General features: G+C 43.7%; 1 protein-coding gene across 5 annotated transcripts; it reads right to left on the bottom strand.

The window, feature by feature from the left end:
* Positions 1–13,790: 13,790 nt before the first annotated feature.
* Positions 13,791–224,709, bottom strand: robo1 (roundabout, axon guidance receptor, homolog 1 (Drosophila)). 5 transcript variants are annotated; one of them, XM_068584091.1, is made up of 32 exons: positions 224,595–224,709; positions 203,106–203,233; positions 151,243–151,332; positions 121,304–121,630; positions 55,161–55,318; positions 50,346–50,466; positions 48,943–49,081; positions 48,635–48,762; positions 43,407–43,531; positions 43,053–43,224; positions 41,179–41,384; positions 39,256–39,337; positions 38,913–39,081; positions 38,651–38,817; positions 38,420–38,541; positions 36,538–36,769; positions 35,579–35,700; positions 33,769–33,940; positions 31,565–31,765; positions 28,568–28,594; positions 26,974–27,016; positions 25,074–25,228; positions 22,746–23,132; positions 22,585–22,632; positions 21,860–21,976; positions 20,677–20,866; positions 20,200–20,430; positions 18,977–19,476; positions 18,715–18,876; positions 15,993–16,268; positions 15,702–15,895; positions 13,791–15,096 (listed from the first exon to the last, which is right to left on the bottom strand). In XM_068584091.1, exons 2-32 carry the CDS (start codon positions 203,194–203,196, stop codon positions 15,082–15,084), a joined length of 5,169 nt encoding a protein of 1,722 aa, XP_068440192.1. In that variant the 5' UTR covers positions 203,197–203,233; positions 224,595–224,709; the 3' UTR covers positions 13,791–15,081. The 5 variants fall into 5 exon arrangements, with proteins under 5 accessions (XP_068440192.1, XP_068440195.1, XP_068440193.1 ...); XM_068584092.1 differs by having other exon boundaries at positions 13,792–15,096; positions 20,722–20,866; XM_068584094.1 differs by lacking the exon at positions 22,585–22,632.
* Positions 224,710–243,793: the final 19,084 nt, after the last annotated feature.

Raw genomic sequence — 243,793 nt, 5'->3', positions numbered from 1 at the left:
AGGAAGCCACAGGTATACAAGTAGCATGGTTATCACATATACATCATGGGATATTTGTTGTCTGTACAGTCAACAACAAATGAATAATAAAACTATGATTGAGATCATATCATTTTCATAATGACGTTTTTTTCCCCCCGTGCCTTATATGCTTCAGTTGTACAGCATATTGCCAGTGAACTACATCATCAACATTACCACTACCTCAAGGCTGAGCAATGACTGGCTTGAAATCAGAACAAAGAGAGGGAAGAGCCACACTGTAGAATAGCAATTATTCAAAGATCTGGCAGGTTTGATAAAATGAATGAAACCTTATGACTTGGCAAACTAGCTTCATGGTTAATGCAGGACTTCCTGGATGGAGGTGGAAGTTATGAGAGGACTGTTCCCCCTGCGGGATAGTAAAGTGATTTGGCTGTACTCCACAGATGTCTGCTATATAGAGGAAGAGATAGTAGCTGTCTGCTGCAGGATGGATGAGATGAGGAAATGAGAGCGACATCGAGCAGGGCTCGGCCTATGACGAGGATGCCAATGACAGTATCAAAGGTGCAATGACAAGAATGGCGAGTAGAGGAAAGACGCTATGTTTTAATCTCCATTTCTGTTCCAGGTGCTGGCAGTGCAGGATCCTATTTGACCAATTTAGAGGATCACCTTGTATAGACAGAAGATGAATTGGCATCCCTGTAATTGCCTGAACCTTTAACCCGGAGGCAGGAAGTGATCACTTTTCCCAGGGAGGTCTAACGTTTGGCCTCTATCATAGGACAGCATCAACTATTGACACACTGCGGTAATGGCCTACCTTAGGGCTGCTAGCTTCACGCGGAGTAATGATGACCCACGCTCGCCTGCAAGCCACTGCTTTTCTTCTCATCGATGCAATTACCTCACTGAGGCATGGCTGGCCCAAATCCCCCATAGCAAGGAGGAAGATCGCAGTTCTCCCGCTGCTCCTCTTACCACCACTCCCCAAGTAGAAAATGCCAAAAGAGCAACACTGCATTTTGTTGCAAGTGTGAAGCTAATTGATAGAAACTGTATTATTGAAACGGATACGCAAGATGTTTTGTGCACAGGTTGGCGTTGTGCATTAATTATTGTTGACGCTCATGCACGTTTAGCCCCCACCAGTGAAAAATGAGATGACAAAAGAGGTAATTTCCTCTTTCTCTAAAGATGGTGTGTAATTGTGTGAGCTACGGTGTTAGCGGGGTGGGTGGGTGAGGGAGAGGAGGGGGGGGTATATGTGTGAGGCTTTTCCCTCCCCGTTCCTTCTGACAAAGACTTTAATTCATTGTAATTATACAGATGGATTGAAATACACAGCAAGACAGGGAATCACTCCAATTATGCAGAGTTGATTAAAACTTGGACCCCATGCCAGGGTGCTGCAGGAGCATGGGGGGAGTCGAGATGCGCACCATAGAAGCAGGGAACACATACGACCACTGAACATCTGCATCGCGAGGACCGAACCACAAACAAGTATTTGTGCATCTCTTGCGCGAGAGAGAGAGAGAGAGAGAGAGAGGGGTTTCACTGCCCACGACCGAGCTGAAATGTAATAACATTCAGTTTGGTGGTGTGTGGTGCATAAGGAGTCTCCTCATGTTGAAAGCTTACCACCTCCTAATGAAGATGGATCAGTGCTATTCATTCACTGACAAACGCACTAGGTGTACAGCACAGCCCATCTCCTGTGTGATGTCGCTGCATATAGCCACAGCATTTACAAGCAGTGTTGAGGATAAGTCCTTGGCATCTGGAGACCATGGTCAGTGGAGGAGAACGAGGAAGAGACAAAAGGAGGGATGAAAAAAAATGGGAGATAGAGAATAAAAGAGAAACAGACGTAGAGTCAAAGAGTATGAGGGGGGAAAGAGAAAAGGATCACAGATAGGGAGGAACAAAGTGAAAAGGTCAAGACATTTGTCACCCTTTCATATAGAAACATAGGAAGAAAGAACAATATCATTAATCTCCTGACATTTCAATATTGTATTAACCTTTCTAGTGGAATTCTCTGGGCTCATTAGTCTTTTTTGATAGGGAGAAAAATAATAATCGATAGAACAAGCTCTGGACACGATCTAGAAATACACTGCAGTCAAATAACATACAACCTCCAGCCAGTCATATGATTCTGCCCTGTCTTCAGCAATCAGCCCCTTTATCTACTTTAAACTAATTGGTTAGCATACAAACATATCAAATAAAAAGATAAATGGGGCTGAAAGGGTGCAGCTGTTGCTCTCAAGTAGGTCACAGTCATAAAAGAGAAAAATGGCGGGCCTGGAACAGCTTAAGATGGCAACACAAGCTCATCAGCCATCTCATGTGAAGAGAAAAAAGCCCCAAGGCCACACAAAGCGTGATGAACATCTTCGCCACTCAGTCAGTCAGCAGGCTGTCAGCAACAGAAAAATAGGGCGACAAGCGGTTTGTATGGAGGCAAGATGAATCCAAAGGTACTCCGCCACAATCCTTCCCTCCTTGTGATACTCCTACAGCCGGCTCACCCTTGTCCTCACCTTCTGTCTATCAATGCCTAAAGCCATTCAAGCCATTCAAATCACCAGCACTCCCCATGTCATTTGACTAAGAAAACACCCTAATGTATCCCCATTATGCGCCCTCGCTGAACATCAAGCACCGCCGGGCCTTTTGTCTCTCATCATTTACATTTAGCCTCTGTGATTGGTCGTGTCAGTGTTTTGTTCGACGTGTTCCGCGATGCTGTTGAGCAATGAAAACACGTCGCTTTTGAATGGTGTGATTTTGTGTTTGCATTGGGCATTCCTAACCTCGAGGAGGAGCAGCATGGGTTCAAGGGTTATTTCAATATTGCCATTATAGGTGTACTGAACACCTTGTCCAAGTCAAGAGCCTACTAATGGGATTCTTTGAATTAACAGGGAACTGTGTGGGTGGTAGTTTTAGACACCTGCATTGTGTTTATTTACATATGGAAAGCTTTTTGGGTGTGTTGTATTTTATAATTTAGCAGAAATCAATTGTATTTGTAATGGAAGAAATATGGTTTTGGAAAGGGCGGATCACCAATTCACAGAGGGGGGACTAAAGTAAATGAACGTCTGATGAAAGAGGGCTTTGAAGATTATGGGGATATCAATATTGCTGCATATCTATTTTTATATATTTACCATCTGTTTTTTTGTCTCAATGGTTTCTGAAAATGTAAATACATCCCAAATACATAACTTGATTAGTTTTGAGAATCAATTACTTACGTTGTGTAAGCAATTATGCTTATGTTTTATGCAGAAAGTGTCTACATCTTCCGTTGCAAATTAAAAACACATCTTTTCCAACGATACCTTAATTAATGAAAGTAGCACTTTAGTAGCACTTAATTGTTACTTATAGCACGATGTAGTTTTGCTTTCTTGAAGAAATTAAAGAATTGTACTTGCTTGATTCTTGTTGTTCCGAGTTTGCACGGTTGAATGCACTTATTGTAAGTCGCTTTGTATAAAAGTGTCAGCTAAATATAATGTAGGCCTATTAAGCAAACATGCAGATAAATATCCGCTAGTTCAGAACCTGACGTGTGCATACCTGCTGGTTTTCTTTATTCTGTATCAGTGTAGTGTTGCAATCATATTTAATGATTACCATCAAATATTTACTCCAGTGTTTCCTCTATATTTAATCTGCAACTGCGCACTGAGGTGAACTGCAGAGAAGCACGAGTCCATGAACGAGTAGAGATGCACCAGTTCAACTTTTTTAATTCTGATATAGAGAGCAGGTCCGACACTAAGTTACACCATTTGTCCAGGGGGAGCCATTAAACAATTTGTTTTCATGCCCAATGGCTAGTTGAATTTGTGAAAAGTGTTGCCGTGTGTGTGTTAGTCTGCTAGTCTTGTTTGTTAGTGCTGGAGTTTTGTACTCTTTTAATTATCATACTCATTTTGCATTTTTTTTCGATGCATTTCACTCGCAATTTAGCCACAGCTTATCGGACACTTTTGGATTTTTTTTTATGTCTGATGTTGCTACTTTAGCTGATGAGAGTGTTGAATATAAGAACGTCAGTGGTGACTCTGGTAAATGTATATAAAAAAAATGATCATAAGCACTTTTATGAAGACGATAATTAATTGGCGATATTAAATGTTAGATGGTGAGATCAGCTTACAGATGCAAAGAGGACAGCAGCAAAAAAAAAAAAAGCTGAGGGAGGGAAGATTCCAGGCGACGGCACGAGGAGGCCATATCCCTCTGGGTTAATTGTGCGGACCCCATCGGCACTAAATAAGAATAGTTAGAACGACTGGCTAAGTGACAAATGGATGTACAAATCTCCCAGATTACTTCACAGTTATTAAAAAAAAAAGAAAAACTGGGTTTTGGCTGGCTTCCACACTTGGTCTCTCTTTTGCGTCTTGCAGTATCACCGCTGACGGCTATCTTTCACAATAAGTCCTCTCCGCTCAATTTTCACGAGTCGAAACAAGCCAAAACGTTTAACATTGATTAGAACCAACTTTTTTTTGTAACGATGTGAAATTGTGATGAGTCGGTTGGTGAGATCATTAAACGTAAATGAGTTTTGATTGAATGTCTGAAGAGGCGGCGTTTGACCTGCAGCTGTAGTGTAAATGGCTGTGGAGAGGTGCTGGTAAGCCGTCTGCACGCCGCGCACCTGCGATGGCGGCGGGTTTCTCGCGCAGGATGGCGACAGTAAGAGGAGTTGTCAGACAGTGCACAGCCGTAATTACCTCCTAGCTTGGGAAGGAGGTTAATGAAGCAGTTTGGTGTTCAGAAATGAGAGACAGCCTGAATGTGCACAAAAGAAATTAACTTCTGGCTGCTGGAAACAGGTTGGAAGTTCAAATTATTGATTTGGATAAACTGAAGCATTGATGGGATGAAGAGAGAGGATGCTTGAAGAGGGTGTCGGGGTTAGTGTGGATTGCAGATGTGTACATATTTATTTCTATTCAGAGTTATTAGGCCTGCGACTGACATTTGTATAATCAAATTCTGAATTCTTCAGATGTTCTTCCTTCTGAGGAATTACTCATTTCTCATTTCACTAGTCGTGGGAAGTTGTGAAGCTGATTTTGTGCAGGTGCTATTTTCAGTGCTCAGAACCATGTTCTTAAGGAAAAGGCTCGTTATTTTTCAGCCTGCTGAGTGCAATCATTGGTCCAGTGAGGATCGTTAGTTCTTTTGAAGTGTGTTAAAATTATGATGTAGCTTTTAACCAAGACCATTTTCTGTAAACTTGTTTTATGCTTAGGTAGTTTTGTGGCTTGATCTGCAGTTTGACAGACATTGTTTACTGTGGCTAAACAAACGATGAGTTATTGGCAAGGCATTTTCTTTAATACAGTTGAACATGGATTATTATACTTTAGTAGAGAAATATGTATGCATCCTCATAAAATCCTTTAACAAACTGTACTGAAACAATCTTAAAGACATTACTGCCACCAGTTGGTGCCGTGAGTTCATTTTTATGACTGACTAATCTGCAAATTATCTTTTTAATCAATCGACTAATTGTTTATTGGTTTATAAATTGTCACAGTAGTTAAATATATGTCCCTCACTATTATCCAGAAGCTGAGGTGACGTCTTTTTTTGATCCAACCAACAGCCCAAAACCCAAAGATATTTAGTTTACTATCATCAAAGGACAATATTTAATCCTCACAGTTATAGGGCTGAAGACTGGGAATCAACTCAAACAAGTAATTCGTTATTAAGATAGATAGACAATCATTTGTTTCAGTAAATTGATTAATCAAAATTATCAGCTTTTATACCAATCATTATACTAAATGCACACACAACCCTCTTTGTCCATTCCCTCCACCCAGCAGTGGGTGTAGACCCATGTTTACACCCACTGCTGCAGACATGGCACTACACTTGCCTTCCCCAGAGCACACAGGTAGAGTAACTGTAAGGACCAGACCAAAGACCATCCAGCCTCATTGTGCATATTCATGCCATTATGGGGTAAATAACCCGGCAGCCAGTGTATCCGCTTAATATCTTTAATCACATGCAACTCATTGTGGGGCCTGGACACACCCACACTCATTAAAATGATGGATGGAAGCATAAGGGGATGCTCTCTCCTGTTCCAAATGTGTTCTTGTTTAGAAAGGTGCTTATTAGTGAACACCTGGGGGAATGAAGGGGGGGAAGGGAGCTCCACAGGCTGGGAGAGAGCAGAGGAGGGGGGAGTGGGAATGCTGAGACCAGTGTCACAGCTAAACCACGTAAGCATGACTGAATTATACTGATATGTTTTTAATTACATTTTTTCTCAAACACCCAATGTCAGCAATAATTACATTGTTTCATGTCTAAAGATAGCAACGCATATCAGATGTAGAAATACTGTAAAATAGATTGTTACGCTTCTGATTAGATTGCATCTGTCCATTCCTTCTACATTTTCCCATTCAAAAAAAATGACATGAAGACACAAATGAAATGTATAGTATAGAATGGACAAGAATATCCACCAATTATTGCAAACATTAATTCAGTGGAATCGCTCTGATGGCTTTCAGCAAAGGAGGAGGTGCCGCGGGTCTCCTGTGGCTCCAGGATGCGCAGCCAACGTCATTAGCATGAACTTGTAGAAACAGAACTTCTATTCCAGGTCTTTGAGGCTCAAGAGGCTGCATGAAGGGAAGGAACTGTCTCTCTTTCTTCATCATTGGTGTTCCAATAAGCCACACAGACAGCGGTTCACAATAAAGACTCCCATAGGCCGGGTTATTGCTTCTGTGAGAACAGGCAGTAGGCAAGATAGATGTAATAAACTGGAAGACATTCCTTTTGGTCACTAATTAGGATAACTTTCTGTCTCCAATTCCCTGTGTACCGACAATGTCCTTTTCTGATTTTACGCATATGTTGTTTTGCTGCGTCAGTAGTAACCCCACCGGTATGATTGATATTAAATAAGATGAGTACTGTGTTTGCGCTCTTATGTAACCTCATTGAAGCCTCCTTACGCCTAATTGGCACAAATCTAGGCCAGTCAAATTGAATATAATCCCTTCACCATTAGTTGTAGCTCCCCTCAATGGCTCCAAATGCCTTTACTGAATGACATGGGATTCCGATATTGTGAGTAATGGCTAACACTAATGGAATTGGCATTAGGTAATGCATTTGAATAGCTACTGTACTGGACATAAACGTCTGTTTAGCCTCTGTGCCAAGGATATTGATAGTTACCTCCTTGACTGTTGTCATTGAAGTACATTGTGTCCTCTCGGGTGAAGCCAGCTCGGATGTTTTCAAATCAGAATGCAGTAGATGGAATGGCATTGACCTTTACTGTGATGTTTTTCAGTTAAAGATATCCCAAATGTATTTCTGTGTATATATATATATATATATATATATATATATATATATATATATATATATAGTCAACCATAGCTTTCCACTAAGAGTGCAAAGAACAGCAAGAGAGCTGACAAAGCTAGCAGTGTTTACCTGAGGGGAAACCAGAGGCGCTACATGGCTGTATAGATTTATTCATTTGATGGACATACAACATAGCATACAGACGTTGTTACTGCTAGGCTACTTCAATATATATTACATCATTGCCCAAGTTAGACATTACTTTGATGTTCCGGACCTTTGCATGAGGAAATTCTCTCTAACTGGACCTCACTGAATTTGAATTGAATATCCCTGATCCACGGTTCTATGCCCTCGGTGCCGCTATCGGCTCCACACCCTTGGATGTAGAGCCTGACATGCTCTGCAGGCCGTGGCTTTCCTCTCCCCTGCTATGACTGCCTCTCCAACCCTGGTAGCCTAGAGAGTAGAGGAGGGTTGTAAACGCACCGGCAGTCAGTTTAGTCTCCTATACATCCAATAATAATGTGTGATTCCATATGTAAAGGCAGGCTCCCATGCCAATCTGGCAATGCAAGCCCATCTGGTACCTACATAAATGTCCTGACTAAGTGATTGAAAGTCACCTCGCTGCTGCTGTAAGCACTGTCTCCTCTCTAGCACATCTAGTGTGAGTGATGCCAATGAACTCTGTGTTCCTGCTGTCAATCTTGTGCATGTAACATGAAGCAAAATGTTGTATCCCTTTTGGTGTGGACACAGTACAATAGTTGAGGTTAGGCAGGGCTTCCCTAGATTCCTAAATGCCATGAAACAATCTAATAGCGAGTACAGTATACACATAACCGGAACAGGATCTGCCTGAAGTGACAATTTATTTGTAAATTACTGGTTAATTTAAATTGAAAATGCCCTAAAATGGTTATTTAGTAAAGCAAAAGTAAAGTAAAAGTCAAACATTTTTAAAAGAATTTGAGGGATGGTGACACAAAACAAATGTTGCTTCACTCCAAAAGGAAGTTTCAGCCTAACAGAGCTATATACATTTTTGAAAAGGATGTGGAGAAGAGAAGATAAATAGAAAGCTAAAGAAACATCAAGTGAAGAAATAGGCTTTCTCCATTTACTGGGGATTTGACATAATTTATGTTGTGGCAGGAAAGAGTAAATAAAGAGGGTGGAAGCATGCAAGCAAGCAGCAAAAGCTTTAATTGGACTGGGAGGGGCTTTGAACCAGGCTGTGCTGAATCTCAAAATAGGTAGTTGTGGCCCCGCCAAAATGTCTTAAGCCACAAAACAATCCCCAAGAGGAAAAACCCTCCACGTACCCCAAAAATGCTCCTGGCACAAATCCTGACCTCACCACCTTTGCTGAATACCCCCAGGTACTTGAGCAAACACCACTAAACAAGACTGATGGCGAGATCTCGGTCCACAATGGCATCATACTGTACTTTCCAGCTGTGGCCGGCCACGGACTCCAAGCTGAGAACACTAGAAATAATACACCAATTGCTCCTTTTCTCCCAGATAAAGAGGAAGATCAAGACAAGCAACAGGATGGTGCCTACTTTATTCAAGCATTAGGTATTCGTATTAATTCAATATTTTGATCTAAAATGAGGACTATATGCTTCACAACACATTAATAAATGACATCGAAAGGCCAACACGACAGGCACAGTCGACCTTACGACCACAGCAGCAGCCACGTCCACAATAGAGGCTTTGAACAAGGTCCACTCGGATTCCATGTCCCCAACCTCCCTCGGGATGCGGGAGGAGTTCTTCGGAGGTGGGAGTTGAAGACCTACCAGAGAGGATCCTCCGCCAGACGTTCCTAGTTCACCCTCACTACACCTTTGTGCTTGCCAGGTCTTTCTAGTCGGCTGCCCTGCCATCTGATCCAACTGATCACCTGGTGGTGATCAGTTGACAACCCTGCTTCTCTCTCTTCACCCGAGTGTCCAAGACATACGGCCACAGATCAGATGATACGATTACAAAGTTGATAATTGATTCTTTAAAGGTGAACACTTTGACAAATATGTTTCAGTAGAGAGATAATAAAATCAACTTCATAAAGGGTTTAACTTGTACTCTGTTGTTGAGTCTAAGAAGAGAATAAGTTGGTTGAGTCCTTACCTTGTTGTGCACTGACACTTGCGTTAGGTCAGCTTGCTAGCTTCGATGTTGAATTGGTTTTCTTCAGGGGAACGTTAGAGAGCAATCCTTCTCTCATCTGCAAGAACAATATTCACTTACATTAAAATGACTTGTATAGGTACCTTCAAATGAGATGCTATATTACAAACCATAAAGATAAACAGTTATTCAGAAAACATCCCAATGTAATGGAAGACTACTTTATTAGTATAGCAGAAAAATGCTTTCCGACTAAAAACAACTTCTCCCACATATATAGAAGGCTAAAACGCAAAATACATTGAACATCAAGGAAAAGTTGGAACTGGAATTAAATGTTATAATTGAAGACAACACGTGGGAAGATTTGGCAGCACATGTCATAAAGGAATCGATAGGAAGTATGCAAAACCTCCAACAAAAAGTCAGACAGATTAAAACAGGTTCACACAATTAAAACAATGACTGCAAAGCTACAAATAACAGATACCTTCACAAGAAGATGGACTTGGGTTACATTATACCTAGATACAATGGATAAGAGGGCGGGTTAACAAAACCAAGCTCTAAAGTACCACTACTAAGCCAATTTGTAAATGTTGCCCTGATATGAATGTCATTTTTTTTTTTAAACTTTATTTTTCTTCTTTGGTTATTTACTTCATTTTGTGTCTTTACTGCATTTATCATTTAATTGTACTTGGTTGGGCTGTTCGGTTCTCCTCTCCGTCCTCGTTGAGCCCTCCTGGTGGAGTGTGTACATGGAAGTGTGTACATGTAGGAGGGTGCATACTATGCTGTGCAGGTATGTGTGTGGATGGTTGTGTATGCGTATGGGCTTCTGTTAGTGTGGATGTTCAGGTATGTAAGGGTTAGAGTTTATACTCTCATTTAGACTACTGGTACTAAATGCTACAGTTTTCAATATTTGCTATTTGTTTGGATGGATGTCAAGGATGACTCAGATGTGTTGAAAACACAAAATTAAAAGTTCCCAAAAAAATAAAGGTGAATTCTAATCCAGTTTTAAATTAAAAATGTTCATGCAGTGCAGGTTTTGTTTGAACCGGTTATTTATGCACAGTTGGAGATAATGAATAAGACATATTATTAGTATAATTATAATTCAGTTGTGCTCCTTAGTTTTCCAAAAGATCATTGTAAAGTATAACCGTCAAATTTCATTAAGAGACAATTCACAACATGTTTTTATCTAACGAAATAATCTGCCTGAATATTTGTTGTCGTTAAGCCTTTCAAAAAACAAAATTGTTTGTCACTGCAAGCCTGTGAATGAGGGCGCCATTGTGTGTAGAATTGTTTCCAATTCAGGTGGTAAGGGCCCAGATTCAACACAACGGAGACGGTATAATGAGCGGAGGACAAGGCTTCAGTCAGGCAGAACACACCACATGCAACACATGGGGAAGAAGGCAGGAATCTCAGGCAGACAGAATATTATGTATGGCGGTTATCAGGGAAAAGGAAAGCGGGAGAAGTCCAAACAGGCAGGGTCGTACCGGGAAAAGAGGCGAGCGGCAACCAGGTCAAGGGAAAAAGTGCTGGATGGTCTGACGTAACACAGAGAAGAATCAGGCAGTGAGTGTGTGTGAGACGCTAGGGCTTAAATACTGAAGCAAGTGCAGCAGAGTGGACAGGTGAGCGTGATAGAGCTAACGAGGTGGGTGTGACCAACAGGTGCACAGCATGAGCTGACGAGGTAATGCAGAAGGGAGTGAGTGCAGCTGGGTGTGCAGGTGAGAGCTACTGAGCTGCTGAGGTGAGACCAACAGGTGTACAGAATAAGCTGAGGAGATGGGTGTGACAAACAGGTGCACTGAATGAACTGATTAGGCGAGTACTGGTATGAGAGAAGGGAAGCTGAACCGTCAAATATTTGTGCGATCTAAAAAATCTCCAACCACTCCAGAACGTTGTGGAGTTAAAAAAAAAAAAATCACCATCCTTTAATTGTATTTGCATCCAACAACTTGAAAATCCATCTCCAGCACATTATTAGAAGAAAAAGGAATCCAGTGACGGGATCTGTTGTTGCAAATTTTATTATTAAGAGAGAATGTCACAAATAAATTAACAAAGACGTGAAAAGAAATGTGCGAAACGAACAAAGTATTAAAAAAACTCCCTACAAAACACACAGACCTCACATGACCAACCTATTTACATAGACTGTGATGAAATCAAACACTAAATATTGAAATATCATCAGTGTTACTGTAACAGCATGGTACCCAACTCGGACCAATACCAGATTTCTTGTCACAACTTGCAACAGAGCTGCTTATCTGCTATTGTAGTTGCAGAAAGAGACACTATGGCATCTAGAGACTCGGCAGGCTCTCAGAACCTTATATTGCTTTTACCACACCCTGTCAATCATTCTGTTAGAACAGAAAACTGTCTATTCCCCTGCCTTATTGAATAGTTTATATCATGCCGTGCTGTTGGAAATGTAAAACATTACGATGTAATGATGAACTGTACTTCACCCTGAAACTGTTCTCCTTTGTTTAAGATGAGTGCTTTGCTTAGGTTAGCTAAAGAAGTGACACACTGACACCAAAAGTGTTTCCAGATATTGTAAGAAAAACTAAAAACTGTTTCTGACTGCAAAAGGGTAACCTTTGGCGCATCACAAACTTGTAACAGATCTCCTGGATGCTGAAACATTATCCGAACAGCTTGTCATATGCAAATGCAGGTTCCATAAAAAATAACTCAGACTCTGTCTCAACAGGAAAAGCAAACTACCTCCTTCTTATGGATGCTGAGCACAGACATCAGCAGCTGATTTCAAAGCATTACAAGGTGGAACAACACCAGATATGTGAGAAAAAAAACAGGAGCCGCTACTCTTCCATATCGAAGGGAGTCAGCTGAGGTGGTCCGGGCATCTAATCCGGATGCCTCTTGGACGCCTCCCATTAGAGGTTTTCCAGGCACGTCCAACTGGGAAGAGGCCCCGGGGAAGACCCAGGACACGCTGGAGGGATTATATCTCCCGGCTGGCCTGGGAACGCCTCGGTATGCCCCAGAATGAGCTGGAAAATGTTGCGGGTGAGTGGGAAGCCTGGGTCAGTCTGCTGGGTGTGCTGCCATCACGACCCGACCCCGGATAAGCGGCTGAAAATGGACGGATGCACGAAAGGTTGTGCAGGGGCAGAAGCTGTGGAGCCTCAGACCTCTTAGAAAGGATTACACTTACTAACCTGAGAAGACTTGAATGTTACAAACCAAAAAGTAAGTTTGGAGTAAGTTTGTCCCGCGTACCTTTTCACTGTACCTGTGATGTCTCAGTACTTTGTTTAGTGACTCCACTTCTTTCAAAATCCTTGAAAAACCGACTATTTTTGGGGTCATATGGAGCCCATGGAATAAGTGAAGGTCCCAAACTTAGCATGGAATCTGAAAGGTGTGGGGCGGGGTGTTTGCAGGTTTAAACCTTTTTTACTTACGAATACATACTGTCTTATACTCGGCCTATCCATCGTTCTGCCTCCAGCAAAATCCAGCCTTTCCTTTCATCCTGTCAGAAGTGAAGTCAAGCGAGCTGTGACGTTCAGCCTTTGGCTTCCACAGGCAGAAAGAGACACTCTGGACCTGAGGTCATGAAATTACTGACAAGATACTTGTGTTTAAGGACACCTGCCAAGGGTCAAAATATCTATGAATATCTGTATCTAAACTTTATTGCGTATCTATTGCCAGACAGTAATATTCATGCAATGCAGTGCAAAAGGACCACATTGGTCTTTGTTCATTTTTAAAGTGCCACCACAGACACACTTGTTTGTAGAGTTCCTAAACAACACCCTTTCTCCTTAAAATCTGAGGTCTGTTAAATTTGGAATGGTTCTCCTTTAATGCCAAAGGGCTAGATATGCATGTATAAATGTTCTTCCCCATACATAACTTGGTATTTCCTTTTTTTTGGGAAGAGTTTAGAATCTAAACTCTTCTCTGCTTGTTCCTAACGAATCAAGGATAATATTTAAACTTTAGATATTATCCTTGATTCGTTAGGAACAAGCATCAGAGGTGAGATATCCCCAGTGTGGTCGTGTGCACGTGATAAATGAATGCTAAACGCTCAATATAAATCCACATATCTATGTATTGGTTGAACATTACAGTTGCGCTAACATTGTCGTAGAGCCTCGCCAACGCCCGACAACCTATGAATTTGCAAAACTTCTTTGCTGTTCTTCTTTGTTGACGGGCTGTTGTTAACGTGAAGACACAGAGACAGCTTGAACCAATACCAAAGGAACATGTTTAGTTTGAATTTTTTATTCATCTTTTTTTTATTACTTCTTTTTACTTTTTTGCTTTACGAAACAAATGCTTGCAGATGTCCTATGAATAAACAACAGCACCCTTCCTCCTAAAAAACAGGGGTCCCTCACCACTGCCTTATCAAGAAAAGAGACTCTTCTTGTCCAATTACAACCTCTCCAGATTCCCAAAGTGACTCTTATTTCCTGTATTTGACATGTGTTTAAGTGCATTAGTAGACAACATAACCATTTGGATTAATGTGCAATAGCTGAGTTTATGGTCAATGCGAAAAGATATATACATTGCAGCTATGACTCACATTAACTGTCTTTCAACACTTGAGCTAGCGTCAGAACTGGAGAGGGAGACAATCACAACGCAAGGAGTCTCCTTTCAAGCCCGGCCTTCGTAAACAGCAACCTTTACCTACATCATCATCATCATCATCATCATCATCATTATCATCAGGATTAACTAGACTCTTTTGTCATACCTGTTTTCCTCCAGTAAGACAAAAAGGTTAATAGATAGAATGGTTTAAAATAAAGTTTAGTGATTGTGCTTTTAAAACCAAAGTAAAACAAATAACAAACATTGACATCAACACGAAACATAACAGTGCATTACAAAATACAAAAGAAAAGAAAAGAAAAAAAATCCCAAAGTGGCACTTTCTTGGGGCAGCTAAATAATATAGCAATTTACAACATGGATGGAAATGATAAAATAATAATTATATTTACTGGCATAATAAAATTAGAATTCACAAAATAAAAAAAGGAAGAGAAATTTGAGGTACCACAGTGGGTAAAACAAGAGGACATCATGTATACACGTATATTTACAGACAGTCCACCCCTCTCTGCTTGCAGCTATTCACTACAGTAACAACCGACTGTATGGGCTCTCCAAAGTTCTTGTCGAGGCAAGCAGAGTCACGTCAATGTCTGGAGTGAGATTCGACTCCATATTGCATTGGAATTAAACGTAAATATACCACTGCGTTTTTTTGTTTTGAATGCACTCTTTATCTTCAGACACCCTTTCCTTTTTTTTAAATGGACATAGAAAATGATAAGGTAGAAAAAAACAAAAAACATTGGTCTGTTTTCCAGATGAAAAGAAACACTACTGATGTACAGCATAATGGCAGCCAACATGATGGTGAAATACTGAGATATTTAAAATTGTAAGAGAAACAATGGTGCTCCACTCTTCGAAAAGTCAGGACAGTTCCTTTTTTCCCTCCTCTGTTCTTCAGCTTTCTACCATCTATGTGAAAAATAAAACATTTTTGTTATGATATTGTCAGACATAAGCGTATTGCAAATATATCTCTGTATATGTACATGTGAGCCAGTATGTAACAAGAAATTGCAAAATAGAAATGTGAGACTGGTTTTGGGTCATTTAGAGACATTAAGTATTAGATCACATAGTTGGACAACAGATTCTTTTTACAATATAAAATATCATGCTGTGACTTTAAGTATCGATTAAAGAACCTTTTTTTGTCTTATAATAGGAGGACTTTTTGGGGACAACCAATACTAGAACATTTTTGACATTTCTATGAACAAACTATATTATAACTGATTTTGTGACATGTATGTCTCAGTTACAATACCATAACTTTTCCATCATTAGTTTAAAACGTTTATGACACACAATACTATGAAATTGTTACGACACACTACACTATAACGTTGTCATGACGTACCATACTATGACTTTTATGACATGTTTAAGATCTATTCTATCATGACTTTTTGATGATTTGTATCACTGACTAAACTGTGACTGTGATCTCTTGATCTCAAACTATACAATGCATTTGAATGACATTTGAATCACCTAAGATACTTTGACATGTTTACCTCAAGCTCTTCATCTCCTGGTTGGAAGGCCCCCGTGGTGCTAAGGCCCATGTCTGCAGGGTTCCTGTGGCCTCCTTCTCCTCTTCGCCGACCCCCTGAGCCCCTCGAGGACATGGAGCTAGAAGAGCTCGGGTCCCGGGGGCTGTTGACTGTGGGGAACTGTGGTCGGCTGTAGGGCAGAATGTCCTCTGAACCTAAGGACAAAAAACAGTTGTAAGAGGACTTTTTTTTTTCTTCAAACCACTGCACATTGCAGTGAGGGAAACCGTCACATCCATGTTGTCGTTGTACCTGGGTGTTGCCGTGCCTTGTTGGCGGTGCTACCCTCATGTTTATTCCCTTTCCCTCCATGAGCAGTCTTTTGTCTCTCTTGAGCGTCTTTGCGTTCAGATGAGCTGTTTCTGGGGTCCGAGCCCTCTCTGGGCCGATATCCCCCCGTTCCTCCTCTCTTGTCTCGACCCTCTCCGGCTTTGGGGGAAATCACCCCCCGGCCCTCCAGGACGGCCTTGGAGGGGTGTGTAGGCGACTTTAGCCCCGCTGGAGGTGGGATGGGCGGAGGTGGGAGATCTAAAGGATAAACAAAGGAAGAAAGAACATTAACCACAAACATTAAAAAAAAAGGGTTTTGGTTGACACAAATGAGTTTTTTAACTTTAGTGTGTATCATCTTTCACTCAGATGTCTCAGACCTGCAAGGTGATACACAAACACAGCTGCCGTGTGTGTACATACAGTGCACTCAGAGCTGTACACAGAGCTACGCCGAACTGAAACTCCTCTGTACAGGCAGTAAACAGAACAGCTGACATTAGAGAGGCCGAATCTAGATCGGGAGCTATGAGATCTGGGTGAGAGGCGAAAGAGGAGGAAGAGGTGAGCGTGACTGTCAGCAGCTGGCTCTCTGGCCGGCTCCACCTCGCCTGTCAATGAATCAATGCTGCTTGTCCTTGAGCCATTATTCATACGAGGCTGGGCAGTGGGCCGCCTGGCCTCACACATCACACCGCCAGCTAAACAAAACGCAGAGAGAGAAAAGCCATGTCTGCCTGTAATCGATGGCTTTTCATCTTCTCATCAGCTTCCGACCTGAAGGTCGGTTTTGTCAGCAACCGCACTCATAATCCACACGGGATTGGAAAGCTAATGAACGTATCCGGTGACAACTCTTACACCTTCCTTGCATTTCGACAAGCAGCCTTAGACTTTTAAGATGTGTGCAACACTGGACTTTGTTGAGAAGCTTTTTTATTTTTTTTTTGCACAAGAAAGGCTCACGGAGCAGGTGATGTCTTTGCTGTGTCTCGTTAGTACAATCAGGCAGCTTCGACACACTCTTCCTTCATCCACTCCTCTTGAATACTAAAGAGTGACAGTTAATATCATACAGCAGAGAGGCGTCTGCAGTTTTTTTTAATATCTCTCTTTCCTCCTGAGTCATGCCTCAGTCCAATCAATGCCACAGTCCGAGCGATATGCCTCGCTACCAGAGAGGAGCACAGCGCCTGTTCGATTTATGCGTGAATATCCGCGAGGACGGGACTCGGGTCTGAAAAGTGTCTCTGGGTTTGCCAAGGAGAGTGTATTGGAGCGCCTGGTGGTTAATTAAGCAGACAAGAGTGAGACAGATCCAACGAGACAGGAAAGGGTTAAGCACAGGGGGGGAGGTAGACAAAGGCATTAGAGTCAAATTCAATATGAATCATGAGGGGAATATGACTTGAGAGCATCCGCATCCACTGTGCAAACGAGAGTGAAATGAGTAGGTAAGAGAGGGGTATAAGGTAAGGGAGACTGCTGAAAACAAATTATAGAAACACACGTAGTGTGTGTATTACAACAATGTCAGGGTTATATTTCTCTACTGTCCTCCTTTCAACTAAATGAAATCCCATTCCTTCACCACAGCACCAGTCTTCCAGACCACAGCACGTTGGGGTTGGGGGGGTGGGGGATAACCTCCAAATGAAAAACAATCCATTCAGATCAAATGCAATCAGCAGGAGAACTGATGGACAGACAGAGCTGCAGAGCCGTCAGTCCGCCCCCTTACTGCTCAAACAAAGACGGAGGAGAGGCGAGCTCGGGAGAAGACGAGCGAGTGTAAAGGGATGGAGAGATCACTCCAAAGGGAGGGGCAGCGAATGGGGAAGAAGCCAGGATATAAGGATGATGGCAGGAGGCGGAGGTTTGGGAGGAGGGGAGGGGGGGTTGGATTTTCTGCGGTTATATAGCTGGTCTGGCTCCCACTGAGTTGGATATTAAATCTCCCTGTCAAGTGCTTCCTACACTCAAGGACACCTGACACTAAGAGGAGAGCCAGCTCTGGGACAGCACATACTGCACGAAGCAGAGTGAGCGTGTGCAGGTAAATAAATGAATCTATATATTTCCACAACCATCAAAGCTAAGCGGAAACAGGCAAAAAAAAAAAAAAAGGTTGTTTTTTTTCCACTGGTAGGATGGGTGCTGTAAAAAAGTCAATTTGCTGTTTTGCTTAACAAGGTTAAAGCTTTTCCTTCCGTGTACAGCTGCTCCGGTATTTAGCCCCCGTTTAGTTTATGTTCGACTCGGACCGAGGGAAAGGCGGCACTTTGGTATGAGCCACAGCACCTGGATCAATTTCATTAGTGGCTCGAGTGGAGAGACATCACAGTGTCAGCAGAGCCAAGCTGGGTAGAGCTCCCCTGAGACAACCCCACCGCTCCCCCTCCACTCCCCCTCCACCATGGCCCTGGCCTCCAGCCCACTACTCACCCGATCTGTCCAGCACTGCACAGATTACGACTAATGCCATGTTTGCATGTGCATAAACACATAAGAGAAGATGATAACAACTCTGGCCTTTATATAATAATAATAATGATAATGAATAGGAGTGATATTGATCACTTCATAGTCATTATGTGGATCAGAATCTATCACAACATGCACAGATCTAAGCTATTGCATGAGTTTGCAGGATGTCTTCCTTTTGATTTTTTTTTTTTTAATACTGCAATTTATTCATGTGTACCTTCATTGTAGGGTTCACGCCGCTGGTTCCCTGGATGAACTGCAGGATGCTGTTTCTGCTTCTTAGGAGGCCTCCTGTGTACAGCTGCCATACTCATGTTACCGTCTGAGGACACCGGGCTTCCAGGACGGTGGCCTACCGGGTTTATTTGGTATTTTCGTGCTGAGAAAAGCAACAAAAGGAATAGTTTAGTTGGCTTCACCATTCTCAGCGTCGCTCGCAGTGATGCTCCTTGTGGATGTTGCGACTCTATCAAACCTACCGGAAGCTCCTCCAACTTCGTGGCCCAGTGTGTTGGGATATTTGGCCACCCGGACGCCTGAATACTCTGCAGCTGCAGCGACCGCTTGAGCAAAGTCAGCGTCAGTGAAGAAGGATCCGTCTGATGAGCTGACGGCGCTGGACCTCCCTGAAGAGACATTATCCTCTTCAGAAGCGGAACCCCATCCGTTGATCATGGAGCCGGTCACCGAGCTTTCCAGGTCGCCCATGCTGGACGCAGGCGTCTGTTCAAGCCCTCGTAGCAGCAACCGTCGAGGGTGCATCTGGGGATGGTGCGGGTGTGTGTGGGGGTGGGTGTGGTGGTAGTGCATCTTGGCCACCTCTGCATCTGTCTCATCGTCCTCCTCCTCCTCCTCTTCCTCTAATATATCCTCCTCCTCCATTCCATCAGTGTCCAAGGCCAGTGGGCTGGTGATGTACCCATATGTGTGTGAAGGCGAGAGGGGCCTTGTAGGGGCGGGGGGGCTCACAGTGTGGCGCCTGCAACAGGTAAGAAATACGCAGGATCAGAAACACGTCATGTTTTGGACAAATGATGTACATAAAGTTAAATATACCTGCCAAATATCATGGGACAAACTGCAAATCACAGGTCATTTAAATTCATTCTAATTATTTTCTGAGATACACCTAAGCAGAATAAACACTATTTAAGAGTTTGTGGCAAAATTGTCCTTTTTCAGAACCAGATAACAAGCACAAAAAAAACCCATATATGCCGACGATTATGTAAATTCTGATATTAAATTGGTTTCTGTTTGGTCGTTTAATCCTGAATTTATGATGTCTTCATTTCTTTGAGCATTAACAAGGATGAATTCCTGCTCACAGCTGGTTTACCACAAAAAAACATTACATTGACAAATGTTAACATTTAGACTGTGATGTCTATTATTTCAAACAACTTTCAAATCACTGCAAGTGGATTTATATACTGGACTGCAACGAGCTGAAACAAATGGCTCCCAAGAAGGTAAGAAATCAATCTAAAAACCTAAGATATGCTTTTGAAAAATTGCCAAGAGCTTTGTGCAATACAGGCTTTTGGAATTAATGGGCTAAAACATGGAAAACTGTGGTGAATTTCAAATACTTGTGAGATTGTGATTCTCTATGAGGCTTCAAAGAAGTGATTTATTCCCTGAACACCTTTACACAGGCTAGCCACTCCGCTACTTGTCGCTAGTAGACATGCAGCTGTACCTGCGTTCATGGCTGTCAAGTGTGTCCTGGAGCATTGGCTGCATCTCCTCCTGAGGTGAGGGGGTGAGTGTGGCTGTAGACTGGTGACTGTAAGATACAGCTGCAGGGGAAGAGGCTGCCCCCCGAATAGGAGGAGTGGGGCCCCTCTCCATCTCCTCTTCCTCCTCCAGCTCATCAGGCTGCAGGTACATGTGAGAGGGGGGCATGGGGCACTGCATGTCTGGTTCACAGCTGCCAACGGAGGGGAAACAAGGCTCGTTACCGTCACATCACTCACAAAAACAGAAGAAGAATGTTTTCATATACTGAAGCCAGGAAAATATAAACTGAATATTCATGGCACCCTTCTATCAAGGTTTGACATGAGCCAAGCACTAATAGATAGGAAAGCCTTGGGGCAAATGCTTCCAATGGAGGCGAGAAATAGCAGAAAAGGCAAGAAGAATGTACTTGTATTCAAATACAATGTGTGCATGCCTGTCAGCTTGTCTGTGTCTTTGTGTCTGTGGAGACTTGTCCCACCTTTCTTCCATCGACAGGGCGTACTCCTCTGTGCTTCGACTTGGAGGTGGGTTTGCAGGGGGAGGGGGCAAAAGGTCAGCCCAATTCATTGTGCTCTGTTTGGGTAGTTTGGGGGTGCGCACTCCTTTCTTCTGACCCTGACTCCCTGCTCGAAAATGAAAATAAAAGCATTGTCAGTGGCAAGACACCTGCAGACACACATACCTAATATTCACTCTGTCTCTGAAAAGCACATACATTATTAATGTTGAAGAAATCGCAAGGTAATGAGCAAGGAATTGACAGCAGATGAAACACATCAACAAGACTGGCTAACAAAGAAAAGATCATTTTACACGCAAGAGTGCAAAGGCTAATGCAACCCTCCACTTTTATGCAAGTGTGCACACATACCTCTCAGCTATTAAATGATGGGAAATACTATAAAACATAGCCATTTCCCAGCAACAGTATTAGTGAGCACCAAAAGGGAAGGTAGGTAGAAGGGGCCCAATTAATACCAAACTATTAGAATCGTGAACCAATGAGCTGTGAGGTGCAGCGAGCACTAAAGGCTTCTCCTTAATGGCTTGAACTTCAAATGCAATATCAGAATGGATACATGGCATTAAGGTGGCAGCGTTGCATGCCGTCTGCAATGTGTTATCATTTGTCCTTGTCTGCAGACAGACATTGAGGCTCTGATGAAATTAGGTTGCTCCTAATTTATTGCTTGGAAATAAAGTAGAGCCAATTAAAAGAAAAATCCAAACAGAATAAATACAAAAAAAAAATCAAATTTGCTTTAAACAGGCCTCGGAGGACGTTGCACAAAGAAAACAAAAAGGTACAACATGGAACTTAATCAAATGAACATTTTTAAGCATGCGTTATTAGCATCCCAAAGTGACGTATTGCTTTTGAGCAACACTGTGAGTTTGACATAGAGCTGAGGATTGTGTGTGCTTATATGGTTCAGAATCACAATAAACTGGGAAAATGTGGCGGTTAAATTCAAAAGAGCAAATTATTAACCACAAAACAAAAAAGAAAAGAAATAACATACTGTATTGATGATGTCATCAAAAACGTGATTAAAAGTAATATTATTTCATCCGAAAGTTGTTCTGCTTTTTCATTTATGGCATAACTTTCTTACCGGAGGTACTACTGCTGCCTCGGTCGGAGCTGTTGTAGGAGCCTCCAGTGTGGCTGTCGTGGGTCTGGTTGTAGGGGATGGTGGCTGGCATTGGGACGTCGCCTCCTCTGTAGCGGTCTGAAGGCGGGAAGAATGGAGTGTGTAGTTAGTACGCCCGCAGGTAGTCGCACTGCAAACTCAAAAACGTTCAAGCAAAGCATTCACTGTTCATGAACAAGGAAATGAAGGATGGCATTTCATTGGTAGAAACAAAACCAGTTCACAATGGAAAAGTTAACTGCGGTAAACCATGAAAATACATCACACTGTCTACAATGTTACACACGACGAGAAGCATGCAGTTCGAGCGTTGCCATTTTCAGGTAGGTGAACACATGCACAACTGCACCAAAGTCTCAAAGCTATCACACCAGGTGTGGTTCCCTTCAGCAGGCACAACAAGGCAATGATAGCTTCGTTCAAAGCGGTTAAATATCCAAGAGCTATCTTTGTCTTTCCTTTAGAAATCTGACACCAAAGATAGACACTCACACCTGCCTTCATCACAAAAAGACAACCTGGATATCAAGACGAGGACAGCAATTCAAGCCTGGCCAACATTTAGTGGAAAAGATTGAACATGATTGCATGGCGGATGATGAGGGGTTACATGAATGCCGTACAGACAGCCAGAAAGAAAGAGGGGATGATGCTTATGTTGACTGAAAAGGAGCAAGAGACAGAACCGAGGAAAAGTTGAGCATGGAACTCTTCTCCAGGTTTCCACAGTAAGGCTGGAAGAGCCGGAAGAGAGAGAAGAAGACAGAGGGGGAAAATCAAGTGGCGGAAGATCATGGCTTGGAGATGACCTCTTTAACCATGACTGCTGAGTAGTCCACACACTCACCCTTGTTCAGCTTGTTTTGCTCCATAATGTTGTACTGTAGCTGGGAGGCCATTTCCTGTTTCTGCTGCTGAACTGAGGTGGGCTTCCAGCTGTGTTTTTCATTCATCTCTCCTCCGCCTAGGAGTCCTCCTCCACTCCCTCCGGTTCCTCTGTCCGAGTTAACGTTGTTTCCCATGATGGAGGACTGGATGAGCTGGGTGGTGGCGTACGGTGTCGGCTGGCCCCCCGGCCCCACAAAGCGGCCGTCTTTCAGGTTTGGACTGTTGAAGGTCTTCATCTCATTGATCTTGTTGGACAAGTCGACGTCTCCATAGACTCCTGACTCTGGTACCACGAGGTTGGTCTGCTTGTTTTCCATCTGGTTGTTATAATTGGCGATGCAGTCGGCTGGAGAACATGGGGGAGGTTATTTAGTCAATCTCGTCTAAAGTGGATGAACTAAGGAGCAGTGTGTCAGTTTAGTAAAAGTTTGGGAATAGGGGCATCTTCTGATTTAATGTGGAGATCAAAGCGTTTATCTAAAGGAAAGCAAGCTTTTGAAAGGGGGATTCTAAACAGACATTTTTATTTCCGTTTAAAGTCTCAGTTTTATTTGACTGACACAGGTGGTAGTACACCTCCTCATAGTCTCATCCATGACTCACTGTGGGTGTCATCTCTGATATTTTCCATCTGACGGTGGGAGCATCTTTGCTCATTGAGAGGGACAGAAAGACATGTCTGTATCAAAGACCTGGAATGAGGCACGCAGTAAAAGCACAGCTCCACAGACAGATCCAATTTTCCCTGGCTCATAAAATATTCAAATCCTCCAGCAGATCTAAGAGCCAGCCTTGCGGTAAATACCAAGGACGGCCATTGGTGCACGCCTCTTGTGCCACGCGCCTCACATTTCAGCAGCACGAAACAGTTCGACACTTCAAAGGTGGACGTGTGAAGGCGCCCCTATGGCTGAGATAAAGGGACATTAACTCCTATTTCTTTGCACTGTCACCTAGTCAGTGATCCTCTTAATGTTCACAGAGTTTAGTTTGGCACACACACAAAGCATGCATCTGGCAAGCTCCTTAGTGTCATACAGCGGGGCGTCATGCGAAGAGTGAGGGCTGCCTTTATTTAGCCTGTTATTCCCAGTTAAACACCTTACACCATGTTAAGGGAGGGTGGAAAGCTTCAACCTCAGACGGCCGATTAGACCAAAGAAGAAACTAAACTTGATGGCTATAAAGTCGACAACATGAATTATTAATCCTCATTGGGAAAGGTATTGGATGGCTGGATGGATATTAGGCAGAACAGCTGGACAGGAATTATGGCCTGCCCTTAAAGGCATAGTCCCAAAGTGCATAATTTAGAACATAAAGCATTTCATTACAGTCCAAGTTTCCAAGGAAAGGGTTGTTTAAGACTTGGGCCACAGCAGAAAATAAATAACCAAGTCCTGTGTCATCCAAGCTGACGTTTTTGGCAGCAAGTCTTACTCTGCTTCTTTGATGTAAAAGGTCACTGTGTGTGTGTGTGTGTGTGTGTGTGTGTGTGTGTGTGTGTGTGTGTGTGTGTGTGTGTACAATATTGTATACAGTAATGTGTAAACAATTTCAAGGCCACATTTGCTTCCTTTTTTTGACAATAATGCTGAATATTAACAGGCCACCTGGTGGTGTTCCATAAGTCGCTTTCCCTTATTTCCTCTCCACGTATCCTACGTTCTCGCTCTCCACCTCCACTCACACATTTCAGGGTATGTTTTAGCATATAGGTATTCGTCATAACCCCTTTCTCCCACATTCCATCTGGTCTTCCAGGTGCACATTTCTCCCTCTATCATTTTCTCTTCCTCTGCTTCTGGCCACCGTCTGCAGTCCAGCCTTGACCTCTTCGCCCGCTGCACATTTCTTAAATAACTGAGCACTTAGGGGAAATTACATTACTGGCTATAACAACAGTATGGAAATCAGCAGAGCAATTCGATTAGCAACAGAGTAGAGCCATAAGCCCCTCTCAGTACGCTCCTTTTATTTCCTGCCTAAAACAGCTCTACTTTAACCTCCGATAAATCAAACACACAGGCACACTGCCTCTCTTAATCCTAATATTTCTTCAGGTCTTTTTTTTTTTCTTGTGGAAACCTATAGAAAGGAGCGATACACAGAACAGCTCTCCAGGGACGTAACCCAGATATCAGATTTTGCTTCTTTTTTGCACCGTGGATTCCCCCCAAGCTCCGACAGTTCTTATCTCTACAGTTATTTTGTCAAGGACTGCATCATTGCGTTTGAGGGAGTGTTTATTTTGGTTGTCTCCCACGTAAGTCTCGGTGCTACACACCTGGGCGGCTGTACGTCGCCAAGTTGCTGTCGCTGTTGCCGTTGCCGGCAGTGCAGCAGTTGATGCTGCAGTCGTTGTGGTTGGAGCAGGAGTTGGGCCACGTGTCCGCCAGCCAGGGCTGAGTGGCAGATTCCCCGATGTTTAGCAATCCAGGCCTGCAAAATAAACGGGACCAAATGGTTCACAACAGCAAGACACTAAGCCAACACCACAATAACATTCATGTGAATGAACTGAAACACCCACGGTCGCACAAGATTTGAAAGAGAAGATTATGTGGAATTTATTTATCCAGCCGCTGAGAATAGGAAACATCCAGCTTTAGTACTTTTTGCCTTTTGGCCACACACACACACACACACACACACACACACACACACACACACACACACACACACGAACCCCGGGAGCACATTAGAAAAAAGCCCAGCTAAATAGATTGTGTGTGCTTGACTTGCACATAGCCGATGACACTTTCTTTAAGCCCTCACGAGCATTAGCGAACTGCCTGGATTAGACAGTCAGATAAAATTCACTCCCAATGTTGCGAAATGTGCATCCTGAACAGCCAGTGAACCACAAATGCTCCCTGGGTAGATTATATGATGTCACACAACATCTCTATCATTAAAAAAAAAATAAAAAAAATACTTTTCTTCGCTAATCAGAAGGAAACCTGAGCACCGGAAGAGAAACTCACGCAGACTAGTCCTTCACGTCTTTGCCTGGCCATCCGTCTCTATTGCTCCATGGCTTGCGCCCATTTATTCAGCTTTTATTTCCAATACAATACAAGATCACTTGTTCAACTGGATTCTACTGTACAACACGACCTCGGGCCAGCCACTGAGTGTTAAAAGGGCTGAGAATAAATACCCTTCAATTGCTCATGAAATGAATCAATCTAGCACACAAAGGGATCGCAAGCTACTCCACCAGGGCCATATAATGTTTCAGTATTCAAATGTCCACAGTATTACTTCCAGTTTGCATATTCCTACACAGAATTAGCATTGAATTACGCTTGCTCGTTCCCTCTCAAATGACTCATTTCTTGGATTCATTTTGGGTAATGAACACATTTGTCTTGCACAGCCAAATACAATCTCACAATAGCTCTTCAATCACTTCGGCAGTTGTACGTTGATATTGAATGGCCATTGTCTTTGTGCAAGAGCTGACACAGCCATGCTGCATATGGGATTTAATCATAAAACTGGGTGGTATAATGAATATGGATTCACTAGTGATGGCTCCAAGCTAAATATGTATTCACACATGAACAACACGCACACTCATGTACACTTACAGTCAATACTGTGTATCCTGTACGCCCAGAAAAGACAGGGCAAGAACTGAATACATATTTCCTCTTTTTGCATACTAAATTATCACTATTTCCCCACTGTATGCAAACATGCCGAATGCCACAGAGTGGTTACCCAAATGAGTGCTTGCAGGATGATGCAGTGTTCGCCGTGTGCACAGTTTCAGCGTTTGTGCACAATGCACCATTCCTCAACATGAAGAGGTGTGCCGTTACTGTGCTATGGATGTGCACGTGTCTGCATTCATGTTCTAGGGTGACGCTTTGGCACAGCCTTGTGGTTAGATGTGGCTCTCCACCATATCGGATGAGGATGGGCTCCTGGCAGACTACATGGGGCTTTGTTCCTGTTATCATAACATATTTAATGCACCTCCTTACCCCTCCTCAGCTCTCTGCCGCTTAAGAAAGTCACAGCACTCCCCCTAGTGTTCGTTAAAAACAAGTACACTCGCCCGACCCTACTCATCTGTTCAGCAGGTTTAACATCCGTATGTTTTTTGCCAGTGATCATCAATTTCCCAAAATGTGGTTTTCATTTTAAATCGTATGAAACAATAAATAAGCTCTTACCTTCCAGCGCTGCTTACACCTTCTCCTCCTCTCTGATATGCCACTGAAAAGAGAGAAAAACAAGTTTTCAACATGATTTTACCACGATTACCAGTCATCACATCATCATATTTTCCTTTGTCAAACAAAAGATCCAATTATTAATTTGATTTTGAATAGTCTGTTGGATGCTACTTTAAGTGTGCGTTATTGTGTCCGTGTGTGGCATCATTTCAGCGAGTCACACCCACACCCACACACACAGCAACAGGAACAGGAGAAAGGTATGTAAGAGGCTTATGAAGAACAGAGATGCAGAGCTCTTTGGTTGTCTGGCTCGGGTTCAGTGTGTTTGAAGCTGCGCTCGCTGAAAGTTGAATTCTTTCAAGGAGCTCTAAGCTGCCGGTGTGTTAAGGAGAGATAAACTTCCAACTTTAATTACAATCTCTTCCCTGAGAGGAGAGGAGGTGGAAGAGGAGGAGGCCGGGCCTTAGCTGTGTCGATTCCTTTTCTAATTTTCAAAACAGGAAGTGCGGCTTTGGCCTCCGCGTGCGGGCAGAGAAGTTCTTGGATTAGCTCTCAAACGCAAACCAAAGCTTCGCAATATCATTCTAGATTCAAATCATAGCATAAGGCATTGTGAGGTCCTGGTTTTACATTGGCTCCCAGCACAAGGTGTTTCTTCTTGAAGAGGAAAAAAAACAACTAACCACACAAGCAAGGAGTGGGTTTCACCTGAAAGATTTCCAGCATATCAAAAAGCTTGCAACTACAATTATGCTTCCTGATTGCGAGCCTCGAGGCAGTCAGAAACAACACTGCTACTGTTTATACATGACCTCTGCACAGTGTAACCACAAACTGTACAATATTTTCTCTTTCTCACTCGCCTCCTCCTGCTCTCACCTGCACTACCTCTCGTCCCTTTCACTGTTTCACATTCGCCGTTGCCCTAAGCACTGCAAACAGCCCTGACACACCTCTGGGGAACAAGAACTTCAGACGGATGAAAGTCCACGAGTGGAAGGAAAAGGTGGTCGGTAAATACAAACTGGCACAGAGAGAGAGAGAGAGAGAGAGAGAGACAGACAGAGAGAGAGAGAGGGAGAGAGAGAGAGGCACAGGGAGCTTCTCTTTTATCTGTTTTACACTGTGTCACTTCAATTCAAAGATAACCTCCTTCGCTCTGCTACCGCTTGCCTATCTAATTGGTATGTTGGAGTGCTGGTGGTATGTCATTCTCTTAAATCCCATCTGAAGTTGCCAGCAGCCCTTTGATCAAGTTACCACTAGTTTTAACAGCCTCTCAGCAGTGTGGCCTGCCTCTCATGAAGCGTTGCGCTATGACACAACCCAATCGTTTGGTGGAACATTTGTTTCGAGCAGGTAGATCTCTAAACTGTGCCATGTTTGACTTGGTTTTTTTTTTTGGTGCACACCGGGTATCCCTAGCTTTTTTTTTTTTTTTTTCTACAGTTACCGGCGCTCGTCCATGAGGACTGCGGCTGCTCCGGGCCATTGAAAGCAGAGATTCACATATGCAGTGTGCAGTGAAGGAATTGTAGTAGACATCTCATCTTGTGTACAACGTAAATCAAGTAAGAAAAGTGCTTACCTGTTGGTGTGAAAGTAAAGGATGGCACTGTGGGGACAGAAACAATAAAGACAAGAAAATCTTTGATTTATTGTGCATCAGCATTGTCCGTTGTACGTTCTTAAAGACTTCAACATATTTTCTTTGACGGTACACAAATCCACAAAAAGTATTTTAGCCTTTGTTCACACGCTACTCGCTGGCCCCGAGTCTTTGATCCCTGCAGACATCACTGGACCCCAACTGGGGGAAAGTGAGTGTTGAACCAGCTGTTGGTTCAAATCCCGGCTCAGACTGTCAGAGGCCTGCTGGGCAGGGGTCACACACTGGGGAGATATCTGTTGCTATCTCTAACACTCACATCATCACCCAAACAGCTCAATTACTCACACTATGGCATGGAAGGGGCCCATGTGCAAAAGAGTAACATACAGTAGGCAGATTTAGATTCTGTATCGTGGCGAGTTTGGGCTTTGGGTATCTTCTATAAAATGCACTTTGTTTGTTTCTGCCCTCTTTGAAGAAGTGAAAGAAGCTAAAGTATGCATTGCAGTTGATGCAACATTGCACCATGCATGTTGGTATACATCCAGTACGCTGCCTAAAATATATACATTTTAGAAATGTCAGTCTGTCTTCAGCCTACAGAATGAGACAACGGAGATGAGAGACACGGCTGCTGTCACATTTTCTTTTCCTCAAACAATTCATTCGTACAGTATCTGTGCCAACAAATGTCCTCTAAATGCCACTAGCATCCTATCATGTTTGAATCTCTCCTCTTGGTGCTCAAACAAGTCTAAAGATATGAGCAGTTGGATGGCTTTTCTCTGTTTGATGGATGCCATTGAAGAAGGGACAGACTAACACTTCAAAACATCGGCGAGAAATGCAAACGTGATTGAAATATATAGACTGGGGTTCTATTCGGAGAATGTCACAGAGGCTCAATCCCAGACTAGACAGAGCTGTTATTGACTTATGACTCTTTGTTGAGTCATAATTCGGTTACTATATTTTTTTTTTTTGCTGATGCAGATTGTTTTTCAGGATTTCTGCAGCATGGTATTATACAAAGTGTAACACAATATGTCAACACATGAGCACCATAAAGTTTACATGATAATTATTGGAAAGGAAATACGAAAAAATCTTCTTTTTAAAGTTCGCAAATTGTATTATTGATAGAGGCAACACAGCATACACTGGAGCAGATGCACACACACACACACACACACACACACACACACACACACACACACACACACACACACACACACACACACACACACACACACACACACACACAAGTCCCAATTCAGACAATTTCACCTCGAGTGCAGATTGTTGCTTCATGTGGTTGCAATTATATTCCTTTCAAAACATTCTCAGTAACCAGTTCCAACAAAGACCGTGGCCTCTTGTGGTCTGGGTGCAAGAGGAGAATAAGAAGCAGGGGGGCACGTCTGCCTACTGTGCCCCTGAAGAGCCTTGTGAGTTTACGTGAGTTAACATCAACATATAACATCACAGAAAGTCAGAGGGCATCAGCCTCTGGTCTTCTTTGCCACAGATCAAAACTGTCACTCGTAACGCCTTCAAAGTTACGATTCTATATCAGTACGTTGCCTCTGAATAACCCCGTTTTTAATTTACTTTGCTTAAAAGAATACTAGTATTGTCTCTCCGGCTATTGGCTTGGATGATGACATTTCAGATTGCACAACATTTCTTCCCATAGCTTCACTAAATCTGGGACCAAACAACAACATCATACAAGCAGTGGTGAGCCGTCAGGGCCTGCTGAGCCTTCTCTGCTGGCCTAAACAGAATCACAAAGCTATAGCTATTTTATCATTCAAAAATGTTCACAAATATACCATGTATTCTAATTATTTTTCCCTATTAGGCCTCGGTCACGGCCAAAATATGAAAAGCCACAGTTATATTGCGTATAAGTGTAAAGACCACAGAGTTTATTAGGGAAGTGTCTTTTACTTCCACTTTTAGCAGCGGACTCAGAACATGTATAGACTGTGTTTTCTGTATAACAGCAGCAGATTAGCAACAGCTACGTCAGTCCATTGTCCGCGTTCGTAGAAAGGTCGAAGGGCGGATCTCCTCTAACCCCGGCAGTCGGCAGTAAAGCTGAGCCCGGGGAGTGAAGACGGCGCAGGTAGCGCTCACAGGCAGCAGCTGCACGGCCCAAGGCCACGCATTCAGCCAGCTCACACATAAATGAGACTCGGAAAGAAAGGCTAAGAGCTCTCGAAGGCTAACTACTCTAACTATTGCGGGCAAAGGTTGATCATGTCATGAGCCCCGTCACTTTGACTCAAGTCAGGTACAAACCGACTGGGCTACACTGTGGCTCCTCTAGAAGGTTGAGATGCAGCGTGGGTATGGATTATTGGATGTTTCTAAACATATGTTGAGTTAGCACTATTAGCTGCGTTGCTAAATGCTCAACTCCTTCATGTCTAAGGGTCCCTCTCTCAAACAGGACAGTGAGAGCACTTCAAGCATGTGCAAATGTCAGCATGTCCTTGATAAAGCGCTATTATGGTAAGACATTCTCTCTTTCCCAGCACGGTCAGAGGGGAGTTGCTAAAAGCGGAGTTGATGGACTTCAAAATGTGCTGTACCAAAAACACTCTTCACACACCCTCGCAGAATCAGCGTGACAGAAGTATGAAAAGAAATAAAAAGCGTCTTCATGCAGCACTCTCAGCGGGAGCTCACATCACATCCTAAGGCACCCTGTCGGACTTTCAGTTAGACTTCACCCGGGGCACGCTACAAAGACATCTCTCTGTGCGACGGGCAGGATGTGAGGTAGGTTGGCAGCATTTGGGATGCAGAAGATGCAGGAGATTGTTTTTAAATAGTAACGCCACACTAATACATATTGCATAAGTAAGAACACCTTATTTCAGCCCCAATCAGCATTGCAAATCAGAAATTGAAGTAGATATTCCTGATAGTGTAAAACATGTACTGTTGCATTCATGTACTGACCCTTGCGTATGCCTGCATAGCTGCTGGAGAGGCCATTCCTCTTCTTCCTGTGTCTGTACAACCAGATGCTGAAGACCATGAGGATGATCCAGCAAGCGGCTCCTATGCCTGCTATGAAGGCCGGCTGCTTGACCACATCTGAGATTTGCTGGGACAGGGGGTTCTCCTGGTTCACGGTCTCTGTCATTCGCCCAGACGCATCTGAGGACGGGGAATGGAGGAGACGCCAAAGCGGGATTAGAGAGGATAGAAAGAAAAAAAAGGTACATTTGGTGGTATAAAATTGGAAAGCGCGAGTGAAATGAGGAGATTTAGGAATGTGAAAACAAGAGAGAAGAAGGAAAGAAATGTTGCTTAAAACCTACAGCTTAAACAAACTGGGAAAAGCCTGAAATACAGAACATATATTTGGAATAAATAGCACAGTACATACATATGAACATTCCAAAAAAAAAGTGATTGTTCATCTCAGCGGGTGTCTATGAGGCCGGGTTGTGGAATTGGAGTCGTTTCGCTCTATTATTCAAAAGGCTTTCATCTCAAATCCCAGTCAACAATGGCAGGTGAGCAGACGAAAGCAACCAAAGACATTCAAACAGAGCCTGTGCGCCACGAGCCCAATGGAGCCGGATAGGAAACCACGGAGAGGCAGCGCTAACAGCGAGCAGCGGTGGATTCCTAATCATATAAATAAATCCAATGAGATCATCCTCAAATACCGTAATTAGCTAACTCGGACACATCTGTGAGTAGCCGAGGTGTGAACGCCTTGAAGCTGTTTCTGCTGTGAAATGCACAGTGTTGCGGCACCGTCTGAACGGGCTGCTCACAACAACTCGCTCTCGGTCTGTTTTTCTCATCTGTCTATTCTCTCTGTGCTTCTCCCTCATGCGTGATACATGAAAGACTTCTTTCGGGTTGCCCCAACCCCCGCCATTCTGAGATTTCTTCATGTTCGTGTTACTTTGTCTTCATCTCTTTTGCTCAAGCCTTTCATGTTGTAGCCACTCTTCTCCACCAACTCCCGAAAGCCGGAGGCAACAACACTTTCCCCAACGAAACCAGCTCCCTGCCTTTGCCCCTCCACATCCCTCTGTCTGTCTTTGTCTCAGTCACTCGGCCTGTGTCTCCATTCCGCTGCCTCTCTTCTCACTCTGTCTTCCCAATTTGTGGCTCTGTCTGGCCAAGTGAACGGAGCATGCCAATGTGACTAAGCAGCCCACAAGGGACTGTACAGGTATCTAGGCTGCATGGGATGACGCGTACAAGCTCAGAGTGTGACAAATGCATTTGGGCGAAGCGCTGGTCCCTGCGGCACATTGTTCCACTCCAGTGTTGGAACATGGCAACAATCACCACAGGAACTCTTCAAGGGAGAGGAATTGTATCGGTCACAGCCGATGCTTCTTCGTGCCCATCCCAACCCACTCGATCACACATTAAAAACCAGATGGAGTTCTCTCTTTTTCTGCCTTGTCCTGCTACTCATGTGTCTTTTTCCTGAGCAGAACAACTCATAGATTTGGGGACTAGAAACGGACAAAACATCTCAAACTATCGGTCCGTCGACTCGAGAAGGAAATAAAAAAATGTATAATATAATTACAACACCTAGCACCACTGCAGACTGCCCTGTGTTTCTTAGCATTAATAACATGTCAAGTCCGGAGTGAAGGATTCATTTTTGCTGTTGCTGAAGGTTGGAAACATTGCATCCTTGACTGGAAAGCAAAGCAGGGCGGGGCCGCGAGCTCAACAGCTGCCACACAGGAATGCAATGTGACCACGTTGATCACACAGCAGCCAGCTCGCGGAGCTAAAAGCCATTTGTGTGCTCTAAAAACTGCAAAAGTTTCCTTTCATTCAAACTCATCACACTCATCCGTGGCAAGTTTGATGATGTCTCAATAACAGTCATCACTTCAATTGCTGTTTTTAAGCATCGCTGCTGATAAAGAAAGGGAAGACAGGCAGAGGCTTGGACATGTCCATGACAAAGAAAGGAATTACATAATAACTGCTCGTCATTTCAGCAGGACTGGATTAATGCCATGATTATTTGTCAGATGATTGGGTTTCATTGTCTGTGAAAGAATTGCCGGAGGACAAACGCATTGAAACCCAGAAAATGTATCTACTGAAAGAAAAAGAAAAATAAGCTGATGACCTCCTGTGAGAGAGAACGAAAGGTTGTTTGTACCCACCGAGCTGGAAGAAGGTGATATCGCTCTTGACCCCTGGACCCGCCCCGGTGCTGGCTGCTACCTCCACGCTGTAGCGGATCCCTGGGGCCAGACTGGGAATCAGCACGGATGAGGCTGAGCCGTCAACTGTACGGTTGATATGGTACCGGCTCTCATTCCCCAAGCACCAAATCTGCAATAACAAAGACACAGAGAGAAAGTGGAGATGGAGGCAACGCTGTGATGGTTTCTTGACAACATTCGGTTTGTTAGCTGCCACCAATCTGTGTCCTCTTAATTGGTCGGTCCTGCCATTGCGACATGTCGGCGCGCTGTGGGTATTGTGTTACATCTCTGAAGTAGGAAAACATTTTACAAAATGGCTTTATGTTCTACAGGCCGGGCTCAACACAGGGTCAGTATTAGCTGAGGTAGCCATAACACGTCTCAGTGTAGCCTTAAGCCAATGGAAAACAAATGGAGATCAGTAATCACCTCCATAACCCAATTTCAGCAGAAGCTAAGTGCTGTCACTCCCAGGAAGGAGAGTGGTCTCACAGGCGGACTCCAACCAGGGCCACAAAGAGAAGCATACATTCGCCTCAGCATGAGGCCTGAAGACCTCCACATGCTGAAGAACTGACAGTCTGCTTTCTTTACCCCCACACCTCCTCCCACCAGCTAACCAGGTTAACATACACACTTCCTCGGGGTCTGTACTATATGTACTATACGTGTGCGTGTGTTTGCACTTCCGTGATGGAACTACAAAGCCCTGACATTTTCTGTGTATCTTAAAAATTGCGGTAAGTGGAAGCGCCGCTAGGGAACAGAGCCCGGTAATGAGCGGGGAACGCTCTCGAGCTGGACTTAAAAACCATGAAATTACTCTAAAGCCCCATCACCAGAAAACATTTACCTGGGAAATTAACAGCGGCTTAACTTTTTCACCGGCTCTGCCGCATCCCCGCCCCCCTTCCGCCACTAACCTATATTTCCTGTGACGCCAAAAAAGGCTTTCCAATTAAAATACAGGACTGCCACAGCATAACGTGTGAGTGGATGCCCTGTCCACAGTGAGGTCATTACAAAGGGAGCATACATTATCAACTAAGAAGGAGGAAAAGGGAACTCATTATCATTCCAAAGAAATGACTGGAATTATAATAGAAGTCTGTCTCTCCTTGGTCATTATTACAGCTTGTTACCCTTCACTGCATACACTATTACCTTTATATGGATGTGTCCTCAAAATCATATCATAACAGAAAAGTTCACTTTTATGTAGTTGGTACACCTAAACTAGTGCATTACCTACTTTGCATTTATATCAGCGGAAATACATTAAAACAAATGTATGTAAACTAATCATATGTATGGAACATGTCATGGGAGGCTGAAACGTTACCCTCCACTAAACACAATGATCTTCAAGCAGCAGCTACAGCCTCACTGCCATGAGAGAGACAAATAAACTATCAATAATTACCACAGATATTTACTATTCACCTTTAGGAGGCCGCAACATGTGTGGGTCTGCTGTCGCCACCAGATGGCACTGTTTCACCACAGTTTCCACCAGCTCCTCTGTTTATGACTCCTTTCCTCTCCTGTCACTGAGCCTCTATCATCACACTGTGGGAGAGCACTGGGGAGTACAAAGGTGCGCCTCAACCAGGAATTCATTACCTTTCCATGTCTGCGCATTGTCTCTTTCTCTGTTATCTGCTCTGTCGGCATCCCCGTTTCTATTTTCTTTGTGCGTCTCTACAAAACAAGTCCCACTCGTTAGGACCTGGGGTAGCTGCTGGCTGTTTTGTTTTTGTGTTACCTTGTACTCCTGGACCACTCCGTTCTGCTCCTCTTCCGGAGGGGGTTGCCAGGAGACCACGATGGCGGTCCCATTGTCCCCGCTTTCCGCCACTGTAACCTCGCGAGGAGGGGCACTCGGGGCTGAGGGGGATTGACAAAAGATTTTTTTTTTAAAAACACACCTTCATACATCAGACATGAATGCAGTCTATGCCTGTCTCTACTTATCACATTTAGCTGAATCTCTATGTGGGACTGATGCTCTGGTAAGAACAAAGGACGGATAATCAAAATGACAATACAAGCGCCTTTTGGGGGAAAATTAAAGCAAATAGCTGTTTACTCAAAACAGACAGGGCTTTCTGATGGCGGGGTGTGTAAATGGCAACCTGCGGTCCAACGGTAATTAAACTGAAATAATTATAAATGCGACATGAAAGACGTAATCACAGCGAGAGTGAGTGCTCAAAAAGCAGGCGTTTTTTTTTTTTTTTTCATGCTTATGGGAGAACAAACATTAGCGTTTAGAGCTCCGAAAACAATTATCAACAAAATTGGGAACAAAGGAGAAGAAAAAAAAAGATCAAAACACTCCAACAACATGCAACATGCAGACACTCACTAGCGAGCGGTCGCATTTCTCCTAACTGGTCGCGACAGATATAAATTTGCAGTTGGGTTTCTACCAAACCTCATGAGACTGCCACAACCACACCCTACGAGACGTTAGTATCACACTTGCACTGAAGTGTTGCATTCGGGTTTCCATAGGGCCTTTTAAAGAGCTAAACGTCCACCATGGCATGCTTGAATACACCACATTTGAACATAACATAATCCTGCCCTTTGCCTGCTGTGAACAGCTGCTGTATGCTCTCACACGTGCAAGCTGTGCACATAAAATTGTGTAAACATGAAAACATGCATGCACACATGCAAGCACTAACGCAAACTCGCACACATTCACATCCCCCCCACCTTCTTCCAGCGTCTTGCCAATTTTGATATCACTGTCTGTTCCCTGGAATTCATTGAAGAAGGGGCGGATTTTGAAGTCATATGTGACTCCTTTCCGAAGCTGCGGCACGACGGCGCTGTCCTCTCCGGGGGTCCGCACCTCGAACACAGCCCATTCGCTCCTCTGCAGCCCCTCCGGCGAAGGCCTGTACATCACCTTGTATCCCTGGATGTACTGTGACTGTTGCTCCACCTTGTGAATGGCACAGGAACACAGACAAAGACGGTGTCAGCTTGACTTGATTAGCTGCTTCGCAGTCCAGTGGAAACTGATAAAGTAATGGGATAGAATATAGCATCACCGGAAAGCTATGGATTTATGCAACTGATACGGCAGGCATTGGGTTGACTGGGACGCTAACTCATCACATCAACCCTCTGTTTATCCATCCACATCTACATCTCTCTCTTTGACTGTCTCTCTATGCGCCATTTGGAGCAGCAGCGATTTGTGTGAACCGCAGTATGAGGTCATTGGCCAGAGGTTCCTCAAAGTCTGGAGCTGGTTAAATAGGGCCCAGGCTCCCAGAACAGCCTGTCTCATCCTGTCCTGCTCTCCCAGTAGTGACTGGATGCTGAAGTCAAGGAAGAGGGTAGGGGAGGGGCCTGTGGGGGGTATAGGTCTTTGCAGAAGTTGAGAGTACAACAAGCTTAACAGCATCTGCGGCAGCTAAATAAAGTGCTGCTTTGTGATCCAGCATGGTTAGAGAAAAGAGTAACGGCTACCTCGTACGCTTACATCCGTACGACTCCCCATGGAAGGCAAGCAGTACAAGCTAAAGATTTTATCCCTTTTTTATCCCTCCCCCGTAAAACATGCTGCCGGCTCACGTGGTCTTCATTAGCCCGAAAACTGTGCAACCATTTCCCACCACACAAAGGAAAATGTAAAACCAAGAAACTCCACGTTGGGAAAGATTTAACCCCACAAAACAAGGAAACTGTGGCACGTAACTGCAATGTCTCCCCCATGTCATGTTTTTTTTTTTTTGTTGGAACATTCCAAGGAGACAGGGTAACTGGGCAGTAATGTTTTAAATCAGTCTTGACATGTCAGTATCCTTTTCACGTTTCCTCAGTCCCATTCATCACTCACTGTGGCACTTAATACCTGGGAATGTAGGGGTGGCCTTATGTCAAAAGGCACAACAGGGACTGCTCTTCCACAGAACAATATCTACTATAAAAATATATATATATATATATATTATATTTTCTCATAGCATGAACCAGACCAATCAAAGGTGGACATCAGTACTTTACGTTCACCTTGTACCAGTGAAGAAAATCCACCAAAAGCTTCTACTTCTACTCCTTCCTCTTCCACCGATCCGTTGTAACATCTGTAATCCATTTCCACTTAAGAGCATGAGTTGGCCGCCTCTTCCCTCTCACTTGTTTTATTTTAACAGCCTTCAAGTGTTTTCAATCTTGCAATCGCACAGGCTGGCACGCCACACACTGCTATGTGGTAGTACATGGCCGGCAGAAGGATGGACTCCGTCTGGCTTTTGGGCAGTTGAGTGGTCCACTGTGGGCGAAGCCGAGAGTTTTGGTCTCTGGCCAGCAGACCAGTTCAGGCACATGCCAGATGGACCTTAAGAACACTTGGACAGTGTTTCAAGCTGCTTTGTAGTGTCCTTCCTCTGAAGGGTGCTAGGGCGTTAGAACATTAGCTCGACTGAGTGGCCTGACAAATTGACCATGGGGCATATCACTAAACTAACCTCGGAGCTTTAGCGACCGGCTATAGCGGTGAGCCATGTGCCCATCTGTAGCTGGCTGCAGCTGTGTGAAGGAAAATAAGTGGCAATAGTGCATTCATTTAGAGAATTATACTCACTGTCCACTGCACTCTGACAGATGAGGAGGAGAGAATGGTGGGGTTGTGCAGGTGGATGAGCACTTCTCCCAACTCCATTTGGATCTGTCGATGGTCGACACCCTGACTGGTGGGAGGGATATCTGTATGCAGCGGCACGGACATCAAATATGAATCATCCTGTCCTCAACAACAGAAACGTCATACCATTGTTTTTTATGCGTATATCAAAATCAGTAAGCAGTTCCCCACCTTGTGTTTTCACAGCTTCAGTGATAGGACTGGGATCACTCAGCCCGTAGGCATTGGCTGCCCGTACTAGGAAGAGGTAGACTGCACTGGGCTTCAAGCCCTTCAGTACAAATGACTCAGTTTTCACATGCTCTGCCAGGGTCTGCCAGCTGCTGCCTGATGCATGACTGTGGACACACAACAGAGATAATCAAGCTTTAAAAGATTGCGTTAACGCCACGCAGTTATTGTGTTTGCTGAGCGTTGAGCTGAGTGGTTTTACCTGAAGGCCTCTATTACATAGGAGGTGGGCGTGGCTCCAGCATTGAGGTTAGGTCTCCAGGAAAGGGAGATGGACGTTCGGGTAACGTCAGTGACCTCAGGTTTGGAAGGGGCACTGGGGATCAGGTTTGGGTCAGTAGGCCTGTTTGGCTGGATTGGGACTCCAAACTCTTAATGTGGAACAGTAAAGGTTAAAGAAACAGGTCAGAATGTAATTTATTGCTATTTCCCAGTAAAAACACAGACCTTCTTTTTTCACAAAGGAAGATAAGACTATTTCAACATATCCAGCAACCCTTGTCGTTAGAAAACTGATGGACACTCAACCTCACTGTCAGTCTTACCGTGCACCTCTAAGAAAGCTTTCCATGAGGCCTCTCCACTGGGCGTGGAGGCGATGCAGGTGTAGGTACCAGTGTCAACAAGCTGGAGGAAAACAGAGGAGGATACTTGGTTAAATGGAAATGATTTAAACCACAGTTTTGTGAACAGGTGGTCGTCTCTTCCCTGTTTCTGCCTCTTGCTATCTCCCCCCCGCCCACTCCTCTCTCCCACACCATCACTTTTTTGCTTATTGACATTCTGGTGGAGCCTGTAGCAGGCAGCTGTCATTGCCTGATAATCTCAATATCATCTCTTTCAAAGCAGAAACGAAGGGGAAGCAGCTGGAAAGGCCAAGTGGCAGACCATTCCTAGTCAAATGGAAAAGATTTTCACAGGATCATTGACTAATTGGAGACCTTTTTCTCTGTCTACCATCCCCCCCGAGTACCCAACATGGAAGCCACTGCTCTGTACAATAGCTATGGTGACAAGCTGTATGAAAGATATAGGACCTTTATTATTCATACATTTTTAGTTGGATATCAAATGGAAGTTGGGAAATGTGGGACTCATTGACGATTTAGAGTGCAGGATGCATCAGGAACTAGAGTGTGGTCATTTGTAGTGTAGTCACATTGTAGTACAGAGATTACACAACACCAAAAAGCACTTAGAGAGCTTATACTTCTCTCTCTCTCAGGCTGAAGTTCATTATTTTTAGTAATGGAGAATGTAATCTGCATTAGATAGACAATAATGTGGTACATGTGCCAGATTGTGGAGGAAAAAGAGCTGGCCTTTCTCTCACAAAATTATTGGATCGACACCTGGATTTTGGATACAAAGAAACACCAAATTGTTTGTTTCTTGGCTCATGGTCTGCTAATTAAAATTGGTTGACATGTTTTTGAAAGGGTCTGCTAGCTAGCCGGCTAATGAGCAAAACGCAATATATGGTGTATTTGCACAACGCTGCGTTTAAAAAAAATATCTGCTCTGTCAACTGCTGTCAAGGTCTGTGGGTAAGAAAATTAATTCTGTTTTGGTTTGATTGTGATGCGTACTACGCTAAGGGCTACCGTGCTGGTGTGTACACAAAACAAAGAGAGAAAAACACTGAGTGTGAGCATGTCCTGCCAATGACCCTCGAGGTGCGTATTATTTTGTCTAGCAGGCAAAGACATGTATTAAAACTCTATACTGACAAACGCCATCAAATGAATAAAATGAATTACCTCTCGCATCAAAAACATCTTCATTTAAATGTTGTCAGGAAGAAATGACAAGTTCATTAATGCAAAGTGCCTGCGGAGCTTACCAGGCTACAGCAAGAGAGGGATTCAGACGCATCCCCTCCTGCCTGCCTCACAATGGCGGCCCAATCATACTGCAATTTTGTCACCACAAGACATGCCAGCATTCATCAGAACGCCGCAAACTGACGCGACCTCTGACCTGTGACGCGTCCATCTGGAAGACGCGTCAGCACCCCCTACACGTCTCTCCCCGAGAGTGTGTTCGGCATCGCGCAGCATGCCGTCGCCTCACGCGTATGTGCTCACACGCAAACTTACACACGCAACCCACTGTGCTGTAGCCGACTGACAAGAACTTCACACACTCCATTTCAAACCTGCGACAACAGACTGACAGCCCACGGAGGGCTGTCTGCTGGCAGGGAACACATGCTGTATTTACCAACCAGCGGCGGTTTGTCGAGCACATTGTGGACGTGCTGTGGACAACTTTGAAGTTTATTTTAACGGATCGACATTAAAAGAAGCCAAATAAAGATAATCCTTTGTTATTCTGAAGAAATAAAAAGGCCATCATCAAAGAGCTTCAAATGCCACAAGCATGCCTGGGACCTGTGTTGTACATGTACCTTGGTTGATGTTAAAAAGGGATCTGAACGTGTTTGTACACGCGAGCAGGTGTCTTACCTTAGCATAGCGTATCTGCAACGCACTCGTGTCCAGCTGTTTGACCCTGGAGTCATGTGTGGACACCAAGACCCCATCCTTCCTCCACAGGATGGTGGGGGTGGGGTTTCCGGTCGCCACACAGTTGAGGACCACTGTGCCGTCCACAGCTACTGTTTGATTGGTTGGGCCCTGGCGGATAACTGGGGGCGGGCGGTCTGAGATAACTGTGGAAGGAAGAAGGAGAATGGGCAATTATGTGTAGTGGTGGGGCGAGAGGGGGGTGTTTCTGGGAAGGTGTTTGTGTAGCAGAGGCAGAACAAACAGTGGATTCAGACAAATACAGCTCGTGTGAGAAAGCACACAAAAGGCAGAGGATCTGCCAAACTGCGTGTAGCGATGTAAGCATGTGAAAACTGAAAGGGTTGTGGGAGAGGAACGAAATTCAATTTTAAGAACTGGAAACAATTTTCTAATCATTCGGCAGCAGGAGTTAAACTTAGCCAAATAAAAGCAGAGTAATTACAATTAAACAGCCTCAGATACTTCGTTCTTCTTGCTACAGCTCTAACAGACGCCTGGCAATACCCTCGCGAACGCTCGCGGCCAACAATCCCCTGGCCCATCCCCCAGCCGTAAAACACAACGCAGGGGAGAAAATGCTGGAAAAAAAAAAAAAACATCCACCCAGAAGAGACAATGTTATTAGCATGAGGGCGTTTAAACTCCTCCTCCCTGCCTCGCAGCCTGTGAACCCTGAGTGTTCAACCGGTACACAAAAACAACAAAGACGTAGCGAGAAAGCTGGTGTTTGACAGACATAGAAAGGCTGCAATGTGCTGAGAAAAGAGGAGATGAGAAGGCACAGGGAAGAGCTGTTGAGAGACACTTTAATTACATGCACCCAATATTTTTTCCTTTTTTTTTATTTTGTCTCTAATGCGCTATTTCATCAAATTCCTGCTATAGGTTGTCTGCCTCCCTCGGATTATTATTATCATTCATAGCACTATTGATGGTCATTGCTGTCGGCCCCACTGATTTAGTAGCAAGGTATATTCACTGAGGAACAATCAAATTAATTCCTAACACAGGGTAACAGCAACACACGATGTATGTCTGTATGTGTGCAGGGATCCTCAGAGCCATGCTGTGGTGTAATCTATTGGTCGCTTTGTCTTTGCTTTTGTGCTGGGAATGGCGCAATTACTAAAACATTGTCAGCGTGACCTGTAATTACCAGATCTGCCTGCGGAGAAGTGGTAGCCTCGGAGTGGCCTGCTCACTTTAATAACTGTTATTATTATCCAGAGAGCATGACAGAATGAGAGAGCAAAGAGGAGAGCGAGATGGAGCGTAGCATTGTAGGCCTGAAATGAAGACGGACATTTGGTAAATGAAGGGATGAATCTAGGTGTGTCGTAGAGAAAATAATAGCTGCCCAGATCTCTGCGGGAATGGTGGAAGTGAAGCCAAGGTTAGTCTACCGGGCTGACGGGGATTGGCTAACAGAGTAATTAGAGGACCCAAATCCAAACCTCACCACATAGCCACAGTCTTCCAACGGTAGACAGCGGCAAGCCAGCTCTGGAATACCGAAGAAGACATTAGCCAGGGTGAAACCAGCAAAGCCAAGTACTGAGACACAGTCTGGGTGCACAGGCACCAGAGAGTCTCTACCTCTGACAGGAACAGATTGAACAGGCCAGACCGAACCTCACCAACCTCAATTTGGATATTAACATGCTCTTCGGTACAACCACAGCGTTTTCAGATGAACAGCATCATTCGCATGAGCCAAAGATTATTTGGAATGCCAATATTTCTTCAGTATTCCTCCAATTTCCTCTGAGACTTTGCTGTGCGCTGAAACAGTTTAAAAGACGGTTGCTTACCATCGGTGATCTCCAGCAGAGCCTTGGTGAGGACACTGCCAGCAGTGTTGATGGCCTGGCAGCTGTAGTACCCCATATCTGAGCGCTCAGCATCCGTGATGGTCAGGTCCCCAGACTGAGATACAGAAAGCCGGCTGGAGGCTTGAGGAGGTTGGTAGGAGAAGAGCAGGTTCTGTAGGAGATCAAACACAGATCACAAACAGTCAGACTTATATTGACGACGATTTCACTCCAAAATGGCAGAATGCATGCAAGCATCTGTCTTACGATATCAACCATCAATTAGTTATACTCAGAGCTTTAAATGAGTATGCTAGCACGTTTTACAAACGAATAAAGAGCTTTCTTATTTACCTGACTGCCTTCCCGCTGCCAGAAGATGGCTGGCTGAGGGTTTCCGGTGGCTTCGCACTGGAAAGTGACAGTTCTGCCAACCCCAACCACCTGGTTCCTCGGTCTCACCACAAATGCCGGGGGAACTGGAGGACAGCCACGAGAATGGTTAGCCATTGAACGCATAAACAACAGCATAGCGTATTATTTTAGTTACCACAATGTTACAGTTACAAGTAATCTTGCTTATTTAAAATACATTTGACTGCAGCTACTGTATAGTGCCTGTATTGAAAATATGGACTGATGAGTTCAGTCATCCATTCAAAACTCCGTTTGTTTCGTTGCAGATTAACCAGCACACTGATCAAATTCAAATTATAGATGTAATGAATAGGCAAAACTACAGTTTCTCCTATGCCCCCTCATTTGCATGGGCAAGGGCATAGACCGTTCAAAATTTACATGGAAATGGAGAACACATTTGAGCCATCTGTCCATGCTGACACCCTCCAATAGTGCAGGCATCAACCAGGATTGCAGTAACCATGCATCTTAATGACAAATTCCATCTAAGACTAAGTGTGGCGTCAAACCCCAAGGTCATCCATGCAGCTCTGCGAGTGACACGAGGCCTTTCTGGTCTACTAGGCCATCTATGTGAGGACCCGCAGAGGCAGGCCAGTTTACACCTTGACTCTGGAAAGGTCCTCACATTTAAATTTGTTTAATACAAAAGGTGATGTTTTAAATGAAGTCAGGCAGTCTGAACACTGTCCTTTGAAATACAGAAACAATTTGGATAATTTGAATAAGATGGGGTAATGCATAAAAGTGGGAAATAATAGAATGTAATGATACGGCTTTACCTTGGAGGCCCAAGTTGAGCACATTTGTTACCCATTAATGTCCTTTTGTCACTGTTGCCCATGACAACAGAAACATGATTGCTGATTGGAAGGTGGAGAAGTGATGGGAGGAGGATGAGGGGGGTTGTGACAGCTTCCTGTCTCGGTCAGGGCGGTGAATAGGTGACGGGTGACATTTCAACTTACCAGACATGACTAAAAAGGAAACAAAAACAACAAAAAACCCAAAGATGAATAAATAAATAATAAACAGCATGACACAAAGAGGACTGATAAGGAAAACAACAATGTGATGTACATGGATACAAATAGTCGTTATAAATAATTCTACGAGTAAAAGACAAGTCATATATCACCCTCGACTCAAACCCTTGGGACCACAAAATAATTAGCATGGGTGATCAGGAATGCATTAAGAATGTGTACACACACACAGACACACACACAGACACACACACACAAAACATCCGATCCGACATTCCTCCTTAGTCTTGGGACATATTCAAAGACAGGAAAAATTCTGGATTAGGTACAATAAGATGACAAAAAACACACACAAGACAGACGTTTTATGCTGAGCAGACATCCTGTTTTCTTTTTTTCTCTCCCTATTTCCCTCTCTTTCCAGGTGTTGTGTGAAAGGGAACGTCCCTCTGCCCTTAATGAGGTTAGGAGCACCTTGGAGGAGCAGCTGGATCTTGGTCCCTCTAACATAGCCTTGCAAATGTAAGCCTGGTTCATAAAACCACAAGGTGAATGTTAACTGTCACTCTTCGGCCATAAATCTCCTCCAACCAATCAGTCACCTTATCTAATCTGTCTGCTTCAACGGCTCCCACGGAAACATAAACGCTGTCAGTCAGAGTAATGGCCGAACCCTCCCTCCTCCCCCTGCTGGCCTTTTAAATGCAGATAAGACTTGCATCAAGTGTTCCCCGAAGAAGACGCTCACCGCTATCCATGTGCGAGAGGCTCCAGAAACACACAATCGTGAGAACGTACACACCCACAAACACACAAGCCCCCTCCAACACCTACACACGTCCATTCATGAGCGTCTAAGCCTCTAATTATGTAAGCCTATACCTCTCCCGTGCCGCTGTGATCACCGTTGTGGACCTGGAGGGAGAGGTGAGCTTTAAATCTGACCAGGATACCTTGTTGTAGACTTTCCGCTAGCTTACGCCGCAGAAGGGAATCTCCATCGAGAAGCCGATCAGAGGCCTCCAGCCCAATAGGAGGCAGGCGATGTACCAAAGACCACAGCAAAGATATTAATGGGGATTTCAGCAGTGCTGCTGTTCAGTGGGCCTGACATCAACACAAGAGCAGGACTGCATGCAGACGATTTAGCATGATTAATCGAGGCTCCCATTGGGAGGTGCTTTAAATTATCTGTCCTTCTCTGAGATTTTCTATACCGTGCTTCAACTGAAATGTGCTTTCTCACAATTTTGCGAGACAGTGAGTAATACACACTGAGGGTATATGTGAGGGTTAAGATAAATCAAATGCAGAGATGCAGAGTGTCTACATTACAGAGTAATAAAAAGCATCAGTTCTATATGTGGCGCCTAACTGTGTTTTGGTATTTATCGTCACTGTAACAGCACACGGTGGGTTGAAAGGAAAGTTCTCTCTTTGGCACCAGTTCCAAGTCTACTTCCAGACCCTTTCCATGGGTTATTAGCAACGCTGCTCTGGGGACTACCGTTCCATTCAAGACCTTTCTACACATAAATCACTGCTCACGGCAAACTTAACCAGCTGAGAAAAGACAACACCATGATTTTTCTTAATTCTCTCCAATACGGTCCGAGTTAATGCATGTGCCTTTCTTTTGGTGGAAGTTTAATTAACACATCACTTCATAAACATTATCTAAACACACCAGACCCAGATCCAAATGCCTTTGAGTGATTCTTTAATCTTTAAAAACACCCACTCTCTCAGACGCAGACTTCAGCAGACCAGCCGAACAGGCCATCTCACCGCTGGTCACGTGGCTGAGATTAATGATTTTTACGACGGAACTATAAAATGCGGCTGGTGACTTGGCCAATTATGAGTTTCTTTCATCAATCAATTACATTTTTTCCTCAACATATTAATAAATCCAAAGGAGGTGTCGTGAACTGACAAACATGTGTAAGACAATAACTCACTGATTAAGTCGTAATGAGAGCAGAACACATTCAAAGAGAAATAGCCCAAGGCAACACTTCCATAATGTTGACAGTGTTCACTGACAGTGTGACCATGAAGGACTGAAAATCCCCCCCCGTGTCCACACGGCGCTGGATCCCTCTCATTAATTGTCCAGCTTTTATTCAGGACTTGCCTTTTAACATATATTCAAAAAATGGCATGCCTTGCGAGATTTTAATTTTCACATCTTGCAATAATAAGCAAATTGCGTAATGACACTGCAGGGAATTACTATTTTTAACCAGTGTTGTAAAGAAGAAAAAAAAAAAAATCTAATTTCAATTATATTTGTTTCATCGCCCATTTTAAACATCACAGCAGATTTAGCGAAGGAGAATTTGAGTTTAAAGAATATTTACCTTATTTCCACTTCGGCCTTCGCTACCATTGACATTATATTATTAAGCTATTATTCTTGGGCAGTGGTTCAGAAATCTTGCCATACTTTGACTGGATGTAGTGCGACAGCATTGCCCATTAAACCCACAGATGAAACTCCAGCCCCCCACATTACTGTTGTCTTCTCTACTTCGGCGTCATCTTACTACCTCTGCATCGTTTCGCTACTCGGGCCTGTTAAGGCCTACAATTAGACGGCCTTTCTTTCCTTTCCGGTGCCCACATCTGTAATTAGAAGCTGGTCATTTCCGGGCGTGGGACTGTGGCCCGCTTGCCTTTAATTAGCTGGACTACTCGGTACCCACAGCCTCGCTGGCCTCCTCGTGTCCTGGTCTGGATGAAGCTCAGGGATCTGAAGGGTGGATGGAAATGGTTCTAGGAACTTCGAAGGCTTGGAGGTTCAGGCATTAGTCCGATCTAACCATAAGAGGAGAACGAGGATTCCTATTCTGTTCTGCCTTTAACTGTATTTTACACTCCAAGAAAGCGTAGACATTTGTCCCCTGAATCCATGACAGAAGTTCGTTCTCCATTCCTCTCTAACTCGTATAACATGGGGGGGGTTTAAAGGCAGAATGCATGAAAAGAGGGCTAGTGCCATACTTCCACATGCAGGCAACAGGGAATCGGCCTGAGGTTAAGACATTTCATTTCCACTGAGGACAAGAGAGGTTTTAGCATTTCAAAGATGATTCTAAGCCAGGGGAACCGCTTATTGAACCAGCACATCAATGCTGTTCCCTTTCATTACCTACGCTTTCATCAGGGAGAGGGAAAGAGGGAAAAAAGGGAAGTAGATATATTGATGGGTCTATCGGCAGGTGTGGCTAATCTTGCTCCTCGACCAATGTAAAGATTGCTGTGGTAAGGAGTAAATCAAGAAATAATTGCAAAGGGTAGCCATGTGATGATGAAGTATATGTCTTTGCTAGTGGGGGTTGGCAGAGAAATAACATTGCCTTCTCTCTTTATATCCCTGCAGCATTGACTGCTGGAAGTGACACTAATATGACAGACCTAACCACAGAAACCTCTCTCTCCCCCCCCCGTCTATCCTCTTCACCACAATTGCCCCCGGCCCTAATTCCCGACCCGTTATGCATCAGTGGCAAGCCGCCAACACATTCACTGTCCTTCCATCCAATCGCTAGCTTCAATGCACGAAGCCTCCTCATTCCTTCCCTTCGTCTCTCACCTGACTCCCTACATTCCCGTTAAATGGCCCCTGTGTTCCTCTGATTCTCAGGAGGGTTTAGAGGTGATCCCAGGCCCCAGTTCCTCTGAATGGTTTCTTTCTGAATGTTCACACACTGTGACCGGCTGCTTTATATTCCAACTGTGTTAATAAGACATTTGATGGAGAGGGCCACAGGAGACACCGAGATATTCCATAGGTTCAAATATAGTACTGCTTGTCTTAAAAACATGACGGAAGACAGGCCTCCGGAGAAACGCCACTTGTATAGAGCAGATGAAATCGATTGCTGTCGAGCTCCCATGTGAGCAACTCTCCAGCTCTTATGGATTTTTACGTTTCTTATTTATTAGAAATCAATCAGCTAATTGAGAGAGAATAGTTGAAAGTGATGACCGTGGAGTCCTAAAGCTGAGGGCTATTATTGCAATGTGGCTGGGCTAAATTGCATTTGAATCAAGCTGCACAGTGACCCAAAATAGACACTGATTCAGTATAGCTGTCCAAGGGGCTGTAGATGAAGTGTTTGGCAGTCTTAACAGTGTGAAACTGAGACTCGTAGCGGTATTCTGTCTTACCGTGGACGGTGAGCGTCGCCGACGCCTCCGCCTTGCCCACCATGTTCTCTACCACGCAGGTGTAGGAGCCGACGTCAGCTGAGGTCAGACGCCGAAGCTTCAGGGTGTGGTCCTCGCGAATCTCGTATCTGGATTAAAACAGGTGTCAATGTATCTAATCTCATGTTGTTACATACACAAACACTGTATTCACACACTCGATGCGTCAGCTGACGATATAGAAAAACAAGCAGTGGATCAAACAAAGAGAGGCGGGAAGGTGCAGGGAGGTTTTGTGTGATGATAGAGGACCGGTTGATGAGTCATACCTCCCTTTGGGCAGGTCACCATCGTCTTTCCTCCAGCGCACGGTGGGAACTGGGTCACCACGGGCCTCACACCTGAACTCTACACTTTGGTCCACTAACACCACCTGGCTGCCTGGGCGACGTACGAAGCTGGGACGCTCTGCATAGATGGAAACAGCACACACATGTGTAATCAGAGCACGGAACGGCGGTGGTGCAATAATGTTTCGATTGAGTGAAAGTCATTAAAAGTGTTGCTTTGATATTCTGAATGAATCTCTGTCCGGCTCTTTGTTGTCAAGCTTTAGAGTTAAGTTGGAAATGAAATTGAAAAATGAATGAAATCCATTTTATAAAGCCCATCTTGAAGTTTTAGTTTCAGGCCCTTTGAGGTGTCCTAGAATGGAATTAATGGCATAATGTAATAAAATTTAGTTTTTATACAGAGCCAAAAAAAAAATAAGGACACGGTAATTGCCAATTTATCTTTAAGGACACAAGTTAAAAAATAGTCAAAAATACAGTCTAGACTGGATGGACTACACAATACACAGAAGACAAAAGACGAGATTAAAAGAGAAAACAAATACCATGTGTGGTACAGTATATGCTTTTAATTAGACACTAAATTATTTTAAGACTTGACACTCAACATGCCCTGACACAGAAAGTCTAACCTCGTGTGTCATCTTGTTAACCCATCACCTTCAAGTCCAGCTCTGACCCTCTAAGGACACCAACTCAGCACAGGGTCACCAATGTTTATTTTCTATATTATATAAGGTTAGATGCTAATCCTCCTCTTTACTCACACATACTATCAGACTTGGTCCCAAAACATCACCATGGTGGTTTAAGGTTAACCAGAGTTCCTCGGTAACGCTGCTCACTCAGAAGGACAAACACAAAACCTCGAGCTTTGCCTTGTTTAAGCCCTGATGGTAATATTTCTGTATTATTTTTTATCTTCATGGAGCAAGATTTGTTCTTCTGACAGATTATGATAGGTCGCTATGGACAAGAGGTGAAGAAGGTAACACTTTTTTAAATAAAAGCTGCAGATAAAATCAGGAGTCTGGACATGCTCTCTGCTCGGGACACATGAGAGTATCGGGGTCGGAGGTCATTCATGATGGGATAGGGCGCAGCTGGTCATAGCAGAGAAGCTAGCTGCCGGTCCCAGCGTGGGATTCATAGTTAAGTGTGAGATTGGAGGTCATCTCACACGCTATCTGATAAAGGTCACTGACACCATTTAGTTCCCTGGTAGATTGACAATCAAAGCGTTACATCTGGATTGGGTTTCTCGCTGCAGACAAACAGAAACAAATGTGTATGTGTGTGTGCATGTTTGTGGGTTGTTTGTGGACAGTTTCAAGAAGACAGCACAGAGAGAGAGAGAGAAAAAAAATAAGATTAATCACCAAGCACTGTGAGTTCAGCTATTTCACTCTCACGTTCTCCGACCATGTTTGTGCCGACGCACACATACTTCCCAGCATCGCTCTTCCGGGCATTTGTGATCATCAGCTTGGCTCCGCGTATCTGAGGGAATACAAAGAGGAGGTGTGAGGCTTGTCCCGGAGAGGAAAAACAACAATGGGAGAGTGTGAGAGACACTTGGGGCCTCTGGCTGACACAGAGGAAAACAGAAAAACAGAAAACAGAAAGTGGCGTATAGCTCAAACATCACAAAACATTTCCTGATTGCATTTAAGAAGGGCTCTGAGCACTTACTTTCCAAAAAGCCATTACAGCACGATGATGAAATGTACGACACAAACACATAATGGCTTGGTGCTAAAGAGGGCTTTTGCTCTGAGCTTTATAGAGATAAAGATAAACTGGACTACTCTATCTCTCGAGCCGTTTTTTGCTGTTCCCACTCAGCTTCCACTTACAGTCTAAATCACTATCAGCCTGTTCCTCCTCAGGGTAAGCTGAGCCAAAGTGCGCTTTCCCAATCCAACACAACCACAGCTCCCTGAGGGAACACCTGAGGCACCGCAAGACTGAGAGCAATTTTCTAGTCGCCTCGCAGAGCCGCAGGACGGTTTGCGCTATTATCGTGGGGATTTATTAAAGAATAGGTCCCGTGGATACATTTTTCCTGTGTGTGCATACAACGACATGTGAGAGCAAGTGAACATGCATTGGAGCACACAAGGAACAGCACACACACCCAGCGGCGAATGTGCGCGTTGTCCAGGTGAATGTCATGTCTGTTATTTCCCAGGGCTTTGATTACAGGCCAGAGGAGGTGCTTTGTTCTCAGGCAGTCAGAAAGGCAGTCCCGGCCCCAGCACAGGCCCCCTCAGCCCTTCTCTCAGCTCACAGCCATTCCAGTCAGCGCAGACACAGACAATAGCATGGCGCACCAATGATCTCTTTGCCTTGATGGGAGCTTAAGGTTTTAAATGCACATATCAGCCCGCGAGAGCAGGACCACCACCTGCAAGCATGTAATCGATACCCTCATTAGAGTGCCACTGACAGAGAGCTCGACACACAATATTGCAAATGCGTGACTACAATGTTAAACTCCCGCCCTCCCACATGTGTGTTCACTTGAGCGCCACGGTACGATACGGTTTCTGTAAATCCCCATCGCTGTTCCTCACGTGCAGTCAAGTTTTCATCACTTGCACGTGACGAACACACTTTTTTTAGTTTCTTTAAAGTTGCCGGGCTAAGTCTGAGGTTCTTGAAGGACAACTTTGCAACCAGAGACATTCTTCTGGTTCAGAGGCATTCCTCAGTCCTTCAGGCCTGTTTAATATTCATGGTAAGGCAGGAGGACAGAGGGACTTGAAGAGATGGTGGAAGGTTGGCTTATTTAGGGCACCCCGTGGTGCTGGAGGGGTTTGAAGTATCATTATGTTACTGTTTGTTTGAGGAAAGGCTTAACAGCTAAAACACTGTGACACTCACAAAGGCCCAAGGTCAGGGCAGACCATGCAGCAGAGAAAGAGGGGGGGGTGTACTGTTGGGTCCACAGAGCTTTGACATGAGGTTCCACTTAAGGCCCCGTCTACTCTATCTATATTCTTACTTCTGTGTGTCTGTGGCGGTTTCCCATTCTCTGCAGACATACTTGGAGTGCCAGAGCAGCGGGGACTCCGAGAGTAAGTAAATAAATGCAGCAGCGGCCCACTTTTCTCTGCATGCATATCCTCTCTACACAACGCGGCTGAAAGCCCCAACAATCTGACCATTATCCCTGCAGTACAGGGAGATGGCTCTACCCTGTTGCCTTTTGTCTCATGTCATTTGGCAATGCTGATAATGTCTCTATTCAACATGCATTCTGTTGGTATTCACACAGCCGTTATTTTTACAGGCTGACAATTGGCCACGACAATTAGACAAAAGGAGGACAATATGTTGCATTGAGGTCGTTTATGATGTTGCCAACAGACTCCTGCTCTCGGCAGACAATGGTCTAAATTTGAATTCTGGCATTTTTGCAGTTTTCGTTTATTTATCCTTTACTCATTGTTCCTGGAAGACCTGTTTGACCCAAGTTGAGAGGGATGGGTCCAGCTGCTGCTCGTGGCACAGCAGCATTACAGGGCAATAGCACTGCCTCCCTCTTTATCGCGCAGTGGGAAACCTTTCAAAACCGCCCCACATGAAGTCATATATATATATATGTGAGATGACACACAGCATGTCGCTGTTTTTTTTTACACACAGCTGCCTACAATGAAAAGAAAACCGAAGGGTTCCTTCTGATGTGTCTGCCTCTCTCTCTCTCTCTCTGAAGTTCATTTCCCCCTCCATGCTGCAAGCCGCCCCATCCCAGTAAAGCGCAGTACAGAGAGAAAATGCTTTAGGACCTCGCTCAGATCGCCAGTGATCACCAAGGAGACTGCACGTTGCAGCATGTTGCACGGAGGGAGGAATGAACTGAAACCAAACAACAATGCAGGCTGGATGAGGGGGCCCATTGACGAGCTCAGCTGTTCGGCACGTTATAAAGACTCCTCCCTCTGCGTCCCTCTCGGACGTCCTATATCCACTGGCACCAACATGTGCTATACCGTGAACATCGCCCCACGATCGTCCTATTTCTAATACGACTTCATCTGTTAACACGTATCCACTGGAGACCGTTCGCACTCCTATCTGTCACCGCAGTTGATTCCGCATACTTACACAATAGCATGACATGACGTCTAGTGCTACTTTAAAAGCAGTCTTTTGGGAAGACTCGGTCAGTGAGGGTTTTGTGGCCGACAGGAAGTTTACAGTGAGCGACACCAGCTGGTCCACGCCGCTCTGTTAAATCTACCAGACCCTGTTTTTCAGTTCCACGGAAGGCCCAATAGTGCTGCAGGCCACACGGACACAACTCTGCTGCTTTAAATGCTAAATGACACAGTCTTCGGAATGTTTACTTCAAGGATTTCACCCATCAGTGCAGAAAATCACATTTGCAGCATTGACAATAAGTCATCACTTCCACCACGCAGGGGGTAGGATGGGTGTTTTTGCAGAACTGATTTATAAACAACAGAAACGTGCATCTGTGTGTGTGTGTGTGTGTGTGTGTGTGTGTGTGTGTGTGTGTGTGTGTTCGTTCAATAGGGATAAAATGCAATTATGGGGAAGACCATGTGAGCGAGAGCCATGCATAATACTGAGTTGAATCAGGGCTGCTGTGCTGTGTGAACAACATGAGGTAGTTCGCCATTAGGTGATGAATAAAACTGAAAAAGAGTTTTTTTCCTAAACGTATGCTTAATATTGGGCATTTGATCTTGCACCTCTTCAAAGTATAACATATTATCTCTTTTCAGTTTTGTTCATCGCCTAATGGCAAACTACTATTTCATTTTGCCTAAAATAAAGTACCACAACAGGCAGGTGTGAATGCGGTAAATACACAATGCATGCAGAATCCAAATGTGTAGAAAAACAAGACAAACGGTGAATTGAAAGGCCACAAGAGTTCATTTTGCATCTGAGGTTGAGGTTCCGTGCTTATGAGTAACTATTGACTTAACTCAGGGACAGATATGATTTGATTCCCTTTAAACTAGATTATGCGCTTGTTTCTTTCAATTATGCTGCTCAGCGGCCAGACGCGGACTCTAAATCTTCTCCCTGTGCAGCCTAGAAAAAAAACACAGAGGAAGAATACTCACGCTGTTTATGAGTTGGGTTTTGCAATCAGGGTTTAGTGCATGTAACTTCAACTGGCCCTCGCTGTGCAAAAACGGTGTTCAGTCATGTGCAGGCGATAAATCACTGTTTCAATTTACCCAGTAATGAAAATGTCCAAACCGGATTTCAGTATCATGCAACAGGCATACAGAGTTGAGCGTCTTTATTAGTACCTTGCGTTATTAAGTCGGGTAGAATCTGCTTGTCCGCGACTGTACTGTGAAGTTTGCCGTCGTCAGCATTTGCGGGCCGAACCATTCGACTGCTCAACTACTTCACAATGATCAGCCAGAACCTCAAAGCCCCGGCAGTCAGATCGTGTAAATGGGTTCCAAAGCCACAGCAAAGTATCTCCTCACTACCTGTTTGTGCTCCCCGAGTGCCGAGTCAGCCTGGACTCTACTTCCCTAAAGCACACATCCAATCAGTGCAGTCGAAGGAAATAAAGTTTCCATCTAATCAAGGAAAACAACTATGGACCCGGTTTGAATTGTGTTTGTCTAAGACAGTTTGAGTTACTATTCAAGACCTTTGGTAAGCAAGCGTGTAGAGCTGATTGATGCCGCTGTGCCGGCTGTGCTGCTGTTCTAATTAAAGCTGAATAATTGGTGGTTTTGTTGTAAATCGAATGTAAAGGAAAGAGTTGTTTGGATTATGCAAACTCTGCTGCTGCCGCTTGGTGCAACTTTCTCCTCTTTGATTTCGGTCAGCTTCTTTCTCCCTCCTGATCGCCGCTTCTCCTGGTTGATTTCATCAGCAGGTCATCCCTAATCAATGCACAGCTGCTGACTGAGGGCGCGAGACTGATTCCATCTACCTCGGTCATTAGAGGTTGTAGCCACTGAAATGGAGAGCGCTGGGGTTTTGGTAATTGCGATATGTGAATAATGAGGCAAACAAATCAATCTTTCAGAAAACACTGAAGTGGTGGAAAGGATTAAACCGGGATCACTATCTCATGCATTTAAACATATCATCCTTGTCTACAAAGCAGTCTTCGGGTATTGGATAGCCTGCGTGTCAGCAATTACAACGGTACTGCACTTTGCATTAAAAAAAAAGAGTCTTACAGTGATTCTCTCATCTCGGTCGTCGATGTTTATTCCTTCTTTTTTCCATGATATAGTGGGTTCGGGGTGTCCGCGTGGAGGCTGGCACTCCAGCACCGCCGGCTCTCCTGCTGCCACGATCACATCTGCGGGGTTTTGTCTAAAGTCGTCACGTAGAACTGCGAGAAAACAGAGAGAAGAACAAATTAACTAAATGTCAGTGTGTCCTCCTTTCGGGAAAAACGCATCAAATTGACAGTAAAAAAAAAAAAAGGAGAGAAAACAATCATTTAAGAAACAAAAAAACACCAACTAAAATGCAACACCTTAAGCTGCTTCTACATTTAGAAAACCAAAGGCAGCTCGTAAAACAGCAGCCCAGATGTTTTGTAACACATAATTAGTTCTGCACAGATGACAAAATGTTAGGAACATTACTATTGATTTGTCATGAAAACAGTCGCGACCACTAGGAAATGTGTTTACAGCGTATAACATTGGCAAAAGAAAGCGGTTTGTATAGCGCGGGTACACACTGGGCTTGTGCAGTTGCTATTCAATGGCACACTTGCTGACATATCCTTACCGTCAATAAGCTTTACAACAGCTTTAATGAACACATATTTGTGCCCATCGACATCTCTAATAGCATAGCAATGACCTTCGTCGTTGTTGATCGAACCACACAGACCTTCATGTAATACTGCACGCACTCACGCACGCACACACGCACGCACACACCCACGCACACACTCTTTTTTTAGTATACAATGATGAGCACCTCTCCATCATCAGCTCTTCATCTCTCCCTGATGGTTCATATTCATCCCCACGCTCATACACCCGCTCTATCTTGACTTTGATGAAAATCTAGATCTAATCCACCATCGCTGCCTTGCTGGGGACTTTGGTATAATACAATTCTAATTTGCATTGATTTTCTCCGTTTGAGGTGCTTTGAAAAAAATGATGACACAGCCATAGATTTTCATTATTGTACATAAAATATTCCATAAATTCATAGTTCTCATTTGTTGGTAAAAAATTTGATAGTGAGTAGATGTGAAGGTTTAAAGAGGTGAACTGAGCAATTCAGATTTTCATTTGGGGCTTAATGCAAAATGACTTTACTCTCTCTCTCTCTCTCTCTCTCTCTCTCTCTCTCTCTCTCTCTCTCTCTCTCTCTCTCTCTCTCTCTCTCTCTCTCTCTCTCTCTCTCTATATATATATATATATATATATATATATATATACACATATATATTATTATTATTACTAACCAGTATAGTTGCATCAAAGCAGATCAATGCATATCTATTTTTGGAGGAGCAGAACAACAACATATCTCTGGACCCCATATCTCCGGTGTTCCAGATAAACTGACGGTTTATTGAGAGGGGAGAAAGTAATGAAAAAGCCACAGGCTCCCTCCTGCAGACCGTGTGCCAGTAATCATTTCCCCAGCTTTACTGCATATACGTATAAAAACTTATGAAAATAGCACTTGTACATTTCAAGCTGAAATTCAGGCCACACACAAAGATGCAAAGGTCAGCGCAGCGTGTCAACTGTTATCCCTTTTTTTTTTTTTTTTACGTATGGAAGAGTAATGTGAAGAGGGTTCTGTCTGTGTTTTGGGGATGAAGCCGAGGTTTCGCAGTCTATTGTCTCACACTCCTCAGCTCGCTCTGAACTCACTGCAGTGACAGATCAAAGTCAGGTTTACCCCAGGACCCCATATCTACTGACAGCCAACAGCTTTCTGACTAAAACCCCTGAAGCACTTAATTGCACAATGTTGAGTCCAGATACTGCCCTCTGCCTCTTGCATGGTACAGTGGGAATCCTGTTCAACAGTAGGAATGGGGTGGTAATAGCTTCCTCAGTCCATTACTGCAGAATCTCACACACACACACACACACAAACACACACACCCCTACATACAGCTGTAACATTACCGAGCCTCAATTCTTTAAAATAGGAACAGCTTGTACCAGAAACAATTTAAAAGGATTCCTCTGGTATTTTGCCACTCATAGACCCTTTATGAGGAGGAGGTACAGATCTACAGACACATGCACAGATGAATAACACTTGTGTGTGTGTGTGTGTGTGTGTGTGACCCCCTAAATCTTCTCTCACACTCGCTCTGATCCAAGTCAAACTCAGCAGTGCAGCTGTGCGGTGTGTGAGCTCATTTGGTATGGTTAAAAGCAGATACAGTCATGCAGGAATGCAAACGTAAACACCAAACATCCGATTCCCTGAGAGCAACAGCTCCATCTGAAGAAACACTGTCCATATGTATCAGCGACGTTGACCTGTTATTGAAATAGGTGGATTGAGAGTCAAGGTGAGTCCAAAAACGGAGATGCCAGTCAGCCCTGGATCATCATTTAAAAGTGTTTTTCATTTTTTTGAAATGTTCAAACATCTCTTTCTTGTTTTCCGAAGTGAAAAGTACACACATGCGACATTGTCGGTTGACAATATTTGAGCTGAATTCCTCTGAATCGAGAATACCTACACGTTAGAAATGAAGTGAAGCACATCAAATAATTCACTTTTATTCATTCCTTCATTCAATTTGTCGAGCGCGGCTAATGCGGAGCTTGTAATATGCGCTCGGGTGAGTGAGTTCAGTAACTTTAACTGTGACATTGAGTGCACGCGGTCTCCTCTCAGTGGGGATCTGCCTCCCCTGCTGGCCTCACGAGAACCCTTTCAGCTAATATGCAGATGCGTTTGTCCCTCTGGAAAAAATAAAAAGGGATGTGTATGGATGAAAAGAAGGCAGAAAGGATGCTGTATCGACTCGCTGGGGGCCCGAGGGATAGCTGGCATCCTGCAGTGTTTACACCAACAGCGCGGTGAACTTCACCCCTCCTTAACAGCACTAGCTCCCTCACCTCGCTGCCCTCTCTCCTCCTCCACACCAACACCTCTTTGTTATAAACACAGCTGAGTGCGGTGCGGCAGACAGCCCCGAACATCTGCGTTCTGGAAAACAAAATCCTCTGGGACGGAGGGAAACCGAGGCAGCCAGACAGTCTGTCAGAGGGTCGGACGGACACAGATCTGGATGGCGTACAAAGCCCCGACACTTCCGCCAGAAGTCCTGTCAGATCCGGAGCTGTGGCGGAATCGGTTGCCTCTGGCCCCCCTGGTTTGAATAAAGCATCCAGCCCTCCTCCTTCCTGCATGAAGCCAGAGTCGCCTGCATCCTGAACCCTTTCTGGTCGAGGACCCAGAATTGGGTGAAGAAATGGGTAGAGTCTCTCTGCGTGCTGTCCTAAAAATGTGCATGTGTGTGTGTGTGTGTGTGTGTGTGTGTGTGTGTGTGTGGTGTGGTCTGTGTCTGTGTTTGGGATAATGAGCCTGCTCTGTCTCTCTCGTGAGCCTGCAGCTGTCCCCGAGCAGATAATATTTCCTGCACTATTAACAGGGGGGGGGCCAAACTCAATGTGTGTTTGTGTGTGTACGGAGAGATTTTCAGTTTGTGGCTTAATGTGTGGAAATGGGCCAGAGTCACAGGTCCTAGCATGAAGACGCCTCTTTGTCCGTCCTGGATTTGCTCAAATATGCTGCTGATGGGATGAAACAGAGTGAATATCCGGACCTGGACGGATATCAATACGCTTTGTCAACGTAAAGGGATCTATTCTGCATTACATTTCCTCTTTTGCAGTCGGCCAAGAGCAAAACGCATCCTATCTCATCTGGCTGACACGCCTCGCTGCAAGACAAACAGCTGACAACCGTATAATAAAACAACCATACACATCAAAGCAGAGTTTCAGTTTGCACCGGCATACATCTGTTGGGCCCTGCCAAGTCCAGTCTCACCACAATCTACAGTACAGCTTGATAAATCACTCCCCAGGTCCGCAGTAGCAAATTGGAGCTATGCTAAAGCTAACGCAATTAGCTCCCACCATTTCTTACACCCAAACCCTCCGTTAAAGGTCAGCTGAGATAGCTGCTCTCAGCTCTGAAAAACTCCCAGGTTCATCACCCCCACAAACTATCCCCTGTGCAGCCCACACACTCACACACACACACACACACACACACACACACACACACACATCCACTCTTTTCCTCAGGAAATTGAAAACAGATGTTTAAATGTCAAATTAAAATGAGATTCCCGTGCTGCCCCTCCAACATTAATGAAAATGAAGACTTAATGCCACACACAAGTCTGGGTGGGAAGATCAGATGAGCTTTGTTCTGAGGAAATTAAACCAAGTACAACAAGCTTCCCCTCAAATCTTTGGAGGGATACAAAAACAGACCCACCAGGGAATTAAAGATTTATCAGGAGGCACCCGGAGTCAATCCTGCACAGAGACGCACAGCATGGGTCTCGCATTTGGCTTTGGATTTTTCCTTGAAACAGAATGGACATGGCTAGCCCCTTAAGGGACAAGGAATGAATGATAACAGCAGGGGAAAGGAGCCAGAGAGAGCAATACGAACATTAGAAGCAAGAGAATAGAAAGAAGCTGCTCCATATAAAGAAAGATAATCTATCTCTCTTCCTTTGTGTCTCTCTTCCTGGTTTTCTAAAGATTGTTCTGCTTCTTCCAAACTGATCAAATTCCCTCTATTTGCTTTACAAGCTTCTACAATGCCGGGCCCTCAAAACATCATCAGATATACGACAGGGGTGAGTGGACGGTGCAACAAACACTGAGGAAATAGCAAACGGCTAACCAGCGCCATATGTGCATGGTTACATGCGTTAGCCTCAGTTGCAGTGGAATTGCTCTTTCTCTCCCATTCAAGGCTTCTCTACGCAGGAGACGAGTCAACTCCTGAATAACAGCTCAACATAAATGAACGTTTAAGAAAAGGGAACGTATGTTTCAATGCTATGTTTTAGGTAAAGATGACATGCTCACATATTCAAATCTACTCCATTCTGGCCAAATTACATGTTTATCTGTATTAAAGTAAGGCTTACATTGGCTGAGCTCCCCTCCAGTACATTTATGCTTACTGTCCAACACTAATCCTCTTCCCCTTCATGTGTGTTGCTTATGCCATAAGCAAAACTCTGACTTATTCACAGTGCAGCTAAACCTTCCCATATTGATGCTCCTCACCTTACCTCCAGCTCTGTCTTGTGGGACACACACACACACACACACACACACACACACACACACACCTCTCAGCCTCTCCCCTCCAGGTATCTCCCACTATGTGTCTGGTTGTCTCTTTCCCCTCTCAGCATTTGACCCCTTATCGTACCTCTCTGTCAGCTCACATACGCTGAGCAGCTTACATCAAAAACGGGCTCAGAGAGATGGTGCGTTAACCCGTGCCACTCTATTTCAAAGGCTGTTGCAGGTGAATTGCCAGTGGCGTGCGTACAGTGTGTGTGTGTGTGTGTGTGTGTGTGTGTGTGTGTGTGTGTCTGTATGTGTGTGTGTGCATGCATGTGTGCGTGTTTGCAGGGTTCAAATAAGTAGTTTTGCTGGTTGGTGTGAAGCCATAACAGGACTTTTACTGTATTTTGGAGAAAACTCCTCCTCCTCCTCCTCATTCTCCTCTTCCTCCTCCTCCTCTCTGACCCCACCACCAGGGGGATGAGATTGGACACGGCAGGCTCCCCTCTCTTTCTCAATCTGGCTCTCGTTCCTAGGCTCTGAGCTCATGCCCTCCTGCCCACCCTGCAGACACTCGATCCTATCCTGCAGCGTTATACTGCCTGGGATGGATGATTATAGATATAAACTCCACAGCTATGTACACATACACAAATACAGAGACAAAACTGACACAAGGGAAAGTTGAAAATAAGGACAATCTCAATAAAGCTATCATAGAGATACCTCTCCGAGCCAAAATGTGTTGATCTTTTAGAAATTGAATTGATAGATTTAGCATTTACATGCAAATATTGTATTGATAAATCATGAAGAAAACAATGGCACCTTTCTAGACAATCGGGACATTCGATATGAGGTCACATCTGCAGATTCCCATTGGTACAACAGGCTTGACAGCCTAAGTGCCTGGTTCACCGCAAGACATCTTGTGGACACCAGTAAATATGTCAACAAGAGCAGACAGACTATCACCTGACTGGCCTTTAGGGTTTGCACCTGCAGAGCGCTGAATGCCATGAGGTCATCCTCCAGATTTAGATGTGACGTCATGTCGCTGGACCCCCGAGACAGGATGCCCCTATTAGCTTCTATAAACTATATAGTAAATAAAGTGAAAAATGACCCTCTCTTGCCCACCGTCGCTGATCAGATGAGACCGCGACAGAGCGCTTTGATCGGCATCCAGAACAGCACATGTGCTACTGACTGCAGATGTATACAGAGACAAATGTAAACCACGCCATGTAGGGGAATGACTCACACAGGCCCTGTTGGTGTGCGGATTAAAGCGCGCGCGAGGCGAGGCAGGGGGTAAAGACATTCACACTGAGCCGTGCCAGGGGATTATGGTCCATCCCTGGCACTCGCGCCGAGCGCAGATGGCTTCACGGCCTTTTCGGCTCACCGCCGCCCGGCGAGGCAGCAGAGAGCCGAGTGCAGAGGGTTCAATCTCGGCGCTTCGCCCTCGACGTTACTTCGAGACACACATGTAGACTTCATGCGCATAAGTATCCGACGGCAATTATGTCTGTACGTAAAGAAACACAAACATGCACACACACACACACACACACACACACACACACACACACACACACACACACATACATACACACACATGCGTGCACACACACCACATAAAGGAAACCATTCCCCCACAGCCATACAGACAGAGAGGCCATTGAGTGCCCGTGTTTGTTTAAATGGTCATAAGTCTTTTCGTCAGGCTTTAAGAGAGAGAGAGAGAGAGAGAGAAAGAGAGAGAGAGAGGGAGAGAGAGAGAGAGATGGCGTTTGGTGAACACGGCGAAAGGCACAGAGGGCAACGTGGAGGCAGGTTTATGTGAGTGACTGAGTGAGTGAGTGAGTGACTTGGCACCTCATAGTTCAATAAACAGTGCCTGTGTGATTGGAGTGCCGGGCGAGCAAGAGTTTGACTAAAATAAAGAGCGTTCCAAGTGCCGGGACTGCACAGGCAGGAATGTCGGGAGAAAAAAAAACAAAAAAAAATCACAGAGCTTGAGAACGACTCTGTTCAAATAATGTTTGAAAAAAGAAAAAATTAGAATCCCATATAATACTAATAGGAACACCCACCACCACAATGCAAACTGTGTAATAAACATCTGTGTGGGATTATCGCATTTTGGAACGTAATGACTGAACAAAACAGACAAGCCACTTGTGGATTAGTCAGCTTCTGACGGGTCAGCTCGTACACGGCGTCTGCATATGAAGCTGGTTTCAAGGCAGCGTTGGTTCTGAAGGCGAGCGCGTTACCTGTTGTGGAAACACCACGGCATTAAGTTTCGTGGTTACTAAAATGCACTTAGACATTTATAGTTGTCTTATTAGCGGCAGGCCAAGCTAAATCAAATATTCCGTTGACACAGCGTAGAGCTGAAGCCAATAGAATACACTCTCTTTCCATCCAGTTTCACAATGTTGTAAAATAATAATGAGGGTGGCGGGAGAAGCAGGTAAATAAACACATTATACTGCGAGAGAGTTGCCTTTATTTGCTGCACCGCTGCAACAAAAGATGACTTCATGACTCAGGTATTGCAACACCGCAGCAGTCAACACAGGAGAACATAAAAAAGGGTATCTTTATGTCCTCATTTGGCAAGACAGGTTGGTTTGGGCTCAAACTTCGGTACAGAGATGTGAGCTGTATGAGTAAATCCTGCTGTTGGTGTCAGTCTTGTTCGTAGGTGGAGCTCCCTGAGGACGCCATGAGAAGCCCAGAAACATATCTCTCACCACTCATCGCAAAGTCTCTAGCCCGAAGGTCTTTTCATAGAGATACAAAAGGGCAGATGTAACACTATAGTGTGCACACACACACATGTACACCTGTACAATATGCTCGCTCATTCTCTGCCTCTTTTTATCTCTCACACACGACACAGAGCGAGGCAATGAGCCTCTTATCGTAGCCCTCAGTCAAAGGAAAAAGCCGCTTCCTATATGTATGGACACACAAAATGAAGTGTGGCTGTGGCATCCAGGCAAATCTTGAAGGCAGAAGAAGAGTCATTTTATCAGCGTAGTATACAGCGAGTAGCACATCTCTACATGCTAAGCAACACTCTTAATGTCAGGAAAATTCAAACGCGCTCCCACGAGCTATAAGATAAATAAACAAGTGTCTTATAGAGTCTGTCGGCACGGTGGTTGCAACTTTGTCTTGACATGGTGCATGTGTTTTCCTAATCACATTCTATCACTTTAAGGACTACATACTGAAAAAACGGTTCCCACAGAACTGCTGACAGTGTGTGCTGCGGATTGTCCAAAGTAATGGGAACATTGATTCTGGAAAGAGAAGTTACTGTTGCATTTTTGCTGAACTGAAATGTAATTATTCAATGCTGGGAGCACCATGAACAACATTCAGGAGGTCGAACTCTCAGAGAAGGATAACTCAAAAACCTATCTGCATGAACTTGGGGTAAGTGACTTTTTATATTGTTTTTGTATCTTTCTTTGGCTCTAAATGGTTCACTCTTTTCTCACTGGAGTCTCCTCACTGCCTGGGCTCAGCGTTACTAGACTGTGGTAGTCTGACTGAGTCTTCACAGTGTAATAGGATGTCACACAACGCAGTATATGCAGATCATACATTTGTCACCATACAATGTTCATTACAGTAAATCCCTTTACCTCCAGAAAAGCAGGCATAAACATACCACGCGCCGTGGAATATCTTTATCCACTTGTGACTTAATCCTGCGCCGTGTTTTGCACAGCTCAGTTTAAATTGCGTCAGTTATGCTTGCCGACAATCCCTCACTGTGAGCTGCCCTCCCCGTCTGTGTGGCCCCACAGGCTAACCCTCTCCCAGCATCTGCAAAGATGAGGGCTTATTAAAACAATCTTCCCAATTAACATTCCAAGCCCCTGGAGCCCCACCAGCCCTCCTCCCTCTGGTCCTCCTCCACATCTGACCCCCCTCCTCGGCTCTGCAATGACAAAGAGGCTGTGCGGGACCAGCCACGGGACCCTTGGATATGGCTGGCCTGAGACAGGGAGGGGGGGGATGTGAGGCAACTTGTTTTTCTTCCCCGAGGAAGAAAAAAAAAACCTCAATCTGTGTGGTTATCCGTTTTCACGTGTGTTTGTTTGTATGTTCGTCTGTGTGAGAGGGAAAAAAAGATGGTAGCGAGAGAGAGAGAGAGAGAGAGGGATGTTACATGACTGGATGAAGGAGTTACAACCAGCCAGGGCGGCACAGTCATCACAAACAGGCCTAATTTGATGTGACACGCAATGATATGGGTTCATTTGCACAGGGTGGATAGCACGTGATCCCTGGCAGGAAGGAACACTGTGGAGCCTGTCAGCTCGCTAACTCACACCATCAGAGAAATGACGTTCGCAAACACAGCACACTTTCCTGCCATTGCCATTTGACCTGGCTCTTACCCCCATCTGAGCATTTTAGAAGACAAACATCTGCTGCAGATTTTTCCCCTGCTCTATTAGTCTGAGATCTGTCGGCCAGATTACGAGACGCTCCCCAATCCCTCGCTCATCTTCCCAAAACAAAGATATATTACCGACGAACAGCGCAGACTGATGCAGTGTTTTTCTATGGTGGTGCTGTGCAAACAGGACTGGGGCGGAGGGCAGTGATGAAACCTCTTAGAATGACTGCGGTCTGGCTTTGCTTCACGTCAGAGATAATGTAAATAAAACACATTAGACAGCTCTTGCTTGCCTTAACTCAGCTGGACCGTCCAGTGTGCAATGTTGGAGTCTGTATCATTTGGGAAATCAGCAAAGGTAAGCTAGATAGAGGAAGAAAAAAAAATCAAAACCAACAAAAAAACATCTCAGGGATGCCAACTCTTTACGAACATAAGAAGCTCGCAGCACAAGACCTAAAAAGCAAAATCTAGGGAGAAAGTCTGCATGTCTGACATCACGTCCCTTCAGGCCTTTCTGGGAAGCCACTCCCTCAAGATGATCTTCATGTAAACAGCATCACCAGCTTGTGGAAGACTCTGGGGATGAGCACTGACGACAGGGGCCGAGCACCTTGGCTGGCAGGTTGCTCGTCTGATCTTTTTTATTCAAGCCAAATGCAAATATTGGATGGATTATGAACAGACACAAAAATTAAAAAAAAAAAGCTTTGTCACAGCATTTAACTTATTGGTCGGGTTGTTTCAAGGAAACAAAACATACAAAAAACAATGTGTGTGTGTTTATATATATATATATATATATATATATATATATATATATATATATATATATATATATATATATATATATATTATTTTTTTAAAAGTAACCTCCTAACTCTACAACAGCTTCAACTGCTGCAGCCCCGCTTGGCAGAGTCTAGCGTGTCCGTGTGATCCCTCATGCGCAGGCAGCGTGTTGCTTGTGTTTTAGTTTCCTCTACTCAATATGCTGCCAGTCTGTTTGGGTTACACTTCATTAATGTGTACCTAATGAGATCCAGTGGTCGAGAGGTGCGAGGATGTTCTCTCTGTCAAATATGTAGGCAATTTAGTTTTTTTTCTAGCAGCCTGGGTTTATATTGTCCACTTTAGAGTCTATCGTCAACTGGAATTTCTAATACAGGCAATAAAAAAAAGCCGAAACATAACCTTTTATCCTAATAAAACTAATTCAAAGCAGAAGAGCTTCATTGTAAATTGGTGCAATGGAAATCTTAGCCATATGTTGCTTCCAATGAAAGTCTAATTTGAGAGAAGTTTGATAAATAGAGGAGTGAGCGATTGTTGTGGAAAACAGTGCGTCGCAGTCGGGACGGGCCATAAACTAGGATTACATCAGCGGCTGTTGCGGAGATGACTGAGGAAGAGTAATACGATAGTGCCTGTGTGGAGGGAAACCGGCAGGCACAGAGGAAACTGGGGAAGGAAAAAACACGAGGGGATCCAATGTAATGTTACAGCGGATCCCTCAGTCTTTCGTCATGGCCACTTTCATTTCCACCACGCTGATCCCTCTCCAATCACTTTACCAGGCACAGGGGAGACAGGGAGAGAGGCGAGGAAGGAGGAAGAGGAACAAAGGAGGAAAAGGTTGTAATGGTTAAGTAAAAGTGTGGAGGTCCGCTAGAAATGTAGGGCACAGGAATGTTAAAGTGGGGTGAGACAAAGCAAATAAGGGTACTGGGGTCCCAACATGTGCTGCAGCTCCAGAGGGGCACATCTTTCTCTGATCAGTTGCCGTCCCCATTTCAATGGTTTCCACATGGATCCTAACCTCTCACAGATGGACCCGAGGAGATGAAAAGGTGCCCGTATCCCTATCTAAGAGGGGGATCTGTTACAGTGGGAAGAGATACGGAGCGGCGGGAATGCCGTCACAGATAGTGTGCCAGTAAGAAATGGAGAGGTGAAACCTCATCCTTAGCACTTGCTCACCACGTGAGTGTGCGCGCCTTCATGGTCATTGCCAGACACTTTGGTGCTCCAGCTTTTCGCTGCATTTGTCAAGCAGTCCAACATGCAATATCAAGCAGGGCTGATGCCAAGGAGAAAGTGTTGTAAGTGTGCCAGAAATTACCCTGATCCCTGTGAAATTGACACTGTGTAAGGTTTCAAGACTGATACTAAGCCCTGGATTTTCCATCTTTACATTTTCATTAGATGAGGCACAGACAAAAAAAAAAAAGAAGGTTCCTTCATAGGTTTTTCTTCTTCATTTTTATGGTATACTTTGCTACTGTTAACATGGCTGAAACATCTTGGAGAGCTGATTTATGATCCCTCTCCCCAGGGGACCAAGCCAAGCCAAGCAACGGGAGAAATTTAAGGCTACCGCACCAACTCTGCTCAGAGAGGACTCTAAAATATCTACTAGATTTATAGAAGTGGGAGAGAAATCTTTTCCACCTCTGAAGTACTGCTTTCCTATTGCTTAGACCCCTGAGTTCAAGCTTGGCAGCCTGACAAATAGAGAGGAGTGTCAAGGTCAATATACTGTCTGTATTTTGTATGCTGATTTTCTTTCTTTAACTGTATTTATGCCTTAGTGTTGACGCGGCCTGGCCAGTCCAAATCAATCTTCTCCATTGTTTCATCATTGGCGATGCTCTACTTTTTTTCAGCGCCATTCTCCAGTCAAGTCATTTCTGCCAGATGAAAAGCAACCAACTCATACAGCTGTCCATGGATATCACATCTGCTGCAGCCATTTTTACATTAGTAATGTAGTGTTATGATGTCTGTATAATGTAACACATATCAGAGAACAATATGCAAAGAGATGGCGGACAACTGCTGGCTTAACTGGGAGACATTTAAAGAGAATATTAAATACTGGTTTCACATCTTTTCAATCCCATCCTCGGCTGGCTCTCTCTTTATTTAATACAGTTGGTGATGGATCTGCAAAACATCGACATCTGAAAAATTAATATGTGAACACCTAATCACATTGAAGACGCTTCCTCTGGCAGCTAATCCTCTTGGGAAGAAGACGCGCTCCGGCAAGGATGGTATGAAACCTATCAAATGTACAATATAATGAATGTATTAAAGATCAGCCGTTGGCATGTTTCAATTTTATTTTAATAAGGGCAACTTATCCTCCTGGTTCTACTTTCTATTTAATTTTCTCTTTTTCATTTCTGTTGCCCAGTCTGCTGTGTCTGTAAGTAGAACGCTCATATCTATTCTAACAATTATATACAGTATATTGTACATTTTTCTCTTACAATGTACGAGCTTTGAACTCTGACCCTAAAATAGTATTTCTCCTCCTCTGCTGCACTGTTTTGCTGAGCAGGTGCCTGCAGTGCCAACCGCCAGAAGGAGCAACCTCTAGTTCACCCCTTTATTAAAAAAAAAAAACATTCATGGATGCCACTCCCAACATCCACAGGCATGTGGTCAGCCCAAAGCCCCCGTGTATCGTAGACAGACTACTCTAAAAAGGAAAGGAGGAGCCCATATGGGGCAGGGGAAATTTAAGAAATGGAGGAGAAAGAACTGGATGATTTGGATGATAAGGAAATGCAGGGTAGAGTCAGTATTGGGGAGGGTGAGAAGGGGGCAGATGTCTGAGCTTTTCGACTCAAACAATGCCATGCAGAAGTTGGCTGCCGGGCGCTTGGCAGAGATAGCGGTGTGTGTGTTTGCCTCCAAGTTCCACACACAGTTTTCTGTGGAAGCGACGGCTTCCCTGTGTGTTTGAGGTCAGTGGCCGTGTGTGTACACACACGGCGGTGTGTTGAGAGCGGCCGGGTTGTGTGGTCAGTGGTACATCTGATTAGCACCTGCTGACCCAACCGGTTCACCGCACTCCCTCAGAGCAGCAGAAGCTGGGGGCGTATTACAAGCGAGCCTGAGAGCAAACATGAAACACTCTCCTGTGCCAGCAAACAAACTGCCCCTCGGCTGAAAGAGTACGAGATCAACAAGCAGGGGATGAAGCCTCGAAACCATCATCCTCTCCCTCAGTATCTCTTCGACAAATTGAACAACAGCGCAGATTGGTCAGGACGCAGCCAACAGATAAACTCGTCCCAACTCTCCTGAGATAAGACATGCAGATCCTCACATGCCTCACATGGGCAGACAATTTACCACCAAATGCTGCTACCGCCTCCCGTCAAAGCAAATCATCAAATAAATCCATGTTTATAGTTTATGCCCGGGCCCAAATATGCCAACAAAGCCACGATAGGAGTGCGTGCAGCTAAAACGCTACATTGTGCTCAGCAAAGGGGAAAAAGCAAATCAGGGAGAGGATGTGATAGGACTTGTTGCAGCACATGAGGGTGTTCAGTTTGTTGTGGAGAAGAGCAATAAAAAACATGGTTCACATCATACGGGTGAGACCTGCCTGGGAGCACAGGCCATATGGGTGACATCTAGATGGCATTCAATGTTCCTCCACTCAGTTGAGCTTAGTGTTTTATTCTGCCGGGTTGTAAGGGACTGAAAATATCCCAGCATGCACGCAGTCTAAGTCTAATGCGGCGATCAGACTGCACAATATCAGCCCGATATCGGTGATGCTGGTCTGACACAGTGATGCTTTCAAAATGCTAAAACACGTTGCGTGGTTTGGTCCTCAACACAACCCAGATAGCCGGACGTTTGACAAGCGATTTGGAGTTTCCATTCCACATGAATTGCATCTTTTTGGAATACGGGTTGAAACTTGCGCACTCAAGCCACATTATGCCGGATGAAACAACCGGCTAAACACTGCGCATATTTTAACGAAACGAAAACACAAAAATGACATTCCCCCTGCAAGCATTTTGATCTGACGGCAAAGTTTAGCAGTGATTACAAACCCCTACCCCTCCACCCCCGCCGCTGTACCAGAGTCCACATGCCCCTCTATTGTCTGAGTCCCCACCATGTTGTCTGTATTTGGGCGAGATAGCATCTCAGCAAACCCTCTCTGTGGCTTCTCTGAGACCTTCAGAGCCTGTGGGAGGCAGCACACCTGTGCACCAGACAATAGCAGTGGCTCGCATAGATTCTGCAGGTCTTTGAAGTGGCGATGGATGTGAGCTCAATACCTCAGGCCTCGTCTTTTATCACGCATCCCTCTGTAGTTTCAGCATGCAGCCCGTGTGACGAGCGATGGCTTTGAGATGAGTCGCACAGAGCTTTTAAGGACGCTCAAGTGTTTGGTCGACCGGTCGTTCTACATCAGAAAAGGTGTCCGCGTGAGACGTACACAAAGCAAAGAGTACGAGGATGTCTGAAGGGCGTACAAGCTGCGGTACACTTCCACTGCGGTCTGATCTGCCAAAGTTTCAGAGCACATTTAGTTGGCGTGGGGTCAGGTATCAAAAATACACAAGTGAGGGAGCGACAGCTCATGGAAGATGACCCCGAGGCTACAGTGTGTATCCAGTATAGTTGGTGAAAGAAAACACCACACAGACTTCACAATCCCCTCCAGGGTATCACAGCCACATCTCATATCACTTCCTTCAGTCTGTGGTGTCAGCTCACTGTCTAACAGGCCTCATAAGCATAAACTAGCTGTGAAATATGAGATCATAAAAAGCAGTGGCTTTTTCGATTATGAACTATCTATGAATTATTCAGAGGCAACTGATGGCAATATTTTTTCTCCCCGTCCTCCATCTCTGTCTCATAGTTATCTCTGCTTTTTTTTCCCGATATTACTTTTGCTCTGATTTTCTCTATATATCAATTTCTTCCTCCTCATCCCTCTTCCGCTCATTTCCATCCTGCGGGATGAGCAGTGCTACTGTTTAGGGAATATCTGGGAGAAGAAAAAATGGGAGCAGTGTCTGGAAAACAAGGCAACGTAACGCTGTGATTGACTGGCGCTAAAGTGGACACCTCACCTCTTGACAGGGCTACAACAAAGTCAAGTGAGTGGAAACCGTGTGTGTAAACAGGGACATCCCAAGCATGCCAGGCGCTGTTTCAATGGCAGCTAGCTCTGTCATCAAGTGGCTAAAAACGTGTCTGTGTTGTCCTCGCAGTCCCAGTGTCTGACCATTTATCTGTCACCATATATTCACTATCCCTCCTTAACTAAACAACATCAACACAAGGTTATAGAATAATAACTATCTTACTGTACATTACAGTTGTGCAGGACTGTAGGGTCACCGGGGAAGGAACCAGTCAAAGAAGTGGATCTCCCGTCAGTGGTGACAGACAATCTGTCTCTGCACAGTGACGAGTAATGATCTCTCTGGGGTCCTCTACCTCGCCGCATCTCATACATATATGCATGGGGTACGTTTCACTGTACATACTGCTTTCTAGCCATATGATTATGTGCAAAGAAAGAAAAGCAGACAGTTGCTGGTAATGATTCAACTACGTAGCCCACTGCTGACGCAAGTGCTCCATTCAATGGCGACTACAGGACCTTAAAAGGGACAGTGTGCAAGATTTGGTGGGATTAAGCCATGTGGTTGCACATTACAACAAACTAAAGACCCCGTTGCTCTCTCTCTCTCTTTCTCTCTCTCTTAGCGGTAACGTGAGCCGTAATGTGGACCACAATTTCGCACCCTGCGGCTCACGTTACCGCAGTTTCACAAGTGTTTTGGAGCTCTACCGTGGCGTAACGTGAAAGCATGGAAGGTTCTATCTGGAGCCAATCAAACATTTGAGTTTCCAAGTTTTCTCTGTGACTTCCCTCATATGGTGGAAGTGAATACTGGGCCAGAGGTGGTTATGACTCTTGATCTGACCGGAGTTGTCCTCTCCTGCACCCTTTATAGGTTGCATCGGACTCACAAACACGTGATTGTGGTGTGCGAGTCCAATACACACGGGCACGATGCCGTCCACGGAGGAGAATATGAGCCATGAAAACTTAATTTCCTGATTCAGAGCGCATTTTTCCTTCTTTTCTGTAATAACTTCAGTAATGAGAAAGAAAATGAAATAACCTCGAGGAATAGATGAAGCATGACATCCATTCACCAAGTAGGCCACATGCTCCGGTTTCGCCTCCGTTTCATCCACTGATACTGAATTACAAACACCACACAAGTGCGAGCAGGATACTGCGCGCACTGCTGCAAAACGCTATCGCAAATCTACTCCAAATGAAGTGCTTTAAATGAGTCATCCCCACCACTACCAAACGCCATTGTTTAGAATGGCTGAAGAATGGACTGCCGGTGATCAACCTGAATGGAGTAGTAAGAGCAATCCACGGCCACTCCATGTGAGATAGAAAAGCAATGCCCGGGCTGAAGAGGCCCTCCACCTTCTCATCTGTCCACTAAAAGCCCCGCTGCCACTGCTTCACGCATGCATCCTCACCCACCCACGCCCCGTGTAAGCCCACAACGAGCCCTGGGCTAATGCATAGAACAACACAATTAAAGCCAAAATGGACAACTCCCCATTCCAGTAAGGGCATGAGAATGAACGAGAGCACTCACCGTGCTGATGAGCTTGTGCCGAGTTTGACCACTCGAGCATGTGTGTGTGTGTGTGTTTGCTCTAAGAAGCAGAACAACGTTGACAGCTCCAGCCAGTAGCCCTTTGACCTGTGGCCTGATGGGCCAGCGTAAAAAGGCAGTGCTGGTTCGCAGTAAGTTCTTCCCTCTGGCACAATTTCCTTGGCAGGTCACCATGAATCACAAAAGCCACAGGCACATGGATCGGGTCCAGGATGCCACGCTTGGTTTGAACTCTCACTTTACAAAGAGGGAAAAAATGATTTCCCTCTAGAAAATAGAAAATCATGGAAGAAAGGGAACCGAGGAAACATTCAGCTGTGTGCTGCAGTCAAAGGAATCTGAATCAGATTCCGCTCTACGAGGCCAACTTCAGCTCACAATAATGGTTTCACAGAAGCAATGTTTGCTTCCAACTACAATGTGCATGTTAAATTGCCGACACAACGGTTCATTTGGAATAGCCCTGATATGTGTCTTCTTCTGTGTATTTGGAGCAAGAAGAAAAGCATTATTGGTTTCTGTGCTGCCTTGTCATTCCCCAGTTCTGTCACAGCTATTATTTCATGAAATCTGACTCCTGGTATTCTGTTTCTTTTTCAATTTCCTTTTCCGCAAAGCCCAAGCATTCCCTTGTCCCATGTCAACCACTTCTTAGTGCACAGCGAAATGTGCCAAAAATATCTCCGTACCAAGAAACCATCTGCAAGCGACATTCATTTCAATTTGCAATTCCATTTCAAAATAGAGGGAATGAGCTTTGCTTTTTCTCAAAAACACAAAACCAATAATTTTCGTATTTCAGTCTGCCTTTGTTCTCCAACACGCTGTCAGTCTGCTCTTTTACTGCTCTGAGAGTGTTTGTCTTTGAGCAGCACTTGCTTCAGACGGACAACATGAGCTCAGACTACCGAGGAGTTCCTGACGGTTCTCACCTTATTTCTTTTCCCCAAAGATAATATACACTCTCATGTAGACAAAGAAAACAGCTAATTGATCTCAATTTAAAGCTAATTGTCTTCTATTCAGCCTCTTCCTCTCCAAGAGCAGTACAGACAGGGGGAACATTCCCTGGCCCAACTCACAAAATAGCAGCAACAAACAAGCCTAATCGGCAGCGGGAAGTGTAATACTGACTGTATCTGCACCTGCAGGGCGTAGCGAACCCCTGGCTGAGCTACTGGCTACAGACGGCCTGACCTCTGTTTGGCTTCATGCAGCAGGCTTGGCTGATGGATATCTCTTTTTTTTTCTGGCAGTTCCCACCATAAAGCGTCACTCAGACTGCCATACTTCATCGCAAGAGTTACCCTGAGACCTGCCCGCAACTCCCCATGGATCATTTTCTAGATTTCTTTCCGGCATGATGCTATAACACTTCCCTCCTCTGTGTATGTGTGCGTGTGTGTGTGACTGAATTTACTCTTGGGAAGAGAGGGATAACAACAACAGCTCTTTGCATATTTTTTTTTGTGCAAATCACTATTTTTTATTAATGCAGTTGATATCGTCTCAATCTTCCATGAGTAAATTTCCTGCCCATCCCTCCACACTTTTAAAAGTAAACTTGCGCCCTATTGTGCGACTGTTTACTGGATAATGAGTGTATGACCCAGTGAGAGAAGTTGATTTGATGTTATCTAAGCTCCACGGATGCAGTGAAATCCTGTAGAAGAGGCAAAGCGGAGCAAGATGCTCAATTTGATCTACGAGGTTCGAAGGCAGAAAATTCACGGTACACAGTGATGGGTAATAAAACAAACGAAGCGAGACTCAAATGCTGCTTGCACCGCTGTGGCTACAGTACATGACCTACATCTGTAGAGCGCTGGAATGCTGATCCTTATCTAATGTAGGATATGGCCTGAGGACAAGACAAGTCATCTTGGCACACAAACCTCTGTTATTCACTGTAATCTTCTCATGCACAGCGTTTTTCAACGACGGGGGGGGGGGGGGGGGCTTCAGAGTCGGTGAGTGTGTCGCATTAATTGATGCGGCGATAGAGTCTGATTCATGTTACATTCTACAAGGAGAGCCATGAAGTATCCGATGAGAGCCTGGGCAGGGTTACATTAAAGGCATTCCCGTGAACCCTCGCCACTCCACAGCACAGGATCCCAGTCTGTTTCTCCCTTCCAGACAGATGCCAGAGTCATTGTTTTTCTGAGCCTGCTTTTCAGAGAGAAAACCCGATCTTAGTGGCTACCAGTGTCACCAGTGCCCCCCCGTCCTCCCCTGTCATTCAATCCCATATCTCCTCCTTTCAGGAATGCACTTCAGTCACTCTTTCTTATCCTCCCTCCCTCTTCTCACCGGACCGTGGTGCCCTAGGCAGTCTGGGGGCAGTGTGTGTTTGGTTGTCCCAGAGCTATTCATCCTCTCTGGTGAAACGGGAGACAGTGACCTCCTCTGTGTCCGGTGGTCTCCATCCCAGGCTCCTGTCTGGTAAGTGTCAGGGATCGAGAACCTGCGAGGGGAGGGGGAAGGTAACTCGATGGCCGGTCAGGAGACAAGCCAAGAACATGAGCCGGCCGGGCACCACGGAGAGATGATACTGGATCAGTGAATGGAGCAGCAGGAATGCTCTGCAGCGAGTTGATGTTAACTGTGCCTCAACACTCGGAGCCGTCAGCCGTTCTGTCATTGTTTGACTCCCTCAAACAAAGCAGAGGAGTATATCCAGGATCCAAACCACGGCTAGCAAACAATGCTTCACTGTTCCTCAGCGAGGCACAGGATATGTACCAAAATGTGTCCATTTTTTTTCTAGTCCAACACCCAGTGACATACTTTAGCGCTGGGAGGAAACTGCTCGCGTTCCATTAATGTACAAAACTAGGAGCAATTACAGGAAGGGTCCCTCCATTATGAAAGGGGAATATACAACACCCCCTACCTCATGAGACATGACAACCTCTCTGCACCTCAAATTAGCATAATGTACGTCTACCACGTGAGCCGCAATTTGTCTGGAAAATCTTTCCCCCCACAGGTTTATTATCGGGAGTGTGTCCATTAAAAACAACTGCATTACCATCTCAATTGGCTCACCATAAGGTTCAGATTTGGCAGTCTTTGAACGAGTAATTGGATCCATTAAAGCAAGAAAAAAATGCCAGAGACCGTAAGATTCATGTTCTTTTGTCTGCGTGGTTTGTGTGTGTGTGTTTGTGTGCGGGTATGCGTCAGGGGGATAGCTGTGTAAATGCCAGTGCTGCAGTAGCAGAACAATTGTTAATTGGGACCAATTAAGATACAATTTTGGGAGCTTATTTAGTATTCCTTACATCGTACAGACATAAAGTAATGCTACTGAGGATTCTCAGCAGGAGCAACGCTGAGGAGACGCGTGGATATGGCCGTCAGTCATATGAGGGCTCCTGGGCGGCAAGAACTAGCAGATAGAAGACTTTTGTCGATATCTAGGCAACTCAAAATATGCATTCTCAGTGTAGTTTTACATCCAGTCATGTCTAACTTCTATAATTGTATTGTATTTAATGATCAGCTGTGTCATTACCCAGTGAGGATTTTTATCAGGGCAACCAGGCATTCACACAATTGTGTTATCCGCTAGCTTGCCGTGGCAAAAAAGCGGAAAAAAACAAGAGCTGGCAAGTAGGATGATCCATGGGTGGACCGGTCACCTGTGTTTAGCAGCTTAGCGATGTGAATCCCTTCACAGTTTAACGTTAATAAAAAAGCCTTTTAACTTTGCAGCACCTGCAGCTCTGTACAGCTCACCTCACTGGTAAAAAAAAGAAAGAAAAAAAGAAGCCAAACAGGAGTTGTGCTCTGTGATAAATCTGACCGCAGCCAGAGAAAGGCTCCTCCAAACAGACTTTGCCTTATGATAAATGAACAAGTCTGCAAGAGTCCTTGAAACATGGGGGTTACTAGGAAATGCTACAAACCTATCCGTCTCAATTGTGTTCAACGGCCTGTGATTTCCATGGGTCCATGCAGGAATGTGTGTTTGTGTGTGTGTGTGTGTGTGTGTGTGCAAAAAGAATGAATGCTGCAAAGCCATTACCTGTCTAAAAAGGTGGCCCAATTATGACAGTCTCCTTCAGCATGCAGCCTTGCAAAACCAAACTCCATGAAATTGATTACCCCCACACCTGGACCTCATTTGTGACTATGTTTCTCTCTCTCTCTCTCTCTCTCTCTCTCTCTCTCTCTCTCTCTCTCTCTCTCTCTCTCTCTCTCTCCTGTCACTTACTCTCAGCTGGGCCCTGTTCATTTTCTCCGTACAGAAAATAAATCTGCTTTAAAGATGCATGCATACAAAGTAATGGAATATTTAATCCTAGACACCAAGGCAACAATTGTGTTGGGGGGAGGCAAAAAATGAAGAGAATTAATTTTGCTGAGACGTGAGAAAGTCCAACAGTATATATTTTTTTTTGTGCTGCAACAAAAAGAAAAGAAGAGGAGGGTGAGGAAGAGCGATAGAGCGAAAGAGCCAGAGGAAAAAAAAGAGAGGGCAGGAGATGAATTTCTAGATATTGAATAATCACCTTGGCTCCCGGTGTTGCCCTCCTTCCTGCTATCATTAGCAACCCCGATTCTGTTATTCCCTCATTGTATTCTGTACTCCTTCTTTAAAAGCCCCCCCCCCCTCCTCCTCCTCTCCATCCAGCTTCTGATTGACCTCCTCTATTAAGCTCAAGGTTACTGGGGCGAGCACAAGGGCATTCCTTTGAGAGACACAGGAACGCTTGGCTGCCACTAAATAAATAGAGACGTTTTATGGGTGTGGATGACAGTAAAACTGTAGGAGACGACAAATCTGCCAGTTAGGTTGTTCTTAAAACAAACAGCGGAAAAAAAACCAAAACATTTTACTGCTGAAGTAAGAATGGAAACCAAAAGGTTTCACAATGCTGAATCAATGTTTCAAAATATCCTATTGGATACCGATGTTGTATGCGTTAAAGGATGGGAATGGTTGAAATATCAGAGCGAGAGTTGTACCATATTGATTCATCTTTAAAGCCTTACAGAATACACTGGTAGCCAGCGGAAAACCAGCAACGGCGTATCAGCGTCCCAGCTTTGCACCGTCTGGCCCCTGGCTTCGCCTTAGTTAGCGCCTCTGCTGTGCTTTCGCTGTGGTCGGTTATAATGAGCTCTCAGTTCTCGGTGAAGGATCGGTCAGGGGGCTGGAGGAGGAGGGACTGCCGTCTCCCTCCCTCACAGCTCCTGGAGGAAAAAAAAAAGCCTATTTGTGTTCTGCTGTTGACCTCCGTCTCTCAGTGGGAAATCTCTGGGGACTCCCTCCGCTCTCCATCTCTCCATCCTTCCGCCTGTCCATGCCTCCCGTCATCGCTGACTGCCCGGTAGCTATGCATCTCTGCTGGTTATGTTACACGGCTTTTCGCCTCACAGGGATACGTTTTCGGGAAGCGAGATGACAGCGCAATCAAAGTCAAACTGCACACAGATGGCTTATATCATTGGGTGTTAACCAGAATGCACAAATGTTGAGTTATTTTTCTTCACATCCAGGGTCTTTTTTAAAAAAAAAAAGAATTTTAGATTAATTCAACATGCGCTGAGACACTATGAGAAGACAAAACACATTTACTAACAGAACAAAACCCTCCAGAATGTCATGTGGCGGTAGCATGAACTACAACGTGGAAAATAAATGACCCCGAGACAAAACTTTGACGGGGGATGCATCGGATCTGCTTGGTTTTGTGTGTGAGGTATGAAAACAAGCAGTCGCGCGGCGGTGGGTCCCACATAGCAGTAGCTGCTGAATAAGCCTGGCTTAAAGCTGACTAAGAGGCGACCTCTCCTGTCTCTCCTGACTGTTGTTTTGCATTCTTCATAATTAGAAGCGCCCGAGCATGCCAGGCATTCCTAATAGAGGTGTTTTACACTAGCGGCTGACACCATCACTCAATCTAAAGCCAATGGTCCTTCCCCAAAGGTCAGCAGCTCAGCCTTCTGCTCCTTCGAGCTGGCTCCTTTCCAGAGATAGAGGTGTTGGGGGGGGGGGGGCACTCGTCAGTGTGACAAAGACACACGCCTCCTTCTTTTGTTCCCTCCCTCCTAACTGTAAACCCTGACAACCAACACTAAGGCTGAGTACTAGGTAAACCAAGGCGCCGTATAGTGACGGATGACTCCTCTGCTCCCTATACCAATGAAGACGAATGCTAAGCATGAATTATTAAGGGCCAGAGCTGAGCGGAATATTTTGATATTGAACCCCTTATGAATAATTCCAGCAGGGCTACCCCAAAAATGAATTACCTTGTTCTCCATGTACTGCAGAAGTATATATGCTCTTCGTCTCCAGGGGTTCTTGCAGTGAAGGGAGATGTTGGATGCAATGTTATGGACAAAAATCCATCTCATACTTATAGTTGGTATTGTGAGCGAGGCGAGAGCAGCCTGATATGTTTGGACGGTTCAGGATCGTATATTCTCTTTGATGTAGTGGTCAAAGACGGGTCCATAGAGAGACTCGCACTGGGATGAGAAGTGTGTGGAATGCAGAGGGGCTGGAGAGAGCCAATGGTTTGGACGTGAGGATTGGGGTTGCATGTCCAATTATCGAGCAAGCATGGTGAGAGGGGAGCTGGCCAATTAAAGGAAGGGGCGAGACCTTTGCTGCAGACCCAGTGTAAACCCCCACAGAGAGAGACAGACAGGCACAGCATCGCCTATAGAGACATAAGGAAGGATAAGGATAAAGTGGAAAAAAAGTAAAGTCAAGAAAGAGAGAGAGACATTAATACAGATACAATGTATTTCTCTCATGAGGTGAAGAGACAGAAAGGTGATGATAAAAAGAGGAGTAGTGATGTTGTACATGACCCTGGTGCTGCTGAGTCTATACAATAGTACTGAGTACTGCATTATGAGAGGTTCATGCTATGTTTTCTGTTCAAAATAACGTTATCTTTGCCTGATTTGGTTGAATATGGGGAAAATCATCCAGTTCACCTGTTTTTGTTTCGTTTTTTCCTGTCAACATTTAAGGATTTTGCTGTGCAGCTGTGAAATGGATATACCGTATGGTGGACACTGGAATATAATCAACATTCAGTACATCTGTCGACATTTGGCTCAAGACACAATTTATATTACAACCGTAGAGAAATTATAGCGAGCCAAAAGCCAAAGTGAATACTTAATAGGGTTACTACTTAATAAATGGTGCCATGGATCCACCTCTACAAAAGCTCTGTGCCGCTGCTAGTGTTCATGAGGTTTACTACAACTTTCAGTGCAGTGGACTATAATTACTCTCTCCATAAAGAAACCTTTCAAAGCGGCTGGGGATTAAATTCAGGGGTAAACAAAGCTGAAGATAGAGTCTGCTTTTTACTAAGACAATGCCATCTTGTTTCTTTTCAAATATATTTCATTCCCTGTCAAGAGGGAAGATGCAGTTGTTGATGTGAGCTCTTCAGCACATCTGGAGCGGAAGATAAATGAAACAATTAACAATCATCCATTCTCACTTTGTAATTAAGAAGATCAATAATTCATCGACCTTCAGAAGATAACTAATTGTTCAGGTTAATGGTACTTAAACTCCTCGAACGGCTTCTAATTTGAGGTAATTTAATTTGTTTGTTGGAAAGAAATAGGTTTAAAGGTGGATTTTAAAGATATGCAGTAAGGATGAGTCTGATTTGGTGCACAGGCATGAACAATGGAATCATGTATTTGCTCAGCTAACTTAGGTTATTTGCCCAAAACAAGCATGATTGAAATCTCCTAAAAACCTCAAGCGTTACCTTGGTTTTTAGATAACTTTGTACTCCAGTAAGCTCTATGAATTGGTGGTAACCCATCAACCTGAGGCCTACTTTAACCATTCCTCAAATAGTTGATTACATTCTTCTCTCACTTCTGTGCCTTGACAATACAGAGTGATTGCTCACTCACTTCAGGAATGTCTGGCGACTTCTCAATGTCTCATTTAAGTCGAAGCAAATTGAGGGGTTCTGAGTTAAACCGTGGCTAAGTCAAGTCCAAACAGCATCTTTTGTCGTTGAAGACCGACTGTATAATTTCTGACACCACAGGAATGGAGCCACAACTCTAAACTGAAACAATGCTCACTCGCTTTGAACGAAGACGAGTAACGCCGCCCTGAGGTCTGACTGCCGTTCCGCTATCATACACTACAACACGGCGAAATGGTCTCCACCGCAGTAAAGAGCATGGCACTCTCTCTCCAGGCATGTGCACTGCAGATTATCATCTGCTTCCGAGACTGGAGGACATGCCCAATCATCATCATCAAAGCAGCAGCAGCCTCCGTTTCTGACCTTCAGGAATGCTCCTCTCTGATACAGAGAACATTTAGGGTCTGCAAACAGGATATTAAAGACCTTAGTCCTCTAGTCTTAAAGCTGGCTCCCAGTACAAAGGCTCCTGCGAGCCAATAATTAGCCACAGGTCCACTTCACACGCTCGCCTCGACCCCTGACCTTTTTACTCACCACTGCTTCCTGTGAGCATATTTAGGGCCCTGTTTTAAATGGGCCTTTGATCAAGGAGCAACACAGATGTTTAATACATGCAAAGCCATTAGTAGTCTTTTGTGCCTTAATACATCATAATTTGGCGCTAAGCAGACAAAGGTCAAGAGGGCTCTCTGGCCCTGACCTGGGAAGGCCCTCAGTGCTTGATCAGTGGTCAGCGATTAACTAGCCAGTAAAGAGAGCGGGGGCAGGAGGCTGTTTGGCGATGTGCAAAGTAATACAATTTACTCCACATCAGAACAGAGATTAGAAGTAAATGGGAAAAGGACAGGGTCATCAGTCTTTTAGCCCTCAAGCCCCCTTTTTTACATGACCCCCTTCCGCAGCTGCTCGGGTATAACTGCACTGAATAGAAATCATACAGAGAAGGAGCAGAAATTCAGCCTGTCCATCTGAAGGAAGAAAATGGTCGTTGACTTCTGGCCATGTGCATACTCATCAGCCGTAACCACAAACCAAGATGTTTGATCTTTCCCATGATTTATCTCAATTCTCGACACATTTTGTCGGTCTGCTCCCTTTCCTCCTCACTCACTTGTTATCTCTAAATCTTGGCTTGGGCTCTAAAAATCATATACATGATATATATATTACACACACAACTTCCTATAGGATGAAATATATTTCTGATATATAACTACCAATACAGCATCACCTCATATGATCTTGATTTGGTAAACCAGCCATATACGTTTCATAAATCACGATGTAGAATGATTGAAAACAAACTAATGTTAAATACTTTACAAATGAGACATAAATACCTACATTTTGGAATAGTTAAGAGGCTCTCTTTTTTTTTTAACTCAACGTTTTAAACAAACAGAATGTATGGTAGCCTTCTATATCAGATGCAATGTTACACGTAGGCTACGTTTATCAGAACAATATGAACATCTAGGCCTAGGAAAAAACTTTGGACTAAACATCGAAGACATTCTGCAAAATTATTTTGCAAACCTAATAACATCCAGCCTTGGGAATAACTGATGAAGGGAATACTGTTACAGAAAGGGCACATAATGGGCCCTATTCATTTTAGATCACATGAATAATGAGTTAAATTATTGGAGGCAAACAGATGGGTCCAGTGTAAATCATCAGAGGAATAACACTTTGTTCATTGTGTCAAATAAGGACATCAATAAAAATGACTGCAATGTCTGAAAGGACATTATCCTTTTAATAAATCAATCTATGCTTTGGCAAAATAAACATAATACATTCCTGATATAATAAATACAATTTATGTGTCAGCAATTACACAGCTGCATGGAGGCATTCATCATCAAACACTGTGATTCATGCAGAGCCAAATAGCTCGAACAATTCCAGCCCCTTCCCCGGGCACTCAAAGGACACTCTGAAAAGTTGACACGGATAAAACAAGATGTATTAGCGAAGGGTGTGGAATGGGGTTGGGAAGATTGCAGGCTGGCATCTGGACAGATTAAGATGCAGGACTTTTACAGCCCCGCATCTGTCTTTTGTGTCCTCGGGCTTAAAGAAGACCTTGCACTGCGCATCATTCTGATTAAAATCTGCGGGTGACCGCAATCAATGAAGACTTCTGTTTGCCAGATCAATGGAGGGCAACAGTAGGTGATAGGAATGCATCATGCTGGAGTGGTTTTGGGTGTGTGGGTACGTGTGTGTGTGTGTTGTGTGTTACATAATCACAATGCATCCTTACACACCATGAAGGCAGAAAAAAAGACCCTCATTGCCACAAATCTGACTGAGTGGAAGAAATGAAGGATGACTGGCAATCGTCCCTCTCACTAATCGCAACCCTGGAGCTGCATCCATGATCATCGATCATCAGCATTCATGAGCACAAAGGCCCTTTTTAAACGGAACAAAAATAAAATATAGAATACTGATCACATATTGTTTTGATTCACTGTATTTTTCAGTAGATTGTGTTTCCAGATAATAAAATCACATCACCCATAAAGATATTTGTATGTTCAAGATGGTTTTGGCAAGTGTAGCGTGAAGGCCAGAATGACTGTTTGGAGTCAAATAAATAGTCAAGGAGCAATGAAGGGAGCCGTGTCCGTCCATAAAAGGCTGGCCTCCAAGAGATGAGAGGAGAGAATGTAGGTTACTAATCCTCCCAAATTAAAGGCATAAAAGAGATTATGTCGACCAAAGCGCTCACTTCTAGGCCAGTACACTCCAACCCCCTCCGCTCTTAGCTGAACTTTTTCTATCCGTTTCTATCCCACTTAAGTTTTTAGCAATGAATGCAAAACAAAGAACATAATGCAGATGTTTGTCGATACACAGGAATGATCAATTCAAAAGGGACAGAGGCATGAACTGCACACACACACACACAAGAACACATACACACACACACACACACACACACACACACACACGCACATTTGTGCTCACACATTATGCACACTTACCTAACACCACCATGAATGCACTGCAATTTGCAGAATGAACTGTTTAGAAATTGCCATAGGAAGGACACTGTTGATGATTTACCGAGGGAATATGGCCCATGGAATATGGTGGGTTCACTGGAATACTGGTGTAAACACTACTTAGACGCACTTACCTCCTTTTAAACACCTGTCTAAATACAGCACAACATTCAAATGGCTGTTTACGCTCCGGCATAACGCCACTGACCTTGCTTTCCTCCTTGGGAGGATTTTGAAATTGAAACCCTTGCCATGCAGCTCGTGCAAATGTTTAACACGCATGCACATTGACCTAGCTTCAATGGCGAGCGCGCTTCAGAACCAGCTATTTAAGAGGAGCTTTAGCGTCAAAATGTGAAAAAGAACACCCCCCCCCCACTGACTTGACTATTTTAAGTCATGAACTCTCACCTTTAGACAAGGACATGACGGACTTCGAACCAAAGCTAAAGCTAACCCTCCAAGCCTGTTTTAACAGCAAACTACACAAGTAGAACACTCAACCCGACCTGCGGTTAAAGCAGCTATTAATCGCACAGTAATTACATCTGACTGATCAATTAGCGGGCTACGCATTCCTGTATCATATGCGGGCCATGTCTAAGCGAGTGTGAGAATGCCCTTCCAGTCTGCAGAGCATTGCCAGCGTCTTTTCATGCAGCGAGGCAACGCAATGCAACTGCTCGCGGTGAACAGCGCACAGATGAGTGTAAATGCCGTTCACTCGTGGCCGCGTCTGCTCGCCTCACTGAGGGAGCAGCGGAGGGGGAAAAAAGAATGCTAACAGAGGAGCAGGGAGCAGACAACCAATGGCAGCGCTCCTCCAGCATGATAGTTCTTTGCATGTGGGAGAGGAAGGAAGGGAAACTACAGAGGGCAGAACGCGCCGTGAACCCACCTCTGTACCAGATAATGACAGAGCAGAGCTTCAAAATGAGTAGCTGGGGAGAAACATGTGGAAAGACAAGTTAGTTAAATAGGAGAGAGAGGAGGAAGGAAGAACTCACAGACAGATATGAAGTTGTCAATTGCTCTTCTGACTTTTTTTTTTATTATCTCAAGCGGAAAAGTTACCCAAAGTTTCCCTTGAAAGGAAATGTTCAAAAGGAGGACATCTTCAAATGTCTGGCGCTCTCTCATTGTGAGCCTAATTATCACCAACACATATGTCAGAGAATAAGGCCTTAAAGTAGTGTTTTGTCAGAGGAAATACATACACGATGAAGAGTGGGTAATAAAGGACATTTTCACTTTGATGAGCCCACATTTACCCTTCTTATGGACGGCTTTCCCGGTGTTTTACTTCCATGGCCCTCCTGAATTTTTTTGGTATTCTGGAATCTCCCAAATCTGTGTCGGCGGGAGGGCTGCTTTGAGAGCAACCACATCCCGAAGAGAAACGTTAGACGGGAATGCTTTCATCCTTCAGAAACCTGTCTCCCTCTCTGTATGAAGTTTATGATAACACCGCTGCTTCACATACACAGAGAGACCGCCTCTGAACAGTCGGCAGGGTTCAGACTCTTCAGAACAAATGGATCGGTCGGTGTCCCAAGAGACGACTGTTTATAGGTCGCGAGTAAGGGAGACATAAATTGTTTTCTGTAAAAGGAATTACTTCTGTTGATAGCACGGGGCTCATTAACAGCAGCACTATCGTCCTGTCTGATCATCTCGGCCCGTCTCATCCCTCACCCTTTCACCCCAGATTTTCAGAAAGGTTAAGTGGAGGGTGATTTGTTATAAAGGGAGGATTTATCCAGCGGCCTTACCAGTGCACTTGGCTGCAGGACGGTGCTGATAACGGGTGCCTTTGTGCACCACGTTGACATAGACAAATTCACAGCATCTATATCCATTTATCTGGTAGAAAGGTACGTTCACACCTGGAGAAAAGCAATGCCACACAGATTCATGTTGCGTGAGTCCACTTATTTGTATTATTGAATAATACAGACAGATAGCTAAATGCACGTCACATGCAAACACGCGGGCCTGTGTAACATGTGCAATACACAGAAATAGTCAAGTGCACAAACGCTCAACTCACAGCTGACATGGAATCCCTTTATATGATAATTTCCCATGGTTGACAAGCTGGAACTTGGATAAGCCAAGTGAGGCTGGGAAGATAAATGTGACAGGGATGGCAAGGGACCATGGCAAACGTATATGGAGTTTATTTGTCAGGACATTCTGGCGTGAAAGTGAGGATAAAGCCCAGTGCTCTTCCTTGTTCCAGGTGAGGGCTTCGGCTATTACATTTAGTTTTATTACAGGAGCAGCAGCTGACATCCAAGCACAGGGAGCCACCGCAAAGATCCAAAGCATCCTCACACAGGTGACGATGAAACAGCACTTGTTTGAATTGGTGTTACAGCACAATCTGACAACCCCAGAATGTTACTTTATCGAGAGGAAGTTGGCTGGGCACGCACGCTCGCGCTGAGCGGGGCTGTCAAATTCACACATCCGGCCAACCGTCTGTGACGATTGGCCATTGACCAGCTCCACTAGAGTAGCTGAAAGTTAAGCACATCTCAACAGCAGCTGTTGAAAAAATGTAGGCGTCAGTGTAGTGGAAACAAAATCATAATTGGCATGCTCGCAGGAGCAAACTAGCCTGTTTTCCTGTGGAAAGATTCACAGGCTCAACCTTGGTAGGGCGAGCCAGAGACTCATCTTTATTCTGATGATGATGGGTCAGCAAATAATGCTTAGCCTTCGGTGGCGAGTCCTGCCGATGTAAGTTATGTGACTGAAACTGTACAGCTCGGTCTCCTCCTGTAGCGAGAGTGAATCATTACCCATTATGGATGACTTATGGTCATATACTGCTCTAGTAGAGACGGCTCGGGTCACAAGGCCAAGCCTGGCAACCCATTTCACTCCTACATATGTATCAGTACACAGCTCTGTGAAGAAATAGATGATATGCGAGGATAAAATGGTCCATGAGCCTGTATTTACTTCCATCAGTGGATTCAGCCGTCAGTGTGTATTTTTTCCATGTCCCGGGGAGATTTCACTGAAGCTAAGACATTACAGTGAGGAATAACGGCACGACAACAGTCATGCAGGGAAGCTCAAGGATCTTCTATTGATAGATGGAGAGACTGTCAAGTACTGCAGAACACTGCTGATATGCAACTAACTGCAACCAAGGGGACCAATTAGTTATGAGGAACTACAATCATTCACACTTACCTGAAGAGAGTGATTAAGCGTCTTTCCCCTGCTTGATCTCAACGTTTGTTTGTGTGCGTGTGTGTGTGTGTGTGTGTGTGATACAGGGAGAGGGGGAGCGGTTGCACACACATCCCATCAGACCTTGAGGTATGGTGATGAAGTGTGGCAAACAGACCTTATTAACACAGAGGAAAGCTTTGAGGGCCTCCATGCCCCATCTCCACCTAAACACAACAAAACAAACAGGGTGACCCCACTTTAACCCTGGCTCTGTCCATCCATCACCCAGCACCACACACACATGCACACACACACACACACACGCACGCACACACATGTGCGCGCACGCACACAAACTACCGAAGCACATATCTCTTCCATTGTCGACATTAGCCCTACCCTGTGGAGAGATTCATGCTGCTTCACGCCATTAGCAGTTCCAGCTCACACACAGAGTTCACACCATGAGCAATCCAACACATCTAACAGCTCTCACATATTTGAACAGGTTCAAATGACATTTTTTCATTTTTAGAAAAACTGTTCAAAGTAAGAGTGTTTAGACTTTTTGATTTAATAGCTTTCCACCTGCTTGTCAACAGAGCTGGAACAGTAAATCCTCATTTCCTGCAGCACATTTTGACAGATTTTTTTTTTTTACTGAACTTTTTTTCAAAGAAGGAGCGAAAGCTATAAAAATCTTCTGACAAGCAGTGATCTCTTCAACTTTGTTTCTCAAATTTCGTTTACCATATTTCTAAACTATGGGTTTTCAGGCAGGGTGGATTCCTCTTCCCCAAGACACCAGACCGGCAGATAAAAGATAAGGGCTTAGACAGTCAGACGTGGTCAGTAAGGCAGAGGAAATCCCCATCATTTGTCTCGGGCCCTGCAGACGTATGTTCAAGCTCAAGTCTCAACCCCCCTATCTCCCTGTCTTCGCTCGTCTCTCGCTGGTTTAAGGTTCATGTGGAGGTGAGGGTTACCCCCCTCCCCTTTCCAGTGACCCTTCACCCCCTACATGTCTCAGAGCAACAGCCCCCCTCAGGGATCGACCTCTTTCCCCTACAAACAAAACACACATACACACATGTTGCTTTTATGTGCTCTGCAGGTGTTGCTCCACACTGTCAAACATGCACATTCTCATACACAGACACACTAAAAACACAGACAAAGGCCCACGGACCGAGCGGGGTGATGGTACGGGCATTGTTCCTTTTCAAGAACTAAAAGAAGTAAAGTCTGGCATTGCTCTGCATGTTTTTCAGGTTGACCCCCCCCCCCTCTCTTCCCCCACCCCAGCAGTTTTAAAATTCAAATGGGAGGTACGGTCTCTACCCTATTGTTCACAAGTAGTGTATTTAGAGGATTTACACGGTGCTCTATGCACCGAAACCTTTAAAGAGGATGTAATTATTGTAATTTGATCTTGAATGGTGCAACAACAGAAGAAAACCTTGCATTGTTGCTTGGTGGGAGGGCTTTTTTTGGGGCAAGGGGCAGACAGACCTGGGATGACCCTGATGCAGAGAGAGAACAATCAGTCAAAATGCCAGAGTGACTTTAAATCAGCAAACATTTCACTGCTACGCCTGTCTCTTAACACATGTGATGAGGGATGCTCCGCAGAGCTGTCCAAGTCATGCGTGTATTCCCAGTTACCTCTCACCCATCCCCACTTCAAATAGATCCTGGTTTTCAGGGTCCGTTCAACCCCAAAATTGTCCCAGTCAATGAAGAGCTCCAGAAAAAACCAAACTCAGCAACAATTTGTGTCATTGTGACAACATGGAGTGATAAATGTGTGTGTCCTACAGCTGGTAATGACCAAACAGTCCTGAAACAGGAGGACACACTTACGCTACAGCTGCACATGTATGTGTACACACCGATGCATAATGTTATGCAGGGCTGAGACACTCAATTAATTCCCATCAACATATAGTAACAGGCAGCATTAGGTTTGCTCATCCATGAAAATGAGACCATATAGCTGGGTGTGATTATGAACAGAGCACTGTGCCCTGACCCAGCTGCTTCACCTCTTCGTGCTCTGGCAGCACCCCCAGGCCCGTGGTGGTAATGAGAGGGCAAGGGGGCAGGCAGCCTGGGTTCACACATGGTGCGCATGGACCAGGGGCCAAGCAAAAGAGGCCAAATGATATGCAGGCCTGAGATGCATACTCAAAGACATCAATTAAAAATAGCATTGCCAGCATTCTTTGTCGGCCCCATCGCAGCTAATAAATTTACCCTGTGATCCAGAAACCCTGCTGAGCAAAGAAAAATCTAGAGGGAGACTTCTGCATATCTTAATCCCTCCGTCAAAGGCAACACGTCTCAACATTAACGGTTCTTGTCACCTTTCGTGGGGGAAGGTCGGGGAGGAGGGGATTTCTTTCCATCATGAACAAGGGGAGATGAGCAGAAGATATACAACTCATTTGAATATGTTAACATACAAAAAAGAATTAAAAACTGCATGCATATTCAACCCTAACATACAGATGTTGGCGATAGCGAGGAAGAGAGTGTGTGTTGTGTACTTTACTCCTGCAATTTCAGTTTATTCCCCCACAGGACTGTGGGGTAAGTGACAGCTTGGGCCCATCTCGAAGATGAATGGTTCTGTCCAACACAAGGCCTTTTAATTAGCTCCACAAGCCTTTCATAAAGAGCACACACACACACACAGAGAAAAGCACACGCACACGCGTGGTGTTACGCACATGTGTTCACAAACATGAGCCCACAAGCAATTGCAAGGGCACATATATCAGAACACAGAGTTGTTGTTTTTTGGGACGTTAGAGTGGATAAATATTTTCGTGAGATTTTGTCACTGTGTATTTTAAACACAGATACACAAAAGCAAAAAAAACAACACATGCGATAAATAAACCCAAGCCCCCATCTAGAAATAACCCCAAAATGTGGGCGTTCAAAAGTCATTTCCGCGGAGTGAGATCAATCCATCATCATTTTAATAGCATAAAAAAGGAGAGGGGGGTGTAGCAGTGGTGAATTGGGGGGAGGCACCGGGGGGAGCGAGAAACCTGGCAACCAGACGGGTACCCATCAAGACCGGGTAAGGAAGCACGAGATCACACTCCTCCTCCTCTGGCTCCTTCTCATTCCCTTCCTTTCCCCTTCTTCTGCTCTCGCAAAAAATCTTCCTCCACACATTATTTGGGAATGGAGAGCCCCATCCACCATTAGAGCGTGGGTGGGGTTATAACAGGGCCTGGGTTAGGCTACGACCAACCACCAGCACTGTTGCAATTATAGACTGACTGATACCAGATGATGAAGCTTGCGGCATCTCACATTAACATCCACCATATCCGCACCATCTGCCCAGATGAAGGGCTATGGAGGGACAGCGAGCGCAGAAAAAATGCAGTACCATCCAATTAGTGGGGCTGCCAGCTATCCAGCATCGTGTTGGTGGACGGAAAGAAAGAAGACTGCCCGAGTGGGACTCCGTCAAACCTGAGCCACTGAGCAAAGAAGCAGTAATTGTAGTGCGTGCTCTCATTAGCAAAAGGTCCTCTGTTGGACTGTCGCAAACTGGCCAGCGACGTGCATGTGTGTGAGATAAAAAGAAAAATGGAGGGTAATGAAGAAATAAAAAGAGAGATGGACGTCATGTTTTTGTCTTTGATTCAGTGAAGGGCACATAATGGCTTGATCTGCCAAGCTCTTCCTCTGGAATGTTCCCCTTTTCGTCCTCCTTACCATATTCGTTCAACCACTAAGACAGACAGACAGACAGACAGACAGACAGACAGACAGACAGACAGAATAAGAGTAGCAAAGGCTTATAGAGTACATCTGTCACACTGCTGGGGCAAACACCATTAGACTCACAAGACACCACCAGCTGCTAAGGAGCCTGACTCAAGGTTTGTTTTTAGCCCATTGTTTTCTCTGCCCTGTCTTTCGCTCCTCAATTTCAATTTAATCAGATACACGCTAACACAAAGAAGGGCAGTGTGTCAACGCCCACAGGCCTTTGAAGTGCAGGATGAATGTAAGTTCAGCCAACTGGGAGCAGCTTTGGGGTAAGGGCGCTCTTCCCTCTGCTCTGCACCAATTTGGCAAGATAGAGGACACTGGGGATACATCCCCACTCAAATGTTTACATTTGCATCTCCACTACTTCCAACTCTTGAAAACAATGCCGAACCCGTTTTAGTTTGACAACTATGGGTTTTAGTTAGGGCGGGCTGAACCACGATGCTACAGACCCGAGTTCATTTCCTGATTGGGTCTTCAGTCATGAAGCGTCGTTCCCTGACAACTGGTTACCCTTTTCCGGAATAAAAATGCACAACGTCAGTCTTGACTATTGGTTGTTCATTCAACATGAATAACTAATTAGAATTAGAAGATATGAAGGTGCAACATAATAATCCTAATTGGGAGAAAAAAGTTAGGAAAGCAAAAATAGACACTACAATATGATCTACTGTGTATTAAAACATCTGTTTCTACCATAACTTTCCTAACCGCCTCCCGATGGAGATACGATTCTTAATGAAATCCTTTTTATCTGATCAACTTTAAATACTGACAGCCCTATAAATCTGTCAGGTGCACTGTGACTGCATTCCATTCACTCAATCCTTACGTTCTATGTCTGCCGGGCAAGTCAAACAGATTTGATTTCACTCATATCTAGTAACAGTAAGTTTTCTTTCTCCTGCACGCTGTAACAGAATATGCCTGGTTCCTCTTGGCCTCGGGAGAAATCTTCTGCCTAGCAGGGCTAGAGATGGACGGAGCGAACCCTGACTAACTGTGGCTGGCGGCGGGTCTGTGGGGAGAGGGCTCGTCAGCATTCTATTGGAGAGGGAAAGAGGGATGGGTGGATAGATAGAGAGGAGGGTTATGGGAGGTAGGGGAGGGGGAAATCAATAAGCCGGCCAAGTGTAGGCTTTCTGTAGTGTGAGCTGGTCCAAATTTCCCTTTTTTCCCCTTTCACATAAAGGGATGGTCCACAGCACTCCAATCACAGAAACAATCAGAAAAAAAGATATCTTGAGACAGATATTATAGACAATCTTGGGAGGAGAAAGAATCCAATCATACACCCAGTAAGTCGACAACTTTTCTTAGTTTTCACAGCAAACAGCCATTCCAAACTTATTATTGTGAGAAAGATATAGTGGTATATATATCTGCAGGCGTAAAAACACACCAAAACCAATATTACTGAAAGAGCCATGGAGTGCTTCTTCGAACACATCCATATACAGCACTCTCCCAAGGGGGTTTACTCATTTAATTAAATACACAGACTCTCAATTTTCCTTTGTTTCCTCACATTGGCATGTCTTGCAGTGTGCATCTAACCCCTTTGTCTCTGAGTTGTCAGTGTGTGGAAAATATGAGGTCTTGATTATGATGAAACATAGAGAAGGGGGAGTCATGGTGGATGACGATAAAAGGCGGCATCCCCTGACAAGTGCCCCTACACCTCTGTGGAGTCAACTCTTTATCCAACTTATTTGGCATTTCAGGTTGCCGGCAAATCACGTCATGCAGCAGTACAGCCATTTCTGACAAATTCTGGATTGTAATCCTACCTCTTGGCTATGTACTCGAAGGGTATCTCCGTTACTGCCATCATTGAGAGAGAACGCATTAATCAAGCCGACATTAGGACACTTAACCTCTGCCCACCAAGTGAGCAAATAGCCCAATCGATTCCCTCAGATCAGTAAAGAATGGCAAACAATAGCGGACAATGACTGTGAGCTTTGTGCGGAGGGCAAGGCCGAAAGCCTCTCCCACAAGGTCAATATTGGAACCACTACACTGATAAGAAACTGATGGGTGATAAAGAGAGGGCAGAGGCGGCGAGCAGTTGACACTGTGGTACTTTCCAGCAGGATTCATAAAGAAGATGACCTCATATCCTGCTTATTATTGTCCTACTAGACAGGTTCGGTTTCCTGAATCTAGGTGGATGGATAGATGGTTCGACTTGGGTTGAAAAGAGCTTTGACTTGAATTCGATGGGGAAAAAAAAAATAGAAAGCCCTGGAGCTGCCGAACACAACCTCGAAGGCAGCAGCTAAAATCATTCATCCTGACTGCTGTCAACAAAACCATGTCACTGTTATTCAGGCTTCATCTATCTGAAAGGGCCATGTTTGATGAAAGGACAGCTGTCATAGTGGGGGACCGGCATAAGTAGTTTGATGACAGAGCGATGCTGAGAGAAAAGGAGGTCATGTAGCTGAGAGCCACTTAGGAGCCGTGGACCAAGGGGGCCAGGATATTGTTCGTCAACACGACTAACCCCACGGGGCTCAGAAAACAGTCTGGCTCTCATTTAGCCTGTCCCTGTCTCCCCAATTGGAACCACGGGACAACAAACATACCAGCACATAAAAATGGATATTCAAAATAGAGAGACGCTGACATGTTGCTGGTTGTTCATTCCACGTAGGTGATAAGGTCACGAGCATGTTGATGATAACTGGATGGTTCAATCGTTATCAACCCAATATGCAGATAATACAGCTTCCATGCCCATGGAAAGATGTAACTCACATGGTTTCCATGGAGACATTGGGTAATATTTGCATGTTTACACCATATGAATGGGCTACACAATAATCTATGTCAGATTTGTATTGGATCAACATCTTAAATGGAAACATCTGCTTAAAGTCGTGCTGTAAGAGTCATTCTGACTGAGACGCTGCAAATGTTGTCTGTTTATTAGAGTAAAATGTTCTCTGCGCACAGGAGGTGACTAATAGAGACACAAACTATTTTTCTTTTCAAACAGAAGCCTGAAGTATGCCAGAAAGAGCTCCAGACCCCAGATACAGTAAAACACCACACACTGGCTGTTAAACATAAGCATGCTATCTGCAGTTCACTGACATTTTCCTGGCAATATTTCTGCGTATATATATTTCATTTTTCCACTTTTCACTCACTACCATGTGAAAACCACCCATATGTGAGTTGGCTAGCGTCCCCTATAGTCTAAAAATAGAGGAAATGTCAAGACACTGAAATCAAACTAAGACAGTAGCAGAAGGAAACACAGCCCAAACCGGCGTGTGTCTTGTTGGTTTAGAGTAACATGCCATCAACTTGTTTTCTTCTTCTCATCTTTTTTCCTGACATGGGCTCGCAAACAAAACCGCCTCGGTCGAACAATAGAGCGATGATTGTTGCGGGCATGAAGTGAAACTTATCTGTCATGTAGCCCTCTTCCAGTATCCAGCACCGAAGCCTTGAGAAGAAAAGGAAAAGCCAAAAAATGTCCCTCTGGTACAATGGCGGCCTTTGTCAAATTTCAGGCTGATACATAGCAAACAAAATGGTAAATGTTTGAGCAATGAAACTGAATCCCTTTTCATGGCTCAAAGCAGCGTCTAACCTGCTCAGATGTTTGGCAGGCTTTTTATGTGTCTGGGGAGAGGAGAGGCGAGCAAAGGAAAGTGGTGGAACATACAAAAAGCCTTTTCAATGCTCTACAAAATGCTTAGCTATCAATAGAAATGTGTTTCACCTCTATCAACTAAATGACTTTTCATTTCGTCTGGGGAATTGCTATGCATGCATTTTAGTTTTTATTGCAAACCAGATGAGCAGTATTTCCACATTTAGTCCTCTGGTTTGTTGTTTGATTAAGGTCATGTGCTTTGTTCTTTTCAGCTGGCTCATTGAAGGACTAAAGGCAGTAAGTGTCTCTTTAGTCCAAATTCAGAAAAAGTTGAGGTGATGGAGGATGCAGAGGACAGATAAGAACTTTCTTTGATTGCAGAAGACTCTAGCTTTGGCCCTCCAACATGACTGGATTTGGATATTTACCTGAGAAAAGCCAGACCATTCTCCCTCAGGGACACAATGATTTTGTGCCAGTCTTTGACATACTCGACCAGAGTCAGACCCAAAGGGCCATGTTCACTCACCCGCTGAGAATATCCAGATTTATCCTCTTTCACAAAATCTCAGCCAGGGATACAAATTACACGTGACATCACATTGTAAAGACATTGAGCAGTACTGCGGCGTGGAAGGAGGCATGGACAGAAGAAGGGAGAAGATGAAAGGAGGCACCGGGATGTCACAGTGAGTCTATTGTGGATTTTTTTTTTTCAAGACCCAACGTGCCCTATTGTAGAGGGAATTCAACCATGCCTTCCTGTGCATGCCTGGTAATGAGGGTGTCCAACCAAGCTAACAACTACCACTCGGAACAGGCCAACACACACAGCCAAACCATGCATTGTCAAGACAGTTTTACTGCTGAAAGCAGCTTTGCTTAGTCTACTTATTCACGTTGCAGCCCTGGTCCATAAATAGATGCAGCCAAATGGTTCAACGTAAACTTAAGACCGAGTTGTGTCTCTCAGCAGCATCTGCCACTGTGTAAATCTGCCCACAGCCTGCAGCTGTCAACAGGAAGCCCAGAATGACCTCCACAGACACACACACACACATGCTCAAAGAGTCAAACACACACACACACACACGCGCGCGCACACACACACACACAGACACACACACCCCAGTCTTTCATCTGTCCATGATTGGCCCATGTCCAGCACTATATATCTGTTCCACTCTCTCATAATAAAAGTAATATTCAATCTCGTTTAGCACCACTCTGGGTTATTATTACAAGAAAATAGAGTTAGTGAAATATATTTTGTCAGGGCATCGTTAGAAATAAGCAAATGAAAGAGTGCTATTGGACATTTTGTAAACACATGCTACATTTAACTGCAGTGCCAGCCCATATAACCCGTAGCACAGACAAATGCAAGGACGGGAGGTTTCTGCTTTTCGTCAGTGCAATAGCTTCTAGCCCCTCAAGTGCTGTGTCTCGATTGTCAATTTGCTCATATTTTCCCCCATCGCGTTGGCGGAAAATTTACAAGAACGTTTTTAACAGTTTGTTATTTCATGGGCTGGCCAAGTCACTTTTGGTGAGAGCCTTGTAAATGTCTTGAAAGACCTTCGATAATCAGAGGGACTGTAGGCACTTCACAGAGTGGAGTACATGAAAATAGCAGTTTCCTAAAATCTATCACAGAGACAGAGGGGAATGAAAGACATTGGTGTGTGTGTGTGTACTGTATGTGTGTACCCTTCAGCCTGTATCAGGAAACATCATGTCAGGTCACATATTTTTTAATGTTTCTCATCAAATCATAAAGACGACTTGGGCTGCTGCAGTATTTACTGTACAGATGGGCTTTAGAAAAAGTGTTGGAAGTGACAGCTGAAACTCTTTCATCAGTCCTCACTAAATAGACAACTGAACTGAACAGAATCAACTCCCTTGACGAAACAAAAGGACCAGGGAACATGTACACACACAGGCGCAGCCTCACATGCTCTCTTAACACACTCGCGCGGAGCCAAGGCGGCCCAACAGCGATCCATTAACAGTAATGAGCGTATACTAGACCATGGGCTCTCAGGGTCTGACAGCGGTAGAAAGACTAGGGGTGTGCACCCTGTTTCAGTGCCAACCTGCCATCTGCGCCCAGCGCTGGTTGAGTTAATGAGGGGATTAGGCCCACATGCACAGCCCTGGGACAGGGCCCCCCGCCCCGCCACCAGCAAGAGCCCGCCACACCGCCACTTCAATATGGAAAACATGACGGAGGCAAGGTGGGCTTACGGAACACACGCGGAGCAGAAACCCCACTGACTGTCGACGTGCAAGGGCATGTGGGTTGTCTGTTTGGCCATTCCTTTATGGATGAGATTGTGCGATTGTGTGTGTGCCTGTGTGCGCGAGGACAATGTGTGCAATTATGTGATTATGGATGTACTAATATAGGACTACAAATCCAAACATTAGGCAAGAAGACGTCTGAGCAGGGAAAATTGGAGATCCCGGGGACTATTTCCTCGTCTGGCAGAGACAAGAGAACCGCTTGATTAAAGGAAACCAGGAGGCAAAATACGTTTGTTAGACTAGAAAAGATTAATATGATGAGAAAGGGACAATCTGATGAACCGAGAAGGAATATGTTCGCAGCTCTGTTAAGCAGTGACCCCAACCAGCACTCGGAGCATATCATTGTTTACACGCAACACACCTCCAAACCACCAGAGACTGCATGTCCTGAGGCAGCCGGCGACTTTACAACGGCCCGCAAGGAGCACAAGGGGTCCTCGGGTCCTCCCGGCTCATGGTGACACCTTTATGTGTCACTGGCTTCTCCCTCACGGCCATCACCACCTCTGCTCAACCCGTGATGCCGAGGTAGTGAGGAGCAGCGGAGGAGGTGAGGAGAGGAGTGCGACGGCACATAGCGACAGAGATGAAAATGACCTTGAATGGAAAAAAAGGCTCATTGCAAAATAAACCAACAGATAAACAAATAAATCCACTGTCGTTGGGTGCAATTAGCTCTTAATTACTGCACACTGTGTGCCCTGGGAGACATGCAATAATTAACAGAAGGCTAATGGAAGACAACACGGAAGGCTTTGGGCAGGAATACCGACCCAAAGCCTCTCTGTGTTAATTTTCTTTTTTTTTTTAAATGGTGTAATTTTCCTATTCTATATTGACTGTATGTTCTTGACTTTTGCAGTAAATTGTCTGCATTTCTATCTCCTCTTCATATGATTCTATGCACCAAAGACCAAGTCAGTGAAGTCATTCTGATTCGTGAGTCTGGGGTCGGTGTGCTGGGAGAAAGAACAAAAAATGTAAATATACACCATGAGAGAAAAAAAAAAGTTGGCATTGTAGCCAACGCTCAAACCTCACGAAGCATGTATTATATTATTATGGGTTTAGGAAGTAATGAAATGTGAAATCACAAAAACACTAATATGCCACTGAAAATCTCTGCCATTATAGGTATTATCCACTAACATCTACCAGCACTCACACTGGACATTTTAATTCAAACCGTTCATGCCCAATATTGCCTTCTGACCACAGCGAGGAAACTTTAACGAGTAGTCAAATTGGGTCTTGGCAAAAATGTTAATTTGCCCTGTCCCTCTCCGTGTCTGAGCTTTTTTTTTTGTCCACAAACTGCTGCTGGTTCGGCTCCCGCAGCAGAGATGGACGTTCTTTCCTTCTCAAGTCCTTTATGGCTGTGGAAACATCATTATACCGTGGCCACCACCCACGCTACAGCTCTCCTTTGAGGGCAAGAACAGAGACGGAATCCAGTCCTCGTACACATCCAAGGGTCAGACGTAAAACCATAAGCTCTAACATGTAGACCGCACTCTTTCTTTTTCCCCTTTGTGCCGTGCGAAGCTACAGCAGTCCTAACGATTGAGTGCCAGTCTTCCCATGAAACCAAAGGGCAATTATGTTTATGTCCAGACCGTCCCTTTCTCCTCCCCCTGTCCCCCTCCGATCTAGCCATCTCTCCACACTGGCTGATCAAGGCCCTGGGAGCCCTGTAATAACACTCTGTTTAGACACTCATCACTGATTGTCAATTAGAGCCTCCGTCTCTAGTGACCCCCAACGCAGAGACTTTTAAGGGTCTGTTGACAGGCTCAGTCGTCTCTACCTGGTTAGTCTCCGAACTGTTTAAAGCCCCCTCAAAACATCACCGAACTTCGGAGTGTCTTCGGAGTCGCTGTGACGAATCGCCACAGAAACAGAGTTCGCAGGCACCCAATAGACGTCTATAGCAGGCTATACGGCCTGATGGCTGAATGCAGCCTGTGCTCCATGATAATGAAGTCAAATCACTGGCACTCTCAGATATAAACGGGGATGTCACTATTTAACCAAAGCCTGAAAAACAGAGCCCAGACTACACTGACATGGAATGAATAGCAGAGCGTTTCAATGCCTCATACACGGCCTATCAGACCACTGGCAGAGCTGGAGGAACATTGTCCAGCGGTGGTGGTTTATTGGAGGCTTGTATTTGTTAATGTGTCTGGGCTCCTGCACTGTTGAGAGAGAGAAAGCTGAATACAGAGAGGCTGTTGTGCATGGCTCTGGCGGAGCTCCACAGCCCCTTCCAGCCAAACTACCATAGTCACACTTTTAAAGCCTTATGAACTGGGAGCATTCTTTGGGGGTGAATAGTCACTCTACCTCTTCACTCACATAGTTTTTTGTTTTTTTTTAAAGTTCACAGTGTCAGCTGGGCTGAGAGCAATTGTTCAACTAAGGGTGATTTTGCTTTACTTCCTTCACTGTTTCTTACCCAGCCGTCCTCCTGTGTCTTTCCAGGTTATTGAATAGCTGCCTGCACCCTCTCTTTCATGGTGCCCTCACTGTTGCTGGAACAGTGACGCCGAGGCAGGGCATGGGTCCTAAATAAGGGCTCAAGGCCTGACACATGTGGCCTGCGAACTGACAGCAGCTTTGTGAGGCGAGGGGTGTGGGAGTTGGGGTCGGGGTGGGCAGGGACACTCAGGGAGGAGAGACAAGCTGAAGGAGCCCCTTGAGAAACAGCCGGGGCCAACAACCACAACAACACCTTAACAAGGGCTCCAGTCATCCAGTGGGATGAAGCTGGAAGGAAAGGACGACACACAACCACTGCTAGATGCCAACAGGAATCAAGAAACCCTAAGTCACAGGAAGAAAAAGGGGACACTAGGGCTGAAGGGAACTGACAAGCAGGACTGGACAGATGATGGACTGGGGGTTGGAGAAAGGGGGAGGGGGATAGCGGACATAACGCACTGCATATTAGTGTGTTAATAGCTTTAAAAAAAAAATGTCATGTTATTTTTGTCACAGAAAGGTAGCTGGAATAAATTCTGAGGTAAATAACCTGTGTGAAGGCAGCGTGAAAAGGGATGCTGTGAAGAAATAGGAACAGACAGGTGAGACGAGAGCAGCATGAAAGAGCGTTGTGTCAAAACACATTGCTGCATATATCATATTTTGTATTTGTGAAAAGGCCAGCAGTGAGATAAACAACTCAAAAAGACGTCGACGAAGAAACAGCCAGGAATAGTTTAATGTGACAGCGGGGAGTCGGCATAACAAAGATTACAACTAATTACAGCGAGACGGCAGAAGAGAGTCCCATTTTCAGTTAGCTGAAGATAAGCAAAACCTCTCTTATGCAATTGGTTATCACCTATAGGATTCCAGCAAAAGTTCTCCTAAGCTGAAAGAACTTCATTGCGAAGGAAAAAGAAAAGGCGAGGAGGAGGAGTGGGTGGTTTTCCAGAACAGCGGACAAAAAGAAAGACAATTACAGAGGTTCACAAAATCCATTCAGTGCATTTTGCTGGGAACTGTTCCTCCTCCATCTCTCTCTCTCTCTCTCTCTCTCTCTCTCTCTCTCTCTCTCTCTCTCTCTCTCTCTCTCTCTCTCTCTCTCTCTCTCTCCCGATTCCGGCCTAATCCTCCACTTTGCCTCCATCTCAGATGATTTCACAGTTGTCACTGAACGCTGAACTTCCTCTTTCTTCCCACAGGTTTTGACTGGGGAACCGGCCAAGATGGCGTTCACTTAGTAAACTGGATAGAGGAGGTTGGTCTCTCAAACTGGCAACAGTTTCCCTCCCGGTTGTCGGTTGTGAGCATTCTCCACACCATTAAAACATTCGTCGAAAGGCCTTCACATAGCGGCGGCGTTTTTGTGTGCAATTCATTCGCACATCAAAATATAAAACTGTTGTTTTTGTTATTAACACTTTCACACAGAACAAAATTAGTAAGCAATCTTTTTTTTTGCTCTTTGACCCCCTGACCGAAAGCATCAACCAATCATGTTGTGAGTGTATATTTAGAACAATTTTACAGCCACATGGACTTAAAGTATTCAGAACCACAACGGCAAACTGTATTATTCTTTTCAGATTCACTCCCTACATTCTTAACTTCCACAATAAAAATAAATACCTTGAACCTCATTTTCGCAGATGTGTTTATTATTATTTTTTGGCACTTTGGTGTCCTGACCTGTAGAGTGTAAAGGCTTTTGACGGTGTCTTTTAGCAGTTTGGATGTTAAAACATCCAAAGTGGAGTCGTTGACTTTAAAGAACCAGAAGACGGAGAGCAAAATGTGCTTGGGTTAACTTTAGAACCATCAACATTTCACTAACGAGACAACAGAGCCTCTGTGCCGCCAGAGATCCAAGCAAAAGGACTCCTCAGAAAGGCACACACACATACACACACACACACACACACACACACAAACAGGCAGCCTGAAGGTCATGATGACATCCCCACCTGTCCCCAACCGATCAACTCATGTCCACACATTGTGATGGAAGTCTGTGGCTGGTTTTGAAGGACTGAGCTGGAGCAGGCTCCCTGTCTAATTACGATGAGAGAGGTCACTGTCCATCCTGCAGCTAATGTGGATTTACTGACTCTAAATCCTGCCTTAACAAGCCATGGAATTTATCTGACAGAAAGAGGAAAAAAAAAAAAAAAAATCAAAATTCAGCTGTGCTGCATACTTAAGAAGACGAGAGACGGTAGCTAATGGTTTAAAATGCCGCTGAATATTAAATCCCCTCTGTCATGTCCACAATTGTGCCCATTGATTTCCTCCTACAGCTGCAACTGTGTTTTGTTTTCAACACTTCAGATCTCTCGAGATTCATGCCATGAAGCTATGCCACTGGTATGCGACTACCGCGGGCAGTGGAGTGAAGAAGCACTGAAACGAGGTCAGAATCACGACGCTGGGGCAGTGTTCTTGGCATAGACGGCCCTTATGTTTCGCCCTGCTGGTTACCACTACAGAGGAGAGAGGTGTGGTAGCAGTAAACAGCCCAGACACAGGCATGCACAGGGCAGTAAAATGCAATACAGTGCCATTCATCACCGCACCGAGAGCTCAGCAGGGGCACAAACATCAGCGTGCCCCCCCCCCCCCCACCCTCGCACGCCCCGTTCCCCAAACAGATTTCAGCATACTTCCAGTCTCCCCCTGGCTATAATTCTCACCCATGTGCCTTACTGTCTATAACTGACTGTCCAACATTCTTGCTGTCTGTCACTGACATGTTTGTCAGTGAAGCTTTTTTTTTATTAATAGCTCTGTGAGTAAACCATTTGAGGTTTAGCGTAATGCCGCATAGGCCGTGCATGGCGGTGGATGCCAGAGGGGTCGCCTCTGGGACAAAACCTCAGGAAATGCCTCTGGAGTGGAAGGGCACAGCAGCTGAGGATTGAACGTGTATTTCATAAGAATGGGAAACAGGGAGGGACATTGAATGACACTGCGGTAAATTGCACTGCATTGATAGGCGATGATGATAATATATGAGTCAACATTTGTATGGACTAGCCTGGCGTATTCAATAAAAAGTAAGTGTGTGTGACCAATGAGAGGAGGCGCGGTCCATATACAGCGCTATGGATCATTTAGTCCAACATCAACAGAGTAGAGTGGCGGATCTAAAGCACGTGTGACATTCAGGAGTTGGAGGTGTCTCCGTGTGCGTGTTTGTACCGTCAGTGTACAGGCGGCCCCAAAGCCTGTGGTGATAAATCCAAACATTTCTGCCCAACTTAAACACAACATAAATCCGTCCTCCGAGCTTGTCAGCAACACACAGCCTCAGGGACGGATGCGTAAAGGCGAAAAGCAAAGAGTGGCAGGCAGCAATCTATTCTCCGCTCGATGTGTTCCCCCTCACGACAAACTCAATCACCGTTTATCTCACTTTAAGGGTTTAAACTTCCAGTCTTTTTTTTTTTTTGTTTCCTAGAAGTCATTGCTTGGTAGACAACCGAGCATGATCCAGACAATCCTTTATTTGTAGGCAGGGATTCCCGAGGATATTGGGAAGGCAAATGATTTAACAAAGAGCAGGGATTAGAACAGCGTGGAACAAGGTGCTTGGAGCTAAAAAAAAAACAAAACAGGAAACAATGAGCGATACGGAAGACTGCACAGGGAAGATAATTAATGAATAGCTGCGTCAAATAATACAAGCTGGAACAGTGGGACCTCTTGTCCTACTTCTGCGGCGCAGTACGCAGACACAAAGACGAATGCACACAAATATGGGGGAGGAGGAAGAATTAAGAAGCAGTTACAGAATGACTTCACCAACAGTTTTCCCCATAAAACATGTCTGCCGGAAATAAAATATGAAAGCAGTCGAGTTTATTGAGAAACACAATGGAAACAGAGAATAACTTGCAGACAGGGTCATTCATACAATAATGATGGTGAAGCCAGTCAACAAAATACTGGTCACATCGTGGTAACACCCATACTTTCAATGAAGTGGAGGGTTGGTTCAGGGATTTTGTCTTACAAAGGGGGTTTTAGAGTTCACTTTTATAAGTGAGGCTGCTAATCGGGGCCACAACGGAGACAGACATGCTCCCAAAAAAAATGGACAGAGCCAAACGGTCTAAGAACCATTTATATGGAAATCCTGAACACTGTGTTTGAATTAATGATGCAAGTCAGACCAGGAACAATTATATATATATATATATATATATATATATATATATATATATATATATATATATATATATATATATATATATATATATATATATATATATATATATATAATGAAAGCAGTTCCAGAGGTGCATATTTACTATAAACTGTGTAAAGTAAGAGAGGTATTTTTTTCCATGAGGATTGCCAAAGTGCCTTATTTACGTGCTAGGTAATTGAGAGCAGTGGTGTGAATAGAGTGTCGGATATGGTGAAGGCCTGACTCTCCCCTCAGCGTCAATGTCTCTCCGAGGCCCAGGAAAGAAGCATTGTTCCATCAAGGGACACAAAAAAAGGATTAATTTGAATTTGGTTTACAATGCCATGCCTTTCAAGTTAATCCATCTGGCCTGTGCCCCGGAGTCGCCAGCTACTCCCTCCTTTCCCCATTCACTCTGCCAGGGCTCTTTGTCTACAGTAGGGCTAAATGTCAAATCTAGCACCGCATGGACAGACAGCCCGGAGAGATACGGACACAGAAAGAGAAAATTAAGACAGAAAGAAAATAACAGTTTCTGAGAAGAAAAAAAAACAGCTCTTTTCTAATTTTTAATATGAAAGCTTAAAAAAATCCGTTGAGTCCCCGGTCAGCGAAGCTGCTCACCGAAATGGGGCTTTTTAAAATGTATTTATTAAACCTGCACATTGAAAAATAGTTCCCCTCTGGCCCACGTTGTTGTTGTTGTTGTTGTGTGCGTTTAACGAGTATTTACACTCCTGCATGTACACGAATGGGAGATAGACGTCAGACAAAACACAGTCTGAAAATTATTTCAGTTTTTCAAAAAATGCTATTTGACACAAACTGTTGAGAGAAAAGCCTTTTGTCCACGTCCATCAACCCGATAAATACATTTTAAAGAAGTGAAACTTAATAAGTTTCACTCCCGATTTTTGCTCCACGTATGTATATGCAATGCAATAATGAAAATATCTCTGAATGTAGAGGAATTAAGCACAGCACTGGTGTACTTTGGCTTTAACAGATGGAGATCTGGCATTCAGATTCAGAACAGGCTGTGTGGAAAAAAAAAGAAGTCACGTCCTTCCTTTCTGTGTAGTTACTAAGTGGCCTGAATTATCCGACCCCCTGCTGAGAGTGTTAAGATGAGTCTCCCCACACATCCATCATGTCTATTTTCTTCCCCCAGAAATACAGATTCTTTCAAACTACTATAAAGATTTGTTGAGGGACATTTCAGTGTGTTTGTTTGCTTTAATGACTTTTTAAAAATATAGTTTCTGGCATAAACTATCTCCCCCGTTGACATTTTCCAAAAGCTGTTACATTAAAAATTTAAAAAAGCACGGCACGTTGCCTCTAACAGACAGAACTCAAATGGTTCACGCTGTCATTTCTAAACTCACTGGTCACATATTGTGATGGTTGGAGGAAGAAGCATCCACAACGTTTTGTACATCGTTGGTCTACAGTACGCAGGACCCAAAATCATAAAATCTAATTTTACTGCAGAGTGGTTTGCAGAATAGTGTGAGCGGGTGACTGTGAGGCTGCAAAGGGAGAAGCATCTCGGGAAAACTCAAAGGCACAACATGAAAGGCGTTTTAGAAAAACCCTTCACTATGCCATCACTGGCTAAAATAATAGCAGTGGCGTCCTTCACGCTCTCTCTCTTACGCTCTCTTCGCCCGTGGCTGCTGCCAGAGGGTCGGTCGCACCGCTGACCTCACAACTCCCACAACGCAGATCAACTGAGGACAAAAGCGAACAGTTGCACAGCAGACATCTGCATGCCGGTGCGATGTGGAGAAACGACTGAAGGATCCAGATCGGGCTTTTTGAAGTCTCTTGGCTGTTACCTAGTTAACAAGCCTTTCAATTAGCAGCAATGGCAATCCACAGCAACAAATATCACTAAATGCAGAAAAATGGTTCACTTGGAGCTGAACTTAATTAATGCAATTCATCTTGCTCCCGAGAGAGCCAAGTAAAACACAGATAATGTATACAACGAACAACGGAGAGCGAACGCAGATTTTAATTAGAGATGTTTTATCAAACAAGTCCGCTGTCTCAGCTGATGTCCTCCTGGCGCCGTTTAAATACTCCCTGCATAAATCAGGAAGCTCGCTGTAGAGTAGATTTATGCATAGAAATCAGTATAACTGTCCTCTGATTCTAAAACGTGGTCCCAATTTTCTACTTTTTCTCCTTAGCTTCAGCTCCAATAACAGTACTTGTAATTGTTTTTATTACAGCAAAAGGATAGCTTCTTAAAGTAGCCTATAAGACAAGCCGAGCCGCGGTGGAATAATAATTAACAAGTCCGCTCTGATATATTATTCATACGTAGTTGTTTGCTGCGCACGGAGATGTTCAAAGGGTGCGCAGCTAATGATGCCAGATGAGCTCTGCATACTTGTCAGATTGATCCCAACTTAAAAGGTATTGTCATATTGACTGTCAAAACACTGCAAAGCATCTTTAAAATGCACCCAAAACCCATAGCTGTATGGCTGTTCCTTGAGGAAGACCTGATAACTGAAAAGAAATGGCGAAAAAAAAAATTGGATAACCAAATTTAATTAGGATGAATACAAAAGCACAAGGCCAACTATGATGCCTAAGGGGAGCGCTGTACTACTCCAATTACAGATTTGTTTTTTTTGTAGGTCAAATCTCAGTAGTATGGCAAGGATTTAACTAATATTCAATTACACAGTGGCTTAGTTCTGATATAATCCTGTAGATTTAGCTGTCAGTCAAGGTTTGACAGCATGCAGCATTTAAACTATAATATATGGACACAATGTGGTGGCCATGACAGATGTGTTTAAGCTGCAAAGATCCTGCATCCTGCTTGGACTTCCTGGTACACAAGCGCACGTCAACATTGTTCACGAGAGGTCTTTCTCACATGCCGCACATGGCCAGTGTCAAAAGTGGGATTCATATTGCACGTTGCATAAACTGCACTCTGATTTCCACAATGCTGCAATTCTACAGTACTACTATTTGAAAGTGTGTACTTTGGCCAGCAGTACGAAACATTGTGAGGCTTAGAATTGGAGAAATTTAGCGCGCAGAGCCCCCCTCCACACAGTAAAGAGGTGTATTGAGGTAGACAGCTCACACCACCCGCCTCCCATATAACATTAGTCCTAGCTGCTGCACATTCCAGCCCCCCTGAGAGTGTCAGGGAAGTAGGGGCCCCTCCACCTCGGATCCATCTATAGAGTGCTAATCCACCGCTGGGCCGCGCAGGACAGGGGACGACCAAACATAAATAAATGAGTTAAATCTCTGTCTACTTTTCCCATTTCAATCAAGTGCTTGGATGGAAACCAGACGGCACGGTCACCTTCAAGGGTCAGTCCTGGCTCAATTAGAAAGCCCCTAACTGAAGAAAAGCAAGTGATTATTTTTAAGCTCTTAAAGTGTCTCTCCCTGCTGGCTGAGAAGTGGGGATCAGAAAGATAAAAAAAAAAAGAAGAAAAAAAAAAGTGGTGCTTTTGCCTCCAAAGCCACCTTTCTCCCCACACGGGCTGTCAAAATGTATAAAGTTCATAAACAGCGACAGACGGGATTAAAAGGTGCAAGGAGGGAGGTCAGAGACTGAGATTGAGGACTCCCAACGCCGTCTCACAGATACCAGTCGACTCGACAGCCAGCGCCTCGCTCGGGCTGAACACCGAGACCGCGCGGCTGGAGGGGAAAAAGGAAGTAATGTCTGGAAATGAAACCCTACTCTATTTATTAAAATAAAGAGTGGACACGGTAGAGTTAGTGGTCTCTATACCCAGGAAGCATTATCATGTAAATGGTAGTCACTGTACAGTAAAAACCCTACTTTTACAAATGATAGCAGCCCGGCTTCAGAGAGGGAGGGCTGCATTCTAAACATAAGTGCTCTTCAGGGACACTATCCCTGCTTTTTGTCTGCTACTTCAAAGAGAAGCAGCTAAAGAGCTTCCATTTCCATTGCTGAACACTGTGCACTTTGTCTATGAAACTTCCACATTGCTTTCTCTCTGGCAGTATCTGTGCGCATGCATGACAGGTGCACAGGTTTGTGAATATAAAGGAACCCCTACCTGGCTCTGTCATGTGTCCTATTATTTCACAGACTGAGTTCTCCTCAGCACGCATTGGCTCCCATAAATATCTGCAGAGTTTTAGAAAGCGCTGTTCTATTTGTGAACTTGGTATTTCATAAAAACCCTGCTTAATAGCACAGTTCATTGGATTACCTTGATGACATCCAGCTAGTTTTATACCCTACAGCTGTACCTCGATCTGCTTTCACTCATCACCCAAAGTGCAAATCCACCCTGAGCGACATGCAGAGCACTACTAGATTTCATTATCCAATCCCTGTAATTTGCGCAAATATGGTGATGACACTTCTTTGGATCGGGAGCAAAGCAATAATATTGGTAAGAAAAAGACAGCTCGGGGGCAATGGTCGTTCAGGGATGCTGTAATCCTGGTGGGCAAAAATGTAGCCCAATAATCTTTCCAAGCGAATCACTGTTTACTAAATCTGTCATACTGTGTTTCTGACCCGGGGGTCATACTGTGGCGATGTCCATATCAGACTGAGTACCTTCTCAGGGTCCCGTCCGGAGACATTTAACTCTTGTCAGCCGTTTACAAGCCGATGCTGTCAGCAGGACGAAGTGATGCTGACGCTCCCGGATGAATACAGGCATGTAGAGGATATAAATCGGTTTCATATGGAGCATGTCCATGCACCCAAAGTGCACATACAAGAACACACACACACATGCACACTTCCACACATCCACACCCGCACACATCACTGCTGAAAGATTTTCCCTTGGGTCTCATCCGTCTCACTTTGTTCCACAAACTTGCAAACGATCATTTGCAGAAAAGGGAAAAACCTTCACGAGCATCTGTTTAACTTAGTTCTACAGGAGTGTATCCGAACAGCCTTTTAACTTGACATCAAAGCTGACCGATGAATATAGAATATAGTCCATACAGTACTGAGCAACAGTGAGCACTCAGAACAACTGTTCTGAGTGCTCACTGGAGACATGGGTCTGAGAGGAACTATGATTATGGCATGAAAAACAATAAGGAACTCCATTGTGCATTCATGACCGGGTTCCTACAATGGCCAAGGATGTAATAATACATGAGTGAGGATGAATAATTTGTTAATGTATGATCTAAAAACTCAATTCTATCCTGTTTCACTCAAGCTATGCAGTCTCCACTCAGCAGCATCCAGGCTCACTGAGGAGGAAATTACCAGCCTATGAAAAAAATAAATAAAACACTGATATATTATTGTTACACATTTGAAATACGGCTCGACAGTCCTTGACCTGCTCAGGAAATTCATCTATTCTATTGACATTTCCTGTCTCTTTAAATATATTTTAAAAACCCCGTGACCGATGGGAAACTCGTTCAGATAAAAATATTTTCCTATTACTTCCAAACACCCAGATAGTCATGGTAATGCAGGAGTGTATTTAATGTAGTCCACCATCTCCATCCAGCAAACCTTTTGTCTACAAGCCCAATAGATGCTCATTCTCCATCTGTGGCTGAGAGGATTAACATGCAGGCGAAGGGAGAGTCTTATCTCACCTTGCAGAGATAAATCAGGTAGGGATACGACGCTGCTCTGGAGAGCAACAGGGAGGGAGACATTTGAACAGAGAAGCCACACAGTCTGCTCGCCAGACTGTTTGTTTAAAAGCTGCTTTAAGGGTTTATGCTCTGCTCTGCCTGCCCTCAGGAATGAGCGGCCAGTGACCGTGGGCTCCAGGGTTGTTTGGAATGGGCAGAACGGTCACCTTGATCTCTTCTCCTGTGACAGTTTCCAGACAACATGAGGCACAAAAGCTGTCTGCTGACAACTCGGCCTCGTTTTTCTCTACAACTGACCGGGCCCCGATTTTGCACCTTTCTCGGGAATATTCTGACGCCCTTTCCCGTAATTGTTTTGTGGTCTTGTGGTATAAATACAGCCAGAAGACACGCTTGTTTAAACAAGTCGGAAAATCTAAAATCGGACCTGTGAAGGGTGGTCATCAAATTCACACATGAACATCACTTATGGCAGCAGCCAACCAGAATGCATCTGCCATGTGATTACCATCCAAACTGTCACACGCTGTTGTAATACACGTGTGCACAGACTTGAATCAAGAGATCTATGTCAGAAAAAAAAGCCCAACAGTACAGGCCAATGTGAACGTTATTGGACTCCTTACAGCTTTATGGTCAAGATGAATAACAGTTGATGTTCAAAATGAATATATTTATAGTATAGAGGACAGCTATAATAACATCTGTGGGTCTGGAGGACAAAGCTGACTTTATGTGGCTTTGCCTAAGGGGAAATACTTGGAATCTTGTGCGGGATGAAAGGAAACCATATTTTCTGATACAATTTAAGCCTGAGAGAGCTGCAGCAGAAATTCTTTGTGTGGCAAAGTAAACAAAAAAAAAAAAAAATCCAAGTGTGTGATCCACAGGCATCGCAAATGATTTGTTCTTGCAGTGTTGCTTTGGCACGGCCATAACTGCTATCTTTAGGAAAAATAACTTAGGGAAAGCAGAACATATGCCTCAAGTACAGGAGGAGACACAACTTAATGCATCTCAGTGATAGTTTTTACACACTATTGAACACTCGGTGAAACACCTAAAGCAATTAGAAATATTGATCTGCAGAACAGTCTCAACAATTGTTAATTACAAAGAGCTTCAGTCTAAATGAATACCTAATGAGGTGCAACTTTAAGAGAGAATAAACCATCAGGAGTGTCAATGTGCATACATGATTAAATACATGTGCCTGATGGGCTGAAGATGAGTGTAGTTATGATTTTCAAGGGATATTTAATGTCGTTATTGGACTACTTTAACAACACACTTGCATCACCGAGAGTCATGGTGGAGGCTATAGCTGATAATGTAGACGTGTAGGGAATGATATGCAAACAAAACAAGTGGAACATGGATACAGATGGTGTTGGAGAAAAGAGTTATTTCATCTGAAAACGCTGTCATTTATTTTTGCATACAAAAAAAGTTTACCGCTGCAAAGAAGGCATCCTCGTCAAGGTGACCTCTGGGGGCGTGAAACATCAATGGCTCAGGTGCAGGCCAACTGTTCTATTGAAGGTGGGAAGCTGAAAGGAATCACAGCAACTTCAAAGAAACCATTGACGAGACCAAGGGGGGAGGAAAAAAAAAGAGAACACTTATAACAGTTGACATCAATCAATAACGGTTTGGGGAAATGGATTCCCGTTCTGTTGACCAAAAGCAGCGCTGGAGGGGAGAATAAAGATTCGGAGCCTCAACGAAAGCACGATGGCTGTAAAGAGTTCGAGGGCATGAATTACATTTAAGAGCAACTCGCATTGTGAACAAACACTGCAGCGCCAAGGGATGAAAGCCAGCTGTCAGGCCACAGTGGCAACTGAGTGCTCCACCGCTGAGGACAGTGTCTGTTTGCCAACAGCAAATAACCGCCTCTGGCCCATTTAGTGCCATCTCTTTTTATATTCTGCAAACAAAAGCAGTCTGCCACTGAGATGACACAAGCTCTTCTCAGCGGCTCCCGCTACACTGCCCCGATCAAACACAGAGCTGTGTGTGGAACGAGCCCAAAGCCAACACAGTAAAGAACTCTGAACTAACCCGAGTACATGCACACTGCATACTGCCAGGCCAACACAGAGGAATTCTAAGTCCCTTCTGTTTTGGCTCATTTGTTATCCTGGCATCTGCTCTGCACGGAAACGTGTGCATTGGTCAGGCAATCAGGTTGAAGAGGAAAGCAAACGTATCACACAAAGACCAGTTTGAAAGCGACACAATTCCTGATACAATAAATTAGACCGGAATGAGTCTTTAACACTTCAACAGAAGTCCAAAGTTACATTAAAAAAAAAGGCAAGAAAGTAAGCAACAGACCAAGGTCATAGCAGGGATCACCCTGCGAGGCTTATTGCTACAAACCGAAGCCCTAACGTAGAAGACAAATCTTCTGGTAGAGCAGACTCGATGCCCTGTGGCTGCCAGTGAACAGAATAAAGGAAACGAGTTAAAAAACAAAGTTAAGACTGACTTTAGAGAGCTATCTCAGCTGGCAAGTACTCAAACAACCACCGAATGCAGGCACATGTAGCTATAAACACACACGCGCGCTCACAAACAAATGTCACACAAACACGCACATCACACTCTCTGGGACACGCACACATGCATTCTATGGCAGCGTGCTTATAGAGAGTTGCCAGCTGTCGGAGATCTTTGAGAGAACAGAACACCACCTGTCCCCTTATCTTCCCCTCAAGAGCCAAGAGAGAGTCTCCGTCCAACTGGAGCCACCTACCATCTACTCTCTCATCCCGTGCTTAATGGCAGCTTGTCCTCTATTTTCTCCTCAACAATTTATACCGGTCTTTGTTGTTCCTTCCCATCTCTCCTTCTGCGCGTTTGATCTCAAAGCACAACATTCTGTGCAGTTCTTTTGAAGCACATGAAGGCTTTTCCGACAAGAGAGTAATCTCAATGTTGTACCTGGAGTCCTGGTGGTGATGAGGCCTGATGGTTGAGGTTTAGATTCAGGTTAGCATTTTCGCCAGATGTTGTTCCTGTTGTTGCCAGATAGGAATCTGGCCATTAGGTCAGTGACAGTGTGTGTGTGATGGGGTGCGAGGTCAACATTTTTCTGTCTCCGTGTTTACATTTCCTCACTCTTTCACCTCGGTGCCATTGTTTGGCTTTTGGCTTTGCTGAGCGTTTGGGTGAAGATAGATTGATGGAAGCCAGGCCAAAGCGTGGGCCAACTCCAACCATAGCTTTTTCTGCGTTCAGTGTAAACACGAGCCAAGGTTATACCCCCACGAAACCCAGAGAGTAAGCACAAGTGATAGCAAAATCAGTCCGAGCTCTGGGGTGAAAACAGAGTTACCAGGCTCTGCTACAGTCAATTTACTGATCTAGAGCACAGTGTTAATGGAAGCTTTGCTCCTAGTAGTTCAAACAGGAGAGCATGCTCACAATCTGTGTCGACAGCTCGTCAAATAAAAGCAGCATGTGCAGTTTCCAGGTGACCAGCTGTGGTGAGAATGTGTGTATGATGGCAGTGCTAATGGGCCAGAGTTCCTCTAGGAAACATACACAGACACACACATGCACGCACACAGACCTGCCTGATCCTACTGTACACACAGCACAGGAGCACTTTGGCCTGGGGAAGGCAGGGAAGACATGAGTGATGGTCCAACCGGCTGTCTGGAATGGATGGTCTGACTCGTGCAGGCCGGGCTGATGTTTTTCAGTCAACCTGAGCAGCACTATAACAGATGGAGGTCACCACTGGGTAGCACAGCTAAAATTAACCCTGCAGCTTAGCGTGAATTAAGCTGGGCCCCTGGGCAGGGGAGCTAGCATCCCGCAGGATTGAGGCGGGTGCTAGGCAGGGAGTACCAGGCCGGCAGGGACCAGACCGCAGCTGAGGGAAGGTTTCACGAAAAACAGCAGGGTCGCTCTGTCCCAGAGCAGTCACTCCAACTCCTCAGAGGTTGAAAGTGAATTTACATGGCAGTGGTGAACCTTAGGTAATGTGATTAAATCCTGGCAACACACTGAGCGATGATTAACTTATTCTCTCCCCTCTCTGTGCCCTTCCATGCTGCTTCTTGCATCTCTGTCAGGCAATCAATAAGCTATTATAGCTCCAAACAGTAGGGTAAATTAACTTACGGCTCCACCTGCAGAGTCGGCACTCTCCACTAATCCCATTGGCAGGGAAAAACGAGACCGGACACAAAGGCAAGGCCCCCAGATCATCTGCTATTGCACCTTGAGTCTCGGCACGAAGCTCACATAGAAAGCAAACCAGCTTTTGAGGACCAGACATGGCGCGCGTGGTCACATTGGCGGGTAAGGGAGATTTGCAGCGCCTCTTATGAGTGAGTATTGCACCACAAGTACAAGAAAGGGATCGTGTGAGACATTGTGGAGACTGGTTAAATGCGTGTTGAAAACTGGTATATGTGACTCTCAAATCCTACACTATTTTTAGAGAGGTGAAGAACTCTGTGAAAAGGACATGCTATATCCCGCTACGGTCACCGAAGGGCTTTCTATCCCATCCATCAGATTGGAGCCAATCGGCTAAATAGAGCTGAGGCACCACTGACAGATTAGAATATGATATGAGCGCAAGGCAGAGACGCAGAGGGAGAGAGATACAGAGAAAGAGAGGGAGAAGTCTGCAAGGGAGAATAGAAATGTCACCCCCGAGCCGAACAGCAGCACTATGGTCATACAATACCGGGCCTCACTGAGTCAGGTGTCAGCTATTTCAAACTCACCCACAGCAATAGACTACTGTTTGAATTTGTTCAATGGATCCTCTCCACTTCTCTCCTTTTACACATGACGTCCCCCTGTCTGTCTTTTATCCAACCCTTTGCAGTATATGGTTACACGGAGATCCTTTTGTATCCTTGCCACACCCTGTTCAGAAAGGTCACACAGACACAAAGAGGAGGTGAGGGTGTATCTGTTCTATTCATCGCTCAGGCAGGCTGCCCTTCTCCTTATCCTCTTAATTAGACTATTGTATACGTTTACATGCACTCCATTGACAATTATGTAGTTAAGCCTAGGGTGCGTAAACATCATTCTGGAAGTTAATAAGAAGAGACAGATGTTTCAAACTAAATCTTTTTCAGACAATACAAGCTGCCTGCTGTATGCATCCGTTTCCTTTCATGCCTTTTGTCATTAGTGCATCATTACTGTGGTAATGGAGTCAATCCATTCATTTGTAACGTGAGACCTTGTACGCTGAATATCTGAGGGCTTAGACAATGAACTGCCGGCATTACAGAGAGGTCAGGAAAACTGAAAGCTTGCATAAGAACTACACCGTGATAATGAGCGACTGCACTCGCTCATACGAGGCCTCATTTCAGGACACGCTCTTGTATCTGTGACACGGCAAGGAGAGACTCATTTTCTCCCAATTGTTGCTGTAATGATCAGATTAGCTACCGCAGCTACCAAGGACAATTAGATGAATTGAATGTCATCATGGATATCGCCTGTTGGCGTTTGTCATTGAGCGATGGCGGGGCTGCTGCTGTCCACAGTCGGCAGCAAGTGGACGGCATTTCGTTTGTAGTCAGACAGCACAGGGTAGATCATTATCAGTGTTTGGCGCTGCTGCTTACCTAGCCAGCTCTTCCTTCCTGTCTTACTCCAAGCTCAGCAACATGCCACAACTCTGATAACATTTCAGACGTCAACTCCCCTGTTCCCTTTGTCCGTCCCTCCTCCTTCGCATTGGCCTTGGAAATAAAGTCTGTCTTGCCTCAATATGTTTCTCATCACAGGAAACGGAAAGGGAAAGATGAGATTGCATGTTGCAGAGAGATTATATCAGATAAAGGTTGCAATAGCACAACGGGTGTCACAGACTCTGTTTCCCATGTTATCAGTTCATTGAACCTGAGCAGAGGCTTCCTATTGCTACTGTCAACTAAAACCTCTTAACACCTCCACAACTTACGGATCCTTTTTATGTTAGGGATAAAATAAATATATTTCATTCCAAAGTTCATTGTCAGGAATAGTATGTGATTGTTACTGAGACGATACAGATGTGCTGTACGTCGACTCATGCCGGTTTATGCTGCAGTTCATGGTACAAAAGCAAAAGAAACTCAGTATTTTTGCAGAGAGCTTGTCAAGTACGTGCCAGACATTTTGCTGCTCTTGTTTCGTACCATTGCTGTACTTTATTTCACAGCTAGATGTGTGCACTGTCTGCTGAGAGTTAGAGTAAAGCTGAACATTTATCAATAGGTGGCCAATTGGTGGTATGTCTCCTGGGAGTAAACAGTGAAGACGAGAAAGGACACCCTAAAAAAAAAGTCATCACAAGGTCCATGCAGGCTCACCTTAAGTGGACTAAGTCTTGAGCACATTTTTTGCCAACTTTGCCAAAATATGTGCCCCTTTTGCAAATTTTTTTCAAACTTTGCGAGAATGCCGCCTGAAAATCCCTGAAGTTCCAGTCTCCAACCCCGCTAATCCTCGCTAACTCCATCGTCTCGGATCGAGGAGCATGATAGAAGGTTTCAAGTGAGGGCTTAACCCAGGTTTAATAACCAGAGCATGTCCGCGGAGCAGAACACCTCGTCATATGACCAGACACCAGAATGCAAGTGCGTACGCACGCACAAACTTCACACGCACACACACACACTCAGACACACACACACACACATAAACGCACAGCCTCTCAGGCCACAGGAGAGGCTCAGTCCAAGAGGAGATTACACCTCAAAACAAGAGTAATACCCAGGTCTCCGCAGAAGAAGTGGAGATTAAAGTCAGCAGCATACATTCATCTGGTTCTCACTAGCACTGACACACAGCTTACCACCAAGAGCATTTGTCACATGTGGAGCATAACCTCAGACACACCCCAGACAATTATGGAAAGTTCTTGAAAGATGCACACAAAAAAGAAAATACACTTAGTGCACACGCACAAACAAAGATGTATTTTGAGAGGGGCGAAGTGATGCTACTCAGGTGCTATCAGTTGAAGTACAGCACAGCTGGACTCAAGTGCTTGCATACTGCATCTTATCTGCCCTAGACTAGCACTTCACAGTATTAATATCATACTTCACTATCCTCGGAGCCTGCATCCATCCTACCCGTGATCCTGTTCTGAGCTATAGCCAGAGGCAAGGATTACATATAAGCATCACTGTGGCGACCAGGAAAAAGAAAAAAAGGAAAAGCTCTGACGCACGCGAGTCTAGGGAAGTGTCCAGACACCCAGACGGAAAGCTGCGCAGTGGCTCTGCTTTTTCAAAGGCATCTCGTGATATCTGGACAATGTCAATGTGAGTAAATGGACGGGCGGCGAAAAGCTCCGCAGAAACAGAGGAGAAGGCTTCGCATTCCCTTTCTCTTTAACGGAGACACGCCATTTACGACATGGATGCACACTGAGAGGAAATCTGAAAAGGCAAGAACAAAAAGGATGACAATGTGAAGAAGCTGTGTTTAGCACACATTTTACTCGTCTTTCCAGAGAGAAATCAAACAGGGAAATATCATTTGCACCAAAGGGAACAACACAAGCGACAGTACGTCTTCTGAATAAGTATTTTTCGTTGCGTTTGAAACCCTCATTCACCAATGCTCTGTGTTCATCACCGTGACAAAGTGACAATGCAGATGCTATGATACGTGTGGGGTCACTGGGAATCACATGGAAATTAGATTATCTCTCGCTCTGTTAATTTAGATTCTCCTTGTCTCAAAATCTTAAACGGTGTCCAGCTTTGTCTTCATTCTGTCTCTTCTGTAGGATGACAAGAGACAGACGGAGGGATGACAGGGGTTTTGATGTACTGTTGGAGGCCATGTCCCGCTCGTCTTCCCTGGCCCAGTGGGCTGTCGGAGACGGGCGGAGCACAAAGTGATTGATGGGACTTTGGGCAGGCTGCTTTACCCAACGCCTGTACACCTGCCCCTTTAGCTCATGCACAGACTCCTTCACACAACACTCTGCTAGACATTGTTCACCCGAGTGTAGACACACACTGACACATTGATAGAATCAAACAAACACACGCACACAACACACGCACTCCCCAAACACAGCAGGTCTCGCCTCACCCAATCTCGTTCTTCATTCTGATACAAACCAATCCATTCATTGTACTTTCTCTCACTCTACAGGATGTGTGTTCTCTTTTGGCTCGCTGCCAGTGTTTGCTGTAAAACAACACAAAGCAGCTAAAACTCTGTCAAAAAGCTTCCCCGCTTCCCTACTCTGGCTCTTATCCGCCGCTACACTGCACTCACTCACTGCATTTTGAGCTTTTGGCCTCGCATCTCGCCAGCAGTATTAGTGTTGGTAGGGAGGGGGCGGGGCTACGTGTGGGCGAGGTTGTGCTTGTGTGTTTGTGCATATACCGTGCGAAAAAATCCCCAAATCAGTGTGACATTTGACACATTGTCACATGGCTGAAAGACACACGAGCATCGTCTTTCTCTTCACTGTAGGCTGCTGTCATTGAGCGAGGGTTCGACAGCGTTTCGGGTCAATTATGTCAGCCAATATCTGCCAGGACGTGTCTTACGTATTTTCAACATGGTCCAAGTTTTAGGGCACTTATTCTGGTCACTGAGTGCCATATGGGATCAAAGGTGCCACACATTTGTTTTATAATGCCACCCTTTTGTTTTGCAAAAAATCTCCACTAAAAATGTCATTTTGGTGTTGAGCAAACACAGCAGATAGATGCTGCAAGTTTAATTGAATGGATTGCATTGATTTATGCAAACCCCCCGAAGTGCTAAATATGCTAGGTTCAACAGAGCACACGCAACATGCATGCTCAAAATCTCTCTCTGCATATATGGATTGATGGAAGACTAATTGAAATGCATGTGTGGAAAATATCTTGCCTGCAGCACTAACAGCATTGGACTTAAATAGCCATGGACACATGCAGCAACTGTTCAGAGAAAGATACACACTCAAATAAACCATGATTTATCAAATTATGGTTACATACAGGGATTGTTTGTGAAGCCAACACATGCCAAACTTTTTGCCCTTGTATGAAACAGTTTTCTCAGCAAGACAGAGTTCAGCTTTGACATCCACACTGACTTACACACACACACACACGCACACGCACGCCATTGGGATTTGAGATTGTAGAAGGGGCCTGCATTCCAACATAAACCAGATTGTAGTGGAGGCCAAGGAGAGTCTGCGGTGCGAAGCCCACGCCTCAGCTGCCTGTTGACTCATGAAGCAGACCCTGGCTGTGCCGTTTGCACCAATTTGTTCAGAACCTCCCTGAGACAAATAACTGCCACGGAGCTGTAACACACTCTGCCTTCAGTCCCCTGGCAGCTTGCCACCACACTCACTGCTGCTTCTGCCGGGGTTAGTCGTCCTGATTTGTTCTCCTGCTGCTCTTGCGCTCTCTCTCTCTCTCTCTCTCTCTCCTCCTTTTCTTTGTCTCTTCCTCGCTCACTTTTTCTCATAGCGTCATTGTATTATTGGATATTGCCGAGCAGGACAAGAAGGTGAAGGAGAAGAGGTGAGTCTACATGGCATCCACATAAAAAAAATAAATAAAAAAAAACAGAACGAGAAATGTAAGCAAGCCATGATTAAAAAAAAACAAGAAATGAAACAGAGAGCTAATGGACTAAACTGCCTCTCTTATAATAAGTTAATGAAAGGCACCATGACAAATATATAATTACTGTGGCACCAGTTAGTGAAAGACGCCACAGGGTTTGCAGTGGAGAAATAATGAGGAGTAAAGAGGAGAGTAAGGTGAGGGCAGGTTCAAATTAAAGTCAGATGTCATATGTCAAGAGCATCAGCCTCGTTTTTTAATTTTTTTTTCTGGGGTGGGAGGGGGGTAAATATTAAGACTTGATTATTTGAGAGCGGCATTTTCTGCGAGAGAGATAGGCGTGTCCTCGGATCAGTGGGTGGTGGCCATGCTACTTTTCGACTGGCGCATGCCAGCTGACTGTCCTCCGCTCTGCAGATGACCCTGAATCTGTCAGGATGAACCCTGCCTCTTCCAACACATCCGGAGCCCCGACCTCCCCCGGAGTAACCGGAGGGTCAGAGACGCCAGCTGGCTGCACATGGTGACGGAGATTTCACATGAGCGTCGAGATGCGATTCGGGGATAAACTTGGTTGACTGCAGTTATATGCAATGGGCCACAGTCAAGTAAACACCCCTTTCGCTTCTGTTGTTAGTGGCTGTAAAAAGTAAACTCTGCCTGTGTGTAGAGGAGTCTGTGTGTGGATTCAAGGCCTACAGCCAAAACGTGTGCGGTCAGCCCTGTGCAGTCAGCCAGGCCACTAGACAGCGGGCCCTGAGGTTATCGCCTGCTCAAGTGGAGCACTGGGCCGTCCATTACCTCACTTTACTATCTCTGCATCCAGGAAAAGGGAAACAAGCTATTCAGAGAGCGTCTCGGGGGGCTCCTCCACACTGGTGGGTAAGGGACATTACTGTTACAGTATTCACTGATGACTACATGAGTTACATTCTCTAACAGATTATTGGTTTGGGAGAAAACATGAATAGCATCTAAAGATGCATGGATTATGGAAATAAAATCCAAATGTTTCAAACACTTTTTTAGTAACAATTTCAATATGGCCTTTCTGTTTTTAGTTATTTATCAACTGGAAGTTGTTAAGCACAAAGCAAGTTCATTATTTGATGTTGACATACAATACACAAAAAAAACAATCACACAATGGGAAAAAAAATCCTATCTTAAGCCTGTTTGAACACACAATTCAAACAAGATTTATGGTAAATGCATTAGCCCAGGCTTTGGGTAAAGAGGCTGAGATAGAGAGATTGTGGGCTGTACTGTGCATGTGGTTAATGGTAAACCAAACAAACTGGGTTAGCTTTCCTAGCCTGGCAAAACAGGACTTGTTGAAACTTGGATTATGTTAACAATCGCTGTTGAGTAAGGGAAACTGTAAAAGCCAGGCTCTTAGAATAACATCGACAAAAAGTTGTGTTTTTAGCTTCTAAAGTGAAAACGTTAGAAGCGGAGGACTAGGCAAGGTAAACACAATTAAAACCACAACTTCCTTCTTTGGAGTTTCATTGGAAATTAAAAGCCATGTGGTTCCCTCAACTTACACTTTGAGTAAAAGAAAAGAAAATAAATGATGTTCAACTTATAAGGTATGACAAGCATCCTTATTGACAACATAGCATTCAAAAGGCATTAAAACTTCTCTTAAACATCCTCCATGAGCCAAATTTATGTCTTCAAGTTTCTTCACTCTGCAGTTTAAATACAGCCCTGGAAAGACAACTTGTGCGTTTCTGGCCTGTTTTCTACTTTATTCTTTGGCAGGGTTGTATCCCGGTTGCTCCGACAACATAATTATATGTAGTTAGGCATGAGCTGCAGAGTGAGTGAGAGACACCAACTCAGCGAGAAGGAGAGAGAGGGCTGGAGCACAGTGGCTTGTCATTATGGGTCTGTTTGAACCTTATACAGAATGGGCAGCCCAAAACCTGAGCCTGAGCCAATGGTACTCTGGTCCTCACGAGTCCTGCCAAGTGTCGCGTTTTTCTGATAGAGAAACCCACCTAAACACTGTATATCATGTGCTACCAAAGAGAATACCTTTAGCATCATGGGCAGTTATTTTGCATTTTTCTTATATTTACAATTCATACTCATAATTAATTTGCCTCAGTAGTTTTTATGATTACGTTCACATTATGCCAAATTGTGATGGTTATTTTGAGAATTTGTGCTGGCATTAGATGTTGGAGGGCATATGAGGACACCTTAAAGGAGACTGAGCTCACGGAATACATTATACAAACCTGTATTAGTATAGGCAAACCTGTAATAGTCTTTAATCAAATGCTTCTCACTTGACATTTCACTTTGCTGACATGAAGGATGGAAAATATTGAAAAAGACATTAAGAGCAGCACAGTTTGTGGCATCTGGACTCTCCATACACTTTCATCAAAAAATACACATCACACAACTCTACTCTATTTGACCAGGACATACCATCACCCTAAACAGCATAAAGCCCATACCTAGCCCAGATATTCCATATTCAAACACACACACACACACACACACACACACACACACACACACACACACACACACACACAAACTATTTCTCTCCTCATCTTGATCTGATGTCAGTGAGTGGGTTGGTGACAGACTCTGGGCATGCTTGAGGGGCGGCTGATATCTGAGCTCTCCTCCCCAGCCTTCACTCTCAGCCATTCGAGAGAGCAAAGAGATAATGTGTATGAAGAACTGACCTCACCAACTATAGCAGCCTTTAAAGAATCATGGGAACAAATTTGTCAACACAGGTCACCACTCACAAAAAGACAAAATGGTTTCGAAAGATTATTTTCCTTTCCTTCATTGCATATACCCGCAGACTGCCAAATATACTCCTAGCTAATATGTCTCCACGACTGCTTGTTGACACTAGAGATGCTTAAATCCACTTTACATCAAAGCCAGCCTGTTGTTGCATGAGTGTGGCAGACAATAAAGGGAATAGCTGATACTTCAATGAAATGAGTGGGAAAGCTCCTTATTAAAAGATGACAAGACACAGATGCAATGATTGCATTCCTTTTCCGATATACAACCTCATATCTAACTCTCGGACAAAAAGCAGAAGCAGGGCCCAAACAGAAAGGGCTTTGTTCCCATTGTAGCTCCTGACCACCTACCATGGGCCCTTTAGTGAAGCGCTCACCCTGGAATGATCAGGCCACTTCTCCCCCAAGACTTCGCAGCCCCACTGCGACCGCTGGGCCAAACACATCCTGCCCATCTCCTAAGAGATTATCCAACTCAATGAGCACATTGAGCACAGGAACACTGAGGGAAACCGGAGCCTGCTATTCAGCGGCATCGAAACCCAAACTCCCCCATTCACACCCGCGGTAAGGTCGAAGAAGAAATAAGAGGATGTGTTGCACTTACTGGCTACTTCCAGCGAGGCGTTGTGGCTCACTGCCTCTCCCAGGTAGTTGCGGGCAACGCAGACGTAGGAACCTTCGTCCGGTTTGCTCCGCCGTCCGTGGACGATGCGCAGGAAGAAGAGGGAGCCGCTCGGCAGCAGCATGCGCTGGGAGCGGGGATTGTCCCTGTCCGTTTCCACCCGCTCTCCGTCCTTGTACCACTCCACCGTCGGGGTCGGCCGCCCCTCCGCTTTACAGTTGAGCGTGGCGGGCTCCCCCTTGGAGACAATCAGGTCAGATGGATGCTCCACTATCCGGGGTGGAGTGTCCTCTTGGCGCAGACGGGATCCTGAGGAGAAATAGCAAATAGGAAAGTTTGCATCTGGGAGGATTTACACCGTTGGATGGATTCCAAAGTCTTTAGTTAACTCTGTTATGAGGAACTATGTTACATAGGACCTACATGCCTATTGTCGTGGACTCTATAGGACAGTTTTAAAGGCAGCTACCTGTCTCTGGATATATGTTATTAACATAGCAGGCATCCTTGAAATACCCAACAGAAAGTTTTTAACATGCAGGGGTAGTATTCCTTTCAATGAAGAGTTCAACCTATATGCATGTTCATATTCTAATTATTGACTCTTGGGAGATCTTGTTCCTCTCTACATGTTAGAATGAGTAACATACTGGAATGTATATTGATGCTCCACAAGGATGTGTGCCTCATAATATACTTTTACACTATACCAGTATATTCTATTTCCATTAAGCCAATATACTTTGAAAGAAGTGGAAGACATTATTTAAGGTCCAATAACAGGTACCGCTGTTGTCAGTAGAGAGCAAATACACTATCATCCTGTGAGAAACATAACCCTTTAATTACAGAAACACCTCCTTTTTTTAAGCTTTGCACTTCTCCAGCTATGCGACTCCGTCATTTCTCAGATCAAAGAGCAAAGAAGAAAAAAAAGAGGAGGCAACAGGAAACAGGAATGTGACAGACCTATAAGGTAAACGGAAATTAAAAGATAAATGATAAAATATGGATGCGGTGCATATTTTCGGGACAAAGAAGGAGCAGCAGTAGAGATTACAGAGGGGCCAGTAGCAGTGCCAACAGCAGTGCCAAGGGGGTTAACACCCCAGTGCTATCTCAGCCCATTACCAATGCTCTCCGACCAGTCAGCTGTGGCTATCAAACCTGCTTTACATGCAAATTAGCTTCCTGTTGTTAATTCCTGCAGGGTGGGACTTGATGGCTGTGAAGGCATTGTGTGCCTCCACACAATAGCATGTATATGTGTGAGTGTCTGTGTGAGGGTGAGAGAGAGAGAGAGACTTTCCTCCCACTTGCCATATCTCCCAGCATTGGCCTTTGGAGCTCATTCAGGACCAATTAAAAAGAGTCTGGTGTAATTGGAGGCACAGGCCTCCAATTAATTTACCCAGCATCCCGTGAACTTGCCACACTGCCTCATTTCGGTGCCCCCCCCCCCCCGGCTATCCTGCAAAACCCCGGTGCTGAGAAGGCATCTTCTCATGGTCGCCATATATTTTAGCTTAAGTCAGCATAATCAGTGACAGCTCCGTGGAAAGATTAATCGCTTCAATGCAAATGTGTGGTGTGGTCAATGGAATGTAATTAATCCAGTACCCCAATGAAGGACATCATGATCAAGTAATTTCAACACTACTGTTTATGACAGGGCAGACTTTTTAATTGTTCTACTTTGGGCATGCATCTTGCTCTCCCACAAATCTCATGCACACCCTGTGTTTTCCTTTGAGCCTTGATCTAGTCTCCTTCTTGGGGAAAGACTTTGATCTATTGAAGAAGAAGAAAAATATTAGTCACAAACTGTGGTGGTGTATGGCTGCAATAATAAAAATAATTTAAAAAAGGGAAAAAATAAATAGCCAACGATGAAAGTAACGAAGGAGATGTTGTGCTCACGATTGTGGAATATTACATATGCCGTGCAAAGGATTTTATGCCACAGACGACTGTATTCAACTATAATAAAGCAATTAGACCAAAGCTAATGACTTGGTGATTGAATATTTAGTGGCAACACATCAAATAAGAAATCCCGGTATTTCTGCCTGTCATCCTATAGGTATTAGAAAAGCACATCTGTAAAGATTAAAGCATCTCTGGGAGTCGAACAGAAACAGATGGTGAATTAGAGAGAGCGGCATATCAAGCCTTAAGCGGTAATGTCTGACGCTGAATAAAGTTGATAAAAAATACATGTCTGTGCTTCCTGGCTATTGGAGCTACACCTGAACCACTACCAGGCTAATGAACCTCTTTTTGTAGCCGGCTCCCGTCACAAGCTTCTGAGCCGCCGGATGATATTGGGCTAACGAGGCCCGGCCCTTTTGGTCGGCAGCAAAATGGAGCGCCGAGCTGAGCTAACGCTCTTCATTATGCTAGCGTACACACAGGCCCATTACCAGCACAGCGACTGCACCACCACCACCACCGCCACCGCCCTTTGCCAGACAAGGCGGGCTAATATGTTTTATTAAAGAGAACTTTGAAGAGCTCCGCCGCTATCCGCTCAGCCCGTTCCCTTCCTGATCTTGAGGGCTCCTCTCAAATCTGAAATGGTCTGAAGTTTGGGGTTTTATGGTGGGGACCATTAACTATTTAGTTGTGGCCCACTGTGTGAGGAGAGCTGTGCTGCAGGGAGCGCTGTGTTTGATCAGCGGCTGTTTACTGTAGACGATTACGCCGGATCTGCATGATTAAGACGCAGACTGAAAATACAATAAACAGGTTACAGTATCCTGTTACAAGGAAGCTGGTAAGAATAAAGCAGGTGTACACACATTCAGCGGTCCATGCTGAACTCTAATAAGTGTGGGATTCCTGCGTGTGAGCGTGTGTTTCGAGCTGTGAGTGTGAGAACGTATCAGTTACACAATGCTATTATGCTTCCCTTGTTCTGGATTTAATTCATCGTGTGCATTCGTGTATGTGTGTGTGTACACTGTGTGTGTGTGTGTGTGTGTGTGTGTGTGTGTGTGTGCACACATTGCTGTGCTGATGCCCATATGAACACTTTGGATGACCTCAGTTTCTTCAGATCCATTACCCCTCACCAGGAGAAAGAGACGCAGGCGGTGTGATGATGCTGACATGATGCCACACACACACACACACACACACACACACACACACACACACACACACACTCTCCCGTATCCACCACTACAGGTGCATTCTTTTATCAGACGGCCGACCAGCTAACTTCACTCCTTCCCTACAGCGCGCTCTGAACACCGAATCAGAAACCAGAGAGGAGCAGAGTGCACACTTCACTACCGAGCCAAGCTGTTCGGCGTCTTCTTCTCGCTTCCCCTCCCTGTATTTCAAAGCGCTGCCCTTCCTTCTCCTCTGCTGCTTTCAACCGCCCTCACTCCTACTCTCTATCCCCCTGTCCTCCCCCCGTCCTCGCTTCCAGACAGAAAATGTGAGATGAGCTAATGCAATACACAGCCTCACCGAGGGGAAGCTGGGACTTCTACTGCAAGGATCTGATCGATTGGGGCCTGAGGCAAGATTCTCCTTCTCCCTGATCCCTCTCACTTGCTATTGCACTGTCTTTCTTTTCTCTCATGTATTTATACACACACACTATGCTTGAGGGAGCTTTTGCTTGCTGTGGATGGAGGTGATTAAAAAAAAGTTGTTTTTGCTCAATGCTAAAAAGCAATCTTCGTAATGAACAGCAGCAACAAGCACACTGAATTGAACAGCCTCAGACCCATTCGCACATCCACCGCAAGGGTCCAGACCCCGACAATGACCCATAGACGCAGTATCTGTATGCATCCGAGGATACATACAGACTTGGGGGTATTTGCCCACTCAGAAAAGAAGGCTCTTTCCCCAGTCCAATCATTGATGGACAAGGGCATGATCGTGGGATTTGCGGTTGGTTCTCAAGAAGCTAAGGTCACCCGACTGCCCATGAGATCACGGGGCATACGTTGCATATTAACATTAGCATACATATGGATTCATCCGTGTCTCGGGGCGAAACTTGATTTTCAACCAACAACACGAGTTGATTTCCTGCGAATCTATACTCCACGAGAAAAACATACAAATAACAACAAAATGAAACTAAAGAAGAGGCTAAAAACAACAACACAGTTACTGGACCTCAGTGGGTAAACTATCAGATTTGGGGGCGCTGTGTAAAGACATAATACTAATATTAGGTGACGTAAAAAATCGATTTAATTCTAGAATTGATTCAGTGAAATGTTTTCATTTAAGGAGAGGAAGAGGAGAGAGACACAGGGCCTGCACACAGGCGGGAGAGATGTAACTGTAGACATCATTGTAGTTTATAAAAATGCAGCGCAGTGAGACAGGGGACAAGGATGTAACTTCTACACTGCACATTCAAGCAGCTGCATTGTCACTTACACTATGACAAGAGCTCCGGTATTGATTGTCTATAATTACATAATGCAACAGTTAGTATTGGAAGAATTTCACTGAGAACATTTACTGTCAGAGAAACAGCCGAGATGTCAATTGCAAGAAAATGCAATGAAATCTAGTTTGTGGCTCTACAAAACGTACGAGTCTGGGAGAGCAGCGATCGATCTAACTACTCCGACTGAGAGCATTAAAAGACAGCCCCGAGAACTACAACCCAGACTCTGAGCAGCCTCGGGACAAGAAACAGACAGACAGGGTCGGCTCTGTCAGAGCCAGGGTCATCGCCTGAACACAGCGTGTTTGCCCTATTGCAATTAAAAGCTCATGTGACCCCACAGGCGACATCACGAGCGCAGCGATTTTAGTACTAATCACTTTATGCAAGAAGATGATTGAGAGAAGCAGGACGACGGGCCAAATAAACCATCACCTCGAGGAAGTTATAGGTTCAGGTCTAAGGAATTCCCTAGCATCAAAAGCCACCGTCCCTCTGTCTCGCGCAGCTCGTTTCCTCGGCAGAGTATTAAGTAAAAGAAAGCCGCCAAGTCACCTGCCCTTTACCCCCGGAGAACTCACAGGGGAGAGGAACAGTGAGGCAATTTAGATATGTTGTCACTCAGGTCCCATGGGGTGTATGGAGACAGGATAATGTGTCCACTTCCTTGAATGATAAACCAAACATCACAATGCTGGGTCATTCAGTCCAATCCTCGCTGTAGAACAAACGATCCGCCTCGGATGGCATGCGTTTATATCGTGGTAAAGTTTCATTGCCTCCATAAAGATTCTCAAGGTAACCGAATCTCAAAAAGGCCGATGCTGGAATTGGGAGGTGTTGCCGCGGCCTGAGCCGTATCATCACACCTCATATCAGATGTCCAGCTGAGCAACGGAAAAGATATGGAATATGGGTTCTGTGATAAGGAAGGGCAAGCACAGTAGAGCACTCCCTATCTACAGTCACATTAATCCGTAATTAGGGGACTTAAGAGGGATTTATGGCAGAGATAAGAGCAGAGGGCGTGTCCCTCGGGGGGAGCCAGGCGGAGACCGGAGACACGCCTGCTCGGGACGCCGAGTGCCAATAAACGACTGGAAGCAAAAGAAAAGGCACCCTTTTCTGTTGAATCAGAGGAGATAACGGAGAGGCCAGAGATAAGAGGGAGAAACAGAGAGAGAGAGAGAGAGAGAGAGAGAGAGAGAGACAGAAGCGGGGCAAATAAGACCAGGCACCTTACTCCTGCTGATCCGATGACATTAACAGGAAAGAGAAACTGAATCTTTTACTGTTTCAACATCAGGATCCCACCCTGGAATGCTCTGCATCAATGACTTTGCCGGTTGCATCAGATCAGACCTGTTTTTAATGTTACACAAGGCTATCACTTACACTCCTGAGAGGCAGGATTAGAGCCCCTGTGTGTGAGTGTGTATGGGGATCCGGAGGTGGGGTGATGGAGGGGGATGATGGATATCTTTATGGCCTCTTTCTTTCCTCATCTCTTTGTCTCGGCTTACCAAACAGAACGGGGTACGGTTACCTGGCTGATACCACGGCAGCACTTGAGAACTAATATCGGTTTGTTATATAAAATTTGTTCTTTCTTTTTCTTTTTTTTTTTTTATCAAAGCAAACCTGAAACTCACCACCTGAGAGTTTACACACAACACTGCAACCCAGCACTAAACTGTTTGATTGTTTATCTGTATTTGCTGTTTCCGAAACTTAGTCCACACACTCGCAGATGATTTCAAAGCGCCGATTGATATTTGAGTGAAATATGACTTCCGCAGACTGTAACGCAAACACGACAAAGAGCCTTTGCTATGATGAAGGCTGAGCCATTGAACAAAGTTGAGGAAGTAATCGATGCAAAATCCACAGACTTAACTCTGCAAGGCTCCGAACACAATTCAATCATTTCTGCGTTTCATTTTAAACAATAGGCAGGTGTGATACACAGAGAAGTTAATATTGGTTAAAAGTTGATCAAGGACTTGTAAAACACAACTTTAGTTTTCAGCCTTTCTGTAAAAGGGTAAAATATTCAGATCACCGGCATTGCCTTTGATTGTGCTAACGCTCATTTGTCATATATGATAAAGAGGTGGCGAATCTGCTGATGTTCCCATAAACAGGCAGCACTCCCTTCAATGCTTAGGGCCACAGGTTACCAACATACAGACCTTCTGGGACTGTGGTATCATTACTGTTGTTCATCCAACAAAGGGCCCCTCTGGCCCTGAAGCACGAGCCCCAAAACTGTGTGTGTCAGCTGGGAAACACATCTCTGACTCTCTCCCCGGGCAGACCAGGCCTGGAGTGAGACAGCCCCAGCAGAGTGCTCCTTTGGGAGGCTGGGGTCCATCCTGCTATGGGGCCCCCATCTGGAGCTCTGACAATGGGAGCAGTATTTCCACTCCAGGCTTTCCCAAACGGGCTTGACACATTTGAAAGACACCAGGCGTGATCACAAGTATGACAGGAGGAGCACTGATGCTCATGAAACACCTCTTGAGTCAACCGAAGACAACAAGGACGTCTTTGTATCGTCTTCCTATTGAAAAATTCATCTCTTTTTTTGTAAGATGCAAGTTATGAATGTAAATTCCATCGCTAAAGAGCGGTTGATTCATTGGCAACACAAATAACGCGTTCCTCTCTCACTTTAAATATCCGTAGAATTCTCACATAAATTGTAAGCAACATAACAACAGGGAGTAACGGTGGAAAGACATGACAACGAGCAGATATACTATGCAATGATGCATTTTCAACAGAAACCCAGGGGACACAATTGCGGATGAGTTGTAGCTCCTCCTGATGCCAAGCAGCCCCAGTGAGTGTCATTAGACACCAATGAAAGCTGTCAAAGTCTGCAGAAGGCCATGAGGGCAGAATTCATTCCTGCAGGACAAACACAGTGCCGATGCTTTATTATATGCATTCAGCGAGACAAGCAGGAACGATGTAGTGGAAAAGACTGGGACGCTTGTTAGGAAGCTGCCTGTCAAATTGGCTCCGGAGACCATGCAGGCAGACGGGCTGAACAGAGCGGATGCAAGCAAAGAGTCTTTCTGTTCTGCGTGTATGTCGGTCTGTCTAATATCTATTAATCAGTCTATGAGTCGACCCTGCATATTCCGTGCGAGCGATGATGAGCGATGACCCCAGAAGAAAACCTGGTTCAAACTTCTTATGAAAGAACTCCAACATCGGTGTCAAGGAAGTCATTCCTTCCGCGGAGTGGGGATCCCGGGAAAGGAGCAGTCATTAATATGTGCCAGGCCTCCAACCTCTAATAAGAAGCCTCTGCATGTGCCAGAGTCAAGGTTCGGAGCACAGGTGGGGATTAGAGAAAAGAAGCACCAGGGAGCGTGCATGGGCAATTACATCTTGTTTTTGTTTTCCAACATTTCCAGTTATTAATGAGGTTTGACCAGTGTGTTCTCAGTGATACATCAAAGCAGCCTGCAACAGCAGGATAGAAGAAGTGGGGGTAATTGAATATGCTGGTACATTTATTTCCCAACAGGGAGACAGCAGGAGTTTCACTGCTGACTTGGTCTTCCGTCAGTGAGTTGAAACCCTCAAAAGAATAGTAAATTGCATTTCAGCAACTTGTATTTTGAAAAATAAATATATAGCTAATAGTGTGTATCATAAACATAATTATGAACAAGTGCATTCGGGCACGGCTCTGTTTCACACTCATTATGCAATGATTGCAGAGGAATGGAAACAGCACTGCAGGTTTCATGTAAACAAAACTGTACGGTATGCTTAATTCAATGAAATATGCTCTGTGTGCTCAGTTTTGCGTCAATTAAATCTGGTGCAATAGTCTGCTCCTTTCCAGACGGTCTGACCGGCGATGAGGGGACTGAATAGGTGGAGGAGGAGGACGAGAAGGAGGAGGAGGGACCAGCACACTCAGCTGGCACAGCCCAGCCAAAGGGAGTATGGCATTTGGGCCCAGTGCCAAGAAAAAGAACAGCTCTGAAGGGATGCCAAAGTGAATCGGGGGAAGGCACGGCCAAAAAGCACCTAATGCTTTTTAAATGTTATTTAGTTGATGGCAGCGGCTGATACCGCTCTCCCATTGGACCAGTGTTGTGTTACAGTCCCTGAGAGCAGAGACGATGACCTTATGTAGGCTATTCCAAATGTTCAGCTAAACACATTCTAAAGCAAATCTCAGACAGCTGGGTGTTGAAAGGGAATTCCAGTTACAGCATTCGTACGAGGGTACGACGGTAACGCCTGGGAGCAGAAACTTGGCACATTTCCTTCCCGTGCCCTTTAGGTTAAAAGGGTAAGCACGGAGCACATAACATTGGACCGTCAATGTGTGAAAGCTCGCGTATGTGCATGCACATATGTGACAGTGCTTCATACCACTGCACTGGAGCTGGGGATAAAAGGTATTATTAAAGTGAAACATGGCTCCCAGAGGCAGAGCGTAGGTTAAGACTCAGTGGAGCCAGTTTCTCATGTGGCAAGATCCCAGAGACACCAGCACGGCCTGCTGAGCGGGGCATGGCCCGAGTCCAGCCAAATGGAATACAAATGGCCCAAAACTGTGGCCTGGAAAAATGAGAGTGGGATGTAAGGCATGCCATGTGATGCACAGTAAATATTTGGTCAAAATTAATGAAGGGGCAAAGTCTGCCAAGAAGCCTTTTTCTAGACGTCCACAGAGGGAAAACTGTGCCCAGTCTGGCATTAAAATTAAATTTCCTTCTGCAGACAACTGCTCACTGGCATGCTGCTTTCCAGCACCCACTTACCACGTCCTCTCCTCAAAACACACACCAACTGTCCAGGTACACGGTGTATCCTAGCAAAGTTCTGTATTCTTTCATCCTGTAACTGGAATGACTTGGTCATGAATGTATTCCTTCATTTGCATCTGTTACTTTTGTACATCTGACAGCAGGAAAAACTGTCAATGTCTGACGAACGTTTCTAAGAAAACCTGTTTTCCTCCCGAGTTGGAGACGGGTGGGGGGGAGTCAGATCTGTGTGAGACAGCTGTGATGACAAATGCAAGAGAGAAAATATCCCATCAGTTTTGTAAGTGGAAATAACCGCCCTGAGGGTATCTTTCTGGCACTGAACTGCAATGATTTCCCAAACTTCTCCCGTCAAAAGTGATCAACAGAGATGCAGCCAATAATGATCATTTTAAATCCATCAATTATGCTTTATTAGAGTCAAGGGTGTAGTATGCCCAGTCATAGAATGCGAAGAAAGAGAGGCATGGGATCAGCTCAATCAGAATCGACGTGTGAAGAAAACAATTTATAATTCTGGGTCTAGAAGATGACGCAGGGATAGCCATCGTTATCCCAACGGCATTATTAAGCAGAGGTGGAGACCTTAAAGGCCATAATGAGACGGGATAAACACCGGCTGTCAGGACTGAACGTCACAATGAATCACAACAGTCAAGTTGGAAAGCATTCATCACAGAGCGCCTTCAGACATTTTGCAACAATGCCTTCTGAGTCAAACACAGGTGTCGCAAAGGTGTGATTACGGAAACCAAGTGCATGTTGGGTAAATGAAGGTGTGGCTCTAATCCTAAAGTGCATTTTTTCGTTGTTGTTCTAGTTTGAACTCCGGGGCTTCAGATTAAGACCTGGTGACAGACACGAAGCAAAATGCAAAAGCAATCATGTGCTTAAAGCTTGAAGAACCTGTCCCTCTCCCCGAGACTGCAATTGTTATTCAATTAGAGCTTCCACTGTAGGGGCGAGCAGAGCGGACGTGGGAGGGAGAGAGAGCGACTGCATCAGAGGGAGGAAGGCAGAGTGGAGGGATACTGAATAAGTGACAGGATGGATTCATAAAAAGCTCTGCAAGTCTCAGGAATGGAAAAAGTACAGTTGAACCGCTTTTGAAAAGGTGAAAATCCAGAGGCTTTTAGCATTAAAAGCGTTGTTCCTGTTCAAAGGGTTTAATGGTTGTGGCCCGTTTCACATACACACGCTATCTACAGCAAAAGAAAAAGAAGGAAAATGTCTCCAATTTGCAGAAAGACCGTAAACCTGATAATAGATCAGGATTAAAATGAATCTTCCGACTCAGAGCGACTGGGCATTTACATGTTGAAGTCCTCCTCACCATGGTTACAGCTGAACGGGGGGAGCGGCTCCAAACGCATCGCTATAACGGCGAATCTCAAGGTCACTTTCTCATTAATTATGTTTTCCAGCACTTCCTCTTAAACAGAGCGCACCCTTCCCTACTTTCATCACCGCCTTTGTGTGACAGAATCAGCCCCCGAGGAGCACAACGTAAAGTTGCTCTGGAGGAGAGCGGCGTTTCAACATCAATATAATCCTGGGTCTGGGTGAAGCAATCAATCGGCACTTCATGGATACAAATGAATGGGTTTCGAAATTTTATATAAACAGGAAATAATGTTCGGGGAAGGCGAGCCCTCCCACCAGAGGGAATTTTAACTACGACAGTATCGCTAAGAGGAGGAGGAACCAAAGACATGAATCAACTAATTAGCAGTCTCTCTTTTAACTGCTAATTTAATCTATCCCTCTCAGCCTCTTTTAATGCTATTTTTCCCTCTGTCAGTTATAACCAAAGAGAGGTTTAGCATTTCAAAAGTGTATCCAGGCCTTGCAATGAGGGGGTAGTAGAATGGTCACAGAGGCTGGGAGGAGGCCTGAGCTCAGGGAAGGAGAAAGAAAAGAAGGATACTGGGGAGAGGTTGTCCTCAATGCCACCTCTCAGTCTCCCCAGTGGAGAAAATGAGAGGGAAATCTGATCTTTTTTTTCCTTAAATGCACAAGGCACCCCACAGTAGCATGGCTTCTCCGCCACAGCTAACGTTAGCCCCAGGGGCGAGCCTTCTGGGAGTTCCTGAGCACGCCTGCTGGCCGTGCTCCACCAAACCAAAACCTCATCGCCACACTGGAGCTTTGCACCAGGGTCACGAATTCACTCAGCACTTTTGAACATCAACCTCACCTCTCCCCAGATGTCCACCTTTTAAAAGAAAGAAACAACAACACTAGCAGCCTCGCCTCGCAGTTTTCAACCACTACCAACCTAATCAGCACATTTGCTGCCACGAGGGACCAGTAAGAATATGCAATGTGAGCACGGGGAGCCAGATCAAGAGAATTCCCAGAGCTGGTGTATCATGGTATGTTTGACTGCTTCGTCCTCCTTTTCGTCCTCCGCTCGCCCCCCCCCCCCTCCTCCATCCCCCTTCCACACCCTGGGGTAGCCTTTGTGTTGCCCCCCCCTCCCCTTCCCACCACGCTCCCCACCTCAAACACTCCTCCTCACACACCCTCAGCCCCTCGTGAACCATTCTCCTCCCCTCCTCCATGCCTTACAATCGCGACACAATGCGGCCTCCGCAAACCCACAGGCCTTTTCTGCATGTCAGCCTGGTTTAAGAAAGGCTTTGCACTGACCAGCCACAAAAAAGAGGCTAGTCTTCGAAAAAAAAAATGGGCCAAAACAAAAAAAAGGGAGGTGGGGGGGGGATGGGTAAGAGGATGAAGAGATTCCTTAAGCCCCCTTTCACCAACCCACACATACACAAACACACTCTCCACCTCTCTGCATTTCCTTCTTAATCACACACACACACACACACACACACACATATATATATATATATATATATATATATATATATATATATATATATATATATATATATATATATATATATAGATAGATAGATAAGTGGAGTCGTGGGGAAACTAATCCACAGTGAAGTTAGATTAAGTAAACATGCATAATATGTGTGGTGGAGTCAAATGTGGATTAGCATTATGCAATTTGCTTGTGCGTTGCTCTGTCTGCATTTCTAACGCTTTGCATTTTTCACACCAGGAAGCAGAGCTGCGGGAAGTCAACGTGTGCCGTTTGTGAACCGAGACAGAAACCAGACAACACCTTTCATCCTATAAGGACATGCCATTCATCACGACCGCACCGACAGGCAATAGGGAATGTTTGTCTTTCACGTCAGTTGTCAGAACAAGATGCACTTACGATCCAGGCCGACCGACCGACCAGTCGAATATCCTGGAGATGCCCGCCGCTTTCCAGTATCAGCCAGCTCCAGACGAAAAAGCTTATATGAAGTTATGTTCCGGAGTATTCTTAGTGCAGGTGGCTTAGCTCTGTCTGGCTATACGTTTGTAGAGCTTAGACTGACAGAATATTTGACAGACAAAAGTGAGACTTGCTAAATAAGTCATAACAACATTATCATCCAGCGATGAGCATAACTCTCCTCGGTTCCAACCGTTTAAACCGAAGCATGGTGAGGCGGAGCTGTTAACTCCTGGGGATGTATCCTCAGTTTTTTAGAATGAACTAAATCCTCTGGCTCTCTTTGCAGACATGCATATCAGCCAAGCTGCAGCGATGGTAAATTACAAACTATTGATGTCAGATGGATTTGTTAATTAATCCAATTAAGCTGCGCTCTCACGTCATTAGGGGAAAAGCAGTTGGGGGAAAGCAGAACATTAAGAGCCACCGCCTAATTATCTGCCCTAAAACAAACTGCTTTGAAATGTTTATCTCGTCAGTCATTAATGACTTAGACACAGTTCTCATGAACAGGAAGAGCACACGGGCTGCCCTCCCACATTCCTCCATGTGGTTTCACTAAGCCGAAGTCGGCCTAATCCTGGATCTTAGGGTGTAACACCCTGCTTGATTTGGATTAGGCTCAGATTAATGTGAATTAGTGGAAGTTGTAGATATATAGCTTCATGAGCACTGTCACCTCGCGCAGGTGTGACATATTTCCACTCAAGGGAAAGAGACGCCGCAGCAGACCTGAGGCTCTTTCTACTGCCCTCACACACAACATCTGTTCAGAGAGTTAAACTCTCCCTCTCGAGAAAAAAAAGAAGCATGCATTGGTTGGCCGTTTAGAAAAACCGCGAGGCTATTTCATGAAAAAAAAAAAAAAAACTTGAGTAGAAAACAGCTGCGAGAGAGCTTGAAGGGAAGATGCTGGCTTTAATGAGCAGATTTTAAGGCCAAAGGAAAGGTAATGGTAAAGAAGACAGGAGACAGAGATGGCTCTCACCTGTGGTCTCTGCTCATTAATTGGCCCTGAATCCTGCTGTGTCCTGTCATCTCGTCATGATGTAGGAGGTGAAAGGGCTGAGCAATTCATCCGTACTTGTGAGGAAATTTGTCAAACCTCAACGGCTAGGTGCTGCCGGGGATGGGGCTGATTACCAGGGAGGGCACCGATGACTCCCACAGCCCTTATGCATCAGCACATGCTCACACTTACACACAGTGTTATGCCCACATATGACCACCCAAAGAGTTTACAACCACATGGGTGCACCTTTTCAAAAAAGAAGTACTGATATTTGCCTTGAAATGATATCCTGCCTGTTAATATGTGTGATTCAAATCTCTTGAAAAGTCATCTGGGGTGTCATTTTGAGTCTGAGGAGCTCAGCCACCTCTTGCCCTCATCTGAATGGTACCTCTGAGGTGAGTAAAAGGTCTGACAGGCACATGGTGGAGAGATAACAAGCATTTAGTGTATAGCAGATCGCCTGATAACAGGGCCGAGCATGACGGATGGAGGTATCAATTTGCAACCTTCAGACGGCGCAAGGCGGCAATAAGCATGTCAACACAAGTTTGACGAGGACAAAGGTCATCTCGTCTATCTCCTTATTTATCACACATGCAAGCGGTATAAAAATACTTTTACAATCAGGCCAGCAATGTGAAAATGATCAGAGATGTCACTTAACACCATTAGGAGTTTGTTTGGGAGACTTGATACCTTCCTTACAATGAAGCTATTACCCCTCCAATTAGCAGCAACTATGAAATCTTTTCCTGGCAAGTGGTGCGTAATCCAATTTTCCCGACACGAGTGTCTAATCCACGACCAATCCTTTGAGTATCTGCTGTCCAGTCCGTCTCTATTAGCCCTATTCTCACGCCTCTCCCAAGAAAACCTCCCCAGACATCCCCACAGCCGGGGCGTAATTGGACACCATGGCGTCTGAAGGCCTCTCTCACAGGACAGGACCATTAGCGGCTCAGCCCGGACTCGGGATCCAGCCGAGGGCGAAGCAGATGAAGAGCCACCACCGAGCTCCAAACCCCTCACCTCTGACCCTACTTCCTGTTAAAGGTGCTACAGCGTTTCCTCAAACGACTGTGGCGTTACAGGAGTTCCCCGTCGCTACATCTTTGCCTGTCCATGTGAAACAAAGACCCAATTTAGGAAACCAATCACGAAGCATCAATAACGTTTGAATGTGGATGATGAAAAAACATTCAGCAGAAAGCCAGCGACTCTAAATCTGGATGAACACAGCGACTAGATACAGAATGAAGACCTTTCAGAGTGAGAATTAATTGTGATCCATAACGTGTATAGTCGTGCAGAGACATGGTTTTTTAGGAGCTAGACACATACTAAGAGTTTGGAGAAGAAACTAAATAATACTAAGTGTCAAGTATTATTATTTCAAAAAATAAACTACCATATACTTGCTGTTTTATCTTACACCTCTATTAGTATGGGTTCTGTACAAGCTTTTCTTTGTGTAAAATGACCTACTTGCTGCCATTCAGGGTGCACTTTTCCTAATGTCTTATAATGGGGTGGCAGAGATTTGCTTCCTTATAACTCCGAAGCAACTGACCTGGAAAACCCCAGCCACCATGATCCCAGAGCTCTATAAAGACATCCATGTGATGGGTGAGGAAGAATAATGTGTACGATAATAAGGAACGATTCACGCAGCGTCAGAGGACAAAGACAACTGGAACCAAGCAGGCAGATCCCCACACAAAGAGGAATAAAACGGCTTAAAGCTGAAATAAAACAAGACCAACAGCCAAATGAAAAATAAGAGATGTTGCGTATTTTCCAGAAATAATAAAAAAAAAATGTTACACTCAGTAGTAACATTCATGCATGGGCAGCATGGTGACACACATGGAAACATGGTCTCCAAAGAGGCTGGTGCTGTCTGTATGACCGATGATAGCTGCTCTCTCCACGATCCCACATGGCTTCAGCACTTTATGTGTGACTTTCTTTATGTGTGCTCAGCTCCTAAAAGTAAGACAACCCCTTCACCCTCAGGTTTTACATGTGTTGGTCAAGAAGGTTGAGAATTTGCAAAAAAAAAAAAAGATTTATGTGCATATGTACGATGAGAGCAACGTGAAAGTCAAATGACATGTATATGTGTTACATACACACACATGGCTAATCAAGCTTATTCTGGCTGCGGAAGTTAATGTCAACATTTCGTCATGGATGCCAGATATTATATTAGTAACTGCATTAAATATTTGTTTTGCAATGTTTTTAATTGAGCTGTTTGATTTCATGTAGTCCAGTTTGATGTGTCTGTAGCATCACAAATAATTGAAAGAGATTGTGTTTCACCTTTGACCTTTTTCTTTCTCCTAAATTAAACTCGCAGCTGAAACCCACATGAACTGCTCGAGCTCACAGATGACTTCGTGGGGAGGATCAGTGACTTACCTGAGCACACATGGACAAATCCCAACAGAAATACAAATCCAATAGAAGTTGGAGACATCATTCAACGCCTCTCTTGTGAGAAATGGTCTCGTGTAATCCAAATTATTCAAAAGGCAATGTAGGCATCCGCTCCGTCATGTCAAACTGCAACCAAAAAAAATCCAGACTTTGAACACGTAAAAAACAGATTTTTTTTGAGTTTGAGAGTCCGGGAGCAGCGTATCAAGAGTTGGATTTGACTTCGTTGAGGAATTGGAAGGCTTCAAAAGATGGAGAAAACAAAACATAATACAAAAAAAACCCCAGTTCTCAACAGTTTTAACCCAACATGTTAAAACATCTGAGCAGAGCGGACGGAGAGCTTCTTCTTTCAATTCATCCCGCTGCTGCAGTGCGCTCAGACCTCTCAATCAAAACCTTTTGCTTCCTTTGTGCAACCCCCCAAAAAAGAAGCACAAAATAATAAAAAAAAAATCCACTGTGACTGAAAAGTTAAGTGGGAAGTGAGTGAAATAGCGCGAGCGGTCGCTGTAGTCCACGCGGAGAGCCTCGACCCCTCGCAGTCACATTATCTCAGTCCCGTTTCGAATCTGTCACTTGAGATCGGAAACTTTGCGAGTTCGTCCTGTCCTCCGTCATCCACCAGATCCAGGCGCGAGATCAATGCAACTTTTCCATCACTTTTCCCTCCCAGGTTCTCCTCCGCTGCAACTCCGATTGATCCTCGTGCGCGTCGCAGACCCCAAACCTCAGGCGAGAGGGGGGAAATACGGATTCATATTCACAGCATTTCATTCAAGGAAAGCGGAGTGCCTCGGCAATTTGGTATGCGCCTCTCTTACCGCCTCCATAGACCCGACTGTGTTTTCCCTGAGAAGAAATTTAACCTCTTCCCGCCTGGATCTCCCCGAGCGGCGCAGTGGACGCAGCGCCAGACGCGCGAGGCTCCCGTGTGCGTGTGCGTGTGCGTGTGCGTGTGTGTGTGTGTGTGTGTGTGTGTGTGTGTGTGTGTGTGTGTTTGCTTTCACTTTGTCCAAAAATAAGAGAAACCGTATAAAAGTATTCGAACGTGTTTTTTTTTTTTTTTTTTAATTCTTTCTGCGGTTCATGGTTAAAACTAAAAGTCACAGCCTCTTACAGGGATAGTCCTAAAGGGACTTAAGAGTATGTTTATGGAACTTAACAGTTATGATATAATGGCTCTGCCATACTTTAGGGGTTCGTTTTGTCTCCTGTGGTTAAATAGACCATTAATATTCCAGTTTGCTGTGTGTATTCTTCTGAAATGTAGAACAGAATAAACAGAAAGTAAATTCATCAAACTGCTCAAACATGATATAGTGTATTCTTACTTAGCTCAGCCATTGTCGTGTAAACACGTGTGTTACGTGTAAAGCCTGTGGTGTCCATGCAGGCCTATTGTGTGTTAGGCTGAGTCCTTCATTCCTAATGTTTCCGAGCAGCAGCCCACTTGAAAATAATTTAAGAATATATGTTAAACTGAATCCCAAATTTAAAGTGTGCAGTTACAGTGCATTAGTTCACTGTGACGACATATGGTTAATTAAAATCGGACTATTTTTCTGGTGATCCATGGTCCTAATTTAATAGTTTCCCATATGTGACATAAGCTTGGCACTCAACCACATGAAAATGTGTTTCTCCTCTTTTTTTTCTTCTTTCTTTTTTTGACTGGAGACTTAAATGAAACCGAGTTTCTGCAATCACGGGTTCACTTCAGCCCACAGCCCGTGCAAATGATTTGCACCTCTGAGTCATAACCGACTTCAGAAACAGACTGCTTATGTTGGATTGTGCAAGATCAATTGCTGTGCAAGTTATTGTGCATTAAAAGATCTCAAATGTGAGGCAAAACACGAATGACAAAAAAAAAGAACAGCTGAAAAGACTCTCACATTTCCGCAGCTCAGCTCGGAGCTTACGTGTGGCTCCACTTCACATTAGTTACCAAACAGCGCCCTCCAGTGGAGGCTGGCGGAACTAAACCAAGACACCCTGTCATCGCCAGGAAAAAGTCCATATGGAGGTCTGTCTCAGGCCAGTGACACATGAGTCATCACCACTTTTCAATGTGTGTCATGTTTCAAATACTTCCCACCATCTTGTCAATGACCATCTTGTCCCAGAAACAAAAAATAGCCCTCCATAAGCATATTGTTTTTTCTACCGGACCACAACGACTTAGCACATTGTACAGCGACAAGTAAATCAAAGCAATCGTTGAACTCCAGGAACAAGGTGTTACCATACAAATGAAAAGATGATCACTACGGATCGTATGAATAGTTAAAACAAGCTGCTGTTCACCAAAAAAAATGATGCTGTTTATCAACAGTCACGGTGGATTCGGTTTGCTGTTTCTATCTATTTTAATTAGTTAAATATTAAAACCTTTAAAAACCCTCGGATCCCCTTCAGTGACCGTACATCTTCATGTGGAGTCGGCATGATGATGAATGCGACCAGACAGACATATTCACACAAAATTCTGCCTTTCTAACTCTGAACGTTTATTTCTCATTTATCCATGTGTCTATTAAATGACAGTTCTACACACTCCATTCCCACTTGTTCCTCGTGTGCCCTGTTTATCCTGAAAGCGTTTACAGCTCTGGATCTGTAAAGTGGCTGTTCAGCCGAATACCACCAATTGAAGAACACAATTTCCTCTCGCCAGCAGCAGGAAGCTGAAACACAGAAGCAATTATCAACAAAGTCCTGACCAGAACAGGAGGGTGTCTGTTAGGGCTGATTGCTGCAAGAGGACGTGAGCGTTTTGAACTTTTGATGGAGAACAGCAAAGGGAAAAATAAAACGCAAAAATAAAACGGTGCCACACAAAAACTGGCATTGTGATCACAGGGTCACTACAAGGCTCTAATCGCTCTTTGTCTCACGTTATCTGCAAATAATACGACAGCCTCACCTCTACGCACACATTTTCACGTCTTAATGTTGCATCAAACCATTTTGTATTGAGGTGTGGTTAGACGCTTCTTCTATGGTTGTCAAAAAAAGAAGAAAAAAATCCCACAGTAAGCCCGAGTTATGACAGCAGAGCTTTGTGAAAAGAAAGGCTCTGTGTCCTCTCTCCTTCCCCTCCTTCTGCAACCTTGATCAGACCAGCAGAGGCAGGAAAAAGATACATATTGCCAGGGCTGTGACGGCAGCGGAGACAGCGAAGAGCTTTTAACACCTCGGCCAAATGGTTTTCACACAAAACAACTTCCAAGAATATACAAGGTAGTACAGAAGGATACAATTACCCCATCCCCAACTGCAAAGCGCTCCAAGGCTTTAACAACCAGTAAAGAGAAGCAAAACAGCGTTGGATGCCGTCAAACTTTTGTTGAGTCATTAGTTTTTGGATGACAATTATGTAATCCAGCACTATTTGGTACTTACTGTGAAAGGCCTGGTTACATTTGTGTGGCTTGTTGTGGGAGTGCCTCAACGCCTGGTGGTTTTGGTCAAGTCCGAAATCATGAGGCAGCCTTTTGCACCAGCGAGACTTCTGTGACCCGGCGAGGCGACGGGCCCACTGTGGACCTTTATGGGCTTTAGGGACTCCCAGCATGACCAGCATGGCAAACAGCACCACCAGCAAACACACAATCTGCATGGTGACGTGTGTGTGGACAACACACAGTCAGTAGACGTGAAAGCATAGAGCTATCAAAAAAACACACACACACACAGTTCTCGTTCGTTCAGGAGCTGCAGGCCGGGGTTGTTTGAAAAGTGGCGAATAATTCAAATCCAATTCAAAGATCCTCTTGAAAACGCTCAAAAACGGCACCAAACCGCAAACATTGCCGAACTCCCCACCAAGAGCGCTTCATGCTGCTACCCTTGAGATCTGGCGAATCCATAAACCCCTGCAGTCTTGGCGGGTCCCCTAAATCCAGTGACAATGTCCCCCCCCGAGTACGATGGGACCTTAATGAGGGCAACTCTGTACACAATGTGCATTGGGAAGTTCACCCCTCCTCTCCATCTCACCATGCCATCGCTCACTGGAGACACCGCCTCCCTCATCTTCCCAACCTATTTCATCTCGGGTAATTCTCCTTTTTATTAATATTCAAAAGGAGCTTGTGGACAGGCCGGTCTTTTCTTATGATGCTTATGCTCGCAGCCGGACGGGGACGGGGGGATCTTGTCGGCCGAGTCTCTTTTCAGATGTGCTGGACTCCTCTCAAAACCTAGGCCCCCCTCAGCATAGAGGTGACGGGCTGGCCAACAGGCGGGGCGAAGCGAAAGAGCCCGCTTTCCCTTTCCCCCGACTGAGACTATTTAAATGGCTTTCAATTCCCATCTCGCCAGCGCACTAAACAAGACGACATAAAACAAAAACCTTTCGTCTTGGAAAAAGATACTCCCTGTTGAGAGGCGAACAAAACACGTTCCCAGTAGACAGACATGTAAAGACACTTCTCCATCCTTGGGAAAATGTTTTTTTTTGGTTACATTTCACAGTCCACAAGCTGAAGTTTTTCCTCCTGAATGAGGTAGGAAGTAAATAGAAAGTTGTCAGAGTTTCAGTCAGAGTCGCCTTGACCAGAACGTGGCCAGGTACAGCAGGTTTAAGCTCCCTGCAGGCAATCAAGTTGGATGGTTTGTACTTTGCTTGCCTCACATTCACTTCTGCCTTTTATCATTCATGTCCTGTCCTTGAGGAGCCATTCTTTCATCTATTCATTGTCCAACTTTTTTTTCTTTTCATGAGATAGCAATTCGAATGCGTAGTCTTTGTGAGTTGGCAATGAGCGGCGCATCTCCAAGGTGTTTCGAAAAGATAAACACACATAACATGCGGTAGAAGGGGCCGTGTTTCGTTGAGCTCCTTTTGCATTTTCCAGAACGAGCAGTAAGCTGCAGGTTAACTTTGTCCGGCATCAGTATTTGGACTGTGATTCATTTTATATCCCAGGCCCATCACAACTCAGGAGCAGTATCTATGATGACAGAGCGAAGCAGTCAGGGGGGCAAGAAAGGACGAGACTCCCAGGTCTGCTTCATCCTCGTACGCAGATTTGCTGTGTGAAAGAGGTGAGGGGACACGATAAAGCCCCGGCTCATGAATGGCATCTATTCCCAGCATTCTAAAGCTCTGCCCATGTCTCCTCACCGAACTCAAAAGAGGACCAACGGCTTAAAATAGAGTAGTGTAAACATATCGGATTGCATTTACTCAACTGCGCCAACATGTATCCAATGTCTTAAAACATCTGGAAATGTTGTACTTTGACTACGTTGCATGATTGATAAGTGCGCTGGCACTTGTCTGAAGGACGTATCGCGTCAAATGAAGACTGCGTCGTCGTGCAGTTGGCTCGTGAGGGGGAGCTCCCCATGCTCTGACACGGCCCCTCCGGAGGAACGAAATGATTTTCAGGTGGGCTGACGGATTGTCAGCATGGGGCCGACACAGACGGAAAGGCAGGGATGGAACACAAGGGATGTGAGCGAGAAGAGGAGAGATGACCGGTGGTCCTGGGGAAGTTATCGGCGTGTCTGTGTCACCGCCGAAAAGAGGCAACAAATCATTTCTGATTAGTTGCCGAGGGAGTGGTGAAGCAGGAGCACAGCCAACTGCACAGGATCCTCCCATCATGAGAAATGTTTGACTTGAAAAGATGTCATGTAGCGTTTCCTACTGCAGAGCAGCCAAACATTTAGATGCATGTCCATTTCGAAACGCTAACATGCCTTGTGATTAAATATGAAGACTGCCCAACAGAAATAACAGATACATTAGTAATGGGCTGAAGTGTAATACACACATCATCAATATTTGAACGTTTGTCTTGAATAGAGCCAAAAGACTGAGTGAAATTCAAATCACAGCTGGCGAGTCAGACAAAAATCCACCATATTTAGACCTTGACACATATCAGCAGAGACTGAAAGTGAAGCACTGAGTGCTGTCTTGTCATATTTCTGGAACATCCAGAACAGAAACCTCAGTGATTGTCAGACCATTTCTTCCATCCTGTCCACTGTGGACGATACTGTGGCCCCTCAGCTCTACACCAGAGCCCAAGAATGTATAATTCTGGGCTCCATCCCAAAACAAATACAGTCAACCCTCTCAGAGGAACCTCCGAAACGAGCCAGACAGAGCTTTAAAAATCCAGAAAAGACAGAAAATGTCTCTTGTCACGATTATATTGAGAGTTTGCCAGAGAGACAGGCGATGCACAAAGCAAGCGAGATGCAAAGCAGAGTGTAGGAAAACATAAACAGCAGAGTGAGAACATTCCTCTTCTCACTATAGCCTCTCTGTGCGGCTCTCAGACATGATTAAAAAAAAGACAAGGGTCCAGTGAAAGAAAATGACGGAGAACTAAACAAATCTGTTTCTGTTCAGGGAATGCCCCCATGCATGACTCTGCTGCAAGAAATGTGAGGCAAAGAGGAGTGTGTGTGTGTGTGTGTGTGTGTGTGTGTGTGTGTGTGTGAGGGGGGCAGACACTGAGGAGAAAGAAAGAGGGGGAGCTTCACAGGATGCCGCGTCGAGGTTTGGAGCACAAAGCAGGATGAGGCGATAAACAGGCTGTTGCTTTTCCGCTTGCCTGCGCACACTGAATCCCTCTTTCCCTGTGTCTTTTAATGGGCCTCACATTAGCATCTGTTTAGCGTCAGCCTCGACATGGCCTGTGGAGGCTGATTAAAATAACCCAGCTATCACATAACATCCTGGCAGTGACATCAAAATACAGTCAGATGCTGGAAAAGTTGCAGCAGGAGACGCTCGGGAGGTTTGCATGAGTGTTCCGCACTTCTCTTGTCAGGAAGACGTTTATTAGTTGCTTCTGTTCAAACTCTCCTCCTGTGAGATGATGCTCCAAAAAGATATGTGTGTTCGTAACAAGTAGTCAACATTGAGATTACAATGCAGCACTTGAGTGCTACAGCATCCCATTAGCACATTGTCATGTGTGACTGCACTAGTGTAATAGGAAGATAAGATTTGGCAACGATTAAAATATTAAAGTTATCTCTGATTGGATTGCGCTTCTTTTTATTCGACGTCACGTGTTGTGTGACCGCCCGGCGCCTCACTCCTTCGAAACAGAAATGCACAATTGCAGACACAAGCAGCATTGTGTTTCATGCTTAATTGGCTGAATTTGTTTAGGGACAGAAGAGCCTCGGGGTAACTGAGCCAAGAGATGCCTTTGTTCCTATCGCTGCTGGACTCCGGCCAATCACATGGCAGCGAGATGCAAGACAAGAAGGAGTCTGACCAAGAGCTGAGCTCAACCACGGCAACAATCTGACCGTTATTTAAGTGAAAAATAAACAGCCATTTTGAGGTTTCCGGGTCAAATCTCTTCATTATGTGTATGCTATACATTGCAACTGCTTTGATTTGTGTCTGTGAAGGTTTAGCTTTTGAAAAAAAAGGCTCCTCTGTCGGCAAATGTTTTCTCAGTCTCCAGATTTGACAGCACTGACAGGGACACGTGAAGCAACTTAATTAGTGTCAAATCAAAGAGAAGCAGTTGCACAACCAGGACACTGTCACCAGTGTGAAGCTATGTATACAAGTCACTGTTTCAGTTCCCTTTTCATTAAAAAGACATTTTGACTACGGGACATTCCTGGACAAGACTAAGTGTTTTACAATGTGTGTTGGCTTTATCCTCTGGGGATCATGAATGTCTGTACAAACTTTAATTGCAATAGTATTTTTGTCTTGACCATAGTGGTGGATTGAAGAACTGACAGACCGTCCATCCATCTAACACACGTGGCTAAAAAGTCTGTCAGGGCCCAGATCAAAATACTTTTATGGCAGTTTTTGTGGGCTGGATAAACAATCCTAATTCAAACTATAATAACACTTTGGTTGTGTCATATTATTGAAAAGACATATAATAAAAACACAAATGGCTCTCTCAATAATCGAGTTAAATCTCAACTGCACTCCCAAACTGTCATAAAGCTGAGAATTGATGGGATGCTAATAATCTTTTTCCTCAAAGTTATTTCTTCCAGAAACCTTCCAGAACTGTACTCAGGATCTCATTCTGTAGTAGTTGTGGTTTCAGCGGGGCCCGAGAGCCAACGTCAGTGACTGATCTCTCTCTGAAGGCCCCGAGCAGAGAAACATGCAAAGACAGTACCCATGCTAAAAGTCTCTCAAATAAAAAAGCCTATTCTTTCGGCCTTTCCCTGGTGCGATCAGCTGCCAAAACAAACTGCCGCTGTGATGAATGTAATAAATATGATCGATGGGATATCTGGCGCAGCTGACCTCACACCACGCGCCAGAGTCCAGGGAGCAGGTGCTGCCCAGATTTACAGCCCTCCCCCCAATCTCATGACCGCATCTCCACAGCCCCCTTCAGCTCACACTGAGTCTCAGAGAAACCGGCTTATTATTGGCTGTGGCTGAACTTTATGTACAACATGACTACGCACGAATCATATCACCGCCAATAAAACCTGCAATGATTTTACACATCATCAAGCCGTCAGTCATGGCTGACAGTTATTAGAGTAATTTCTGCTGCAAGGAGCACACAGGGCTGTAAGTGCTCCTTATGCGTTTACTCATAAAGATAAGCTAAATTAATAAAACATAAAAAAAAAGCTAATTGTTCTGAAAACAGCGCCAGCTTTGGAAATAAGCATAAACAAGGGAAGGCGTTTTATTAAATAATAGCTAATGAGGCTGCTGGGAGTGGATCACTTAAAAAAGCTCTAATTTACTAGAGCCGTACAGTAGCTCCAAAAGTACTTTATATTACCAGCAATTCCTGTAAATAATCTATGTTAACTACAGCACAGTCAATCTCATCACAGTTTTTTGTACATTCATGATTGGATTTAACTCTCGAACTTGTAGAGCCCACACTTTAAACACTTACAACAGAGGAAGTACTGGGCACAGACAGGCAGCTTCGAGTACTTCACCCTCGAAGTGATCAGAATGTGCACTTAACACTCCTGACTGTAAAATAAATAAAACAAAGAATAAAAGACTGCTTGGCTGATGAAGTTGTGGGTGAAATTTGACAGTGGCTTGGATTTTATAAAGCGAGCCTTGTGTCAGCCGTGTAGCATATCTGAACAGCTGAGAAGCTACAGCTGTTATACAGCTAACGTTATATAAGTCGTAGCGTTGTCCAAAAAAAACAATGACCTAACTCCTTGCTGTATAATACAAAGCGAAAACTATGAAGTTTTTAATACAATATTGATGACAAGTTGTTGACCAAAGGTGTGTTATGAAAGACTGGAAACCTAATTTGGAAGTTACTAATAGCAGCAAAAAAAAAAGCACAAAGTATATATTCCTATAAAGTCAGAAGAGCCACGGCATTCCCTCCTCGCCACTTTGAGATGGTGACCCATTTATATTCTGAGAAAACACTGATTATCCTTTCACTGAGAAATTAAGTGTGTTTGACAGGGCAGGAGCAGCTGATTATTAGCACTTAGCAAAACCCTATCCAATCTTCTTCCCAATTATCATGAGGACACTAGAAACGTGGATCTGAATATCCTAATTTAATTCTCACCTCATAGTCATTGTGCTTTCAACCCTCACGCTCTCGTGCTAACACCCATCTCAAATCCCCCCCTCGAGTGTCTCTTGACCACATTACTCCACGTTCCCGCCTGACAAGAACGGCTAATAGAGCCATTTCCTGAGATGGTGCTACGCTAAGCTGTGTGGATCAGGGAGATGAAAAGAGATTGGACGGGGAACAAAAAAAAACCCTCAACTGGCCTCAGCAGCTCAGAGGCTGTGTGGGGAAGACATTAGTGCATGTTTATAACTAATTATATCTCAAGTGAACAGCTCCTACAGGCACGGCCAGAGAGCTGTCTGGATTGTTGTGCTGGTACGAGCGTGACTACTGCACTGGGGATAATATGTGAGAACGCAGCTAGCTGAGCATGTAGCACACTTTCTGCTAACATGATTACCACGGTACTAAGACTGACGAACGTACGAAATGTGCCACGCTGACGCCGCGTGGTGACTTTTAGGTAATATATGTGGCGGTGACACTGTGAAGGAAATTGGATTTCAGGGTAGGGACAGCAAGGCCAGCGCATCAGCCCAGTAATGAGAAGGACGAATAGTGAGCTCTCCATCTCTCTCATGGTAAAACTGTCAATGCCGTGTGTCCAGACACGCGACACTTAAACTCCGGCATCAATAAGGGGGAAAAAACACACCTGGGCTCAACCCATTAAACATCAACAATATGAGGACAATCTAGAAGCAGCGTCGCGGCAGTCAAGATATACTTTATTCACACAAGAGCTAAATGCTAACGTGGTTTCTCAATGTAGTGTTGAATATGCTCAAATTTACATACGTCATGAAGATGAGCAGCAATTTGTAAAAAAAATATGTTCTTTTCAAAACAGCTAGCGTCACAATGCACTATATGAAGAAGAAAGCAGTATTTGATATGCAGTGTCAATAACTATGCAATGATCCATAATGTAATTGTATTCCTCTTCAAAACAATGGCAGTGTTGTGAGCAACAACTTGTAGCAACATGCCCGGTGTCTTAGTTCCTACTACACACACAAACACAACTTGAGTGTGATATGTGATCAGGACCTGGCAGCATTTTACTTGATGTGTAATGAACACTTCATTCATCAGAAGTAAAGGCAGTGTGGCCGATTAGGATTACATTTAGTTAGATGCTAAAACAACTCTCATATAAAGTTTTGGGGTGAAGGTCAGGATCACAAGAGGAGAAATATATTTTAGAGATAAATATGAAAACCAACATTCCAAAGTGTTAGTAAAAACTTTTTTGCTGGCTCTTTTCTTATTTTGCTTTCAGAAAAGATAAAAGAAAATATATTTCTTTCAGCGTAGTTTAGTCCCCGTTAGCATTATGCAATAATTCCAATGTACATAGCCCATTGTCCATTACAAAATAACAATGAACAAAAGTTTGGCACCCAACCTTTTAACATCTAACCATTCAAATTCATTCATATCTGAACTATAAAACTATATATCACTGAAGCATTTGCACCTTTGTAAATTGCATATTTTCTGGATGTTTTGACTACTTGCCTTCTCCTATTCTCACCAGTTACAGCCTTTCTCCATTAAGCATGCCACAATCCTATCACAGCTGTGACCAATACGTTCATAACACTCCTTACTAACATTCAACATTCGTTTTGTTTATTGTATTTGGTGGCATGCTGGCTAAAACATTGAGCCTGAAGCATAAATAAGTCTTAAAGCTAATATATACTTTGGTGAAAATGTGCCATGTGACAAATTGTCAGCTGACAGAACTGTGTCACACAACACTTGAACATTTACAGTTCAGTGATGGTATGAGTCCTTAGGTCAGGTTAAAGGCATAGTGTGGAGGAATTATGGGAACCTATTTGCAAAAGTGGAATATGACGTTCACAAATGTGTTCATAAGTGTTTAATCACCAGAAACTGAGAAGTTCGCCATGTTACATCGCCTTGTTTCTACACTGGCCCAGAATAAACAAACCAAATATTGTCTCACGTTTTAACGCCACATGCAAAAACCGGGGTGTCGCCAGCCGCCATTGCTCCGAGTGTACTGTTTAATTGGGAAGCACGATGCCTCTGACTGCAGTTCACCATCATATTTCACTTCAGAAATGTGAAGTAAGAGCCTGAATTATACCATATGTGGTGATGGCTATTCTCCAAGCTCATCTGTACATCCATCAGCACAGTGAAGGGGTTTGCAGTAGAGGTGGCCACTTAAAAAAAAGAATAAAACATGGTCTGACAGTAGTCTCAAGCCCTCTATTCTGCAGCCAATCAGTGGTGACTAGCAGTCTTAAATTCCATCACCTTTCCCCTATCTTTATTTCCATAACCTGACAAATAGGGCGGCTCTCTGAAGTTGCCGTCCTTTGTGATCTGTGACAAACGCAACGGCATCTGACAGCGTAGAGGAAGGATATGAGTGCTGATGTGCTCTCTGAAGTCCCGCTCAGCCTTTCATGTCGAGGCAGAAGAACCAAAGGCCTGTCTCCTCTGTGTGTGTGTGTGTGTGTGTCTGCTGCCAAGCAGCGGCGAGCAAAGTGTAAGCACGAGAGTTTTAGCGTGCCTCTATAATCCACCGTCTTTATACAGGTCAGTCTCATTTATTATGAATGTGACGTTCTGCACAAAGCTCTTTGATATCGGGAAACAATTTAGAGCTGGCTGAGAGTCAATGTCTCGGGGGACCAATACAACACACTTTTAATGTATTGGAAACTTCAGGTCTTCAGCATGAGGTTCCTTATAAAATTCACAGTAGGCTCAATTGATCCCAGGTGACTACACCATCATAGACATTACTGTGTCATTGCCTAAAACCGTGCAAGCTGTTTTTTGAAAAAAAAAAAAAGGGTCAGATTACAGTATTAGCCACATTGACGTTAATTGACTCAACTCAACACAACTCTTTATTGCAGAAAGTAAACATGTAAGTAAATGAAGAGACTGCAAGGACATACCACCCTTCTTCCTCAGTCTCATGTGTAAGTGTGACATCAGGCAAACAGTGAAATGTACTCTCAATCAATGAACCTCTTTCTCCACTTTCTCCACGAGGTTCACTGAGTTCACGAGCCAAGACACAATCCAACACACCCGGGCACCTAAAGACACTCCATTTTTACCTGAACGAAAACTGTCAGCTGTCAAGATTATCCTCACGTTGCAGCCAGAGAGGCACGCTCTTTGAAAATGAAGCCCTTGGCAGCCGCCCACTTTGTTCAATCAGCCGCAGACTGAGGTATTAGGGCACATTAGTCTCATTTCCAATTCACTGACTGGGCCAGATCGATTCCCTTCATTTTCATGCACAGATGGGATTAAATGGCCGGATTAAAGATGAACTTCTGGCTCTGTCCACTGGACAGATTTATCATTCTAAAGATGAATCCAGATGCAGTGAGGCAAATTTAACATGATTTTCCCCTTTAAGCCCTCATTCAAAGCATGCCAAGTCTGTTGAAAACTGGGAACCTGGACTGTATAGTGTACAAAGAGTTTAAATTGAAAGATTCCTGTATTATAGTTGTTTGGGCTCAAACTTTTTAAATGTCTCGGCATCGCTGGCAAAAGGAGCGGCGTGATACTGATGATAAGCATATGGTTTTGTCAGTTATTGTCTGTAGTTCAAGGAAAATACAAGTTAGAGCTGCCAAGCTGCTGCACACATAGCGGTTCTGGCAGATGATTTGGACTGCTCTTTTCTGCACAAGATTTCCTGAAGCTGTGTGAGGTCCAGTAAATGACCTAGGGAGGAAGGTCTCCTCGCTGGGACAACACACTGAGAACACTTTTTACCCTCACTCTGGGGTAAAGGGCTTAAAAAAACACATACGTCATTTCTAATTTTCTTCAGACTGGAATCCTTTGTATGTGCTCGTGTGTGTGTGTAAGCCAGTTCCTCAGGTGAGGACCCCATTTCCAGCTTTTCATTTCCCCACAGAGCGCTGCGGTCTGAGGAGATACTGCCTCAACTGATGCATTTAAAGGGGCGCTTTGCGCCTCCTTTTCCCACAATTCTCCCGTTTGCAAACATTCAATTGACAAATTCTGAGCAGCGGTCACAACATGAAGATCATGTTTTTAACAGATATGTGCCGTGGAAACACATGGAAAACTATTGTCTTACATAGAAGCGTAGTATTTATTCAGTCTAAATACTTACTACTGTGGGGGAATTGTGATTTAAAAAAATGTAAACATTGGCTCCCAAAAGTGTATTTTGTAATCCCTTTGATGACTTTTCCCTATAAGGGGCTTAGATATACCAGGTTTGTATACCTGGTGGAATGGACAACACATGCTAGTAAAAAAGGATCACCCTGATATTTCACAGTGGTTGTGTATGTATGTGAGGACACATTTAAGTACCAGGAGGAAGCAGCAGCAGTACCTGTGTAGCCCAAAGAGTTGTCATCCTCGTGTTCGGTGGTGGGAGCTGGTGTCGCCCCTTCGTTGGCTCCATCCTGAGCGACTCCCGTCTCTGTCAACAATAACACCACAGGGACTGAGAACCCAGACGCATTCTGCCCCCCTTCCCCGCCCACGGTCCAAACCTCAAGCCCTCCGCATCCTTGACACGAGCAGAGAGCGACCACACAAAGAAGTGCCGGGCTCCATCCTCGTAAACTCTGTCTGCCGAATCCAAACTCCCACATTTCAGACCCACAACACTCACGATCCCAAACAGTTGTGTAGAATCCAAGTGTGTTTGGGGGAAATGACGATAATTTCCGGAAAAAAATCAATCAGTCGTTGGGTATAGATCCATCAGAATGATGTGTTGATGCAGTTTCTAGCTTTTCTTTCTTCCCTCTGTGCTCAGCAGGAGGTTGTTCTGCAGTCCGCTGTTGGGCTTGAGTGTAAGTGTGTGGGTGTAAAACAGAGTCATCTCCATCCTATCAATAGTCCTAAGTAACTGCACCCCTAAGGGGACATATGGGCAGGACAGAAGAGGTAGGACCAGGGCACACTCTGCATGATTGACAACGCCACTCTGAATGCACACGCACACACCTCACACACAGCCCTGATGCAAATACAACGATGCACCATTAATTACTAATCAGCTCCTTTTGATTCGGGGCCCCTGTGTCCTGTCTGGAGTGACAGGTTGAGTGTGTGGGACAGGAGGTCTGAGGGCGGGACTGGGGGGGGGGGGGGGGGGTGGGTGGGCGAGAAAAAGAAAGGCCAAGAGGGCCCGGGTGTATATGGCTTATGGGGAAGAAGGGAGGCCAACTGTGCCCTTATGATGGCTCTTTGTGACATTAATCAGACTCAGCCATGCCCATTCTCTTTGTGGCCCGCTGACAGTCGGTTAATTTGGGCCTGGCGCTTGGGATGTGGAGGTAAGAGGAATCATAATCAAAGTGCATCCAACCCCTTTAGCTAAGTGAGTGGCAGTCTATTGGACGTATCTGTTTCCTCAATGAGATCTGGGGTTACTTCTGATAAACAGCAGACGGGCTGACAAAATTGTTCATCGGAGAGTGCTTTAGATCAGCGGCGTGTGGAGAAGAGGGTGACCCGTCACTTCATCTGCCCCTCCCACCGCAGGAGAACTGACAGAAAGAAATCTACGCCGCCTTTTTTAAAACCCAGCGATGACCTCGAATCCCTCTTTACAACAGTTATGGACTCATCATTAATAGCAGATACAAAACAAGACATTTAATATGCGGTGATCATGCCCGCCTCCCTGCTGCTCCTGTAGCGTTGCAAATGAATTTGACAGCAAAAGGGCCTCACGCTGGGCCGAACCTATTATCTGGCACTTCTCTGCCTGTCTGTTTATCCAAACAGCAGCGTCTAAATGACGACGCTACAGGAGAGCAGGGCCTCTGAGTCACACAAAAATAACCACGGAGGTTACTCGGAGTCATGCACATGAATGAAGTGCGATGATACACGTGAGGCTTGAGATGAGAACATGACATGATACAAACACAGACATCAAGCAGAAGCCGGCACACTGTCTGACACTTACAGCATGACACCAGTCAGATATATGTCGTGTTTTCAAATCAAAAACAGAGAAGTTAAAAAACAAATGCAACATCTGCTTTCGCAAAGGAGCTGGGAAGAAATATCAAAACACAAAGCTGTTCAGAAACAAGGAGTCTTTTAGATGTATTTTTGCAAAAAGTTCAAATACTAGCACTCACAACCATGTACGAACCAAAATCAATGTAAGGCCTTCCAACGAATATTACCAATACAGTTATTAACAAAGACTTAATGACTCAATCTATCTTTCCCTTGAGTCTTATATACTGTATCTGCTCTTTCTGTCCCTGTGTGGTCCACAGTCAGAGGTCCAATTAGACCCCTTCAGATTTCATTAGCAGGTGGAGTGCCCCGCTGCCCCTGGGGCGTCAGAGTCAGGACCTCAATGTTGCCTCACTACCCCCTCTTAGCCTCAACACTGCATCCAGCTCCCCTGTTGGCTAATTAATGGGGCGCATGTGCACATAACTGACTGCTCACCAAATGACACAAAGGCAGGCCTGCCCCCTCTCCCGCCCTCCCTTATAGTCCGGGCCCCAGACTGTGAGTTCAGGCCCCCGAGCCCTTCAAACAACAGAGCATGTCCTCTTTTCTGGCTCGCAGGACTTTCTTCAATCCACGCCGGCTTCTGGCCCCGTTTCTATGGAATATCCATAAATGATGAAGTCTATTCCAACTAGATTTGACTTGAGTGCTTGTTTGCAACGCTCTGGCTGCTTCTTGGACCCAACCAATCAGCACAAGCCCCTGTGCAACCTGACATGACAATAAACCAGATGTCTGACTTATTGCCACTGTGGTCAAGGTTGTTTAGTTTGACAAATGCTGCGTGCTCCTAATAGATGTAAAAGAAGCAACCGGGGAGGCTAGCTGTCGTCTCATTGTCATCTTGTCATGTATTGGCAGCATCGCTCCGGCCCTGGCATCCCCTATACGGTGATGGATGGGCTTAAAATGATGAGTAAGGGGTCTGACTCTGGGGCTCGTTAACTGGACTGACGGTTATTTGTTGTACTGTAGGACAAGTTCCTTCACGCAGCCTGATCAGGCGGCATATTTCTCGAACATGACCTCAAGCAATCTCAATGATGTAATTGTTTAGTTGGAAAATGTTCTCCTCTTACATCTGTTTACTTTGTGATGGCCAAGAGAATGCTAAAGTGGGGCAAAGCAACCTAGATTTCATTTCTTTCATAGCAATCTTTGTTTAAATGAGGTCCCTGCTCTGTAATGTATAAACCATAAAACCATCTTAAGAGTATCTTCTTCTCTTCTTTTTTTTTTTACCCTGAATTCAAAAACTCGGAGTATTATTGATGACGGACAAAAGGATAAACAGTACAAAAACAAATCTTTTAAGCAGAAGCTAGTTTGTCCGCTTCATCTGTTTCCACGGCTCTGTTCCATTCATTTCCATTTTGATTACACATTCTTTATTTTCTGCATGACTAATGGGGTTTTAATCAGGCCTTGAGATAAAACATACACACACAGTGAGCACACAAAGAAAAACGGGAGAACGAATCAAAGTGGAGGAAGATTTCTAACTCTCAAAATAACTCGGAAAAACAGCGCCAAGTCAAGTCTAGAGATGAATAACACGCTGTGTTAACAAGAACTATTTATTCTACCTTTGTAAATTTGTAAATATGTTAATTTTATTTCACTTTCACTTTCAGAGAGCTCTTGTATGTATATATTTTTTTATTCTGATCGAGCTGATCAGAAAAATCAAATAACTCAATGTAATGTGAACAACTTATCATTGCATTGTAAAACATTTGCATGTATGATAAGAACAGCCAGTGGTGGAAATCATTGCACATAACTGCATGACGTCCAACCAATGTGTCGAGAGAGAAACGCCTTTAAAGAACCACTTTCACAATGTTTAATGATAATGATACGCTTTCTTACCAAAGGTTAGGTGAGAAGATTAATATCACTTGCAAGAGGTATCAATCTTCTCATCGAACATTAGTATTCCCCCCAAAATGTAAAACTATTCCTAAAAAGCATTAATAATATTGGATTTGCAGTATTACAAATCAAGTCAAAAAGCACTGTACTGTGTGACTGTAGTGAGAGAGAAGAGCAAATCACACACACACACACACACACACACACACGCACACACACGCACACACACACACACACGCACACACACGCACACCAATGCACACACACGCACACACACACTGCCTCCACAACTGTTACGTATATAACTGTAATGGCTAATTGATGATACCTTTAACTCCAGACATAAATAATAACAAAGCCAGAGTTGTGAACCATACATCACTTAAGAGGGAAACACGTACATCATGATAAGTATCACTCCTGTATATATTTAAGATCACACCGCCAAGACCTACACTGGCAATAAAAAAGTATTTTTTAAGTCTGCATTGCAGTTGGATTTAACTCGATCATTAAGGGATTAACATACAATTTATTAAATCGTTAAGACGTAAAGACGAATGCCTTGTGAGTTTGGCTTGAATACTAGAACGTTAGAAACACATTTTACACTTATAGATTTACATTAAATTACAGTGAAAGATTGAGTATGTGATACCGAAAGAATGTGTGGAAGAAAGAGCAAGAGAAGGAGGGATTTCAATCCCGGCCACAGTTTGACTTTACACACTGCTATTATGTTTTCAACAGCTATTAAATATTCTAGCAATGATAATGACAGTGACAAACTGCATAATTAGAACTACATTAGTTCCCATGGGGTGAACTGCAGTGAAAAGTAAATTTTAAGTGAACGTTAACAGCAAATGATTTTGCAGATATTTTCCACAAAAAGCCTCTGATGTGCCTCACAGTCACGGCTTCGTCGCTCATTGCTGCAGCTGCAGGGAACACAAGTGAAATGACAAACAGAACCATTTTGATCTCACAGTTGGTGAACGGCTGACTGCACTCAGGATTTCGTTGTTGACAGTTACTCTGCAGTTGTGTGTATTGTCTTGCTTTCCAAATACAGATTCGATGGTTACAAAAACCAACAGCAAATACATGTACGTCAAACCTGCAGGTGACTCATCTCTGAACCCACAGTGGGTTGATTGCGGTTAAATAAAAGTGCAAATTCCAGAGAAGGAATGTGTGCCAATTGACTTACTGATAGATTTGCTTGGAGGGCATCAGCAAACAACCACGAAAAGAAAAGCTGGGAGACAGTTCCCAGACAAGAAGCTCTGATCAGATTGAAGGGTGCTAAATATTGCATGGCCACTTCACTGGACTGCTGTGCGCCTAATCACAGCTGCTGTCGGGGAAGTTTTATTACCGATGATCATGTTCAATTGGAAGAAGGGCTTTTGAGAAATACACTCCACAAATATCTTGTTGACACACGTTTACGTTGTGCAATGCGTACTATTTAGCCCAGTGATTTTCAACCACTGTGCCGCGGTGAGAGATCGTCAGGTGTGCCGTGGGAAATATCTAATTTCACTCAAATATTCATTTGCCCCAAATAATTTGCCATTGTTGAGCGTCTCGACCTGCAATTTAGTGGCTGGTCTGGTAATGTAATACATGCGAGTAGGTAGCTTAATATTTACCTACAATGTGACATTTTGCAATGTTTTTGTAACTTTTTTTGTGTTACGGAGGGATGTTTTTAGTTGAAAAAATGTCAAAAAAGGCTCAAAATATCAAGAAAGGCTCAAAAAAGGTTAAATAAAAAACTGAGCCTACTTGATACTTTGATTCTAAAATTTGTTTTACATAACTGGTGTCTAACAAGTGCAAAGCCTGCGAGGAGTCTAAGCTTACTGTCATCCGGCCATTAGGGAAGACAAAAGACATACCATCGGGTACGCCGTCATTTCTTTTGGCCGAAAATTCGAAGTTGCCAGATTTTGTCTATCCTGTAGCATTTGCCGACTAACTGGGGAACCCAACAGGTTATCCCTTCGGCCCCTTCGCATAACCCCGGTAACGGATAAACCGAGGGAATAACTGAGAGAAGCATCCTGCTAGCTGCCTAAAGCCCAGATGTCCATCTCTGTGACAGCGTAATACTGTTAGAACCCATAGAGAGACAGATTGATGGAATGGGGGCAGAGAGAGAGACAGAGTGAGTAAGATACTTCTCTTAGTTAAAAAAATAAAAAAGGTCTTTCAGGGATTTTAAATGCTGTAGCCAAGGTGAATCGCTTCTGAATGCCTGTTAAGTATCAGTCTGATGTGGCGTCTGCAGCTCATGGTCATGTCTCATTTCCAACTTGTCGGCATCCACACCGCCACAGCCGCCAGACTGTGTGACCTTCTCTGACTTCTCACTGTGATACCTTCCTCTTGCAAGACCTATACCTCACAATCCCTTTGAATACCATGATGTTTCTTTGCATGAGTGTGCGATCTGGCTAAAAGACTCTGAGTAATGACAGTTAATGCTTGTTTGCCTGTTTTTCTTGTGCTATATCTGAAAAAAAAAAAAAACCCTCACTTTTCCACCACCACAATTACAAAGAGGCCAAGAGACAAGAGGAGGAAAAGCAGTCATGCATATGAGAAACTGGAGGCTTCTGACTATGGGAAATGAGTTTAGAGGGAAGTGGACCAAATAATTCAGACCTCATTTCAAGGCTGTGGTACATTAATGATGAAACTACAATGATGCTACCTTTCCCTGCTCTATGATTCGCTTAATCAGCCACATGTGCTCTAAACACAAACACACACACACACATGCACACACGTTCAAAGGGGAAGGAAAGAGCCCTGCAACTGAATTCACATATGTTTTTTGTATAATCTTTGAAAATTCCATCAATATGTTAATGTGAACAATTCTTTCCCAAACCTAGAGACCAAGAACCAGGCCTCTAATCTGTCATCCCTCCCAGGAACATTTGCTGGAGCTGCTCCATTGACAAAGCCTGGCTTTCCAGGCATCAGGACAATTTCACTTGAGCTTTTAGACTCAAATGTGATGCATTCCAAAGTAGGATTGACTTTTTTCAAAAATAAAATGTCACCATAACCGCTCCACTCATGAATACAAAAAGTGTTTATCCTGCTTTGGCGAGAGTAACATCATGCCACTTTTGTTGGACAAAGAAGTAAAGACTTGATAGGTGTTTATCGTCCCCAGTTCATCTGTGCCCTCAGTGGCTGGTAAACGCCTCGAGGCTGTTTGTGCCATTAACGTAAGTCAAGAGGAACGCTGAAAGTTTTTAATTAGAGATACAGAGAGGAGAAAATATCCACCAGCAATTAATAACCTTCATTCTTTGATGTGATGACACCTGACTTTCACTTCACACGGGGCACACCTATTAATCTCTTTCTTCTCTGCAGCTGTGTTATGGTCACAACAAATGAGCAAACACTAAATGCATCCTGGTTTGCCAGTTTGCCAATGTCTGCTGAATAGCTCCACTGAAAAACATGTATAGCATCACACCGTGGCTTTTTCCTGACCTCTATGTTTTTAAAAGACAATAGACAATCGAGGCTCTGTTTAAGAAAGGCTATGCACTCATTAAGTCACAAACCAAAGAATTAGAGAAAAGATAAACAATGCCAGATCATCAAAGTAATAACACGTCATGCTGAGAAGAACAGGAATACCACATTTCATGACAATACATTCAATAGCTTTATAGTGTGTTCACACCGAAAGCGTCGCGAAATATTCACAATGCTTTTGGTGTGAACACGGCATTAGAGATATTTTACCCAAAACCATGAATGTCAACCCCGCGGTGGTGCAAGATAAACAGTTACGGGATTGCCAAAATCACTGGGAATCAACACTCGGGGAACACAAATGTACGTATGCACAGACATTCATGCTAAATAATCCGATAGTTTATGAGATATTTCACGCTAAATACGAAATGTTGACCTAATGGTGGCGCGAGATGAAGTCGCTAGGATTCATCATCTGGAGAATATGCATGTACATATGCACACAATATCCTGGCAATACCTTCAAGAGTTGATCAGACATTTCTGACTGGATCAAAGCGGTGGACCGACCAACCGACACTGCCATCGAAAGAGATAGAGCCAACAAATTATTACATGCTTCTTGTCAGTGATTCTTAGGAATTCCAATTAAAGTAACTTTCTATTGGAGGAGCCCAAAACTAGGGCTGAAGTAAAAAAAAAAAAAAAAACCATACGCAATTTGCCCATAGCGCATCTCTGGTTGTTGTTTAGAAAGATGCAGACAAGGTCCTTGGCACACAGCTGTTTGCTAATGACTTCAAGGTAATGATTCTGTTCACTTTTCTGTGATTGCCTATGTCACAGTTCAGTCGCCATCTGATCGGAAGTCGAGGAAATTGAACAAACAGCAGGCACTATCTTGCTTTCCCAGCCTGTCTTACGAACACACAAACACACACACACACACACACTCTCTACCACAGATTGGTGCTCGTCAGAGAGGAACACGTGTATGCTAATTTACTGGAGCACACAGTAACTATTCACAGTCCAATGAGAGAGTGCAGATAAACCAACTTATGCTCTCAATATGTCTCGTTCTGATTAAAGGAGATGGAAACGAGCCCCTGAGAAGTTGTGTGGTGAGGACATTGCAGGCAAGCAGCCAGTTTCTCAGCACCCCTGAAGAGAAAGCCAATGATCTCAGTCGACAGCCAGATCAATACGAGCAGCTTCGGTCGCAGACGTTGTGCCAGGATCACGCTGCTCTTTGCAACATGATGTGCAAAGAGCACAAAGTTGGTGAGACCGCAAGACGACCATAAAGACGGTCCAAATCCACAGGCTAACATGACAAACATCGCTCTTCTTTTGTTGTTCTATTCCAAGTTGCAGTAGTATACAGCTGGGAACAAGGATGAAATGTCAGAAAGCCCGAGGCTCGGCTTTGATTGTGGTCTTTGTGACACTGGATAGGGATACTGAGACACTTTGCAAGTAGTCACACAGTCATGTACAATTTGTGATATAATTTTAAGTCCAGAAGACCCAGGGACCAGTGTTTGAAACATCCACTTAGTCACTGGAAAGGAATGTAAGAGAAGTTGTTGGAAAGCCAGCTGAGCTTATACCCATTCAAGGTCTCGTCTGTTGTTAAAAGAATGCCTTTGGCAATGGCAGGATAGTTGGGTTGTGCTAAAAGAAAGACAAATGATCTGTTAAGATATACAGAAAGGCAGTAGGCTGTCGAGTAAAAAAAGGCTTAGGATGAAGGAAATGTAGTCTGCATCACCTAAGGCAAGTTTCGTGTTCAAATTCTTCAGGATGAAGGCTGGATCAAGATTTACTATGTGAGAACTCGCCGTGTGCTTTTTCTGACAGGTTAAGCTGTACATTTTCCTGATGGAATTCAGAGAAACACTTGTAAAGTAGTCAAGTGAACTTTTTGGGGGGGTGGGAGGGCGGGTGGGATGTCCAGAGGATTTGTAGATAAAAGATATCAATCCAACCAGCCCTCAAAGGAAAGAAGATGACCTTAGTTTACCTTTAAAACAACATGCTTCCAACTGTCACCTCATTAAATCGAAGCTTGTTTCCACCTGATATCCTGCCAGCGGGCGTTCATGTGACGACATAATTATAGGCTATAAAACAATTCATAATATTTCATTACGCATTTGCTATAACTCTATTCAGTACTTAACCTCTTTAATCCTGTCATGAAGATTTACACGTCATTCTCAAGAAAATATATATTTCAACATATTTATAAAACGTCAACTGTATACATTGTTTAGATATGAGGATCGTCAAAGTAAGATGATTGGTCTCCATTTGTGAAGACGGCATTAAATGTTGGCTGAGTTTTTTTCTTCGGCGTATGTTACAGAACGAGTTACATGCAGGCGTGTATATGGAAGGGGACGGATACCAGCTGTGACATCCATGCCCAAAATGCATATGGAAAGACATCAACAGTGGCTTCATATGGTAACATATGAAGTTTTGTTTGTCGGCTTGGTTAACCCTCAAATCAGTAAGTCTTGAACAGCTAAAAATACACAAATTCAATATTAAACATTTTTCAACAACTACTTGAGTCAAATCAACCCTGTAACGTGCTTCTCAGGCATAATGATTTCTGTTCGCTCCAAAGCAGTGGTGTCACATGACACGTGGGAATGCCGAGGCACCCGAGGGCCACAGGCTGTGAGAAGCAGATCATAAATCCCGAAAAAAAAAAGGCAAGAAATGCAACAAAAGACAAAATGCAACTCTCCACACCTCCTGTCGAGGCCTCATGCAGCCCTCCCTCCTGTCACCCCTTCACCACACAAAATCAGCCTAATTTATTAGTGGCAGGTGAGTCTCTGGATTGACTCGAGGTTATGGACTGATGTGCTACACGGCAGTGTATAACATTGCCATATGTTTGTGTTAAGCTTGGACACGTCATGAAAACAGTACACTTTGATTCTGTCCTTGAAAGCTGAGAATAAAATTGGTGGCACACAATGTGTAATGCAACTTTTCCTGCTTTATCGCAGTAAATCCACAGCATTGTAACTCCTACAAGGCACCAACAACATTATTGCTAAAATCATGCGTTCAAGAGGGCTGCGGAGGGGGAAACCGAATGCCATGGTGTCAGACATCTGGTGATAATATGTCCAATAGTGCCTTCATGTGGTGTGGGACTACGTCTGTGCTGTTTCACTTTTACCCTGCAACAGTGCTGCTTTCTCAATGCTGAAAAGGTCTGTTTCCAGCATTAGAGAAAAGAGCACAAAATGAAGTGTATTAGGTGAGATGGCTCAACAAACACAGAGGTACAGGCGTAAGATATAAGCAGTGGCCAAATCGTTAAATGTTTGCCACTTTAGATAATCACCAGTCATTTTTTAACCAAAGTGAAGATACAAAAGACACTGTAACTCTGACCGTGTCTACGCCAGATGTTCAATTAGAAAATGAATAAGAAGGGTTGCTTTCAGGTTTCGTGGGGTGAGGCTCCACTGCCAATCTTCATTAGTGCTAATTAGTGCCGCTGCCATGGTTGGCCTCGACTGAGTCATGCATTGTGGGGGATTCGTGACCGTTACTCCCATTCACACTGCACTCATAATAGTCAGCTATACATGAATTGTGCTAGCTTGACATTACATAGTTGAGCGTCGTTACAGTTTAAACCAAGATTTTCATGTGGACTTGTTTGAGATACGATACCTTGAAGTGTAATTTTCGGAGCCTTCCACACATGGTGAGAATGATGCTCAATTTAGCATTGCCAGTGAAATCTATCCCCAACCATGCATTCTGCCTCCCCCTGTCAGTGATGCCAATTGACGTCAACATCAAACCCAAAGGAAAAATCTCTTTTCTCTGTTTTTGAAACAGATGGCTCGACTATCTGTACACAGATGCCAAACGCAAGCACACAGTTAACCCGAGTTTTGTGAGGAAGACCGTGCTGATGCTTGTGGACAAAACTGGGGATTGTTGTGAGGAAATGATGTGTGAAAATGCTGTGTCAGCCAGGGAGGGACGCTGATGCGAAGACCTTCTCAGTTCCCACCATGGAAGACCAACCACAGACACATCTGGATTGTGCTCACGCCGATGTGGATCTTCCACTATGGAAGCCATGCGGACAAAAAGAATTGGAATAGCTATTAAGCTAATTTCCAAAACCACGCTCTTGGAGAAAACACATTCTTGTTTAGCCAGTGTTGTTTGAAAGGGTTCTCCTGGTCCAAGGACTAAGCAGAAAGGAACCACACAATACATGTTTTTTTTCTTCACAGATAGAACACATTTTCTCTTCACAGATAGATGAGATCTTCCATTCAAACTGTATAAATTTGCCATACTTGGTCACATCGTATTGGTCCAAGTGCAACAGTCACACAGTCGGATTTTCCCAGCTCTTATGTGTTGCTCAAAAACAATCAAAGTCACTCTCAGCAATGAGGCCTCTGGTCAGTGGAGTGACCACAATGCGTCTGAGACCGGCATAACAACACAGTGCCTTGAGCGTCGGGATGCTCTGGAGGTGTGAGGCCTTTCCTGTAATTACCACTTCATCAGAGAAGTAAAGGAAAAACAGAGGCCCCAGCAGATTCTTGTATGAGATGGCAAACAGCTTGCCCCGTCTTTGCTGTGGTTGGCTGGTTGACGTTGCTGCTGTCCGCCAGACTGACTGGCTGCCCTATATGCATGCATTTATGTCTGAGTGCCATACAGTATGTGTTTCGGGAAACCAAAAGAGAGGCTGTCTCATCAGCAAAAATGGTCATGAAAAAGCCGTCAAGCCGTACTTTAAATTGAACTCATTCTGTCAAAGTTGAATATTTTAATAGTCTCAGGTATTTCTTTTTAACAATGACAGGTAGACTATAACAATCTGGAAAATACTTTTTGCACTTCCAGAAGGTCAATCTAGAGAGTGTGTTCTACTTTTTCCCTTAACCCCCTTACTTTGCTTTGGCCAATTTACTTGTACTGTAGTTCTTTTCACTGCTTAATACTCCTTTGTACTTGTGAGGGGGCTAAAACAACTATGCTCCTACTTTGATACTCAGGGTATTGGTCTTAATAAGAGGCCTCTACAGGTCGGAAAACAAGCCCAAAGGTTCACATCATCCTGATGAACCTCCTCGAGTGCATGAACCTTGACCGAGCGGTATGATTTATCGGAGCAGCAATGAACATCATCCAGCATTATCCAGCTTCCTATTCATAAACACGACTGTTTCACATGAAGATCATGTGATATATGCCACTGTGCTGACCAAACATCAGATACCCATAATAAAAAGCATAATATTTAAAAAGCAACACATATCATTTTATTACATCACATTTACACCTTGTCTTACTTTAAACAATCCACAGTCTGATAATCCAAACATCAGTTATTTAAAACATGGCTTTATGATTATGTATTGGACTTCACATACAACCCGTTTGTGATTCAGCAGCCAAAATGAATAATATATAAAGAAGATAGCAACCACTTAATATCATCTCCACTACTCATATTTGTAATTGTTTGTTTGTTTGAATGTGTTCTCATGCTGTTATGCAAATAAGATCGCAAATGTGAGACACTTTCTCAGCATCAAAGCAGATAAAAAAAAAAAGGCCCAGAATGGTTTAAGGTCTAAGTGCACGGTTTCAAAGTAGCGGGTGTCAGGACTAAAACAGAATACAAATGACCAGTAAAAAGCATGTGGGTTTTTTTTCTCTTGCCATTTCATATGTCATTTTATATGTCTCAGATCCAGATGTGGAAACCAGGGCAATTTGTATGTGAAACATTTGCTTGTAAAAACTGCTGAAGTTAAAGTGGCGTGAAAAAGGAGAAATAAAACATCAAGGATCGGGTTGGGGGTCGGGGGGGGAGGGAGGCGAGCGTGGTACCATTTGAGTTTTAACCCTGTCCCAGCACTTGATGACCCTTGACCCTCCATATCCTCAGAATCCCACATCCCTGTGCTTTCACTCCGGCCCACGCCTGTCAGAGCCCCGTATTTATGGACCATGTCCGATCACAGTGTCCACCTGTTTTTTCACTTCTCTCTGCTGAAACGTTTCAATTCTTCTCATAATTCATAGACGTTTTATTCTTTTATGTGAATGCAAAAAGCACTCAAAGCCTGTGCAGGATATTAATGTGAGCAAAAATGTAACCACTAAACAGGCTTAGCTCTGACGCTGCCTGCCAGTAAAGTTAAAGTATTTTTACTCATATACTGAAACAATCAATCCCCTCACATGTTGTGCACAAAGATAATTATTCAGATACTGACCTCAAGGATTGCCCTCATCTCCATCTTCTACCCTTTCCCAGCCCACAACACCTCTAACTGACCTGCCACATCTTTGTTCCTGACCTTGTGTGTGACACACCGTAGTTGGGATTCTCAGCTTATTGATAATGAATATAAAAAATGTTCCTTAGATATAGAGAACAGGCAAAGGTATGATAATCGCAGCTCAGAGGAGGGATAGTAAAAAAAAATACCTATCTGGTGCCAGGTGCTCATTAACACTCCCCGTGGTGATTTAGAAGGTGTGCAGATGTTGGTCATGCAAGAGTAAGCGATGGAAATATTGCAGGAGAAAGAATTCGCACCCGATGCTCGTAGGATTCATCCTAGATATAATGCTTTCCTTAAAAAGGCGCGTGGACTAATTGTGCACGCATGGGAAGGTCTACTGCTTCGGGCTGTGTTTCTGATGACAGTGTGTCTGTGGTTACGACTGTCTGAACTGCATCGTGTCTCTGACCCAAACCACAGGATTCAGTCCACAGCTCATTCCCTCTCTCTCGACCGAGCTGCATGTCACTGTTGCCATCTATTGGATACATGAGTTCATATCCCTGCATGTGCAACTCCCATGACAAATAATTCATGCTAGTTACCGCCAAAAAATGATATTTACAACGGTAGAACACAAAGAGGACTACAGACCTATCCAAGCATAAACACACTGCACTATATAAGCAGGAACACATCATTTTAACTACACATTTATAGATAGACATACTTTTTTGGGCACTACAATTTTTGTCGTATAAATTACAAAACATACATCTACTTCGTTATTTACTTTTCTTGCAGTAACACTGATGTGGGTAAAAAAAAAAATGCAGACATCCGTCCATGCAAAAGCTTTGAATACACGCCAAATTTGAAAAAGATAAGTGTCTTGTACTTAGATTGAATTCTGAGAAGCAGCAAGTCATATTTCTGTGGCTTCTATTAGCACCCAGTACACAGTAAATCAGCCGCAAATCCCATAATCTTCCTCATCCATCATAAGGATGAGCCTATGTCAGAGGAGAGAATCAAAACCTCAGCAAACAGCTCGAGGCTGCTGGTCCACTTTGTGGACTTGCAAGTACAAGCTGGTCCAAACTTCATCTTTATGCATGACTACTGCAAATATACCCTATTAATTATGCACATTGATGTCATTTTCAAAAGAGGGTCAGTACATCTAACAGCAACACAACTAACCCACTCCTGAGTTGTCTTTTCACTTGTCAAGCAAAGTATTGTCGGAAGGCAGAAGGAGAAGATGTGAAAAGCAGGAAGTAAAGTTACAGGCGTTAAGGAAAGGACTGCAAATAGGGACATATCTAAGATCTGAGAACTCGAGGAGACAACTTGTCACTAAAAATAGAAAATGTGATATTTTATTTATGTGCGCACACTCGCACACGCACGCTCACACAGAAATGTGTGCACAAATCCCCATCACTTGTATTAGTCCTCCTGTGGGTTCATGTACTGGTCAGTGTGTGTGTTTGTGTGTGCGTGTGTGAGAGAGAGATATGAGACAGAGTGATACAGATTGTGTGCCTATGTGCACTATACATGTGCACATCTTGCTCTGTCAGAGTGAGGAGCTGTGCCTCGCACAGTCTTCGTAGAGATTCTCATATAGCACATAATAGCTGTGACATTATCACTTCTATCAGCCGGCTTCCCTCATGCATATATATCACTGCTAAAATGGAACTTTTGTATGCAGACAGCAGCATGGCACGTTCAGCATAAAGGAGGCGAGTGACATGAACACAGTTTTGAAGGTAACATCTTCACGTTTTAGTGGTTATTACCAATGAAGCATTTTTGTGCTGGTGAAGGTGACGAGGTTATAAATCAGAAAAGGTTCCATCATAACAAACATATGTATGGTGCAACACACTGAAAATTAAAAAAAACGAACGCATACAGATCAAATGAAGACATGATTGACAGCATTTAGAAAACACCTGTAAGATTGCATGACTCAGATAATATAATAGTAAACAAGCAGTCGACACAAGGTTCACAGCAAATATCTACAATAATATCACAATGTTTGAATAAGCCCCCAAAAAATCCCACACGTTTTTTTAGGTATTTTTTCTGCACTATTGACGGAAAGCTGCTTCGATAACTTCACAATCTGGAATCGGCTACAATAAAGACTGCTTGTCTCAGCCGCGTGTTTCGCTTGTATGCGTCCTCTTTTTTTTGTGGTTTGAGTTTCTATAATGGCAAAGCCGTTGTTGCAGTGAGTTGAGCTCTCAGGGCCACCGTATGTATACAAGGTTTAGGTTCATAGAGAGGACTAACTGCTGCATTCATAGACAACATTGATGAGAGCGGGGAGAGAAAAACAATTGTGGTACTTATAGATACAACATATGAATGTACACATAGCCACCCATTGTTGAAGTAGACATTTGATTATTGCAGCTTTAAACAAAGCCCTACCAGCTAAAGTTAATGATCATTGACAAGTACGCTCGGCCTTTGTTAGAAAACTGTGCGTTTCAGGATTCAGAGCCCTAAGCCACAGCAACGCTGCTGGTACCCGTGGATGTTTACTGAGTGAAACATATTAATGTAACTGTCGTGAGTGTGAGTGTCTCTGTTCCTGGTCCACAGAGAGATCTTGGTTCAGATAAAGGAAGGTACAGACTTAGAGCTTCATCAAACTGTTGACAAGGAGAACCCCGGCTTTTTGTGTTTAATACTGTGTCTCTGGTGCAAGAGGGTGGACGTTGGGCTAAAAGTATAAAACGACTCTTAATATGTGCCAAAGATCAAGCTCATCGTAAACAGTATTTCCCAGATATATAAAAATCAAACTTTGACTCTTTATGGTGTTTTTTATTGAGAGCACAACAAGAGTGCTTGCGGAAGTGGTGCAGATTTTTGATAAATAATGCAGCTCAGATCATTTCCAACTTGTAGTCTACCAGCACAATTTACTACTGGTGGGCTGGACAAACACTCAAAACACTTCCTACTCATTTCAAATATGAAACACTGTATTATGAATTCAAAATAATGTAGAATACATGATTTAGTTCTGCAGCAAATGGTGCACCAATTTCACTAAATGTCCTCCCAGTGCACTATTCAGGGAAAGCCATCTATTAGACTTGCTGAGTTAAATATTCGAAACAGTGAGCTGATAAGAAACTGGGATTTTAAACAGATTTAGAAATTGTATCTTTATGTAGCTAAATATAACACCAACTGTGGGACTTCCACTGTCATTGCAATCAAAACCTGTCAAAGATATTGCGTTTCATATCACCCGGAGAACAGCGTTTGTCTCCTTGGGAAAGGCAGGTGACCTGCTTCAGCTTGACTTAGTGCCTCTTTCATCCCATTCCAGTCATTTAATCTTGGAACGGTATCAAGATAGCGATCTCCCTTTGACCTCCACCGAGGGGACGGACACAAAGGGACAAACTCCCCACTTCATCACTCAGCGTCGAGCAGTGGTGGCATGCCAAACAATCCCATTAGCCCATAGCCACAAGCCTGGGGACAGCGGCTATGTCCTGAATCAAGTGCAGCTCACTGCTCAATTTGAACATCCTTTCTCCTCCCAACATCCATGCATTCATGTGTCAGCATATTTAATGAACTCACTCAGAGCTACACTCAGCTTTTACTTGAAGGAAATAGGCAGTCCCATCACTCTGAGTAGCTTTTTACAACTCAACATTGATCAATTAATGACTACGAATGAGACCCTGAGAGATATTCATACAGGAATATTAGAGTGATGTTGAGAGAAACGGGAGAGCGGGGAGAGGGCTAATAAACGCAGAATTGCAACTCACAGCGAATCCAACAGCAGAGAGGCACTTCCACAGCCGCGCACATATTGATACCTCTAAAAGCTGGCAACACATGCCAAGGTCGTTGGTCTCATATAGACGATTTATTTCACTCTCATATCCAGGTGCTGGTCGCAGAGAAATCAGCAGCAGAGTCTCAAACAGCGACCAGAGCAATCAAAGTGGCACATGACATTTAGTGCTCTCTGGATCTGTCTTCAGGAGTCCAGGGAATGAAAAAGTACAAAGGCACAGAAGAAGTTTGACACGGTTGGTCTTTTCAGAAGGGAAAAGGAAGATGGAAAAGAAGCGAAGAAGAGGGAAAGTGAATAAAGTGTAGCAGAGGGAGGAAGAGTTACTCACGGCTCCTGTCACCTTTTCACCTCCAGCTTCCCCTGTACTTCCCGGAGCCGTCCCCAGGTGCACAGACGCCACTCAGCACCTCCGCCAGCACCACCAGCAGCAGCAGCAGCAGGGGCGTCCGCCCGCCGGCCATGCCTGCCTCTGAAGCTTGCATTGGGGCTCTGGCAGAGAGTCGAGGGCCATGGGGAATGCTATCCCACAGTCACATCGCACACAGCTGTATGGAGAGATCCAAAACAACAACAGCACCTCCGCCTCCTCCTCCGCTTCCCTCGGAGCGTTAGCCCTGGGCCGCGACACCGACGCCCCAGAGGGGTCAAACTCCCCACGCAGATACGCCTCTTCCTCCTCTTCCTGGGGGATTGGAATGATCCCCCTGAAGGCAACAGCCTCACAGACCAGCAGTGGCAGGCAAGCAAAGTAAGCCTGGATTTCTGGAGCTCGCTTCACTCTGAAATATTGATCTGCTCTTTTTTTCCCCTCTATTCACACTTCCTCTTCTTCAGCCCCTCTTGGAATTAGGGAGGTATTTATTGCAGTCCTGGTCAAAGCTCCTTCCTGAGTTCAGTAGTAACAGCTCCCATGAGCAGAGATAGCACAGGAAGAAGCGAGTCGTTTCCCTGTCGCTGAGCAGAACCTCTTCGGGTCACGGTGTGGACCGGTGACACTGATGGTGGCACATCTCTGATCCACAAGCAGCCAACTCTCAAGTCACTCGTACCAGGCGGTGAGTGAGTGTGTGTGTGTGTGTCCAGGAGTGTGTGTAAATTCATGTGCGTCCCCCTCCCACTCTCTCTTCGTCCATCTACCACTCGTCTCAGATCACATGAGCAAGTGTTGATATGAAAATAAGGAATAAATCACTGGGAGTTCACTACAGAGCAGCCTTGACTTTGTCAACAGAGCGTCAGAGAGAGAGAGAGAGAGAGAGAGAGAGAGAGAGAGGGAAAGAGGGAGAATATATCTAGCAAAGGAGGGAGGGAGGGAGATGTGGAGGAGAAAGACTGAGTGAGACGAGCGTGGAGGGTGTGAATGTCAATTTCTCAAACGCAATGGCTCTTGTGCTTTTGCACGCTCATAATGCTCGTTCATGAGTGCATTTTCATAGTGGATACCATTACAGCCTCCACAGCTCCAACCTGTGCAAATATATATGTGTGTGTGTGTGTCTGTGTGCTACTGATGCAGATTTACTGTGATCTAATGCCCTCCCCAGATTTACAAACCCCAAAAAATGCCCAACCAACCCGACCTACACAACCCAGCATGCACCTGTAAAGACAAGTGCGAGGACCAGTTTGACTGGTTGTTTGATTGCATGCGGCGGGAAATCGTTTCACTGCTGCAAATGAATACCTGCAACACAGTTTAGAAAGAATATCTGAACCGCAACAATGTTACAGTTGAACGCTACACTGCAATGCCAAAAACGTACAATGGTGTTATGTATTATAACTGTACATAATTACTTGATTTTTGATTTTTTTTTAATTCCAGCGCTGTATCCTGTGAGTAACGAGTATTCACAAAACATATATAAATTATAATTTATTGCTCCTTTCCTCCAAACGTCCCTCTTTACTCACTTGTACTTGTCTTAGCTTAACTGTATTGGCGCCTGACTCATACAATGAAACTGCTTTGTAAATCACAGGCTTTAAAAAGTGTCGACAAAAATGAAAAAATAAATTCTATAATAATAAATTCTCCCGCAAATGACCACATCTTTAGGTCATTAAAGTGCCTTACAATTTCATACTGAATACACACACACACACACACACACACACACACACACACACACACACACACACACACACACACACACCGCAAAGACTATTTTTCTAAAAAAAAAAAAAAAACAAGCTCAGCAAGTCTGGGTTTTGAGTTGCATTGCTCGTTTCCTCCTGCGCGGCTTGTCAGCAGGCAGGTGAGTGCAGGTTAACGTGGGAAACCGGCGGTGTCAGCAGCAGCTTCCCCCTCTGCCCTCCCCATGTCGCTCTCATATGCCCTTCATTACCGTTGTGTAAAATGCCATCACGGTGTAGACTGTTCCCAAACAAACAAAATGCAATCCACATAAATGGGCTACGGGAGTGAGGAGTCAGTCGGAGGAAGGAGAAAACATAAACCTGTATGCGGACTCTTCACGTCACAAGCTGTCGACGAGTCGACATTTACTCTTCACAAATGTGATCACCTGACTTTGGTATTTTGTGGAATGGTGTGTGGACAAAGCCCTCCAGCAGGGTCATGTAATCCTGACGTAGTGGCCCTTGAGGAGCATGCTCCTGGAGATGTAATTAATCGTGTTACATTAGCCACTGATGAAAGTCTGATTAAAACAGCTCTCTAATGATTAGGCCTGTGGAATAATTACCACTGCAGGGAGGACAGGCCACCTCAACCCATTGGGACACCAATCCAACATTCCTACTACCTGCAACATGTCGCTGCTAATGCCAACTACAGATTTGGAGAATACAATGTGGATTCAATGCAATTTCAATTTGGTGAGCGACAGAGGCAGCATCTACTAATTGCCGCGTCTTTGAGGTGATTTTCTTTTTAAGGTGGAGTTTATCTTTGTTAATAGGAGATTAGCTTGGTGTTTACTCAAAGCCAACGGGTGGTACACATAGGGATAATTTTTCTTGATGAGGTTTTTATAGAATAGATACACTCATACAAGATCATTACATCATCTCTCAGCATTTATTTCAGCTTCTTTTGTTGTGTGCACTGAGAGAGAAGAGAGGCAAGCATGCCCTTGTGATGTCGACCACACTAAGAAACTGTCATATTATATTATCTGTGTTTGTGTGTGTGTGTGTTCAAGATAATTGGCAAGACCGCATTAATATATAATATACAAAAAAAATGACTTAAACTTACTCACATAAGCACACATGGTGACAAACTCTGGCACTGAGTAATATTACAATTGTGGGCAAATGTAGGTACAGTATATCTGGAAAACATTTTCTCGATTCATCTGATACTACTTCTCTGAAAAATAAACATGGTATGATAGAAAGCAGCCTTGAATGACTCCTGTTGATCTCTGTTGATCTCTGGCACCACCCTGGACTTGTTTATCTTCCTTTATGGAGCAGAATTCACAGGTCCTGCACACATCTTGTCAGTTGTGGAGCCACACAGGGTCAAACTTCTGCCTTATCTCGTCCTCCTCTACACGTTCTCTTGTTTGTGTCCACAGTGAGGCGTCGTCTCTGGATTTGTATGCCCGATAGCTAAAAGTAATACATATAAACTGCTTCACACTGAGCCTCAGCCAGATTGTGTCTCAACCTTGAGGGGACGAAAGCAAGGGTGCCGAGATCCAGGTCCAACACCGCCCTTTGACCTACTCGTCTCCTCCTGATCCTTTTTTTTTGTTTTTTGCTGATAAGAACATTCCTTCACCATCTCTGTCGCACGTCTTGGTGTGAGGTTTGATGCGCAATTAACCTTTGCGAACCACATCAAAAACCTCCTAAAGCATCCTTCCTCAACAACCTTGCCAGACTACAGCCACTAAACACGAGTTTCAGTCCTCAATGCTAAACTGATGTGACTCCTCACTGGGATCATTGGCTCAAGTAGAGAGATACATCCAATCCATCCAGTGCCACAACACTAAAGAGAGTGAAATCACTATCACAACCTTTAAGTTCCACTCCAGATGCAGCTACAGACTTGCAGCTCCCTGCTTAGAGGAACTGCCAGTCTCTCCATGAGCTCCGATCAAAAGACGACCCTCAAGTTTAAGCCTGATAAAATGCTTATGGTTCGAAAAGTATCCAAATGATAAGTTGCGTGTATTGGCAAGAAATTACTGGCTTATGGTGTTAAACAGCTTTAGAAGCTGAAGGAAAATACACATACACGCACACATATCGTCTCGGGAAGCCACCAGAGATTCTCTCTCGCTGTGTGTCCTTGTGCATTAAAATGATTTAATAACCGACGCTCGGCTGTGTGTAATAAACTCTGGTCAAGGTGTTGACTTCTATATTTCAATCACCTTTGTAATAATTTTCTCTGGAAATGTCATCTCGACAAGTTCTTGAGTTTAATATTTATTCAGTTTTTCAAGCAGAAAGATGACAGAAAATATGTAATTGAGGCTTATTGCAATACAGTGTTTCATGAACATGCATCTCATGAGCCTCCTATTATAGTATTGGAAATGAGCCGCCCTCGTTATGTTGCGTTCCTCTCTCCCTCACGTCAGTATGGTGTTTATGAGGCTCATATTCTGGCCAATGTGATGTGACAGCAGGTTTGATGGGTGGTCCAAAGACACCCAGCAGGGATGACATTAGTACACAGCTTGCAGCACAGCGAGAGATTGGGGGTGGGGGACTGGCACCCACGTTGTGCCACTGATATATGCACTCACACAGGCAGGAAGAAAAAGGAACAAGCTGGCTGATGGGAAGACGAGCTCCAGATGAGTCAGACATTTGTTTTTAAATACTTGAAGCTTTGACTTTCTGTTGTTTTTGACACGAAGAGAGATCACGACACATTGTGTCCTCTGACAAAACAAACAATATGTGATTATTTTTCGATTCAAAGTGGTATTAAATGGAGTAGCTGGTAATCTGTTGCAACAACCCTACTTTTACTTAGTTTCTACTGTTATATATCACAGAGTTATCATACTATTAGCAGTTTTTGTCTTTTTCTATGCTAAACTAACCAGCTGAAGGCTGCTGTGTCATATTTAACAGAGTGGTATGACTTTACTCACCCAACTCAATGCCACAAAGTGAATAAGCGTATTTCCAGAAGGGTCCGCCTGTACTTTTAGTCAGTAGCACACATAGCAGTCCGCATTTTCCAGCTTTATCATAAACTACATATTTATTGCTAATTTGCAGCGTGCAGAGTCTGCTAATTCATTACAGTAATTTGACGTTTAATTTCAGACTAAGTAGCATTTGTCCGTTGCAGGTTTGTCAGAACAACATTCAAAGACGACCTCGGCTCAAGTACAGTTAGCTCCAGTCTGTAGCGGAGCTTGCAGAGCTTCTGACTCACATGACATTGAACACAATGTAAGGGTGGAACAGATTCACCGGGGGGAGGGAGGGCAGGAAGAGAAGTGACAGCTGGAGGCAGAAGCAGATACACAGCAAAATTAAAATGAAAACAAAGGGGAACATGCGGGCAGAGGGCAGGCCCTCGACAGACTAGTCGGTCATAAGAGATGATTAAGAAGGATTCCTTTAGTATGAAGTTTTTGAAGAAATTCTGTTTTGGTGGAGTGGAGTACATCTTTGCTCTTGTACCTTCCTATAATACACTAGTGTGCAATATGTATTTTTTAGGGCGTTTTGATTATAATTGTAATTGTATTGCTTTGGAGGGAGGCAGATGGAGCATACATTACACATTGGGACTCTGGCAGTAGAGTGACACTGTGTGATGACAGATTTTCTTTCTCTTTTTTTTTTCCAACCCGCATACCACAGAACCAAGCGATTCACATGTCACCCCTGTCTCAACCTTCAGAACGCAAAGATAAATAAGGATCCATCCACATTCAGAGAGAGATGGGGCGTGGGCCCGAGCTAAGAATTACCGCATGACACGCAGCTCAGTGACATCTAATCTACAGGTTGTAAATACAGCTCAGCGCGGGATTTGTGCCGGCACCTTTGGGGGGAGTGCAGGAACACAGTTCTGTTCTTGGAAACACATCTGAATGCATCTGCTGCAGAGCCCCCCGCTGCTTCTGAAAGAGCTAAATGTTCGGCATGGTGAACACGACTACGCCCAGCAATCCTTGCATGACCAGGTTACGACGGTCCTCTCAATCAACACCACTGTCCAACCCACACCTCCAGCCTGCTATCTGTCTTCTCCAACACACACACACACACACACACACACACACACACACACACACACACACACAGTCTCCCCCTGCGACGCCACTCTCCAATCAATGACAAGTCATATAGGAGGAACCTGGCTGAAGGTTAATAGGGCGAAACTCATTTTATCATTTGCAAAGACACAAAGGTAAAGAAAGACTTTGTGGACATGTACGCTTTAACCTGAAACATGTCACTTCTTTACGTTCCCCCCGCATACTTCCCATGTTCCCTCACACATCATACAGTAAATGTGCATTGGAAGAGGTTGCTCTATTTGTGTTCCCATGATTGATCCTCTCTCCAAGGTTTCCTGGAGGTTGTCTGTGCGTGCAGCAGTCAATATAAGCGCTTGTTTTTGCTACAGCTTTGGAAGAAGAAAACATATTTATGAACTGTAAAGTTGGCTTTTTAAAAAAAAAAATTAATCACCGTGACATTAACAGTTAAGCGAAAGATCGAATGGCCCAATTAAGCAGGTGGATTGTTTTACGTCTTGTTATTTTATGATACCTCGCTGCTGCAATAATGCTGAAGCGTTTGCTCTTTTTTTTTTTTTACAGACTTACAGCGCTAATGTCATGGTAATGTCCCCCACTCCCCTCCCCACACACACACACACACACACACCCTCCACCCCAAAGTTCGGGTTTCATTCCCTGTCGTCAGCGATCTCACCTTGCAGTGAGATTCCAGTGTGCAGCACTATCGTCCAGATCGCACAACACACTGAGATTTACAGCTGCTGTTGCTGCAGGAGGGCCATCTGGACCATAACCAGTCCTGAATACTCAGCATCAGACTCTCCAGCTCTCTCTCTCTCTCTCTCTCTCTCTCTCTCTCTCTCTCTCTCTCTCTCACGGGCTTAATCTTTTGATATACCTCCAATTCCAAAACTCTCTTCTTGGATCTTCGTTGCACACATGCCCATGTGTATCTAGAGTGAATAATGTTCACTTTATCGGTGTTATCGAAGTGTAACTGGATTCAAATGCATAACAAATATTATATTGTTGCAGTTAATACGTCCTAGAAAAAAATCAAAATGAAGAACATAAAAGATATTTAAACAATCTTTGTATAGTGTGGCACAAAAAACAAGTGTAAGTAACTCACTTTTCCCATTTGTACTAACTACAACACTTGCTTTAAACATAAAAAAAACTCATATATTCAGATTGATTTCTTCTTGCATATTGCATAGACAGTACAATTAGATCTCTCTGTCTCTCTCTTGTTAATATACTCACAGAGAAAAGGTCCACGCTCACAGTAAGGGCACATTTGCTCATCCTTTTTCAAAAAAGTATCAAAAAGCTGCCAGGAGAATTTAAGATGTAAATCATGTTTAATATGTGTGCGTTATCAGTGCAGTGCAGTCCCCCTTCAGTGACACCTGCACTTTCCACAGTGTACATTCTTTCGCAGACCCCACACAAAATCTGTGGGAACACAGTGGACACACTCACATGGCACTGGCGTCCCCCCAAGTACACAGGCGATAATCACATAACCCTCCGTGTAAATGTGCCTCATTTATGGTTATGAGAGTGTCATAACTGTGGATCTGCATCTTTTAATGCTCCGCTCACTGGATTCAATGCGTCTCTAAAGAGCCTTCTGCTGCAGTTTGTGTTCACTGGAGTGTGTGATGAGAACCAGGTGAGACATCTGGCATCATATAAAATGTGTTAGGATGAAGAGCAGAGCCCTACAAGCTTCAAAAGGAGCAGCCAAATATACAGCAGATGCAAGGAGGGTGCTTTTGAGGTCAGCTGTTGTAATACGATAATGACCCAGCAGGGGGTAGTGTTGGATGCAGGCAGCATTAAGGTGAGCCACGTTAGACTGATTCCACCGTTTTGGGTGATCAGGGTTTAGGTAGAGAAGGGACTACTGGCAGCTGGATGCTGCATTTAGACTCTTAAAGATTAGATCTGTCAATAAGCTGCTCTCTATCTACAACATCACTTCCACCACCGATTGATTGGAATTAATTATTTACAGATCATGTACATGTACACAACCCTCTATCCTCTAAGAACGGCAAGGACGGCCATTTTCTGGGGTCGGTACGGAGGAGAGGAGCACATGAGTCACACAGTCGCACTAACTAGTGGTACTTTACCAAACAACAGTCACATTCAGCACACAATGTAAAACACACAAGTACTAACCACAAAAATATGAACTGCTTTATTGCTCTGAAGAAGTCTGAAACATGAATCAGCTAAAGAAATCTAATTAAAGTTGTTGTTTTTTTTTAGGTGTGTGTAAATTTTCTACTATTAAACAGCTTTGGACAGAAAGGCACACTAATATATTTTTTAAGAGGCCAGAAGTGGTGCTTTTACTTTTATGACTACATTTATTTATTTCTGGCCTTAAATTTACTTCTGCGAAAAACCTGCAGAGTGAGTATATGTAGAGTATGCACATGCAGGATATCATTGGTGTTTGTGTGTGTGTGTGCGTGTGTGTGTGTGTGTGTGTGTGTGTGTGTGTGTGTGTGTGTGTGTGTGTGTGTGTGTGTGTGTGTGTGTTTAAGAGTGTCTTTCCCATTAAAGTTTGTGTTGCACAAAGGGACACTTTAAATAAAACTGCATCTCACTATCTTTTGTGCTGCAGCTAAGATATTGCATTAGGCAGAAAAAATCTCCAAAGGGTAGCAAAAGTTGTCCACATAAAACTTTTATGTCATAAAATTGTATGGGAATTCACTCAGGCATAAATTCAAAAAATATTGAAGCTATATGTATTTGTAAATCTCACTTTATTACCTGAGGTTGTGTGAGGCAGCAGATGAGAGGAAGGACATGTGAAATACGTCCTCTGGCCAGGAGGTGGCACTCTTTTACAGCAAACACACCTGAAGCAGGATCTGAGACCCAGTGACTGGTAATATTAATCTGGTGGCATGTTCCAACCTCATGCTGTATCTTCTGTTGATTTAAGTTCAAATTGAAACTTCTTTATACCTTTTAGTTCATAACAGAGTAAAGAAGAAAGCATTTGGGGGAAAAAGAGCACCGCAAGAAAGAAAACAAGAAAAAGAGAAGAAGTCAAAGTTTCAGTTGGATCAACGGTCCTGGTGTCCGGATACAGAAAGCATATCATTTGAGCTACTTCCTGTGCTTTTTGCCCTTGCAAGGTTTCAGTTCTAAAACAGCATATCTTCTAATGCAGTGGTTCTCAAATCGAGGTTTGTGTGCCCCTGGTGGTACGCAAAGGTGCTACGTGAGACGTGTAAAACATCTATTTTAAATTAGAATCCATTAAATGCATTAAATCCTTAAAAAAACTGTTATTTCATGAATATTAAATACAATATAAATGAAAGTTAATGCACTGAATTTGATATATTCTATATTAAACCAGACACCTGTGGCACAGCTTTTGTAAATTATTATGTGTATTACATATTCTTTACCTTTTTGCTGGTGAGGTGCTACTTGGCCGAGACAAAAACACAGGGTTGAGAACTACTTTACTAATGTTCCATTCGGTCCGTCATAAATCTTCACGCAGCTGTAGTTCCAGTTTAAAAAGAAGTGATGTGCTTTCCAGTTCCAAAAGAGGGCAGTAGAGTCTCGTGTGGTGAGACGTTCAGGGCCACAGCTTCCTCGCAGCTCTGATTACTCATGCCATCCTTTCCTTTCCTTGTGCACATCCTGCTCATGCTGTTTCATTGGGACTAATTACAGTGTCCTTCATCAAAAGCAAAATGTTAATGATTGATCTGGTTTGTTCCCAAATTGATGCCAAAATGCCTGCATTGTGTAAGCATTCACTAATTGGTCAAAGTAAACACACATGCATGCATATAAAGTATACGCTGACATAATGCTCATATTAAATACTCAAGTGTCTCCCTCCTCGCCTCCCCAGACCCCCCTATCGGTTTTATTTTCCCACTCCTAGCTCCCCCCCCCCCCCCCCCTCTTTCTCTCTCTGTGAATTGACAGACCAATAAGCCTTTAATCCCTTTAATACAAACTTCCAACAGAATCACTTTTTAATTGCATGAAATAAACAGTGAATGCGTAACCAGATCTCCTCTCAGGATAGATTTAGTTTCTCTACTGACGGCGGATTAAGTTGAAAAGTAAGCCTGCAAGTTATTTTGAGGAAGAAAAAAAAAGCAAAAAAAAAAAAAAAAGCATGAAAGAGCGGAGAATAGCGCAGGGTGTCACAATAATTCCTGTGCAGCTCAGAGTTAGCCAACACACAAGGAGAATAATCATATGGAGATGATGGTGGTGGCTCTGTGATTAATGGGCCCATTTTCTTTGCACAGCTTGGATAGTGGGCCTACTTGGCCCCATTAGGAGAAAGCCTAAAGCCACCCGGTTTCCCTGTATGCCATTCATCAGGCAGATATGAGCAACAGAAAAGGGTTTTCTCCTCAACATCCATGAAATACGCAGAAACACATTCATCCATCTCTTGTCTGCCTCTTTTGGATATGATCTATGCATCTGCACACCTGTGTCAGGGAGTATCATGTCTCCAGTATTCCGAGCGAGACGGGAAAAGGAGACGTGGCCGAGCTCCTATCTTCGTAATTGGTTCTTCCTGCTGTGCAGAAGCGGAGGCGGGAACACGCCTGTGTATTTCCTTCCTTATTTGACGGACTACGGGGGAGAGCGAGAGCAGCAAACACTGGCCAGACAGCCGCGGAGACATGCCAGTGCCCCTTTTAGAGCTGTATGCAAATCCACTGTTAAATTTCATTTTTCTAATCCCTTTAATCAGAAACAGGGGAATAAAGCCAGCTGGTAGGAACCGATGTTAAGATGTAATTAAGCATCTGATTGAATTTCAGTGCATACCGGAGAGTGTGTGCCAAGGCGAGAGCAGGAGTAGAAGGAGGGGGGATAGAGGCAAGACTAGGGGGCGGGGGGGTGTACTTGTACACCAGATTGAGCGTTGGGGTTTGTGGGGGGACACGTCGCCCGGCAGCGGGGGACCCGGAGCTCGCGGCGGGCTCGGTGTGCTCAAGCATGCTCCACTGCATGAGTGAACAGCGATCAGAAGCACATTTTTATACATTACTCGGAAGGCTCCCATGTCAATCATCTCCCTGCTGGCATTGCAATGTTTTTTTTTTCTTTTTCTCCAGCTTCAACCTCAACATAAGGTACCAGGAAAAATAGACACGGATGCCATCACTACAAGTTGGCTCGATCTCGCAAATATGGGAGCAAATGCAGTGCGGAGGTTGTTATGGTACATTGTTTGCCTTTTGAGTAAATTCTGACCTCATCTCTTCCAGTCTCACGAAACAAGGGCTTGCCAACGCCACACACGACTCTTAGGGTCAATGCCGACGGATTTACTGCATGCACACATTCTGCAGCCCACCTGGGAACCGGCCAAACACGTAGCGTTGTCTCGTTGACAAAGCCGCTCGTGCGAGAGAACACGCACATGCATGCGAGTCTGTAATGAAATTTATTCACTTGAAATGTATTCACTTCCAGACAGAGACAATATAAAGCCCGGTCTGGGGGGAGGGAAGAGCTGTCACACCAGTTTAGTTGGGCCTGGATACAGAGACGATCCATTACTGAGGCCTTTCATCACCGAACATTGCATTCCTACCTGTGGGGCTCTGAAGCAGAGCGGGAGTCACGGAGGGGAGGGTGGGTGGGTCGTAGAGAAAAGAAAGGCACACAAAGACAGGAGACAGAACCTGACAGGTCATCATGGGTGTGCCCTCCCACTGTCCTTTCACAGTCATCCTTCACCCTTGCTCTGTGCGTTGACTGTCAGCACCCAAGGCCCATCTGGTGAACAAGCTGCCTGCAGATGTACAGCGCTGACTATACCGTCCCGACCTCAACCGGACTAAATACAATGGTATCCATAATCAGTTGAAATCACAACATCATTTCAACTTGAAAGATTTCAACAAAAATGCTAAAAGAGAGAAAAATGTCTCGTATGGACACAAACAAATTGTGATGCCGTATATATTTGTGTATTTTCTTACTCCTGGACTTGATCTGCACACATAAACACACATATTGTGACAGCGTTTCCTCAAGCAACTTGCTTTGTTATGGTGATACCTCCTGAGAAGAGCGTTCGACGTCGAAAAGCCAACAAGATTTCTTTTCCTTTTCTCTTCCCGTCGGCTCCCTGACAGATTTAATGCAGTGTCTTCACTCCCATTTACTGTTTGTGCAAGCAACTATAGATTGCTCTTTGGTCGACAAACCACAAATAGAAGTGGAACTACAGTGCTTGTTCACAATTCATTGTGAGAGATCCACAGCCTCTTTCCGGGAGACAAAAGGACCGGGGTCAGCAGTGATTCAGAGAAAGGTGATATATGATGAAACGTGAAAGCAGTATTGATTTACCTCAATTGTGTTTGCTCCGTTTGCCACTATTAAATATGGCTTCTGCGCACCTGTCATCTTGACTTTGTCTTGAAATTGACACTCTCCCTATCAAGGGCTGTCGGGTTCTCAAGAAAGACCCGTGTCAAGCGAAAGCTCGGCATGACACTGCGCGTTTGATTTGCTTCAGAGGCAGCACATCAATGCCACAGCGCCTCAACTCAGGTTAAAGTGCGACAAGACCAGCAGCAAGAAAGAGGGCAGGAATGTGGGCAGGATGTGGAGAACGTTGTCGTACAAAAAGCACAGCGCCTGCACAAACACAATTATTGAGATTGTGAACACGCCATGCCCATGTGCTGATGTGTGCACACCGGCAAGCGCTGTTTAATGACAAAGAGGTTATGAAGATAACGGCCATGGTGAATTCTCCCCCTCCAAAGACATCCACCAAAAACAAACACACGGGGCGCAGCAAGTGGAGGAGATTAATCTTTGTTAAATTGTGCTATGGCGCTGCCCCAATCTCCCAACGATGGTGACACTGTTTCTGTTTCCCACCCACTCCTTATTCACTGCAGCTCAACTGGCCTTCAGCGTTATCAGGAACAATCAGCAGAGGAAGGAAAGCAGGAGCAGTAGGATTATTACTGAACACATATTATATATATATATATATATATATATATATATATATATATATATATATATATATATATATATATATATATATATATATAATATATTAGACATGAATTACATTTTTAGAGACATAAAATAAACAGGTCCTGAAGTGAAATAACTTTCGGTGTGAAAGGATTGTATTCCTTGTACGTTAGCACAAAAGCCAATAACAGATAAACCAACAGTGTCCATTAACAGCACATTCAAAACTATATCCCGGGGTTAAAGCATCATTGACTGACTTCTCTGGAGGAGGAGCATCCCTGTGAATTGTGCCAGTGGTCCGCAATGAACGCTGTCTGAAGCATCCATAATGTCCAAACATCCCATTACTGCTGTTCCTGCCTCTGTCTGGATGAATAAATCCAAGTTGATCTCCATCTAATGTGCTGTTTAAAGCCATTGCCTGTGACAAATTGCACATTATCCTGGATGACATGTCCTTGTGAAGCTGTTTTTGTATTGTAGCATCTATTAGATACATTTGTTTGTTTGAATAATTGAAGAGCTACTTTGACCATTAACACCCATTTCAAGAGCAGGTGCTAACAGTCGAGCAGAAGCTGCTAATAACTGAAGTATTATTTGAAATGTATGTGTCAATTTTGGTACGGCAACTGCCGTTAGGGTTAACCATATATGCAAAACACAGGATTCAATTGGAAAACCAAAAGGTAGTTAGGTCACCAAATATGAATATGAAACACCTTGCACATGAAATTAGTTGTGTCCGTTTTGTATACTTTTGGTCTGGTCCTGTTTTTATTGTTAACCCCTTCTTTCCCTTACATTTAAAGTTAAAGCCCTGAAAACTAACTTTTTTCAATTCCCTTTTTACTGTGAATGATGCGCAACTAAATAAAAAAACATTGTCTTTGATATTTCATAAGAGAGAAAAACATTGCCTTAGTTATTTCTGTATTTCTTACTTGCTCTGTTCTCTCAGCAATTTAAAATGGCAGGTTTCAGTTAAATAATGAATGTGATGTTGTGCTGTTCACCAGCCAGACTTCTTCTGTATTTTAATCAAAATGGAATGACAGTTGAGTGATTGACAGGCGACTGTCAATCAAAAATGTTCAAACCTCACCCACAGAGCTGATGAAGCAGATTAGCTGAGCTTTTAACAGGTAATCCCTTCATAATCATGACGTTAAAAGGTTTTTAACAATCAATGCAAGTTAGCAATGAATATTTAATGAGAAATACTTGATATTAGAAGTCAGCTTTGGACTCTTCTTAGTACACCAGCAAGCAATGAATCATATTCAAAACTGTAGTGGAAAGCCTTCTTCAACGAGTGGTGCTCTGTTTTATCAGCAGCAATTCAATAAATCACATATTGGTGTAATTTCTAGGTGTCCGAGTACTTCCTGTCGTAACAAGCTCATACTGATTGATTGGTCTATTGATACGCAGACTCACACCAGCCTCTCTGAATGTGTTGTTTTTTTTTTGTATCTGCAGCATTTGTAAATCCACGTGTGTATGTTTGTATAACTTAAAACAACTAAATGCTTTAATATCTCCTGAAACTGTAACCTTCACATGTTGCCATCTCATGCTAAAAGCAATAAGCAATGTGTTCAGCAACATACTAGATGCACAATAAAGACCGCAGATTTTGACCTTCAGATCAGTAAACATAGACTCACATAGGTATCCACACACACACGCACACACACACACACACACACTACATGCCCAGGTATGTTATCCCTACAAAGCCAGTCTCATTATTTCGTGTCCCCTGACATTTCAGCACCACGGAGAGCTCCAATATTAATCTTTTGTGCGTCTCCTGTTCCCTGCACACTGCCGCCCCTAATGACAGTTTTATCACAACTTATTACTGCTGCTCCAAACTTGAGCGGAAATTATGTAAATGCTGCATGTTTGGTGCAGACAACATCTTTATGTTTTGCTCAACGGTCGCTCAACCGCGAATCTAATTCGGCACACCGACAGCCTAAATGAATCGGCTTGTTACGGCTTGAATAATGGTCTAAGCGGCGGGGTCGGCTGGCTGAAGGTTGAGAAGGAGAGACCCACTTAGTTAGGTGCCCGCCTTATCGGATTGTACCCCCGCCTCATTCATTACCTTCCATCACTTCCCTCATTTGCAATAAGCAATATCATTACAGGATAATTTGCCTCAAACGTGGGGTTGAAGTAACATCTCGAGGCAGGAATAACTGCTCCAAGATTTGTAATTTGGGCTGCAATATCAGCCGGTAATAACGCTTCAAATTCACTCTCAGCCTCATACAAGCGCTCTGCTCTCATTGTTTTGCCTCTTTGTCTCTCTTCCTCTCGCACACACACATCCTGACAGGCAATAATGTCGAGAAGAACACAATACAGCCCGGTCTTAATAGGATTCTCCTGAATGCACTATATCTTAATTGCCATAAAAGCATTACAGGTGTCCAAAGTCTCTGCCTCTGTCTATCTTTCTGACTTGCCGACTCTCAATTTGTCTCTCTTTCTGTCTCTCTTTCTGTCTCTCTGTCCCCTCCCCTTCCTAACGAGCCCATTTGCGATGGCACCAGACCCATCTTATTTATTTAGGTAGTTAACTGAGCAGTCAGAAAAGCAGCAAACCTGATTTCCGACTTGCAGCCCCTTTCTTGATGTGTGAGAGCCAACAAACCTTGAAGGCTATGCTGAGATTATTATGTTCAACATGAGCGATCTCCATTTAGAGTATGGATCTGTACATTGAAAGCTTTCTCCCCTCCCAGTTATCCTTCCATTTATTGCATACTTGACAGTCTAGAAAGGCTCAATGAAGATTAAACTAACTAAGCAGGGGGTTCAGCATTTTGACAACTTGGACTGGCTCAGCACGTGCATATAAATCCCTTCACCACTCCTGCCACCATGTGGAAAACCACTGGTGGGCACATCTACCGTCTTAATGGTATCCCAGTTGATGGAATGCAATCTTTTGTAATTAGATAAATGTCCCCTAACCACCGTTTCAGTGCATGGTTGCACGGATAAGTCCGTGACTCCCAATAAATTAGCAGCTTGTGATGAAATTAAAAGGATCACACACCTATTTTGAAAATGAGGACTCCTTCCCCATCATCCATCACTCACATAGCATGGATTAGGTTCACCCGGTGAGCAAAAATAAATTGAGACAAGAATGCAAAGTATAACTGTGATATGCCTCTCTGGTTGACATTTAGCAACTCACACTTCATTTTCAGTCTGAAAATGTCACTTGAAGAAATTAAAAGTTTCTAAATCCTTGCCCTTTGCGGGGAGGTTGATGATGAAACACATGGTGTTTTGGGGATAGAGCTGGTCAGGTGACACCAAGCAGAAATCAACGTGATGCTACTCCGTGGTTAAGTATCAGGCACATAGAGGTAACATGTATATAGAGATAATACATGCAGCTTGAGAACTACTGCAAAAATATCACAGCCTCACTGCCCCCTTTTCTACCACATGATTTGTGTGTGTGTGTGTGTGTGTGTGTGTGTGTGTGTGTGTGTGTGTGTGTGTGTGATGGGGGTTCAGTGTTGGTGGGTGTGGACTGTAGGGGCAACAGAAAACAAACAGACAGATATAAAGAGAAATACAGCCAGATAGCCCGAAAGAGCATCACAGAGTAATATAGAAGTGGCTGTGCGAGTAGAATTTCTCCCCTTTCGCTGCATGGTCATCGATTGTGAGACAGCTGAAGATCGGCACAATAGCCTGCAGGCAGGGACAGATGGGCCGGTGCCGCTGGAGCACTCCGGCAGCACCGGCTCGGTCTCCTCTGTTGGAGGCGGCCGATCCCAGATGGGTGGGAGGACAAGGGACGTTGAATTATGAGTGATGCAAAAACACTGGCTAAGCATGCCTGAGCATTTATCATGATTTGGGCAGGTATGTGGCTATGGGAATGGCTTTCCAGTGCTGGGCAGCACACTGAGTGATAGCAAAACAATGTGTATATATATATTTGTTTCGTTTTTTTGACTTGAAGGTCGATTTCCCTACATGCTCAGGGAGATGCTCCCGTCAGTTGAGGGGGGCAAGAAAGACCTCTGAGAGAGCATTTCAAATCATATTGAATTTTTAGGTATGCTTGTTACATTTTAGTCTTCTCGGTTTCCAGTTCTGCCGAAGACAGACACTGCTCTCAAACAAATAAACAAAAGAATGGTCTCTCACCTCTCTTGGCACACACATACAGCATGCAACCTCCTCTCTCAACAGGAGGCAACTTCGTATTCTGTAGGTGCATCTGTATATTTAGGGGAATGGAGCTGGAGTGCTTCTCCTTGGCTCTAGGTCAGGGGCTTTGTCCGCCAGGGACTCGGGCTTCTACAAGCTTCTCAGTGCTCTAATGGGGCACCGAGGGAGAAGAGGTTTCAGCCATGACCACCAACCTCCTGTGGCAAGCTTAATTGGGTATAAAGAGATGTAGCCCTCCCTTCGCCCTCCACCTCAGGGTAAACCCTATGATATGTTTAAGTAAAGGCTCGAGACGTGGTGTGCAGGTCAAAGCTTGCTTTGTCTGCGAGGGAAGGAAAGAAAAGTATTTTTGTAATGTGTGGGACATTACTCTCGGATGAGCCATTTTCAGTTTTTCCTAATGACCACAGCGGTGCACTTACGGCTCTGTCGGAATTACTCCGGTTTCAAGGGGAAACTGGCCTTTACGTTGATGAATAGACTGGGATGTCACTGCTTTTCCGCTTTCTTCAATTCCTTCTTTAAGCAGATAAATCAAGTCAGAGGCCATTGGATGTGTAGCAGCACTGAGGCATTTCCAGGGGTACTACTGAACATAAAACCACAACACACTCAGAAAAAAAAACCCCAATAAAAAGGTGGATAAACCACTCTGAATCTGCAGGTCAATAGTATTGGTCAATAAACGTCTTCTTCACCATTCCTTCATCAGTGGTCAAAGGAGGGCTGGCAGGAGGGATGTGGTCGGGGTGGGCTCAGCATGGAGGGAACTGTTAATGTGTGTTAATACACTAAAAGCCATGGAGCCCTTTCTAAGTGATGGATTGTCACTACTAAATTAATGTGTGTGACAGCTCTAGTGCTGTGCTATAGGTCAGGAAAGAGCTGTTAGCCATGGCAGGTAAAAAAGGTTGTCTCCGTTAAGTTTAGGTATATGACCAATGTAAGGGAAGGATCGGCTCTCCAAAACATATGTTTACAGTTCAAGTGAAACATCACAGGGCCATTTGTTTTGCAGTAGCTTTGGAATATACATCTTATCCTGAATAAGCCCCTTTCTCGAATACAACCTGCCGTAGGACAGGACTCTGTGATATAAAACTGAATTCAGGTTTCCAAACATTGCGTCCTGTGGGGAGATGCTTCCTAATGTTACTTTAGTACGTTCAGTCACTGAAACAAAAGAAATGATGATGAACAATGTAACATGATATACACACTGGATAATAGTCAAAGTTTGACACCAGTAATGAGGGGGAATAAATTACATTGTTCCTCCCGTCTTCCATTACTGCCGAACAGCTGAAGAGGGCGAATCAAGCAGAGCAGTAAATGCTCTGGAAATGAACAAAACTATCCTCAAATAATCCTCCCATGAAAATAAAAGACGGGCTAGGGCAATGAGATATCGAGGAAACGTGTGGCTCTGTAATCTGGACACCTACTTACTGTATGTGAGACAATTTCCATACAATTCTTATTAAAAATTACTCATAAATTACTGCCAGTTGTGGCAGCAAAAAGAAAGAAAGTGGAACATAAAAAAAAAGATAAGGCTAATGAGAATGTCATTCGTTTCACGGGTATTTGGACGTAAAAAAAAGTTTAAAAAAAACAAAACAAATTACAAATTTGACCTGATGATGGTTGTAGAAGAAAAGTTAAGGGATCACTAAAGTTATTGAAGTTCCCCGTGAGGGGAACACACATTTATGTCCAAGATTTCATGGCAATAGTTGTTAGATATTTCAGGCTGGATCGAAGTAGACTGACAGACAGGATGCTTCAAGGGTAAAGTCCCAACGAGAAGAGAGTAGTCCAGATAAAGATTTGTAAAATGCATAATCGTACATAGAAACACTAGATTGATACAACTTTGACTCTCAGTGGTGCATTACAATAGCTCATCGTCTATCCATTATCTATCCATTTTGCTTACAGCTATGGAGAGTATTCCTCAATGCTGGACCCGGCATCACCCCATGACTGATGGTAAATCAATACTAAGCGGCCCGTTTCTCATTGAACATATGGCAGGAGAGCAAAAACATCAGGAAAACGATGTTTCTGCTGCTTCAAAAAAAGCGTCTGTAGTGGAAAACACCACCACATACACCAGCCCATCGACACGTACAAATACAGTAAAAAGCTGACCTAGCTAGAATGGCACAATCCCGACGAAAAAAAGGAATGAAATAGAAGGAAACCAGCGTAAGTCTTCACTGCAGACGTCTGTAGCGCTGACGCGGTATAGCGGCGAGGGCTTGGTGTTTGACGGCACATGTCAGATGTACTGAAGACATGTCACGCAGGAGTGATGAGAGCCCTGTCAGCTCCTCACTCACACCCCGTCCCGGAGCGCTGCGTCAGCTACCTCGCTATTGATTGTCAGGCTTCTTTGGGGAATTTGGCTTGATTCGTTGTCGCGGGAGCAGCGAAACCAATTGAATAGAGAAATCAGATGTATAAATAAGCAATGTTCTGCATGAGGGCGTCCAGGAACGACACATTGACATAGTCACCTTGACATAACCCTGCAGATCCCTCCCGGAGCAATCAGCATTGGCCGATGCTGTAAAGCCCTTCCCCACTGACACAGTCATTCTTAATGACTATCTATGTGCTTTTAAATAGATAGTGGCAGTTTCTTTCACTCGGCACAGTTGGAGTTGTGTTTTTTTTATTCCCCTTTCAAAATGGCAATGGGGGAATCTCTTCATCGATTTATATTGCTACTCTAAAATTATAAGGCAAGTGTTAAATCTGTCATTAAAGGGCTCATTAAGGTCTGTAATTGCTAAGCTGGATACATTTGGTGCTGTTAAAAAGAGAGAGTCCTGCCATTCGTTATTATTACTGTCACAGGGTATGTGAAAGTATGTACAGCACTTTGTCAATAGGCTCAGTGGTGACCAGCCTCTTGTCATTGACTATGGAGAGGGAACTTTCTTAAAACAAACCCCATTTTTATCTCTAAAGAGCAGGACGGGAGAGATACACAAATCTTTGCATATGCTTTGCATTTCCTCAAGTTTCTTCGGAAACGTAATTGAAAGTGACAAAAGAAGACGGATGAAAGAATAAAACATAGCATTCATTAGATATGCACTTTCAGGAGATACAGCTTTTGCATAGTGAAAAGAAAATGTTGTCATTAATTTCACTGTGAAGGCAAATCACACTTCATCACAGCTCATAAATAACGTTCTCTTTCAATTATGTAATTCATCTCCCTGGTCTGATAAGAAAAGGGCTCTTTCCGTAGACAAGAACACATACAGTATATGAAAAACTGAAGGGCATAAAACAATATGAATATCTGAGGTTAACCATTAGACTGTGACTCAAGCACTGTTGAGTCCTATTCTTATCACGATGCTTTGCTTACTGGGTCGGGAAGCATGAGCTCAGCACCTTGGCGTGCCCCCTTAGACATGCACAGAGTGGCCATGTCAGCACGCTGTGAAGACAGTTTTTTTTTCTTCTCCGCAGGCCTCTTGTTCAGCATGCAAAAACGCTCATCGTGCTTCACTGTGGCTGGACAGAAATTCAACATAATTTCACGTTATACTGTCCAACACACAAAGAGCCCCGAGAAAGTGCACGTTGCAACATGTAAGCCCGACACCCTGCGTAGTTTGGTTCTATCGTAGTTCTACTTGCAATCAGTCGCAGGTCAAGATGTGCCAGCCCGCGGGTCTCTCGGGCCAACCTCTCTACTCGGCGCACTCGTCATCAAACGCGGCTCTGATCCAGTGATTAGATGAGTGGTGTACAGGTGGAAGCGTCTGAGAGCCCCCGGCCGCGCTCACAACCCCCGGGCGGTCAGGACGAAAAGAGAGTGGGGGTGAGGATGAGGCAAAAGATACTTGGAATGACAGTTCACTGACAGCAAGATTAATAACCCAACACACAAAGGTCTGGAGCAGCGCTCCCCTTTGATAAGGCACCTTGGGGCTCACGCCGCCACCTGTCCGCAATCTATATAAATCGAAAACTTGTAGATTCCAGTCGCCAATTAATGAGTGGCCCTGGCGAAGGAGACTGTCCCTCACATACCCCTGTCCCTGCGAGCACTTTATCTAGATAATCTGATACTTTATCACAGACAGGAAGAAGAAGAAAGACCTGTCAGAGGTTGTGAGGGGCAGTTATCTATGATAATGTGCTGGTTTTAGGGGGGGCGAGCGGAGAGGAAACCGTGAGTAACTCTGTGTGTGAGCGTGTATCGGCGTTGTGCAATTATGAGCAGCGCAGAGGTAAGTGGGCAGGTTGAAGGCCTCTTCAGCGCTGTTGTTCATATGGAAATGAGAAGTAATGAAGTCGACACTGACAACTTTACATCTCTTTGCATTGCCATAGTGATAAAGGTCGCGGGAGGTAATTAGTTTCAGTCAACACGCTGGATGGAGAACGGCAGGGAAATGATGTCACAGGCACTGAGGAGGCTGTGTTGTGATGTTGTCGAGTTTTATGTCCTCCTAAATCAGTCAAATCGGTCACTCGATTTCACAGCGGGAATCTTTAACCATTCACAACTGTCCATTAATCTATGCACATACAATTGAAGACTGTGGATATCACAGTCTTGCAGAATCTCTGGAGTTGGATGCAAGAAACTCATGAAAGACAGAAAAGGTTTTGTTTGTGCACGAAGGCAGCGTATGTTGCTGCACTAAATGTTTAATCCCATCATATACACATTGCTACACGAGTCATTATAGTGAATTCATTGTCTGTCATTGGGAAATTATGGACATGTGCAGGAGCACACATTGACAGTTAGCCACAGACGAATGTTGACGCTTCCACATTTAACCATGTTCGGACATGAACCAGACTCATCCTTCATCTTGCGTGATGCACTTTAACACACAAAAGCAGCCTTTGTGTCGTTACCCGCAACTATTATACATCAGCGTATTGTGAGCCACAGCAGCCGAGTGATTGATGCCACATGGAGATTTATGAACTGTTGTGCATCAAATGTGTATGTCTTCATTATTTCAGAAGTCACTTTGATTGTACTAACAAGCTTTAAACCTATTTTTGAATTTATTGCATAAATACATATAAATGTGTGTTATAATATCAAATATAGATACTGTTCATCATCTAAAATGTGCTAAAACGTCCCACTCCCAATAAATAATTGCTCAAATTCACTGTTATTCCCATTGATGTATTTCACACTTCCGTCTGTACGTGCATGGTGTAAATCCTGTTTAGTGGAAATTACTTCTTCTTCTTAGAGAAGAGGTTTTTTTTACTCACACAGTTATATGTATATTTAAGTTACAATTGCTTACTTTTTTTTTTGTCATATTTGATTCAACTGTTTCTATCCTGACAGAGGCACATGAGACAGATAATCTGCGAACACATCTGGTTCCTCTGCCTCTTCGCAGTGCTACTGATGGCATTTACAAGATTCAACCGAGCCCGAAGAAAAGCAACCAATCAGAACCGAGGAGTCTCCAACGCAGCTGTCAATCAGTGCTGGTGAACTCCGATTGAACCGTAATACTGGGCAGCACTGATCAAATATGAGAGAACGGTTGTGACCCCACAGCCATACTGAAAATATTCGAGCCAGAAACAAGCACCCGTTCTTAGTACACTTAAATATTTTAAACATTTGAGAGAAAGGTGTTGCTGTGTTTATTGTTTTGCTCCAATCATGTCGAATGGCTTGTGTTGGCAAACATACTTGGGGAATAAACTGTTTCTTATCAATATTGTCATTCTGTTATTGAGTTCACACAATTCACGAGCAGTGATTGTCAGGCTGCGTTGGAGACTCCTCGACTCTGATTGTTTTTTTGTTTTATCTTGGTGCGGTGGTATTTTGCAAATGCCATTAGAAGCACCAAAAGCAGGGCAAGGAATTCAATTCATTTCCCACAAATGCTCTTTCTCGTGTACTACCGTCAGGATATAGTCACAATTTTCGCAATATTACAAAAAGGTATGTTTTACTTCATTACATTAAAGTGACAGTTTTATTCAAAGCAACTTACAATTTTGCTCAATCAGTGAGCAATTACGGGTTAAGTGTTTTGCTCAAGGACACATCAACGTGGAACTAAGCTGAGATTTGAACCATCGATCCTCGAACTGAAAGGCGAGTACGCAAACCACTGAGCCACAGTCACCCATTTCAAAGCGCTTCAACCGGTAATCCTGGTCAGAAATTCTCACACAGCAGCAATTATCTAACCATCAAATATATCCAGGCATAACAAACTGTGACTAATACTAATGTTGTACCAGCAAAATGGGCATGAAGGATATATCAATATATCATTTTGAATAGCTGCTGCTCACGAGGCATTGCAACCTTCAAGCTATGCCTTGTGCAGTCGACTCCACACAGCTGATAAAACTGAATGCTGAGTACACAGCTGCACTTGTGCACCAAACCCTGAAGGTGTGACAGACACAGGCGATAAAACTCTGCAAAGAATGGCGAGATGGTGGAGGCAGCGCTGTTCTCCCTCGCCCTCACTGTTGGAGGCAAGACATTAATACGAGACAGGGAGAGAGTAAGGGGAAGTGCAACATATAGATTCAAGAGGAGGGAGGAAAAAAAGGAGCAGGGAAGCTGACATAAGTCACCTGGAAACTGTCGGGGTTCTGCCAGCATCAGCGTCATCATCATCGCCATCACTATCAAGCTGTCTATACAAAACAAATGTGTGTGAATGTATAGTGGGTGGAATCTGTGTAGGCGTGGGAGCTGTGTGTGTTTAACCCCCCCATACCTGGCCCTGCCGCAGGTCTCCTCATCCAGGCCATCACATGACAGAAGCCAACGTCCTCTCAGCATCCTTGAGCGCCTCTGATTGGCACGCAGCCAGTGACTGAACGCCCGCCCGTTGCCTCTCGTCAGCACTTTCACTCATCCAGCTCATCATCAAAGCTTCGCGGTAATAAAACCAATGTCATCCTGCTCCTTGTGAAGTTTACGTGGGGAGATGAGGGTTTGAAAATCTGCACCTGGCTTTTTGTTCCAAATTAATTTCCCACCGTCTTTGTGTACACCATTTTCCTGGGTGGCATTTAGTTCTGACAGCGAGCTAATTTCATGTTTCCTCGCCTGATTTCAGCCGTCATTAGGACAATTTGCTGCTTTAAAGTCCATTTCCGTTTGACTTTTATCACAGTGTGTGTATATGTGTGCTTCTAAATGGAAATAATTGATCAGGTGAGGTTGTTCTGGAGCAACAGGGGCACCTCTTTCGTTAATTAAAGCTGCATGTGGCTGTCGTAAACATTAGGGAAATGGGGCTGTACATCAGGCTTATTACCTGTACATGATCATCAGTGCGAGGACTTTGCCCAGGGAAATCTCTTACAGCCCATCAAACAGAGGCTCTGCTGCAGCTCGGATCACCTGGTTTGCATTCCTTATGCTATCCAGGAGAAGAGAGTAAGATCCTGTGAGGTTCATGTCTGAGTTTAGGGAGAGACAGCCATAAATAAGGACAAAGACAGAGGGAAACTCTTTACTATTGTCTGGGCATCATTTGAGCTCAGGATTTTGAATGTTTTATTTGTTCCTCTTACTATTATATCAAAACAGGAAAGTTCCTTAAATCCAGACAGTAATCCTATCTCCCAATGTTCCCGAACATTTCTTATCCACATCATTATTTGTGCCCTAGACAGCAGTGTGTTGAAACTGGGCTAAGAGCCTCTGGAGATTGTGAAGGTGCAGTTGGGACAACAACATTAAGAGGAGATAAGGTGAACTCATAAAAGAACAGCGTTTCATTTCCTAAAAACACAATGGATGCCAGGCTGCCTGACGGACTGCTATCAGCTCGTCTGTAGATTCATAGCTGGGTTATCGTTTCTCTGAATGGAAAGGTAGACCAGGACCACACCGGCAGCTGTGGCTGGAATGTTGACGCTGACATGCAGGCAAACTCCGATGTAGTACTGCAAAACATCATGAATTGTACACAAAGTTGTACATTCGAGAAGTATACTCTGTGTGGAAGTGAAGTTACTAAATCCTGTTCCTGACTTTTAGACTCCATCCATATTCTCTCCATGCACCTGACCTTCTGCTGTAGCACAATGCACATTAATATTTCATATCACCAACACAGATACACATTTTGCCCGACACCTCAGCGTTGGGAAGTCTGCACAGCGCAGCATGCGATACAGCCTGGCTACCCCCTTAGTGCGTACCAGTGCATTCACACAAATAGACACATTGTCAACACAAACGTGTTTCCCCCCACAGACATTTGTAGGTTTCATTGTGGCACATATATGAATCAAGCAGGATTTAATGTGGCGTTTTCACAATGTACACTGAACAACATACAAAGAGACAGATCTCGGCTCATAGCATTGCAGCAATACTGTAATAATATACTTTAGTGGTGAGAATAAAAACACAACTGGTGGTTGTCAGGTTGTCAGACCCATGCACTAATGATTAGAGGTACTTTGCATAACGTAAAGTCACGGTTTATCAATTGTGTCTTTTAATATTAGGAGTCGTATTGTTAAACTAACAATGCATCTGGATTTGTGAACAGGGGATGAGACTAATCGGACGAGGCAATCTGAATGTCCTGAACCAAAAAGGAATAATATGCATTATTTGTTAGTGTTGGTTGATTTAGTGTTTGCAAGCTCGTCGTTTAAATATGCATCGACTTTTAACTCAAGCACCTCCAACAAGATTTGACTTGGTGGTCCACAATCTTTACATCTTAGACTATTTCTATTAAACGATGGAGAGTTAAAGATCAACCCAATCGTTCTATCACGCTTCACTGTGGATGGACACAGAGGAAAGTGTCTAGATGTCCAAAGCCCCTGAGCTGTTTTTTTGCAGTTTTCACTGAGAAAGAGGTTCAAAAAAATGAGCAGACCCCTTCCTTCCTCGTCTCATCTCCTCTTCCTCATCGATTGTCTGCTGTCTGTGTCTCTGTGTCCCATGGCAGCGATAGCCAAAGTGATGGAGACAAAAGGCGGTTTGGGTATTAATTCAGCGCTCAAGTCTTCTTTCAGAATCCTTTCAGATGCAAAACGCAGCGTATTGGGCAGAAGGGGGACGCTGACAATTACAGCCTCACATTGAGCCACCGTCGGAGACTCGCTCTTCAGACTGATTGACAAATGAAAGCGCTGAAAAAGCTTCCATTTAAAATGGCCACTTGCCAGAACGGGGGGGAGGGGGGGTGGAGGGGATCATCGACAATATCTTGTCTCAAATAGGAAAGCGAAAAGATGAGCGTGCATGGGAAATTGAGCTTGCAATTCAGTTCTTTATAAAGGCCATTTAGGCTCCATGCACAGAATACCCAGTGGTACTGCGGAGTCTTTAATGCTCAAATTCAATGGATCATCAAGATAAAGCAGCGACTTTCTGCAGGGATTGGCATCCAACTGCTCTTTCCCCTAAATCTAAAAAACTTTTCACGCTGTGCTAACTAATCCACTCCCCTGTACACACACAGAAATGAACATACATTGGGAGTGCACACAATCATACTCTGATTATCCAAAATTGCCTTGGCCATAAAGCGGAAATCAAGAAATATGTCTGGAAATCTCTGTGTGTGAGTTCTGGGGGGGACAAACAGAAATGTTCAGTGTCTTGCCAAGCAAGTAGACAGTTGCTCAGCTGGTCTGCTCTTCACTCAGTGTATCAAATCTACAGCATCCCAATCCACACTTTGTGCAGACGGATGCCTGTTGAGCGACTCGTTACATGTGAAACCAGAACAACGTGGCTCCTAAGTGTGTGAAAATTGACAATGTTTCCTTGCTGAGACCAACTATGAAATATTTTACTGTGCTTGAAAAAAAACGTCCAATTAAAATATGACGCTGGCGTGCGCTGGAACCACGGAAATAAAACTACATTTGCAGATTGGTGTAATAACATGAATATTTCTTAGAGGCAGATATGTAGTAGAGGTAGAATAAATATTTCAGTTTGAGGTAAACCTCGATTAAAAGAAAGCAAAGAACCGGAAAAAATATAAAATATGAAACAACTAAAAATGCAATTAATGTGTTGTTATTGTGTTTAAATTGTATTATTACTGTTTGGATATGGCTATTTGAAATAAACTCCGTCCTTCAAGTGGCTTAGCCCGCGAGCAGCACACATGGAAGCAAACAAAGCCGCCGCAGTGTTTCGGCAAAATCTAAACAAAATCAATTGTCTTGAGGGCAAACAGTAAGACTTGAAATCCTCCCTTAAGCTGTACGAACAGAAGTTCATTTTGAAAAATGATATTATGGCAAGAGAGACATGTATATGGTGTGCATGGGATGCAGCTAGCCACACGGCACAGGTTTAAATAACAAGTACTTGTGTGGGTATGGGGTGTGTGTGTGTGCGGGTGTTGGGGGAGGGGGAGTTAAATTGAGGGAGCAGAGTGTGTGTTGTCCTGTTTCTATGGAACAGACACACACACACACACACACACACACACACACACACACACACACACACACACTCACAGACGCACACACATGGGAAAATGGCCAGCGATTCTGTTTTTGTATTATCAAATGCACATTGCTTTGTATTCGATTTAAAAGCAATGCTGGAGAATGGGAAGCGAGTTCATTGTGTTTTTCTTTGCCACATTTAAACATGTCAAAGGGAATTTTTGTCCATAAAATTGTTATTTTAACCACCGGCTCGATTACTCGTTATACTGTATGCATATTCAATAGACACAACTGTATGTTGCTGCTTGAACGGCGCTCTGAATTAGATTAAGAATGAGTTACAATGCCTAAGAGGTTGTAAGTGTATGTGTAGGTGGTAATGATTACTTAATTAGTCAGCGTATTTTTTGATGACATTACAGCTTCAGCCTTTTCTGTTGATCCTGCTTAATTAAACTGTTGGCAATGACTCAAAGCATCTGATATCATCAAACTTTATTTCAGTCTAATTAGAGTTCACCTTGATATCTTTGGTTCCTTTTGGAGAAAGAGCGACCTGTCCTAAATCTCGCTGTCCCCGGTTGGCTTTGTTATGACTTAACAGTGGTGAGCTGAGGTTCAAGGTGAAGTCACACTGGATACATGTTAAGCTGCAGCCGAAAGTGTGGAATAAAGAAAAAGCACACTCGAGCTAAGGACTTCAATTTTCAAGCCTGAGAGGAAAATATGAGCAAAAACAGGCCGGTACAAAAACTCCCCCCTGACACACAAACCTCTATGACAAGCCCCCAAAAAAAGAGAGGAAAGATAATAATAAAACAAATGCCCAAACCTCCTGGAGCAGATTTTTCATCATTAAATGATGGCCTGGGGGCGGAGGGAGTATGACGAGGAAACACTGGCCTGTGCCTGCTGTGTAATTAAATGGTGGCCGGATGGAGTAAGAGGCAGGCAGATGATAAGCGCTGGGCTCTGTATGTGCCCCGGGACAGGAATATTATCAGACACTTTAAACAATACACTAATCTGTAAGCAAAGTTTTTTTTTTTTTTTTGCAAAACAACAAAGATGACCAACAGATTGCTCCTGTTTCCTTATGGAAATAATGCAACTTCTCTCTAAACAGATATGTAAAAAAAAAAAAAAAAAAAAAATGTTTCCATGAAAAAAAAGAACAGAACAGAATAAGACGTTTATTATAATTACCTGTACAGTCTACATCGATGCCAGCAGCTTTGCAAGGTTGGTGATTAAAAAACAATGTTAATTGACAAACCCAAATCCTGATAATAAAATAACGAATTAACTTAAAATTACAAATGGCCTTCGAGCCAGTGCATATAATAGTAAAATAGTCAATCCAACAGTGAGTCATTTCCATTTCAGGGATGGAGAACATCTCCAGGAAGTAAACTTTCAGTTCTCTCAGTGATTGCTCCTGCGCCAAATCATAAGCGTGCATAACAATCCACGTTTCAGACATGGGTCCACATTCAGTCACTAAGAAGCACAAAAGATTTCCTGACATTTTGATTCAAGCTTTGCCTGCAAACGCGCAACAATTACTTTTGTTCCATGATGAAATATTGCATAAACATGCCTTGTTTTGATTCCCTTTGACACAAACACTGCTCCCTGAACACATAGACTACCATATATCGTACTTAATGGTGTAAGTAGTAAGTAGATTGAACCACACACAACATATAGTCTTGAATACACATTAGAAGAATTAGTTAGAAGGAAAATAAAAAGATAAATAGTGCATGAAGAGACAACTGGGATAAGCACTTTCAACTGACAAGAATACGATTGGTTTTCTTTTAGAAATCCGTTTGGACAGTGCTCAGAGAAAGGGCTTATAGTTTTTGACAAAGCTTTTTAATATGTCTTAATGGAATGAATGGTGTCACTAAATTGTATCGTTCAGCCAAAAAAACAGTCAGTTGCAAGAATTTCATTATATGAAATGGCAAGCATTCAATCCCTTTCCTTCTTAAATAATGGGGCAATCTCCCTTGAGAGAGAAGAATAAAACACAGTGGTGAAATCTGGATTTTTCACTTAAATACAATTACAGGGCATTTTGCAAAGTGCTGTGTAAAGCAATCAGGAATCACTCTTGAAAGTTGGCAAGGAGAGAAAAATACTTTTTTTTTGGTGTCAGGATATTTTGTTTTGACTATTTCATTGGTAAAAAGCTTTTGTCTGCCCTTTGCCAAGCAAATGTTTTTTGTATCGCTGCCAGTCAGGCTTCAAGTTCTCTCGGTGGGGATTGAAGATGAGTACAGTCATCCCAGAGAGATGTCTGTGCGACTCCATGGACTGGTGCGACTGATGCCAAAGTAGACTGCTTCATTTTTCTGGCTTCAGCTTCAAATTAGATCAGACATCAGAAACGACCTTCAGATATCAGCAAAGCAAATATGCTGACAAGGATCCATGCGACAAAAAAAAGCCAGTGATCAAGATTTATGGAGTGAGGCTACACTGTGTGTCAAGAGTGATACGTGTCTCATCAACGGTGAAATGGAAATGAGTTTGTGTGAGGGCGCGCGCGTGTGTGTGTGTGTGTGTGTGTGTGTTTTGGCTTGTCTGCAAGAATGCACTAGTCTAATGGCTGTTTGTACGCAAGATTGAGAGACAAAGAGACAAAGAATTTGCTGTCCAATGAGACCCAAAGTGAAAGTATGAATAGGAAAGCGTAAGTGTCAAATAGGGTGCTTATAATGCAGAACACTAATAGAGCGTCAGCAGGACAGCAGCAGCAGATCCATTCTCCTCTGGGCTCCATCTTGGCAGTACCTGTTATAAACCTCCTCCGCTGTCTTGCACAATTGGTTCTGTAATTTAAAAAGGTCAGCATGGCTCTGGTGTAATTCAATACTCTCATGGTGCTATATTAACCACATATTTAATCACCCGCAGGGTGGTGTGCAAACTGAATACTGAACGTAAAGGGAAGAGGCGGAAACCCACAGTGCAACACGGGGCCTCACTCTCCCAACCGAGGAGGAGGAACAGTATCGACGAGGACGGCTCTGGGTTTCCACTTTAGTAGAGAAAACATCTGGAAAACACATTTTTTTTCAAATAAGGAATTCATGTGCGAGCATGGCATGAAATAGAATTGAATGGTCTGGGGAAAAACGTTTGTTTTAAGTTGTTTGCACAAAGGAAGAAGGGAGAGGAAATGACATTTGTCTGAGTTGCACTGCGCGTATAACAGATGCAATATCTCGTGATATGGAGTTGGGTTGTCTTGACGATCAAATTAAGGGGCAGGTTCACCAATGAAAAAACATCAGTAGTATGAAGTAAAGTAAAGAGTTTATCATGAGATATACAACGGTATAAATATGTCATGTTTCCTGCAGTATAATTATGCTGCAACGAAAAGCTCTTAGAAGACTGAAACACTATTGCATTTTATTAACTCGACAATGCAGGAAAAATCAAACAAAATTGAGCAGTTGCGCGGAAATATAGATGTGACACTTGTTGAACTGAGGCTGGCAGAGGATTATGGGAAAATGATGATGCTTCACTCGAGAAAAGCAATCGCCAGGTAAAGGAAACTGGTCGAGAATGCAACATGAAGTGAGAACAAAGAGTAAGGTGAATGAATATGCTCGAAAAAATACCGGCCATTTTTCCCTGTATTTTTCTAGACAGCAAAGAATAAAGATGTCAACATGCAAACCACAGTGGGCATAAGGTAAACAAATCTAGTTGAAGGCTTAACAGAATCTGAATTGTTTATTGGCCGAGCAAATTACACATACGAGGAATTTGACTGAAAGATATAAAACAATAAAAATAGTACAAAGGATAAACATAGTGCAATAATAAATAAATATGGTAAACAACAAAGGGATAAAAGTACTTTAAAACACATATATATTATAAAATAAAAGTGTATTTGGAAATACTGGACAATTCTGAAAAAAAACACCAATTACATCAATGTTTTCAGAATTAACACTTTCACAATATGCGGAGGTTTAAGTAAATGTTGCAGTTATGGCAAATAAAGGGTAAGTTAAAGTTTGTCAAGCGAGTAAACTGACACGGTAGACGCAACGTGAATATTCGTGCTGTGTTCTGTGCGAACACTGCATTGCTAAAGCATCTTAATTAAAGTTATGGAAAAATCTTGATAAATCAAAAGTCACTCATTAATTGCAGAGCTGTGACTAACCCTGCCCGTTAAATGTTGGCACTGAATGTTAATTATAAGGTGCGTAATTGTGGAATATGAATATAAATCACAGCTTAATGAGCTTCCATGTTTGTTTTCCTTCAGTGAGACAGTGAACACAGGATACCGGCTCTTTAGCGATGAACCTGAGAACGTTAACAAAGTAGCTCAGAAAGCCCAGAGGATGAAAAACGATACTAAAAAGTTAACAGGCAGCCATTGCTTTTGGGAACTGCCGCTATTTACTTTAAAGCAGGAGATTAAAAGAGCTGTCAGTCAGCAAGTATGCAAAGAAAATCTAAATCAAAGCGATGCCTTGACATTTCTTTCTCATTGAGAGACAATATGAAAGGAAGACACGGGGTCCTGGTGGAGTTCCACTTTCCCGCATCCAGATATTTATGGCAATTTTTTTATGCTGACACATTTTGCAGAACGTACAATCCATGACTCAGATCTGACACCCCTCTCTGGTTCGGGGCGGATTGTCGCTGAAGCTGAACGCTTCGCTCGCGGCGCCAAGCGCCTTACATAAGAAAGGATATCTATTTTCAAATCTTTGTTTCCGACTCCAACACGCTTAGACTTAGATATGTCATTCTGCACTTGCAATTCTTGCGGGCATCACCTTGTATCTTTACAGCTATAACGAGAGCAGAATATGAGCGAGAGGAGCTACTGATAAGAAAAGCCTTGGTTGAAGCGCTCTGATGGCGTGAGTGTTAAGCACAATGCACAACGAGCCGAGAATTCAACCCTAATGCAGCTCTAACTGCTGCCAGTCAGAAATCCTGCTCCCAGTGTGTGATTGAAAGCATTTTTGCCAAGTTAGTGATCCCTCACCTGTGCACACACACGCTCACGCACACCTACACACACACACACACACACCATTAAATCAAAGTGCAGGGAGCTACACACTGCCCTCTGCCTGACAAGTAAATTGCTTCCTAGATTGTGTTGGCGAAAGAAAATGCGGTGAGAATGAAGATGGTGGCATGGACATGGCAAAAGAAAGTGAAGCAGAGGTGAAAGGCAATATGAAGAGGCAGCGAGCGTGAAATGCTCCGCTAAGCAGGACGACTTGGACCCGTCGTCCTGTCTGACGAGCACGGTGGTGGAAAAGAAAGGAAATCAACACCATGTAACTAAGATGACTGCTAAGTATGCTGACAATAACACCCGTATAAGTGATCCTCTTACTGTCGAGACAGGGAGATGTTTCAATAACAAGGCCCCATGGGGGAGACAAACACATTTATTCAAAGGTCTAACGGAGCTGTGTAAAAGCAAGCCCATTTAAATCATGGAATGGTTCTGATTACAAGACAGAATAGAAGAAAGGAGACAGATATTTTCAGAAGTTGTTTTCTGGCAAGAGTAAAAGAAAAGTGCACACTTCCGCAAGACAATTGACTATTGCTCCTGTAAAGTGCATAATCTGATCCAATTTGACCAAATCATGAAAAGCAACAGTCAATTTACAGTCAACAGAATGCCATCAACACATATAGTTATGATTCAGTTTCAGGTGGTGCGAATGAGCTCGAAAAAGCGCTTTAAACGAAATTACCGCATAAAGTCGAGAGAGTAAACTCAGATGAAAAAGCATTGCGAAAATTGGCAACTCTTTTAGTGTTAACGCAGCATAAGAGCTGAACTGCCAAAGTAAGTCTTGAGTAAAACTTCAAGTTTTACCTGAAAGCTCTTAAACAAGGTTCCCCATATCTTAACTTGAGATGCTGAATTATCTGAAATTTACTGGTTACCTTGTAACTTTTCGACAGAAACCACAGAGTGCTTTAATAACACACTTCAGACTTGACGCCTCTCCTAAACCATGCCCAAAACACACACCACGTCTTTTCAAAACTCTCCTTAGGTTTGGAAGCTTGCATCAACAGATTTTACTCCAACATCTGCAGCACTATAGAAGCACCCAGAGGATGACTAACACGAAGAAGGAAATTCTGCTGCACCACCCATCCCCTCTCCACATCGGCTGGTTTCTGAGGTTGGAAACTAGTCCGACACACACCGACAGAACTGACATGATTGCTGTCAGAGCATTCAGGCCACAGAGGACTCGCAGTGGATTTTCACAACCTGAAATAGTTATATATTCGCTTTTACTCAGTAACAAATGTCCCAAATGTACTCCATTCATTCTATTCTTTATATCTCTATCAGGATAGCCTGGAGCCACTCTCAGGATCTAACCACTGCGTGGTATTTTCTAACCAATCAGAAAGCACAAAGCCATTTCGCTCATTGTACTGCACTGCAGCGAGACAAAGGTGAGTTGTCTCGGAAAATCCCTTGTTAAAGACTGTCATCGATCTAAATGTGGATTGTGCTAACAGCGAGGTTGCAATTCCGCTGCCAAACTGATGCAACTTCTCAAACTACAAGGTTTACGTGGAATAAATCAAATAAAGTTACGGCGAAGGTGTCACAGCCGTAATAGTCAGACAATCACACATACACAGCGACAAACCATGATGATGGAGCCAGACAATGAGGGCTTCGTCAACGATGAGGCGACATGGCGGCGCAGAGAAGTAGGACATCTCTTACCTGGGACTAAAAAAACCTCTTGGCCCTGGCCCCGCCTGAGCAGAACCATTATGAGGAGGAGGGGCGTGGCCCCTGACCACGTGCCACGCATTATGATGCTTACTGTCCTGGCATCACTGGGCGTCGATCTGGGGAAAGAGGTAAAGAGAAAACAGTTAAAGACTAGTTGTGTTGCTGAGCACGTCACTCAGTTAAAACAAATACATTTGGTCCTTTCTTGTGCAAATTACTACAATATCCAGGAGAAAACAGCAATTATGTTCACAGCATGACAACAATACATAATATATATTGCAATTCTAAAGCATTAGTGAATACAAAGCAGCTTCAATGACAAACGCTAAACAGCGCAAGGCAACTAGATAGGTTTCTTTACATTGTACAAGTAAATCCTAAAGAGAGTTCCGTCTTTGAATGTTAAGCAGATTGCAAATTGAGTTTCTCTGTTGCTACATTTTTACTCAGCATCTCCTTTTGTATACACACACACACACACACAAACACACAACAACTGCCTTTGTGTCATATTGATTCCAGACAGGTGAGACAAAAGTGTCAGAGTTTAGTGGTGTGTGCGAGACAATGCCGCTCTGCTGACATCACCTGCGCACGGTGACAGGGACCGTATGTAGCATGGAAATAAATAGGAGGATTCTCCGGATCAGCCATCTGTGGAACAACCTGTTCACCCTTGTTTGATTACATCCAGCAGACCAGGCAGCCCCGGCTGCTCCGTCTCCTTGTCTTTCTCCGTATCGCCCTCTCTCTCTCTCTCTCTGTCACACACACACACACACACACACACTTCTCTCTCTGCACCGCTATACACTATGATTTTCTCTTCACAGCCCCGTTTTCTTCAGGCATGACATCCTTGAATTGGATATGCTTCAACTAAAATATGATGGACTTACTTTTATCATAAATTCAGTGGCGACCGAGTCTCTTCAGGCCTTGCATCTTTTGAGATGATGAAGAGCATTGAGCTTCGCCACCCCACAGTAAAAAGCTGAATGCATGTGATAATGAAAAGAAAATGCTCACCAAGCAAAGATGCTTAGAGTAGGGTTCGCACTCTACACCACTTATTTTCTATTCCTGTGCTAAATTCTCCTTCAAATAATGTGTTAAATGTCCCTGTAATTATTCTAAACGTCCATGTCCTTTTAATTCATGCAAAACCAAACGGACTATTTGCCACATATTGCTTGCAGCTCTTCCTTTTTATGCCACCGTTTTCTTCCCCTCTCTCTTACTCTCTGTTCTGTAATAGGTTTGCAGGAGAAAGAAGGCACAAGTGCACCAATTTGCTCCTCGAGCTTTCGTTCCAATCTTATCTACAGGTACTCAGTGAACACTTTTGAACCCCTTTATATGCAGTTCCTGTTCTCAAATTAGAAGAGCCTGTGAAAAGGCTGCCTGTCAGATCTCAGCTATGTGGGAGCTCATTGTTACAGTGTGTGTTATCGTCACTTCTCATTCTGCCAGTGTCACAGCCGAGCCAAAGAGTTATGTGTTGCATTTGCACAATTGCTCCATTTGCATGCAATGATGACAAGCGTATTCCCAGCTAAATGTCCGATAAAGAAGTCTCAGTGGTTAGACTGAGAGATAAGAGCGCTTTCACGCCGCCTGGCCACCTGAACTAGTAGCACACCGGCTTCCTGGAAGAGCAACGGACTTGGGTCGCCCAATTCTTCTTGATAATTGTGTCAGATAAACACCGCATCAGCTTCTTGCAGGCAATCTGATAAATACCCAATTACCAGTCTGAGCATGGCTGAGACAAGTGGTCGCCAGGGGTCTTTGGTTTGGGAAATGTGGGATACACGCAATAACGATGGCCTCCTTAACCAAGAAGCAAGCGATGGGTAATTCAACACCCTGTTCCATTTGATTAATGAATGGTCGGATAGGAGATAAGGAGAGATTTATTTGAGCCATCCTCTCTGGAAACCGCAAACATATACATGAGGATGCATCACAGTGCAATCAATGACTATTCCTCTGTACTCATCATTAAGCCTGCTCGCATCAAAGGAAATGAGCATGTTTTACAAGCCTTGTTTCAGTGGCGTCCTCTGCGTTCTCTACCCATTCAGTTTGAGAGCAATGAAAGGCCCTTATTGTCTCTCTTCATCTGACTCATTGATGGCTGAATGTATTGAAGCCAATTAATCAGGCAATGACAAGAAGCACTGCTGCTGGCTCAGTGACCAACTCCCACAAAAGACAGGAACCATCAGCCAAACAGTCACTGCCGCTAAATGGATTTTCGGATACCTACTAAACCCAGGCGATGTGATTGAAACCCTGTAGTTTCTCTTGTGACACTTCTACAAGTCACCCAAGCACTCAAACCTTAGTCGCTGGTAACGTCTTGTGACTCCAGATTCTATGCATCTAGGCGCAGCCCTTTCCGTGATGGTCCGAAGTGAGAACAAAGCAAAGGAAATCTGGTCAGCTGCTCTCGCTGGTAGACGTCTAAGAGGACGTGAGCAGTGTGCATGTTGCGCTGCCGGCATTGTGAGGCCTCTCAGCTCTGCCACCATTGTTATGGCGCCCGACAGGTCCTGAAAGCATAAGGTGCCTAAGACGCTGGCAAACGTTCCGGAAAAGGAAAAAGCTGCTGCAGGGCTCCTGGCTGTGGCGGGGACAGAGGAAAACCCGCTCTTGAAATGCTCATATCCCTCAGAGTCCATGGCCATGGAGGGAGATGAGCCAAGCCAACGCAGGTAGACTGCCCAGCAGCCGTCCCACCACCTTAAACGCGAAGAACAGCAAAGTCTGCTTGCTCTATAGCGCAGCTCCACGAAAAGGCAACGAACACAGACACGGACAGGAGGAAGTAACCAATCTGTCAGCCTGTACACCGACTGACACAGCTGGACGGGGCTGGACTTCTTCATCTTCTCAACTTCTTCACTTGTTGACTGTCTAATGCCGAAGACAAAATAGGAGCAGGACAGGTATTAATAATAGAAACTGCGGGCGTAAGAGAGGCCTGTGCAGGGCACAAGGTTTTTATAATAATATTCACAGCAGTGCATGTGCACAGAGATAAACCAATTGGTGACAGCTCTTACAGAGCAAAGCCTATAGGAGATAGAACAGAGCATGTGGATAACATCTTGGATACCGTAGATGAAATCGTGACAAAGCAAAGGGGAAATGTTTTAAAGGAGCTAGTTGGAGGCCTCTGAAAATAAGAATGAACTTCTTAATTCCTCTGACCGGGACTTCTACTCCTGACTAATCTGTTTCTCTTTCATATTTTGCTTTTGTGTTTTCTGAGGAACACTGCACATCCTTACCTTGACAAACCAGAGGTAAAGCAGAGCAGGAAGAAGACGTATATCACATCTTGGTGGAGGGCATCCTGCAATAGTCTTCAGTATATTTGGTATTGGTGTGTCTTACTGAATGTTGACTGGACACTGTAGTTTGAGTGCACATGTGTCGATACATTGTACGTCTGTAGATGAACTGTGTGCTGCGTCTCTTGAATTCATAAGGGAGACAATACTCACTAAACCTGAACTTGAACTGTAATAGATTGTACAAGTGAACCTACTAAAGTGGCCATTTTGTTTATGATTTGCAACATATCCCTTTGCAATAATGACAATTTGAAAAAAAAAAGCAGCAAACCTCTCCTGTGAAAATGTACAAGTGAAAAACAGATAAATACATATTTGTTCCTTGTCTATCCAATTCAGTTTTGTAGTCACATTTTCTCCAAGATCATGTGTTGCAGTTTGATGATTTAAATCAACTCATATAAGCTGAACCTTACATAAGACTTCAGCAGTGTGATTTTGGTATTTTTAGTATGAAAGTGTCCGCTCCCTACAGATGGGAAGGCTCCCTCAAAAGGGCCGGTGCTCGCCGTGGTGCTGAAGTCAGCGTTCCATGCTGTGTGTCCAAAACCTGAGTCGGACAATGGTCCTGTTGGAATATCAAGATCAAAAAGATCAAGATGTTTTTACTGTCATATGCACAAATAACAGACAGTTATACTCATTCCTCCTAACACAGAATTACAATAAACGTAAGGTCAAAAATAACTAAGTAAAAAAAAATAAGGCACACAATGTAAAAAGATATAACAGTATTGCACAAAAATATGATAATAGTATTGCGATGATGAAGATGACAAAATACGATAATAGTATTGCTCATTGTATCTTTATACACTATCCATTGCTACAACATTGCTCTAATGTCCATGTATGGTCATGGCATGGAGTCACAGCAGCCGTTCACAGTTCAGTGAGGAATGCTGGGATGTGATCCGACTGTCCAAAGTGTGGCCGGGTCACAGCCCTGTAGGCTGCCTTCACGTTAGTTGATGAATATCAACAACAATGCTGCTGATTACAAGCTTCAATGAAGCACTTGGGAGATATTGTCCCTCATTTGTCACAGGAGTTGTGTTAAAAAAGATTCGCTTAGTGGGTGGTTTTGATGAGTTACAATTTCACTGTTTGAAGACATAAGCTATGTGAGTATTTAGACAGACTTTAAATAATTCAAACCTACATTTTGGTGTATTAATTGCTATTGTCTGTATGGCTTTTATCAAAAAAAAAAAAAAAAAAAGGAAGTTGCTCTTCTGTACCGCATTTTTCTGAATATGACGAAAGATTTTTCACAGGTTCTATAAAACCCAACAATGCATTTTGCTGCACTACTACTGCTCTCCCACGCACAAGAGAGTTAAGAGTATTGTTCAATTTAAGTTAAGTATCAACAACAAAGTTGCTGATCCCAGTGTTCAGCATTAATGTATGCCCCCTACACATTTCTGTAAGAGTCTTTAATACACTTCTGACAAAAAAGAGAGGGCACAGGGATTTCAAACTCTTCAGTGAATCATTGGCTTACATTTACTGGTGTAGCATATGCACTTATTAAACTGTTGTGTAGAGGAGCTAGATGCAGTATTGTTTTTCTGAAACAAGGACTGGGTTGTGCTAGCTATTTGTAGATTTATTACAAGTCTTTCCAGAAATTATTTGCAGCTGCTGGCTAATAAAATCCTTCCACCTTCTTTACAATTTGAGGCGTATTAAGTCACGATCTGTGACGTTGCTTTTAAGTTTTGTTAAGCTTAGCAGTGGAGCGTGCATATAGTATTTCACTCTTGTAATGTAACAGTTTGCTGCGGCTACAACTGTCCCAGCTGGCAGTTAGCCAGTGTTACTCTTATTATCACTATGCCCAGTCTAAAGCTACAAACATGTGCAACAGACTCCAGGGCGCTCGTCCAAAGTCACACAATAGCGTGCGTATGGTATAAGAGCAGTTGGTCGTGAAGCGTAGACACAAATGCAAATCTCCTTCTCCAGCGTGAGCTGCTGTGTTGTGCTACGTCAGCGTCAGGTTTTGATGGATAGTTCCTGTGCCTCTCAAGCACTCTGTTCTTTATGTCACGATGGCTACTCCTTCCTCATAAAAATGCCAACACTGGATTAAGCATCTCGCATTCACAGTACATTATGCTTCTTCACTTCATTACAATAAAAGGATTAACCTGCCTGGGATCAGTAAAGTGATCGGTGGGGAGGCTTGGACGACATGTGGCTGAACTGTCCTTCCCCCTTAGCGTAGATCACATCTCTTGTGCTCCTCCAAGTCATGCCACTAATCATCCTCGCTCCTGTGGGGGGCCACGGCCCGGACCGTGGCGTCACACAGGCACCAGAAACAAATCTGAAGCCATTAGGACGCCCTGCAGTTGACTTACATAATAGCATGTGCTCCATCCATTCCACAGGGGAAGACGCTGCTGCGCTGTCCCACTTTCTGTTCACTGCTACTGTATGTCATGTAACGAGAATTGTTCATAATGGTGGACGGTAACTGTTCGGTGTGGCCTAGATGTACGCTTTATATTCTGGGAAAGATGGTAAAATTGCTATAATTTAACCAGAGTAAAGGGTCTCTTCATTTTAGACTCGCAAAATGATGGAGATATGAAGAAAAAAACCCAAATTAGAATAAATTAGAAGAGCCGAAAGCACTCCGGCATGACTGGGGAGATGGGTCTGGTCACACGTGGCCTCCCTGCAGTGATCCGTCTTCTCATGAATGTGATCTGTGATAAATTAAAAGCTGATTATTTCCTGAAGGGAGAAGCCAAGCGCTTGGCCCCAAGCCCCCCCCCTCGCTGGCGGTGATGGATTAGTCCACAGTCTGCTCTATGGACCCGTCCCCACTGACTGCACAGCCGTGGACGCTACAGGCGTAAGTGCCTCCTATCAAGATCCCATCTCTGACAACTCTTAATTTATTTGAATAAATGCTACTCTTTAAAAGGACGATTCCTTTTCGATCACGAGACAGATGGGTGGTTCTATCATTTTATTTTAAAGTAGTATTACCATACAAACAATGCAGTCTTGTTTGGCACTGATTCGCTATGAAGACATTGTTAAAAGCTGGGGAAAAAAATCTACCAAACCTACAAACAATAATAGTAATTGACTAAACACCAAGCAGACGCTATTCCATTTGAGCAACCGGAGCTTATGTTCTCTCAGGTTTTGTGTTCCATTTCTAAGACATAATATAATATGCACTAACAGCAACACAACTGAAATGTTTCCCTCTGGAACAGTATTATAGCAGTCAGAAAGCACTTGGCGGCTGTTGGTTCTGTGTCCGAGCTCAGGTGCACAGTCCACAAGCTTCCGCGTGGTTTTTACATTACAGTCCCGTTCTCATGTGTCTGAACCGTTTTCCCTGGGTCGGCATCATTTGAACGCCCTACAGCGCAATTTGTCTGCAGTCACTGGGTCTGCCTGAGCGGGAACAAAAGCGGTCAGTCTGGCTATTGTGTCCTTTTGTGTCCCATATGTCAGAAGACTGCCGCCCAAACAATGCAGCAACTGCAAAGAGCAGTCATTATCTTTAGTAGAATCGCTGTCATTATCCTGCTGCAATCATAACACTAATTACAAAAGTTGCTTTGTAAGCAGGTAGATTATGCAATGTTCATTACCCCGTGCACAATGCAGCAGGCTCATGTTCAAATGCCACTCACCATTGTGTCCTGCACAAAAGCGGCACACGTTTTACTCTCTGCCATATGCAAAGCAACGCCCGGTCCCATGACGGTTGGTTTAAGCCCTCACGGTGCAATCACTGGCCTCTTGGCATTAATAATTTCTCATTAATAATAGTTGTAATTAATCACCCTTAAGTAGATTATCTGACATAAACCAATATGTCTGTGCGTGTGGTTCTAATTGATGAACCTCATCCTATAAACTACTTAATCTCCCCTACAGCAGCTATACTGAGCTTGAAGATATTTTTCCAAGATTTTAGACTCAAACCCTTGTTCATTTTTTCATTATCAAGGTACCACTTCCCTTGTTCCTGCATATCGACACTCCAGTGAGCTCTTCCTCACTGGGGCCACCATACCACAGACATACAAACACATACTGAGGGTATATCATTTAAAAAAACCTAAAGATACAAGGTTGAAAGTTAGCTTTCTAACCTTACATTTAACTTCAAGGAGATTGAAACTTGATATGTCCCACGTTCAGGGCTAAAGTCTTGAATGCACAAATGCAACTATGGTGTTTAAATTTGCATTTTGTTGCAATACACAGTTGAAAGATAGACACGGGATGCTTTTGCCCAAGCATAGTGCAGCAGCCTTTTTGCATTAATCGCCGTGAGGGTGCACTTTACCAACCCACTCTGGCAAATTAAATCCTCAGAATAATATCTTCATCATTGCTGTATTTCTGTGCTCTGACAGAAGCATCTATCTGGCTTTGGAGCGCAGCACAGCGGAGCCTGCCAACTGGGCAAGACCTGAAACCACGGGGCAATAAAAAGTGACATCAGCAATGGGAAAGTTAATAGTGTGTTTCAGATGCACTTTCTGGAGGACGGGAGTAGCAAAGGTTTCATTCACTGTAAGTGACAGTGGCTGGCAATCTCCCTCTGCCTTCCATACGCCCGTATGAATTTCAACCTGCTCTGTGTAATAACTTATAAATAGGTAAGGCTTCATGTGACAGACTATAACGGCTAGGCATCCTCCGCATTTCCAGTCTGTGTACAGATCATAGTAACAGCTTGTTTTGCTTATTCATCTTTTCAATGTGATGTTCGATTGCAGCTGGCAGTTCTTGAGTATTGTATATTGTAGGAAGTGTCACAATAGTGGTTGTGTAAGTCTTTCTTTTTTTTTTTTTTCGCTTCACATGGGCCTATTTCTAACTTTGAGGAGCTCGTTTCGGCACAGCTGTCAGAGAACGCCCCAAGCTGAATAAACAGAATATAGAAACACACAGGCAGACTGAAGACAACATGACTGCAGGCGTCTGTTTCAAATTGGGACACAGACATATTTCTCTCCTAACGATTCCTCCGCAGTATATCTGCTTTCGTTCATTTATAATCTGACATACCTCTTATTGTGTGTGAAGTGAACAATAACGTTCCATTTGTCTTTGCAGGTAAAGGTAATGTCATCGCAGCAGTACTGACGCTGTCCTTGCAATACCACGCTGAATCTGTATTTATCAAACTTGCTCAGCCTGGGAGCAAAAAAATTCAACAAATCAATAGTGTAGAATGAGGAACATTCATCAAGTGACTTTCTCCGACGTACAGCAAAGTGTAGAAGAAGCAGTTCTCAATGGATCACATGATTATTCACATGCATGAGGCAGGAACGGCCATCACAATAATGTTGTCCACATTTGCCCCATGGTTTGTAATACATTGTATTTAATGTGATCAAAAACATACATGATAATGAATAGAAAAGGGTATTTTATGTCAAAATCTTAAAGATTAAAGGTATTTTATTTAAAATCTTAAATATCTCTAGTGATGATTAGCATGTGAAATCCATACAACCCAATACATTTACATTACATACGAGAGATGGGAACATGGCTGGAATGGAAACTAAATTTAAATTAAATGGGAAAGGAGAATCTTGTACTACTTTGACAGATCCAGACAACGAAGAGTGATGGGGAGGGACGGGAAACTAATTCAATGCTTTACTCTTGTTCTTGGTAACCCTTATGAATTCAACCGTAACATCACATTATGGTCAAGTGGGTAAAACACAACAAAAAATATTTGGGATTAAACATATTGTCAAGTCAATTTTGCTTTATATTGTGCACGGTTCATATAGCGCAGGTCTAGAGTCTAGACATACTTTTTAAACGTTTATTGCTTCATTTAATCCTGACAAATGCTATGATGAAGTCAATCCCTAGACGGGGAGGCAGAGTGTCTCAGAAGATACGTGCTCACTTCTGTACTGCAGACATCTGTAACGCCAGCAGGACATGTCTTACAGGTCTCAAAAGGGTGTCCAACAATTTTTCATATACAGCTCAGGTTACCTGCTGTGAGAGCTATTATTGCGCCTGTGAAAGCAGCTGTATAATAGTTTTCACCACTGTAGGAAATGTTCGCCAAGTATGAGAAAATAACACTTTTGATGCCGACAGGGTCACCTGACATGGGCTTGAAGACCGAAGCACCAGTTTTTTAACCAAAAGACTGCTGTGAACAGGTGTAAAGGACGTAATGAAATCAGAGTTTCATGCCAAGAAGAACAACATTCAATCAGTTATTTCTGCAGTTTCCCAAAACAACATCTGTCGAGTGGAGGGAGGAGGTCTGAGTGGAGGTTTTTATTCAAGGAAAGACCTTTAACTCCAAGACAATGAAGATCAACTGACCCTTATACAATCGTTTTGGCCTTTCCTTAAACCTAACAAAATCTCTTTATTGTTTGAACCTAACCAAATGTTTACCATAATGTTGTCCTTTCATAAATACATTTTGTTTTCAACGGTGATTTGTCACAGCTTTGTAAAGCACCGACGCATTATGTCATCTTGCCAGTGGGAGGCGTCAGATCAGAAAAGACCACCATCAATCATCAAACATATTGTGCATTTTTTCATTTAATTTTAAGGAGTTGTTGAATGAGATATAGTATTGTGTTACATTAGGGGGATTGCAGAAGCTTTGAAAGCTTGACTCCAAGAGGAACCTAATATGTCTATAGTTCAGCCTTTGCTACTTTGAATTTGACCTTTCCGTTATTAATAATTATTTTTATAAATAAGAATAGTGTAAGTTTTGTAAGTACAATACTAAACCACTGGAATACCCCTTTAACTTACCTACATGTTTGATTGTAAGTTGAAGTCAATAGGCACTGTGTGTGTATATGTTTTGTATTCCTAAACGTGAGAGGAGGAGTAAACCCTTCAAGTGGTACTGTGGAGATGGACTAGTTTAAAAAGCTGCAGAAGTGGAACAGCTATTCGTTCCCCTTGCGACGTTCAAACCACTGGCCGACAACTCATAGTGGTAGATTTTCATGCTCCAACAAACAAGGATCAAATGTGTGATATGAGACATGAAAACTATACAGGCAGAGATCGGCCCGGAGCAGGGAAGAAAGAAGAAAAAAACGCAGGTAGATAATGAGAACACAGTGGGTTTGTTCTGTCTCTGCGCTGACAGACAGGAGCAGTGGTCCTGAACATGTACGTGGTTCAACAAGCCTCTGACACGGTGAGTCGTCCTCTTCGGGACTGTCAGCCTTCAGCAGAGCAAATCATCTCTCCATGAGGATTTCATCATATTAGCCTAAGCCGGGCGCGCAGATAGGGGCAGCAGCAATAGTGTCTCATCCACAGGCAGCCGCACAATCACCAATTAGAGCTATCACGCACCCTGTAATTAGCAAGAATGACTGATTTGAGCTTGTGTAAAATGTATGCATATTATCCAGATTAAAAATAAGCACATTCATCTAATTAGCTTGCGCAGCTCACAAGCTTTAATGAAGTTAATGCATTGTGATACCCCAAAATCCAGAGATTACAATGCTCCAAGATTTCTCGCTAATTAGAGTATTCACACATTGACAGGCAGGGATCGCAACCCCTCTATCTCATAGCCAATTACATCTCAGGGTCAAAGTGGGCAAAAACTTTGTTTCTTCAATGTTTTTCCTGAGATTCTTCTATGAAGAGCTTCGTTTGTGAATGTGTTCAAGGTCATTGTCTTCCTACGACTGAACATAAATGCTCTTTTGCCAAAATATAATTTCCCCCTGTCAACCCTTCCTCTCTGTGCTGCATGAAATGATACTACAAGCCAAGTCAAATTGTCAATTACAGAGCCTGTCACCAACACTGCTCCGCCTTAGTGATTGTTAACAGAACGATTACAAAAAGGGCATTTTACAGATTCCTCCCTCTGTATTTATCTTGTGACTGTGGCAGGCAAACAGAGAGAGTACCGAGTTGAATAATCATTCGAACGCAGAGGACTTTCACACTTCTTGAATTAACTTTGCACTCACATGCTCAACAAAGCAGCATTAACATAAAGTGGCTCTTTGCAATATTGGATGACTACCAGGGCGGTTGTGTTATTAATTTGTTGTCAAGATCTGGGTATGAATCAGAAAGAGCAGAATCCAGCCTCCACGATGTTGCCCTTCTTATCGTAAGTCATGTCCCTTCATGAGCGTGAAACACCCACACAGTATTAAAACACACGCATGACACTTGTGTTTTTTGTGTGATTCATAAAAAAAAAACTGCATACATATGACGTTTTGTGTTTTTACAGGAATTTATGTGCCAGGCTTTTTCTCTGTTGGCAGCAGTGATGTCCTTGTCTCTCACCACTGCCTACACACCTTCTGCCTTCAGTCTTAATGTCAAGCTAAGTTAACCGTTTGCTGGCCGTTGCCTCCACAGTGACACATTGAGTGTTTTCATCTAACTCTCAAGGGTTAGATGAGAAGATTTTAAGTAATCCAATCCAAGAGAGTGATGAATGAAAGTGTTTTCCCCAAAAATGTCAAATTATTCTTTTAAGAAGCTACGACAGTATCTTTGTAATCAGGATGTGCATTTATTTGACCTTCCCTGAGCAAGACAGTGACTGAGAGTGCACAACTGGGATTTACAGACATGTGGTTGAGAAGTCATATCTTTCTGTCTTATGGTTTGACTATACTGCTTTAATGAGTTATGTATTTACTATCAAACAGGAACAATGCACATTGGTCAACATTTCTCCTGCCCATGTTAGCAAAGTGGATCATTTCCAAATGGTTTCCCTTGACTGGAAAACAGAAACTGAAGTACAAAGCAGCTACAAATAGAAAAATAAAAAAGCTTTAAGAATGACTACTGGACTTCTGGAAAAAAAAAGCATTTTCCAAGCAAAATTTGTATCCTAAAATAATGCCTATGGTTATGGCTATTTCATAAAACCCATTACAAATTGATTACATTAAACATAACTAACAAGGTGCCTGGTATTTGAAAGTGACTTCACCAACGGTTACGTCTGTCTCTTTTAATGCAAGAAACGTCACGCAACGGGGGTCATGAAAAGTAAAAGAATATAATGACTAAAGTTGGATGAACACAGATGAGAGAGAGCCATCCAACCAATACGTTGTGAAATGTTACAAGTAAACTATTTGCAGATGGACTAAATCCTTCTCAACCCCGCAGAGTCCTCACTCAGTAGCAATGGGACTTCTCTCTACTGGTTCAAAGCATAGCTCTCAGACTGCCACAACTTTATTAGCATAAATAAATCCAACTCTAACACAACCTTAGTCTCCCGAGGTGTCTCCCGAGGCTATGTGCTCGGTCCCCTCCTCTTCATCTTCGACATGCTTCCCCTCGGTCACATCATACGTCACCGTGGCCTTTATTTCCATTATGCCGACAACATCTAGCTCTACATTACTACACCAATAAATAAATATTAAGCCCCCAAAATTCCTCGACAAACCCTGCCTGGCCGCAACGGCGTTCTCTACGGCACATACACCTTAATCCTCAACAAATTTCAATAAACTCAATAGCCTGCCTGCTAAGCCAGTCCTGCAGCAGAGATCATATCACTCTTAGCTAATAGAGGCTGTTCAGCACTGCGCTCACACAGCGGTTACCACGGCCTATAGTTCTCCCTCAGGTAAACACCGTCAGCTGTTGGTCCAAAGGATGTGTAAAGACAGAGACACTTTCTAAAAAACGTACTTTTTTTCTGAGTTGAAGAGGTGTTTATGCATAAAATGGGGACATAAATATAAATTAGATTGACAAAGGGACAAAGTGAATAATAAAAATATACTAAACGGGAAGTTTTACAAGAGATGTTCCACACTCAATTCATTAGGGTTAGAAAAATGTCAAAGTTACCTGTGATTCAAGACAAACCACAAGGAAAGATACCATGTTACGAATTGTAAATAATCGTGTAGATTTAGTGTACATTAAGTTTAAAATCAGATGATGGATGTAAGCGGATACGGAAATGTATGCTTCCTTTTTAGGATGCATTGCTTTCAATATGGTATTTAAAAAAAATAAAATAAAATTGAATACCAAAATCACAGTCAGTTTTACTTTAGTTGAAGAAATTCTACGACTTCCAAAGACATAAAAATCCCTTTTTTTTAACATTTAAAAAACTTCTATGCTATGTTTCAAGTTAAGGTATCTGAAATAAAACTTGATTCCAATTGATGGGAAGCCCAACATAGTGTATAAATGATGTATACAAATGCCTTGTTTAGCTTTTCAGCTCCCACTAACAAAACTAAGAGAAACACACAAAATAATCCAATAATATTTCGAGCAGTGTTCCTGCACACCCACATACAAAGACATGAAGGAGCGCATGTGCACACAGACAAACACAGACACACAAACTAGCAGACAGACTCAGAGGGTATTCCTGTCTTCAGCACCTTGATGTAGATGGATGCCCCTGGCTGCTGAACCTGAATCTACATTAGGTCATTACAATAAGCAGCGTGGTCCAACGCAGCCCGCAAACTGGAGAAAGCAGAAAAGCTTGGGAGGAAAACTACTCTCGCAGCCCTGTGGGGAAACAACCTTGACACAGTCATCTGTCTTAGTTACACTGGAGTTAGACCTACTGACACACACACACACACACACACACACAGACACAAAGACACACAGAGGAGCCTGGCCAGCCTTTACAGCCCTTGCAATGTTGTTATGATACCGCATTAATGGAGCTAATAGACTGCATCTAAAAATATTGAAAAGATCGCAGGGAGAACAAGAGAACAACAGGTTTGGCCTGGAAAAGAATAGATGACAAAAGTATTAAGGTGTTGGGATTGTTGTTTCTTGGTCAGCTGCTGGCAAGGTTGCAGCAAGGTGAGATATTCCCTTACTTTACCATCGGCGACTTCTGACCCCGACAGGTGAAGGTAATATGGGGCGGTTGAGGTGTGGGAGGGGTCACGGTGGAGAGACACACAGAGATGAGAAGTCTGGGGAGGAGGGGAGGAGGGGAGGAGGTGGGAGGAAAGGCGGGACAAGGGCGTCACTGCAGTGAGCTCTCACTCAGTCACCCCGGGGCTGGCTGTGTTTACGAAGCTGTCAGTCACATGGGGAGGCCTCTCCCAAGGGACACGGGCCACCAGGGCGATGAGAAAATAATAGCTCCTTTTGTCGAAGCTTCGGGGGCACGGGGCTGATGGACACCACTGGGAATTAGAGCCAGCCTCCCGGACACATCCCGTCCCACACTTAAATACCGGCAGGATAGACACTCACACAGGACGAGGTAAAAACATACCAGTATCGCCAATAACGTCAACGTCCATGTTGAGAAACGCTCAATATTTGTGATGTCCTTGTGTGTCTTGGACATATCATTGAGAGGCCGGAGGTAACGTTTTAGGAGGTCTTTGTCCTTAGCACTATAAGGCATTTTGAGAAGGGCTTGTCAGAATTTATTTGTTTCCTGTTGTAATGTAGCTGTGATCTCTGACTTTTTTTTTTTGGAATACAAAATAACAAACTACTCATGAATCCTCTCAATAACTGCTCATCTTTTGTCTCCTGGGTGTGATTTTAGAAACAGAACAGCTTGTCACGGCAAAGTCAGCCAACTCTTAAATCAGCAACGTCCAAGCTTCCTTAAATGCATCGACAAAGAGGTTTTTGAAAGTGCATGCAATTTGACTGAGTATGGGTTACCATTCGGGCAAAAAAAATGTGAGTGATTGCAGATCTCAAAAGATCTTTAAAAGTTTATTTTCACATTGCAATGAAATGAAGAGCGATCAATGGCTGCCTGGCAGTAAGGAGATCAATCAGTAAGGAGTTTGCTTCTCAAAAAGAACAGTGTCAGACTCGAGGCAGACTTGCCCTCAACTCCACGAAGAAGGATTGCAGTGTACACAGTCACACTGCATAACAGAGATTCAGTATATCCCTCGGTGATGAGCAGGATCGCATACCACTGCTCCATCCATAAAATGACTTTAAATCAGCCTGAACCACCATTAAAAGGGTTGAAAGATAGCCTATGTGGAGCTCATCATTAGTACAAACACTCAGAAATCATGGGGTAGCATCTGTTTTCTGCACATCCTCCCACATCAATGCTAAGAGCAGGAAGCCTCAGGGAAGGGGGGGGCGGCAGAGGGCTATTCCCCCGTCCCTTACCATGAATAACAATCTCTACCTCCACGTAATTAAAGGGGACAAACGATGTCCACGGGGCCACGCCAGCCCGTCATTAAGCAAAGCAACTATTGCACAGAAAATGTGCACACACATGAGGCAAAATAGGCTCCTCACACAGCAGTCCAGGACACATAATGGCTATTGATTTGAAAAATACATGGAGGGAGAACATTTCACTGTCTATTACACATATCAGAGTATTTGTATCTCCATGGCTTAATGCTAACGCTGCACATTTTATGCTTTGTTCTCAGCTGCTTCAAAGGGGGCATCTACCGCCTTTGCCTTTGGGAGCCGAGACAAGAGGATGTGCTTCTTTACCGATGACCTGGCCTCCGTTGAGGGTAACCACTGTTCCCACGGACCGCCTTGTGCTTCACAGGACACACTACAAAGGCTCGCCAGACAAAGAAGTAGATGCGTATGCATTCTCGATGACCGATGATTCACATTCATGTATGCCAGAGGATTTCTACAAACATCATACAAATAAATGTGCACACATGCACAGAAAAGATTTGACACAATTAGAGCAGCACAGACATCTGAGACACAGACAGAGAACACACACCAGCCAACTGTGTACTCTTCCTCGTCCCATCTGGATTTGGGTATTGACATCAAACAGAAAGTCTCTGCTGTGCATGCACAAACTTGCCACAATGTTTAAAGACACTGAACGAGACAAACAAGAGGATGCAAATAGCAGCCCAGAAAAGTGACCTTGCCATGTGCTTTTGTGTGCTTGATGGATCACTTATCCAGTCTCGTCATTGTGTTGCAGCATAAAAGGCACATTATTCATGATAGACTGCATGATGCAGGTAACATGGAGCGCACATCAGGAGATTGAGGGACTTTCATTCAAAGCAAAATGACTAGTAGTTAGATAGGGACTTTCATTCAAAGCAATCCAACTAGTAGTTAGATAAGGATGATTGACATCAGAAGAACTTGAAAGGAGGAAGGTAAAGCTGGGGAGGCTGGGAAAAAAAAGAATAGCGGGCGAGGACACTGCTTTGTTAAGAGAAATGCGTACTGTAAAGTACTGTAGCTCTTTGCTGCCACACTTAAAACCACCCCCGAGTACAGGACAGTCCCAAATCAAAAGGGACTTAAAAAAAACTGGGGAATGAAAAACACCCTAAGTACAGCTCAGTGCCTCCCACTGGGATCCAAGCTGTTTTTATGACTTGCAAACCTGTTAAATAATGCAGCACCTTACATCGAGAAGGAGCACAAAATAATAGACCGCAGACATCCCACCAAACGCTGGGGCTGCCGACCTACTGATGTATTGGGGATGCCCAGAGTTAAATATAGAGTTCCAGCAAATTGAAGACAGAGGACAAAATATTTAAGATTTAAAAATAAATCGAGATACTGCACCTTTTGTGATTGTTTATCCTATCATTGTATGTTAAGCTCTACATGTAATAGGATGTTTAAGGGCAATGAACATATTTAAATGTGTATCTTCACAATCAAGTTCAACTGATTTTGGAATTTCTCCTTCCTTCATGTGTAGGAAAATCTAAACTATGACCAAACTGCGTTTATTGTGAGCAGTTTGGTTTTGCCGTTTTTCAGAAGACGATAAAACCGTCTCAGCTTCCGGCCTTTGGTGGCTTTGACTGACATTTGAAGCCGCCGTTGCTCGGAGACGCCATAGCTTTGTAGTGTACAAAACATTCTCACAAGTGTCTTTTGTTTTGTTTAATTACATTTTGAAACAGCACGTAGCTAGCAGGCTAGGCTAACATCGAGCAAGCTTAGCGTTCCATCATGAGGATTGATTCCCACATATGTTGCATGGATTATTTCAAGACCTGCTGAGTTGGCAGCTCTTGTACACAAAGTGTGATGTGTGGTGTGTGTGTCCCATGTTGTAGAAAGAAGGGGTTATCTGGCAAACATTACACATGTATTTTTCATTGGACCAGTGACGTTAACGACCAGACTGTCTCAACCTCACTGCAAACTGTAGTCCTTTGACCTCCGAACTATGTTACTCAGTGTGTTAAATCAACGTAAAACATGTTGAAGCTAATATGAGTCCCTCCTACACCAGACAACTTAATTCTGATCATTTCATTGGTAACAATGTTTACCTTCAGTTGCACATAAACCATTGACACGATCTAAAAATAAAAATATATGATGTGCTGTTCAGCATCTTGGGGTTGACAGTGAACAACGGAGGCTTTTTGCGTCTACAAAATGGTCTGTGAGTATTTACATTTGCCTGTAAGATTTTCAGGCGTAGGTATAAGCCGTGTTCGTGCTGAGGCAGCTCACATACCAGAAGCTTATCGTCCAATGCAGGGGCATCAAACAGCTTACAGCAGGTGTACAACAGAAGTCCCTGGATAGGACAGCAGTCAGTCACAAAGGCTTACTCCCAATACATTTCCTTTAATGCTAAGTGGCAGGCAGCTAAGAATTGCCTCCAATTTTGAATGTATTGAGTATATTTGTTACAGTGAGGCGCGGGACTGAGCCCCTTACTGCCAACTTCTTCTGATCAAAATGATACTTTATATGGTTTACATCGCTATAAGTTGTGGGGTAGTAAATGCACAGTTATCCTGTGACAAATCACAGAGTCCAAGCCACATTTGTTATCGCTTCCATTTCACACTTTATGAAGCGCTACATCTGGATGACATTTCCTATTTGTGGACAGAGCACATTCCTCTTCCGTAACAGTGTGTTCATACAGTAAATACAAAACCAATAAGGCACAGCAAACTGATATATCTGACAGTTGGAAATCTACGACAGAGCTCATTAATACAACAACAGCCATATCAGTGTAGTTTAAGATCTATTTCTGCCATAACCAGAAGCAGCAAGTTTGAATAAGTGCTTGAGAATGAGCATGAGCTGTTTGCAAGCTACACGTGTACACACACACACACACGCGCAGAGTATGTTATGAATATTTCGTTTGGAGAGCAATCTTCCAGGTACTTAGCAGCATTAATCTCCATGTGGTGGTGCAGATTGTCTGTTTGATTTACACAACATCGAATCTCCTTGAGAGGCAACCGAAGATATCTTACTCCACGTCTTTGATTAGCAACTCCTCTATCCCATTCCCCACCGTCCTCTTCTGCACAGCGTTCATCCTCTTCTCCTCACCGAGTTGATGTTGATGATGATGAAGTTTGCTATTCATAACTCACAGCATATTACTCTGCTGAAGTCCCCGGTGCATTCGGAGTCTTTGATTCAGCGATTTCCATTCGTCACGCTGTTAACTGGAGACACAATGATGTACAAATACAAACAATTATGTGTAGAAAGGAATAATTGTTGAATGAAATTAAAAATGATCCTTGGGCCGTCCGTTGCCTCGTGACACACAGTAAGTATTCAAATGTAATTCAAAGGTGAAATCCCGCCTCCAGTGCGTCCCTACCTGCCGCTGAATGACAAACTCCCACCAGCAAGCGTCCCCTAACTCCCTCTAGACATGGCTAATTGACTTGCCACCATGGCTGACTGACATGCCATCCAGAGGGCACCATAATGACCATGTCACGAGGGAATGATGAGACCTGCCGACAGCTAGCAGCGCTCGACCTTTTTGCATGTGAGGTCGGGTGTCAGAGGGAACAGGATCTCCCTGATGTCGGACCCGCAGCCTCAGGGCTCTGTCGGGATGAGCCACAGACGACGGGCAACTCGAGCTTTTCAATCACGCAACCTTGCAGGACAGTGATTTCATTCGGAATAGATTTGGAATGAAAAATAAAAACAATAAAACAGAAATCAATCGTCAGCAACCGCAGGGCATTCAAACATCTTCAGGGTGGAGGGAAGATGGAGAGTGATGGTTACTTCCTTTATCATTTTCCCCAAACAAAAGGTTATTACAGTTTTTTTTTTTCTCTGTTCCGATAGCAGCACTGTTTTCTGTTCTAAAAAAATGAAGTGCAAGGTTGAATAATCTGTTAGCTTTTAATTTGAATGAGGAGAAATGTGATCGCAAACAATCATAATTCAGCAAAGCAGTCAGAGGGGATTTATGAAAAAAAAAAGTCTCCGTGCCTTTCAAATAATCTTTATTCACACTTTCGTTAATGTTGTTGGTTTTGCTCACAGGGTATTAATGTCTTATTCATTTTCTGCCTCCTGTCTTATTTCCAAATATCACTAATCCTGTTAGATGAAATCTATTAATGTTCTGCTTTGGCTGCCACACACACAATTCCAAGTCTGCCCATAAGCTCCAAACTTGCCATGAAGGCATATCTGGTCCGCCTCCCTGGATTAGAGAGATTTACCAAGCCAACCAGAGACGTGTGACCAGCAGTTCACAGTGGGAAAAGTCACCCATTCCACAAACAAAGGCAGGAATAAGCTGCACATGAAGTGATTTTCATTTCTGCTATTATTCTCCTCGAATGTGCCACTAATTTATTATTCATCTGTATCTGATCTCAGTGTTTAGACCTAATTAGAGCCATTTGGATCCAGTGTGACGCTTCATATTCAGGCTGTGGTCATGACAAAGAAAAAGAAAACGTACTGATGTGCAGCGAAAAGAAGAAGATAGGGCCGTGCTGAAGTAATATATGATTATTGAAAAGCATTTTCTTTGTAACAAATGTAAAGCAAACAAAGGAATTTGCAAACAGATAAAAAAAGAAAAGAAAAGAAAAGGCTCTTCAGTTCTCTGGGAAAATGAATCAATCTGGAGAGTACACCACTCTCCAGGTGAGACTCATGCATTATCACTACAAGACAGTGAGCAGCAAGAGAAAATATGAAGCGACGCCACAGCAGCAGCGTGGCCGGAACTGCTGTCCACAGAAATCCTCACAGCCGTGTTGTAAACCTCAGAGGCGTGCGGGGAGTTGGAGTAGCAATCACAGCGAGGAGGCTCCTCGCTGTGGGAACAGTACACAGCGCCCTGGACGCTACTGGACACACCGTTGACCGCACATGGAAAAGTCTGCTGTAATTACTTTGGTTGACAACGGTAAAGTTATGGATGATAGAAAAACACAGACACAGAACGGAGAGTGTGTCTCTGTTGTGTGCAGTGTGTTGGTCAGAAGTTCATCATAGATGACACCAGCAGTCCCATCATTTACAGTCACACAATAACGAATATTCACTTGTTGACTGCACATTTAAGAGAAACACAGCCTCTTGCTGGCTTTTCACTAGAGGGACTTCAGTTTCAATGACCTTCCGATTCATTCAAATTGTATTGATCCATCGACCCCTCACTGTCCAGTGCAACCCCTGCTGAGCCAGCGCTGGCTCACTCACACACACACACACACACACACACACACACACACACACACACACACACACGGTGGATCCCTCATTGCCTGCAGGCTGATAGATAAACTGCCTGGAAGCATTCCGCCTTTAACAATCACAAACAATTTGAGCTTTTGGATCCTTATTCGTGTCCCTTTCTCTTTGATTGAACGAGCCATGTGGCCGCTCCGGAAACTTTCAGCACCACCGAGACAGGGAACAGCTCCGCCAGAGCCGCTCGAGCTTCCTGTCAGTCAGCACGTCAACAGGCTGCTTTGACAGGTAACAGACACACCTGTCGAATCACAGCACGGAATAGCACTTGGCTGCGGAAGGAGCGACTGTACATTATCATGATGTGCACAGAATGTATGCGTTTCCATGTCTCATCTTGAAGGCGTATAACATACATGGCTGCCCCAGATTTGCGTAATGGCACCGTGCTGTACGCACGTAGCCTGATGCGAGCTGGCGTGTCTAAGCAGTGTCTCTAGTCAGAACAACTGCAGCCTGTAGCCTGTAGGAATCAGACGGATAACACTGCACAGCTGCAGAAAGAGCAACGCGCACCATTCGCTCAGCGAACTGCTGCGCATGTCGCAGGTCTCGCTGCATTCTTCACAGACACAAGTGGAGTCCAACTTACCCTCTCCAAAACGACGCGACGGGCTGCAGCACGTGTGTGTCCCTCAAAAGCAGATGCGATCCATAACGGCGAGTCCGTGAAAACTTTTGCTCGCTGCGCACGTTGCAGGGAACGAAAACCGTGGAAATGTGCAGCCTACAACTAGAGATAGAGATCGAGCGACTTTGACTGGGCGCTTGTTATCATTTTTCTCTAGAAACAAAACACTGGAAACTCAAAGCAAAGCAGTGTCCTTTGCTAAAGCTTATCCTTCAGGGTGGGGGGAAAAAAAAAAGAGAATATCCTGAACCGTTATGTATGGAGCAGTTAGTGCAGCGGTGGAGAGCCAGCGCATACAGATCTGGCCATGCTTCTCCTGCAGGGAGCAGCCGCGTCAGCCTCCCCGGGTCCTAAAGCTGCGCTCAACTAATGACACCGGTATCCCACACGGTGCCTGTCAGACCTCTTATGAAGGCTTGACAACCCGCAGTGTGTCCCAAACACTATATATAACGAAAATGGAAAGACTTTTTTTGAACTGAAGTGTTGTTTTCTCCTAGAATGTGGGCTGTCTGTCTGATCCAAAGTACTGGTTTTAGAGGCTTTGCCAGCATCTTTTTTTTGTTGTTGCAGTGAATGTATTTGGAGGTGTATTCCTTCTTGAATAAACACGCCGTTCGTCAAACTTCTCAAGAACAAATGTGCGGACACTGTGGACTCCGTTTAGTGGTCTGGCAGTCGGCGCATCGCGTCACCGCGCTGTGGTGTCACACTCTGAGATCACGCAGCCGATCAAGTGACGACTTCTTATCGCTTGGAAGTAAAAGCGGCGTGCTCGTCTTCCCAGCCGAATGAGTGCAATCACTTCTCTTCTGACACAGTTGTGGTGGTTGGTAACGTCGGCTCGTCGCCGGTTAAAAGCGCGCAGCTTGACAACTCGCACAAGCTTTCCCTCGAATTGTTGTCTCCGTGTTCGTTTTAAGCTGCTGTGAATGGCGCATGGCGAAATGTGCCCACAAAATGTAATTACTTAATGATGTGTTGTTGTTTTTTCCTGCCTTGAATTATAGTGAGGTGACATATTCATACTTTTCATATTATTCATAGGTGTTATCAGCTTGCAGACTGGTGATCCAATAAGCTCACAAAGTGTGTATCTAAGTGTTTTGATCATTTAGAGATGCACTTTGGAAGTACACTGTAGACAACACATTAATGCTGTTCAAATAGTGTCTTTTTATTCCGCTCCATCAAAGGGAAATCCCGCCAGGACAAAAGATTATATTTGCCTTCAAAATTGAATTTTTGATGCATTTATGTATTCCATCTCCCTGTTGAATCAGTCCATCAATTCCTGCTTTATGTTTCCCATTTCTTTTTTTCCCCCTCACTGTTTGACGAGTCAATGCCAAGCCCCTTTGTACTCAGTATATATATTTTTTCCTCCACAATCTGTATTTCTTTGAGGGTAAATACCGACATAACCTCTCCCCTGTCAATCATTGCTGAGCTGGCTTTTTGAAATAGATTGAGCAGACATTCAGGTTCTCCCCTTCTCTCCCTGCATCTTAACAGGCCTGTCTAGTGTGGCCAGAGAGGGAGAGAGGTCATGTCCAGAGGGAATGGGGTGTGCCAATCGGTCCTAATTCCTCCTCAACTCATAATCCCACACAAGGACCTTTTGTGTGCCCCATCGTCTCCACATTGCATATGGCGTCTGTTAGGAAGGAGTGCCAACTGGGTCGGTGTCTCGTGTCTAAATTCATTTGAATACGTCCAAGAAATGAGAAGTGCTGTCTGTTCAGTTGTTTAATAACAATTATGCTTCATTATAGTTCAAGTTAATTAGTTTCAAGGTCCTTGGATGGAGGTTAACATGACAAATGGCTGTCAATATTGAATTGGACAACTGCAAACTGCTGAAGTAAAGTGCTGTGTTGCAACATCTCACCAATAAGCAGCACATGTGTACAAAATAAAAATAAAAAACAGATGTTCATTTGCTTTTACTTATATTACTTTGTGAACAATGCAACCCAATATGCCTTCCGCTCACAACTCACAACAGGACTCATGACGTGCAATTCCACATTACAGCATAGGTTAATTGGAGTCTAAAATTGTCCGTAGGTGTGAATGGTTGTCTGCCCTGTGATGGACCGGCAACTCGTCCAGGATGTGCCCGGCCTTCGCCCCTTGACAGCTGGGATCGGCTCCCGCGACTCTAAAATAGGATAAGCGGTTAGGAAAATGGATGGATGGATCAAAAGAAAACACAATTCCTATGTGCAAAATTGTCTGGAAAATCTGGGCAAAATAATTCAATGGAAAATGTTCTTTGAGTGTATATGCACTATTTAAAAGCCAAAGACGCTTAAAAAAACATCAAGCTAAAATGTCTTAAAATCCATTTAGATCACAGATGTAACTCAGCAGCTAGTGACTCATTTTGTTTTTCCTTTCGGGGTTTGGGCATACAGTAACTTTATCGAGGCTCCTCCCCTATACAGCCTGCTGCATTTGGGAATGTGGTTGAGGAGAGCTGCAGGCTGGAAGACAAATACAACTAAGTAAAATAAGCTAAATCACTGCTTAGCATTGAGGGCAACGACGTAGTTGGGTGATAATTCTCTGTGTTTGTTTGTTGAATAGAAAAATATGGATGATTGCAGCTTTCACTTTAAGATATTTCATTAATACAGTATTTGGGATAACAGATGTTTTATGAAACAACATCTACATGATAGGTGAAAATCACATCCTTTTACATTATCATCACTACCATTGTTCTTAGACATTGTCTTTGAGTGACATTGTCTGAATGAAATGTGCTATATAAATAAAGCCATTGTGCTTTAGGTCCTGCAATATGTCACAATGTGATCTTGAGAGCAGCTAAAGTTCAAATCCATTTACATTCACTGTGTGCCTGAACGGAAAGGAAAACTGAGGAGTCAGCTACTGAAACCACGATTTATATGCAGGATAAACGCCTACATCTGCAACTTGTTAATTCTATAAAACCAAAAAAAAAAAAAAGCAATGACACGCAATGAGGTCAAGCATCAATCTTAAACAAGAGAATGATATTCCATAATCTTTTGTTCTCTTATCGTTCAAGGCACACAGGTGCTCCTGCAGAGGAGAGCCATGTACGATTCAGGTATTTACCATGTTCAAATATTACCAGATGGCAGATGAAATATATTAAGGTGTTCATAATACATGTTCATGAGATTGAGAAAATCTGCCATGCTTGGTGTGATTAACTCCTGCAAACCAGTGTCCCCCACATGAGCTGCTGGCGGGGCAGCTGGTAGGTGGGAGAGTGCGAGATTAAACTTCCACTGATTCTAACGAGACTTTTTAGCAGAGATCTGATCACGGCGCCTTTTCTTTTATGTTTTTTTTTGAAGATGAAGCACCCCGGACCGTAACGGCCATCAGCATGCTCCGGTCAACATTTCACAGGTGCTTGCTGAAATGAAGGATGTGACGGTGTTCAACCTTGCAGCAATACTTGTGATGTTATGATGGAATGAGTGTGAGTGTGTGTGTGTGTGTGTGTGTGTGTGTGTGTGTGGAGAACAGATGGAGAGGAAACAGAAGCAGTTACAGATGGGCATCGGTTGACTTGAACATTAACTTGTAGAAAGATCGACACAGGTCAGCTTTCCAGGAGGACTGCCACATGTTCAGCTTTACGCAGCCAGAAATACTATAACGCTCCAATTTCAATGCAAAAGTACCTCAATTCACACACACACACACGCACACACACACACACACACACACAGACTGAACAATGAGAGCATTGCAAAGCTTTACCTCGTCGTTTTACTCGGCAAGTCTGAATAGCAGCTTTTATTAATCGCACAAGGCAGGTCAGTCAGACAAAGTCCATTTTACAGTCAAGTTGCACGTACAGTTGCAATAGTTGAGATACCTGCTGGGTAAAGGGCAGTGAGAGGGAAGAGTCAGACAAGGCAGCCTTTGGAGAAAGGAGGCAGAGCTGGTGCAGTCAGTTGAAAAGTACCAATTAAATATAGTTGGACTCACTTCTGTTCACAGCCTCGGATCACAACAGGCGGTGGTCTCTCGCCTTGTTAGAACACGTCGAAGTTGTGATGTTTTGGACAAATTCGGCATCAAAGTTTCTTCGAGTTGTGGCGAGAAAAACTCTGTCGTATATGTGCAGATCAGCAGGGAGAGAAGTTACCGGGTAACTCACAACAGGACTCACAACGTGCAATTCCACATTACAGAATGTAGAATCGTCTACAATGCTGTTCATCACAATTGAGTAATTTAGGGAAAAATATTGCTGGGAAAGCAGGAATCTAAGATATATAGTTCATACTTTAACTGTGGTATTTCAAGCTATCAGTTTCAAAGACTTTTAGTGGTAACGGTGAGCGCTAACGGCCGCACAGAAGTCGAACACCCATAAAATCAAATAAATAATGTGCCTACTTAACAGTGTGATGGTCTGGATGGTAAATGGTCTGCATTTAAATGTTGCCTATGTACTTCACTAAGCCAAGGGTTTCACAATGGGCCATATTCATCCATTCACACACACATTAATACACCAATGGTGATGGGACCGCCGTGCAAGGCGCCAGCCTTGTTATTAATAATGGGAATATGATTGAAATGAAGAAAGTGTGTTCAAAACATGAAATACCATGTCACAGTAAACATTTACAGATGTTTTTTTTTTCTTGTGTGCTTTCATGTGCTATGTCAAGGTGAGGATTTTGTTTGACTGCCATTATTACGGTAGGTATCACCACAATTGTCTCAGAATCAAATCGAAGGATTCAGAATTATTCCTAGACTAGGAGGTCATCAGAATATCTTTTTATAGATTTAGAAAGAAAAGAGAACATCTGAAATTGCATTTCTTTAATGTTCCTCTGCTGAGCAGACTCTGCTCATTAGCAAGATGATGACAAACCTTCGGGTAGACAAATCACAGCAAATGCAGGAAAAAAAGGGATATATTTAAACATGCAATGCAATCCTTATATTACAAATGAAATATAGTGAAAATGTATCCATAAAAAGCGTAATGGCAGAGTTTATTTATAGTGCAGATTGAGTGAATTCCACATAAACTATATGTAGAAATATATTCAGAATGAACTTTTAAATAAGAAACTTGAGTATCCTGTTTAACACGTGGCCTTGTTGCAGTGGTCCTGTGGAGACATTGTAAGCATAGCTGACTGGGAAGATAGCTTGGTGTGAACATATGACATGCTGGAAGGATTACAGTACAACTCCCCAATGTCCCGTGAGCGCACTGCGATGCTTGCGTAACAGGATGTTCATTGCTTGTCCCGTAGGCACTTAACCATCAGATGACATCTACATTTGCAAGCAGTTATTATGCATCAACACATTAGTTATCGTGGCGAGACGCTGCTGCAACCTCGTCAGTTTGCTTTAGCATTAAAGTGGAACTATTTTACAGTGTTTGTTTGTGATATCAACATATGGCGGCTTTGTCCGAAGCTCCTGGGTTTTGTTATGTCATAGTTTTGGCAGGAAAAGTCACGACTGCAGTGCTGCATGTTGGAGTGTGCTTGTTGGCAACAGAAGTGGGGTTTCGCTCCAGCCGCCCAGGCAAGTAAGCAAGCCTTAAACGTTGAATTAAACCGTTAACACTGTCGAAATGTCTGGTTTTGGTTTGTACATTTGGGCCACTGACAATTGCCGCTGTTTGCAGAGTTTAAAGTAAGACCAGGTTGAATGGACACAGATGGATGATGTATGTTGACTGCTGATGTCCTTTGATGACCTATTAAGCGCCGCTGAACTTCTGCACTGCGTGCACACGCTTAAATAACGTCACCGTTGTTTTAAAAACATCACTTACTGCCTTCCCTGCATTTCTGAGTTGTAGAAAGGACACAGCTTGGATAAAAAGGCGAGCGCTCTAAATGCCTGTTAGCTTACTGCTCAGTGGGATGAAGACATGAAATACAGAATCTGTCAAAGGTTTTCATCTCCCATCCTCTCTTTTTAGAGCAGTGTGTAGATGGATTCTTTCCTGGGGTGGTCTCCTCTCCTATTGCAAAGAGAAAGTCTTGCTTCTCTCCCAGTGTTTCCGGCTCACATGTGTTTCCGTCACAATGCGAGGCCTCTGAGCTCATTTCAGACTCCCTCGCTTTTTACCACATTCCTAATTGCCTGGCCCACTTCTCCCTGCGATGCTGTCATCTCACCTCATCTTGTGTAGCATGACAAAAACACTTTTTTTTCCCCCTCAACCTCCCGTCTCTAGATAAATTATCCATCCTCCTAACCTAGTGCCATGTAAACAAAAGAACAGAGGTAGTTGTCACAAATTGATCATAGAGTTGACAGAATTGTGTTTATGTTTTTCAACTTCCTCCTGCCTGTGTAAGAATTAAGTATTAGAGGACGCTGTCTTCTTTGTTCTGTAATTCTTACGGTTTTACACACACTTAACAGACTTTAATTTCACTGTAAATTAGAAAAAAATATATAATTGTTTTAGCATCCATCTCACAATTATGGAAACCCATTTTTTACACACAAAAAAATCATTAAAAAAAGTTATAATTATGACAAAAAGAAGTATGACAAAAAAATAAGTCATAATTAGAACTTTTTTGTGGCAGAAATTGCCTTTCATACACAAACAGGATAAGCAAGAGAATGCATCTTTCATAGTAGGTACAATATTTACCGTGTTTTAAATCCGAATACATCATGTTGTCATAATATGAACACAAAGAACAGCTCAGGCTGATAATCATGCTGTAGGTATTTGGTCATTAACCAAAGTGTTGGATTAATAAGCATATTGTCTTGATGATTGGGATAAGTGAAGGGTTCAGGGAAGACACAAGTTATATTTATCCCGAGATGGGACGTCAAAGTATCCATATCAAATTGCAGGACAATCAATTTCAGTAGACATTTCACAAAGAAATCACAAATGTAAACCGTTTCTGCATTTTGTTTTTCCATCCAAATAATTAGTTGAAGCACCTTTAACAAGCATACTTTCAGTAAAATAGACAAGGCACAGTTTATTTTGATCTGACACAACTTCATCCACTTCAGAGATGCATGAGAAGGAAAAGGCCTCAAGAGGTCAACACTTCAGCAACACTAATAATTGGCGATTCAATTGACAAACACACGCGCACAAACAGAAACTCTTTAAATAAACATGTTGAAAAACTAATCAACATACGATATATTACTGTATATATCATATATAAATGTGCTGATTGTTCTCCACACATCTTTCTATGACGGCACAGCAAACACAGGTGTAACAAACAATATTAATAAGTTTTGCCAGTGTGCCAGTGCTAGGGCATTTTGTACATGCTGGCTCACTGGCATGGCTTAGTGGGCCACCGAAATAGAAGTGAGCCATCATGAATACACCTGGCAAGTCAAAATGTCCTCTGTGAAAAAAAGGTCTATTATTATCAGTATGTTCTCTCTCAGTGCAGCAGTCTCCGTAGCATTAGCTGCAATCGCAGAGGGAACTGTACTCATTTTATATCGTGATAAATTCTCTTTAAAGTTTAGATTTTTTTTTTTATGGTTTCCACGGTGTACAAAATCCATAGGCATTCGAGTTTAATAGTTTATAGGCGTGCATCAAAGTTTTACCATTTACCCGGGATGGCCACAGCAGCACAGGGGGATTTCCTACCGATCGCCTTCTCCACAGCAAATAGCTCTGTGTATTGAAAGTTAATTCTGCGATGGAATTAAATTATGAACCATGTCCAAACAAATTAACGTCAAGCCGCGAGCAGGTGCGTTTTTCTCTCCTTTTCTGTTGAAAGGTTGAGGCCATTAGTAATCTAACGCATGAACCCTCTCTCCTCTTAGCAATGGGCCCCAGCTTCCAAGTAATACACCCAGTACGCCGCCGCCCATCCCCCCCGCCCCTCCGTCCAAATCCCATTTCAGAAAACCGTCGGTGTGGAGGCACACGGGGGAGAGAGGCACTACTCTGCTGAGGGATATATTAACGTGCCATCCAAATGTTGATCTATGGAGAGAAGGTTTCATCCACGTTCCTAAAAGTCAAAGCAGAAAATATTATCGACTATCTCACTGGGGGATTTACCTGTTAAAACATTTATTCTCACTTTCAATTACAATTTGGTTTCTCATCACAGAGAGAAGGACATTACCATGGCAGATATTGCCATGGGATATATAGAGATATATTAAGGCTGATATCCAGTGTGATGTTGCTTCGCAAATAATCCTGATACGAGCAGAACATGGCCAGTGTGCCTTTTCCCCCATCTTACAGTATTGAGCTTCATGTGATGAATGTAGATTGATAGCAGGGTTTTACTCCACAGTTCAGTGGGATACCACTAGTCTGATCGTCTGCTCCTCTGGGACAACACACTCCCCAGAGGGCAACTATTGATCTAGCAGGTTGAAATATGGAGGAATAAGTGTTTAACTGATGGAACAAGATTTGTTTTAAGTCACTTGAAGATCAAACACACAGAAGAGTTGACGGGCATTTCATTTTGCACATACATGCACTGCTCAGTTTGGCCGCTGACTGCTTATTATATCGGTTATGCACCCAATATTTTGACAAAAGTTGAAAAATAACCCATTTAACCTCCAATCTGATGTTCTGTTTGGAAACACATATGTAAAATCTGCCTGTTAAAACAATGTTATGAGAATAGCATGTGCAGTAAAAATGGAGCTTAATTGACTTTAAACACAACTTCATGATGTAGGATAGCAAAATGACAAACAAAATAATATATATTCACTCATGCATAGCCCATATAGCATATGTAGCATGGACTAATAACCAACAATCAAGCGTAAAGTATTACAATTGCACAGGAAATAAAGGATTTTCTACCAAATGTGGTGTTTGTTGTCAAATTTAAAAGCCAATCAGATCTATGATCTGGCGACAGCCAGGCGTTTCCCATCATGCCTGCTGTGAAAATGAAAAACAGCTTTAATTACATAAACAATTGCCAGTGAGTTGTACAGCTCATCATTTAATTCATCATTTTGTTTACAAATTCCTTCTTTATTCAAATAAAATTCCATATGTTTAGGCTCCATTGGTCTTTTTAAATAAGCATATTTTAGTTGAGTTCATGTCTTTCTTCTTATACAGTATCGCAAACGTATCTTGGGTTCTCTATTTGTTTACAAACTTGAATTCATTTTTATTTTATAGATGTGAATAGGTCGGTAAAAGTACACTTTTTATTTTGAAAATGTAATTGTGATAATTACAGATTGTAAAGAAGACTGTAAAGAAAGCAAGCCGTGTGTATTTATAAGTGATACGTATTTCAAAAAATCTTCCCATTAGCAGATTTGGGGCGAAAATTAAAATAAATCAACGTTACAAAACAAAAAAAATTCACACAGTCAAAATTATCAACATCGTAATCTGGATGATTTTTGGATAACTGGATGAGTTGAAGGACGGGGCCAAAGTGTGGAGAGCCACATGACTGTTCAAAGAGGCTCTTGGTAAAACAATACTTTGACGGGAATGCAAAAGCTCAATAAAAGCCTTTTAAATAGGTGAACATGGAAACGTGACATTTTCATAAAGCCTAACGGAGGCTCCATATCTGCTCTCGGACAGTTCAAATATCTCTTTGTCTGTTTCGTAAAACTTTTGCAGACAAATTGTATCAGCAGGGAATACGCATGCGAGGATGAGATGGAATCTAACACCTCTCTCGTTATGCTAAATATGATTTATTGGCCATTTCTCACCGCTCAGCCCGCCTTCTTCAAAACAAGAACGTCCTGTTTGCTCTGCCTCTCTGTGATCTTCCATGTAAATGAGGTTGTCAGCTAAGCTCCGGCATTCTCACATCCATCCATGTATCCATACAGGATTATACGTGGCCCAGAACACGCACAAGAACACTGCGTGGACTCTAGCTTAGGACAGATGCACACAGTAACAGGTGAGAGAGACAGAGGCCGGAAGTGCAGCAGAGACAGAATAAACATGGACCCTGTGCCCTCCTCCTGGATGAGAGGAATGCCCGCAGAGGTAATGTACAGTCGGAGGAGGTTAGCAGTAATCACGGCAGACACCGAGGGGAGGAGAAGATTGAACCAGTCAAGGATTGAACAGGTGGTTATCTGTGGCAGAATCACATGTGAAAGGAGCTTTTGCCCTTTGATAGAGAGAAGATGAAGGGTGAGGATAAGAAATGGTTATTGATCGACTGTCGCTTTATCGGCCTCAACCCTGATGACCAGACAAAGCAATCTAACTTGGTCCAAAAAGGTGCAAAGGTGCTGATGGGTTTTTTAGAGTACTTTATTCACATTTGTACAGTTTACATCAACTCAGTTTTGTTATCTTCCACCAAAGGCAGTCCACATCGTGCCTGTTCTTGCTTTTCTTGCTTGGTACAGTTAATAGCAAAGCATTATGAATGTAAAAAGGAGTATTATTTATTATTATATACTTTGGGAAAAACACACTGACTTTTCTAAATTCCTTGTGATCACTAAAGCTGCAGTTGTCAATATTGCGATAATAACAATTGAAATAATTACCCCCTCCCCGCCGCCCTCCCCTTGCTGCGACCACAAATTGCACAACGAGCGCGATGAGGATGAAACCAAAACAGTAAAGTTGTGGCCGATAAAACCAACAAAAAGCTAGAAAGACACTGAAACCTGAGACAGGACTTCTTTAACATAAATAATGAGTGTGACTGCACGATCCATTGTTACGATAGAAACATTCATGTTATGTGTCACGTATGATACGATTTTCCATGGCTATTCTTTTTATTGCCGCACCATACACATCTTTTGTTTAACTTCAATGACCAAATCTGAATAAAACAACATACATACATGGCTGCACTCAGCTATATAATTTATTAAGTTTGATTGCTTGAACAAAATCCACAGCGCAGATTGCATTTGCATCCTCTGACACATTATCATTCAATAAACAGAACGCATGGGTATCAAGGGAGATGTGTGGTTTTATAATGAGGAGCCACACCGCTGTTCTCAAACGCCCCATAGCTCACAAAACGCACAAATCCAGATATATACAATCAAGCAGAATACACCAACACACACACACACACACACACACACACACACACACACACACACACCATAAAGTCAATGACTGCGCTCCAATAAAAGGTCTCCTCTCTACAAGCAAAGATCCTTTTGGGAACACTGATGGAATATGGTGAGCCCATGTGGCTCGAGGTGGATATCAATTAAAATGATGTATGGCCCCAGCGTTTTCTAATTGGGACATGGCGATGTATTTAATAACACACATTAGAGCCCTAATTAGAAGTAAATTGGGCTGCATCCTATTGTCTACTAATCAACACAGTGGATTGGGTGGATAAATAACCCCAGTCCAAGGGTCTCTGTCTTTAAAATTGCTTCCATTTCATGAGACATCCATTAGGTTTCTCTGACTCACTTTGTGCAGTTTATGTTTCCGCAGTTCTTTGTTAAGCTCTGGGTTGATGCCGAAAAAAAAGAAAGAAAAAGTGCTCCTGATTACCATCATCCTTTCCCTGAAAATGTACTCCCCTTGTGGAACTATGGGATTGCCAATTGGGACTTTATCTCCGGGCGAAAAACAAAGAAGTCAAATCAATCACATTATTAGTCGCAATACAGCACTAAAACCTTTTCACTTGACAGGAGGTGCCTTCCATCACAGATAATTGGAATATATATGAAAAGGATGTAAAGTAGAAAGGACCAAATAACCTTTCCAGTAAGTTATTAGTACATGAGCTATTTGAACAAAGGCTGCATAGTAGAATTAATGTGGAACCCGATATCAGATTTCTTACATACTGGAATAGACTGAACATCTCTGTGTTGAATTGATCTCACTAATGCTCAATATGCCCATGAAGGTAAACTAAGGACAGGTTTAAGTATCCGCATCACAGCTTTTTCGTGCCGTTACAGTATGACTGTTTCTCTGGGAGGTCAGCGTACTGTAAATAGTATACATCCATGCAGACTCCTGAGTAAAACCCCTCTGAGCATGTTTTATGGATTGGAGAAACGTTTGACAAGCTCTCTGCAATCGGATGTGTCAGGATAAAGGATTATGTGTTTTATGGGTCCTGGACGGAGCAGCAAATCTGCTCCTATAAACATGCACTACAATTTAGCCCAAGGTGTGCACTGGAAAGGTTATCCAATCACCTCTTTGAAAGTGCCTCTCAAAATGAGTAAATACCTCGGCCGATACAGTCGTACTGTAGCAGAACAAAGCACAGAGCGTTCTTCTCTCGGCTGCTTGAAAACTTTTGCGCTCAAAGAATCCCGATTGTTCTTCATGCGTCTGTCTTCTTCGACTTTTCTGTTCTTTTTCTCACTTTTTCGCAGTAAACACACCTGCGTATTGACCGCATTCTCACTTGTACTGTACTGGTTATCTATATGGTAATGCGGGGCTGCATGTCTCATTTTATTATTTCATCTTTCTCTTTCTCCTCATTACAACAGAAGAGAGCTGTGAACACCTCCTGTGTATCTAGATAAGGTTATTTGAATGGATAACACATTCTCCTCTACATACAAAGGGTTATCTTTAAAAGAGCAAGCCCACCTGCTTCAACAAAGCCATTCATCATTGTAGCCCTGTTTCCTTTTGTCTTGGGTGGATAATTAGCATAACTTTGCCAACAAATCGCCTATTTAGAGACAGAAAGATGGATAGATGGATATTATCTGCCGGACAAGTTAAAATGTCAGAGACGGTAGCTTTGGCGGATACGTTTGGAGAGCCTCTTAAACATCGAACCACATAACAGGGTCCTTTTTGGATTTTGGCACCATCTTCAATCCTATTCATGCTGGAGTACAGAGTGAGCGGGTTGCCATGTTAATGTGCCGAAATATTACAGTGTACTCGCAGCATATTGGATGGTTATTCCATCTCTGATCATACTCCAGCTTCTCCTTTTTTTTTTGTAGCGACGGGAGCTGTAAGAGCCTCACCGTGAACATATCTGTGAGAGTAGACTTGAAAGTAAAAAAGTGAAAAAAAAGTTTTGACTTTGCTTTTTCACGGATAATAGGCTGTGGTCAGTTAGTGTTGGATTGGATTCCACAGTGGAATAAAATGTCCATGGAAACTTCAACAACTCCTGCAGCATAATTTCTGTCTTCACCATCCATCTGTGTGCTCAGTATGATCCAAACGGTCTTATCTTTGAAAATTGCCTTGGCTAAGTGCACTGCTTCTGTCTCACTTATCTCATATGACTGAGTCTAAATCCAAACCAGCAAACAAAATGTCTACAATAAACTCATCTGGGAAATGTTCACTGTCATTGCATTTGTTAAGTTTTGCCAATAGTATCTGTTCCTACACTAGAATACCTGCTAAAGCATAATTAACACATCAAACCACAATTCAATTCAATTTTTTCAAATCAGCTTATTTTGTAAAGCCCAAAATCAAAAATACAAGATTTGCCTCAAAACATATTAATGTCATAGGAGATCACCGTTTGATCCTGTTTCAGTCCGTTAGACAATTAAATTAGTTTCAAACCTTAAACACGTGTTTATTTATTTATTGATTCCACAACACAAACCAAGAAGTTTCCCTTTTTGTGCCTCAGCCAAACCAGACTTCAGCCATAGCAGGAGTCGTTCTACGAAGCATGAAGAAACAATATACTGTATGTTGTTGTTTAATTTGGAGGATGTGTTGTCATAAATCTAGCCATAAACAAGATTCAGCATTCAAACCGAGATGTTGTACGCCGATTACCAACCAGATGACAGATAAATACAGTCGTCGAGTTACCTTCATTCTTAAGCATATTTGGCCATAAATTTCCCCCTCCTGTTTGTTTTATTGTATTGACCGTTCTTTCTCTGGTTTTATTCATGTTTTTTGCCACTCATTTTTGTACTATGTTTTAATATGTTGAATATATGTCATTGTTATTTCACCACTGTACAGCACTTTTTTTGTGCTGTATAAAGACAAACTGAACACTTGTTATGTTCATCTTTCAAGCTCAAAAGGGAAGACTTTAGTTGGTGCATCACTCTAATTAATATTTTTGTAATTTGTATACCACTGTATTAAAAATGGAAGCAGGGGACGGTATTATAAGTCTGTTCAAAGATGCAGGAAAAATAATTGCGGTGAATAAATCCCAGTCCCTCTGCACATTTCTATTCACCATGAGGTTCGCTTGTGGTCAAATGAACGTATCGCGGAGGCAGGTGTAATTACTGAGTTGTGACACAGTCAGTCTCCCCGTGTTTCAGGCCTTGGGCTGGCAGCGGTAAATATAGCTAATTGCATCCTCTGCTCCGCAGCCTCTTTATCTAAACTCAGCAAGACACAGACCTGCCCACCCAGCACTTCATTACTGTGAACCAACCTAATAGGGAGCCAATGTTTTTCACCATCCACACAAATTGCTTTATAACAGCAGCATGTTACAAAACAGACAAAGGACCGATCTGCCCTTCAAATATACCGTCTGAGGAACATTAGAGACAAAGCACTACTGTGCGCCGCAGCCATTTGTTGATCTTCCAGAAAGATTATTACGTCCTCGTACCTTAGTGCCTTCCAGAATGTCCCATATGATTGTTGTTTGTATATTAATTTTAGGAAGAGTTTTCTGACCTGCGACCTTAAAGTCTTGTCAGGTAAGCAATTAAACCTTCTTGGTTCAAGTCCTGGCTACTCCTGTCATTGCTTTTAATGGAGGATAGTCACTATTGGCACAACTACAAGAGGTTGCCAGTAAAGAGAACTAAACAGGACAGTTAAATAGGTTATACATACAAGCACTTCAACAAATAAGTGGCCCTGCTGTTTTTAATGGTACGTAAGATGTTTACTTAAAACACAAAGAACAACATTTTATACACAACTACGAATGCAGTTGGATTGTATTGAAAGCCCATTTGCTTTATTTAGTATAAATGACTAGATAAAAACCTGAATTGAAAATGAAACGTCTAGTTTGGGTCTTTGATTTCAGTTTTGAACCATTAAAATGAACTAAAACACTGCAGTTTAATCCTTGAAAATGAATGAATGCTGGTGGTGATACTGTTCCCCTTATTACACACTGTGAAGACTCAATGTGAAGATACTGACGTTCCTTTAAACTCTGTCCAAAATACATTACTAACATTTATTGAATGCATTCATTTGTGTTTTGGCTGTCAACACTGAACTCAAGAAACAAGGTGAAACACTCCTGAGTGGATTACAGGAAATGAATAGCGGAGGGAAACATGTTGTGTCGGCTCTTTTCTAGCCGGTACCAAGGTCAATAGAGCAAAAATGACTTCCGCACCGTTGAACTTCTTTATTCTGGATCACATTATACTGTGGAAGGGTTGAGGGGGAGGGTATCTACGGTCCAGACTGAAGGCTCCGCCCACTTGTCATCAGGACAGCATTGAGATCAGGTGTGGGAAGAGACACACCTGATCCTGATCTCCTCATCAGGGAGGTGAATAAAAAGGCGGGGGGGAACAGAACAGAGAGACATGTGACAAGAAGGAGATTAAGCCGGTAAATTGGCTCGCGGCCCGGCTGATATAGTTTAGTTGGTATAGTGAATTGATAGAGCTCTGGACTGCGCTAGGTTTTCAGTTCTTTTGTGTTTGTTTAATTAAAAAACCTTAAAACTTGCAGAACTGACTATCTGTGATTGCTGCGCTGCTTCTGTGTCTGCCGTACCTTCCTGTTACAACTGAATGAAAGGAGGATCATAGGGGTGCCACCAAATTCATTCCACATAATTCCTCTGTCATATCTGTGATGGAGCACATCTCATTTACAGTAGCTGAGAGAATTCATGCTGCCTTGACGATTCAAGCCCGGCCACTGCTTATTTCTCACGCTTGACTTTTTAACCTAAGCCTGAATATGCACATCTGGCATTTAATTAAATGGCCAACCGGTACATATGAATGTGTGATATGTAGTCAAATCAATCATACAACTCACATACTTTATTTTCCATTACTCATGTTGGGCAATAAAGCATTACTCAAATTATCACAATAATCTAATTACATGTGACAGAGGCGAGCGAAGAGTAAAGTCAGCATCTCGGAGGTGTTTGTGTTTAAAGGTCGGATGTAAACCCGACGCCTCCAGGGAGTAAATGCAACTAAACAGCACCTTCTGCCCACTAAATGTGCAGCACATTGCGCTCCGTCTCACCACTCAAACATGCTCCTCTCATGTCATGTTAACGTCAGCGCGTTTGACAGGTCAGGTTGTACAGACTGAGGAGCTCATTGATCGCACTGCAGACATCCACACGCCGAGAAGTCCAATGACGTGAAGGCTGAGAAGGCATTAGAGAGGTAAACTGGTCCGACGCGCAAAACAGCGCTTACTGAGCAAATGGAAGGAGTGGAGCAATAATGAATGGGCACATTTGTAGTCATTGTGTGATACATCCTCATTCCTCACTCCCAGTGTCATGCTCATTCACATTCCAGCCACACACAGACACACACATACATATGCCTGTGTCTCACACACTGCTCTATCCCTGCTTTTCTCTTTCTCATTTAATTTCCACCCTCAGCCCTTCCTGATTCCCGCTGGAAGCTGGAGGTCATTGGTGTTAGGAGGAAGAGAGACGAGATACAGGTTCTGGCCTCTGAGAATCTCACATCGCCTCGGACTGTATAGCCTTCGCATTATGATGCAGCCAACGTATTTGCTGCCTGGATTGTGTTCAGTGACTTTTGTGGAAGTGTGTATGGCGGTCAAGAGCGCTACATGCTATGCAACTTCAGGAAACAACTAATGGATAGAGCACCAGCTCCTTTTGTACTGTGTTCTGCATGGGTTTTTCATGTACTTGACAACCCACGCTTCAAGGAAAACAACTACGCAAAAAGTAAAACTCCTCCATTCGCAGGCATTTTGTCCATTTTCTTAATGACATAGAGAACCAAATCTGAAAAGCCAACACTTTAAGAATCTCAGTTCTCATTAGAATGCCGTCATCTATCTTAATGTCATGCTATTGATGAAACCAAAAGTCTTTTTATTTTACTTTCGGGATTTACATCATTTTATGCTGTGCCGTTGCTACCAATGAGCACAATGAGGTTGCTTTCCGCTCAGGTGAACACAGATCGTCCTCCTCTGCTCTTTACTATGTTTTCACTCTACATCTCTCTCTCTCTCTCTCTCTCTCTCTCTCTCTCTCTCTCTCTCTCTCTCTCTCTCTCTCTCTCTCTCTCTCTCTCCTGACATGTCGCAGTGGTCCCTGCCTCATCTTCATTTGGATCTCCCTGTTTGGAAATAAATCACATTCATGGAACACCTGAGCTGGCGATGGGAGCCGAGTGGGAATCAGAGTCCCAGGTGGACCAATTCAAATAGCATTCATTGTTGTGCGCGCACGCACGCACACACAGAGACACACAACCACACACAATACAAAGGTTATGGTCAATCAAACCCCATGTCCTCATGGGTCACACATACAAACTATAAGCTCCTGCACACACATACACATCATCTCTCACTGTCTTTGTTTTCTCTCTCTCTCTCTCTCTCTCTCTCTCTCTCTCTCTCTCTCTCTCTCTCTCTCTCTCTCTCTCTCATATTCATTAACTGACAGCTCGAGATTCTCCCAGGTGGACTTATTCGGAGGCAGCGGATTTGCATTTGTATTTTGCCAATATCTCCTCCGGACAGAGGATCATGGGCTTATACAGGAGAGAAAAGAAACGGGCACGACAGCAGCAGGATGACATTATGTTACAGACATTCATCTACTTCTCATCTTGCACTTTTTCAATTCTGAGACCGAGCTCCTGGACCTGCTGTCACCGCCGATGTTGTGAGGGAGGTTTACGTGCATACTGGGAGGAAAAGCATGCAGTTAAGTCCTGTGGTCACACACATGTGAATAGAGCTGTCCTTTTGTAGAGCTCAGTGGCGACAAAAGGCTGCGGCTGGCAAGTGTGTTACTGACTACGACATGACCAAAATCTCACAGATCCTGTCATTTCTGGTTTAGGAATTTGCTTTTAATATGATACGAGCGTGAACCGCTATCAGCTACATCGTGGTCTGGAGAGCAAGTCGACCCCGAGCATAGCCAAACTTAAAAGATAAATGTTACATATAAAACCAATCTATATTTTCCTCTTTTGCCAAGTTTTAGTCATGTTTTTTGCCTCAGTAAAACCCCCTGGACATTGATCAGAGCAAAACAGCATCTATTGCCTTCAGCAGGTTATATATTAGTTATATAACCGCTTGACTTTTGATGGTTGTCCATTCCTGCTACACCGGGTCTATCCTTCTGGAGAAAGTATATGACTAGAACTGAGGCAGAAGCACACAATCAATGAAATGATGGTTAATGATCAAAATCCACTTGACAAAGCAATATCAGCCTGACCTCACACATGACCTTGTGAAGAACACAAGGTTAATCTCAACACATGGCCAGCGCTATGATGTGCAAGGCTTTGGGTTAGGAGACGTACTACTGTTTCAAGTTCAAGGTCAGGTTAATAACCGCTTGGTCACTCTGACTGTTGATAGGAAACAGGAGACTATGTCTAAAACAGTCTAATATTCATAGCAGTCACTTTCATATGAACATTTACTTAACACATTAAAATGCCATGATTTCCATGACATATAAATATCCTACTGTGTATAAAATAGATGTACCAGATAAGTCAGATGCACTACAATAATCAGAGATCTGTCTTTTAATCCTAAGACGAACAATCTGCTTTCTGTAACAGCAAAGAGCTATGCAAGCTGCAGCTTTTGTAAATGGAATGATGTAAGAATGTGGCAATCATTGACGCTGGAAGTTAGTCAAGGTATTATTTGCAAACACACACATGCATCATTTATGTCAAAACCTACAAGGCTCCACACAATAAAAACACGCTTTGCAGAGCCTGGCAGTTTAATTTGCATTCACTGTGTGTGCGCACCAAAAAAAGGTAATCAAGGTTACAGAAACTCGCTTTCACAGTCAGGCTATGTAAAATAATACTGCACCTCGCTATTGATTGGCCTTTCCCCACCACAAAGCCTTGTAGCTACCAAATATTCTAGAGGCCTGACATGATGTGATGTTCTTTAAATTAAAAGTAAGGGCTCTAAACTGAGCACATCTAGATTATTATGGGTT

This window comes from Clinocottus analis, unplaced genomic scaffold (assembly GCF_023055335.1).
Source record: "Clinocottus analis isolate CAN_PGR_092001 unplaced genomic scaffold, fCliAna1.0.p SCAF_2, whole genome shotgun sequence".
NCBI lineage: Eukaryota > Metazoa > Chordata > Actinopteri > Perciformes > Cottidae > Clinocottus > Clinocottus analis.
The sequence above is the reverse complement of the archived record's forward strand: the minus strand, read 5'-3'. Positions and strand labels throughout refer to the sequence as shown.

Coding starts and splice junctions, on each gene's coding strand:
- robo1 (XM_068584091.1), bottom strand. CDS start 203,196: ATGCGTGGCACGTGGTCAGGGGCCACGCCCCTCCTCCTCATAATGGTT. Junction 43,532..48,634: donor GGCGACGCTCACCGTCCACG/GTAAGACAGAAT, acceptor GCTGTCCTCCAG/TTCCCCCGGCATTTGTGGTG. Junction 38,542..38,650: donor TGAAGCTGTGAAAACACAAG/GTGGGGAACTGC, acceptor CGCTGCATACAG/ATATCCCTCCCACCAGTCAG.